Source organism: Lagenorhynchus albirostris, chromosome 13 (genome assembly GCF_949774975.1).
Source record: "Lagenorhynchus albirostris chromosome 13, mLagAlb1.1, whole genome shotgun sequence".
NCBI classification, from domain to species: Eukaryota; Metazoa; Chordata; class Mammalia; order Artiodactyla; family Delphinidae; genus Lagenorhynchus; species Lagenorhynchus albirostris.
The window spans coordinates 73,868,103-74,156,460 of record NC_083107.1 but is presented as its reverse complement, the minus strand read 5'-3'; the positions used below and the strand labels follow the sequence as shown (position 1 = coordinate 74,156,460).

Sequence of the window (288,358 nt, the reverse complement as noted above, 5' to 3'; positions counted from 1 at the left end):
TGGGACAGGAAGGCTAGTGGACGCGGGAGGGCTCGGGGTGGACAGTGGCTGGCTGGCTGACCCCTCCCCAGGAAGGAGCAGCCCCAGATCTGAGCGGTAGCGGGAGAGCAGTTGCATTCCCAGGAGGCCCAGGAGGTCACTTTCAGATCTGGAAGGGGCAAAGGATGGATCCCAGGAACGGAAACATAGGAAATGTGGCCAGAGTTAGCAGAGCGCTCCAGCTGGAGTCACTTGTTAGTCCAGCCACTTGGGGACTTTCCACAGGACAAAGCGGACATTCTCCATATAGGACACGAGGGTGAGGGGGCCTTAGGACGAGGAGAACATTCTGTTTCCCTGCCGTCCTGCAGCCTCTCTGTGCGACCTCGGGTGGGCCAGTGGTGCCAGCTCCTGGACACCGCCTTCGTCGGTGGGGAGTGAGCGCCAGGGCTGAGGACTTGGCAGGAGCAAGAGCTCTTAGCAGATGCGCCCCCCAGGCAGTTGGTCACATGGGCACTGGGACTTTTTGGTCTGTTTAGATGAAGGTGTTCTGACCTATCAGACTCTGGCTCTCTCAGTAATCCCGCTTCATGATTTACACCTCAGGCCAAATTCGCCTGGGCCAGACAGCCACAGGCTGAGGGAAGCTATCGAGCATCAGCTCTCGTCTCAGAGGAAGTGTGGTGGGAACCAGATGCAGGAAGCCTCCGCAGGGCGCATCTGGGCGCTGCATCACCCAGCAGACCTGAATCCAAATACTCTGCTTGGGGACTCAGGCCAGGAAAAGGCCCCTGGAAGCCCAGTGAGAGGGCACAGCTAGTGAATGGCAGACCTGGAGTTTGGGTCCAGATCGGCCTGCTCCAGAGCCCATTCTCTTTCCCTGGGAGAAGTATTATGGGAGATTCTTAGAGGCTGACCTTCGTCACTGAGGACGCCACTGTCCCTCAAGCCCATAGCCAGGACAGTCATGTTATTTGCTCAGAGAAAGTGTAGGGGTTTTAAAAGGATTCCATTTCATGATAAGACAGGACGATGCAATTGATAATACATGTTTTCAGAGCCAGGAAAACCCCTCTGTTTCCTGTGACCTTGGGCCCCTCACTTAACCTTTCTGAGTTAGGTTTCCTCACTTGGTAAAAAACAATATTATCTACCTCCTATAGTTGCCTTGAGAATCACATGAGGTGTGTTTATTAAATGATTGGAATAGACTCTGGTACATGGTAAGTTTTCAAAAAAGTTAGCTTATTCTAAAAATACCTCCCCCCTCCCCGATTATTGGGGATAATTATAGCTTGACTGATATCTACGTGTGTATGTGTATCTCTCTCCACACATTTAAACCATATCAGCATCTTGTGAGTGACTCAGCCCTTCTGTCTGCTAAAGAGAATAAGCCCCTGACCCATTTCCTGTGGTTGTTTTGAAGGATGACTAATAAACGTGCTCATAAAAACCTCTGCTAACTATCAAATCCGACATAATTCAGGGAGAGTAGGAGTTCTTCAAGGTTGCACGTGCAGCTGGGGACAGAGAAAATGCGAGATCTTAAAGTTGAGTGTGTGTATGTGTTTTATTTCAAAACTTTACAGAAAAAAAGAACTGGGACATATGAGCCTGACTTCTGATCTTTACTGAAGCCCCTCCCTGGAAAGTTAGAATTAGCATATACACATTAGAGTGTCAAGAATTAGCATATACACATTAGAGTGTCAAGAATTAGCATATACACATTAGAGTGTCAAGAATTAATAGGGCTGGGGCTCATCTGCATCCTCTTTGGGAACCCAGACATTGAGGCAGGAAACCAGGGGTCCTGTTTAGACCCCTCAGCACCCCGGGGAACATGGCGAAGGGTCTTTGGGATCGATGGTCAGGCTCCTGGGACTTTGGTGTGAAATCTTTTAATGACCAGAAGCCTTTCCCACACCCTGGGGAGGTGCAGAGTTGCAGATGGATCGGGAACTCACCCCCCTGTAAGGAGGGCATCCCAGGACACATGCCTTTTGAGGATAGAGGCTCCAGGCCTGTGAGGGTAGGTCTGCACAGCCCGCCCCCTGCCCAGCCTCCCCTCAACCTGGGAAGCTACTGCAATTGGAAAACAAAGCCCAGGCCAGTTTGCAGCCTGATTTTTTTTCACTTCATAATATTTTATATCCTCATTTCCCTGCGTCACTGATAAAATGATAGCATGTTTGAGCGCTTATTACATGGCATCCACGCTTCCAAGTACTTCTCATGAGTTAGGTGGCTTAAACCTAACAATTACTCTACAGGTGCCATATCGGTTCTGTTTTCTAGCTAAGGAAACTGAGAAATGGGGAGATTGAAGAACGCAGGCACACGTCACACAGCACTGGGACCTGACCCCTCCCTGGAGCTGCTTCTTGACACTGGTAAGCACGGCAGGTGCTGTTCTGAGGGATTAATTGACTCAGTCCTCCTAACAGCCCTGTGAAGTGGGTACTAGTGTTACCATCCCATTGCATCCATGCAGAAACCAAGGCTCAAAAGGGTCTAGTATTTGCCTATAGCCACTCAGCCTAGAGGTGTCAGCTAGAACGTCTATGCTTAAGCACGGCGCCTGGCTCCCTGGTGGTGGTGGGAGGATGCTGACCTTTGTTCTGTTAGGCCCCCTCTCCCCAGCCTCTCATACGTAGGATTTCATGGCATCGACCTAAGATTGGCTCAACCACCCTCTGCTGTTGGGCATCTGGGCTGCCCGTGCTGACCGCGGGAGATAGTCACCTCCTGCCTTGTGCGCCTTCTGAGAATGAGCCTTAGAGACTTCTGTGGTAGAGGCCGGCAGAAAGCTGGGAAGTGTCGGTACGCTGAAAAGACAAACGTTTCACCAGTTATTAAAGGATAGTCTATCCTTGGGCAACCTCTTAAGATCCCTGGAAAGGAGGAGACCTTCAGGACAGCCAAGCCCCCTCGTAGCTCTCCTGGGATGGCCTAGGCAGTGGCCCAAGCAGCATTTAGGTTTCTGCCACCATCCTTTAAAACAAGACCAGTAGACTTCCGACGTCTCCACCAGACCCCTGCAGCCCCCATTTAAGGACTCAGATTGTGCCTCTAGCCTTGCCTGGGAGATACCAGGAACTGGGCAGGTCAAACTGAGCCCAGACTTTTCCAAGGTCACATTGCTGCCTGAAGCTCAGGACTAATTCTTACCCTAGGTGACGTATCTGAGGTCAAGGTGAGATGGGAAACATCCTGGGTTCTGTCCTGACTCCGCTAGTTCATCTCTGGGGCTTGACTCCTTCTCTATAAAATGAGGGGGCTGTTAAAATATATCTAGATCTGACCGCATTCTCTAACATTTCCCAAAGTGTGTTCCACGGAAAAAGGCATTACTCGAACCAAAAGGTCCGTAGTCAGATAGGTTTAAGAAACGCTGCATATACTGGTCCACTCTTGGAGACCCAAAACGCATATCAGCACATGCTCTGAGAAGTTCCCCTAAAGGCACCTAAACCTGACGTAACCCAGCATCTCCCATATTTACTTAACCATGGAGCATTTTTTATAAACGTAACATCTATTAAGCCTTCTGCAGAGGGTATGTACAGCGGGTCCCTTGGTGAATTTCACTTCCTCTGGCACCAGACCTGTGCTGTGTTCCACTGTGGGCACAGAAGTGAAGGGGACAGCCCTCCCTCCAGCAGTGTGGTCCCAGTGGGGGCATGGGGCACCCACAACCTGGCCTTAAAAGCCAGAAGGGAGTTCGGGGAGGGAGACTTGGACGTTTCCATCCAGGCATCAGGGAAGGCTTCCTAGAGGAGGTGGCCTGGGAGGCAAGCCTCGATGGCCCGGTGGAGCTGGTGAGGGGCAGGGCTGGATGAAGATGCGGTTGTCTTGGTCTGACAGTCTGAGTGGTGTGGGGAAGGGGGGAAAGGCCCCACGTCTCCTCTGTGATGCTGAGCACCCCAACTCCAAGCCTGAACCTGCAAACTCCACTCAACGGAGCAAAGCCAGTTCCAGTTAAGTGAGCTCAGCTTCCTCAGTGGACAAGGGAACAGCCATCTTCTGTGGCTTGATTCACTCCATGAGCTCACGGAAGCGTTCCTTCTAACCACGTGCAGTTTTATTCTTTGGAAGAATCCCCTTTACAGTCCAGTGATACTTTAGTGCTTCTGAAGAAACGGAACCCCTCCCACCCATGAATCTAGCTCGGACAGAGGAAGAAGTTAAGGGACTGATATTTCAGGTGTATGGGACTTTCGTTCATTCATCCTTTTAGTTTTTCAATCATTTTCTGAACACCTATTCTGTTATTCATTCATGCTCTTATTTTTTTCAATCAACAAACTTTTACTGAGCACCTCATCTCTTCCAGATGCTATGCTAGGTGCTAGGGACCCAGAGGGGCATCAAACATGTCCTTCCCCTCAAACAAATCAAAACTGTGGGCCTCAGAAGGGCATTGTTCTTGTAACATAACCACGAAGCTTCCATGTGTTGTAAATAGAACACTGGTGAGAAGCTGCTGTGTCATGGTGTGAACACCCACAACTGCAATCTAGTGCGTTACACGTCCAGGCACTGACAAGTGCACAAGCATCCCGGGAGTGCCTGGGAGAGGCCTCCAGGGCAGGCCAGGCCCGAGGACAGTCCAGGCAGAGGGAACGGCCTTCATGGAGGCACAGCTCTCCGTGGAGAGCCAAAAGTTGAGGTTGGAAGCTATACGGGCCCCGGTCATGAAGGGCCTCTTTAGGCCATGTTAAGGACTCTGAACTTTATCTTGAGGGTTTTTAGCTGTCCAGAGGGGACTTGATAAAATGTGTTTTCAAGAAGCTCTCCCTGGTTGTGGGTGGAGTGTAGCAGCCGGCGGGACCATAGTTGCCAGAATGAGGAGATGCTCCTACCTGGCCTGGGCCCGGGCGCAGACCAGACCCCGGGTTTGGGGGGACCTCTGAGACAGGTCAGGGACCGGCTGTGCTGTAGAAATGCTGGGGGCCCCCAGCCCCCAACACACACTGCCCTTGACCCAGCTAGAACGGGCCAGGCAGTGCGGACAGCGAGGGTGGCATCTCCGGGGGGCAAGTCTCTGCGAGAAAGTAGGCAGTTTCTGCTCCGGGACAAGCCCTTCACAGTATCCAGGCAATTAATTATTTCTTATCTCACCAAGTGAGGGGGCCACGTGGAAATCACTCCCATCCTTCTGTTCAAATTCTATGTTGCTGTTTATTCTGAACAGGAAAAGAGCAGAAAATAGAACTGTTTTAAGAATGGCTCCCAGCTGGAGGTATTTTTCCCCCTTTTATTTCTGAGGGATGGGATCAGGGAGGGAGGGGGAAGGGGGCCCTTTCTCTGGGGCAGTTGAGGCAGGAGCAGGCACCCCTCAGGGTATGTGCTCTGGGCAGGGACCCCTTGCACCCACCAGAGGGGATTCTGAGAGTCTGGGAGAGCCGGAGCCCCAGAATCTGCCTCAGCCCCAGCTCTGGACAGTCCTCCTCAGGGTCATTCCCTTTGTGGAGGGAGGTTTACCACGGCCCTGAGGGGGGACCTTGAAGCAGTTCAGGCCTGCTGAGTCCTGGAGGGGCTGGAATGAGAGAAAGGAGGGGGCACAGGCCCACCTGGCTGGTTGCCTGGTGTCCTGAAGTGAACACTGAGCTGGGAGCAGGGGCCCCAGGCTCTGGCCCCAGCTCTGCCTATTTGTGTGATGCTGGCTTCAGTTTCCTCATCTGTAAAATGGGTCTTCCACCATCAACAACTAGGAAAATGTATAACACAGCTCCCCGACTCCCACACCCCCCAATAAAGCACTTAATAGTATCCTCCAAGAGCACCTGGGCTAGGGGTCCAGGTTAGATACTGCGAGGTGGCATACTTGTCTGGGGGGGGGTCCTCTGTGTTATGATCTTGCTACAACTCACGTCTCCCCAGAAACTGCAGGGAAACAGCCCACAAGGAGCCTGAAATCCTCAGAGTTTCAGAGGAGGGTCCCTGGAGCCTTGGAGGCTGGGGTGGGGCTGACAGGCCCTGGAGGGTAGGAAGTGGAGACACACTCAGGACTGTCTGGCGTTGCGTGGGCTGGGGCACCATCTCTGCTGTGTCCCCCCTGCTTGTCCTTGGGCCGACTCATCTCTCTGAGCTCCAGTTTCTTCCTTTGTACAGTGGGGATAATGACGCTGGCCCATGTGACTGGGGGGAGAAATAAGTGAGAAGACAGAGGGCTCACGTTGACAGCGCTCACTGCCATTCCCCTGGTGCTTAGTTGGCCTCCAGTAACGTGTGTTGAATGAATAATGCAAGTGAAGTACCTAGTACAGTGCCTAGCACAGAACCGAGAACAAGTGTAGCTGCTGCTGGAGATACGCCCCACCCCTCACGAGCCTCCACCGCCTTGTGGTCCTTCCAATTCAGGCTTCGTCACAGAGGGACACTGGTGCCCGAGGCACCACACCCTGTTCTCTGCAGGCTGCCAGGAGCTTCCATTGTTTGCCTCACCAGGCGCTGAGCCGTGTTGTGAAAGCTCAGTCTCCCCAGAGGAAGAAGGACACCTGGGTCCCAGCTGGGGTCACCCACCTCTACCCTGCCCTGCGTTGTATTGTACTCCTGCCCGGGGTGGGGCTGCACAGTGCGGCCCAGCTTCCCGTTGCTGGTCTGGCCTCATCCACCCTCCCTTTCCTGTTGGATGTGAGGCTGCACAAACGTCACATATATTATGTGAGGTTTGGGACAGGAGTTCCCCTCCTGCATCTGTTCCCTTCACACCCACACCATCTCCCCTAAAGTCCAATCGACGTTTTAGGATTGTCCTGGGCCCGTCCTCGGTCTCTGGCTGGCCACTCTGGGATTTGAGTAGAAGACTCAGATGTCTACCACCTGCTTTTGAAAGAGTGCTTGACCCACGCCGTTAGCAGCTCTCTGCACCGGTGAGGACAGCTCTTCCCATGGCCTGTGGCCCTCCCGACTTGAGCAAGGTGCCACCCCTCACCTGGGACCTCTCTCCTTCTACCACTCTCCCCAGGTGTCTGCACCTGTGTCCAGGGTGCTAGAGGGACCCCATTTTCCCAGACCCCTCACTCAGCATCCCCACTGCCCTACACTCACCACCTAATCCCCTAGGAAACCATCAATGACGCCCGTGTGCCCAGGGGACGGCCCACACCTTCATCTGTAGCACATCCTCACCGAGAGCTTACTACGCCTCCCATGGATGAGGAAAGGCCAGATGGCCTGCGGGTTGTTGGGGGCGGGTGTGCCCTGGTCTAGGGCTCTTACCCCGGGGTGCAGTGTCAGGACAGGCTGGAGTCCACCTGGGAGCAAGCCCCCTGACCCAGGGCGAGGCCTGTCCTGGCTGTGTCTCTTCTCAGCACCCCCTGCGGCTCATTCTGCTGAGCTCCCCTCCTAGGGCAAATGCACAAGGTGTGTGGGGCTGTGAAGCCGGTGGGAGGAGGCTGTGACAGAAGCACATTTATGGAGCACCTGCTGTGTACAGGAGTGTAACACCAGCTGTGCCTGCTCCCTGTGTCTCACCGTTCCGTGAGGAGAGGGAGGTAGCTGGAGCTGTGTCAGAGCCACAGAGGGAGCCATGGGGGACAGCGGCAGGGGGTCTGACTCTAGCACGGGCACTGGAAGCCCTCACAGAGGAGCTGGCCTTGAACACTGCATTGACTTTCGACAGGTAAACATGAGGAAGGGCATTTCAGGTGGAGGGGACAGCATTGGTGAAGGCCAGAGATCAGAAGGAGTGACCGTGCTGGGGGGTGTGCAGAACCTGGGCTCTCATGACAGGGGTTTGTAGGTGAGGAGTTTAGAAAATGGGGTGACCAGCTGTCCTGGTTTCTGGGACTGAGACACCTCCCAGGACACAGTACTTTCAGTGCTAAAGCCAGGAAAGTCCTGGGGAAACTGGGATGAGTTGGTCATTGTACTGGGAAAGTTAAATTGAGTTCCAATAGATACAGGCTTTGAATATACAGGTCCGGAGTTTGGGGTTCTGTCTTCTAAGCCATGAGGAGTTCCAGAAGGATTGTGGGTTTTTTTGGCATCTTCTACGAGCTAAGCCTACCTGATCCCCACTGATGGGAATTTTTATCTCCATTTTGCAAATGAAGAAACTGAGGGTCAGAGAAGTTAGGTTACTTGCCCCAGGTCACACAGCAGATGAGCAGCTGGTGATTCCAAAGCTTGTATTCTGAGCCACTGAGCCATCTGCTCAGGGTGAGGCTCTGGTAGGCCAGGGGGGCAGGTATTGTGACTCAAAAGCTGAGGCTGAAAAAAAAAAAAAAAAAGCTGAGGCTGCCGGGATCTCTCTGAGGATGGGACCTCAGGGGCTCCTGGAATATGGGCCTGCGCTGACTCTTGGTTCCCTGTCTGTGGCATAGAAAGCCATCAAACAGCACAAGGGCTGGCTTGGCTTTCCTAGCTCTGTGTCCCCGTTGTCCATCCTGGGATCAGTGAACAGTGCTGAATGGATCATGCGACCTGTGTTGGACCCACTGTGACTGACAGGGCCCCGAGGGGCTAACCATCCAGCAGCCCCTCTCAGTGGTGAGAAATAGCATTGCATGCAGGCCCCAGGGTCCAGGAGACCCCCCTGGGCTGGGGGAGGCTCTCCCTTGCTGAGCAGGGAGCACAACCACTGCTCCAGGGATCAGCAAGAATAGACCCAGGTCCAGCTCTCCCCTGACCAAGACCAAGCTGCTCGGGACATGACAGCTACTCCTCCCAGACAGCCAGGCATAGAAGGGTTAATGGGCCACCCCCAAGGAGCCCTCACCTGGAACCAGCCACAGGCGGGCAAGGGAGGAGCAGGCAACAGGAGGAAGGCCAGCTGGTGCACGGGCAGCAAGCACGTCTGGCTGGAGGATACAAGTGTTGGGACAGGTGGCTGGAGCTTGATGACAGGAGTCTGGCAAGGGGCAGCCTGGTCCTGAGTGCCCGGATCTGGGGCAGGAAGCCAGGCACGTTGATGTTCCAGGTGTGTTATAAGGTGGCAGAGGATGATCTGCACAGCACCGGGCCCTTGGCACACATAGCTGGCTTTTGGGCCATCCTGTTCAGCACGCCCTTGGCTGTGGAGTTATACGTGGGAGCCAGCCTGCTGAGGAGGGCATCCCAAAGTAAGGCTGCAGTAGTGATGCTTTCCTGCACAGAGCAGCAATGATGGGCACTAGGGCTGGAGCTGGGGGGTGGTGGGAACCTCTGTGTGGGGTGCTCTGCAGGGAGAGCCCCACGTCGGCCCCCAGGAGAGAAATGCTTGCACAGGCTGCCCGGGCCTCAGCAGGAGGGCTCTTGGCGGCTGTGTGGAAGGCGTATCTCAGATATCTCAGCCTTTGTTAGAAAGCCAAGGCAGGACCATTTCCAGAGAAGAAGAGGGGCAGGTGGGGTCTTTGACTCTTCTCCGTCCTTAGCAAGCACTCGATGTGCTAAGAATCAGGGATGGGTGCCACCGAGAGAGTGACCGCAACAGACCTTTCTGTGCAGCTCTGGGGTCTAGAAGGACTGATTCCGGTCAGGAACAACAAGACCTCTTTCCTGGGCATGAGGCTGGGCTGGCGGGTCCCCTCTGAGCCTCTCAAGAGATCCCTGGGAGAGGAGGATGGGGAGTTATTGCTTCACGGTTGCACAGTTTCTGTCTGCATGATGACCATGTTTGAGAAATAGACACTGGTGATGGTTATGCAACACTGTAAATGTAATTACGGCCGCTGAATTGCCCGTTTATGGTTAAAATGGCAATTTTATGTCATATGTATATATTTCGCCACAATAAAAAAAAAAAAAGGGGGCTTCCCTGGTGGCGCAGTGGTTGGGAGTCTGCCTGCTGATGCAGGGGACGTGGGTTCGTGCCCCGGTCCGGGAGGATCCCGCGTGCCGCGGGGCGGCTGGGCCTGTGAGCCGTGGCCGCTGAGCCTGCGTGTCCGGAGCCTGTGCTCGGGGGAGGTCACAGCAGTGAGAGGACCGCGTATCACAGAAAAAAAAAAAAAAGTAAAAACTGCCAAGGTCATGAAAAATAAGGAAAGACAGAAAACTGTCACAGATGGAAGGAGAGTGAGGAAACGTGACAACCAAATGCATCATGGTAGCCGAGATTAGACCCTGGAACAGGAAAAAAGGACAATTCATGTCCACTAAGGAAAAACTGGTGAAATTCGAGTAAAGTTTGTAGTTTAGTTAATAATGTTGTCCCAGAGTTAGTTTCTTAGTTCTGAGAAATGTTCCACAGTTATGTAAGATGTGAACATTAGAGGAAGCTGGGTGATGGGTGTATGGGAACTCTCTGTACTGTCTTTGTAACTTGTCTCTAAATCTAAAATTATTCCAAAATAAGAAGTTAAAAAAAAAAGGAAGATCAAAAGCAGGACCCGGACTATGAAAGAGAGCTGGGCTCTGCCCAGGAAAGGCCAGGGCGTAGACACTTATGCAGGGCCAGTTGGCAGTCGAGGCCGCTGGTCCGGCTGCACCCCTCACCCGCGTGCTACCCACACTTATCGTGCAGCTTGTTTGTTCTCCTACACAAACAGCCTGTCCCAGGCCCCTTCCCCTTCTGGGCATCTTGGTTTCCATCTCTCCGACGGCTCCACTCATAGCCTCTGTCTGCTAACACAGTGGGCCTGGGCACTGGGCCCTCAGTGTCCGGAGACGTGCTTTCCCAGCACACAGTGGTCACGCAGCCTACACTGGCCACGCGCCCTGAGGGCCGGCTGCCAGCAGAGGTCCTGAGAGCCAGACTCCTGTTCCCAGCCACTCATCGGAGGAAAAAGGCTTAGGACGGGGAGGAGAAAGACCGGAAACTGACATTTAGTGAGCACCTACTGCATGCCAGGCACAGCACCAGACCCTTCACAGGTGGTTCTCCTTGATCTCCCTACAATATAAGTAGGAAGATAAGCATGGTTATCTCCATTTTACAGATTGGGAGATTAAGACTGAGAGAGGTCAACTCATCTTCTATATGTGTCAGAACCAGGGATTAAACCCATGGTATCTGTTGGACTCCAGATTCTGTCTTCTTTCCTCCACACCCAGGCAGGAGAGGCGGTAGGACCCATCTAGCTCCCCAGGCTGGGGGCAATGTCCAGTCTGCCGGACATTCTGAACTTCTAGGAGTGTCAGACAGGACAGAGGGCATACTTGGTGATGTCATTCTCTGGAAGGGGTCAGGGCATTTGTTTGCAAGGTCAAAGTCTCTGTGGACAGAGGGCAGGGCTGGGGGGAGGAGTCTTAGTGAGTCATGTAGCTGGGGGGCTGCTTGGAACTGGGGAGGCCCCAGCCCCCAGGGTACTGGCAGGACCTAAAGTAGAGCCCAGGCCCTCTCGGAAGACACCCACCTCTGCCCCAACCCCGAGCTCCCACACTCCATGATGGGACTCCAGAGGGACCACACACATCCCAGAAGAGACCCTGGATGCAGACACTTCCTCTGTCCCCCTGTGGATCCGGCCATCCTTCCAGGCCTTGCTTCCATCTCCGCACGCCTCCTACCCCTCTGTAGACACTCCCTGTGCATAGCCTCGGGATTGCTCCCACCTCTGGGAACTTTCCTCACTGTTAGTGCCACAGCCACAGTCCCAGGGGTGGTCTCCTTGGGGTGACTGCTCTCGCCAGCACCATGAGCCCCCAGAAAGCCTGGGTGGCCATCATATCCTTTGGGCCTCAGCCCTTAACAGAGTGCAGGGCCAGGGCCAAGCTTGGGGCACCCTGGGCATAGACAGATGAATCACATGTGGGAGGTTCCAGCTGGAGTCCAGCCCAGCCCGCATGCTACTGCTCGTAACTGAGCCTCGTTCTGGAAAGGTAGGTCCCAAAGTTCAAGGCTCGGGTCCAAGCCCAGGCCTGTCTCACTGCTCTGGGCACAGCTTTGACTCTGAGTTCCACTCCCCCAGCCAAAGAGGAGGATGAGCCTAGAACGTTCTGTGATTTCAGCCTGTGGGGTTGGCTGTGATTATGCAGAAAAGACCAGTGTGTTTCCCTTAAAACAGTGAGTGATCTAGAAAGCAGTGACCACCCCACCACATTTATTCTTAGAAATCCTAGGAAGCTGTTGACTAGCTCATTCTTGGAAATGGAACTCTGGCAGGAGACCAGGGGAGTCCGCTAGTGACAACCCCCCAGGTCCCTGCCCTGAGCCGAGAGCAGTCTGTGGGTAGCGTTGATAAACACACCTGTGCCATACGCTCTCCTCCTCTTTCAAGTAATTTTATACAGCAGTCCCCTGGCTGGAGCCTCCCTAGAGGTGAAGGGAATCATGGTTTAAAGTCCCTAACCCTTAGTTCCTTGTCTTTGGCCTTGGGGAAGCGTGAGCTACCCTTACTTATTCAAAGGAAGTGTTTATGGGGGGAAAGGGGGCCTGGGGACGAGAGAATCAGACACTGTTTGGGCCCTCTTGGGAGCTCCAGGTGGCAAAATTGAGTGTACAAATAACTCTATAGCAATACGTGTGAAAAGAGCCCAGGAAGGGGACAAAGGGTTACATGGTACAGAGAGAGAAATTTGGCACAGCTAAGCAGAACGGGCAGGCTTCCTGGAAGAAGGGGCATTTGACTGACACTTGAAGGACTAATTTTTTTTTTTTAATCTTGAGTATTGAAAGGGAAGCAAGGCTGAGTGAAGTCCCTGATGAAAGGGGCCTCTGAGGTGAAGTGGGTTAGGCCTGTACAGTGTCAAGCAGACCTGGTCTGGATCCCACTCCTGACGATGGACCATGTGACTGGGAGGTCCCTTCCTCCCTGGACATATTTCCTCACCGGAAGAGAAGAACAATTGCAAAGATACCTTGAAATAACACTCGAGAAAGGGATGCCCAAACCCGTGGGCGCTGCTTCCATCCAGCTCCCTTGAGTTCGATTGTGGTGGTGGGCGCACACATGCTCCAGGCTGGCTCCAGGCAGGTGCAGACAGCCCTGTGCCACTGGTTTGAAGGGAATTATTAGACATCGAATGAACATTCCTTCGGAAGAGATAAATAGCGTCACCCTGTCAGAGCCATGGCCCCTTCATCAGGGCAGGTGACCAGGACTGCCCATCGTGAACACAGCCAACAGCCCAGGCCCTGGAAGTTTCCATGTCCCAGCGCCCCTCCAGAGAGAAAGGAGGCCTGCACACACCCGTATCTGAAGGGGCTTGCACTGAGGTTCTTGACAAAAGAGTCTTTCCTGTGTCACAGCTGGAGGCCACCCCAGCCAGTAAGTCCAGGAGGAATAACTCACGTTCAATAAAGGGATGCCTGTTTACCCATCTTCTCCTCAGAGCTAATTGCTCAATCAAAGCCCTTCACACATCAAAGTGGCCCAGGGCCCGGCTCCGAGGGTGAGGTGTAGCTTCGGGAACGCAGAAGCCTCTGCTGCCCCTGGGAACTGAGCCAAAACCTTTCCTTCAATCCACAAGTGGCTTCGGAACCAGAACAGACAGGAGCCTATTGGGTTATTTCCCTGCAGGCCAGGGTCTTTGTCCTGACACACTGGGTTGCAGATGGACAGCTCAGCACGTGGGCACTGGGAGGGGTGATGAGAGAATTCTGACGGGATACAGCTCACCCTCCTCAGGATGACTAAGCTGTAGCCTGGGGCTGGGGAATTGGAGCTTGGGGTGGAGGATTTCGCAGTGGCTGTTCCATGGGTGGTGACGGGGCTCTACAGAGAACATCTACCTTGACTCCCCTGTCTGAGTGAGGAAACTGAGGCCCAGGGAGAGGTCAGGCTTGCTGAGTTTCTCCTGGGAGTTAGTGATGTCTCAGGCCAGGGCTCCATCCACAAGGCTCAAGCCAAGCCCGCCTCTGCCTGTGGGTGTGAGCCAGAGACAGGAGATCGGATCGAGGTGGGAGAATGTGGGAGCTCAGCTGAGGAGACGGGACCCCACAGGGGCCAGGAGGGGGGTGGAGGGGCCTGGGGCCTGAGCAGAGAGCTGCTTAGAAAACCTCAGAACTGGATTAGTTAATGGTGGCCAGGGGTTAAGGAGGAGGTAAGACAAGAGGGAAGTGGGTGTGACTATAAAAGGCAACACGAGGGATCCTCGTGGTTTGGGAAACATTCTGTAACCTGACTGCTGCAGTGTCAGTATCTCAGTATCCTGGTTGTGGTATCGCACTACAGTTTTGCAAGATGTTATCATTGGGAGACACAGAGTGAAGAGTACACAGGACCTCTCTGTATTATATCTTACAATTGCATGCAAATCTACAATTATCTGTAAGCCAAAAGTATAATTAAAAAAAAAAGAAAACCTCTGAGCTGGGTATGCAAAGGGGTCTGAGAGATGGAAGGGGCATCCTGGAGGTGGATGGCTGAGCCAAGTGGAAATGGCCTGTGCCCAGTTCACCCCGGGGCACTGCACCTGCCCTCGGGACAGTGGGTCATGGGCGCTTGGCCTGGCACGGTCTGTGAGCGCAGCGACTTCTGGGTCCAATGGAAGGAGCATCAGAAGGCAAGGAGCAGAGCTTTGGGGCAGCCAGGAGAGGGCGCTCCAGGACGAAGGGTAAGGAAGCCACGCAAGACCCTTGATGACTGATGAGTCGGGGTGCTGAGGGCCAGGTGGGAGGAATGGTGTCTGCTCTACGGCCCAGTGTGGCAAAGCACTGTCATCGCAGCCCTGCCGAGTACAGGAGGACTCTGGCATATCTCTAAACCAAACCAACAGCTATTTACATTTCCACGGGAAGAATTTAGATTAGATGCCGGGCAGGTTTGGATGCAGGAAATGCCATCAAAGCCACGTGGGTGTTTAATGAGACTTGGGGCTGCGCTGCCTGCAGCCCAGTCAAGAGCATATGGACTTTCCCGGCTGTGTCTTCAGTTCAACCCAGCTGAGCACCACAGGGTAGCAGGTGCTGGAGGAGATGCACATATACCAACTTCCCTTCCTGGGCAAGGAGCTGGTGACACAGAAGGCAGAAAGATGACGCAGGTGAGAATGAGGCTGGCAAGTGGATTGACAGTGACTGGAGCTCTGTTCAATGGCACAAGATCTGTGATTTGCAAATGCCTGTTCCTAAGTGCCCTAGGAAGAGCCCCGTCACTGAGCTTCCCTTCTGCCCCTCCAACCCAGCTTTTCTGGGCCTCCAAGTTTGCCTGAGATGCCCTCCCACATCTCCAGACCTCAGCCCGGATCCCTCATCAGCCCCCCACTGTGAGTAGCACTCAGAACCTGAGCACTTCCTCGGTGCAGATGCTCTGTGGCCCTGGGCGCACAGACATACACCAGACACAGTCCACCCCTTGAGGGGCTCCAGTTGGGTGGGAGAGACAGATACATAATTACATAAGGGTATCAAAGAGGGTGGGGTAGGTGAGCCTCCCAGATGGCAACCTTACCTCTAGGTCAGTGACAGGGACATATTCCAGCCCAGGCAGGGAAGCCCAGCTTATTCTCCAAGTGAAGAGCTATTCTCGGAGTGTGCCAAGGATGCCTGCCTCTGACTCTGGGCTGCTGGAGGAGCCCTTTTGTCCACTGGGCCAGGGAGACGGACAGGGCTGATTGTCCTTGTACCCAGAGCCTGCCCACACTCTGAAGCCAGGTCTGCAGAATTGCCATCAGCCCTGTTGGGTCTTCCTTGTGTTTGATGCCCAGGTGGGTGCAATGGGGGCAAGGCAGACAGGAGGTGGAGGTGGAGAGACCCCCCCGCCATGCTGCCCCACATGGCTCCTGGCCAAGCTGGTGCCCTGTGGACTCATCTCACAAAATTAGAGATGATGAGAGAGTGGGTGGTGGGAGTGTGACATGGGGAAGTTATTCTTGAAGGAGAAGGAGATGTGACCCAAGCTTCCCCTAGTTGGGGATGTAGATGGATCAGGGAAAGCTACTGTAGAGGAAAGCAGGGCTGGGTACACAGGCCACAGTGGGTACCTCGCATGATCTACAGGACAAGCCAGGAGAGTCCCATTCAGCTATCTTGATTGTCTCCCGGGCTGCCTTGCTACCATGGAGGTGGCATTACCTCCAATTCACAGATGATGGAAGCAAGGCCAGAGAAGAGAAACGACCACCCTGGGCTCAGAGCCAGTAGCCTGAAGAAATCAGCTTCTCAGCTATACTACACCCAGGCCAGCTCCTGTGGGCTGGAAAGGAGAGAGCTCCCTGGAGAAGACACGGAAAGATGCCTGGGATGAAGACAAGGGTCTGATTGTGCAAAGGCTCAAAAGTCAGGCCTAAGGGTCGCCACAGTGATGTTGGCTACATGCACCACATTTCACATGAAAAGGCCTGCTTTTCCGGGAAGGCTCTGTTTTGCTACTGGTTTTGGCTTTGCTTCTGGAGGGAACTTGCGGGAGCAGCTGGTACAGGGCACCGGCCCAGGCCTGGACTCCACTCTGAGCTCCAGCACTGCTTAACTGGGGGGCCGTGAGCAGATCACTTAAACTCTTTGATCCTCAGTTTCTTCACTGTAGCAAGACCTAATAATACACGGCCAGCTGCTGCGAGGATTAGAGGTGCTGTATGCAAAGTGCTGGACATACGATCATGCACAGTAATGAGGAGCCATTGATGTGATGTCAGCGGCTGGCTGCGGCCACCTCCTCTTCAGCGATCCCTGCGTCAACCACCCAATCACCTCCAAGGAGACTTCAACCCTTGCTAATGCAGTGGGGTGGAGGTGAATCTCCTATGGATCTGAGACAGGACCCTATGGTCTGGGAGGTGCACTGAACATAAGGAAATCAAGTGGCTTCCCTGATCTTGCATGCCACATGTCTCACACAGCATCCGAGAGAAGCCGCCGATGTAGACAGCTGGTCCTGCCGTGTTCCCGCTCAGAGGAGCTATTAGCTGTGTCATGCATCCATTTGTAATGAAACGGAAGTGTTTTGATTTCTCTGGGAAGCCGGATTTTCTCCCAAATCCTTGCTGCTTTCATCCTTGGACATGAAACAGCCCATTATAATCTCATATGGAGGAGCAGCGGTTATAAGGCGCCCATGAAATCTGATCGCCAACTCAGCTCTCAGGCGGCAGCTTTGATCGCTGGGAGGGAGCAAGTCTTCCCCAGCTTGGTGCTAATAGCCCCATGCATTATTGACGAGCCATGTTTCGGTGGCAGACCCATTCGGAGAGACATTCAAATTGCAGGCTGGAGTGTCAGCTGCTTCCCTCCCTCCTTGGTGAGGAAGCTTTGTAATCCAGCAGAGCCGCTAAAAATAGGCACCTGACAGAGTTGTGTGTGCAGCTCACCCCACCCTTGCTGCAGACTAGTTGGAGGGCAGGAGACATGGAACAAGAGAAGAAGGCGAAACCACCGCTTTCCACTTCTCTCAATTGCTGCCCCTCTGATCCAAAGGTCTGAGGAATGAACAGCTGCTCAGGGAGCACCCACAGGAAAGCCACATCTGAGGCCTCAGCTGACTTCGGGCAGGGCTGTGGCCAGACTATGTTCTCTTACCCCTTTGAGAAGGACATGGATACCCATGCTTTGGGACCACTGGGGCAAGGCAAAGTTTGGGACTTAATTATCTCTGAGAATTTGCTGGAAATGCTAAGGGGGTTGGCAGGCTCACTGTACCCATCTTCTCTTACTCTGGATAACCTAGTCAAGCCCTCTTTCAGGAATTGAAAAACCATTATTTGAATATCTACAATGTGCCAGGCACTGAAGATAAAATAGTGAGGAAGGACAGATGGGGCTCCCATCTGTGACAGACGGCCTTCGACGTGGGCCCCAGTGACCCCTCCTCCTGGGATTCATGTACTTGCATTGCCTCTTCCCGCACTGATTAGAACTGACCAGTGTAATCAATAGAATATTGTGGAAAGGAAGGAGAGGGATGTCTGAAGTGAGGTCATCGTAGCTTCTGCCTTGCCCTCTTGGATCACTTGTTCTCTGAGGAAAGCCAGCTGCCATGTTGGGAGGACATTCGAGTAGCCCTATGGCGATGCCCAGCAGTCATCATGGAAATGGATCTTCTAGCCCGAGTCAAGCCTTCAGATGCTTGCAGCCCTGGGTGACATGTTGACTACAACCCCCCGAGAGAACTTGACCCAGAATCACCCAGCTAAGGTGCCCTCAAATGTCTGACCAATAGAAACTGTGAGATAATAAACAATTGCTGTTTTAACCTACTAAGTCTGGGGGAAAGTTGTTGCATAACTATTGATACTAATGTACTGGTCTTCAGCGACTATCACAGGCTGGGGGAGAACTAGATATTGGTCAAATAATTACACCAATAGCTCTAAAACGGAAACTATGAAAGTTGCTATAAATGTCTCTGTTAGGGGGAATGGACCTAGCCAGAGAGGTCAGGGAAGGCTACCGGAGGGGAAAGATGACTGATCTGAGGGTGAAGTGTATGTCCAGGTAAAGCAGGGGAAGAGGGTGGGGAGTGCTCCAGGTAGAGAAGCAGCTTGAGCCAAGGCCCTGGGTTCGAGTGAGCCAGAGGCACGAACACATAGTAAGGAGGCCCAGGGGGTGAAATACAGTGAGCTGGGGAGGCACACAGGTGGGCCTGCAAAGGCGGAGGGGCTCTACCCCTGGGGGATTTGCTACTCAGCCTTAGTGCAAAGTGGGAGCCCCCAGAGTATCTTAAACAAATGAGTAATGTGCTCAGATCTGATTTTTGGAAGGGTCTTTTAGTTCTGTGGAGCCTGGTTGGGAGGTTTTAGTGTAGGTAGGGCTGTGGCAGGAGCCCAGGAGAGGGATGGGTGCCTGGAACCAGGTGGTAATAATGGACGTGGAGGGATGGACAGATTGAGAGACATTAATGACGCTGAATGGTAGGTACCTGGTGATGAAATGGCCATGGCAGCGGGCAGTGAACAGAAGAGAGGTGCCTAGGAAGAGTTCTAGGTCACACAGCCTTGGATGGCCTGGGGATTGAACTTGTCTGAGAGATCCAGGAAAGTGCACTTAGTGCATCCTGGGGGATTTATGGTCTGATGTGTTGTCCAGGACGTGCCTGCCAAGCAGTGTCTTGAGGACATGGGTCCACCCACCCCCTGCCTCTGGGCGTGGCCCTGTCCTATCAGAGCTCACTGTTTAGTGGAGCTGATGACACCTTCACAGGAAACAATGAGGTCCTAGCAGGTTGGTCTGGTTCCTTCCAAAGGGCAGATCTGTCAGGACAAGGTCTAGAGCAACAGCCCCTGTGGAATCCTGAAAGCTTAAAGGGGATCCAGGAGGTAGAAACTATTTTCATAACCACACGGAGATAGTATTTGCCTTTTTAACTCTCATTCTTTCGTATGATAAAAAGGAGTGTTCCAGAATCCACGTGGTGCGTCATTTTGCAGGGGGTTGAATGCAGAAGAAGATACGACCAATATCTTCTATTCAGCCAGACATTGAAGAGATTGGCAGAACTGTCAAACAATGCCACCCTCCTCACTATTTTTGTTTTCAAAACTAGTTATTTTTTCATAAAAATATAACACATAGTAGGCTTATTATAGTTGGTTTTAAATAAATTCATACATAATTTTAAAATTTCTCAGCTTTAATTTCTAATATGGTAAATATTGATAGCTATAAGCCACCTAAACAGAAACTCTTAGGGATCCTCAATAAATTTTAAGAGTGTAAAATAGGGGTCCAGAGATCAAAACGTTTGAGAACTGCAGATCTGGGACAAGAAGGCCTCTCGGTTCCTGGGATCCTCTTTAGGCTCCCCTCTCATCGGCAGCTGAGACATTAACAAGATGCTATAGGGTAGAACAGTGATGTTGGAAAAACATACTTTAGACACAAATGGTGCCCTGAACCATTTGCCTGGGCTGTAACATGTCCCAAAGCGTCACTTCTTGTATGCAGGCTGAGAATGTCCTGCATGAGGCAAACGTTAGGAGGACCCATTCCCCTAGACACTAAAGGTGTACCTCAGAGCAACTCTTTTCTAAATGCTGGCTTGTCTTCTTTCACTGGGGGAGTTTCTGGTCACCTTCCCTCTGGCCCGTTATACTCACCTATTAATTAGAATATAGACATTGATCTTTCTAAAAACACTAGAAAGATAATTTGGTCCAGTTCCCTCCTGATTAAAAGTCCTTTAGCTGTTCTAAATCAACTTGAGGAATTAAATCCCAAATCTTATTAAATCATGCAATGTCCTTTGTGGTCTGGACTCTCCCAGCATCAAGACTTTTCAGCCTCTTCACGAGGCTACTGGAAGATTCATGAAGTCCCAGGGGCTCTCTTGCTTATAAGACTTTGTCTACGTGGTATCCACTCTGTATCCCACTTGTGCCTGAAATGCCTATTCCTTCCTTTCTTCCTCTGGTCCTGCAGGATTCAACCTAGAAGCATCTCATCTGGGGAGCCCCACTGACCCCTCCCCCCAAGACCACTAGAATGTTGTGCTCCCTGCTGTATCTTCAGCTCCAGGGCTGATATCTTGCCTGTGCAAATCAGAATATGTTGGTCCCTTACAGGCAGAGTCTATTCTGATTGGTCAGTTTCTCGTTCTGATTGCTTGAAGCCTGTGCCATACTAGTTGTTAAATTTTTTTTTTTTAATTTATTTCAGCTGCATCGGGTCTTAGTTGTGGCATGCGGGATCTTTGTTGAGGCATGCGGGATCTTTCATTGCAGTGCTAGGGCTCTTCGTTGTGGTGCATGGGCTTTTCCCTAGTTGTGGCGTGTGGGTTTTCTCTTCTCTAGTTGTGGCGCGCAGGCTCCAGGGCGTGTGGGCTCTGGAGTTTGCGGCACACAGGCTCTCTAGTTGAGGTGCGTAAGCTCAGTAGTTGTGGCACGCGGGCTTAGTTGCCCTGCGGCACGTGGGATCTTAGTTCCCTGACCAGGAATCAAATCCACGTCCCCTGCATTGCAAGGCAGATTCTTTACCACTGGACCACCAGGGAAGTCCCTGTTAAATATTTTTAAGACCACCCCTTCCAAAGGCCTTGAAAGAAAACACTCAGTAGATATTTGTTGAATGAATAAATGAACAAAGTCTCCTGGGCTCCAAAATCACGAAATGAGTTGGCTTAAGAACCCAGCACTCTGGGCCCCCAATCACAGAGCTGGTGATTCAGGCCCTTCTCTTTAACCATCTGGCTGGCTTTTGAAACATCCTGCATTGCCCTGAGCACCTGGTCTAAGCACCTCAGTCCATTGATAATTTTCTCTGAACTACACAGTAGCGAATAATCAAAGCTTGAACTCTTTTAACAGACAATCTCTTCCTAACAGGCTGGCTCTTCACACACCTGCACCATTAGAAGCAAGGAAAACCCCTGCCCTACAAGGAAACGCAGCCTATGGTTTTTTGGTTGGGTCCAGAGGGATTATTACTGACGCCTCACCCTTTGCAATTATACTTTAATAGCTCATATTACATGTTAAGCTCCTAACTGAATGAATTACAAAGTGCTCCAATTACATGAAACAATTATGCACTGAAGTCAATATCCTTCCATAAATTGCTGGGAAGAATTGTATTCTAAATCCAATCTAATCATTGCCCCCATGTTGGAACACTCAATAAAGCCCCAGTGGCTTTGGGTCAAGACACTCTCATCATCCATTAAACTTAGAGTCACCCCTGACCCAGAGTAGAGTATAAAATCGTCATTTGGGTGTGAGTGGGCCATCTGCATGATAAGCAGGGGTTGCCCACGTACAGAGCAAGTCCAGACTCCTTCCCTGGCAATTACGATCTTTTCTGCAAGATCTTTTCTGCTCTCCCCTCCAGCCTCTCCTAACCAAATCCACTCACCCTAGAGACTAAGGTCAAGCCCATCTGCTCCAGGAAGCCTGCCATCCTGGGCATGACAGTGTGCTGGGACGGGGTGTGCATGTATGAACGCTTTCTCAGTGTGTCAAGAGGCCCATTGTAGACTTGGCCACCAGTTAACTAAATAAACGAACAAAGAAATTAAACTGATAGGGTTACGAGCAGAAATACCAAACTTGACACCAAATGTTACTTGTTTACTTGGTTATGGCAGGTGGATGACAGATGCATTTCAGCCTCATTTTTTCATTCGTTCGACAAATGTAAATTTACTTAGTACCTGTTAATGAGCTAGGTTCTGTGTGGTGCAGGGCCCAGCGCATCTCACACACACACACACACACACACACACACACACACACACACCATTTTCCTTGGAAAATGCAGCTTCGCAGGAATTATCACAGCAGTAAAAATTCTCTGACAAGGAACAGAAGAGAATCCTAATTCTGCCCAGCTCTCCACGGACAGCTAAGATAAGCCCAGAATAAGCGATTTCCCGGAGGGCTAAACTTTGGGCCAGGGGTGAAAATGGAGCTCTGGAGATGGCCCAAAGGACAGGCTTCTGGTCCCTCCCCTGGCCTCTCTCTGCTCACTACACCTTGGTCGGACTGCCAGGCTGTCAGGCTGGCCAGACGGACAATGCCCCAGGATAGCAGGCACGTCCTGCTTGCACCTGAAATCCAGCCTGGGAGCCACTGGCCAGGGCTCATCACAAGAAGACCTTCCAGCTCAGCCAGCTCATCTGCAGCTGTTTTTTTTAAAAAAAAAAAAAAAGCCAAGGAGGGCTTCCCTCGTGGTGCAGTGGTTGGGAGTCCGCCTGCCGATGCAGGGGACATGGGTTCGTGCCCCGGTCCGGGAAGATCCCACATGCTGCGGAGCGGCTGGGCCCGTGAGCCATGGCCGCTGAGCCTGTGCGTCCGGAGCCTGTGCTCCGCAATGGGAGAGGCCACAACAGTGAGAGGCCCGTGTACCGCAAAAATAAAAATAAAAAAATTTATAAAAAAGTTTAAAAAGCCAAGGAAAGCAGAGTCTTGGATGATCGATGGGCTGTGTGTGTCTTTCTCTCGCTCCCGCGAATTTTTCAGTCGGAAAGAGGAGGCTTATCTCTCATTTTTAATTGATTTTAATGTGGCTCAGCCAGGCTAGATGAGATCTTATCTCCTCTGTGGCCTTCGATGAATGGCGTGAGGAGCTGCCTGAATGTTAATAAGAGGGGATCCGAGAAGCCAGAGGAGGTAATGAGGCCGTTGTGTGCCTCGCGAGACTTCCTCAGCGGCCGGGCTGTCGGAGCTGACCTGCCAGGATGGACCCACCTACAGATTTCAGGGGTGGTGTGGCTATGGGGATGGGGGCAGTTTGATCTCTAGATGACGCAGAGGAGCAGAAACGCGCAGTTGTTATTCGTTACCGCCTGGAGAGATTCTCGCTCCATCCATTGCAAGGTTTGGGACTCCAGCTAGCTTGCCTCTCAAAACACGCACTCGGTCTCCTCCTGCCAGTTCCCCATGCTTCATTTGCCTCCGAAAAGCCTTCTTGGTACCTTTGCAGTTTATATCTGTAACAGAGGCAATACCTTCTCTTCTCACTTCCTGTTTGTCCCTCCTCACCACCCCCTCTTCCCCCAAACCTTGCTGGGCTCTGCCTCTCTGCATGAGCTTAGACCAATTGCCAAGCTCCTCTGGTCCTCAGCTTTCTCCTCTCAAATAGGGATAACAGCATCAAGCATGGGGCATTATCTGAGGAGGCAGAGAAGATACTGCAGGTAAAGCACCCAGCACTGTGCTCAGAGCGGTAAATAATCAGTTGTTATTTCTTTTCTACCCAACCTCCCTCTCTACCAAGCCAACTGGATCCAGAGATGGGAGCAAAATAATTGGAAACGGAAGGAGGGGCTGACATGTTGTTCAGTGGGGATGGACTCAGGCCCCTCTTGCAACCACACTATACGATAGTTAACTGATGGAGACCCAATCCATTCTCTTGGCTGGAAAGAGATAACAGGCACCTTGGAGGAGAGGGTCTCAGCATGGCTGCTAGAGAAGAAACAGCCAGAGAGGTTTTAAAAAACCAGTGCTATGCCACATGGTCCAGAGTCTGATTCAGTTGGCCTTGGATGGGCCAGGTGTTGACAGAGGTTTGGAATATTGCGGAAGGTGAGTTTCAAATGGTGCAGGCAGAGGCGGGGAAGATCTTATCCCGCAAAGCAGGGGCACCTTCTAAGAGCTCAGCTCCTTGTTCTACCTGGTGGTCCTCTGTAGGCCTCTTCCTGTGGTCACTACAGTTGTTCCAGGGGAAATCCAGTGCTCCAGCAGCGGTCCCCATAAGCCCAGGTGGCAGGTGGGCGGGTGGAGGAGGGAGGCACCTGTCTCTCCTTGTCCCTTAGCCCCCAAATCCTTCCCATCAACGAGGAGACCTGAGACAGTCCCGTATTCAGTACATGCTTACAGTTGTCTCGTACAAACTCAAACATCCAAGGGCTGATTTCCCAATATGTACAAACTCTGAAACACCCTTTCCCGCTGATACCACAGCCCCCTAATCCTCGTGTACACATACAAATGTGGTCAAAAACAGGTTCACTGAAACATACATATTTACAAACATACGTCAAGAACTGTGAATGGTCTGAGATTTTCTCCTACTTGCAAACTAGCGAGTTGCCTGCCACAGTGTCGTGGATGCTGGTAGAAAACACAAGATTCCTGGGTCAGGGATGAAGGATGGTTTACTTCTAACAGCAATCATAGGTGTCAGAGTATCAGCATTTTGGCGCCAGTTCTCTGAGCTCTAAATTCCACAGGGTGACATGAGGAGACTCAGTGACACCCTGCACACAGGGGGTTGTCATATTGAGGACCTCTGAGCTTAAGACACCAAGCCTTATAGTAAGTGGGAAACCTGTCTGCCTGGGCTTGGGCAGAAGATGCTAATTCTATCTACTGAGGCTGTTTGCTCTACAACATCCTGAAAAGAGTCCAGAACAAAGGGCATCATCACCTTTTTTTGCAAGATGTTCAGAAACGTAAGATCCATGGAGAATTACCTTCTAACACTTGTGTCCCCAGATATGCATCCCGACACGCAAGCGTATGAACTCACTTCAACGTGCACAGTGTCACCATCCTACAAACATCCACGAAGCTTTAGGAAATGCTTGGACAGGGTCTGGGGCAGTGCACGGCTTCCTGGTATAAACTGAGAATGCCTAGCTTGAGTCTCCATCTGGAATCCACTCTCCACATTGACCTGACAATGATCCTTCTAGTACAGTAATTGAGTACTTCCCTCCCTTGCTTAAAACCAGCTACCTGCTGGACACAGCTCCAACTCTGTAACCTGGCCTGTTGCCTCCGTGGCCTCCTTTCCTGCTTCTCCTCAGCCCAGCAGCATATGCTTCAGCCACAGGAAGCTGTAATGCTCCCCACCTGCCCTGCACCCTCCGGTGCATCCACATGCATTCCCTCTCTCAGCCTGAGATCTCTTGGGTACCAATCACGGGGTTGCAGAGCAAACTGTTCTCTATCCTACGCTCCCTCCACAATCCCTGTTTATGCCCAATGTCTCACTAAGCTCACTGTGCTATAATCATCATTTATTGTTGTCTTGACTTTTTCCCCATTCTAGGCTGTGAGCTGCTCTAAACCGAGGCCTTGTTTTTTTCATCTCTGTTGAGGGATCCCAGGGCCTAGGGCAGGGGACAAGTCTTAAGAAGCGAGATGATTACCGTTAGATCCATTATAGGACTGTAGGCAGAACTGGCTATACCAGTTGCAGGGCTCAATGCAAAATGAAAGTGTGGGATCCCTTATTCAGAAGTTATTAAGGATTACAAGATGGTGACAGTAGAGCATTAAACCAAGCATGTAGCCCTTCTGAGTGCAGGGCCCCAGGTGACTGCACAGCTCACACACTCATGAAGCCAGCTCTGAAAACAGCCTCATGAAGAGGCGATAGCATCAGTCACCTTCACATGCCCCAAGGACCCCATGAAGGCAAGTGCCCGGAATAAGGTTACAGGTCAAGGAGCAACCAGCCCCAACAGAGCCTTTGGGGAACCTTGGGTTTACATACAGTGACCCTCCCTCCCCACCTCTCTCCCTCCTTTCTCCTTCCTTCCTTCCTTCCTTCTTTCCTTCCTTCCTCCGCCATCTTCCACCTGTGTGTAGGAGGAGCCTAGCATTGACATTACCTAGTTCTTTTCCTCTAATCCACTTATGAAAATTCTTTGGGCACCTGCTGTGATCCGTGGCTTGGGTATAATGTGATGGGTTCCCCACTCTTGAGGAATCTCCATACACACCCACAGGACAGGATGGAACTTGCATTTTCCAGCCCCTTCCTCACCACCCCACATGTGCATACACACCTGATAAGCCGTGCAGACCCTTCCCTCAGTCCTTCCCCTGTAAGACTTTAAAATACATTACAACTGTGTGTTCATGATAACAGTACGAGGCAGATGTTTACGTAGAGATGCAAAGAGTCAAGAACGGTATTAAATACAAAATGAGTCTTCTGACTGCATCCAGTCCCACTATCAACTGGAAACCAATCTGACTTCTTCTATTCCACTGCTCTGAATTTTGTTCGTTCTGGTGGTTACACCATAGTTCTAAGTATGCTTAGACCTTTATTTCATGGTGTGTTAACTCTGGACAGAATCGATTGACTTCCTGCCATGAAAGGTGATACATTTAGTGTACTTCATCCCCCTCAGCTTTTGCTTCTCTCCTAGTTTTGTTATATTACTTTTAGCTCTTCTATTGGGTATCCTTATGACATTAAGTAATTTGTTTAAACCTGATATGTTCTGTTGCATTGGCTTTGCACAGGTCTCCAAGCTGTCCACTCTGCCAGGAGAAGAAGAAAACGGTTTCTGCCCCTCCTCTCAGCCCCCAGCCCCACGTTCTGACTTCTGTTACATGATCAACTTCTTTTCCATGATCAACGTTACAACATTTACAAGCTATTCAGTAACTATGGCTTCTGGGCCTCGTTGATAGGTTGATTTCAACATAGATTTACAATACTATGATCACGTAAACATTGTTCAAGCCAGTCCCTTACAGGTGGAATCGTATTCCTTAGTCACAAAACCTAGGCTGCTTGAAGAAGAAAGACACGAAGCCTGGATCAGAGAGATGCGGGATGCTCTTACCTGACATGTGTCAGTTTCTCAGACACGTCAACCACTGCATGGCAGCTGGCCGCAGACCTTTTTGCACCACGACTCCTTGCTCAGCCTTCCTTTTTCCTGGCTGCCTCTTGTTCTTTTTTTCTCATTCAAAAAAGAAACACACTCTTCACTCTTCTTCTTCTTTTCCATAGCCTTACAACCACTGGATTTTTAATCACACTGTTTGTAGAAGTGCCTATATCAGACCATCAGCTTTCTGGGTCCGGTGAGCTCCCCAGCTGAGATTTCCTTTTAGGGCACCATGCTGGGCTAGTTCCACTGTTTCTTCCACACCACGCCTTCCTCTTTTGTAGATTCCTTTTTCATTTTGCTTGTAGCACACCCTCAGACAATCTTTGTCGGAAAGGGTCTTTAGTTGATAATCTATAGTTATAGGCTCAAAGGCTCGAAATCATTTTCCCTCTGAACCCATTGGCCTCTACTGTCTGTGCTGTTGCTACAGATGTTGAGGCTAATTTGATTCCCTTTCTTTGCAGGTGAGCTGCTTTTCACTCTCTGGAAGATAAGATCTTATCACTGACCTTCTCAAATTTCATAAGGATATTCCAGGGTGTTCCGCTTTTCAGACCGAGGACCTGTGTCTTCAAACTAGGTTATTTTCTCCTAACCTCTAAACCTGCACATTTGGTTTTCTCCTTCTGGAACTCTGATATTGAGGGTGGGCCCCTGCCGGACCTTTGATAGAGAGCGGTGCTGACCTCTCCTCTTAGGTTGTGACTTCCTTGCTCTGGCTTATCCTTCAGCTCAGTATAATCTTCTTCCCATTTTCCAGAAAGTCATTACAATCTCTCGCCACTGATGAGCTCTTTGCCACGTGGCTGGGGATGTCCATGCTTGTACATTTCTACGGGCATTCCAGTGGATGGGAAAGGGAGAGAGTAAGACTGTGCTTCGCCTACCAGCTGGGATGGAAAGCTCCCCCCGGAAGACTTCGGGTCTTTCTGAGCAAGGCTTGGAAGGAGTAGGGGAGGCAGGGAGGGCGCTGGGCAGGTTTTCAGAGGCCTGAGGGAAGACTAGATTTCTGTGCCTGGGGGAGTGGTCACCTACTTCCATGAGGCCTCCCACTCGGCTCAAGAATGTAGAACGTCACTGGGGGTCAGATGCTGAGATGGTAATAGGAAGTAAGGAGGGTCCACAAGAACGGGAGGAAAGAGGGCTGCCCAAGTGGGCTGGCAAAGCCTTGAGCGGGGCAAGTGGGGCCCCAGGCCTTTGTGGGCAGCCTCGGGGTGACCTGGCTCTGTTTCTGCCTTACCCTCAGGTTTGCAAAACAGAGGACATCAAGCAGCTAGCTGGCCACTGGCGGAGCATCTTCCTCTCCCCTCCAGACTCAGAGTGTCCCCTGGACCGAGGCTACCTTGCGAGGGTCCACTTGGACGTCGGTTGGTGTATCTGTGTCCATGTGGTTTAGCTGAATTGGTTACATTCCTCTGGACACCTGGCTGGACTCGGGAGCCCAAGGGGGCGGGGGTGTGGAGGGGAGACGAGGAGATCATCTTGAAGTGTGGGACCCTCTGCGAAGGAGACAAGGTGGAGAAGGAACAGCAGTGGAGGGTTCTGGGCAACGAGGGTTGAGGGGAGGTGTGGCAAGACAATGGAAGAGGCCACCATGTGGGGAAAGGACAGCTTGGGCTTCCCAGGAGCTGCACCTGCTTGTGCCCCCTCCTGTCTCACCACCTGGTACCTTTGTGCCTCAGTTTCCTTGTTTCCCATCCGCTTGCTCCTTATTGAACTTCTTTGAGGTCAATGGGTATCCATCAGTCCCAGTTCAGGTGAGAGGCAGGCGACAGCCTGGGACAGGGGACTCAGAACTGCCCAGTCGTCCAGAAACGCTGAGTGAGGGGTCACGGCAGGCACTGGGCGGGCACTAAGTGGGGGAGATGGTGAAGGGCCCTGGATCCTGCCTTCAGGGAGCTGGTGGCGAGTGGGGGGCGAAGGAAACCAGCAGTGCACAGGAGACTGTTGACTTCCGTCATGGAAGCACATTGTCCTGAGTGACGGGAGCTGGGGCAAGGCGGCCCCAGATACGGTACTGCCGGTGGCCCCCGGGCTTGGAAGGGAGAGGGGCCCGCTGACCGCTGCGGAAGTCAGGGGACTCAGGCCACAGGGAGGCAAGTCAGAGCTGCTCCCAGCCCAGGCATCTGGGTGAGTGGACGGCGGATGGGCCTGCATTACAGCCCCAGGTCTGAGAGCAGCCCCAGGGCTTGTGGCAGGTGAGGGGGAGCTGGGGCGCCCAGGGACTGCACACATGCTCGAGTTCGCGGCGTTGAGCCATGTTTGCTTCAGCACAAGCCGGGCTGGAGGCAGGGTGTCACTCGCTCACACCCACTCACCCTTGAAGGAGGGACCTGGGAGCACAGGAAGCAGCTGATTCTCTTGCTTTGGGGCCTGGAGCTCCTCCAGTCCAAGCTCCTTGCTCTGCTGATGTGGGAACTGGAGACCGCTGTCTTCCCTCCACAGAGCACCCGGGGCATCTGGAAAAACCCCAGTTCCCCTCAGGGCTGGTCAAAAGCCTTCTCCTCTGGGACCCAACCTAATCCTCCGGGCAGGCCAGAGTCACACCCCCTCTACCCGCGCGGCTCCCATGAGGCCTGAGCTGAGCCCTGCTGTCCCTGCATGTGTCAGCTCCTAAGTTCTTCCAGGTGGGCCTGGATCCTGTTCATGTGACCTCCGGGGGCTCAGACGAGGGCTCAGTGGTGCTACTGGGGGAAGAAAGGAAGGGATGGCCTTGTCCCCAGGCCCCTCTGGTTCCAGGCCCTGCCCGGGGACCACACCAACCCACACCAGCCCGCAGCCTTTCTTGGGCTGCCCGGCGGCGCCCGCCCCTGGCCTCCCTCACACCCGAGCTGTGCAGCACTTGTTATTTTACAAGGCATCTTGGAGGTTGTTCTAGGGAAAGAGAAATGTCGGACTCTGAGTCTCTGCATTTACAGCAGTGTGGACACTGGAGTGACCTGTCAGCTTGCCCTTGAAGCAGCACTGTACCTGGCATCCTAAAGCCCAGACCCCACAGATGTTTGGCATCTTTCATAAGCTGATACAGCCAGGCGGGCCCTTAGGGACAGTTTTGTAAACTCTAAGCATGGTCCAGAAAGATGAAATGGGAAAGGTGGTTCCAGGGCTCATAGAAGGTTCCAGGGCTTATGTCCAAGCCAGGCCCACTATCTATATGGTGGTTATATCTTATGTGTCAACTTGAAAGTTGTTTTTGGATGAGATTAACATTTAAATAGGTAGATTTTGAGTAAAGCAGATAGCCCTCCATAACGTGGGCCTCATCCAATAATTTGAAGGCCTGAATAGAACAGAAAGAACAGCCCCCCCCTGAGTAAGAAGGAATTCTGCCAGGATGTCATCATCTAAGCATTAGCTTTGCTGGATCTCCAGCCTGCTGACACACTGAAGATTTGGATTTGCTAGTCTCCATAACTGTGTGAGACAATTCCTTGTAATAAATCTCTTTATATATATAGTTACGGACCAGATGTGTCCCTCCCATCCACACACTGAAGCCCTAACCCCCAGTGTGATGGTGTTAGGAGGCGGGGATCTGGGGAGGTAATTAGGTTTAATGAGGCCCTGAGGATGGGGCTCTCACCAGAGTCCGACTATGCTGGCACCCTGATCCTGGGCTTCCAGCCTCCAGGGCTGTGAGACACAGATTTCTGTTGTTTAAGCCACCTAGTTGGTGGTATTTTCTTGTGGCATCCCGAGCTGACACAACATTCTGGTTCTGTTTCTCTGGAGAACCCTGGTGAACACAATCCCATGGGTGGGTAGCCGGTGGCAGAACCTGGGGTGACACCCAGGCCTAGGGAGCAGCCTTCTCCTCCTTGGCCCAGCATGGAGTCTGGTGAGACAACCCACTTCCTCCCCTACTCCAGCCAAGAGCCCTGTGGGAAAGGGCAGGCCAGGAGAAGCTGCAGTGGTCCTCCAGGAAGCCTGTGAGGGAATCGAGGGGGAGGTCAGGAGGGGGTTGGTTGCTCTGTACACTGAACTCTCCCTCGTGGCAGTGTCCCGTGGGCATAACAAGAATAGTATGTTGTGATGTTCATCAAATGCCTTGGCCTCCATTATGTTAACAGTGAGGCAGGCAAGAAAGAAATGATTACCGCACACCCATTTGTCAGAGGAGGAAACTGAGGCCCGGAGAGGGGCAAGGGACTCATTCAAGGTCACAGAGCAGAAGGTACTGGAGTCAGAATCAGAGCCAGGCCTCTGAGCCCACACAGAGCAGGCACTCGATACAGGTGCACAGAATAAATGCACAATGGACAAAAGAGCAATAAATAAATGGGCCTCCCAACACAGTGCCTGACCACAGCAGGGTCTCAAGAAATATCTAGCGAAATCAGCAACAGAGCCCCTGGGTCTATGATGTCACAGTGTCCTTGTTGGCTTCCTCCATCACTCACACACACACACACACACACACACAGAGACACACACACAGACACACACACACATGAGCATCTCTCCAGAACACTAACAAAACTTTGAAGCGGTCCTGCTTTGTCATGGTCAAATAGCCCTGCCCTGGGCACCAAGTTCCTTACTCTCAACATGCACACTCCCAAGTCCCCCCAACACTTCATTCCCCTCCCCCCTCTAAGCCCCCTCCCCAGCACACACAGCCCTGGGTAGAAACACCGGGACTCTCCCTCTACCTCCACAGCTGCTCTAGGAAACCTTCTCAACTTCCCACTGCCATTGCAAAAGATGCTGATCTTCGTCAGCTGCATTAATGAGTCACAGCCCAGGAGGCGCCAACCTTCCTAAAAATATCCGAGAACTCTTAGTGCAGAGAGAGGCTGTGAAGGCGTGTGCGTCCTAATGCAGCCACCCGCCCTGTCCCAGCCGCCTGGGCCACCCCTCACACCCACCTCTCCCCCACAGTCCCATCCCCACCTGCTCTGAGCCCCCAGACCCTGAATGGGTGGGTGCAGAGCCAGGTACCTCCGAGGGAACCTTCAGCCCACGTCCCCACACTATAGATGGGGAAACTGAGGCCTAGAGGGGGAAAGGCCAGAGGCGGAGACCTCCTGGTTCCCAGTGAGAGGTTCTGCAGAGTGCTGCCTCTGTGTCGACAGCCAGCTGGGGGAGGGGAGGAAAGAGACTCGTTTGTCTAGAGCTCTGGCTGGGCCGGGCTGGCCCTGGTCCGATGGGACCTCAGCTGCCCACCCTATGATCCAATAAAGAGCTCCTCCAGGCAGAAGCAGTTCACCAGGGACAGGTGGGGCAGGGGGAGAGGTTGCCCAGTTTCCCCAGGCCGTGATGGAGCTGTCCTCTAACAGTAGGTTTATGCTTCTCAAGCAGGGAGCCTGGGATTGGCCCCCAAGATGGAGAGCAACGGGGTTTAGATTTAGTTCTGCTTCAGAAAAGGAGTCTGTTCCTTTGAAATTCCTGCACAGGGGGCTCCTTAGTGCTCACCCGCCACCCGGTCAGAGAATCCTCCAGGTCTCCCTGGCAGCCCCAGGCTTGTTTCCTCCAGGTGTGGTCCCAGCAGAACCTGGGAGCCTCTTGGAAATGCAGGCTCTCAGGCCCCAGCCCAGACCAGCTGGATCAGGTCCCCAGGGGGTTCTCATGCCCATGGGAATTTGAGAAGCACTGGCCCGTGGAGGCACTTAGCATCAGGCCACACCCCGCAGTGACTCCTGTGATTAGCTGCACATGAACAACACTAATTAGCTGGGAGGGAGGCGGGGAAGACTGGAATAGGAGAGGAGGGATCCCCAGGGTGGCAAATCATGTAAGTGGAAACTGCTACTCGGCCCCTTTGAAGGAACGAAGTTCACGGAATGAGTGAATCTGGGAAAATAGAGGGCGCGAGACTTTGTCTGGTGCAGCCCTCCTCCTGAGGCTGGAGCTCCTTTTCAGTCTCTCCAATGGCTGCTTTCCAGTCCCGGCCTGGGCTCCTCCCATGATGGGGAGCTCACCACCTCTCGGACAGCCATTGCGGGTGGACAGCTGTGACTCTGCAGGTCCTCTCACGTGGGGCCCACCTGCCTCCACGGCCCCAGCTGGCCCGCTCTCCAGCCCTTGGTCCCCTCAGGGCTGCTGGTAAGCAGGCCTGTCCCTCCTTGATCCTCGATGCCCTGCCACTTTACTCTCTATCTGGTTCCAGAAATAGTCTTTCTATTTGTGTGTGGCGAGGCATTTTATGGACCTCTTTTCACCGAGCATAGAGGTGTGGAAGAGGCAGAACTTGTGTTGCGAGGGTTTGCTGAGTTGGCCTCACTTCACCCCTTCCTCGGGCCATCAGACAAGCGGGCACCAGACAGGCTGGGTTGAGTCAGAGGTCTAGGGAGGTGACGCCTCCAGGGCCTTTCTAAGCTGCAGACACTGGTGCAGGGCGAGGGCACAGGGGCTTGGGACGTCGGTTGGTTGCCGAACATCACCCCTTGCTGCAAGCAGGGCCCACGGGAACCTCAGGGGACTGAAGGAGCGCGTCCCAAGGAGCCTGGTGGGGGACAGCAGGTGTGCACAGCACGGGGGACCCACCCCTCTGGCCCCTCCCTGCACTCTCCGTGGGGCTGCAGCCCAGGACCTCTGGACACCTCTGACTGCCCACTCCACAGGCTTCCAACTTGCACCTTCTAGGGCTGAACTCGTCTTCCCATCCCCGAGCACCGCGGCCGTGTCTCACCAAGTTGCACCATTGTCGCCCAGGGTCCAAGCTGCAAACTGGGGGTCACTTTCAGTTCTAACCCCCAATTCCCTCCCCCTTTTCTCCTCCAAGCCTCTCAGGGAGTTCTGCGTGCGAATCCTGGGACTCTGGTGGCAGGGCTCTGCAGAGGGGAAAACGCTGGTACAAAGCCCCAGGGACATTGTTCTGGTCCCAGCCTGTCACTGACTCACTGAGGACGGTTCTGATCCCTCTCTGAACCTTTGTCCCATCTACACAATGACAACATCTACAGGCGCTCAGAGCTGGGTCACTCTAGACCTGTGGTGACAAATGGAAGCCACTAGGCACTTGCGGCTGTTTAAATTAAATTAAAGTTAAATAGAATACAGAATTCAGCTCTTAAGTCACTTGAGCCACATTTCAAACGCTCAACCGTCACCAGTGGCTATTGTATTGGACAGTGCAGGTCTAGAACGTTTCTGTCATCTCAGAAGGTTCTAATGGACAGCGCCGTTCCACTGCCCAGTGAATTTGAACGAGCCTAGGAATCACCTGGGCTCTTGTTAAAATGCAAGTTCTGACTCAGAGGCTGGCAGAGGCGCAGATTCTGCGCCTCTAACAAGCTCCCTGGTGACTGAGCAGCAGAGATCTAGACGGTGCTGCTCATCGTGGGTGTGGGGTTGGCAGAATCAGCAACAACTGGCAACATCTTAGCGATGCAGAGTCTCAGGCCCCACCCCAGACCTGCTGAATTCGAAGCTCTGGTGGTTGGGCCCAGGAATCTGTGTTTTAACAGGCCCTCCGGGTAAGTCATACACACATTTGAATTTGAGACTCCTGAGTCCATCCGGGGTTCCATGAAATAGCTGCTGGGGTTCAATGACATCACTTCTCTCTCAAAGTATGTCCTGTTATGTCCAAACTTGCTATCCCAAGCAAACACGGGGAGCCTCGTGTCACTTCCATCGGGGCTACATCCTGCTCGTTGGGGGCTCAGGAAGAGGAGATGGACAGCAGCAGGCCCAGCCTCAGACCGTGGCCCTGCCCTGAGCTCACTTTGCAGCTGGAGCTCCTGATAGCCAGTCACTCCCACGTCTTCCCGGCAGCAGGCCCAGCGTTCTCTATGGGAAGACACAGGGCCATGGCGTCCAGCAAAGGACAGGTGCTCTTCTGAGCACTTCTGAGCCTGCACGCAGGAGGAGGGCAGGCCTCTCCCCACGCCCAGCTCACTGAGCCAGCAGACTCACAGCCTAAGACTGTGAGCCCCAGAGCAGGGCTAGCTGCCCACTCAGTGCCGGGTGTGAGCAGGGATTAATTTGGGGGTAGGGCCACGCCCAGCTCAGGACTCTGAACACGCAGCCTGCGATTACAGCACGTACGCCCACCTCTCTCCGTGGCTGCAGCCCCCGGCCTGCAGCCTGCTTTCACCCCTGCCCGATGGCTCCTCCAGCAGACTGAGCAGACATTTCCAAGGCCACTGCTCCCTGCCACTCCTATGCACTTGCCCTAGGGTTTAGGGATCCCTCTGAATGCCCTGGCCCCTGCCAGACCCCTCCCCACAATCACTGATGTCGATAGAGGGGGCCTCCCTGCCACATGCCACACCCTTACCCAGCAGTGCCGTTTGGGCCTGATCCTGGCAAGTATCGCAGCCTGAGACACACCTGGAATGGGCAGCAGTGGGCCCCTGCCCCTTTCCCCAGGCGGGCCAGCCATGCCCCATGGGATCCTCCCAGCATGCCCTGCAGCTGGGGCACGTCTAACACCAGCGGCAGTTGTCCCACTGGAAGGTGAATGTGGAACCCCTGACCTGGCTCCACCTGCACGAGCAGGGTCCCCTGGGGACAAGGCAAGGCCACCCAGCAGGCCAGAACAGGAGGGGTTTTGTCACTCCTCTCAGCATATGGAGGGAGAAGCGCAGCCCAGAGAGAGCCAGAGACCAGCTGGCGGCCACACAGTGAGCCGGATGCAGAGCCAGGGCCTGGACTGAGGGGCTCTCTCTTCCCTCTTAGGCCAAGGCTTCTGCAGGGACAGTCCAACCAGCCGCGGTCTGTGATGGGAGCTCCGCGCTAGCAGCTTCGCAGGCAGTGCCGCTGGGTGTGGTGGCTCTGAGAACCCTCTTTCATTAATGCAGAAAGCTTAACTCACCGAGGTCAGGCAGCTAGCAAATGCTCCCCCAGAAGCTCTGGGCCCTCAGGGCTGGGTGTGGCCTCTTTCCCAGGACAGGGACCCTCGGCAGCCCCCAGGCCACACTCTGCCCCGTGCTGCCACTGACTAGAAGCGGTCTCCTCAGGGAGGCCTTCCTGTGGTGGCCAGACTCACCCTCCGTGGTCCCCACCGCGCCTGTGTGGGGTTCTCGGAGTCCTAGGCAGTGCCTGGACTGACATCCTTGAACGAGCCCCGTCCTTCCTTGCCTGGCCTCTGAACTGCCCGTGTGGACCAGGGCAGGATAGCCCCTCGGCTCTCTGTGTTTCTGCCCCAGCTGCCTGAGTGCCCTCTGAGTCATGAGGAGCTGTTGGTCCAGGAAAAGGAGGTGGTTGGGGCACCCCCAGCACACCCGCACCCTGGCATGGGCACCCCTCCCAGGTCTCCCTTCCTCTTCCTGGACTGCTCCTCACTGCTCCTCTATCCCATGAGCCCTCGAGGATAGGGATTGAGTTTCTCCTGCTCTGTCTCCCTCTCAGAATCTCCTGACACCATAGAATTCACATTTGTCGGGTACCTTCTTGTGCCAGAAACCATCCCGGGCACCATTACATATATTCACTTAATCCTTTCAATAACACTATCTGTTGAGTGTTGTTAGCCCATTTTACGGATGACAAAACTAAGATGTGGAGAGCTGACATCACTGGGAGAAGGCCATCTCCTTAGTAAGTGCCGGTGCTAAGATTCAAACCAATGTGGGTGACCCCTGGGTTCAAGTTCTCCCCACAGGCCAAGCTGAAGGCCACTTAAGGTGCTGTTTCTGGAATACGCTTGGGGTCCCTGGCCTGGCCCTCAACCTGATCCCTACCAGACTGTCCGAGGCCAGGCCCAGCAGGGCACTGTGAAGGAAGGCCTGGCAGGGGCTGCGTGCCTGCAGGGTGGCAGGAGGGCACCAGCCCCAGGGCCCTCTGTCCTCACCCCCACTTCACCCCAGCTGGTTCCGTCAGGCCAGACAGTGGGGCCTGAGGACGGCAGGCGGTGCTGGCAGCCGAACAAAGAGGTCGCAGTCAGTCTCACACTTCCTTACTGCACAAAGCCCCACTTCCCTCCAGACACAGGACCCCAAAGAATGCTCGGAATGTCGTTGGGACCAGACAGCCTCCTGCAGATGCGGAGAGGCTGGCTTTGTGCTCAGTTTGCCAGGATGACTGACCCCAAGTTGGAAAGGTCACTCCCTGACCTGTGACCCTGCCCTCTCACCCCACTGAGATTGGGGGTGAGGAGAAGGGAGGGAGGGGTGAGCTGGGACTCCCTCCAGTGGCTCTTCCATGTCGGTGGGATGGGGTCCCAGGTTTGAAGCAGCTTCAGGAGAGAGAAGAGGGGAGTCCCTCCTGACATGAGCTCACCCAGCCCTCAGGAGGTTGAACTTGACCCTGAAGACGTGTCTGGGGCCCCTGTTCCCCAGTGAGAGGGGCTTCTGGTGTTCATTTGCACAGTCAGCCCCATGGGCAGTGGCAGATCCAGCCCTGCCTCACCTGCTCCTCCAGCGCTGGGCTGCTCTGGGCCACTGGGCCCCTCCCACCCGGCCTGCCTGCTGGGTGCCCCGGTGGCCTGGGAGCAGATGTGAATCCTGCCCTCACGGGGCGGGCATTCTAGCGGGTGAGACAGGCGGGAAGCCCCAAACCTAGGGCAATCCCAGGCGGTGAGACACGCTATGGAGAAAGAGGAAGGTAGGGCTGGTGGTAGGTAAGGTAAACAGGGTGCTCAGGAGGTCAGGAAAAGAGACATTTGGTGAAGACTTGAAAGAGGTGAACCTTGTGGGGAAGGACGTTCCAGAAAAAAGGAACAGCAAGTATGATGCCCTGCTGGCTCAGGGCCCAGCAAGAAGAGCCGAGCTGGCAAGGGGACGTTTCTGAGAGCTGAGGTCAAGAGGTAATGGGGCAGAGTGCGGACTGTGCGGGCCTCCACAGGACCTCAACACTCATTCTGTGAGATGCGTGCCCTGGCGGGGTTTTGAGCAAAGGAGCGCTGAGACCAGCCGTGGGGCTTTAGCGGGACACCCTGCTGCCGTGTGCAGACTGGATGAGGTGACGAGGGAAGAAGCAGGGCTTGCACTAGGAGGCCCCCGGGCCTGGTCACCCTGAGCACACCCTGCACACATCTCTGTCCCACAGCAGCCTGTCCCCAGGGCCTGGGACTGGCAGCTGCCAAGGGGACATCTGTTCCACACTTGGTGGGACAGGCGAGGCCCTGTGCTGGGGGACAGGACAGATGGAGAGCCGTAAGACACGGTGCTTCTCTCAAAGAGCCCCTTTACTGATGGGGAAACAGGCCAAGGTGCCCCTTCCCAGCTCTCAGCCCCAGAGCTCAAGGGGAAAACTTCCCCGGGGACACACACCCATTCTACCGGCACAAGGCCTGCCAGCCTCAGGGCCCCAAGAGGCCGTATTGGCTGCGCTAAAGCTTAGCCCACGGTCTAGCTTGTGACCTGAGGACCCCAGTGTCCACTTGCAGGGACCCAGGCAGAGCTGGGCCAGTGGTTGGGAGACAGTGGGTCTTCTGGGCAGTGGAGTCAGAAGGCTGGTGGTCAGCAGTGGCATGGTTGGTGGGGCTCTCGGTAGACCTAGAGTCAGGGCCCAGCCCAGGGCAGCTGGATGAATGGACATGAGAAGAGGGAAGAAGGGGGCCATGTCCACCCAACCCCCAAAGCCAGAGAACCCTGTTCAGCTTGCCTGTGGCTCACTCTTCCTCAGCAGAAAACTGTTTTTTCCTTCAAAATCGCAGACTTCCACCTTCAGACGATAACGTGTTCTCAGGAAGTTACATGTTTTGTTTTTCTGTGCAAGCTGCTGGGGGTAGTGTTTGTTTTAGAAACGTTTTTCTGTAAAAGGGTCTGGGGGCCCCACTGCCCCTCAGACCAGGCTGACCCCTAAATAGGGTGGTCAGATTTGGCAAATAAAAATACGGGACACCCAGCTAAATTTGAATCTCAGGTGAACAACAAATAATTGTTTTAGTCTAAGTAGATCTCACACGGTATTTGGGACAGACTTACATTAAAAAAAAAATCATTTGTTTATCTGAAATTTGAATTTAATCTGTGTTTTGCTCAGTTACCACGTCCCTAAGTTCATGGAGATGCCACTCCGGCCACCAGCCCCAAGTGCTCCTGAGACCTCTCCTGATTCCACTGACCCTAGAGGGGGTCCGCTGTCTCCCAACCACGGGCCCCGCTCTGCCTGTGTCCCTGGCGATGGGCCCTGGGCCCTCAAGCCCCAGGCCACACTGTGGCTCAACTTCAGAGCAACCAAGAAGCCAAACCCCACGCGTGCCTTAAATCTTGCCCTGCTCCGCATTTGCCCCCTCCTTCCACCTAATTCCAGGAAAGACGGAAAGGTGGAGGGAGGTCTCCCTCCCTGAGGTCAGGAACCTCAACCTGGTTTTTAAGGCGGAGCTCTAACCTGGCCATGGCCTCTGCTCAGGGCTTTCAGGCCTCAGCCTGAAGGGAGGCAAGCCAAAGATTGGCCCTTTACTTTAAAAAAAATTTTTTTTTTTAAATTTTATTCTTTGGCCTTGCCACGCAGCATGTGGGATCTTAGTTCCCTGACCAGGGATCGAACCCGTGCCCCCTGCATTGGAAGCGCGGAGTCTTAACCACTGGACCGTGAGGGAAGTCCCAGGTTGGCCCTTTACGAGAGGGGCCGCCCTGGACTCCCACCCCAAATCCATCCCACACTCACGCTCCCTAGCCACAAAACCCTCCAGGGCTCTTGACACCCCAGGGCCCGTGCCCCTCACCCCAGCTCCTGCAGTGTGTGAAAGGGGAGTTTTCTCCTTCCTTTTCTGGCGAGACACCCGAATCTGGAGTCCTGCTTCCGTTTTAAAGCATCACATCATGACCCCTGAGGTATGTATTTTTCCGGCTTTATGGAGCCCTAGAGCAAGTGAAACACCTCTCCTGCATCCACCACCTCCGAAAGATCACCCGTCAGCTCGCTCATCCAGAAACGCTCTCAAGACACCTACTCTCAGCCTGGCCCAGCTTGGTCTGGGTGGGTGAAGATACAGAGAGGCTCCGTCAAGGCCTCAGAAGCTCAGGCTGGTGGGAGAGAGATGGGTAAATGTCTCATTACCTTGCAGTGTTTCTAGGCTGGTCATGGGGGGAGAGGGGTTGGGGGCTGCCCAGGCTGAGAGAGCAGGGTGGGCTTCCCAGAGGAGGAAATGCTGAACTGAGTCCTGAGAGCTTAGGAAGATTCTGCTGGGGAAGGAGACAAGAAATGCTGTTTCAGAAAGAGGAGCAGATGGACAAAGGCCTGGAGACTTGGAAGCCATTAGCTCCCTGAGCTGGAGAGGTTTGTGGGGAGTAAGGCCGAGGAGGGCAGCGGGGGGCTTGGATTTCATTCTGTAGAATTCAAGGTGAGAGCAGAGCTCACCTGTGCTCACGGGAGCAGTGAGGCCACCGGGGAGGGTGCGGGTCCTGGGGGCAGGGACCGGTCTCCTTCTCCCCGACTCAACAGCCCAGCCAGCATGAGGCACGAGCTCCACGTCGGCTAAGTCAACGTGGGTCAGAACAGAAAGGCATCTCGGCCCCTTAATAAAGCGACGAAAACTGAGGCCTGACTCTGGAGAGAGCTGTTCCTCAGCCCTTCACACAGGAAGCCCCTTCCTCAGGCTGCAGCCCCTCTTCTCAGGCCTTCCCCTTCCCCTGTCCCTCTGTGTTTGTCCACCTCTGGGCCCGGGCCCCCTCTCCTCCCGGCGTAGCCTGAGCCCCCGCGTCACCATGCACTTCCAGACCCCCGGAGCCTGAGGCTTGCCCAGCAGCCCAGCCCCAGATCCCATCTCTTCCTCCTGAACACGCCCCACATTGCTCATCTTTGTGTCCTTTTTCCTGTGCCTGAGCTATTCTGACTTTATTGCCCTGGTTCTCTCCACGGGTCACTCGCCAAACTGAGTCTGGAACCACGGATTGAAAACAACAGTCCCTCCAACCCCTAGGACCCCGTCCTGGTGAAGAGACAGGACAACGGAGAACCTCCCTCCCTTCTTCCTCCCCTCCTGGACCTGGCAGGACCCTCATCCTGGCCCACAAGGAGGCCGTGATCCTGCCCTGGGCCCTGGCCCACAAGGAGGCCGTGATCCTGCCCTGGGCCCATGTTAACCGCAACTTCCCAAGCGAGTCTTTAGCGGGGGGCCCTTAGCCCTGGCAGTGCCACTCCCGGGGGACTGGGACAAAGCGCAGGTCACCGAGTCCCGGGCTCCATCTGCGTGGCTTCTCCTCAGGCAGGACAGAGACGCTGAGAACAGGACTGCAGGCTTTTGGCCCCTCCCAGATCCCAGCGTGTCTGCTCCGTGCCCTTCTCATCTTACTGTCAAGGAATCCAGGCTCAGGGGAGTTAAGCCATTTTCTAAAGTCACAGAGCCGATAAGAGCCAGGCCTGGGACTTCTGGTTTCACACCCAGAGCCCTTTCCTCCCTCTGCCAAGTGCTGAATTGGTCCTGAAGCCAGTTCCTTGAGGTGGGGCAGCCCGGGCCCCAGGGAGAGAGGCCTGGGAAGCACGGCTCAGGCCTGGCTCTGCGGCCAACTTCTTACGTGGTTCCCGTCAGGTTCTTTCCCGGCTCAGCGACCTTCTTGCAGCTCAGAACACCAAGATTTCCCAGTTGGGGCCCCTTTCTTCTGATAAGAGTGTCTCTTTCACCAAACTCTGGTCAGGTTCTTCTGGACTCTCCTCTCAACTAGGTCCTGGTTTCTGTGTTCATCCAATTTTAGTAAGAATCTTGCTAAGTCAGTCTAGCCAGCATCCCCCATCCTTGAAGTCTGATCACCTTCAGTATCTGCTGGGGTTCCTCATCCCCTGGCCACCCCCAGGTGGTGTGTGATCACCCTGACCTGCCTCCAGCAAGGATCCTCTTAGGTAAGTTTACCATCACTCCTGATGCTTCCTCTTAGTAATTTTCCATCCCCTGACAGCCCTTGCTTCTTAGCTATAAAGTCCCATTTTTCCTTATATTGGCAGTTGAGCCCAATTTCTCTCCTATTACAAAACCCCACCGCAGTGGCAGTCCCCTGTCCCATTCTTTAAACAAGTGACGCAATAATTATTTCTTTAACACCTCTGTTCCCATCAGAACCCTCTCCCACTGCTGCCTGCCATCCCCGACCTAGGCCATGGGGCTACAAAAACTCCTGATTCAGGTCTTGGTATAGCCCCAAGAGTTTGAAATTATGTCCCCAACCCTCCTCCACCCCAGACCTGTGATTTATAGCTCTAAGTTTGTTACAAAGCGAGACAGCATGATGTCATGAAAAAACCAAGGACCCCGTCCTCCACCCAACCTGAGTTCTTATTTTGGTTCCATCACTTAGTATCTGTGAGATCTGGGTCAGGTCACTAAAGCCCTTTGAGCCTCAGTAGCCTCGTCTGTAAAATGGTCAGAATTATTGAGGATTAAATGAAACAATGAAGAAAAGTACCTAGAACGTAGAAGGTTCTCAATAAATGGTACAAATTATTATAACCTTCACAAGCTCCCTCCCTTCCATTTCTAGCCGGGAACTAGAGCCCTGGGATCAGCTCCCAGGCTGGCCCACCCAGGGGACATGGGCCCTGCCCAGGAGTCAGGCACAGGTAGCCACTGCTCTGAGGATGCAGCCCTGCCCCCTGCACTTCTAACTGCTCCCTGCCATGCCCCAAGGGGAAAAAAGTGCCTGTGCAGCTGGCCTGTCACCCAGCACATCCACGACTCCACAGCCCCCAGGGCCAGGGCCCACTGGTGGCCATGAAAGCATAAGGAATGTGGTAGGCAGAATAATGTCTCCCCAAAGATAGCCAGTCCTGGAACCTCTAAGTGTCACCATAGTAGGTTCAACAGTATTCCAAAAAGATATATTCAAGCCCTAATCCCTGATACCTGTAAATGCGGCCTTATATGGAAATAATTTCTTGGCAGATGTACTTAAGGATCTCAAGATGAGATCATCCTGGATGTAGGATGGGCCTAAGTCCGAGGACTGGTGTCATAAGAAAAAGGAGGAGATTTGACACACGCAGGGAGGAAAGCCATGTGAAAACAGAGGCAGAAATTAGAGTGATGTTGCCACAAGCCAAGGAACACCAGGAGCCCCCAGAAGCTGGGCGAGGCAAGGAGGGGGTCTCCCCTAGAGCCTCTGGAGGGAGGACGGCCCGGCTGACACCTTGACTTTGGACTTCTGGACTTAAACTGCAAGAGAATAAATTTCTGTTATCTTAAGCTACCATGACTGTGGTAATTAGTTGCGGCAGCCCTAGGAAACTAACAGTTACCTTGTTTGGAAAGAGCGTCTTGACAGATGTGATTAAGCATCCTGAGATGGGGAGGTGATCCTGGATTACGCAGGCGGGCCCTAAATGCGGTTGCACGTATCCCTACAGGAGGGAGAAGGAGGGAGGCCTGACACAGAGGAGCAGAAGGCACTGTGAAGATGGAGCAGAGAGAGATTGGAGGCTGCTGGCTTTGAAGAGTCGAGAGTGGCAGCAGCCTCCAGCAGCTGGGAGAGGAAAGGAAAAGATTCTCCCCCAGAGCCTGCGGAGGGCGTACAGGCCTGAATACCTTGATACCCAATGAAATGGAGACTTCTGGTCTTCAGAACTGTGAGAGACTAAATTTCTGTTGTTTTAAACAACCCAGTTTGTGGTAATTGGTTAGAACAGCCATAAGAAACTAATGCCGGGGTAGCATAGCAGAGGCCACATCGGGTCCCTCTCCTCAGGGGCTTATACCATCCAGGCGTGGCATCCCCGCTAGCCCTTCCGCCATTCCCCCACTTCCCAAGCCCCAGACAGAAGATGGCCCCACCCCAAAGCCTCCCTCGCATGGCGCTGGGTTCCTAGTGTTAAGTGTGTAAGTGAACATGCAAATCCCTCTCGGTAACCCCGGTTCCTGAAGTTTAATACAAAACTGGGCGATCGGGCCCCTCGTTCCTGAGGCTGGGCTGGGATAGGTGGGGAGGGGCAGTTTGGGAGCCCGGACACTTTGGGGAGAGGAAAACCTGCCTGAGGTGTGGCCAGCCTCTGCCCCTGGGCTTCTGCCAGCTCGGGTCCAGGAGCCAGGCCCTGGGGTCCTGAGGAGAAGAGGCCCAGGGTGTCCAGGATCCTGTCTGGTCCTCCAGTGGGGGAAGCACCAACCTCATCCTTCCCATAGAAAAACCCTCTCCTCTTCAGCCTTGGGACTCCCCACCAGCACCCGTGGCGCCTTGGGTCTCTCTAGGAGGTGTGCTTTGTCACCGTCCTTCCCAGGGAGACCCCAAACCCCGACTCATTCATTTTAATCCCGAGACTCACATCATTCAACAGGTTTTGAGTTGCCGTTTTGTAGATTGAAAACCTAAGGTTCGGAGATTCCCCCAAAAGGACAAGTCAGGGTAGACCAGTAGTTCTAAAGCAGCCACCGCCTCCGGGGCTCTTGCTTCTGGAGGCTCAACCCGATTGACAGCTCAGAGCTGTTAACTCAGTAAGGAGCTAATGGGTTTCCCCTTCCTATTCGGCTCTTGGCTTAAGTTATTTTCCTTTTTCTGGTTTGCAAGGAACAAAAACAAGTAATTTTCTCGTAAAAATAACAATGGCACAACCCAGGTTCCAGAGAGCCTCCAGTCAAAGCCAGTAACTTCAGGCTTCTCAGGGGACCCAGCACTCCCGCCCCAGTCAGAGCCAGCAGAGCAAAGCCTTTGCTGCCGTGTGTCGGTCTGGCTCATGGTTGAGTTTTCCAGGAGACGAAATGTGAGCAGTAAGACCAATGTTAGAAATCAAAGCAGGTTGGACGTTCAGTGCTGTTTTGAATGCCACAGAGAACGCCAAGCCAGGTCTCTCCCGTGTGGGCTGCCCTCAAAAATTCAGGGAAATATCACGTTCACAGCCGGGAAAACAATTGCACTGATTAATTGTGCTTCTGTTTATGCCTCGGTTCTCCAGACTTCTGAGTGCCTTCCAGTGAGGCCACCTGCCAGATGGAAGTGCTGTCACATGCGGCTTCTTGGTGCAAACTGCGAGGCTTGGGAGGCTCCAGCGAGCCTGTTAGAATCCCATTTCCTAAATGGCCGTAATCAAAGAACAAGCTCTTAGTTATGTAGCAGTGAGCTTTGGAAATAGACGAGCATGCAAAATCACAATTTATGAGTTCAGCCAGTTTTTCTTTTTCTGCTAAAAATATCAGTCCATGGACTTCCCTCGTGGAGCAGTGGTTAAGAATCCTCCTGCCAATGCAGGGGACATGAGTTCAATCCCTGGTCAGGGAGGATCCCACATGTCACGGAGCAACTAAACCTGTGCGCCACAACTACTGAGCCTGCACGCCCGGAGCCCGTGCTCCGCAACAAGAGAAGCCACTGCAATGAGAAGCCCGCGCACCGCAACGAACAGAAGCCCCTGCTCGCCGCAACTAGAGAAAAGCCCGCGTGCAGCAACGAAGACCCAACACAGCCAAAAATAAATAAATAAAATTAATTAATTAATTAAAAAATATATACATCAGTCCACGAAAATCTTATAGCTTTGGAGGAGAGTCAACCCATCGCTAATTATCTATGAGCAGCTCCTCCGTTGCTACCTTCTTCTTCCCACCCCTGTGAAGGGCCCGAGGCTTGGTGAGTAAGGCTGAGCTGGCCTTGGAGAGGGAGTGTGGGAGGCCTCACTCCCAGGGCACACAGGGCCAGGGCACCAGCGGGAAGAGGTGAGTACTGCATGGCTGGGAAATACGTAGCTACAGAGAGGGAGCCGGGCCAGCCTGGGTGCATGGGGGACAATGGTCCGGCCAGCCCCATTCAGCTGTCTCCTGTCTTTCTGTGGCAGTACTTGGGGGCAGGCAGTACCGGGCAAGGCTGGCCTCACAAAAGAATCTGCTTCCTCATCCAGAAAACTCCACATTGGGAAGCTGGAGGGAAACAGGCAAGACCCTTCAGTCCAATCCTATCCCTGCATGGGTGCAGCTGGCCCCCCCAAGGTGGGCTCGAAAGAAGCTGGGGCACTGGATTCGGGTCCCAGCTCTGGCGTCCACTAACCCTGGTGAAGTCACAGGGCCTCTTGGGATCTCAATCCCCTCCGCTCTGAAATGGGATGCTCTGCTCGTGTTGGCCTCGCTTGGATTTTGGCCAGGATTAAATGAGAACGTGGAGGGGGTGTTGGTTGTTATTACTGGCATAAAAACAGCTATTTCCCAGCTCATTAGTGTGGAAAATGTAAACGTCTGGATGCCTAAGGACAAAGACCCCGCCGGCCCTTTCCGCGCTCCCTCCTCACCCCCATATTGTTGGGAGTTTGTTTTGTTTTCTCTGGAACTTCCAGAACAATGGGTTGGTTCTGCAGCTATTCACACTCCCAGGGGATGCATTTGCTGAGCTAAGGCCACATTCCAAGGGTAAAGGATCTGAAGGGATATTTACCTGACTCAGTCCTGTAGCCCTGAGAGGCCGTGCTGGGGGCAGGAAGCCTGGAGACACCACTGTGTCAGCCCCACAGCTGGAAGCCCAAGTCCAAAGCCTCCCGGGCTGATGTGAAGCCATCAACTGTCTCAAAGACAGAAAAGGCCAAGCAGTACCGACTTCCTCCTCCTCCAGCTCTGACATCCAGGATGCTGTTTGGCCTCAACACACAGACTCCCCAGCTCCTCAGCCACACTCTGCTCCCACCTTGCAGGTTCCCAAAGGTTGTGAGAGCCTCTTTCAGCACCCCTGGAGGACCCACTCCAGCACAAGGTGAGGGGGGGCGCACTGGGGAGAAAACCAAGGTGTGCCCCCTCCCTCCTCTGCTCTCCAGACCTGAGCTTCAAAATACCTGCGTTATTTAGCCACAGGCCTGGAGTCTGCAGGCCTGGGCTCCTCCACATGGAGCCTTGGTCTGTGACCCCTCTGCATCCTGAATGCCACCCCTCCATCAGGCCCACCCCACCCAGGGAGGGCAAGAGCAGCTGAGGAATTAACTTAAGGTGTGAGGGGCTGTCAGACCCCTGGTACCCACTCTCAAGGAGGGGCTGCTCAAAACATAACTGTTTCTGAAAAGGGATGCCCAAGAAGTTCCCGATGAGCTGCTTGGGAAGGGCCTGAAATCCATCCTATCCCATCTTCTTTCTGGTCAGGTTGCTCTCCCTCAATCTTTGCCTGTGTTTTTCCTTCTACCTGGACTCTGCTGGTTCTTCCTCTTCTTCCGTCCTCAGAGAAACAGCCAGAGCCTCACCTCCTCCAGGAAGACTTCCCAGCACAGACCCTCCTGCTGCTGGTGTCACATACAGGCATCCCACTTTCCATACTTCACATGGGACCTCCCTGGGCTTCAGGCCTGATTCGAGAGGCTCCGACACTTCCTGGTCTTATGACCTTCTCTCTACAGTGGGGACAGTCTTACCTACTTTATAGTGTTGTCAAGCGCCTGGCACGTAGCAGGTGCCAACAATTATTGCTGCCCCCAGATATTCTGCAGGAGAGGGAGGCTTGGATAGTGTCCTCAGTGGAGCCCAGGGCACACACTGCAATCGGAGACTTTTTATTCTATAACAGAAGTGGAAACTGATCCCATCACAGAGTCTACACTGTTTCTTTAATTAATTGATTGATTAATTAATTAATTAATTTTTGGTTGCATTGGGTCTTCATTGTGGTGCACAGGCTTCGCATTGCAGTGGCTTCTCTTGTTGCGGAGCACAGGCTCTAGGCGTGCGGGTTTCAGTAGTTGTGGCGCATGGGCTCAGTAGCTGGGGCTCGCAGGCTCTAGAGTGCATGCTCAGTAGTTGCTCTGCGGCATGTGGGATCTTCCCAGACCAGGGATCGAACCCGTGCCCCCAGCATTGGCAGGCGGATTCTTAACCACTGCGCCACCAGAGAAGCCCTACACTGTTTCTTGAACATTTCCTGCCTTCTGGGAAGCAGAACTTATCACCAGAAGGACAATGCAGGCTGAAGTTTCTGTTTCTGTTCTGTGTAAAACAGAACCACAAAACAGTCAGTCACATCCTTGTGTTCAGTGGAAAACAAAGCATGGGATCGGAATTTCCACCAATGAAGCTTCCCCACCCGGATGTCCAGATGGGTGGTTCCCGAGAATTCCCTGCACCGATTTGTTTGGGGTCTACAGCCGCTCGACACCCTCTTTTGCCTGAAGCTCTATCTCCAGATCCGAGCACTCCTGAGGAAGGCCAGGCCTGGACTCGTGTGTCATGCAAATGCCCCCAAAGGTCCCAGTCCTGTGGCAACACCGATGCCAGAGAACTTTACACTCAGAGTCCGTGTTCAGACAGGGTGTGTCCAGTCTGACTCTGGGGGCCTGTTTAGATGAGTGTCCTGCATACAGGAGGTGCTCATGGTGACCTGAATTAGACCAAGGCCCTAGAGACCCTAACTGTGGAATAGTCAAGCCCACAGGGGTGCAGACAAGGGCAAAATCACGGAGGCTATGCTGGCCAGAGAGGGTACTATGGGGTGACTGAGAGCTGAGCTGCGCCGTGGAGGGGGCAGCGGTTAGGTGGGCCGGGCAGGAGGGGAGGAGAGGACACGGCAGGTGGAGAGGCCTAGATGTGGGATTGAGCAGGATGGGTGCAGGGGCCACAGAGAGGCCAGTAGACTCAGAGCGAGGGAGGCTAGATGAGCAAAGGGGGGCCGCAAGTGGCCAGCAGAGATAGGAGTGGGCCTGAGGCTGCTTCTGGAAAACGGAGTCGTGTCTGCGAGAAAGCTGGGCTTGGGGACTACTGTCCTGACTGTTCCTGGGGCCGGCTGGCAGGGCGAGGCTGTGGGGAGGTCAGGAGCGTCCTGAGCAGAGAGGACAGGAACCCGGCAATCGCAAGTGGGGTGAAGAGGATTTGCTGACACACTCCAAGAGGGCTGAACTGGGCTGAGAGGCCGCTGGGGCCAGGACAGGAAGAAGGACAACAGAAAGGGGACCACGTCTGGTAAAGGAGAGGGTGTCAACCTGGTGTGAGACATTTGAAGTCATCACACGTATTCCTCCCCTGAGTGCACGCCTAGGTCGGCGCGCACTCAGCTGAAAGGGGGCGTGACAAAGTGCCCGCTGCTGACCCAGGTAAGAGGCCCTGTGGACCTTCACAAGCATTCTGGAGCGCACGCACGGGCCGAGTGCTGTGATAAGTACCGGAGAAAGAACAAGAAGCAGCATTTGTTTAGTGCTATTGTACACCCAGCTTCCCAAAGGAGAGCTGCTAAGGTGGGCTTGCAGGGTGGTAGGTGTGTGCCTTTGGCCTCGACTGAGACATGGGTGGCCCGGTGTGGCTAAGGATAGGGGCCTCCGGGGAGATGCAGAATCGGGGACACTGTAAATCGATATTCTTTTAATATTGGTCAATATGTATGCGTGGGGCAGGGGCTGAGAGCTGAGTGGCAGGAAGGGAGAAAGGAGAGCAGGGCAGCTCTGGCCCCTCACCAAGAGCACTTGAAAGGACCAGAGGCAGCAGAAACTCCTCACCACCTGCTGGGGCTGGGTGTGACTCATGGCGGCCTCCCCAGGTGTCGTGTCTAAGACTTCCTCTGACCCACATGCAGTGTTCTCCCTAAGAGAAGTTCTTGTCCGTGCAAGCTCCTTGCATATTTCCTGTGACGTATCAGCGATTTTATTTTTATTTGCAGTAAGTCCCCTACAAATCAAGAGTTCCGTTCCAAGAGCATGTTCATATTCCAATTTGTTCATAAGTCCAGCAAAGTTGGCCTAGGTGCCCAACTAACACAATCGGCTATATAGTACTGTACTGTAGTAGGTTTATAATACTTTTCACACAAATAATACATAAAAAACAAACACAAAAAAATAAAGAAAACATTTTTAATCTTATAGTCCAGTACCTTGAAAAGTACAGTAGTACAGTATAACAGCTGGCATACAGGGGCTGGCATCAAGTGAACAGGCAAGAAGAGTCACTGACTGGAGGAGGGAGAGGAGGTGGGAGATGGTAGAGCTGAAGGATGGTCAGTAATAGGAGACAGAGGGCAAGCTGCAATTTCACTCACGCCTGACGTTGATGGAAAGCACGTTCGCATCTTTGAAAGTTAGCAACCTGATGGTTCGTATGTAGGGGACTTACTGTATTTATTTTAATTTTTTTTTTTTTTTTTTTGGCCATGCTACGGGGCTTGTGGGATCTTAGTTCCCCAGCCAGGGATTGAACTTGGGCCCTTGGCATTCAAAGTGTGGAGTCCTAACCACTGGACCACCAGGGAATTCCCATATCAGCGGTTTTAATATAGCACCAATGTGGGCAGAAGGGGGCATGAGGAAGAAGAAGGAGGGCCCATCTGGGAAGTGTCAGTGTGCTTCTCCACACTGGAGGGTCGACTGGGAAGTGGAGATGGGCAGGAGACGGAGGCCAACAGGGGCTAGACGACTAAGGCCTGTGTGGAAGCTGAAATTACCACACGCTTCTGAACCTTAGATCATGTTCTTGGAACAACTGCTACCCATGCAGGCAGGAGGGTGCAGTGTGAGGGGTATTGTCCCAGCAACAGTCCCTGGCATTGGGGCTGGAGGGGGAAGGGGGGCTTCCAGAAAGGGTGTAACACAGGTCAGTAACACACATGTGGCCATGTCAGAACCACCAGCAGGGTCTCTTTCTTCACATCTCTCCAGTGTGACTCTGCAACTCTCTTCACAGGTCGCTGTTTTTGTGGTCGGGGTGATCATGGACTTGTAAAAGCCATGGTGATGTGTCCAGTTTCTCATGATGATCTGCCGGGCTGGGAAACTTTGAAATGGCAGTCAGCGCCGTGTCATTTCCCCTTAGGTAACTTGCTGGTCCCTGGCCAGGGGCACAAGAAGATGGCTTAGGTGCAGTGCTCCAGGATCTTGGACAGCAGCGTAGGGCAGAGGTGGGGAGGTGGGCCACTGAGAACTGCTTCTTGTGCCCACTGCCTGGAGTCCCACCTGCGGCCCCTCAGGTGCTCTAGGGCTGCCCTCAGACGAGGGACAGGCGCAGAGGGGCCTTGGTCTCCGTGGTTTCTGGGGCCAAGCCCTGGGCCTCTCCGCCTGGGCCTGGTGGGCCTGGACTTTCCATCCCTACAGTGTTTCTCTCCGGCCTGTGCTCTGAGCAACCGCTCACCATGGAACCCCAGCCCAAGGCGGCAATGACACCATTCTTGGGCCTTGGACTGACTGGGGAGGTTCGTCCCCTGGAGGCTCAGGCAGGTGGCCTCACCTACCACCTGCATTCGCAGAAGAGGTGAGCGTTCCAGGGAGCACGTTCACGCCCTAAGCCTCTGGCAGGTGAACCAGAATGGAAGCCCAAGCAAGACCTTCTTCAGAGCTTCATTCCCTTCAAAGGGAATGAAGGAGAGAGAGGAGACTGCCGTCACTGAGGGTGGCCCTGAGCCAGGAGGCTGGCCCAGGTAAGCTCAGGTGTGCCCTCAACAGCTTCTGAACAGTACTGCCACCCACCTTTACAGAGGAGGAAACAGAGGCTCAGAAAGGTAGAGTAACTCCCTCCTCCAGGCCACACGGCCAGTGGGCGTGGGGTCACGTGGCTCCGGGGCCAGGCTCTGTACCAACCAGTGGGGTGTACTTTAAACAGCAACACAAACAACAATGTCCGAGTTCCAATAACTGCACTGGCCTCAGCCTCACGTGTTTCAGAGATCTCTGTCGAATCCAGCCAAGGGGATGGCTCCTTGCTCCCTCATTCCCTCCCGAGCCTCATAGGCTAAGGGAGGTTTGGTGACCACCCCAGCCCTGGGCTTCCTGCCAGGCCCAGGTCGGCCGTCCCTGGGATGCTCCTATGCACTTGTCTGGAGCTTTTCTTGAGTCCAGGAAACTCCACAGGACACAGCTGGGTCTGGGCGGCCCCTCACACGTGCTGTGTCCGGAGAGAACAAAGCAGGGGTTTCCCTGGGCTCTGTGAGCACAGGGTCCTGGCTGGCTCGCTCTGCCCAGCACAGACCCCCACTTCCAGGAACTCTCTCAAGGCGGGGGGACTTGGGCTCTGGGCCCTTACTGGGCTGCGAGCTTCCTGGCACTGTCCAGTGACAGGGCTTCCCGAGAGGTCGATCTTCCTCGATGAGATCACCCGCCGTCGGGCTGGGAGCTCCGCGGCACAACAAAGCAGGCGCAGGACCCATCCTGCATGACTCATCACCAGGGGCTTCCGGCCCTCAGGAGAAACCAGACACAGAGGGCCATTGTTTGCCCCGGAAGCCCCCGCTGGTACTGCAGGCTCAATGGGGTCATTTGTGTTTTCTCTCTGGTTCTCTGTAATCGTAGTCCTTCTGGGGGATGGGGTCTACCAGGCTGCCTGGGTCCCTGCAGCAGGAGAAAACACCGTATCCAGTCACCCACCCATAGTCCCACAGGAATGCTCCCGATACAGGACTGAGGCCAGGCCCGGGAGGCAGCAGACCTCCTCTCTCTCCTTCCTGGCTTAATAAAAAGCAAGTAAAAAGGGTGTGCAGAGACAGCTACAGATCTGTTTCTATTATAGTCTCTTCAGATCCTTATCTAGGGCAGAAACACCCTGATCCCACACCCACGCTCATCCCAGAACGCAGCCCACACTCGGGGACACAGACCTGAGGGACTGGTGCAGAAGAGGCCCAGGGCCTGGTGGCCTGGGCTGGGCAGAGCCAGGGGATAAGGAGGCGAGGGCTGAGCAGCTGCACCTGACCTTGGATGTAGCTGGAGGCCCTTAGGAACCTCAAGGGGAAAAACCAAAAGTCATTTTCTGAGAGGACTCAAGAGAATGCATAGGAAGGGAAACCCAAATGACTCAGAAGTTCACAAAGAGGTTGTTAACTTCACTAGTTGTCAGAGAAATGCAAATGAAAACAGTGAGATGCGATTTTACACCCAGGAGATTGGCAAAAATCACCAAGACAGATGCTGTCAAGCGCTGGCAGTGCACGGAGCAGAAGCAGCCCTCAGGAGCTGCTGCTGGGAGTGAACCCCAAGCAGCCCAGTGATGGGTTTGTACTGAAAATCATTCTGCACATTCAATATGCACAGGCCATGCCAACAGGAGTCCCGCTCCTGCTGAGCTCAGCCCAGGGGTACAACCAGGCCTCAGGATACTGCTGCAGAGGACCCACCCCCAGGGAAGTGTCCCCGAAATGCACTCTTGGCCACCCCCTTCCCCTCTGTGCAGTCTTGACTCAGCAAAACCTGGAAATCAGGCCCCAGCGAGAGCCCTCACCCCCAGCCCAGACCAGAGCTGGCTCGTCCAGCTGCCGACTCTGGCCCAGTGGGGGCTTGGAATCAGGACTCTGACCCTCAAGAAGGCAAGACACCCACTCCCTTTCTGTGCTCCAGCCTGACATCCTAACCCTCCCACCTCACTGCCGGTATTAGTTTTTCTATTGTGTAAAACATCACTACACACTCAGCAACTTAAAACAACACACCTTGATCAACTCATCTTAGGGGTCTGGGCGTGGCCTGGCTGGATCCTCTTCTCAGGGTCTCATAAGATTGTGCTCTTGTGTGAGCTGGGCAGCGTTCTCATCTGGAGGCTCATGAGAGGAAGAATATGCTTCTGAGTTCGTGCATTTCCTCAAGGCTGTAGCATGGAGGTCCAGCTAGCATGGAAATCAGGGTCCTCCACCCCTGATCTCAGCGGCTTCCCATAGTTCCTTGCCAGGTGGGCTTCCTCAACACAGCTGCTTACTCCATCAAGCCGGCAAGGAGAGGCTCTCTGCCCAGGAAGGACCCGGTCCCTCTTTTAAGGGCATTTGCCCAATTAAGCCAGGCCCACACAGAATAATCTCTGCTTTGATTAACTCAGAATCAGCTGATTAAGAATCTTAGTGACACCTACAAAATCCCTTCACCTTTGCTGTAGTCTATGAGGCAGGAGGCCCACCCTCACCCAAGGGCAGGGAATTATGGACTGAACACAGAGTGGGGAATCATGGGGCCACCCTTAGAGTCTGTCCACCAACCTGCCTGCCTGCCTTCCTGAAGGGAGAAGCCTCAGGCAGCGCAGAGCAGCTCCCGGGAGATACAGCCTTCCCAGCGCAGGTGGGGCAGGGCAGGGCTCCGAACCTCCAGAGGGAGGGCCGCAGGGATGGTGCTGGAGTGCTTGGCTGCCTGAGGTGTGGAGGAGGCTAGGAGAGAAGGATGGATGGGGAAAGAGGTGCTGGCGGGAGGACTGCCCTCTCAGGCAGCTTGAATAAGCGAGGAAATGGTAGAGCATCAGGCAAGGGTGTTGTCTGCCGATGCCCCGGGATGGTCATTGAACTTCTCTCATTTTCCAGCTGAGAGGGCCCCAGAGATGGGCCCCCCTCCCCCCGACACATCAGCCTCTTTTTCTGCTCCTGCCACCCCTGCCATCAGGGGACCCGCCCACCCCCACTCCACTCAGCTTTCACAGTCACCCAAGAGGTCAGCTAAGGGGCGGCTGGGAGGGCGCTGTATGTCCCCACAGAGGGACAGTGGGAGGATTGTCACTGGGCAGACATGACCTCAGTCTGCTGGGCTCAGCTCACCCTGCTCCAGGGAGGAACACTGTCAGATAGAAACAAGCACCCACTGTGCTGGGTCTCCTCCTGCAGCTGGGTTCAGACCAGGCAGGGACCTTGTTGGCAGGGTCAGAACCTCCAGCGTCTGTGCCCTGGCCTGGGAGCCTGCGCTTCAGGCCTCTGTGCCCTACTGAGAGGCAAGGCATGAGGAGCTGGTGGCCCGGGCAGGCGTGAGCCCTGCATCTGGGGTCCTGCCCTGCTGTCCCACCCACCTCCCTCCCAGTTCTTGAGAACTTCCGCGTGCCCTGCTTCTGTACCCCACCTTTGATCCCTCTGTGCCTGCCAAGCTGTGGGCTGGATGGGGTACCTGCCTAACTTGACCGGGCCAAGGAGGAGTCCCAGCCCCGTGCCATTCACCAGAGCCTGGACCCTGGGCCTGCCTCAGTGTCTGCCCACATTCTGGCTTACCTGCCACACTTGGTCTAACCTGAGAGCTCCCAGGGCCAGCTCCTCCCCCCAGAACCAAGACCCTCAGTCACCCCCAGTCTCTGCTCATACCCCAAGCAAGCAAGACTTTGAGAGCAAGGTTTATGCAGTCATGGGAGGGGTGCTGGCCTTGTGGCTACCCCTCTGAGCTGTCCTGAGCCCTGCCCTCTCACACCCCGGGTCTTGGTATCTGCCCATCCGTTGCATTTCACCTTTATACGCAAACCAGAGAAACCAACTTTGGCTAACTTACTGAGAGAAGGATTTTCATGGAAAGATATCAGACAGCTCACTGGATTAGCAGGAGGCTGGAGAACCAGGCTGGGAACAAGCAGGAGCCAGGGGTTGAGGACAGCTGGACAGTGTGCAGACAGTGTGCCGGGACCTGCCCCCCTGGATGGACACTGCTGGAGTTTCCAGTCCTTCCAGCCTCTCTCTGAAGCCTCACATCACTCCCTCCAGAGTCAAAGCCCCACGGAGAAGGGTTTGACTTGTCAAGCGCGAGTCCCAGGCATCACTCTAGCCCAGGGGCGAGGACGGCGAGGACGGCAGTCCACCACCATCTTCCACGGTGGGAGGAGGTGCGCTCAGCTTCCTCGGGAGGCCCTCCACCAGAGGAAGGGCATGGGCACCGCCAGCCTCGGGTTAGCTGCCCATCCTGGCCATCATGACACGGGGGCCCAGCAGTGGCAGCGCACCAGACCAGGCCATAGGGGTCTCAGGGAGGCTGGAAGGCAGGTCAGTCTTTGGAATTGGCAAGGCACTTTTCCATATATGGTGACGGTGAGTGACTGTGCCTTGTCTAGTCCCAGAACTGGGCCCTCCACCAAGCTGCCCAGGTCTCCACTTCAGGCCAGAGGTCTTGCGTCTCTGACCTGTGTTCCATTACTTGGAATTTCTGACTTCTTCCATATTTGGTACCTGGCTCACAGACTTAGGCTTAACCCGTGTTTTGCTCCTGTAGCAAATGGCCCCCCTCAGAGCCATCAAATGAGGGATTTCTTCTGTGATCTTAAGAGATTCCTTATTAAATTGCTTGGTGGCAATGAATAAGGATACAGCGCTATATCCCCAGAGAATCCCTGCCCTAGGCTGGACCAGGCTGGGGGTGAGTAACCCAGAACTCCACCCTCCGAGTTGCTGCCCTTGAAAGTAGCCAGCATCCTGGAAGGCTATGCTGGGAGGCCAAGGACTCCCGGCCCAGCGCAGTCAGCCGGAGACTATTCTCTCAGTCCCCGATCCAGAGGCATCTCCTCTCTTCCGCTGCTCAGGGGACGCGCCTGGGAAAGGCTGGGGTGCCTGTCCCCATCTCCCACCACTGCTGACTCAGACTGCTTGCTCTGTGGTCTGAGCATTGAACCTGAGCACGGAATGGGATCCCTGAGCACTCCCTCCACCCCTGCACCACCGCCCCCAACGCCAGAAGGCTCTGGGGTCCGAAGCGGGGGAACAGAGCCAAGAAGCTGCAGCTGTAAGAGCTTGTTCCCTTAGAGCCTGTCCAGACTGCGCCGTGGCAGCTCAGACACTCAGAAGGAGCAGAGGCCCTCCAGGGCTTCTTGGCTTGGCCAGCTAGCTGCCCACCTTAGGATGAGGAATTTGCCCCCCAAGAGAGGGGATCAGATTGCACATTCCTGAGGCCTGAGTCACTCCAGGCTCCAGTTCAGGAATGTGTTTACACTGAGGGCCTAAGAGGGATTGCACAGGCCATGTGTACACTGAGGGCCTAAGAGGGATTGCACAGGCCATGTGTCTGTTCACTCCGTATCCGGCAGGCTAGGGGCGAAAGATGAGGGGTCCCTCAGGGATGAGGGGGGCAAAGCTGTGACCTCCAGAGCTACTGTGATGATGCTCTGCATGGGCCCCAGAGGCCCAGAGGAGGGGAGGGCCAGACCCAGGCTGGAACCAAAGCCCTTGCCTTGTCCAGAGCTGGCTTCAACTTGATCCCATGGGACAGAGAGTGGAGAGGGGCCAGTCCAAGCAGAGCCTCCCCTGAGGTGATCTTGGGAAAGGAACTTGCTCCCCTACCATCCCCTTCTATAAAGGACAACCTCCCAGAGGGTGCAGAGGGCTCGGTGAGGCTCGGGCTGCCCCTGGCGAAACCCTCAGCGGGGAGTGGCTCTGAGTCCTCGCCCCTCACCCCTTGCCTCCGTCCCATCCAGGGCTCTCTTTTTCTGTCTCTGACACGAGCCACCCAGCTGTGGAGACAGCCCACACACACTTCAGTATCACTGGCTGCTATCATATTCAGGTAGGCACTGCGCTAATTTCTTTAAGGTGTGGCCATATGCCCTGATTTGCCTGGGACAGTCCTGGGATGCTGGATAATTATTAATAATGCCTCCTTTCGCTCTTAGAAGTGTCCTGGTCTGGAAGATAACTATATATTTGCCCTAATTTTATAGGTATTATTTTACTTAATCCCCACGATGCCCTACAAGTGGGGAACTGCTAACAGCCCCACTTTACAACGCAGAAACGGAGGCTCAGAGAAGATAAATAATTTGCTCAAGGTCGTAGAGTTAAAAGTGGCAAATCCAGAAACTGTTAGTAGCTCAGTGCTGGACTTCAAAGCCATTTGCTTAGCCACAACACCGGACTTCCTCTCCTAAAATCCTTTGATGCGTTGAAGAACTGAGAATCTAGTATCTCCAAATGGTAGAGAGAGAACAGCAAGTCCCGGAGTTAGCTTGGCTCTCGTCCCAGCCCCACACGTTGGCCACCTTGGCCATGATGCTTTGCTCCTTGGCAGCGACAGCTTCATTATCATCAGATGAACAAGCAGCATGACGCCACCCGTGTCCCAGACGATGCACAAGGTACGATCATCTAATCCTCATACCAGCCCTGCAAGCTGGGTGTTGGAGCCTTCCTTCCGCAGAAGGAAAACTCCCTAAGGTGGGGCAGCTTACCGCCTCTGGGAGGACGCAGAGCTGGGGCTAGAACTTGGGATTCCGGCTTCGAGCTGAGGGAACTCTCCATGGTGCACAATTTTGGTGCACACACTTCAGAAGCAGGCAACAAGGGAACGTGGTTCCAGGGGGCCCATGGCAGACAAATGGCTAAATCATGTGTTGGGACCCACAGACCCTCAAGGCCCCCAGGCATTCTGGCTGCCGAGGAGCCAGGACCATCTTGCCCAAAAGCACAGAAGTAAGCCCTTTGAGTCTGTCTGACCATACACAGATGGTCTTCACTTGCAGCTACCTTACATTGAAGAGGTTTTCGAAGAGCATTATCCTTTCTTTGGCGGGAAAGATCAGACGTCTTTTAGAACAGAGCATGGCCCCCTTGAAGGTGGAAAACAAGCCATTTCCAGAGCCCAAACCTCCCCGCTCCAGTTTCTCCACCCAGAGATCATCACACTATGTCGTAGAGCCTCTTCCTGCCTTAGCACGCTGGCCTTTAGGGGGGAGCAAGAAATAAAAGCAAGCACATTCCAGATGCTCCAGGGAAAACGGGATTTGGGAAAAGGATGTTTGTTCAAAATCTACCAAAAATAGAGAGCCAAGAAGAGGAAGAGGCAACCTCTTGACCCATTTAAGAAGCTATTTCCCAGGAAGGACTTTCTAAGTAATGGACAATGTCACAAAAGGAAAAGCCAGTGGCTTTGACAGTGTAAAAATATAAAGCTTTGGTATGTTAAAAACCATCAAAAACAACCATAAAACTAACCAACACGCTCGTAAAATACATATGTCACAAATGTCACAATAGCCATGGATAAAGAGCTCATAAAACGATTTTTAAATAAATCCATCAAAACCTTGTTAGAAAAACAGGCAACAGAAGCAGATAACTGACCCCTCCAAAATTTAAAATTGCTTAATAATTATGAACGTTTCTGTTTTGTGGATAATCATGTATTCTAATTTTGAAATACCATTATTTTCCTTTTAGATAGTAGGATTTGCTTTACTGATGTTACCATAAGCTGGTACAGACCCACGACACCAGCCCTCTCAGATCTGGGCTGCTGGTGGCATATAAATAAGCCAGGCGTACCCCTTCTATAAACACATTCATGGAACTTATCAAGGATATTTAACTAGAAAACTTAAATGTCTTGGAATTTCCTCCGAGGAAATAATTAGAAATTCAAACAAAAAATTATGGACAAAGACGATCAATCAAGGAAACGTTGAATAGCAAAAATATGGAAGCCCAGATGCTCCAAAATAGGTGAGTAATTAAGTACATTACAATACAGCTCCGTGATGACGTAGCCCTTCGATACGGCATTTTTGAAGAATGTTTATGCAAAGGAAAAAGATCTATAAAATATTAAGTGAAAAAAGTAGGCTGCAAAGCAATTGTACGATCCCAATTTTAAAAAGCATATGTACATAGGAATGACACGGCCGTATAGAAACGTGACAACCATGAACCAGGTACATCTGTGGCGGGGGGAGTAAGTCGTGATGCTTTCCCCTCAGGTACAATCCCTAAGGCACGTGAGCTGGCGCCATCCCCTGTCCTCCCGAGGAAGGTAGGCATGTCATGAGACCATTTCATGTTTAAGAGGAGGGAGGTGGGGCTGGGAATGGGGGAGGAGCTTGAGGAAAGTTCCAGGGTGAGAAGAGAGTGCCTGGGAAGCAAGATGTTTGGGTGCCGCCAGGGATGGTGATCCAGGTCCCAAGGTAGGTCAGAAAATGTCAGGACCAGTGGACCGAGAATAAGACCACTTTGAGGGACATGATCCAAGTGGCCAAGAGGTAAGGGGAGCCTGACCTTTGAGCTCAGGACCAGGCTTGGTCATAACAAAATGTCCCCGGCCCAGTGCCCCGGGAAGCAGGACACCTCAGAGTGGGAGTGGGAGGTATTCTCATACCAGTTCTCGGGGGGCCAGATGTCTCTCCAACATGTTAAAAAAAAGAGACCAAAATATAGTTATAATAGGTGATAGGATGAAAAGTGATGTTCGTTTTCCATGTGCTTTTCTGTATTTTCCAACATCTATATAACAGGTGCTTCTTGACCTGGCCAGCTAGCTGCCCACCTTACGATGAGGAATTTGGCCCCCAAGAGAGGGGATCAGATTGCACAGTCCAGAGGCCACCCAGGTCTCAGCCGTTCTCAGGCTGCACCTACTTGAAGCCCTCCCCCTTTCTGCATGACACGATACTCACCCTGCGACAGAGCCCCTGAGTCCTGGCAAGCATGGCAGCTCCTAGCAGGGGAGAGCCTGAGGGAGGAACACAGGGGCAGGATGGCCACCCTGGGGGCCTGAAGCCTGCCAGCCAGGCTCTGATAGTTTACAGCTGCTCTCACAATGCAGGAAGCAGAATCCAAGCCTGCCTCCATCACTGAAGAGGGATGTCTCCACCTGCCCCCGTGTCCCTGTGATGCCATCAGCCCCTCCGTCCATGGGAGCGGCCAAGGGAAGAGAAACCTTCGCCATCTTCCCAGGACAGGAAACAGCCCTCCTGTGGCACACCGTCTCCTGCTTTACGGAAAAAGGACCAAGTCTTGTTTGAAGCCACCTATCACCGCAAAGAGCCTCAGACATGAGCATGGCCATGGGCCCCCAGAGAGCCACAGCCACTCAGAATCTGGGAGCCCTGAGACTCAGAAGCTGTCCACGGATTTAATGCTGGAGGGTTTGCTGTCAGACTTCTGCCAGGCTGCACATGCGGCCTGCTGCCCTCGGGCACCTTGGAGCCACAGACTGTCAAAGGACAGCACAACCCTGGCACTGAGGCCACACTCCCACCGGAGGCTGTAGGAGAGAACGCTTCCCTGCTTCTTCCAGCATCTGTGGGTCCTGGTGTTCTTTGGCTTGTGGTGGCTGCAAACTCTGCCGCTGCCTTCACATGGCCTTCTCCTCTGTGTCTGTCCTCTGTGGGTCTCTTATAAGGATACTTATTGAATTTGGGGCCCACTGGGATAACCCAGGATGATCTTATCTCAAAATACTAATTTAATTACCTCTATAAAGACCGCATTTCCAAATAAGTCCATGTTCACAGGTTCTGGGGGCTAGGATGTAGACTTATCTTCTAGCCAGGCTGGGGGCACAGTTCAACCCATGACAAGTCCTTACATTACTCATCCCAAGTCTTTACACTGACCCAGGAGGCTCTGCGGGTTCTGGTCCCTATCCAACCTCTGCACCTCCCATCTCACCTCACAGCCCCCAGACCTCAGGCCAACAACTTCCACCCTGCGGCCCCCTGTCCTCACGCCCCAGGGCTCCAGCCCCTCCTCTAGCACACCAGGCTCGTGCCTGCCTGGGCTTCACGGGTGCTGGTCCCTCCATCTGGAATGGTCTTTCCCCAGAGATCCACAGGGTTTTCTCCATCGCTTTCTGCAGGTTCAGTCAATGGTCTGTTGCTGACGGGACCTTCCCTGGCCACCTCGTCTAAACTGTGCCCCTCTCCAGAACACTTCCTCTCTCTCTCCTTCTTTATCTTTTCCAGCACTTATCACCATTAAACATACATGCATTTCACTCATTTATCTTATTTGTCAGCTGACCCCTCTACTAGAGGCCAGGGAGGTTTTTGTCAGTTTTGTTCACCGCTGTATCCAGCAGCTAGAACAATGCCAGGTACAAGTAGGTCTGGGTGGAATGAATGAATGAATGAATGAATGAGTGAATGACCAAGCCTCTGCTCAGGCTGAGTCGTGAGCTCCCAGAAGCCATCATGGAAACCCCTGGGCCATGCTGACCCCACCTTCTTTGAATTCCTGGAACACCTAGACTCTCGTGAGGGCCCCCGCAAGCCAGCCTCTGTGTCCTTCTTTTCAATGCGTGAGTCTAGAAGTGGAGCATTGCTGGGTTAGCAAACGCTCCCTGAGCCCATCCCGAGAGTCAGCCCTGGGCCCTGGCCCCTTCCTGGTTCCTCCTCCCCCCGCCTGGCCCACTGTTGCTCTGGTCACATTCAGCCATGTGTGCACAGGGGCCAGTGCGGGAAGGGCAGGGGGGCCCTGCTGCCCCTGCCTGTCTCCAGAACTACCATGGGGGTGGGGTGTTGGGCGGGGGAAGGTCGTCTTTCTGATGCACTGACGCCTGGGATGAGGGCCTCCCGAGGTTCAGGCCTGGCCCTGGGGCCCTGCAACACTAACTGTGGGGGGACCCCCACCTCCAAAATACAGCCCCGCACATTTGGAAATCCTTGACTAATAGCACCAGGCTGCCATTTCAGAAGAGGTAGATGAGAGAGCCCTGGGCCTGGCGATAGAGGGGACACTCATTTTTCACCATGCTTCTGCTGGCGACTGGCTATGGGACTCGCACAAGTTCCCTCCTGCTGCTGACCTCCTACTGCCTCATCTCTAATCCTGGGCACTGAACACATCAGAGATGGCTAAAATAGGTGCCTCGTAACTACTGACTCAAATAGCTCTGTTGTGGCTGCCTAGAGCACAGTGTTGAGAAGGATTCTGAGGTTCAGTCCAAGCATAAAAGGAGCTAAGCACAGTGGTCAATCAGTGATGTCTGCCACGGAGGCTGGGGAGAAGAGGGAGTGTGAAGGCAAGCAAAAGCTCCATGAGATGATTTGGGAGGGTGCTACAGGTCTCTGTGAGTCTAGGGATGCCTGTGGTAGAGAGTGAATCCTGTAGAGGAGGCGAAGGGCTAGAAAAGAGTAGCTGGTGGCACCAACAATCCTTGCAGAGTGCAGATGGTGACTCGGAGGCAACGAGTGTGTGCTGCTGGCCAGGAAGTCCTCGGTGACCCGGTGGAGAGACCGCTCCTTCCCTAGGTTGGGCTGGAGCCCACTGGACAATCAGCTGAGAGCCCTGCTCTGCATCTTGCTTCCCGTGTGGCTGTCGTACTCGGCGGCCGAGGCTGGTCTCTGGCTCAGGACTTGAATCAACAAGGCCTGGAGCCCTGGCTGGGCCTGGCCGGGGACCGTCTGCAGCTGCTGGAGGTGAGGCTTCCCCAGAACAGCTGTGGACCCCAGCACAACCCTTCCCACAGCATGATGATAGCCTCACTTTCACACCTGTGAGGTAGAGGTCATACCCGCCGTCGATTTTTCAGCCGGGACACGTGTAGCTGTGCTTTGCAGAAAGGCAGTGACTGAGGGACTGAGTGGGGGCCACTCACCCTGGGGTAGGGCTGTGCGCACCCAGAGAAAGGGGCGCCTATTCCCAATTTGCACAAAGGTTCCCCGTGAGCCAGTGGCATCTCCGGAGTTTCACGTCACACAGAGCCACTGTCATCATCATTACAATTACTCATGCAGGTAGGCCCAGTAAGAGGGAGTCATTCCCACTCGGCCCCAGGAGAACTACATGGAAGAGGCAGGATTTGAGCTGGGCCTCACAGGGCCATAACAACCAGTGATTCCATCCACAGCCTGTGTCTGGCGACTGACTTCTCCCAGAGGGGCTGTGGTCTGCTCTGTGCTGCTCTGGGCAGCATGACTGTTTTCCTTCCTAGCTCTATTTTTTGGTTCCTGCTGACTCTTCTGTGATATAAATGCAAATGAGACGAGACACACCAACTTCAAAGCCAAGGGAGCCAGCAGCTGAAGTCATCCCCACCGGACCCTGCTGGGCAGGGAAGGTGGGCGAGGCGATGGCCACATCTGTTCATCAGTGGCTGCCCTCCAGGGCTCGGCCAGGTAGGGAGGAGGGGCGCTGAGTCCAACAAGAGGCAGCGGCCACGAAGTAGAGCCCTGGACTAATCCGCAGGAGCTTCTAGCCTGGCTCACAGCAGATTTCTCAGGTTGCGTTTTTAACCACTGGGAACTTAGTTCAGAGCTTTTCCTGTGTGGAGGCCCAGAATATAGAATGGAGGAAGGAGTGACCCAACTGTTCCCCCTGTCCACCGCTTCAGGGCCCTGAAGCACTCCCACCAAACCCAGGGCTCCAGTGGTTTGATGTGACCCAGATGTCTACAGCTCTTCATGACTTTCCCCTCCATCCCCCCCAACACGGCTCCAACCCCACCTCTGGCCACTCTAGCTTCTTCCTGGTCTTGTCCTGGCCCTCACATGTTTTGACACTCTCTGCTTTGTCATCCCAGAATGCCCAGTCTCTCTCCTCTCCTTCCCCCCTCCCTCCCATTCTCCTCATGGAAAACTCCTAGGCATCCTTCAAGACCCCAGTTCCTCTGAGCTTACCTGATCTCTCTCCTCCATGCTGCCCACATACACGGGCAAAGTGGTCCCTTCTTTCTCTTTCTATATTCCATCATCCCTACCATAGAAGGGTTCCTCCCACTGTGTTGAAGTACCCAGTTCTCTGTTTGTCCCCACATGTGTCTGGGCTCCTTCAGAGCCTGGTATCTTTTCATCACTGCATTCCTTGGCTAGGCCCTCAAGGTGCCCCATTGGTGACTGCTTAACACAGACCTGAGACGTCACCAGGGACCTCAGCAAACTGGACTCTGGGTGGGATGTGAACCACTTGAGTGTGTCTGGGGTCCAGCTCAGGGTCCCCCTCATAGTCACATAAAGGGGTTGAGCCTGTATCACCGCTCATCTCCACCTGAAGAGGGAGGCCCAGAGGAGGCAAGGCTGAGAGACCCGCCACTCAGAGGTGCCTCATCCCCCATCCCAGGGCCCCTGGGCTCCCTCTATGTTCATGGCATGGCCTTAGAAACATGGGATCCACAGGCCGTGAGCAGCACGAGGCCCTTGGCCTCAACCCCAGTCATTTTCCCCCAGCCCAGCAGTAAATGAGCTTTGGTTCCAGCATTCTGGCGCAAAGGGTCACTTCCTGGGCCAAGGTAGCCATGGCAGCATCATCTCTCCCTGCCCCACATCCTTCCCCAGCAGTCTTGGACTAGCGAAGTGTCCTCCTAAGCACAGATCTTGTCTAAATTTACCGTTTCAGGCTAAGGAAAGTCTCGTGCTGGGTTTTGAGCGCTGGCCAGCTTTCCAGGAGTCAGGGGCAATCTTGGATCTGCCGCTGACTTGCTAGGGGTTTCAGCATGGCCCCAAGCCTTCTGTCTCCATTTTCTCAGCTGCAAAAGAAGGAAGTTGATTTTGATGAGAGGTGATCAAAAAAGGATGTAGGCAGCTTGGGGATTCCCCAGACATTAGAGTCCTTTTGCCAAACAAAATACTTTGCCTGGAGAAAACCTCTCTGATTGATTTTTTTATGTCAAAACTCTGGGCAAGAGTCTTTGCTTGAGAAAAAAAAATTAAGATTCTCATTGATTAAAAAAAAATCCTAAAAACTACTGGATTTGATTCTATGCATTGAGATACCTGAACAGTTTGCACTGAAACTGTGGTAGGTTCTCAAAGGTTAGGACTGGGTGAATTCAAGGGAAGAGAGCTGCTGTCCATTTTCCAGCCCATAAACTGTTGTTGTTGTTCTCATGACACTATTATCTTTCCCAGGCATGGCTAGAGGTCCTGCCAGTCTCCTTAGCAGGGGCTTCAATGCCTCAATGCCTGGAGCAAGGCTTGGCCCCAGGTGGTTAGGGAGACAAAAATGGAGACCCCCGAGGTCCCCCACTTGGTGTGAAGTAGGTGTACCAGGAAGGCCTCTTTCCACCCTATACTTGTCTTCAATATCGGAATTTCTCTCATGTAAGACTAACTGCTTCGAATATATCATTGTGCAATTTAAACTCTTCTTTTAAACCTCCCTCTTGCTTCTCCATGGGGTACTGAGATAGTCTGCTGAACTTCTCCCTGGCGCCCTGGATGCCTGGGAGGGAGGGAACTGATGCTGGGGAGGAAAGTTGCGGGGTGGGGAGTGGCGGGAATGGGTAGGGGGTGGAAATCCAAATGGGCCCAGGAACCCAAAGTTGGAGCACTGTCCCTTGGGGCCTGCGGTCTGCTGGAGAGATTGCTAAACCTGGTAGAAAAGTTTCTATTTTTCAGCTTAGACTCCTGGTATCCAATCCAGGCCAGTAGCAGAGGCTGTTTGGGTTCTGAAACAGGAAATGGGGAAAGAAGATGGGGGAGCATCAGACAGCCCAGGGCTGCGTGAGGACACAGCAGTGCCGGCACGTCCCACACTCCCTGCCACCCTGGGGCCAGGGAAGTACATCCTGTGTGGGCAGTCTTGCCAGCCACTGCAAGTCACCTGGACTCATGCCCAGCTAGGGACATGGGTCTGCGTCACCCTAGCTGTTCTAGCCACCCAAGTCAAACAAATAAGATTTGGGTACTTTAAAGTCAGATTTGGATATCTACCAAACCAGGACTCTGTCTCAGGGAAGAGAGCTGGGATTGGAGACAGAGGCCAAAGGGGCTTTGTGCCTCCTCTGCAATGTTCTATTTTGTTTTTTTTATTTTTTCAAGGAAAATGTATTCATGGACTACTTGGGTAATAATAATAACGTGTATTATTTTTTTAAAGACCAAACCTAAAAAACTTACTGTAAAAATATCAATTGTCCTACAAGAGATGTTCCTTTCCAGAGCTGTGGGTGGGGATTGCTTGGCTCAGACAGTGCTCCTGACTTGCCGGATGGTTTGGAATCAGATCTGGCTCCTTGGGCCTCAGTTTCTCCATCTGTATGAGGGGGAGGTGGACCCGATAGTCTCCAAGGTTGTTCAGCCCTGACATCAGGTATCAAGAAGCTTTGCTGGGTGGCTGGGTTGCGCAGGGCCTTCTCTGATCTGAGAGAGTTCACTTCAGAAGCAGAAGCTTGGGCCATTGTTTGGGAGTGGTCCCAGGTCTGTGGGGTGACAGCAGAGCAGCCCTGGGGCTCTGTGGACAGGTGAGCTGAGCTGCCTTCCTGGGGAGAGTTATGCCAGGCCCCAGAAAGCCTTCAGAGTCCCCAGGCCTCAGGGCAGTCAGACCAAATGCTGGCATCACGGCAGGGTTAGTCATGTCTCTCTCTGAGTTTGGGATTGAACAGCCGTGACCTGAGTGTGTCATTAAGACAGAGATGGTCTGGTTAGGGACGTTGGCCCAGTGACCCTACCCCCGGCACCAATCACTATGACAACAGCTCAATAGGGTCCCAAGGGCCTAAGAATCCTGCTTCTACTGAGACCGAAGTTGGCTGAGGTCAGACAAAGAGGGATTAATAGAGCCCTGTTTTCATTAAGCCACAAAGCGCCATTATTACCAGTTGCAACAGCCCTACCGAGGGATGAATCATGCTTTCAAGTCACAGAGAGCCCAGTACACTAAAGAGAATGGTTCCAGCGTCAGCCTCAAAGTCACCCTGAGAGCAGAATCAGAGGAGGAAGAGAAAAACTAGAAACAAGCCAAGTGTCCAACAGATGGTAACATAAAGCATGGGACAGCCGAACGACAGCACAGATTGCAGTCATTCAAATGACGATGTCCATTATATTTATTACATTAAAGTCCTCATGATTGACAGAAACAAGGTCACAAAACTGTCAATAAGATGCCGTTTTTGTAAAAAAAAAAAAAATATATATATATATATATGTATGTACCCAGTAAAAATATAGAAGAAAATATTTCAAAACGTTAGCAGTGATTATCTTTGAAAAGTGGGATCATGTGTAATTTTTCTTTCTTTTGTTTTATCTGCATTTTCTCTGAGGAACATATAGTTCTCTTGTACTTCTAAAAACTTTATTTTCTTAAAAATTGGTTCAGAGAATTAGAGGGTGTTCATTCCTTCCCTCTGTAATCAAACTTCAGTTAATAAAACTCATGAGGGGCTTTGTTTTGGAGAATCAAGTTTTCTTGATAACTAATATTTTATTAATTCAAGAACAAATATTTTTAAAAAATGTTTACATCAACCAGTATATAAGAAAGTTATTCTAAACAACACCATATTCTCATGCCTTCTTACAACAGAGTACAATGAAAAGAATTTATCATTAACTTCATCATTGTAAAGGGTCCAAATTCTAACTTATTTTATAATAGGCTGATCTTCAGGGCTGTTGGGTGAGCGGAAGTATTTGTGCCTACATTAAATGGCCTCAGATTACTCAGTTTATTGTGTATTTAGATTTGCTTTTTATAATTTTTCAATGTCTTCCACTGCTGATGAATTGGCAGTCTCAGTATCCCACCTGTGGCAACTCTTTTACACTGTTTTTAATTTGGGGCTTCTAATCTACTGTCATCTTGATAAAAACACATATATTTGTTAGAAGTGTGAGTTAACTAAGAGAACATAGATCTGAGCGAGGGCTTCACGGGTGGAGGCATTGACAAGCTGAGATTCAGAGTGGGGAGGGGTTCAAAATTAATGGCTCTTGTAGGCTGGGGTTATATCACGTAGTATCACGTAAGTCGTGTTAAAGACTTTGAACTTTATTCCGAGGGCCATTGGGAGCTATTGAAGGATTTCAAGAAGGGAAGGGAAGTGCTCATATTCGTGTTTTTAAAAGATTACTGCAACAGGGACAATTTCATGTATGGCAGAACTGTTGTCAGGAAGAGATGTGGATCTGGAAACAGAAAGGGAAGGAAATTGGGCTGTGAAGAGATAGTTTATTGGGGATTTTATACATGTGCTCTCTTCTAGTTGATAACCCAAACATATTCTCCCTTTAAAAGAAGCCATAGGAGAAATTTGTTTCCAGACTCTGTGCCAGGAAAAGTAATGCTTCCCCTAAGATACAGATATATTTTTATCTCATGGGCCTGTGAATCTTATAAACAATTGCATTTTCCTCTTTGCTTTGGTCACTAGGAGGCTCTACATATGTAATTCTACACACTGGCTTTACCCTTGGCTTCATTTCTGATACATATTTTCCTTTTGCCTAGAATTTTTTATTTATGGTATCCTTTTGTATTATTTGAATTTTCATAGGTGGCATCAAATTACTTTTGGAATGAAGGGGAGTATAATAAAAGAATTATTTAAAAGTCTGAGCTTGAAAAAATATGAAAAGAATCAATATCTCTTGCTATTTTGGTATGGCCATATTTCTCTATGTTAAATATTGCTTTAAAAAGCTGGGAAGTCCATGACACCAAAAGTATAAACTGCCAAAGAAAAACTAGATAAGTTGGATTTCATAAAACCTTAAAACTGTTATGCTTCAAAGGACACAATGAAAGAAGAGAAAAGATAGCCCACCAAATGAAAGAAAATATTTGCAACTCATTAGCAAGGGACTTGTATCTAGAATATATAAAGAACTCTTAGGACTCAATAATAAAAAATATAAAACCCAATAAAAATGGGCAAAAGGTCTGAATAGACATTTATTGAAAGAAGATATAAAATGGCCAATAAGCACATGAAAAGATGCTTGGTATCATTAGTTATCAGGGAAATACAAGACAAAACTATAATGAGATATCACTTCATATTCATGAGGATGGCTATAGTCAAAAAGACAGATATTAACAAGTTTTGGGGAGGCTGTGGAGAAAGCAGAACCTTCATACACGGCTGGCAAGATTGTGAAATGGTGTATCTACTTTGGAAAACAGACTGGCAGTTTCTCAAGAAGTTAAACATAGAATTACTATATGATCCAGCAATTCTACTCCTAGGTATACACCCAAGAAAAATAAAAGCATGTCTGTACAAAAACTTGTACATGAATCTTCATAGAAACGTTATTCAGAATAGCCAAAAGGTAGAAACAACCAAAAGTCCATTAGCTGATGAAGAGATGAACTGTGATATAACCATACAATGGAATATTATTTGGCCATTAAAAGGAATGAAGTAGCGTGATACATGCTACAACACAGATGAGTTCTGAAAACATTATGCTAGTGGGAAGAAGCAAGCAATAAAAAGCCATATATTTGTATTCCACTGATATTAAATGCCCAGAGTGGGCAAATATAGACAGAAAATAGCTTAATGATTGCTTAGGGCTGGAGGGGCTGTGGGGATTGGACTGTGATAGCTAAGGGCTATGGGGTTTCTTAGGTACTGAAAATGTTATGAAATAGATTGTGGAGGTGGTTGAGCCACTCTGTGAATGTAATGAAAACCACTCAACTGTACACTTTAAATGGGTGAATTAGGCAGCGTGTGAATTATTTCTCAATAAAGCTGTTTAAAAAAAACTGTGGAGTCGCCGTGCTTGGTCCACTCAGTAGACTGAGTTAGTTAGTTAACGGGAACCCAGGTCTACGTGGCAGCACAGAGATGGGTTCAAACTCCAGCTCAGCCACTTCCCAGCCATGCAACCTCCTCAGACAAATAGCCTCGTCTCCCTAAAATGGAGACAGTGGCATGTGATGCACGGTGGGCTTGTGCTGGGCGGAAGGGTGCTGGCAACTCAGTAGTAACTGAATATATTCCTCCCCAGAGGGCCCTCCAAGGCCCCCGGCCTCAGAAGGTGCTAAACTTCCTAAATGAGTGGGACTTGCAGTCTCTTCATGACAATTGACTGCCACTGGCTTTGCTGATGTTTAAATAATTCACCAGACTTTACAGGTCCGAGAAACTCAGGGAGCATGTTGGAGGGCAGGAGTGTAGCTGGGGCTGGCCCAGAGTGGGACTGGGTCTTGTTGCCTCGGGGATGGCCTGAGAGGAGCTGTCACTGGTACCCCCAGTGGTCATGTAACGGCTTGACTCTCAGCTGAGGAATCAATAGCTTTTCAGTCTATACCCTGCACCCCGCTTCTCTCAGCTTGTGTACAAGCCACGCTACTTTTAAACAATCCCCAGAGACAGCCCTGGATCTGCAGTTCTTAGTCATAAAATCACAGAAAGTCAGTTCCAGGCCCCCTCACGTTCAAGACACGGAGACTGAGGCACAGAGACATGCAGGCCGGGCTGGAGGGCCTCTTCATCTCAATTCTCTGGAGGATTCAGAAGCATTTATTGAGCCCCTCCAGTGTGCTACACTCTGCGCCACGGTTCACGTGCATCCCCTCACTTAATCCCAGCAACACACTTATGAGGTAGATATCATTTCTCCCTTTTACAGATGAGAACACAGGGAGTAAGGTCAAGGTCACGCAGAGAGTGAGCAAACTGGATTCAAACCCAGTTTGTCTGATGCCAAAGCCCATGCTCGCTCTCCTGGAACGAGTCCCCCAATTTCTCCACTTCAGAAGCAGAGCAGGTCACAGAGAACAGGGGTCTCCTCCACCCCTGTCCCCTAAGAGGGACTCTGCTCCCAGACTCCGGACTGTCAGGACATTCTCGGGCGCCGCCTGGTCGTGCTGCCTGCTCTCCTGCCCGCCTCACTTTTGCTCATTTCCCTCTCCAAATGCTGGATTCTCTGCAGCTCAGCCGCCTCCGGTTTGACCCTCTCTAAACACGAGCTTGGGAGCTTCTACTTAAACTCCTGTGGGAGAAGAGGAGAAAGAATTAGGGATGCTCCCAGTCGTAAGCCTTGAGTCTATCTCTCAGGATGCATTTTGTTGCCAAAGAAAATGAAACAGATGTCTTGGCAATAGTTTCAAATGTTTCCTGCCAAACCAGGGGAGAGCTTGTCTTCAGTTTAGATGCAGCCATGAAAGAGAAGTCGCAGCCCTTATCATTCCCAGGAAACATGCAAACACACACGGGCTTCTTCAACCTGGGAGGCCTGCACTCCCAGCAGCCTCTCTCAACCCGAATCAGCATCAGCTGTGCAAGCATGCTGCCTTCCATCCTCCACTGCCCCCCAGGTTTCACATCACCCCCTGTTCCCCATCATCTGGTGACTCCTGGGCCTCTTGGCCTGGCAGGGCAAGGCCACCTTCCTTGCTGGGCTTGTTCCCCATCATGTCCTAGATACACTTGTGCGTGCGTGCGTGTGTGTGTGTGTGTGTGTGTTGTAAAATACACACGATGTAAAATTTACCATTTTAAAGTGTACAATTCTGTGGCATTTCATACATTCACAATGTTGTGTAATCATTACCAGCATCTACTTTCAGAAGGTTTCATCACCCTGAAAGGAAAGCCCATACTGATTAAGTAGTGATTCTCTATTCCCCCTGTCCCCAGCCCCTGGTAGCCTCAAATCTGCTTTCTGTCGCTTTGAATTTTCCTGTTCTGGGTATAGAACATAAATGGTACCATATAACATGTGGTCTTTTGTGTCTAGTTTCTTCTGCTCAGCTTAATGTTTTCAAGGGTCTTCCATCCTGGAGCATGTATCAGTATTTCATGTGCTGAGACTTTATGGCTGAATAATATTCCATTGTGTGGATATACACACAGTGTATATTTTGGTTTTCATTCAACAGCTGATGGACACTTGGGTTGTTTTCTATCTTTTAGCTATTGTGAGTGGTGCCACTCTGAACATGCTTGTACAAGGTTTGTTTGAAAATCTGTTTTCAATATGGGGGGCGTATACCTAGGAGTAGAATTGCTGGATCTTAGGCTAATTCTGCGTTTTAACTTCTTAGAACAACCAAACTTTTTTTTGACAGCAGGGCACCATTTTACATTCCCACCCACAGTTTATGATGGTTCAAATTTCTCCATATCTTCATCAACACTTGTTATATTCCAATTTTTAAAAAAGTATAGCCATACTAGTGAGTATGAAATGGTACGTCATTGTGGTTCTGCTTTGCATTTTCCGGCTGGCTAATGACGTGGAACATATTTTCATGCACTTGACCATTGGTGCATCTTTTTTGGAGAAATGCTTATTGAAGTCCTTTGTGAGTTTTAAAATTGAGTTATTTTATTTTTGAGTTGTAAAAGTTCTATATATAACCTGGATACTAGACCATTATCAGATAGTTGGCAAATACTTTCTACCATTCTCTGAGTTGACTTTTTACTCTCTCTTTTTTTTTTTGCGGTACGCGGGCCTCTCACTGTTGTGGCCTCTCCTGTTGGGGACGTGCAGGCTCAGCGGCCATGGCTCACGGGCCCAGCTGCTCCACAGCATGTGGGATCTTCCCGGACCGGGACACGAACCCGTGTCCCTTGCATTGGCAGGCGGACTCTCAACCACCGCGCCACCAGGGAAGCCTGACTTTTTACTCTCTTGATGGTATCCTTTGAAGCACAAATGTTTTAAATTTTGATGAAGTTCAATTTATTTTTTCTTTTGCTGCTTGTGCTTTTGGTGACATATCTAAGAATCCATGACCAAATCCAAGGTCATGAAGATCAATCCCTACATTTTTTTCCAAGAGTTTTACAGATTTAGCTCTTATATTTAGGATTTTGATCCATTTTGAGTTAATTTTTGTACATGGTGTGAGGTAGGGTCCAACATCATGCATTTGCATGTGGATAGCCTCTCTGGCACCATTTGTTGAAAGGACTGTTCTTTCTAAATTGAATGGTCTTGGCACCCTTATCAAAAACCAAATGACCATAGATATATGGGTTTATTTCTTGTCTCTCAGTCCATTCCATTGATCTATATGTCTATTTTTGTCCCAGTACCATACTATTTTGATTATTGTAGCTTTGCAGTAAGTTTTGAAATCAGGGAGTGTGAGTCCTCCAACGTTGTTCTTATTTTTCAAAATTGCATTAGCTATTCAGGGTCCCTTGGAATTCCATATGAATTTTAGGGTTAGTGTTTCCATTTTTATAAAAACAATCATTGAATCTGTAAATATATAATATATATATATATAGAATATATATATTCAATCTGAATATATATATATTCAATATATATATATTGAATCTGTAAATATATATAAAAAACAATCATTGAATCTGTAAATACTTGGTGAGTATTACCATCTTAACAATATTGTCTTCTAATCCATGGACATGGGATGTTTTTCCATTTATTATTTCCATCTTCTTTTATTTTTTTCAGCAATGTCTTATAGTTTTTGTGTACAAGTCTTGCACTTCCTTGGTTAAATTTATTTCTCAGTATTTTATTGTTTTCAATGTTATCATCTACGGAATTATTTTCTTAATTTCCTTTTCAGATTGTATATAGAAATACAACTGATTTTTGTATGTTAATCTTTTATCTTTCAACTTTGCTGAATTCATTTTTTAGCTATGATAGTTTTTTTGGTGGATTCTTTAGGCTATTTTATATGTAAGATCATGTCATCTGCAAATATAGTTTTACTGCTTCTTTTCCAATTTGGATTTGCTTTATTTCTTTTTCTTGCCTAATTGTTCTGACTAGAACTTCCAGGACAAGGCTGAAAAGAAGTAGTGCAAGTGAGCATCCTGTCTTGTTCCTGACTTAGCGGGAAGCTTTCAGTCTTTCACCAAGTGCTCTCTTGACTCTCATTGGCTCATCTGCCCACTCTGTTCAGGGTGTCTGACTCCTTGCCCTCACCCACTCTGCTGCCCCAAGGGAAACCACTCTTCAGCCTTTGTCACATCCTCCAGTTCCCACCTCTGCCCTCTGCAATACAGTGAATTTCCCCATCCTTCAAATCAAGAGTTTTTTGAGGAGTTCTCTGAATCTCACCCATGTGGCCCCAAATAGTCAATGTCTCTCCTCCTTGGCCTTCTCCCTCAGTCCTGACCACAAAGGAGACAGGAATAAACCTCATAAGTGCTGGGGTCTTGAAAAGCACCTGTTTTCCAAGAGCCTGAGAGGTTGGGCTTGCTGAAAAGAGCTATGTCTGGGCCTGCCTTGCCACAGGAAAAACAGATCACCAATTCCTGCTGGTCCAATTGGCAGGAGCCCAGAGAGAACCGATTGCCATCCAAGAGGCACAGGTGTTCCAGGGCACCTGTTCCATAGCAGGTAGAGCCTGCCAACTTGGCATGGAAACCCTTGTTTGTGGGTTGGACCCTTTGCTCTCTTAGCTGAAGGGGAAACCTGTCAGTGCCCACCCTGATGCCCATGTCCATGAGGCCAAGCACCTCTGTAAAGACAATAGCTTGAGCCACAGAAAAGCATGCTTGGAACATAAATCCAGAGACAGAAGCCAGGCAAGCCCAGGATCATGAGCTCCTTTGGCTAAGGTGAGGTCATATCCTCATGGGAGCTCTCAGCCTCTCTGAGACCAGGCTAGAGGCGGCTGGGGACCCTCAACCACAACTGACATTAAACAATTCCCAGAACTGCACAAAACCATCGTGACAGTGGGAGTTTTACAATCCCCCCTCAGGGTCAAGTGCATCCAGAGTAAATAGGGATACAGAATTCTGAAAAACATAATTAATACTTTCAAAATTTTATATATATATATGTATATATATATATACATATATATATGTTCCACAAATAGAATAAATATTTTAAAATATCTGTTGAACATTTAAAATTTGGTTATATACTAGATGCCAAGGAAGATTTTTAAATTACAGAAATAGCAGTCATTTAGATTCCCATTCTCAGATCATAATGTGATAAGACTAGAAATGAATTACAAAGAGATTGGAAACTTGGAAACAAGTTTCTAAAACTTCGAAATGAAAGCACAAACATACCAACACTACTAGTATGTAAAATAGTTTTTCAGTTTTAAACAGGAACTAAAACTACAAATTTAACTTCTTGAAAATTAACTAAAATGAGAACATTATGTGATAAAATCTGTGGGAGGGGGCCAAAACTCTTCTAGAGGAAATTCTGTAGCTTAAGTGTTTTTAAAATTAACAACTAAAAGGAAAATAAATTAAAAATGTGATTTAAAAAAACTGAAAGGAGAAATGGATAAAGTTAAAATAGAAATGAATGAATTAGATGGAAAAAATAGTAAAACAGATCTTTAAAACCCAAAACTGGTTCTTTGAAAAGATGAAGAGGATAAATTTCTGATGAATATAACCAATTAAAAAAAGAGAGAGAAAAACCCTAGAAATGAAAATTAGACTATAACCACAAACATGTTGATAACTTTTAAAGTTATAAGAGAGTATGTTATGTATTTGAAATCTGGATGGAGTAGACAATTTTCTAGAAAAATATAAAGGATCAAAACTAATTTGAGGGGGCAGAGTCAAGATGGCAGTGTGGGAAGACATGGAGTTAGCGTCTCCCCACAAGTAGGGCACCTGCTGGACACTGATGGGGAACCCTAACGCCCAAGTAGACGGGAAGAACCCCCAAGCAAACTGGTAAGACGTCGGGGGACTGAGTGGGGAGGAGAAGTGGAAGCTGGACAAGACCAGCGCCCTTGAGGGGTGGCTGAGAGGGGGAGGGGTTCCCACACCTGGAGGGACCCTCGTGGTCTTGGATCAGGGGTGAGCTTGCCCAGCGATTCCCCTGCCCATTCAGCCAAGGAAGTCTGCCCTGCTCTCCAGCCTAGGCCCTCAGAGGTCCCCTCTGGGCTGGGTTGGTCCTGGGGGCATAGGAGGGAGGCCAGGAGAGGCAGGTGGGAGGGGTCCTCCAGGATGGGAGGAGCAGGAGAGGAGTGGAGGGGGGTTGCCACATCCACTAAGGCCTAGGGAGCCTGCTGGGCACCCAGGTGGGGTCCCCCACCCTCTGAGACCAGAGGCTGGAGGAACGCCTGGGCCCCTGCTGTTCTGTTGAGCCTAAGCCCCACCCTGCAACACCCCCCTCCCAGGGCCTTTTCCAGCCCTGTGGGTTCTAAGTACAGGCCCCCACTCAGCTCACCACCCAAACCTCGCCCCTGCTTAGGCCCCGCCCTCCACAGCCAAGGCCTTTTCCACTTTTTTTTTCCTCCTCTTTTTTACTATTGTGGTTCTGTTTCACCTTCTGGTTGTTATTTCATCAATATTTTTATTTTTATATATATTTTAACATATCTGTTAGTTTCCTAGTCTAATTTTATTTTTTTACTTTGTTATTTTTCTCCTTTTTTTTTTTATTGGCCAACGTGGCTTGTGGGATCTTGGTTCATGAGCCGGTGGTGGGGCCAAAGCTCCTGCGGTGGGAGCTCCAAGTCGGAACCAGTGGACTAACAGATCCTCAGACCCCAGGGAATATTCATCAGAGTGAGGTCTCCTGGAGGTCTTCATCTCAGCACCAACCAAAAGATACAGACTGGCTGAATGGATACAAAAACAAGACCCATATATATGCTATCTACAAGAGACCCACTTAAGACCTAGGGACACATACAGACTGAAAGTGAAGGGATGGAAAAAGATATTCCATGGAAATGGAAATCAGAAGAAAGCTGGAGCAATACTCATATCAGATAAAATAGACTTTAAAATAAATACTGCTACAAGAGATAAGGAAGGGCACTACATAATGATCAAGGGATCAATCCAAGAAGATGTAACAATTATAAATGTTTATACACCCAACATAGGAGCACCTCAATACATAAAATCATAAAGATCAGAGCAGAAATAAATGAAATAGAAACAAAGAAAACAATAGCAAATACCAATAAAGCTAAAAGCTGGTTCTTTGAGAAGATAAACAAAATTGATAAACCCTTAGCCAGACTCATCAAGAAAAAAAGGGAGAGGACGCAAATCAATAAAATTAGAAATGAAAAAAGAGAAATCACAACTGACGCAGCACAAATACAAAGGATCATCAGAGACTACTACAAACAACTATATGCCGATAAAATGGACAACCACAAAGAAATGGACAAATTCTTGGAAAGGTACAATTTTCCAAGACTGAACCAGGAAGAATTAGAAAATATAAACAGACCTATCACAAGTAATGAAATTGAAACTGTAATTAAAAATTTACCAATAAACAAAAGTCCAGGACCAGATGGCGAATTCTATGAAACATTTAGAGAAGAGCTAATGCCCATCCTTCGCAAACTCTTCCAAAAAATTGCAGAGGGAGGAACACTTCCAATTTCATTCTACAAAGCCACTATCACCCTGATACCAAAGCCAGAAAAAGATATCACAAAAAAAGAAAATTATAGACCAGTATCACTGATAAACATAGATGCAAAAATCCTGAACAAAATACTAGCAAACAGAATTCAACAACATATTAAAAGGATTATACACCATGATTAAGTGGGATTTACCCCAGGGATGCTAGGATTCTTGAATGCACAAATCAATCAATGTGATACACCATATTAACAAATTAATGAATAAAAACCATATGATCATCTCAATAGATGCTGAAAAAGCTTTTGACAAAATTCAACACCCATTTATAATAAAAACTCTCCAAAAAATGGGCATAGAGGGAACCTATTTCAACATAATAAAAGTCTTATGTGACAAACCCACAGCAAACATCATACTCAATCGTGCAAAACTGAAAGCATTTCCACTAAGATCAGGAATATGACAAGGATGTCCACTCTTGCCACTCTTATTGAACATAGTTTTGGAAGTCCACAGCAATCAGAGAAGAAAAAGAAATAAAAGGAATTCAAATTGGAAAAGAAGAAGTGAAACTGTCACTGTTTGCAGATGACATGATACTATACATAGAAAATCCTAAGGAAGCCACCAGAAAACTACTAGAACTAATCAGTGAATTTGGTAAGGTTGCAGGATACAAAATTAATGCACAGAGATCTTTGGTATTCCTATACACTAGCAACGAAAAATCAGAAAGAGAAATTAGGGAAACAATCCCATTTACCATCGCAACATAAAGAATAAAATACCTAGGAATAAACCTACCTAAGGAGGCAAAAGACTTGTACTCAGAAAACTATAAAACACTGATGAAAGAAATCAAAGATGACATAAACAGATGGAGAAATATACCATGTTCTTGGAGTGGAAGAATCAATATTGTGAAAATGAATATACTACCCAAAGCAATCTACAGATTCACTGCAATCCCTATCAAACTACCAGTGACATTCTTCACAGAATTAGAACAAAAAATTTTGCAATTCATATGGAAACACAAAAGACCCTGAATAGCCAAAGTAATCTTGAGAAAGAAAAATGGAGCTGGAGCAATCAGGCTCCCTGACTTCAAATTATACTACAAAGCTACAGCAATCAAGACAGTATGGTACTGGCACAAAAACAGAAATATAGATCAATGGTACAGGATAGAAAGCCCAGAGATAATCCACGCACATATGATCACCTAATTTACAACAAAGGAGGCAAGAACATACAGTGGAGAAAAGACAGCCTCTTCAGTAAGTGGTGCTGGGAAAACTGGACACCTACATGTAAAAGAATGAAGTTAGAACAATCCCTAACACCATACACAAAAATAAAGTCAAAATGGATTAGAGACCTAAATGTAAGACTAGACACTATAAAACTCTTAGAGGAAAACATAGGAAAAACACTCTTTGACATAAACCACAGCAAGATCTTTTTTGCCCCACCTCCTAGAGTAATGGAAATAAAAACAAAAATAAACAAATGGGACTTAATGAAACTTCGAAGTTTTTGCACAGCAAAGGAAACCATAAACAAGACGAAAAGACAACCCTCAGAATGGGTGAAAATATTTGCAAATGAAACAATGGACTAAGGATTAATCTCCAAAATATATAGACAGCTCATGGAGCTCAATATCAAAAAGACAAACAATCCAATTAAAAAATGGGCAGAAGACCTAAATAGACAATTCACCAGAGAAGACATATGGATGGCCAAGAGGCACAGGAAAAGATGCTCAACATCACTAATTATTAGAGAAATGCAAATCAAAATTACAATGAGGCCTTTCTTACCTCACACTGGTCAGAATGGCCATTATCAAAAAAATCTAGAAACATTAAATGCTGGAAAGGGTGTGGTGAAAAGGGAATCCTCCTGCACTGTTGGTGGGAATGTGAATTGGTACAGCCACTATGGAGAACAGTATGGAGGTTCCTTAAAAAACTAAAAATAGAACTACCATATGACCCAGCAATCCCACTACTGGGCATATACCCTGAGAAAATCATAATTCAAGAACAGTCATGTACCACAATGTTCTTTGCAGCACTATTTACAATAGCCAGGACATGGAAGCAACCTAAGCGTCCATTGACAGATGTATGGATAAAGAAGATGTGGCACGTATACACAATGGAATATTACTCAGCCATAAAAAGAAAGGAAGTTGAGTTATTTGTAGTGAGGTGGATAGACCTAGAGTCTGTCATACAGAGTGAAGTAAGTCAGAAAGAGAAAAACAAATACCATATGCTAACACCTATATATGGAATCTAAAAACAAAAAAAAGGTACTGATGAACCTAGTGGCAGGGCAGGAATAAAGACGCAGACATAGAGAATGGACTTGAGGACACGGGGAGGGGGAAGGGTAAGCTGGGACGAAGTGAGAGAGTGGCATGGACATATATACACTACCAACCGATAGCTGCACAGGGAGATCAGCTCGGGGCTTTGCGATGACATAGAGGGGTGGGATAGGGAGGGTGGGAGGGAGGCTCAAGAGGGAGGGGATATGGGGATATATGTATGCCTATGGCTGATTCACTTTGTTCTACAACAGAAACTAACACAGTATTGTGAAGCAATTATACTCCAATAAAGATCTATTAAAACATAATTAACTTTAAAAAATTACAAAAACCTGTGCAGATGAATATTCATAGAAGAAACAGAAATAATTATCAATGAGCTAAGTCCCTCCAAAGACCAGGCCCAGGAAGGATTACCTTTGAGTGGCAGGTGAAGATGAAGCCCCCGAGGGGGAGGAGGGGGAGGGGCAGGCTGGGGGAGCTGGCTGGAGAGCTTGTCTCCCAGCTCTGTCTTTATTATGGTTGGTCTGCTATCCTGTTCTCCACATGAGCCTGGAGCCCCAGTTCTTGGATTCAGGCTCTGGGATCCCTCCTCTTCCCTCCCTAAACTTGGAACCCTTGAACCTCAGGTTGAAGGGGGTCCTCCTCAAGCCCAGCCCAAAGGCACCAATGTCAAGAAAAAAGTTACTTCAAGAATAGGGAGGTGAATCAGCAGGACTGCTTCTCATTTATTAGCACTAATAACACTTTAGGCTTAGATTAAGAAGAAATGAGGTGCCGAGTGTAAAGCTCCTTGCAGGTAACCATGCAGGGTGTCTATTCTCATGTCACCATGGGACAACACAGAACAACTCCCCCATCTCTGATCAAAGCCTGCAGCCGGATGAGCCCCTGCCCCACACCAGGATCCCGATCTGCTGCTCTAACAGGGCTGCGTGAGCAGTCTTCCGCTCTCTAGCCCCTGAGAACCCTGCAACAGCACTTCCTTATTCCCAGTAAGCAAGGATCTGTGCACTTTCTAATCCAAAGGGAGAGCTGATGGACAGCTTTGGCAGCACTGAGACTTCAAAGCTGCTCCAGGGGTCCAGGTGGACCATTGGGTCTCCTCCCAGGAAGGCTCGTTCTCTTCAGAGCCCTTGTATCCCAAGCCCCTGGAGCTTGATGAGGCCTTTGGGAGCAACCTGGGTGTGTTTTCCTGATCCTGAGGCCCTCAGCCTTGTTCCACGAGGGAAGGGAAGAGGGAATCCATGGATCTGTGGAGGCCATCTCACCTACCCCCAAAAGGTACCACCTTGCAATAAGTCCTCTGCATCTGCCTGCCCAGGACAGCACAGGGCAACTACAGGAAAGAAAAAGGAAAGTTGGAAATCATGCAGTGGAGGTGAGAGAAGTTTTCAATGAACCAAGGCCAGTCAATGCCTGGGGTTTCCAGGACTTGAGGATTTGGACCTTTCATTTCCCCAGAGGACTCGGGGGGCAGGTCCTCCGTTTCATCAGGTGCCCCCTGCTCCTTCCCTCCGTTTTGCCCATCTGCTGGACCAGAAACTCCTTCCACCACCAAATGTTTGCTGAGCCCCAGCTGGAGCCCAGGGCACCTGAAGGCTATGCAGGGAGCTCACTGAAAATAGGGCATGGTCTGGTGAAGCAGGGCTGGCCTCCTGGTGTGCTGAGTATCTTCTGGGCTAAGGAACTTCCTCACTGTGGCTCCTTTTTAAAAAATAGATTTTATGTTTATATGTTATAAAAGCAGCGAAGAGTAAAATTGAACAGAAAATGCAGAGTCCCATGTACCTGCTGTCCGCGAACACTCCCAGCTTCCCCCACGATCAACATCCTCCACCAGAAAGCGCATTTGTTAAAACGGATGAACCTACACTGATACATCATTGTTATCCAAAGTCCATAGTTTACATCAGGGTTCACTCTTGGTGTTGCACATTCCATGGGTTTGGACAAATGTATGATGACGTGTATCCACATTATAGAATCATACACAGTATTTTTACTTCCCTAAAAATCTTCTCTGCTCCACTTACTCATCCCCTACCTCCCAGCCCCTGGCAACCAGTGATCCTTTTACTGTCTCTGTAGTTTTACCTTTTCCAGAATTTCATAAAGTTAGTATCATTGAGTAAGCCATCTTTTCAGGCTGGCTTCCTTTACTTAGCAATATGCATTTAAGGGCATGTTATGTTTTTTTTTCGTGGCTTGATAGCTCATATATTTTTAGTGCTGAATAATATTCCATTGTCTGGATGTACCATTGTTTATTCATCCATTCATATACTGAGGGACATCTTGGTTGCTTCCCAGTTTTGCAAACTATGAATAAAGCTGCTATAAACACCTCTGTGCAGGTTTTTGTGTGGATGTAAGTTTTCAACTTATTTTGGTAAATATTAAGGAGCATCATTGCTGAATTGAATGGTAGAAGTATATTTACTTTTGTATTGTGGTTCCTTTTTCAACAGCTTTATTTAGGTAGAATTTACAATAAAAATCTCCCCATTTTAAGGGTACAGTTCAATGAGTTTTTTTTTTATAGTCATACTCAAATTTTAGACTATTTCTGTCACCTCAGAAAGTCTCCTCATGTCTCCTTGGCGTCATTCTTCCCTCTCCCCTACCCAGCCCCAGCCCCTGGCAACCGTTGATCTGCTGTAGTTTTGCCTTTGCTAGAATTTCATATGAATGGACTCATACAGTATGTAGTAACCATGTTTTGAGATCCGTCTGTGTCATTATATCTACTCGTAGTCTCCTCCCCATTTGCTGAGCACTGTTGCACCGTATGGATGTAACTGCTGGTCTATCCATTGCCTAGTTGATGGATATTTGGGTTGTTTCCTTTGGCTGGGGGTGAGGGCTGTTTTGAATAACGCTGCTATGAACATTTGTGTGTAAGCCTTTGTGGGCGTGGCTTCTTTTCAAAGCGGGTGCTGGACACCCTCTGCCCCACTGCGGCCCGGAGTGAACAGGGGATGATGAGAAGTTGGAGTAGGCCCAAGGCGAAAAGAGGAAGGGGCACGAGTGCTGAGACACCTCAGTCAGTCCAGTCAGGCCACAAGGCTGCCAGAAAACTCTCCTTGACCTTCCCTTCCCAGCTCCGCCCCGCCAGTTGCTCTGAACAAAAGGTCAGGGGCCGGGAGAGGGAAGTCAGTGGTGTTTATTTCCTTGTCTCCATGGTGCTGGGAGAGCTGCACCAGGTCTGGAGTGTGGGGGGCTGCTGGGATGAGCTCCCTGGGGCCATGGCCCCACTGGTGTTATAAGGAATATTCATCAGAATGACATCTTTTTCAGCAGCTCGTTTCCGGCCATTTCCATCTTCCTTAACCTTCCATGGCCCATCCAGATCTAGGACCCTGGTCACCTCCCTGGGGCCCCAGACACCAGGCCCCTCAGCGCCAGGGCCCTTTAGTGGGTCTCCGATGGTTTTGCATGTGTCATCTCTCGTGATCCCCACCCCGTGAGGCAGCAGGAGCAGGCTGTGTTCGCTCTCTCTGCACACCTCCGCTCAGAGAGGCCGAGAGGTTGACATAGAATGACCCACCCTCACACATGAGCCCCCCGGCGGCTTCCCTTTCTACCCAAAGGTCTGGTTCTCAGTCTTAGATCAAGAGAGGAATCCTAGAATTCCTTACAGCACAATAAACAACTAACAACTCAATGGAATTTTGATTATTCACGTATAATGTGTACCAGGTACTGATCAAAGAACTTTACAAATATTAATTTTCTCCCTATAACTACCCTAATGAAGCAGGTACAATTATTACCCTCATTTTATAGGTGAGGAAACTGAGGCACAGAGAGAGTAAGTAACTGGCCTGGAGCCACACAGCGAGGAGGCTGGAGAGCCAGGGGTTGGCCCACCCTTCCAGCCGCTGCCCTCTGCTGCCCAAGGATTTTTTATTTGTTTGTTTCATTTTCCAGTCATTAATTTTCTTAACAGTTTTACTGGGGTAGAGTTTAATGGTATAATTTAAAATTCACCCACGTAAAGTGTACAATTAAGTGATTTCAGTAAATTTACAGAATTGTGCAACTATTACAACAAACCAATTTTAGAACAGTTCCCCATCCCCTCCCCAGCCCAAAAAAAGATCCTTTGTGTCCATTGGCCACTGTTTCAACCTCCAACCGAAGGCAACTGCTAATCTACTTTCTGTCTCTGTAGATTTGTCTTCTGGAAATTTCATATGAATAGAATTATGCAATATGTGGTCTTCTGAGTCTGGCTTCTTTCACTCAGTGTAATGTTTTTGAGGTTGACCCATGTTGTAGCATGTGTCAGCACGTCGTCCCTTTTCGTTGCTGTATAATATTCCATTGTGTGCCTATTCCGCATTTTATTTATCCAGTCACTAGCTGATGGACTTTGTGGGTGTTTCCACTTTTTGGCCATGGCGAATAAAGCTGCTGTATTTGTGTACACGTTTTTGTGTGGACATGTTTCCCTTTCTCTTTGGGTACATTCCTAGGGGGGGAGATGCTGGGTTGTATTGTAAATCTATGTTCAGCTTTTTTAAAAACTGCCAAACCTTTTACGCAAGGTGCTGCAGCGTTTTCCATTCCCATGCCTGTGGCTTATATCATACAGAGAGTGAGGCCAGGGTTCCAATCCTAGGGCCACCCATACAACCAGACCGAGCCTAACTACAGCCCTCAACTGTCTGGTCAGTAGAAGGAAGCCCTCAGACCAGCACTGGGTTGAGCTGAGCCTCTGCTGCTCGGGATGGTCCGAGAGACAGGTAGACAAGAAGTTAGCTGTTCTGCTTTCTACTCTAAAAATTGCCCTCTGGGACCGAGGGCGCTTCTTAGCGGGAAATGAGCCGGTGGCTATTAAACCAAAAGAAAAAACAGAAACACACGAACGGAGAAGCCAAGAGCAATCTTGCCAAGGGAAGAAAACCAACTTGAGAAGGCCGAGGCCTTGGGACACCCCCTCGGGCGCCTGGGAGTTGGCCCGCAGGTCTCACTCTCTGGAAGCCTTTTCCATCTTCCTCAGGGGCCCAGAGAGAGGATGGTGGGTGTCGGGGGGAGGGCAGACACCTGGGAAAGCCATCAGGCCACTCCTGAGCCAGGGCTCCGAGCAGGAGGCAATGTGGGTCCCCAGAAAGACCTCTAGAGCCCTGCAACCCTCCAGGGAGGGAGTCACAGCCCCCTGTCAGTCAGGACGGCTCTGAGCCCTGCTCAATCTCCATCTTGTGCTACATGTTGCTCTAAAGAGTCATTCTTACTAAGATTTGAAGTGAAGCGGTTTGGGCATTTCTGGGGGCAGCTGCAAATGAGAGGAATCTAACCCTGGCACCGGGTAAGTGTCCAACAAAGGTACCTCCCTCCCAGCTCCCTCCCCGACCTGTCCCCTCCTCAGACAGGGTGTGGGGATGACAGGGTATTGCTGAAATACAAGCCCAAGGGGACACCACAGAGGCCATGGCGTGGACAGGACAGAATGGGACGCTGCCTGCCTCAGCTTACTCGTGAATCGCATCCACTCAGAACACGGGTAATCAGACCTATTTGGAGCCTACCATTGCCCTGGGGAAGGGTGTATAATGGCCCAGAGGTGTCAGGCCCTGGGGCTCCACCAGTCACATACTCAGTGTGTCCTGCTCCCGCCACTGGACACAAGCAATGTACAAAGTCCCGGGACTGTTGTTAGCGGTGGGGTGATTTTCCCCAATTTTGTATGATAACAAGGCCCCAAGACCACATGGTACCACATGGCACCCAAAAAGCCCGGAAGCTGATACAGGAGATATGAAGTCATCACTTCTGCACTCAAGTAGCTCAGCCTCAGACTCTGAGGCACTGAACTGGGTGGAACAGTGTCCCCCAAAATTCTTGTCCACATGGAACCTGTGAATGGGACCTTATTTGGAAATAGGGTCTTTGCAGATGTAATTAAGGGAAAATGAGGTAATACTGGATTCGGGTGGTCCTAATCTAATGACTGGTTTACTTCCAAGAACAGGGAAATTTGGACACAGGCACAGAAAAGACACAGAGGAGATGACTGTGTGAAGACAGAGGCAGAGGCTGCAGTGAAGCAGCTACAAGCCAAGGAACTCTCAGGATTGCCAGCAAGCACCAGAAGCTGGAAGAAGCAAGTGAGGATTCTCCCCAGAGCCTTCAGAGCGAACGCGGCCCCGCCAACATCTTGATTTTAGACTTTTGGCCTCCGGAAATGGGAATAAATTCCTGCTGTTCAAAGCCACCCAGTTTGTGGTACTTGCTACAGCTGCCTTAGGAAATTAACACAGTGACTAAGAGCTGGGGTCACATTGCATGTAACACTGTATTGCTGGGGGGGGGGGCAGAGGGGGAGGGGCAGAGAGGGCTGCGTGGGAGGAGGTGCTTTTCCTAGTTGTGTCTGCTGCTTGGGCAGGAGGCCCAAAGAACAGAACAGAACCTACAGTTCAGCGTGGCTCACGGTAGACTTTGATGTCTCACGGCTTTGATGACTCACGTGTTATCATCTTTGTGTCCTCCATCGTGCCTAGAACAGGTACTGCACCCAGAGGTGCTCAGGAAACATTCATCGGCCAGGCTGGCCTGGTCTCTCTTGCTCTGTGTCTCTTGAGCACCAGAGCTGTGCCGCCTACACAGTCCTTGCCACCCGCTGCTCTGCCCTGTATTGTTCATGCACTTTTCTTGTTCCTTGTATGCACTTATTCATCAAACTGATTGATGCCCAAGCACGATGGGGAGCTTCTAGACCAGAAGGGCTGACCTGCATCTTTCACTACGCCTCACCCACCTGACTCCCCGTGTTCCACATGTCACGGCGCCTGCACACGGTAGGTGCCATTAAATGCTTAGTGTTTGCGGATGCGTTCGGCATGTGAGGAAACAGACGGGATTGGCTGCCTGGGCTGGAGAAAGCTACCCCAGCTTAACTCAAAAAGGAACTTAGAGGCTGCCGCTATTTGCCAAATTAGCAGAGAAGCATCGGCACCTCTGGAAGTTGTCAACAGGGATTCCTGCTTACTGAGGCCATGCGCCGAGCCCATGATCCCCGTTCCAGGAGTGCGGCTTCATCCTGAGTGTGACCTGAGAAATGAAATCCCTCAGCTCTCACCGGCGGCCAGCGCCGTGTTAAACCAGAACCAGAGGTTCAGCCACGAGAGGGATGCGCATCTGTGCTCCAGGCTGTACACACCATGCTGCACACCTGGGTCCCCTTCACCATGTCGTACGTAGCACAACACCTGGAAGTCAATGTCAGTGCCCGGGGCTGTGGGCGAGGCTGGGCGGAAGCCGGCAGTGCCTTCCGACCAGCCATCCTCAGCCTGCCCCATCTCACTATTGTGCAGCTTGTCCTGGGCGGGGGTCCCTCTGGGATGAACTGTAGTGACCAGCCCAAGGAAAGTCCTTCAGGCACGAACAGGACGTTACAGCCTACCTGGCCCTTCACATGAACCCAGGGAAGTCTCTTCACTCGGCACTGCAGGGTGAGGGGACGTCGGATAGCCCAGCTGTACCGGAACCTAGATCCCTCCAGGCCCACGGAGCCTGGTCCTTTGGTCGGCTACCCCCACCCGTGAGGCCTCAGGGAACTGTTTAAGTGATGAGGGTTTGCACTGAATGGTACCATCCACAACTTGACACTGAAAGGTCATCCACTCAAAGGGGCTCTGGGTGGCCTTCAACCCAAAGGCCCGGCAGCACTGGGGGGTACCTGCTGCCCAGCCAGGGCCACCATCCAAGCGCCGTGTTGGTAGCTCTCCTCCCTTCTCCCGTCCGCAGGCTATGCTCACCTGGGCGGCTGGTGAGCTGGAGAGCCGAACGTGACCTTCCACGCCGGGTCTCCCCAGAGACAAAGGAAAGCCTACCACCACACGGACTGTACCGACGACACCAAGCTGGCAGCTGGGCATGAGGCCCACAGGGCCCCCCAGTCACCTGGACCTCTGCTGCCTCATCTGCGTCTGCTGTGAGGGCTTGAGCCTCGGGGCAGCCCCAGAGCACACAGAGGCAGGCTGGGTTCCGGACTTGTGGCACTGATACGGTCACGGGACACCAGAGTGTGGAAGGGTGGGTTCCCCCCGCGGAGCTCGCCTCCCGGCCCGGCCGGGACAGACACTAGGATGGGGACTTTCCAGGAGAAGTGGCTGGAGTTCCCGGCTTCCTGAGAGGAAAAATGAGGGATGGGAGCGGGGCCCCCAGAGCAGCCAGCACATCCTGTCCACGGGGCTCACATAGCTGCAAAACAAACAAACGCTGCCCTCGGTGAATCTCACTTTCCTTCCACGGTGAACTCTCCGCTGCAGGCTTGTGGGCTGCGTGGTCCTTCTCAGAACGACCCAACTGCTTGTCCTTGGGAGCCAAGACCCCCATCTGAGCTTAGCTGCGAGCTCCAAAGCCGAGTGGTGAGGGAGGCCGGCGTGGGCTCGCAGACTGCCCTGCATGGGGCTCCCGGGGACCCATTTCTAGTGCTCTGGGGGACGTCGGCTTGCAGAGCCGTCTGCTAAGAACCTCTGGGTCCCGGGCAGGAAGCAGCATCTCAGAATCTGACGCTGGCAGGAGAGTGGAGGCTAGGACAGGTTTGGAAGCGGATGGACAGGTTTATTCGGCGGGGCTGTCTTGTGTCAAAGCTGAAAGGACCTCGAGGCCAGTTCAAGCCTAGACCAGTCCCTACCCTGAGGAGACAGAGGTGAGGTCTGGAGAAGGAAAAAGTCCTCTTTCCAAACAGGTCCTGGCTGAGCAGTTACTGACGGATGACCCCACCAGGCCGGGGCCTCTGGCCCCTCTGCCTCAGTTCACACAGTGGAATCCTCCCTCTGCCCTCGCCCTGCCCCATCCAGAAGCAGCCTGGGAGGCCTGGCATACCCCAGGTCCTTCGAGGGAAGCGCCCCTTGTTGAGCCCCATCAGCCCGGGGCTGTAAAGACAGTGCCCCACACTGTCCCCCATCAGCCCGGGGTCAGAAAAGGTCGCCACTAACAAATGTGGGAATGAGCCACCGACACGGACTTTATTGGACGACTGGAGGTCACAGATCGGCTGGTGGGTCACAGACCTGCGGCGCGCGGAGCATCAGTATCTCTGCTGAGGTGTCCGAGTGCCAGGCCGCCAGGGAGGAGGCCAGGCTAGCAGTGGGCGAAGCCACACCGGAGTGGCAGCTTCCGCCTGTGGCCCCCCGCGGGCACCTGCCAGCTGCACCCTCCCCCCTATGTCGCATGCTGGGGGCGGAAGGGAGAGGCCCAGGGGAGAGAACAGGGAGGAGAGAGAGGCCACGGCAGCCCATCGCCTCACCACCTGCTCCTTCCTTCGGAGGCCTTCCTGCAGTCGGCAAGAGCGCGGACCCCAGCGTGGCGTGCGGGTGTGAAGGCCTGGCGGCGAAAGAGAAGAGGGGCGGCTTGTGCTGGGGGCTGAGGCTGTCCGGGAGCCAGCTCCGGGCCGCAGGGAGGCTGCCCTCGCGGCCCAGATAAGGCAGAGGGGGGGAGGAACTAGGCTCTCAGTCCCCGGAGCCGCCTATTTCCTCTACGCTGGCACCAGTGGAGGGGAAGGGGGACGTGAGACGCGGGACAAACCGGACTGAGCGCTCCCACCCGCCCTGCAGGTCCTGGCACTGGGCAGCGGGTGCTAGAGACTCTGAGGGCAGCAAACACCGGCCTGGCTCCGGCAGAATCCCTGAGGGATCAGGGTTGGCTCCTGGCCCCGATGGGGAACGGCCTGGGGTCCTCATCCCAAATCCTCCTTCCAATCCTCTCTGTCGAGCAGCACAACCCAAGGGACAACAGCGGCTGCCTTTTCTTAAAAACCTGTGTTTCCTTAAAAACTAATTCTGAACATGAAGACTGTATCAAAAACAACAACAACAAAAGAGGCATTCTTTGCTGCATTAAACATGCACCATGCTCAGACCCGTATGCCGGGGCAAGGGGGTCGGGGAGAAGTCTAAGGCACTGGCCCTGCCCGGCACAGGGCTCCTTCTCCCGGGAAGGAGGCTCCCACTGGGGGAAGGCCAGTGAGCAAATCCAGACCCTGAGGACAGGGAAGGCCTGGCAGTACCCACCGCTGGACAGACGGGGCCCTTCAAGTAGCGGCCGAAGAGCATCCAGCCCAGGCCGTGAGAAGGAGGGGCACCTCAGCCACAGCGTCCCTGAAGGAAAAGCTGTAACGGTGGACATCGGCCCTATGGCCAGAGGCCCAAGGAGGCCGTGGTCTGGCCAGGCCTTCCCTAGGAAAGGAAGAGGGAGGAAGACATGGGGATTGTCAGGCCATCTACACACCAGAGGCAGGGCTGGGCCTGACGTCTCCCTTGAGCTCCGACACTTGGGAAGGCACCGTGCTTAGCACCTGGTAACCGGAGGTGGCTGGGCCACCCCACCTAGCCAGGCTCTCCTGGGCACCCACTCAGCATCCCTCTACTGGGGACCCTGCCAGGGCCTGCAAGCCTCCAGGAGTCATGGTGACTAGAGATTCCCACCCAAACCCCAGGTTGGCCAAGCCCTCCCTCCCGTGCTGGGGCTGGCAGAGCCGGTGGGCACGTGCTGGGGCTGGCAGAGACGGTGGGCACAAGTGGGCACAAAGTTTCCCGCCCCGAGTGGAGCCTCCCTGGCCCCCCGTGCTCCCAGTCTCATGACATCCTGGGGACTGGGCTCCTGGTTAGCAAGGCATCCCCACAGGCTCTCCCCTCCACATCCACATGACTGAGACAACTTAGGCTCCACTTCCTATAGTGACCTTGCTCTCTGCATCTTGCAGGATTCCATGAACCCACAGGCCTGAGGAAAAGGAAAAAGGCAGTACAGGGGTCCTATGACCCGGCTTCCACCCTCCCTCCCTTGGGAATAGAGGTTCTGGCCCTACAGGTCCAAGTCTGCACCTCACTACGTGCCCCTCCACAGGAGAGAGTCTGCTGGCTCAGGAAGAGCACAGGGCTTGGGGGCCGTCAGAAGAGGCTGGGGGCAGCCTGGCCAGGCGCGTCGTGGTCCCGGATGTACTGTAAGATGTCCGTCTCGTCCATGGCTTGGATCTGCTGCTGCTGCTTCTGCTGCCTGGCCACAGCCTCAGATGAACCCACCCTGGGGGGAACAGCTGGCTTTCTGAGTAGCGCTGGCTTAGCTGCCACTGGAGGCTTGGGCTGGGGCTGGGGCTGAAGCTGGGGTTTGGACTCAGCCCCCAGGTTCAGAATCTGGTCCAAGTCCTCTTCGACTCTAGAGAACCAGAGGGAGAAACCCTGAGCACAATCTCCTGCAAAAGGGACAAGGTGCCCCCTGCCAAGGCAGGCACCCCTGCAGGGCACTGGGCTCGGTCCCCCCGCCTCCCAGCCTCGCCCTTCCACCCATCCGCCCCCGGGGAGGAACTGAGGGGCAGGGCTCTCCTTCCCTGCAACCCCGCAGCCCAGCGCAAGCAGAGCCGGCCCCTTGGCAGCCTCTGCAGGACTGCTTTTCGGGTGACCCCACTCCAGACAAGCTGGCTCCTTTAGGCGACTTCTCCCTCAACCCTTCAAGAAAGAACAGTAGCAGCTGCCGCATACGGAGCTCGTGCTCTGGGCCACGCACTTTAGACCCATGATCTTTTGCTATCCTCAACAACCCTTGGGGAGGTACAGCACAATCTTCACCCTGCAGATGCGGACGCTCAAGTCCTAGGAGGCCGAGCCACCTGCCTGAGGTGAAAGCATGTGGCCGGCCTGAGTTGGAACCAGTAAGTCTGACTTGAGATGCTGGGCTCTCATCCAGGCCAAGTTCAGCCAGAGAAAGAATGAATGAGGGGCTCTAAGCCATCGTGGGGTGGGGTCTGCCGGCCCACAGTGTCCCCTGGTGGGCCACCCGGGCATTCGTTAGACATGGCCCACCGAGGGCTGAAGCCGGCCTCGGCCATCACCCACCAAGACTCTGCCACGCCCCGGACCTGACAGCCTGTTGGTGGAACTGAAGGCCGAAGCAGTGTGATGGTCACTCAGGACCAGCCCAAGTCCTGGACAGCAGGAAAGAAAGGCAGCCCCGCTCTGCCCTCTGCCCGAGGGAGCTCCTGCTGCCAGCTCCTTTTGCAAGGACTCAACTCCCGCAGACCAGGTGCACAGCGAAAAGACCCATTCAACCCATCCCCCGACCCGCCCACCCAATCAACGTTGGGCTGGGTACCCACCACGGCCGGCCTTCTCCGCATCCGTTAATTCACTGAGTAATCACAAGACACTGTCTGGTAGCAGATGTTAGCTCCATTGTACAGATGTGAAAACTGGGGCACAGAGAGATGAAGGGCCTGGCCTGGGGCCCACAGCTAGCTGGGGACAGGGGAAGGAGGGCAGAGGCGCTGCAGGCAGAAGACCGGGGTGCCTCGCGCAGGCCACTTGGCCTCTCCAAGCTTTGGTTTCCCATCTGCCAAATGGCAACAGCAGCATCACCCCACAGGGTTACAACCCCGTGTACAGAGACACGCAGTGCGGCAGGCAGAGTGCGGTTCCCTCCCTCATCCTGCTACTCCTTCAGTGGCCTCAGCCCACCCCACCTGCCTGGTCCTCCGTCTCCCTAACTGTGAACGGGCTCCAGCTCAGACAGCAGCACGGCTGAGTAAAGGCAGGAGCAGAGGGGAGGCACCTCTGGCCAGAACAACTCCCGGCACCACGGGGCCTGGCAGAGGTCTACATGAGGGTGGAGGTGCCCTTCCCGGGAAGGGCTGCCTGCCAGGTAGCAGCTACTGAAGGGGCAGTGGGTCACCCTGCCTGCTTCGTGGGTCAGCCTCCTGTGATGCGGCATAGGCCCCAAGGGGAGAATTCAGAGCCTCCCACGGATGGCAGAGAAGTGAGCAAAAGGTGTCCCTCCAGACCCAGAGGGACTGGCCCAAGCCAGGCCTTGAAAGAGTGAGTTCCAGGCAATCCCAGGAGGCATCACCCCGGGACAGGCTCCTCCTGGCAAGTTCAGCTCAGCTGTGTCCCCGCTCCCTCCAAGCGCTGCCCTTCCTTGAGCCCGCCTGGGGCAGGTGCTGGCTTGTCCTGCATCCTCCACTGGAGGCTGGGTACCCAGGAAAAGCTCTGGGGGACTGAATTATCCTCCAACAGGGGCCCTTAGGGAAATAAAGCAGCAGCTAAAAGCTTGTGTCGGAGTTCAGGATTTATACTGCTTGGCAAAGCAATGACTCTTTGGAGCGAATCAGGAGCTGGATTTGCTCTGAGGCAGAAGGTGGGGCAGTCACACCCGGGATACAGGTGGCCACACAGCATCTCTTGCCAAGCACCCTATTTCCAACTGGGCTCCCTGAGTCACGGGTAAAAACAGGTCGCACTGACACAAGGTCCAGCTCCCCTCCCTTCCAGGCCCTGCAGGTGTGAGGTCAACCACCGAGGCCACTCCTCTTCCCCAGGTCTCTGCAGAACTTGACTAAAAACCAAAACTGGGGCCCCAGAGCAAGAGGGAACGGGGGTTTCTCAGCCTCCAAACCCGGCTCAAGCGCCCCTCCGTGCTGCCTCAGGATGGGATGGCAGATGCCAGTGGTGGAATGAAGGGGTGATGAAAGCACTGATGGATGGATGAATATTAGAAAGTTTATCATAAGGAAGCCTGGTTACCACCTGCATAGTCCCAGGACACACACAAAGAAAAAAAATATGGTTCCTGCTCTCAAGAGGGTAATTCCTTCTTTACCAGATGTCTGGCAGAGCAAAGGCAGGGTCACAGGACTCACATTCTCTAAGGCAGTGACTGCCAGAGAGCCCTGTGGGATGTAGGAGGCCTTACAAAGGAAAGGGTCCCAGGGACCAACCAGAACGTGAAATGCTGCATTGGCATCGCCCTTGAGCCACGCGTGCCCACACACTAAAGGCTTGGAAAGTCCTGCTTAACCCGGCCATCAGACTGCTTAACAACGCCACAGAAAGCGTTTGAAGGTAACACCTTTCAGACCCCCGAAACCGGCGCTCCGCAGAACACGGGCTGGAAAGTGCCAGTGTAATGGATTTAGTATAAACGATGCCTAAAGGTCCCACTGGGTCTGCCCCGCTAGGACATGCTGAGTCCTGGCAACGGCAGAGGCTCCCCGGGGCTGACCTGCTTCCCTGGGCCTCAGCGTCACCCCGAAGCACATAACAACAGCCCCAGCTTCTCCCAGGGAGTACTGCTGCCTGGGTGTCAGCGGTGAGCACGCAGGATGAGCGTGAACAGCTGCCAGGGGCCGTGGGGAGATGTAATGACAGGGAGCCGTCGCTGTGACTCAGGCTCGCCGGCCACTCGGAAGGCTAACAGCCCGCGGTTGCTAACGAGGGGGGGTGGTGACAGCCTCCCGGGATCGCATGTCCAGCGCCACGTAACTCTTCCTGGAAAGAGAGAGCTCAGAGTCCCGTAGACGGCCAGGCTCGGCCTGCCTCCTGGGGACATAGATGATGCGATGCAGAGACGCACAGTGCCCAGCGTGCTGAGGAAGCAGCGGCACGAGCAGAAGCCCAGGGAGAGCCTGCCGGCCCCGGGGTGGGAGGCGGAGCTGCCAGCCTCTCCTCCTCCAAGCGCTCAGAGTCCTGGAAGGGTGGGACGACGGGACACAGGCAGGCTGACCTGGGTCCCAATCCCCGCCTGTCACCTGGAAGCTGGGGGCCTTGGGCCAGTCACCTCTCCCACCCTCCATTTTCCGTAAAAAGGAGAAAATAGCACCTACGTGGAGGGTGAGGGTGGGAGGCGGTGCTGCTGGGAGGATTAAATAAGATAACATGTAAAGAGCCCAGCATACTGCTTGACACACGGCACACCCCTCGCGGCGGTCAGGTGTGCACATGTTCTGTCAATCGACCTCCATGTAACAGGCTAAGCCTCGCTCTCCCCTCCATAAGGCCTGCCGATGGGTACCTGCCACTGCCCAGAACGTCTGCACTTTGCCCCCCCGCAACGTGCGCTGCGTGCTACCAAGTCAGTTTTGTATATCTGTTCCCAAACCTGTTGATGCCAGTTATACTTGCTCGTGCAATTACATAATTTATTTTTTATATACACTATTTGTATACATGCAGTCCTGTCTTTCTAGAATCTGATGAGCTGCTGACAGCCCCCCACCCACCCCTTTCATCGCACCCCATTTGCTGCCTCCTGGTTAGCTCCCACCCACAGGCTCCTGCCTCTGATGGGTCGGGATTCCCTCCCTCGGAGCCCAAGGATGGTGAAGTGCTCCCAGACTGGACGGGTCCCTGGCTCTGTCCGGGCCACTCTCAGACCTGGTAGAGCAGCACTGGGGACAGATGGTACCTGAACAGCTCCTCGGAGGCCTCCCTGCAGCCTGGGCGGGACGTGGGTCCTCCACCCCCGTGGGCAGCTGGCAGCAGTAAGGGGTCACCCAGGGGGACGGCTCCGCCGAGGTCAGGATCGTCAAACAGCTTCAGGGCTGCGGAGGAGGCAGCAGCAGAGGGGTCAGAAGAAGTCCTAGCCTGTCCTTGGCTGCCTGCGGGGTGCAGGGTGGAGAGGGTCTGGCCCAACCTCCTGGCACAGCCAGGAGACAGGAAGCAATATTGTCACTTCGGTCTGCAAGGCAGATTGCGGACGTACCAGAGGAACGGGGCCACGTGGGGCAAGAGACATGTGCTCACGGGGGCCTGCGGCCCTGGCCCCCGCCTCCCTCCATGCTGGGCCAGAGCCACCTGATGGCACTCCTCCCGGTTTCAAGTCCTTGCGGCCTCCCCACTGCTTTTAGGAGGAAACAGCCTCTTCAGCTCACACCCCGGGCTCCCCATGGCCCCGGCCAGCCCCCAGGGCTGCACCCCAGTCTTCCCACAAGCGCTCAGTGAGCGCCAACCACCGGCCCGGGGCTGCCAGCTCTGGGATGCAGTGGTGAGCAGACACGGCTCTGACCACAGCCTCTGCCTTCGAGGAGCCGGGGTCTACTCCCCACCCTCTCGCCGTCTCCACTGCTCAACGCTGCCCTTCGTGAAAGGTAACTGCAGCTTCTCCGCCTGGAATGTGCTTCGTCAGCAGCCCTGGCAAACTCCGCTGACCTTTCAGGATCCAGCTCAGGTACAGTTCCTCCACCTGACCCTCACCCAGGAAGCCTTCCCTGGGGTCCCCACAGGCACGGACGTCCTGCTAAGACCTGTTACAGGCCCAGGCTAGCCTCTAATGGTCAGGAGATGTCCTGTCTCCCTCAGGGAGGCCCTGAGGCCAGAACCGTGATTCACTCATCCAGGTGTTCTCGGCCCCAGCACAGTGCCTGGCCGTCAGTGGGCGCCTGGTGCCGGCTGAATTAATGGGTGACATCAGTTCCCTACCCTGGATGCAAACGCGGGCGGGGATAGGAAGGGTCAGAACAGGCACGAGTGTGGAAGTCCCAAGGCTGCTCAGCTTCCCTGTTCCAGCTCTGCACTGGACCCTCCCTCGGGGTCTCTGCAGGGGACACAGAGCCTCCTGTTAGACTCCAAGTCATGCAGAGCCCCAGCAGGCCGGAGGCAGGCCAGCGTCCACTCTCCACCAGGTGCCCACATCTGGCTGCAGAGGTAACAAAGGCACTTCTACACCAGTCACGACCCACACTTTTCAAAGCAGCAAAGAAAACTACTCTTTGCTTCTGAGGGATGATTAGAATAAACATACAGCCCCATAACGTTCCAGGCTATGGGGACACAAGGTGTGAGACTAGATTTCTCCAGCAGAAAATCTCTCCACTGACTGCATCTGCATCGTGTTAACACATGAGCCGTCCTGCTCATGTGTGGTGGGTCCAAAGCCACTCGTAGAGCTTGGCTGGGTCACCCGGGAGACACCGAGTGAAAGGAACACCCCTGGGGCTCTACTTACAGTCCCTGGGGGGCGCGTCCTCTGCGGGGCTCCGGGGAGAGGGCTTCCTGCCCGGGCCAAAGAGCCCCTCGTCGGGGTCCACCTCCTCATCAAAGATGGAGAGACAGGGCGAGGGTTTGGGCTTCACGGCCACTTCCTCCGGGCGTTTCTTGGGCTTCTTGGAGCTGGGGAATCACAGACAGAATTCGAGGTTAGCACCTCTCACAAGAGCCCTGCCGGCCACACAGGCGCCGGGCAGGCTTGAGCTCGTGTCGCGTAGGAGCTTTCCAAGGAGCGACAGTGAGCTGGGGACGCGCTGCTACGGAAGCGGCCCAGCCCTGCGCCCAGGGAACGGCCGCTGTGGGGTGTGTGGCAGGCAGGAGGCTGTCCGGACTACACAACTGACTGCAGACGACTCCAGCCCTGAAGGGCCAGCAGGACAGGCCACAGGCCACAGGCCGTGCCCTCCTTCCGGAGCTGCGAGGCCACACCACCTCAGCACCCCGGGGGCCAGGCTCATCACAGAGCCACCGACAGCCGCTCGGACACAGGGATGGACGCACGTGAGGCCGCACACCTCAGGGCCTGGACCCAGGGGAGAACAGAAGGCAGCCTTGGTCAATGCTCCCTTGTTTCCACCCACACATCCCCCCTTCCCTTGAGCGGTCTAACCTCCGTCGTTCCAAAAAACACTTCAGTCCCACTGAGCCAGCATCACCTCCTTCGGGAAACCCGTCTGGCTACTCAGAGCCCCAGTCACCTCTGCACCCCTCGGGTACCTCTGCGTCTCATTCATCGACTGGCCAAGGTCCTGCTTTGGGCCAGACACTGCTGCGGGAAACCAGGAGGGGACTCGGGGAAGCTTCGGGCCCCAGGAGGGCTTTATTTCCCCATCCAGGTGGTGGTTACACAGCGGACATGTCAGCCTTCAGGGAGCTGAAGACTGCAGATCTACACACGTCACTGGAAGGTATAGCGCCAGGAAATAAACAAACTTGGTTTTATTTTAACAAGGTGATCCAACCCCTGCTGGTGGTGCCTAAATTAGCCATTTTAAGGTTCCTGCAAACAACAGAAATAAGCTTCTAACCGGAAGTGGGGTTTCCGTGCGCCTGTCTGCCTGGAGAGCCGTTCCACTGGACCGAGGTCACCAGCTGAGCTCATGCGGGCGATACTGTGCAGTCAAACTGCGCTGATACCACCGTAAACCACGCACAGATTAACCAGCAGCAGAGAAACAGCAGCAGGGCGGCCCTGGGTGTAGGAGGCCAGGGCGCTCAGAGGTGGCTGTTCCCACGGTCTGGATTTAGATGTCTGCTAGAATTTCAGTCTCCCGGTGGAGGTGGGGAGAAGCTAGGAAAGGTGAGGCTGCACCTGCTGGAAGGCCGCGGGACCAACACTCCTCGGCGCTCAGGGCCGAGGCCCCAGCCGGAAGATCTCTCTCAGCAGACGAGGAAACGGTGGTTCAAGAAGCTGGGTGTCTGCTCAAGGCCACACGGCAGGCAGGGCCAGGGACTCAATGGCCGCACCCCAGTCCCTGCACATTTCTCCATCTCGGGCACAAGCCAGATGGGCTCAGGCCACAGGCCACCAGGGCCACACCTCTGCTGTGGTGTCATCCCCAGGCCCTGCCTGTGGTGCTGGGCAAGGTGAAGGGAGCCTGGGCTCCTCCAGAAACTTCATCTGTGCTTCCTCACACGTCTTAAGGAGTCAGGGAGTCCTGCTTTTCCTGGGATGTCTTCCCCTTCTGCCTCACAGACCAGGCAGAGCCAGCGCCGCTCTAATGACCCCTAGTAAGTGGGTACCGACGAGGCCCTGGCCTTTGGGGCAGGCCAGCTGGAGATGGCCACAGCCAGCCGAGACCCGCTGAATGAGAACCCCAGCGGCAGGCGCCGGGAGCCGCTTGTGTCCCTGTGGGCTCTGATGACCGGCCGTGTTTGGGAGCCACTGGACCAGCCAGGGACCTGCGGGCTCCGTCCCACGGCTGCCCCTCAATTACCCGTCGCAGCCGCCCTTTGCCTGGCTGTGCCTCTGCACCCGGCAGGGGCTGCAGCAGTGAAGGGCGGGGAGCCCCCAGCAGGGAGCTCGCAGCCAGCGTCCGCAGGTCCACCCTGCTCGGAACCGGAACCGGCAGCTCTGAAACCACCCATGGGGAAGGCACACACACATCCTCCCCAGCAGACTGGCCCCCTGGGGCAGGGGCTGGGGGCTTCCCACCGACCAGAAATCAGAGGCAGCACAGAGAGAAGGGAGGGTCTGAAGAACAAAGGAAGTGAACGGACAGACGTGATTAATTATCTCTGGAGGAGCCAGGCAGAGATTTCAACGATTTCCCTTCTTGCACCTACTTCTGGTTCGGAGAGCACAAATTAGGCCTGGCTTTCCTGCTATGTGAGTTTTCCTCTCAAATCCGATGAATGTTACTGTTTTTCTCCCTGGAGACATTTTTTATCTTCTGTGTCTCGAACTGAAATAAAGCGACTCTACAGCCCATGGGGCTGCTCAGTCAGGCACCATCTGAACCCCACCCCGTTCCTCCTGGGCCATCCTCCGTCTCCCCGACTACCCCCGACCCGTCTCCAGGGGAGACAAAGAAGAAGAAGAAACACGGAGCTTTGATGGCCGAAAGTCCCAGGGTCCTGTCCTGGTTAGCCCCAAATTCTGGGGACTCAGTAGTGTGCCTGGTCCAGAGCAGACACTCAATAAATATTAGACGAAAGAACAGATGGATGGAGGGGTGGTGTAAGGATGGACAGACAGACAGACGGATGGGGGGAAAGGGAGTGAAGAGAGAGGGGCGGCCAGCATCATCTCAGACAGAGGCCTTCCACCCCACGGCTCCTCCTCCAGGGATCTCGCAGGCACCCCAGCTGGTCTCTCCAGCAGCCCCTCGGCCCTCCTGTAAGAAAAGCTCATCCTTTCACTCGGAGTGACTTCTATGTACCAGCGCTTGGGAAGTACCTCCCACGGGCAAGAACCTGTGCTGGGTGATGAGGGCACAGAGGTGAGGAAGACCTGGCGCTGTCCCCAGAAGCTCACAGCCGAGCAGGGTCACAGACATACACCCGTCATCACCACACAGGGCACTCATTCCGTGACAGCCGGAGCCCCGAAGAAGGAGCCAACCCAGCCCGAGGGCTTCCTAGGGGAGGTGGCATAGAGGAGGGCAGTGACCTGTGGGGCTGAGGGCAGAAGACTGACACAGGCAGAGAGACCCTCAACCTGTGAGGGGCTGCGGGACTGGGCACCACCGGGAACCCAGTGCCCCATGGAAGCTTTGCTCCTGGTCCCTGGAGGAACGACCAGGGCCCGGACTGGGGAAAATGAGAGCAGGGAGGCCGTCAGAAGGCAAAGTGGACTGCTGAAGGGAGCCGTGGGCAGAAGGGACAAGTTTAGGATGGCGCCAGATTCTGACTCCGGGACAGGACAGGCATTTCAATGTCAGGTGAGTCACTCAGACTCCAAGCCCGTTCCCTCCCCTCCCTCACACATCGTGTGAACGTGGACTCAGACTGCACACACGGCTACGGTCCTGGCGCCCCCTCTGTCCCCCCTCAGCTCCTTTCCACCCGCATCCACCCGGGTGCCCGCAGGACACACCACCCAGCTCTGCTGTGCCCGCCACCAGCACACCCTCTGCACGGAGCCATAAAGGATGCCCCCCCTGCTCCCTCCTCCAAAGGAAGGCTGGTACGATCAGACTCCTGTCACCAGGGATGGGGCAACTGAGCATCAAACAGTGGGGTCTGCAATGGACGGAACCGCAGCTGCCGACCTTGTGCGGGTTCCCGCACAGCACGGGTTGCAGGAGGTCGGGGGTGGGGGGCGGTGGGGGGAGGTCCCTGGACGGGTGCAGGCACATGGAACCGTGCTCCTGCAGTGCACACGCGTGTGCACGCACAGACGTCAGCTTTCCTGCTGTGTGTGCCTGATAGAAGACAGATGTCCAGGCCAGGCCACATCCTGCAGGCGGGCGGGGAGCAGGCATGAGTGACAGGCGGCAGGTGCCACAGCTGACAGCTCTGATAGGCCAAGGAGCGGCCCTGCTCCACGGGGCTCAGGCGGCTCTGGTGACAGGGACTGACACGAGAACGTCCTCCCCTCCGGCCACCCAGGGGGCTTGTGTCAGTGTTCCCGGATGCACCTGCCCCCGTGACAGATCCCCGATGGGGACCAAGGGCCCAGGTCCTGAGTGCACTTCAGTTGCAGAGGCATCTCCTAGACTAGCCAGAAGACGGTGGATCCTTCTGAAGCCAAGACTCACAGACAACATGACTGTTACCTTCAGAGCCAGGGTGATACTAAATCAGACACGGAAATCAACTCTTTTCCAAGCGTGTAACGTTCCTGCTTCAAAATACAGCACTTTTCACTTTTTAATCTTAAATTCACTTTCTTTTTTTTTTTCCCATTAGTGAAAATTCTCGGAGTGCCAATAAATGAACTTGTGATGTTCATTCCAGGACAATGTGATTTGCAGCAGCGCTAGGCAACGGGCTTCCGCCGCGACCCGATCACAGGAGTCGCGCCAATCACGGAGGACAGGCGTTCACCCTGTGGGCCCACACCAGCCTCGCTGGGCCAGGGGATTTAGGAAAGCACCGGAGGAAGGGTGAGCAGGGTTGGGAAAGCTGTGCTCCAGGCAGAGAGAAACGCTGTGAAAACGCTGAGGTGGGAAGGGCTTGGTATGTTCAAGTGCCCAACAACTGGACGGCAGGTGCATGGAGGGAGGAGGGGGAGGGTCTGAGGGGAAGTCGGGCCACATCCCGCAGGGCCGGGGATGGGGGCATTATGACCAGTCTGAGGGAGGACCCCCTGGAGGGGGATGCAGGAGAACCTGTGTACGACCCCAGGCCAGTCATTTCACTCTCTGAGTGTCTCCTTATCTGTTCAGTGGGAACAAGGAATGATCTGGAAGGTGCAAAGTGGAGCCTGTGCGCTGCTGGGCAGAGCAGAGGCCCGTGATCACAGGCGCTGCTTGAGGACGTCAAGCTCACATTGTGTTTCGTCCCAACTGCCTCCATTCTGGGCTCTACAAAGTAAACCGGCCAGTCCAGGTAGCTGCCCTGGACGCCCATCATTTGCTCCTTTCCCACAAGTCACACTCTCAGCAGCCCCAGACTGACTCTCCAGGCCGCTGGGCACCCTCCCCGCCCCGCGAGGGACCAGGACCTCAGGGACCTCTCTCTCTTCTCAGCTTGTGGGGGATGACATTTCTCCTTCTCTGCACAGGGGCGGCCAAATGCTGCCCCTCACCCACCACGGCAGCAGCACCAAGAAACCAGGGCGGCCCGGCTGAAGGGGCTCTGCCACCCCCGGCTTGAAAGCAAAACTCTCAACCCTGATCACACCCACGGCGGCCCCGACAGACCGTATGAACAAACAGGCAACCGCCAGGCCAGATATAAACAGAACCCACAACCTGCAGCCACCGGCCCAGGAAGCCACACCGCAGTCTCTGCAGCTATGGCCCCGGTGGCCAGGCCTTGATCGGTAACTGCCAGCTTCCCTCGTCTTTACCCTGCTTCCCGCTTATTAGGCCCAGCGACAGAGGCAAATATGCTCCCCCAAGCAAACACGCAGGCTGCAGGCCGCCCCACTTCTGGTTAGGCCTCTGGCTTTCGCGTGCCAATAGTCTGCAGTCAGGCAGACCCGAGCCTTCCCCTTCTGCCACCAGAAATCTTTCCCGCTCCCCGCCTGCCTGTGAGTCTCTGCCCAAACGCAGGTGATGGTGGCTGAGCCCCCTGCTATGGCCTGCTCTGAATAAGTGGCCTTTGCGTGTTCTCATCTGGGTGGTCTTCGTTTATTCCAATACCCCCAACGATACTCCAAACGCTGACGTGACCAGTGGACGCTGGTGGTCCTTGCGGCGAAGAACACCCATCCCCTACATCACCCGCCATGGAGAGCAAATGGACCGGGGCTGTGAAGTGGGCACCCGGCACAGGTGGGCGTCTCGGTCTGGGGGTGATGGGGTAAGTCCTGGGCCAGGAGTCAAGAGGACGCAGCTCCCGCTTGGACCACGCCCCAGACCGCGTGATCTTGGAGAGGCTCCTCAGTTATAACCACAAAGACGCTGGAGGGGAGGCAAAGGCCCTTGTGTGCACAACACAGGAGGCTGATAACTGCGTGACAACAGGAAATGGAAAAGCTGCCTTTTCCATTTCAATTGTGTACTTTAAACACCCAAGGGCTTTTTCAGAGCAAAGTAAACCTGAAATAGTGTTAACATCATACAAAGGAAATTTCCTGTACTTCATCCCGTTTTACCCTTACAATCACTGGGCCTGGACTTTAATTTACAAAGAGAGAAACTGTGGCTTTTGAGAAGTTCAGCAACCCACCCAGGGCCCACCGGCTGCTAAGTGGTAGAGCCGGGACTTGAACCTGGGACAGTCAGCCGCTAGCCCTGCTCTGGGGTGACCACACATCTTAGGCTTTCCTGCTTTTCCATCCAGTGGCCTTCAAACCACGCTCAGGGGCCCTGGCCTTCTGCAAAGCTGCCCAGGGCCGCCACCGAGGTGGGCTGAGGCTGAGATCCAGTCCCCACTCCTGTCCCAACCCGGCCAACTTTACTTCTGTCTGTTTCATATATCAGGGTCCTGTATGAGATTTCTCTAGAACCAAAGCGTCTTGCTACTCAGTTAGAAAAGTGGAAGGCACTGTTCCATGTGTTTGTCCCTGACACTTCTATTCACTCAGGACAGATTCTGTGCACTGCCGTGGATGGGGAAACCCATGCCTGTAGGGGGTGCTGTGGTCACCCCTAACGGTAGCTGATGCTGCAATCACCGTGACAGCTCTAGGGTGAGACGAAGGGGCCCACCGTGCCCCCTGCACGCTCCTTGTTTGGACCCAGGACGGCCGAGGCTAAGTGCTGTGCGTGGAGGTACAGCGCGAGGCCGCCAGCCCTGGCTCACAGCCCCGAGAGCGATCAGGAAGCACGGCCCTCCAGCAGGAGACCAGAGAGGGAGACCCGAGAGACAGCGGTGGGCTGGGGGCTGAGAGTAACAGGAAAGGCCTCCCCGAGCCCGCCTACTGGAACCCCTGTGAGTGGCAGAGCCTGGTGGCTGGTGCACCTGCTCTCTGCATCACTGTCCTCCTGCTTCTCCAAGACTTCTGCTGAGCTCGGTTTGGGGGGCTCCTCAAACATGAATTTGCCTGTGGAGCGTGCCAAGAGCTCGTTAAAACACAGGTTCGTGGGCCCCGTCCAGGTTCGAGGGAGCCTGAGGCAGAATCTGCATTTCTAACCAGCTCCAGGTGGTGCAGAATTCCCGGCCGGGCTCTGCTCTCCTAGGCGGGGGCTGGAACCCTAAAGGGGCCGTAAGCCCAAAAGGGACAGCCGGGATACTTAGCAAGAGGCGTCCGAGGAGGAGCAGCTCCTGGGGCCCCTCGTGAGGCGGGGTGAGGCCAAGCTGTCCCTGCAGAGCTCCTGTCCTTGGGGGTCGCCTCGCTTCTCTATCTTGGAAACGGTGGTGAGGCGATGGCTGACCTTATTGTGGTAATCATTTCACACTACGTAGGTGCATCGCGTCATCACATGGTGCACCTTAACCTTACACACGTCACATGGCAATTTTATCTCAATAAAGCTGGGGGGAAAATAAGTAAATCTTGGGTTAGTAGATCTGGGGGCACCTGGCAGCGTGCCGGAAGTCTTCAGAACCACAGAATGATCCCGGAGTAGCAGTTCCATCCGAATAAAGGAAGCAAGGTATTTTTATACTAAAACACGTACGGTTATTTTAGGAAAGATACAGCAAAATCTGTATAAATATTTATGACAAAACACATGATTCACGTTCCAGAGAAATGTCCAGCTTCACCACTTGAGGCCACGGCACAGGGCCCCGGGTGCTGGCTCCCCCTCCTTTGAGCAGACAGCAGGAAGCCCAGTCTTACAGGAAAGCGTGATCCTGCAGGAGCCAGCCTGTCCCTTGGGAAGCTGAGGGTCCTCAGGGACCTGGGGCCTGGAGGTTGGGGAGCTCCCTGGACACTGGGGGAAGAGGAGGGGGCAGCGGGCCTTGTGGATGGGCAGGGTTTGGAAAAGCAGGGAGGACTTCCCAACACAGGGGAATTAAGTCCTTAAAGACCCCTTCACTGGAGAGGCACAACCAAGACCCCCAGCAGAAGCTTTTAGGACCTTGCTCTGGGTCAGGTGACTGGGGGGAAAGCTCAACAGAATAAACACTCCATACATGAACAAGTTCTTTCATTGCCTGTAATAGCAAAAACCTATGGAAAACACCACAGTGTCCCCCAGCGGGGGCCTGGGAATGCCATTTACAGCACATCAGCCTGATGGGCTAGCACCAAGTTAAGAATGTACAAGTCTATTTACTGATCCGGAAAAACCCAGTATGTAAGCTGAAAAAAAGCAAATTATGGAATGGCGCACATAACGCAGTTCCATTTCGGTAGTAAAATGTGAATATCCAAAAGTGTACACCTTTCATGATGAAAGGGCTTTTAACGGTGTTTGCAATATTTCTACACTAATCATACATCATTTGAGTTACAATTTAAAATGTTCCTCGCAGAGTATTTCCAGCAGAAGGCAAAACTATTATGGGAGAACTTCACCTTTCTCAGGACTGTGAAGTCTCTAAAATAGAAAGTTAAACATGAAAACTGTGTTCCACATGGAAACCGATCGTGAGGACATTAAGTGCAAGAGCGGAGTGTAAAAAGGCATGTGTACTATGTCTGCAGTTACATGGACTGGCCGGGACAGGGACACACAAAAATTCCGAAAAGAGGAGTGTGGCAGCGTGGGATTTGGAGGCGGTGAGGGCTTTGTCTATACTGAGGCACTTTCTAAGCGTGCAGCAGTGCGTCCTTCCCTAATCAAAACCAGGTTTTACAGACAAAGGAAAGCCAGGCTTTGTGCCGTGGCCCCCACCCGTCCAGCAACCCCACAGTGGAGAAACAGCGCCCCGGCGCGGCCACGGCAGGAAGGGCCAGCGCCTGCCGCCTGGAAACGTGGCCGCTTGGGGAAGGCCGGCATCCGGCCCAGATGGGCGCTCAGGGAGGTGGGGGGCTGGGAGAGCAAGGATGCCGCAGCCGCAGCCGCAGCCGCAGAGGAACTGACGGCACAGGATGGAGAAATATGCACGCCAAGCATAAGTCTCCTGCAAAGAACAGAATGTTCCTCACCAGAGGGTCGGGTAGGCAGCCTCGTACAAAGAAGTCAACAGGCCCACCTGGGTGTCCCACGAGAGGCCAAGGGGACACCCTCACTTCAAGGCAGGGCCCTGCCACACACAAGGCACTGGCCAAGTCCCCGCGCAACTCTGTCCTCAACTTTCCCATCTCTGAAGGGGGTATAATCCTAGGGCCCTGCCTGCCTCCCAATCTGCTGGGAGACTGGGATCCGGGGACAGGGCAGGGAGGTGACACCAAGTCCTGACTGCCATCTGGGGCTGGATGAATTTGGATGAGCTACTGGACTCCAGATGTCAGCTTCCTCACACACAGAACGAGCCCGACGCCAGAACCCGCTTCCTAGGGCACCCTTTCCCAAACCAGACCCACAGTGGATCTGGAAAGCAATTTGGTTGAGTCATGACCCTTAAAAAAAAAAGAAATAGAATAGAAAATATCTATTCATGTAAATGCTAATCAGTTCCTGGCATTTAATAAACTCTCAGAAAATGTTAGTTGTTATTATTCCCAGTGGAGACGACAGCACTGACTATTGTCACATTGGTATTAAAAGAAAGACCGGCAGAAGGTCAAAAGCCTCCGGGATCCCTTTTAGGTGCTCAGCTCTCCTCGGATTCAGAAAGGAGGCCCCCCGAGTGCAGAGCTGGGGATGGTGCTGGGGCGCAGGGGGTCCCCAGACAGCCAGCACCTCACCCAACCATCTGCTACTGGAGTAAGCAGGGAATTAAAGGCGGCCCTTGCCAACCCCAAAGAGCGTTTTCCTACCCAAAAAAGGAGCTGCTTTGCTAAGCCAGAGGCTGGCACAAACCACGCAAGCCCGTAGCAGTCTGGCAGCAAGTAACATGTGGTTACTCAGAATAACAGAGAGGCTGAGTTCAAACAAATACAGCCCAACAAGGCCCTCGGGTCGCACAAGGCTGATAACGAGCGGCTATTACGAACTTCTCCCGACATAACCTCGCAGTCACTCCCACAGGCCGCTGACCCCCTCCTAGGACAAGGCCAGCGGGGGTGGGAGGTGCTGGAAGGGCCTGACACCTGGCACCAAGGAGCGGCAGGACCTCCGGCTCCGGCCCCCCCGTCTCCCCGAGCGCCTGGGATCTTTCCCAAGTCTGACTCCTCGTCCCCTCCAGGCTGGTCTCACGTCGACCCTGCAGCCACATGTCCTCATGTGCCCACCCTCACACACCCCACTAGGAGAGGAAGGCCTGCGGGTGGTGGGCAGTGCTCTCTCGACTGTATTTTTCACGCTGTTTAAGTTGAACTTGTCCCTGCCTGATTTCTCTTTGGCTCTAATTTCTTTCTGGAACAGGACCTGCGAGACAGGCAGAGAGAATGTCACTGGGTCTGTGGTCTGTCCACCTCTGCAGAGGTGGTGGGGCAGAACGATGGGGCCGTGATGTCTAACTCACTTAATTTTCATGAGAGCCGCAAAAGATGGGTGCTATCATTATCCTGCTTTCCTTGCAGAAAACTGAAGGAAAGGGGTAAATTGCCGGGATTCTGGTCCAGGGAGTCTGGCTCCGCAGTCCAGGACAGGACCCTGAGCTCGGTTGGAACCCCAGTACCATTAGCCACCAAGCCGCCTGACCTCGGGCAAGGCACCTGGCCTCTGCAGACGTCAGTTTCTTTAATCTGTCCAATGGCATACTAACAGCTGTTTGCGGGGCAGGCTGTCAATGAGACACAGTAGACAAAGTGCAAAGTACAATGCCAGGCGCGTATTAGGTGCTCAAAATCAGCAGTTCCCACCTTGTTTCTTGCTCATTCGGGCCAAGAAGTGAGGGTCCTGGGAGGCGGGCTGCGTCTGTCCGGCTCCCCCTCATCTCCTTCTGGTCGGGAGGTCCTGCCCAACGCCTCAGCCTGTGCCCATCGGAGGGGCCTGGGGAGCCTGGGGCCTGGCTCTCCGGTCTCATCTAGCCTGCAGCCCCTCCCCCAGCTCAGGGTGCTCCCCCAATGGGGGCTCAGGAGCAGCTCACTGATTGGCTAAAGGCAGGCAGAGGGACAGGAAAGGAGAAGGAACAGGAAGGTGACAGAATCAGGACACCAAGGGGCCATCAAGACCACAGCTAGTTGCCTCTTCTTCTCCGGTGTACGTGTGTGTGTACGTGTCTGTGCAAGTGTGCGCGTGTAAAGGGGACACAGTCTACCCTGGGGCTCACTCTACCTCCTTCCATCACAGTCAGCAGCTTAGGGGTCACCAGTCCCCCCCAAGCCTTACAACCACCTTGGGGAGGCAGGGCCAAGGTACACAGCCCTGTCCCCAGGGCAGCGGGACACGGCCCAGGGAGCTCCAGTCACGCATCACGAGTCACAGGCTGTCAGCGACGAGCTGGACTGAGAACCCAGGCCTCCTGGGCTGCTGAACTGCCAGGGGTGGGGGCAGCCCTGCCTGGTCTCAGTGCAGAACTGGGGGGCGGGGGGGCCACCCTGTGAGCAGGGAGGGGCAGGAGATACCTGGGCTGAGCCCCAAAGACCCAGGTGATGTTGGGACGAGCAGAGAGCCAATTCCCTGAGTACCAGGCCCCTAGGGGCAATAACCCAGGGATACCGGTTTTCTCAGACTCCCAGGAGGGAGGGAGGAGCCTGGAGAAAGCCAGACCAGACGGGGGGGCCCACCCAGAAGAGGAGACGTACCGCATGATGCCCAGAGGGTCCAGGGCCTCCTCTGCCTCGTCTTCTGAGGACTTCCCTGCATCCTGGCCCTTCTGGTCCAGCGTGGGGAGACCCTCACCCTCCACTCGGTCCTGCTGCTGGAAGAAGTCGAAAGCATCCCCGTCGTCCCCCCCTTGGCTGTCTGTGTCCAGGACAGAGAAATCTCTGCTGCTGAGATCCGCAGCCCCGGGGGATCTGGTACCTGTGGAGGGAGACAGAGAGGGCGCCTGACACCCACCGCCGGGGGGACGCGAGGAAGCACTTCCTGGCGCACAAGCTCCAGTGCCAGCACCCGAGGCTGGGGGCTTCCTGCAGCGTCCTGGGACCAGGATGGTGGGTCTGGATGGGGGTGGCAAAGCCTGGGGTGGAGAAGACAGAGGGACAGAGGGAGCAGTTCCTGAACCTCTGCAGCCCAGGGCCTGTTGGGATGACAGGCTACAGTCCACGGGCTGATGGCAGAAGCCAGCCAGTGTACGTGGGTTCCCACAGAACAGTTCCAGAAATGCTTTGCAGTTGCAGAGCCCATTGGGGAGCTCTGCCAACCACGGTTGGAGACCTGCTCCGAGGGTCTGGGTGATTAGACTAGGAACTCAGTGACTGCTCAGCGAGCACATGAAAGATTCGAGAACGCACTGTGATGGCTTCACTACGAACTGGCTTACATAAGCGCTTCTCAAAGTGTGGTCCATAGGCGGGTGTCCACAACAACGGAACTACAGAAAGGCAGAGCAAGCATCCAGAAACTTCCACAGTACCTTGGAATGCTGTTTGTGACAGACTGGGAATAAAAAAGTTAGTCCTTCCCCACAATGGTTTGAGAAGCGTGGGTTTAGACTACTTGTTTATCTCTATCTAAGTAGTCTACTGAAGAGTATATTTTTGAAAGCAGTTACTTACAAAGTATATGACCCTGTGGGTAAAGAAGCCACCTACATGCCCCAGAGTGCCTGGCACTAGGATGTGATATGTATACTGACACAGTATGTAGAACTAAGTGATAATGACTATGTTGCATTATATTATGCTCTGTTATTTTATTAGGACAAATGTAAAAATCCCATTCAAAATCTCATGAACCGTCAATTTCATGGAATAAGCATCATGTAATAAAAAGTTTTACAGGTACAGATTCATTTAAATATGGCAAAAATCCCACGTGAGAGATCCTATCTGTTCCTCCATCTTACAGATAAGGAAACTGAGGCACGGAGAGGCTAGGAAAGTCAGACCATCCTATCCTGCTTCCCCGTAACACAGAGGGCCAGGAGATGGGGAGTTTCTTCCAGCTACGGATAGGCTGGGGCCCCCTTCCTACAGTCAACGCAGACCCAGAGAGAGGCAAAGGGCGGAGGGCTGTGACCTCAGTAAACAGGAGGGCCGGAGAGACCCCAGCCCGAAGACCCTTGTGGGGGGCGTGGGAAAGGAGAGAAGAAAACCGGTGCTGCAGTCTCACCAGGCTCGGCTTTCCGTGCGCTCACCCGTTCCACTTTTACTTCCCCACATTGTTTTTTTTCAAAATTGGTTTATTTCCTGTTAATTTTCTTCTGAAAAATTCCCATCTGTCTTGGGAAACTAGGAGATTCACGGTACTCAGGAAAAGAGTTAAATGCGGTGAGTGCCCCGCACCCCCGGATGGGAGCCCTCCCCACGCTCCCCCTGCCCCGGGGTGCTGGCGCAGGACGGGGACGCGGCAGGACGGGGACGCGCCCGCAGCGTTCTGAGTCCAGTAGGTGTGAGTGGGGGTGAGACGTTAGCCATCGCTTCTACAGCGCCTCCTGTGTGGCGAGCTCTGCACATGTGACTCTCACCAGCACCTGTTAGCCGGGCGACTCCCATCCGACAGACAGGACTAGCGGGAAGACAGGAGGCCTCGGGACCTGGACTGCAAGTGCTCGAGGTTCCCATCACTGGGTGGGAGGGGCTGCCTGGAGCCACGCTCCAAACCTCTCGGTGAGGGGTACCAGCTGAGCGAGGTGTCCCCTGGGACCAGGGCACCAGCCTGGCTGTGGGAGCACAGCCTTCTCCAGACTTTGCAGGCCCCCAGGCCTGGCTGGTGGGAGGCGGAGGCGTGTGTACGGGTGGGGGGAGCTCTGGAGGGGGCTGGCTAGGCAGGGAGTGGCTGGGCTCAGACTGTGGAGAAGGGCCCTGGGTGAGCCCCATCCAGCATCCAGATGGTCAGTCCTCCAGGGCTGGGTCCCAGGCCTCTTCCACCCACCACCCCGGCCCAAGCATGGCAGTAAGGCCCATGGGCCTCAACAGCCTGGCTGAAGCTTCTGGGCTGCAGGGGGTATGTGGACCCCCCTCCTGCCAAGCCAGGGCAGGGAGGCCTAGTTCTGGGCCAGCAGAGACCTCAGGAATTTGAGACAGAGCCTCCCGTACCTAAGAATTCTAGCAGCTCAGGGCTGCCTGCCAACTCAGCATCCTTCGAGACGCAGCGCAGGATCTCATCGAACATGGCTCTCCTCTCCCGGATGTCACACTCCCCAACAAAGAGCACCTTCCTGGGGAGCGGGGGAAGGCTGGCCGCTGGGTAACGACTGCTGAGTTTCTGGTAAAACTCCTCGATGTCACTGTACTTTCTGGAGACCTGGAATGAGAGGAGCACGTGGTTCCCTGAGTGAAGAGGAAAGGAGAGAAGGCCGCTCCTCCGGCCCCAACAGAGGTCCCGAGGGCGCCGGGCTCTTGGGAGAGTCCTCCCCTAGGACCGGCCCCAGGAAGCTGTCCCTCCCTCTGGACCCTCCGCCCAGCTCCCTGCCTCAGGCTCCACTTCCTAGGCCTCCTGGTCAACGCTGGGTGCTAATCCTGAAAGTCCTAGCGGCCCAAAGGAAAGATGCAGTCGTGGCGGGTTCCAGGCACCATCACAGGTCTGGGTAGAGACACTTGATACAGAGACCTGGCCTGCAGGTGGCCGTAACTTATACCTCCATTCTGGGCCTTCAGTGCATTAGCAGGGTGACCTCACGGTCTGGCCCCTGTTAGGCCATCTTCCTGCAACAACGGGTCAGCGTCTTGCAGGGTCATTATCCCGTGAACTAGCAGCTGCCTCTGACAAGGCCACACCTTACAGTGCGCAGGTGGTGGAGAACCAGACACTGCAAAGCTGGTTTCTGGCCCTGGTGCCAGCCAGGAGCCCACTGCACACCAGGACCCTGGGGAAGCTGGCCAGGGGGTCCGCTGGAAGGTGGTCCTCGGCCGTCAGAGTCATCCTGGGGTACCTGGCTTCCTGCAGAGCTGAGGGCTGCCTGCTACGGCCTCTCCATCTTTCCCCAGAACTCCTGCCGCAGCTTAGGGCTCGTCCACTCACTGTCAAGCTCTTGCTGTGCGTTTACTCTGTATGAGCACACAGTGTGGTCTCTGCCCCCGAGGCTCCAGGCCTCCAGTTAAGGGAGCAGCGGTAGCACAGTGGGTCGATGGATGCCATCACTGCGGTCTATATAAGCCAACACAGGCGCTCAGAGAAGAGTCACTCGCTCCACGCCACGCCCCACCTACAGCCCAGCGTCCTCCCTTGTCTTAGACTCCTCTGTGCTCTCCCCGCACGTTTGGCCAGTCTCCCTAACTCCTCCGTGGGAGCATCGATTACGAAGACAGGTATTCCCACTTCTCCCAAGCCAGGGCCATGCACACAGCACACCAATGAAGCACTGGTGTAGCTGATGGGCTGTGAGGCGTCTGCACGTGTTCAGACAAGGGACACCTGGCAGTCCCATCGCACAGCTCTGCTGGAGCACACAGCATCATCCTCAGAACCCCCAGCCCGTGAGGGTTCCAGATGCTGGCAGGTGGCTGGGGCGCTGGGGGACTTCAGGAACCCCCCCGGGGAGTTATCTGGGATAGGGGACTGTGGCCTGCAGTTGTCAACACAGAGCCTTGCTCGGGAGCTTTTCTGAGAACAGCTCTCAAGGAAAGGTAAGAGCGTCCTTTCACAAAAGTGACGCAGGCTCCCAACTCCTAGTGGTCCTGAGAACCCGAGACTCCACCAGGTGGGGGCGGAGCGCCCTCTGCTGGCCTCACTGCTCCATGCAGGCCTGGCCACTAGACCCACCAGGGCCCGGCTTCTGGGAGCTGTGGGTCTCCAGGGCACTGGCAGCATAGGCAGCCGGGGAGCTTTAAGTCTTTGGTGCCACCCCACGCAGGGCCCACATTCACCAGTGTTCCAAAGCACGGGCTTCTACTCCTTTTGAGGAGTAGAAAGCAAAATGCTCATTAGTTTCTTAAAGCTAAATCGTGAAACTTCAAAGAAAGTTCAGGTGTGGGGTTACACCCCTAGACCTCACAGGGAGTCAACGCGTTCTTTGCCCTCGCAGGTGGTTCAAAATGTTTGGGAAGAACCTCCACGCACAGGCACCTGTGCACACAGCTACCCGCAGGGCAAGGCAAGGGGGTCACTGGTCAGGAGAAAGCGGCACTGGTGTGACACATGCAGGTGTCAAAGAAGTCCCCACACACACTCGCTCATAAGGCCAGCCAGCACCTTATCAAGGGCCCCCGAGTGCTGCCTCTCTGTCTCGCCCACAGACTTGGGTTTCAGATATTTTCCTCTTTGCTCCTGTCCCTGAAAAACATGGGTGCGTTGAGCTCCATCTGGGTCAAGTCAGATTACCAGGAGCTGCAAATCACCCAGTAGAACAAAGCAGACCCAGAACCGTCACCTGCCATTACATTACACCTTGGTTCTCAACAAGAGTCTGTCCAAGAAGCAAACGAAAAACATCACACTCTGTTAGACACTTTCCAGGATGTGCTGAATGTCTCTTAACGAAAGAACTGTGCCATAAACTTTGATCACTTAGAAGCTGGTGTTTCCAAACTGGAAAAGGATATTTGTCATGCAATAAATATAAAGAATATATAAAGAATTCCTATACATAGTAAGAAAAAGACAGCCAATGGTTCAGAAGGAATTCCACAGAAGAAACAATGTTTCACAAACATTTGAGAAGATATTCAATCGCATTAGTAATCAAGGAAATGCGGGCTAACACCTACCAATACAAGATTCACAAAATCAAAATGTCAGACACCACCAAGTATAAATGAGCACAGGAAACAGGGGCATTACACTGTGTGCGAGCTGGTAGTGACCTCTGGGAAACAGATGGCCTTGTTTGATGAAGTTAAAAGGGTGCATAGCCATATGGATCTTTTGCCTAAAACATTATGTTTTTTCTTAATCTTACTAAAAACATCTTTTTTCTCTTTCTGAATTCTCTCTTCCTGTAACTACAACATTGACTTGTTCATTTCAATTTTAAATCCATCCTTCTTATTCTCTTCTGATGATGGGGTTTGACTTCCTCTTTTTTAATGGGGATTTATTACCTCATCCAGGTGATCCTAAACATTTTAGTATCAAGATCCCATTAAAAATTTATTGTGGGCTTCCCTGGTGGCGCAGTGGTTGAGAGTCCGCCTGCCGATGCAGGGGACACGGGTTCGTGCCCCGGTCCGGGAAGATCCCACATGCCGTGGAGCGGCTGGGCCTGTGGGCCATGGCCGCTGAGCCTGCGCGTCCGGAGCCTGTGCTCCACAAGGGGAGACGCCACAGCAGTGAGAGGCCCGCGTACCGCAAAAAAAAAAAAAAAAAAATTTATTGAGGACCCCAAAGAACTTTTGTTTATGCAAGCTGTAGTTATTGCTACTTCCCATATTAGAAATTATAACAGAAATTTAAACACAAAGAAAAAAAGAATCTTGTGTCTCTTCTGATAGGTCCCCAGGCCTGGGTAACTCGCTCCTTGCCTTTCTGTCTTGGCTGCCAGGAGACGCAGAACAAATCAGCCGGTTGCTCTGCTCTGACCCGCAGGACCCTTGCTCATTTTAACTTTCTCTCACAATCCCGTGGCCCGTCTCTCCTGGGCACGTCTCCAGACCTTTTCACAAGAAGCCAAAGGTAAATACTAAATGGGTGAGTTTGTGGTCTTGCCCCCTCCTGAAATTCTCAAGCCCCTGAGCCTCCTCTCTTCCCTCGGCCTCGGCTTCTTCTCCCTGACTGTCCCGAGGTGCTAGCGTCCCCAGGCTTTCCTCCTCAGCCAGAACCTCCACGCCCACATCCACTCTCTGGGCAACTTCATCTGCTCCCAGCCTTTCAGCATCACTGCAAGCTGATGCCTCCCAAAGCAGCCCCTTGGGCCCGACCCCGCCCCAAGGCCCCGAGTTCCAGCCTCATGTATCCATCAGGCAAACACTTCACACTGGAAACGTCCTCCTTCCACCTGCCTCTCCCTCCGCTGGAGCCCTTTATCTCAGTGGGTAGAAACAATCAGCCAGTTAATTATGTGCATGTCACCTTGGAAATCCTTTCAACTCTCTCCCTCCCTCCTGTACACCCACCGCTGGCCTGCCCCCGGGCCCCAGGCGTTACTCTACCAGCCTCCTCACTGAGCTCTCTGTCCTCTGCCCTGTTCCTTCCAATCCAACTCCACTCTCCACCAGACAGGCAGTGAGAGACAACAGGACCATGTCATTCCACTGCTTAAAGCTCCTGCTTGACTGCCAGACAGGTCGGGCCCCCTGCACGCCCTCTATGACCTGGACGCTGCCCACTATCACCCTCCTCTTCTCCCACTTCATCCAGGACGATACTCAGCCGCTCACAGCTCCCCACATGATACCCTGTTTCTAGCCGTTGTGCCTTTGCTCAGGCTGTGCCTTCTGCCTGGGGCACCCTTCTCCCCTTCTGCTGTTCTTAGCTCCGTCTGCTCATTGTTTTTTTTTTTCTATTGCAGTGACACTGATTTATAACATTATACAAGTTGCGTGTGTACATTACATTTCTACTTCTGTATATGCTATGGTGTGCTTACCTCCAAAGGTTTAGTTTCTATCCATCACCATACAGTTCATCCCCTCTACCCATTTCACCCTCCCCTCTGCCCCTTCCCCTCTGGCAACCGCTACTCTGTTCTCTGTATCTACATGGTCTTGTTTGGTTTGTTCATGTTCTGTTTTTTTATTTTTTATATTCCACACATGAGTGAAATCATACGGTATTTGTCTTTCTCTGTCTGACTTGATAGGATACCCTCAAGGTCCATCTGTGTTGCTGCAAATGGCAAGATTTCATCTTTTTATGGCTGAGTAGTATTCCATTGTATAGAAGGACCACAACTTCTTTATCCGTTCATCCACTGATAGGCACTTAGGTTGTTTCCATGTCTTGGCTATTGTAAACAGTGCTGCCGTGAACATAGGAGTGCATGTATCTTTTCAAATTAGTGTTTTTGTATCTTTGGATAAATACCCAGAAGTGAAATTGCTGGATGATTTGGAGGCTCTATTTTTATTTATTTATTATTTTTTAGCCACGCCATGCGGCTTGTGGGACCTTAGTTCCCCAACCAGGGATTGAACCCGGGCCCTTGGCAGTGAAAGCGTGCAGTCCTAACCACTGGGCCGCCAGGGACTCCCCTATTTTTAATTTTTTAAGGACTCTCCATACTATTTTCCATAGTGGCTGCACCAATTTACATTCCCACTAACAGTGTTGGAGGGGGTTCCCTTTTCTCCACACCCTCATCAACATTTGTCATTTCTTACCTTTTTGATAATTGCCATTCTAACAGGAGTGAAGCGATAGCTAACTCTGGCATTTCCCTAATAATTAGTGATGTTGAGCATCTTTTCATGTGCCTATTGGCCATCTGTATGTCTTCTTTGTAAAAATGTCTGTTCAGCTCCTCTGCCCATTTTTAACTTGGATTGTTTGGGTTTTTGTTGTTGAATTCTATGAGTCCTTTACATATTTTGGATACTATTAAAATGCGTAATATCGGATATATGAGTTTTATCTTCTCCCATTCGGAAGCTTGTTATTTTGCTTTGCTGATGGCTCTCTTTGCTGTGAAGAAGCTTTTTAGTTTGCTGTAGTCCCATTTGATTAGTTTTGCTTTTTGTTTTCCGTGCCTGAGGAGACATATACAGAAAGATATTGCTAAGACTGGTGTCAAAGCTAATCCTGCCTACGTTTTCTTCTGAGAGTTTATGGCTTGGGTCTTACATTCAAGTCTTTAATTCATTTTGAGTTGATTTTTATGTATGGTGTGAGATAGCGGTCTACTTTCATTTTCTGCATGTGGCTGTTCAGTTTACCCAAAACCATCTATTGAAGAGACTATCCTTTCTTCATTGTATGTTCTCTGCTCCTTTTGTCTTAAATTAATTGTCCATTTGTATGGATTTATTTCTGGGCTCTCAATTCTGTTCCATTGATCTATGTATTTGTTTTTCTGTCAACATCATGATGTTTTGATTACTACAGCTTTGTAATACAGTTTGAAATCAGGGAGTGTGATACCTCCAGCTTTGTTCTTTTTTCCCAAGGAAAAAGATTTCTTGGACTATTCAGGGTCTTTTGTGGTTCCATATAAATTTTAGATTTTTTGGTTCTATTTCTGTGAAAAATGTCCTTCGGATTTTGGTAGAGATTGCATTGAATCTGTTGATTGCTTTAAGTAATATGGACATTTTAACAATGTTAATTTTCCCAATCCATGAGCATGGAATATCTTTCCATTTGTTTGTGTCTTCTTCAATTTCTTTCAACAATGTCTTACAGTTTTCAGTGTACTTGGTTAAATTTATTCCTGGGCATTTGTTGTTGCTGTGGTGGCTGTAAATGGGATTGTTTTCTTAACTCTCTTTCTGCTCACTCATTGTCAGCACACAGAAACACAACTGACTTTTTTAAAAAATAAACTTATTTATCTATTTATTTTTGGCTGCGTTGGGTCTTCGTTGCTGCATGTGGGCTTTCTCTAGTTGCGGTGAGCGGGGGCTACTCTTCGTTGCAGTGCATGGGCTTCTCACTGTGGTGGCTTCTCTTGTTGCAGGGCATGGGCTCTAGGCACGTGGGCTTCAGTAGTTGTGGCACACGGGCTCAGTAGTTGTGGCTCACGGGCTCAGTAGTTGTGGCTCATGGGCTCAGTAGTTGTGGCTCGTGGGCTCTAGAGTACAGGCTCAGTAGTTGTGGCTCACGGGCTTAGTTGCTCTGCGGCATGTGGGATCTTACCAGACCAGGGCTTGAACCCGTGTCCCCTGCATTGGCAGGCAGATTCTTAACCACTGCGCCACCAGGGAAGTCCACAACAGATTTTTGTGTGTTGATTTTGTGCCCTGCAACTTTACTGTATTCATTTATTATTTCTAATAGTTTTTGGTGGGATCTTTAGGGTTTTCTATATATAAAATCATGTCATTCACAAACAGTGAAAGCTTTACTTTTTTCTTTCCCAATTTGCATGCCTTTTATTTCTTTTTCTTCCCTAACTGCTGTGGCTAGGACTTCCAATACTATGTTGAATAAGACTGGAAAGTGAGTGGAGCCTGGTGGGCTCGAGGGAGGAAGGGAAAAGAAGGGGCAGGAAAAAAAAAAAAAAGAGTGGTGAGAGTGAGAATTCTTGTCTTATTCTTGACCCTACAGGGATAGCTGTAGGTTTGTCATGTATGGCCTTTATTAATGCTGAGGTACATTCCTTCTATACTCATTTTACTGAAAGTTTTATAAATGGGTGTTGAATCTATCTCTATCTCTCTCTCCTGCTTCTGGGACACCCATTAGCCTAATGTTGCCCTTCCTAAAAGACTTCGATAATTCTTGTAGAATTTTCTCTCTCTTTTTTTTTTTGGATCTTAATTTTCTCTCCTCTTCTAACTGTATCATTTCTAGATTTCTATCTTTGAACTGGCTAATCCTCTCTTCCATATGGTCTGCTCTATTTCCAGTCCTTTCTGATGCACTCTTCATCTTGCTTACTAGGTTCTTCAGATCTAGAATTTCTGTTTGGTTCTTTTTCAGAGTTCCAGTCTCTTTGGTAAAGTATTTCTTCTGTTCATTAATTTCAACCCTGACATTCACTGAACCGCCTTTCTGAGTTTTCTTATAGCCCATTGAGCTTCCTCTTGACAGTTGTTTCGAATTCTCTATCAGATTGCACTGTTCTGTGACTTTAAATCTGGTTTCTGGAGAATCACCATTTTATTTTTGTGATACAGTGTTACTGTGGTTCTTTATGGTGCCTGATGAGTTGTTCCTCTGCTGGTACACATGAAGCAGCAAACACCTTTCTTCTTTAGGTAAAGCTTTTTTTTTTTTTTTAAACTTCATTCCAACTATTCAACAGGTTAGAGGCTTTTGTTTTCTTTTCTTTTCCCTTAGGTGGCGCTACAGCACAAGTTTTTGGTTTCTCTTACCTGAGCTGCCTCTGGTTATATTAGAGGATTGGCACTTTCCAGCCTCCACTGCCCTTGTCAGAGGTGTTGCCTGGTGCCCGCATTGTCACCGCTTGTGCCTCCATGGTTGCTGCTGTCACTGTTGTTGCTGCCCGGGTCAGCGGGGTGGTGGGCACTTCTGCTGTGTCCAGAATCTTGAGTCACAGGCTCTGCTTCCACTGCACGGGGTGGAGCTGGGGTCTCGGCACCTCTGCCGTGTCTGGGGTTGTCAGGTTTAGGGATGCCGCCACTGTGGGCCGGGGAGAGAGGGCCAGACTTGTGGGCAGCTCTACAACTGGAGGGACGGTGTTGCAGGCCCTGCTGCCCAGTCCCCTGTGGCTGCAGGCGCGGCTGAGGCCCGGAGGCTGGCGTTGTGCGTGCCGCCTCCCTGATGCGGCTGGGTTCTCTGGGGCCGCGGGCTCGGTCTCCGGGGCTGGGGATCTGGGACTGCACACACCACCTCAGTTCCGCCTCCGTTGTATGTTCCAGTCCGCCCACCTCTAGATGGACAGATGTGCGAGACTGTTTGGGACGTTTCACTGGCTGTAGACTGAAGGGGAGTGAGAAAGGGAGGGTCTCATCCTCAGTAATGCTGATGTCTCCACCTGCTCTTCAAAACCCAGCTCAGCCCTGACCTCTTCCAGAACCCTTTCCCTAGGATGGGTTAGGTGCCCCTTCTCTACACTACCACAGTCCTCCCCTCCCCTGGGACTCCCGTCTCTTTACAGGTCTGTCTCCCCACAGACTGTAAGCATCTGGTTCACCGGTGTCCTTACCGCCGAAACGCTCGGGCACCGTCAGGCCGAGTGAGCGCTGGCCAGAGCACTGCTCGCACCCCGATGCTACTCGCACCCTGGTGGCAGGTGTGTCTGCCCAGCTGGAACCCCGGACCCTGGGCACCCTCGGGAGCATCCTGGCGGAGCCCCCAGCTCACCAAGAACTGGACGACATCCTCAGGCCTGTGCTTGGCCGACTTGAATGCAGCCAGACGGGTTACCACCAGGATCTGGTACTCCACGTGCCCTGACATCATCTTGCCCCGTACCTCCTGGTGCTGGGGCACGGTCAGGTCCAGGCCTGTGTGGACATTCTGAACTCGCCTGCCAAAGGGAAAGAAGGCAAAAGAAGCTCAGGTTCAAGTCAGCAGGCTTCTTGAGTGAAATGCAGGCCAGACCTCAGGTGGCCCAGCAGGCCCGGGTGCAAGGCTGCTCCACTGGCCATTCTCTGTGGTCCCGGCTACCCACCCCACCACAGCCCAGCCCCTCATAAAGCCTGGCTTCCCAGGCCCCAAGCCTGGGCCCTGCCTTTGGGTCACTCAGGAACAATGGGCTCTCACCAGCAGGAAAACAGGTGACAGCAGAGAAGGTGGGACTCATGGAAAATCACAAACAGCTATAGGTGTCTGACACAAACCCAGCACAAGAGCTCCTGCGGGATTTGTGGGGATGGCATTCCAGGGGTTCTATTCAAACCAAGGGAAGTGCCTGGCTTTGGGCACACAGTGCAGGAATGAAACCCCACCAGGAATCCGGAGAGAGAAACGCATCTCTTCAGCTAACCAGAGAGCAGCAGAGCCGCTACAGAACCTGCCCAGCTAGGGGAAGATGGAAAGGGCACTGGATACCAGGCCATATCATTTGCCCTGGGGCCTCTGCAAGGCACTGATAAGGCCTGCTCTATGAGGCTTTGAGAGGATACTCGGCAAAACATTACAGTCTTGGAGGATTTTTAAATGCTACACAAATGTAATGAATCACACGATGAGCAAAGAAGTTATGAAATGTTTCCTCCGAGGTGAGAAAAAAGGTTAAATGTATTCCTCATTCTATGTAAGGGTATAATGGAGACCCACGCACACAAACATACATCGCACAAGCACCTATGACAGGATATGCCCAGCATACAGTTAGCAGGGTCGAGACCTACTATGTGCCAGGCGGGACTTTCAGAAGATAGGAAAGGGGAGGGCCCGAGGGGTGGGGCTACTGGCGCTAAGACTGTGTCTGGGGCAAGGCCCTTTCCCTCTCTGCAACTCCATCCCAATCCATCAGATGACACCCTGCCCCCAGCACTCCTTCCACACAGACTCCTCCCCTTTCCACACCAAGCATGTGCACTGTCACCATGATGCCATTTGTCACCAACTGGGAGGACAGCCCACCACGTAGCCACATACTACTAAGCATTCAAACCCTTACACACACAAACATATCCACAGGGTGTAAGGTATGCGAAAATGAGCACGAATCACTTAGAAAGGCCCGGGCGAACCTGCCTTCAGGCAGGTGTTGAATGAACCCAACATATGGGCGAGACGGAAAAACACCAATCAGCCCTCTATTCCTCTTGCCAGTAACCAAATGAGCGTCCCTGGCCCTGCACCAGGTACAGACCCGCTGGCGCTGCACGCCGTGTTACTGTTAGGAGCGCAGGAGAGTGGAGGGGACTGAAGTTGAAGCGGCCGCGCTACCGCAGGCTCTGTTCTAAGCACCTGCCTGCCTGAGACACTCCTGCCTCCCTCAGCCCTACCGAGGGTCACTACCGCTCAGACCCACTTAAAGTCAGAGAAACAGACACAAAAGGGGAGTCACCTGTGCTTGGGCTCAGCGGGTCAGAGGTGGAGCCAGGGTTCACTCCAGGCTGCCGCCCCCGTCCCCGCTGACTGGCGCCTCCCATCAGTCCAGCTTGCTCCTCCAGGACCTGCCTCCGTGACCCCTCCCCCTTTCCACTGTCCCCTCCCCCACCATCCTGTCGCGCCGCCCCACTGCTGGGATCACATCCTTGGCCTCAGCTCCCCTGCCCTCGCCCCTCAACCCTCCAGTTCTGCGCGTCCCTCGCACCTGTGTCCGGCCGCTGCACGTCACTGGGATAAACGCACAGACGTGCTGACTGGTCCCCCCTGAAATTCACGGCCGCAACCTGCAAGCTCCAGCGTGGGGCCTGGCAGCCCCACCTTGGTCTCGACCTGGGGTTCTCCAGGTGTGGCCCCCGCAGCATCAGCATCACCTGGGAGCTTGCGAGAGTGGCAGACCCAGGGTGCTGAATCAACTTCATGTTAACAGCCACCTGACCCTAACCCACGCTCGCTCCCACTCCCCGAGGCCCCCAAGGAAGCTTTTCCTGTAAAGGGCCAGAGAGTAAATACTTCAGGCTTTGCAGACCACAGGGTCTCCATTACAACTACTCAACTCAGCCCCTGTAGAGCGCAAGCAGCTGAAGACAGACATAAACTTTATCACGAAAGTGAAGTGGTGGGCGCATGGGTGTAGCTTGTCCACCTATGCCCCAGACCAAACTTCTCAAACTGTAAAGTGCATCCAAGCTGCCTGGAGATCTTGTCAATGTGCACATTCTGATCCAGCAGGTTGGGGGCAGGGCCTGGGAATATGCATTTCTAACAGCTGTCATGTGATGCTGATACTGGTCTACGTGGTTAAACCCTAAGGTTAATTCTCCCTCTCCTCTTACTCCAGTGGCAGCTGACAGTCCCTCTCTGCTCCTTGAAGCTCTGTCTTCATTGCTCCCGGGACCCCCAGCCTCTCTCCGTTCTCCGCCCTCCCTGGCCACTCCTGCTCCGCTTCCCTGGATGGTCCTCCGTTCCTCTTTCTGCTCCGGACTCTCCCCTCAAGGCCACACTCCTTCTCCCAGCTGCCTGCCTGACATCTCCGCTTGGCTGTCAACAAGCTTCTTCATGAACGTGTCCAGACAAATGGTGATTCTCACCTTCCTAAACCTGCTCCATCCATAGTCTCCCGACTCGGTCCATTGCAACCTCCCTCTTTCAGGAACTCAGGGTAAGTCTTGCAGTCAATCTTGACTCCTCTTTCCTGTTCTCGCGACCCACATCTAATCATCAGCAAACCCTGAAAGCTGTACCGTCAAAATACAGCCAGAGCCCAAACATTTCGCACCCCCTCTGCCACCATCAGCTCTCACGTGGATCACTGCCAGAATGGTCCCCTTGCTGCACCCTGCTCACCTACCTTCTGCTCAACACAGCGGCCAAATGACCTTTGTGAAACCCAAGCCAGGTCCCACCTCGCCCAGAGCCTCACCTCAGCCTGGGAGGCCTGTCCTGACTGTCCCTTGCCTCCAAGCCCCCAGCTCCGCACCACATCACCTAATGCTCTCTGCGGCTCACGGCACTCCAGCCACCCTGGCCTCCTCGCTGGTGCCCAAGCACCTCTCTGCCCCAGGACATTGGCTCCTGCTGTCCCCTCTGCCTGGTACACTCTTTCTCAAGATTTCTCTTGCGTTTGTCAGGAGTCTGCCCAACTGCCACTCTCTGTCAGAAAGACACTCCTGGGCCACACCATATAAAACAGCATTCACTCCTCCTAGCACCCTATTTCCCTACCACTTTATTTTCCTTCATACCATTTATCATCCCTGACACACCATATATTTACCTATTGTCCGTCGGCCCCAGCAAAGCTCACGAGAGGGACTTTGTGTTGTTCGCTACTGTATCCTAGAACCACTCTCCTGGCCTTCATCACCAGCACCTGCATCTGTTAAGGAGCCCTGCCCAGGTGTGGCAGTGAGGGAAGCCACCCACGCCCTTCCCAGGCTCCCAGCACCAAGGTCACACCCCCACTGGTCTGCTGCTGGCGGCCCTGCTCACACCTGCCAACCTCAAAGCTCCTTTTTGCAGGAAATGACACTGAGGCTCAAGGAGAGGAGGTGATTCATGCGGCCCTGGGGAAACCTCTTCTGCCAGCGAGGACACGACCAGCAACCATGCAGAGGCCGAGCAGGTTCTGATATCAGGGTTCACTTAAAGAATCACACATACTTTTCTAGACCTGAAGCCACAGGGATGTTCAGATTACTGCTGGAAAAATAACATTCATTTATGTAAGAGATTGATGTCTTAGCCCAAGATTCTGGGTAGGGGGAACAAGGGCGGAGTGTATGAAAATACTTGAAGTGAGTCACTTGCCAGATGTTAGAAAGGGGGAAAGAATAAAACCATGACCATCCCAGCCTTTCCAGGATCCGTCTTGCACTGGGTCCCCCAGGCCTGGGTCAGGGTGGGGTGGGTCACCCTGCATCCTCTGCCTCCAGGGACCCTCCGCAGGCCTTGGCGGTAACTGCACTTTTCCTGAGCTACCTGTTTGAGCAGCTGCCCCCTCTTCTCTCCCTTCACCTCATTAACCTCCACTCCTCCTGCAGGAGGGGGGCCTCATGCACCCCCTCAGAAGCCGGGGTTACCTCCTGCCCTGTGTTCCCATGGCAACCTGAACCCACTACCCCCCATTCAGCATCTGTCTCCCGAGGGTCTGCGTTCATCCCCGTTTCCCCTGCAGGGCCGAGCCTTGCCGGATTCACCCCGTCCCCAGTGCCGTGCCCGGGGCCTGGCGCACGGTGAGCGCGGACAGGATGCATAACTAGATCTTCGAAGAGAAAGGAAGACAGGTGGACAGGAAAGCGGGGAGGAGAGCCCTCCCTTTGCCTGCTGGCCGGGACCAGCCAGTCCAGGCCTTCCACTGGGTTTTGGGTGAGTTCGTTACCCTCTAGGGACCTCAGTTTCCCCATCTGTAAAACCGGGGGGGGGGAGCGGGGGGAGGGACTCGCCGCCGCCCGCCTCTCCCGCTGGGTGGTGGAGGGGCCGAGCCCAGGTCAACGGCCGGCGCGCTGGGGACGCCGCGGGGCGGGCGGGATCGTCGGGACCGGCCGCCTCCGCCGGCTCCTCCGCCCCGGGCGCACCGGGCCGCGGCTCCCGGGCACCCGACTCCACGTTGCCCGAGACGCAGCGCCGGGCGCGGGGTCTGGCTCACCTGGAGGTGACGAGCACCGCCGGGGACTGCATGACGGCGAAGCTCCGGGCGGGGCGCGCGGTCACGAGACCCGCGGGCGCCGGCGTCGCCGCGTTCCGGGCCCTGGCCCGCCGCCTAGTGGCCACCGCGCTCGGCCGCAAGCGGCCGCGCGTTTCCAGGCCTTTCTGGAACTCTGGGCGGAGACTCGGGGCTGAGAGTCCTGCGCGGGCTCGTCGCTGCTGGAGGCCCCGTCGGAGCTGAGCGCGTCCCCCGCGCCCGAGTGTCCTGGGCCATCCAGAGGTTTGGGTCTGATGTCCCAGCGTTATCAGTGACAGCGCCCGTTTCACTCTTAGGAGTGCCCAGAGTGTCCCGGTTCAGACACTCCTGAAATTATTTGGTTCTCCTTCCTTGGGGAGAATGACGGGGAAACAACTCAGCGGTGCTCACGGCCCCAGGGATGCTCGGAGAGAGGTTAGGAGAGTCCAGAAAACAAGGTAAATCAGACCCCTCTGTGGAACGAGGGGCGGTGATCCAAAGAAGCATCAGCCTGACCCCTGAGGCCTTCCAGTAGCTTTTCTGTAAAACGGCCTACAGGGCCCTCCCAACAAAAGCTTCTGAGAACTCTGTGTCTTTCTTCTCGCTCACTAAGGAAATGTTGTTCTGACACTTGTTAAAACAGTAAGGAGGACTTTATTCAAGACTGTGGCAACAGGGCTCAAGACTGACGCAACGGGGAGAGAGTTCAGGCTCAACCCTGAATACAGCAGACACCAGGGTCGATAGCCACGGAGTAGGGAGGGGCCGACAAGGGTAGGGGGATTCTTGCTGAAAGCAGGCCAAGGGCTTAGACATCAAAGGGCGGGGATGAGGAACTTGATCAGAGACCAAGGGTGATCAGATATCAAGGGTGGGAATCCTCTCTAAACTGACTTAGCAGGATTCTTGCTAAGACTGGGCTGGGCAGGCCAAAGACTGGGCAGGGACCAAGGTCAAAGGCCTAGCTGAGAAGAGGGCTCAGAGGAGCCTGAAGTTTGGTCAAGGAGAAGGTCTTTGTTGCCCAAAGTTTCCGTCTCAGAGAGCTACAGAAACCCTCTCCCCCGCTGTGCGTGCAGACCCGAATCTCCAGGTACCCACTCCTCCTTTCCTCTGCCGCTAATGACACCCGCTGCCCATGCTGCTTCCGGCCCTCTGGCAAGAGGAGGTGGGGCTTCTGCTTGACTGAATTTTCCCAAAAATCCAGCCCCTTGCCCCACCTGCACTGCCCTGGAACTCTGATCAACCAATGTCCCAGCTCTTTGCAACTACCTGTAAAACACTTAGCTCCGGGCTTCCCTGGTGGCGCAGTGGTTGAGAGTCCGCCTGCCGATGCAGGGGACACAGGTTCGTGCCCCAGTCCGGGAGGATGCCACATACCGCGGAGCGGCTGGGCCCATGAGCCATGGCCGCTGAGCCTGCGTGTCCGGAGCCTGTGCTCCTCAACGGGAGAGGCCACAACAGTGAGAGGCCTGCGTACCGCAAAAAAACCCCACTTAGCTCCGCCTGGCCCATAGTGACATTTAATCAGTGTGAATGTTTGTGTTGCTCTAATGTTTAGCAACTAAAAAGACAGGTCTGTCTGCTCTGCTTCTGCTACTAGTCAGACTCCATCACAAAACTACTCTCCTGGCTCCCTCGTGGACTTTCCATTCATTCATTCATTCAATTGTTCGTTCATTCATTCAACATTATCTACTGGGCTGGGCCTGTGTTCTGGGCCCTGTGGAGGCTGTGGAGCCGCTTAGTGACTAGGACGCTGCAGCCCTGTGCTCCCATGGTGCGCCCACGGACCTGCTCCCTCAGCTTCCCCTTTCCGAGCCTCTCTTCAGGGTCTTCGGGGAGCCACTGCCTGGTAGGTGACGGGGCCCCTGGCCTGCCTCTGATGGCTGCCTTTGGGTCCACAGCTGGGGCCAGAGCAGTGAGGTCAAGGGGCCAGTTTCCCTCAGAGAAGCCTTGGGGTAGAGGTGCACCGGACATAATAGACCCTCTCATCAGAGATTCAACTGTCCATGGGGTGAGAAATGGAGGTTGTATCACCTTGCCACAGTGGCCCAGAAAGAGAAAAGCTCAGTCTGGAAACAGGGCCAGGAGAAAAGTGCAAATCGCCACAGGTATTCTGTGCTCTGTCCATGAGAGCCCCACTGACAGAGAACAGCAGAAGCTGGGCTTAGCGGCATCAGATGCGCGATGGGGTAATGTGCACCGTGTTTCCTACAGGAGGGGCAGCACGGTGTCCCTGTGGGCCTCGGCTTCCCACCCACCGCCCCACCAGCATCGTTATTATCTGTATTTGACTCATTTTCATGAAGAAATCCTACAGTGAAAAGTTTTGAAAAATGAATCACTTTCCCCACTTTATCTCTCTCTTTTTTTTTTTTTTTTTTTGCGGTATGCAGGCCTCTCATTGCTGTGGCCTCTCCCGTTGCGGAGCACAGGCTCCGGACACCCAGGCTCAGCGGCCATGGCTCACGGGCCCAGCCGCTCCGTGGCATGTGGGATCCTCCCGGACCGGGGCACGAACCCGTGTCCCCTGCATCGGCAGGCGGACTCTCAACCACTGTGCCACCAGGCAAGCCCTCTACTTTATCTCTTGAATAGATATATATGTTCATATGCTTGAATAGCTTGTTTCCAATTTGTTTGTAGACAAGATGAGCAATAATGAACAGAAGGATGAGTGAGTGAAAGGGCTGCGGGAGCACCCAGTCTGCTGTCTGCTCTGCCTGCCCACCTGCCCGTCTGTCTGTCTGCAGGGCAGAGTTGGAGGTAGCAGACGGCCCCCGTGTCTAGTTTAAATTGACATGCCCCACTTCAAAGCAGGCAGAAAGGGTGTGAGCCTCGGCACCCCAGGAGTCTGGTGCAGCTCAGCCCTTGGGAAGGGCCAGCCGGTCAAGCGGTCACCACCGCACAGACACTTGTGGACCATACACCATGTGCTGGGCGCTGAGAGTACGGTGAACGAGGCGCGGTCGCTGCCCTCAGCGAGCTTCTTTGCCCTTAGACTTGGGGTGGGATAGGGGTCAGAGAGGACACTCGAAAGGAGCCAGGGTTCAAGATTAACCTGAAGAGATGAGAACGAATAGGATGGGGTAGAAGGAACATCATCTATGAAGTCCTGGAGACAAGAAGAAACGGAATTCAGGGAACAAGTTGGGGAGGGAGCTCAAGAGGGAGGACAGGCGTAGAGACTCATGTGCGCCAGTCTGAGGGGTTCATGCTGACCCTGAGGCCAACTCGAGGCCACCGCCGGACTGTGAACATCGGAGCGGCCTGACCAGCTCTGCTGCCGACATCGGTTTGGAACACGTGATGCTGGAGGTGGGAAGGTGAGCAGAACTGCAGAGCAATCCAGACTGGGGACAGTGGTGGCATGAATTGGGATGAGGGCCCCCCAGGTGGAGAACAGGACACAGGTGACACAGAGACTTAGGAAGTGGAACTGGACAAGACAGAATCGAGTGCACATGCGCGGGAGGAGTCGAGACGCTGCTTCAGTTCGGCTCCTGGGTGTAGCCGGACGGTGGTCCATCCTCTGGGGCACGGCACCTGGAGGAGAGACACATTCTGGGTGGGATGATGAGTTCTGTGTTGGACAGCTGGTGTTTGAGGGTGTGGGGACATTGAGGTGACTGTGGCTCTGGCCCCCGGGAGGCAGGCCTGGCTGGAGACCCTGATGCGGGGGTCACAAAGCTATTGGAGCTGAGAGTAAGGCTGAGCCTGAGGAGAAGACAGCCCAGGAAGGTGCAGAGAAGCACGCGTGTTCCAGGGCAAGCACAGGCCGGGGCTGCGAAGAAGGGGACTCTGTGTCACCGCTGGGGCTGGTGGCACGCTGCTCACCCGTGACTTGCAGACAAACGAGGCTCACCCCTGGCACCAGGGTTCCCGAGTGCATGCCACAGGGGGACTTGGCACACCTGGTGCCCGCCGAGAATCCCACTGGTTCCCCTTGAAAGAGTGACCCCGTCCCCTAGAGCAATCCCATTTTCTGCCTCATTCCTTCCGCCCATACGCACTCGATTCCGTCTCATCCAGTTCAAGCTCCTTAGTCTCTCCCTCACCTGTGCCCTCTTCTCCAGCTGGGGGCCCCCGCCCTGATTCGTGCCACCACTGTCCCCAGTCTGGACGGTCCTGCAGTTCTGCTCACCTTCCCACCTCCAGCATCACACGTTCCTCTACCGAGGCAACCCCATCTTCCGTCCCACGTGCCCGTGTGGCTCTGGCGGGTAATGGTATACAATGCGTGGAATGTGGAATCTAAACCTGATACGTTCCGCTTCCTGCCTGACTCAAGGAGCCCCTTCCATGGCTGAAGCCACAGTAACGCAAACCACATTCCCCGCTGCCCTGGGAGGAACGCTCCGGGCCTCAGTCGTCCCCCAGGGAAGTCGCTGGACCTCAGGGCAGTGTGGTCAGTTAGAGACACCACAGCCCACAGGGAGACTGATCTGAGCCCTGGTCCTGCCACACACCAATGTTGTCCTGGTTTCTGGTGGGGTGGGTCTTCTGGGGACCTGCTGATGCGTCTCTGTCCTCTGTAGTGATGCTCTAGTGCTCCAGGGGGCTGAGCACCCCAAATCTAGCAAGACCACCACCTCATTTGTCACTCAACAAATGCTCCTGGGCACAGCTCTGGGCCTGTGACCTCTCCAGGCCCTGGGGATGCAGAAGGCCTCCCTGGCGGGGCTCACATACCACTCAGGACAGTTGGAGATGTCCAAACGAGTACAGGTCCAGGGTGCATGGAGAAGGGCATAATATAACCAACTCAGCCAGGGGTTGAGGCATACAGGGGTTCTTCCAGGAGGAGGTGGTGCCGGACTCAGGGCATGAAAAAGTGGGTGGTGTCTCTTTGAGCCTTGGTTTCCTCATTGGTGAAATGGGCATGATGGAAATCTTTAATTCACAGCCCTGCTGTGAGTTAAATGAGATAACATGTGACTGAAATGAGAGGAAATTCAGACACTGTAGATGAGCTACCCCAAAGCCATTCACAGCCCCTTCCTCTTTGCCTTACTACCATAGAGGCGCGACAGTTGAAGCACTCATGCTCCCAGCCTCCCTTGCGGTTAGAAGGTGCCATGTGACATAATTCTGGCCATACACACAAAAGTTCCTGCAGAGGTTTTACCTTGCTAGGGGAAAGCTCTTTGTACCTTTCCTATCTTCTGCCTAGAAAGGAGATACAATGCTGGAGAGATAGCAGCCATCTTGTGACAATGAGACACAAACGTGAAACTGGGGCCTACACGTGGAGGATGGAGAAGGCTGAGGACCTGATGGCACACGAACTACCATACCAGCCCTAGACTTTCTTGGGACTTCTTGTGTGAGTGCTTAAACCACTCTAAGTGGGGTTTTCTGCAATGGATCCCTTATTGGTACAGTCGTGAAGTACTTACATGAGGCCTGACCTAAAAACTGTTCAGTATGGGGTAGGGATGATTGAGAAGGAGGAAAAGAAGAAGTAAAGTACGTTCTAGGTGGCGGTGCAAAGCCAGGGTGTCTTCAGAGAACCACCGTGTGGCTGGGGAGCTGGGGAGAAGCGAGTGGGGAGGGGTTCCCTCCCGTGTGGGGAGGAAAGTGTGTGGGAGACGAGCCCACACAAAACTCTTTTGTGTACCGCTCAAAAGAGTTTACATTTATCCTGAAGCAGAGGGTGGACTCACAGAATAAACAAAAGGGCAAGAGTATTTCAGAGGGACTGGGGTGTGATGAGCCATGTCTGCCTAGGAAGATGACAGCAGAGTCAGGGAGGGCCCAGGAGGGGACTGGAGGTGAGTAGGTGAGGACAGTGAATGTGGCACCCTCTTCCAGAAGCTTTTTTTTTTTAATATATTGTTTTATTTTCACAATCACTTAAAATATTTTATTAAAGTAACAAAGCAACTGAGTCAAAAATGTTTATTAAATTGGACAACATATAGCAATATAGTTAAGGCAATTGACAAAGTTTTGGCATTAAATCTCGAGAAAAGAAATACAAATTATCCCAGTTGACTTCGGAATCTATTTCATTAGTCCAACTCGTTTTTGTTTTTTTTTTTTAAATCTTTCTTTATTTAGTGGCTGCGCCACGTCTTTAGCTGTGGCATGCAGGATGTTCAGATGCGGCATGTATGTGTGATCTAGTTCCCTGACTAGGGATGGAACCGGGGCCCACCTGCATTGAGTGCAGAGTCTTAACCACTGGACCACCAGGGAAGTCCCTCCAGATAGTTTTAATACAATGTTTCAATAGCACCGGATAACGCATCTCAGATAAGGCACAATCTTCACCATTCAGAAGCTCAATTCTGAAGCAAAGGAGGCAAGCCTAGAATTTTCTAGAACTATTATACAGAGATAATGCATGCTTGTTGCTGAAAAACTAGAAAATATGGATAGTAAAACATAAAATAAAATAAAAAGCACCTCTCATTTGATACCAGACGTAACAATTATTAATGTTTTTGTTGTTCTTGCCTTCCTGACATTTTTTCTATTCCTATGTATAAGAAATTAGCTTTTTTTTTGGCTACATTGGGTCTTCATTGCGGTGTGCAGGCTTCTCATTGTGGTGGCTTCTCTTGTTGCAGAGCACAGGCTCTAGGCGCATGGGCTTCAGTAGTTGTGGTGTGAGGGCTCCGCAGTTGTGGCTCACGGCCTCTAGCGCGTAGGCTCAGTAGTTGTGGTGCATGGGCTTTGTTGCTTCGCGGCATGTGGGATCTTCCCAGACCAGGGATCGAACCCATGTCCCCTGCATTGGCAGGCGGATTCGTAACCACTGCACCACCAGGGAAGTCCCTAGCTTTTCTTTTAAATGATACATAATCTTACTGGCTATACTGTTTTGTAAATTGCTTTTTCATTTACTACCCTGTAAACATCTTTCCATGTTAAATTTCCTCCCAAACCATCATTTTAAATGATTGCTTAGAATATTGTGTGCAAATGTACCATAACTTACTTGGCCAGTCCTTAAGCTACGATGGAAAGGTGATGCGTGGGTGGTGGGAGATGGCTGGGTGAGCTTTGAAATGCTGGCTGATGTTTGAGCCAAATACATGAGGGGGAAGTTTGGAAGGAAAGTGCTAGAGTGTCAGAAAACACTTTGGTGAGTCTCTGTGTACTTTGTTGAGGGAGGGAGGGTCTCGGGAGATTGGAAGAAGAGAAATGAGACCCAGAGTTTAATATCTTTGTGTTATGAAATAAACGAAATTTTGGGGGAGTTATCTACCTGAGCTCTGGGAGAGATGAATGGGGGGCCCCCAGCCACGTGGAGAAGGCACGTTCTGCTCTGTAACCCAAACCCTCACCAGCCACCATGCACACCAGTCTTGAGGAAATGATCTTTGTAATAAGGGAAGGAAATGGCACCAGGCGTGGGATGCAGAGTTCACAGCACCACAGTTCCAAAAAGTGACAAGTCAGCAGCAGTTAGGAAGGAGCATGGATTGAAAGGTGACTGTGGAAGCACAGACTCCAGGGAATCCTCAGGAATTCCCACTGCCTGGTCACAGCAAGTCCAGCCTTTTTGTTTGGATATTATGGGAAAGAGGACCACAGAAGGCTGAGGACTTGGGCACACAGGGTCGCAAAATTTATTCCATGGCTTTGACATCTACCACCAAACTGTCCCAGAAAGGCTGGATGAAGTGTGCCTCCCAAACCCTTTGCAGCCCTGGATTCATTTTCTTAAATCCTCTCGACTTTGTTAAGTGAAAAATGATAGCTCTTGTTTTAGAAGTACATTTATTTGATTACTAGTGAGGTTAAATACGTTTTCACCAGTTGATTGGTCTTAGAATGTTTCTAACTCTCCTGTTTATTTCCTTTGCACATTTAAAAAAGCTCTTATTCTTGTTGATTTGTAAGGATGCTTTATATATTAAAGGTACTAACACTTTGTGATATTATCCCTTATTTATTTTTTAATATTTCCCCCCAAGTGTTTATTTTGAAAAAGTTTCAGATTCACAGCAAAGTGGAAGGGTTCATACTACATCCGTACACCCTTCACCTAACTTGGGTTCTATCTGAAATGGAACCAGCAGGAAGGTCACCTGGACGTAGTGGAGGTAGGGGGCTGGGTGGAGGGAGCTGAGTGTGATGCAAACACAGCAGAGACCCCAGCCTATTGCAGGGGGAGCTGGGCTGAGACGAGGGGACGGACCTTTATACTCCGGACATCGGACATCGACAAGTCTCGGATGTGGGCCGTCCCAGGAGGGGCCCGACCTTGGATAAGGCAGCTCTCTTCAGCCAAGATGAGCCCCAGGAAGGACTGAGCAGAGACCTGCCAGTACTCTCAGCAGCAGGGAGAGTGGGATGAGCGCTTCAGTCGTGGAGAGGGGAGTGGGCTGCATGTCTCAGATGCACTGCAGAATTGTTAACATTGCCATGTTTGCTTCATCCTTTCTCTCTCTCTCTGTCTCTGTGTTTTTCCTGAAACATTTAGGAGTTGGCTGTAGACATCATGACGCCTCATTCTATTGGTAAATACTTCAGCATGTAATTTCTTAGAACCTGAACATTCTCCTTCATAACCACAATGCCGTAGGCAGGAAATTTGACATTGACACTATACTATTACCTATCATACAATCATATTCCAATTTGCTCAGTTGTCCCAATAGTGTCTTTTATTCACAACCGCTTTCCCCTCCCTCCGCTGCCCATCAAGAATTGGATGGAGGGCTGTGCATTGTATTTAATTGTCATGTTCCTTTAGTCTCTTTGATTCTAACAGTTCCTGGGCTTTTCCGTCATCCATGACACTGCCATCTTTGAGGGGCCCACACCAATGGTTAGGATGCTCCTGGGTTGGGATGTGTCTAACTAATTTCATGGTTCGATGCAGGTTACCATCTGGCAGGAGCACTATGCTGGTGACCCCATCAGGTGACACGTGATGTCAACGTCCCCATGATTGGTGATGTTGAGTTGGGTCAGTTGGTCAAGGTCCATTCTGTTTTTAGAGTTTTTTTACATGCAGGTTTTAAGATTTTTATGTAGTTCCAACCGTGGACATTTCTCTTGGTGGTTGTTTTTACCATGAAATTATACTTAGAAAAGTGTTCCTTACCCCAGGCTGTATAAATATTCACATATTTCCTCCAAATATGTTTTCTCCAATCAATTCCTTGATTCACTAGGAATTAATTTTGGTTTATGTCAAGAGACAAGGGTCATTTTCTTTTTTCTCAAAATACTTAGTATCATTACCCAGTATCATTCATTAGTAAGTTTTATTGAATGCATCATCCTTTCCTCCATTGGAATTGTCACCATTATTGTATTATAAATATTTACAAACATCGTGATTTGCTTCCGGACTCCCTATCCTGTTGTCCTGATCTGTCAGTTCCACTTCAAGCGCTACATGGGAATTCGTTTATATTGAAATCTGATGATGAAGCTCTCCAAGGAGGATTAATTGTTTCATGATGTAAAAATGTGAATCTATTTTTAGAGCAGAAAGAAGTGAGAGAGATCCCTGAGGAGGTAAGAGGGCTGGGATACAGAGCGTGGGTGGAAGGACAGTGACAGACACAGTGACACCTGGACAGACACACGTCCACCAGGGTGGCTGGACCATTTGCGTGGGTAGCTGAGAGTCTGCTCCTTGCTCTCTCTACTCTGCCCTCCTTGTATTACAGCATTCAATATTGCGGGCATCTTTCTGTTGCACAGAAAGATGCCTGCAATCTAGCTCATTCTTGTAATAGGGGAAAACCGATCCACGTGAGGGTGTATCGTACTTTATGTTGTCATTACCCTATTCAATGCCATTTTGGTCATTTCCAGTTTTCACTATTACCTCAATTTTAAAAATCCTCGTATGTTTATCTTCACTTGTGTGAGTATACCTGTAACAAATTAAATTTCTACAACTGAAAGTGCTGAATCAAAGGATTTCCTTCTTTAAAATATTGCTGCTGTCACAGCACTCTTGGAAAAATCTCTCTGGACTTATATTCCCACCAAGGGTACGTAGAATGCCCACTTGTTTCTCCTCTCACCGATAATGGATTTTACATCCTTCAGTTTTACTGACCCGAGAAGTAAAGGAAAATGGCATCCCCACTCACTATTCTTTTAATTTGCAATGATTTGCTGGCGACTTTTGGGATTTTGATTTTGTCACCCTATGTTTTTCTAACTCTTTCAGATTTGTGCCCCCAGCAGTCAGGATAAGCACTTTGATCAGAGTTCTCCAACTCTTTATCCAAGCCAGGAAAAAATGTCTGGGAGGACAGAACCCAGCTGGGGCTCTGCCCTAAATTAAGGTATTACTTAGAGGTGGACCAGCTACCTAGGCATGAGGGAAGCACACGGGGGTTGCTGTGGCTTAAGGCCAAGTCCCCAGTTTTGTAGGTAGCCTCACCCTTTGCAGGGCAGCCTCAGAGACTAGCCCCCGGAAGAGCTCACAGATGCCTTTGCCATGTGGGCCAGAAGACCTGAGACAGGCCACCCAGCTTGGTGACACCAGGTCCCTGGCTCAGCCCCGTCATGCTCCTGCCCGACACTCTGCTGTGGGAACCATGAGACATTTTGGTCCCAATGTCCTCATCCTCTGGGGCGTCTGCAAAGTCTCACATCCTGGACTGGGGGACACAACTTCTGGGTCCTCCAACTCTGCTCCTGACATCTGTTAGCACCTATCTTCCCAGGCAAAGAGGACAGTTTAGTTCCCTACTCATTGTGTGTCTAGAACAGAAACCCTGGGCTCCTATCTGACCAAGATTGGAGGACTGGGCATTCCGAATCACTGCACATTCTAAGAATTGCCAGTTTTTATGCCAAAAGTAGTTTGTTTTGTTTTAATCTTATGTGTCCACAAAGGTCTCCAAGAAAAATCTAATGGAGACACAACTTCAGACTAGTGATACTCATAGAGGGGAAATGCCTCAAAGACAGTGGCCGTACAGAGGAGACTGGATGGACAAGTTAAATTAGCCTTCCAACTGGTTAAACCAGGGCTTACTTAATTAGAAAACTGTAAAAGCCACCATTTATTGAGCCAGGCACTATGGTAAGGACTTTACCTACTTTGTTTCCTTTATTCTTAGGCACACCTGACAGGCAGGAATCCCTGTCTCCATTTAAAGATGGAGGTTGACTGGTTAATTAACTTAATCAAGGTCACAAACCTGGTGCACTGCAAAGGTAGATTGGAAGCCAGGTCTTTATCATGACCCCATATTCTAGTTTCTTTCCTGACCTCAGCGGAGGTGTGTCATCCTTGTCCCCTCAACTCCCAGGATACCTTAGAGCTCCAGGTAAGCTGGTTCAACTGCAGGGTGCGGGTGCAGGGGTTCCTGAGTCTTCTCCCAGACTGGCCTGGTCTGTAAATCCGAGCAGGAGGGAGTTCAGCCACACTGTGATGCTGTTATACCGAGTGACCAGCAGATGGCAGTATCCGCCAGCCTGCTGCCATTTGTCCCATACCCAAGGAAGGGCTCTGAGAGGTCCCCCGTGAAACTTCTGGAAAAGAAGCTATCTCACTCCCTTCTTCTCGGTCCCTTCCCCTCCCCACTCAAAGATAGGCCAAGCCAGTGGCCGGGGGCCAGGCTGCAGCCAACCCTGGTGTGGATGCCAGAGCTGTTGCCCTGGGTAACCTGGGGGGAGGCAGCCCTCCACTGAGCATGGGAAATGCTTCTGAGCCTGAGGAAGCCCAGACCCGGACATCAGATGGGACTGAGCCAGAGCCCTGATGGGAGCTCCCCATACCCACAGCCGCATCCCTGGTCTTTCTGCGGGAGATGGCTGCAGCCCACGTCTGGCTGAATGGAGAACAACAGCACCAGATGTGCTGGTAGGTAGCTCCCGCTGAAGTCTGTTGTCACCATCTTCCCTCCCCCGCCCTCCCAGGGACACCTTCTTGGGGCAGAGCCACAGGCTAACCGTGCCTCCTCACCTCTAACCCTCTCCAGCTCTGAATCACAACAGCCATGGTAGGTCCACACTGCGGGCAGGTTCCTGGCTAGGTCCCTGGCACTGGGTCCCATCCTCTCATGCTCTCCACCTCTCACAGGTGGACCCTCGGTGGACATTTGATTGTCAACCTCACTGTGCCTTTGGGGATCAAAAGCCAGGAAGGGCCAAGGGACTTGCGGTCCAAGGATAGAGGCCAGATTTGAATTCTGGCCTCTGACTCTCGGGAACCATCAACATGGTTAGCCAGGTTAGCCAGATAGCCAGGGGGCATCTGTTTTACCTTCCACAATAGTGCTGGGCTGCAGGGACCCAGAACCCCTAACAAAGGACAGGGTGGAGGCTGAGCCCTCATCCATCCTCTTCCTCACCTCCAGGGTACCAAGGGCAGAGCTGGGAAGAGACCTTCTGAGCTGCACAGAAAGCAAAGGCACAGGATCACAGAGGGGCCCCATCATCCCTGGTGGCTGTGATGCCAAATGACAGGGTACTGATCCCTTTCCCTCCTTGGGGGCTTGGATGCCCTACGTGGGCACTGCAAGGTGTAGAGCAGGGCATCTCTAAGGAAACTTCTGATGCTCTTGTCATCAGACGTGGGGCCTCGTGCCTGGTGTGGCAGGAGGCACTGGCTCTAGATTGAGCAGGCTGCAGCGGGGGTGGGGGGTTCCAATTTCCAGTGGTTCAAGCTGGGAGAATCCAAGACTAGCTTCCCAAGTGGCATCAAGCCAGTGTACCAGCTCACGTTCCCAGGTGGCGTGTGAACTTCCATCAGCAGAGGTGCCTTTGAGGGGTGTGGTGGCTCTCACGGGTCTCACGTGCAGACTTCCCCACCTTCAGAGCTATCAGAAGGCTGCCTGGGATTGGGCGGGAGTTCCCATCTCTTCAGGTATGCAAGCACAGCCCGGGTAGCAGTTTGTGATGAATCAGGTATAACATGAAAAGTAGGTCCAAATAATCCAAAATATTCCTTCAGATCCTTGGATTCTAGGACCTGAGTCAGAAACCTGGTGGTCAGAGAAAGCAAACAGCTTCTGCAAAGGACGGAGGAGTGGCAAAGTGCTCTCTGAGGGAAGGATCTGGGGTTGAGAATGTGGGGACAGCTCCTGCCCACCCCAGTCAAGAAACACCCCGCCCCCAACCAGGCTGCTTTTCCCCTCCTCCCCCTGTTGGAGCCAGTCTCATCTCCCCTCTCTGAGGAGCTAACAGCTGAAGTCTGGTGCTCTTGGGAGACTGGGGGGGTGGTCTTCAGACTGATAAAGAACGGAAGTTGGAACTCCAGCCCCAGTTTTCTCCCAGCCTTCTCTAAACTTCCTGCACCGGCCCCTGAGCCTCATTCCCAGCTGCACAGTGACTGGGGCAACACAGAGTAATAGGAATCCACCTTCAAAATGCACTTTGCAGCAGGTAGGATACAACTTCTGGGTCTTCAGGCTGGGAACACTAGCTCCCTCCTGCCTGGCCCACCTACCAAAGGCTCCTCGTGTCCCCCAGGAGGAAGCCCCAGGAGAGCCTGGGCCAGCCTGACACTGGCCCCAAAAGGCCACCTGCTCACCAGAAGGCTTCAGCTTCACAGAGTCAGGGCTAGAGGGCTGGGAACTCCTGGTCTCAAGTTCCTCTGTGCTCAGGGAGGGTGCTGCCTGCACTCCAGACTGATGCTCAGTCATGGGTCCCAGGGAAGCTCTGGACAGGGCATCCAGAGTCCTGGTCAAGTCAAGCCCTCACTGTGGGCCTGACTCGCTAGGCCATCACGTCACATCATGTAAACTTAGCCATTGGACCACGTGATCCTACTAGCCCGTCCTACTCTGAGCTCCGTGGTTTTTCCAGTCACGGCAGGCCTTGGTGTCGGTGATGACAGAGTGTGTTCAGTGGCGGGTGTTGTGAGCTCCCAGCTGACGCCAGAGGCAGGAAGGAGTCCCTAAGACGATGCTTTCATAATCCTCACCTGGACCTGAGAGTTCTTTTTCTGCCAAGAATTTCCCAAAGAGCTTGCAAGGAAAGCCAGGACCCTCTGCCTCTCCACTGGAGTTAGGGAGAGTGTTGCAGGTCCAGCCCCCCACAATCTCGCCTCCCCTCTGGGCAGCCAGAGGTAACCCTTTGCCCAGCCAAGCGTTGCTGACTGCAGGCTCCGCCACTCACTAGATGACCTGGGAAAGGGGTTAAATTTCTTTGCGACTCAACTTCCTTTGTCAATAAAATGGGAATAATAATACCTACCTCACAGGACACAGCAGTGGTGAGAATGAAGTGACATGAGTTACGTTAAGCAGTTGCCAGGGCCCCTGGCACTTGGAGAAGAACCATCATTATTTGGTTAACAGTGACCATTATTGACAGTTATCATCATTATTTGAGAGGAAGGAAAGGGAGCCAGACATGGCCCAAGTGTCCCTTCCTCCCTCCCCTTCAGTGTGGCTGGTCAAAAGGCCCTCCATCCCCCCTTCCCATCACTTTACTTTGAACCACCTAACAGTGCACTGTACATTCACGCGCATTTATGGATCTACGTGTTTCCTGTCTCTTCTGCCCTTACAAAAGCTCCATGCGTTTGTCCTGTGCGTTGCTGAATCCACAACACATGGAAGGCTGCTCACGGTATTTACTGGAAAGAAGGAACGAATAGAGGGATGGATAAACAATGAATGAATGCATCATTGCCTCATTTTACAGACCAAGGAACACAGGTGACAGCAGCTAAGGCCTGGCTCAAGCACACGCAGCTGCTGGGTGTTGGCTCAAGCAGCAGCACCCCACACCCCTCCCCCCAGCAGTCTCCTCCAGAGCCTTCCGGTGCCTACAAGCTACTTCTCTCTTGGCCATCATCTCCCTGGGGACCCAGAACAGACTAACAGATGCAGGGCGACTGAGCCTCCTCTGTGCCAGCCTGTTATCCTGGACACACACCACCTTCCTGAAGTGAGAATCTCCCCATTTTATAGAAGAGGAAATTCAGTCTCAAAGAAGCTTAATGGCCTGCTCCCACAGGGACAGCAAGAGCACATGGCCCCCAAGCCGTCCCTAATTCCTAAGTCCCAAGGTGACCTCAAGGTGGAGGTATCATGCAATTAACAAACGTTTATTTGGCACCTGCTGTACCAAGCCTGGGCCGGGACCCTTCCATTCTCTCCCTCACACAGCTGGAGAAGTCGAAGCCCAGATGATGCAAGGGACTGGTTGTTAAGAGCAAAGCCATGACCAGAACCAGGGCTACTTGACCCCAGCTCAGGGCTCCTAGGGTGTTTGTGCAAATCACAGACGAGATGACGTGCAAAACTTACGAAGACTGTGCGTGGCTGAAGGAGGAAAGGAGGCCAAGAAAGACAGCAGGGACGCAGCACCGGCATGAGCGGAGAGACCGGTGGCTGGGCGGCCACTATTTTGACTGACCAGTGTCTCTAGAGGGCGGCTCTGTCAGACAGCCTGCGTGGGTTCGTGCAGGGCTGCTCTGTACCGGGACCACGCAGAGAGGGAGACCCGTGACCACGACCTTGTCGGGGCTCTCTGCCCTCGGTCCCAAAGGCAAGGTGGGTTAATGCAGCCCCGGTCATCCCAGCCTCCCACCACCCTTCCTGCCCAGACATTCCCACGCGAACCTCGGGCCTTTTTCCTCCGCCCCCCTGATCCGCCTGGGGTCCGAGAGTTACGACCTTTTGCCAGGCCTCTCCTGCTCCCATACGACCCCGAGAGGTGTGTGGCCCAAAGTCCCCAGCTGAGCGGGCGCTGCATCTCCGCGGTGGTCGGCAGGGCGACGACTGAGGAGCTCAATTGGGACGAAGCAGCGGGTGTTGGGGAGCTCAGAAGCCTGGGGCCGCAGTCGGCCCAGGGGCTCCCCGGGCCGGGCGTCTTCCGTGGGTCAGAGTGCGGGGCAGCCGGGCGAGAGAGGGACTCACGCGGCTTTGGGTCCGGTGGCGTCGGGCTGCCGCTGATAGCCAACTCAAAGTAACTGTGACGCACTACCCCCGCCTAGATTAACAGTTCGGTAGCAAACATAATTTTAAAATAAAAGGACGCGCCTGCCCTGCTACGGGGATACGTCCGGCTCCAGCCGTGCGGCTGCAGCCCGCCATCCGCGCAACAGCGGATTGTCCATCCGCTGGGCTTTCCCGCATTCGAGGGATGTCCGGGCTGCTAGTGGAGCTAAGCCGACACCCGCCGACGACCACCCTCCCTGGCGCGTCTCCCTGAGATGTGGCCTCCCGGGGACCTACCCCTGCGGGCTGCGGACCCAAGTGCCAAGCTGCCCGCGCGACTGCGGTCCCGGGCGCCCCCTCCATCCATCCCCCGCCCTGCGGGAGAACCGAGGCCCCGGGAAGGAAGTACGGAGGCGCCACCCCGAGGCTCTTCACCGCCCGCCCTCCCGGCTCTGCCCGCGCCCCAACATACCCGGTAGCCCGTTTCTGTTAGCCGGGCCCCTGGGAGGCGGGCGGAAGGTCCTCACTTTCGATGCACAGACGAACTCGGGGAGCCGCTCCCGCGCGGGAGTCCCCTCATCACCCTGGGGCTGCCTTCGTAGTTCCTGAGCTCCTTTAAGATCCTGGCTCCCGTCTAAGCGCGTGTTCAGCGCCCAAACCTTTGATTTTCGACCGTAGGTCCTTGTCCCGCTGTCCTTCCGGCCTGCCCTTCCAGCCGCTAGCCCTCTCTTCCCTACGGGTCTCCTCCCCGGCTCCGGCCTCCCGCTCCGATCTTTGGAAACTGTGCCAGGGTGGGGAACCGCAGAACCGGTGATCAAAAACGCGCTTTTGTGTCAACCCTGCGCGCCCTGGTGGCCTCTCTGTGCGCGGTGGCCACGGGATCGTGGCACTGACGGGCGAGGCCGAGCGCCTCCGCGGCCGCACTTCTGGCGTCTCGGGCCCCTGCAGTACAGGAGCGGGCGGGGGGCGGGTGCTTCTCCGCAGGGGAGTAGGGAAGACGCTGGGCGGGTACGCGCGATATCTCGGAGCCTCTGACTCCCGAGGGCGCATTTGGCCCGGGCGCAGCGAGGGCGGAGGGGGTCACTTTGCCCTGGGAGAGCGAGGTGGCGCCCCGGTTTGTCGCGGGAGCCTCCGGCCGGTGACACTCGCCTAGCGAGAGTGGGGGCGAAGCGCTTCGGCTGGGGGAGGAGGCTCCGGCCCCGGGCTCAGCGTTAGGCCGGAGTAGGGGGCGCGGCGCTGCCGCTCGAGTGTTCAGCAGGGGGCGCTGCTCCGGGCGTTGGGCGGGGGTGGGGTGGGAGAGGGGGGGCCGCAGCTTACTGCGCACACTTCCCCCATTATTAAACACTATGTTCAAAAGGCGCCGGGGGACTTCCCGAAGCCACGGAGCCCGCGCCGCCCGCCCGCCTGGCCCTCGGAGCCCATGGACCTGAGCGCGGCCGCCGCGCTGTGCCTCTGGCTGCTGAGCGCTTGCCGCCCCCGCGACGGGCTCGAAGCGGCCGCCGTGCTGCGAGCGGCGGGGGCAGGGCCGACCGGGAGTCCGGGGGGCGGCGGCGGCGGCGGGAGGACCCTCGCCGCGACTGCGGGCGCCTCCGCTGCCCCGGCCGCCGCGGCTCCCGGGCCCCGCGCCGCGCGCCGCGCCGCGGGCTCCGGCTTCAGGAACGGCTCAGTGGTGCCGCACCAATTCATGATGTCGCTTTACCGGAGCCTGGCCGGGAGGGCTCCGGCCGGGGCAGTCGCCGCCTCCACCTCGGGTTCTGGCCGCCACAGCCGCGCGGACACAATCACCGGCTTCGCAGACCAGGCGACCCAAGGTACTCACACCTCCACTGCGCTAGTCCATCCTGTCGGGTCCTAGGCTGAGGTCACCGCCGGAGCCTTGTCCCGGCACCATTCCATTCGGGGGGCCTTGGTCCCCGCATATCCCAGCCTCAGGTGTTAGAAAGTTCGCCGAGGCCCACGCACCCGAACCCGCAGCGCCTGGACTGTGGCTAGAGCCGCGGCAGCTTGCGGGGCCCGGCCCCGGAGAGCTGAGCCCGTCCCTCTGCCGGGCTGCCCGGGCCCTGCCGGCCGGCGGGTCCCCTCGAGGAGGCAGGCTGTTTTGGAGATCCGGAGAAGCAAGGAGGGGGTCCGGCCCAGAGGGACTGCGCAGTGGTGGTGGCGGCGGCTGCTTCGTTGCTCTGCAGTTCCCAGTCTTGCGGGGGGCCGTACAAACTGGGGGAAATGAGGAGAATGCGGGACACAGCAGGCATCAGACTAAAGTAAATGGTTCTGGAGAGGCTGGTGGCACCACCAGGTATGGGGAGGGCCCTTCTAAGCAGGCTGCGTCTGGGTAGAGGTGTGTAGCTATGGGTGCCTGCCTTGTGCTAGGCCCCTGGGGGAGCCAGAGGTGAAGGACTCCGGTTGTGTAGAGAGGAGAGGAGGGCCAGCGACGCTGCAGGAATGCAGGCTTCTCTGGGACCAAGTACCCCACCTTACTCCACCCTGAGCCCTCCAAAGGTAGGACTTAGGTGAGACTGTGGTGGTCGGTGAGTGTCATCTGGATTTTATTAATCTCTATTGAAGCCATTAAAACAGACAGATAGGGAAAATTTAACTAATTTCAGGAGGAAATGCAAGTAATTTTGGCCTTAACTCTATCCAGCCAGAGACCCAGAATGGAAGGCAGAAAGGAAAGAAAGGCAAATAGGGCCGGAAAGTTAAGTGCTGCTGCAATCCAGGTCCTGCCTGGGAGCCACTGGGGGTTGTATATGCCCGACCCTAGCTGGGAAAGCAGGTAGAGGCGGGGCAGAGATCAAATCTCTCGCCCCCTCCAACATACACATAACGTCTACACAGACTGCTTTATCTGGGATACAGGGGCATCCTGGGCCCAAATGGCCTCATAGTCTGGTGGGAACTTTCAAGCATTCTCTGAGGGCCTGGCATGCATCCTGGATGGGATGCTAGGGTACTCATAGGGAGCCCAGGTCCTGGTGTACAGAGCCAGGGAAGGCCCCAGTCCTAATTCTGCAGAGTGGGCTCCCAGCTGTGGGAGAGGTGAGATGTGCAGGGCCCTAAGCTTGTAGAGGCACCAGATGTTCTTTCTTAGGTCGAGTTAGGCCTTCAGTGGTCTCAGCCTGAGCTGAATCCTTTCCTGGGGAGCTCTGCTTGGTTGGCAAGGCTAGTAAGGCCGCCTCTCCTTCCTCTCTCTGGAGGGAGAGGATGCAGGGGCAGCATCTCAAAGCTGAGAGGGGCTGCAGAAGCTCAGAGAAAGTGTGGCAGCGAGCAAGCCCTTGGGAGAAAGCACGGGGGAGGGGTGGGGAGCACTTGCCCAGGGCCTCTCCTGCTTCCCTCTCCACCCTGAGCCTCAGCTTGGAGCAGGGCTGCCTGAGGTCACCGCAGCACCCAGACTTCAGACCCCAGGAGTCGATGGCATGGCATCTGTGGTTGGTGAGCAAATCTCCAATAGTGGGGGGAGTGTGCACAGTCTCTTCGCGTTTGGGGCAAAACGAAACCATATGACCTTCTTCAAAGGGAGCTCCTTATCTGCTGCTTGGTGGAATTTCAACTCTTTTTTCCTTTCTGAGCCCCAAAAGAAAAAAGTGCCCACAACCAGAAGTAAAATCCCAAAGCCCGAGTTGAGTCATAACGGAGGGAAAGAATAAGTCTGCGAGGGGACCAGAGGGTACTGGCGGGGAGACCTCACTCGGTTCGCTGCCCTCACTGCAGCAAGGCAGTCCCGGCTGCCTCAAACCCTTCCCAGAAGGTTGCTTGCGCTCCTTTGCCGCCTTTCCCCTCCGTCGGAGGTGGCGGAAACACTGGGAGAAGCTGAGCCTGGAGTTCCCCATCGCGACCAGGGGCTGAGCCGGGCCCCTAATCTGGGCCTCAGTTCCCCTTCAGCAAAGCGAGGAGGCTGGAGGCACTAAAGGGTTTCTGCAGCCCTGAGGGCGCGTTCCCCTTCTAGGCGAGCCCCCGCCTGCATGGGAGATCGTGGCCGGCTGGAATGTCCAGGCTGGGCTGGGGAAGAGAGGTAGCAGAAGCAGTTTACAGGGGACAAGAATTTTCCGTTTTCGCACAACCGGGACTCCGAGGCTCTCTTGGCGGCTAAGAAGGGCCATAACCAGCAGTCCCCTTACCGCGGCCGGCCTGGCCTCCAGGTCTTGAAGAGGCGCACGACCTCTGATGCGCCCACCGGGCCTTCTTTCTGCCAGCGGCTGAAAATCTGGCCTCCGACCTCGTCTTCGAAAACCCATGACTCTGGGGCAGGCAGTGGACTGTAGTGGCCTTAAGTCTTGGTCTCGGGTGAGGAGGTGCGTTCAGTTGATGTCCGTGGGTTGTCGGAAATCGTTTGGCTCGATGAACGAAAACCCAGATCCAGATAATCTGAACCTAAGGCTCTCTTTCTTCCGGACCAGGCTGGCGGCTTTCCGGCTGGAGCCGAGACGCCCGGTCAGGCGCCGGCTCCAGCGAGCCTTGTTCTCACGTCCAGGGTAGTTGCTATTTGCAGTTAGGAGGCCCCGTGGCCAGGCGTGCCGGCTTCGCTCTCACACCGCTCTTTCTCTGTCTCTGCCCGTCCCCGGCAGACGAATCGGCAGCGGAGACCGGCCTGAACTTCCTGTTCGACGTGTCCAACCTTCCCGACGCCGACGAGGTGGTGGGCGCGGAGCTGCGTGTGCTGCGACGCGAGTCTCCGGAGCGGGGCCCCGGCAGCGCGACCCTCCCGTTGCTGCTGCTGTCCACGTGCCCCAGCGCCGCGCGCGCGCCGCGCTTGCTGCATTCCCGGGCCGCCGAGCCCCTGGACACCGCGCGCTGGGAGGTGTTCGACGTGGCGGACGCCTTGCGGCGCCACCGCCGGGAGCCGCGCGCCACCCGCGCGTTCTGCCTCTTGCTGCGCGGAGTGGCGGGTCCCGCGCCGGTCCCACTGGCACTGCGGCTGCTGGGCTTCGACTCGCGGGGCGGAGGCGGAGCGGCGGCGGAGGAGCGCGCGCTGCTGGTCGTCTCCTCCCGCACGCAGAAGAAGGAGAGCCTGTTCCGAGAGATCCGCGCCCAGGCCCGCGCGCTCTGGGCCGCACTGGCAGCGGAGCCGCCGCCGGATCAGGGACCTGGCATGGGGTTGCCGACGGCGGTCATCGGCGGCCGCAGGCGGCGGCGGACGGCGTTGGCCGGGACTCGGGCAGCGCAGGGCAGCGGCGGGGGCGAGGGCCGGAGCCACGGGCGCAGGGGCCGGAGCCGCTGTAGCCGCAAGCCCCTGCACGTGGACTTCAAGGAGCTGGGCTGGGACGACTGGATCATCGCGCCGCTGGACTACGAAGCGTACCACTGCGAGGGCGTTTGCGACTTCCCGCTGCGCTCGCACCTTGAGCCCACCAACCACGCCATCATTCAGACACTGCTCAACTCCATGGCGCCGGATGCAGCGCCGGCCTCCTGCTGCGTGCCCGCGCGCCTCAGCCCCATCAGTATCCTCTACATCGACGCCGCCAACAACGTGGTCTACAAGCAATACGAGGACATGGTGGTGGAGGCGTGCGGCTGCAGGTAGCATGCGGGCCAGGCCGGGCCAGGGAGGGGGCAGCCGCGCCACCAAGGACTCCCCGCTGAGAGCAGCTTCGGGCCGAGCCTGTCACCTAGCGTGGCTGCGTGTCGGAGTCTGGCCCGGCGGCCGCACGGAGGAGGAAGAGCGCACGTTCACACACCAACACTCACACCCACACACTTCGTCACTCATGCGCACGTTTACGGTGGAAGCATCCGAAAGCCCTGGGAAGAGATGACCTTGACGCTACCGAATGTCACAGTCATGTGTATTTTGCAAACAGATCACCATTGCGCCCACCGCCCCCTTTTGGGGGGAGGATGGCTTTGCATTGCTGTTACAGTAACCGGCACCAAATCGGGTAGAAACGGGTTAGGGAATTGGGGGCTTCAGCATGGGGGAGCTAAAGGGATACTTGAGTCTCATTTCACCCCTTTTTGTTTCCGGCTGAGTGTGGGGCACGGCCCGCTGGGGGGCAGAGTTCCCGGTGTTGCACCTGAGACCGACGGAAGGGCTGTAATGCCCTTTCCGAAGGCTTGCGTTGCATCGGGGCCATTTATTCTGGGGAGGAACCGCTGCAAAAGGCCTTATCTTTTTCCTCGAACTTTCAAAATCTAACATTCTCCCAGTTTTGAAAAGGAACATTTGTCGGAAAGACTGCATTGTGGAGCTTCCCAGATCTCTGCAACGGTCAGCACCACCTTTTTAAAAAAAATACAAATTCCAATTGGGAATGATCTAGAAAGTGGAAAGAAAATTTTCGGAGGGGGGAGGTGAGATGGGGGAGAGGTTTTAAAGCGCCAGTCTGACCTGACATGTCATCGGGTCGGGGGTGCGCGGCATCTGTCAGTTTCTGCAGCTCCTAAGCTGGGTAGACCGCGGTGTCCGCAGTGCCTTGGGGGCGCGCAGGAGGAAGCTAGTGCAATGTCTGGGGATGGGGAAAGGGGGCGCTATGGCTTTCCCTAGAGACCTGCCAGGAGGTTTTCCTAAGGAGCTGGGAGGAGGCTCCTAGGGTTTGAAGGAGGCCCGGAGGTGTCCTAGGGCGGACTCCTGCAGAGGACTGGGGCTTGTCTGCCGGGTAGGCACAGCCCCCTCCAAATGGTGCCCTCGAGTGGCCAACACGTGCTTGTGCTTTGCTATCAAGGCTGTGTCGGCTTTGACGTGCTTTCACTGTATTGTTGCTGTGGTTTTTGGCAGTGCGATAGTAACGGGAAGCGAAGCCACACAAAAGTGCTTTTGTGAGATTTCAACTCCCCACAACCCAGTGGTTCAGAGCAGGAGGCAGGTCGGCCCCTCCCCTACTTGCTCCGTGGACGGGCATCTGCAGCTCGGCTGCTGTGGCCCCTTTAGAAGGGTGGTGGTATGGGGGCCGGAGGTGGAAGCCTATCCCCCAGTCTCTGTATTTTGCTCCCAGGATTCTTGCTGATGGTGGGAGTGTCTGCCATGTAAAAGGGAGGTCGAACATGCCAGATTTCGTGGTCCTGTTTGGTTCATTTCTGCCTGGGAGTCCTCTGTGGCCTGTGTAAATGGTTGGGAGAGGGAAGAGAAACAAGTTGGATTCCACCTGTCTGGGGCTCCGAGGGCTTCCTTGAGAAACCCTGCAGCCCTCCTGGGTCCTCCCGTTTACGGCTGTGCTGGGCTTTCTCCTTTAGGGTCCCCAAGAGGCATTCATCTTGCCCTTCTTGTCTTGGATGCTAAGGTCCAAGACAATTTATACAAATTTTAATTCTCAGTGATTACACTCTTAAGAGAGAAAGAGAAAGTTGAAAGATTTAGATACAGCTAATTTATTTAAGGGTCCCACCTGAGTCCTTTTTATCCTTTAAAGTTCCCCCAAAGGAGAAGAAAGCACACTTATAATGTGAATTTATATGCTGTGGCTATGTGAGTAGCTATACATAACCTGAAAATGCAACAGTCTCTTCAGGTTAAAACGAACAAATAACACAATCCCAAAGTGGCTTCCCTCCGATTTCAATGACTGGGCAAACATTTACGAATTTTGCCAGGGAAGCCGCACTCTCCTTTTCTAAACTATGATTTCAATAATAATTGCATGGTGATTGCTCTGATACCTGTCATAATGAAGAATTTTTTAAATGGCACTAAAGTATTAAAAGATGTGGTATTAGAAGTTTTAGAAAGGGAGCTGAAAAGCTATAGCTAAATATTATTTTGGAGAAATTCTAGGCTATATAATATCTTTGGACAAAAGCAAACATTTGATGCTTTTTTAGTGACTAGGAAAAACAATCTGGAGGAAGAAATGTCTTGATTTAGCCTGAGCTTTTTATGGCGGGAAAAAAATGTTCATTTTCTGTTTCCTCTGTTGACTTGCTTCTCCCAAGGGGCGTTGTAAATGACGGCGGAAGGGGGCATCTCCCTGCATCTTGAGTCCAGGCAGCACCCCTGGATGGGGAACACTGTCCTTGGTCAGTGACGGTTCCTTCGATGGCCCCTTATGCCCTCAGTGTGTTATCACATAAAAGGAATGCCTCCTAGATCTCCTCCAGAGCTGCATGTAACCACCAGGGACCACTGTGGCCCATCTCAGGCTTCCGGCGTCTCAGAGTTAAAAGCAGGTGAATGGAGGGGATGGTGTGCTGCACTTTGTAAAAAAGACAGCAAAAGGGCCATTACGTGTGGAGGCAGACAGGTTTTTGCTGCAGAGCTGTGGTTTGAGTAGCTTTGTCAAGATGTGGAGAAGCGTGTTCCGCCCGCACAGTTGGTAGTGCCGTGTACCGTCTGTCTGTCTTCTAGACACCAGGGGGCAGGGCCGAATCACCCAGCTGGAATCTCCCATCCCCATGGGTGAGAGAGCTGGCTGTTGACAATCAGGGACGGAGTGTGTCAGGACTGCGAGCGAAGGTGGCTCTCCCCATCTCACCTGTGGTCACCAACGTATTCCTCTCAGAGTAAATCACATTTTCCATTTTGCTGGGGGAGAATCTTGTACTGCTAGTTGAGATCATTCAAACTACTCTTCCTGCTAGAGAGGGAGGGTTGGCATCCCTGGCTGGGGAGCACAGGGCAGGCCAGCTGGGGCCCTCAGGGGGTTGGTGCCAGGTGTGTCAAACACCCAGGCAGTCTGGTCACTGCTGCTTGAAGCCAGACTTCTGCACCAAGGGCGACCCTTGCCCTGGCAGGTGGCAGTGCCCACCGATGCCGCAATGCTTGTCTGGCTGAATTCTGGCTTTCCAGTCAGGGGGCTGGGTCCTCCGGAGAGGGTGGCAGGCTTTGTCAGCTTAGCTTGGGGAAGCGGGCTTGAGCTGTGCCATTCATCGTGTACACGCTCCCCTTCGCCCTCCTGTCCTGGCATTTTACTGCTAACATGGCACGGGAGGGAGAAGAGGAGTGGATTGTGTGATTGGCGAGTCACCCGTCAAACCCCAGTGCGATGACTTCCCTCTTGACAGCTCTCGGAGGTGTCGGCCGGAGTAGAAACCTCGCTTCTACCAGTGCTCAAGGGAGTACCGAGCACCTTGTGGATGTGATCCCAGTGTAATTCAAACCCTACAAGTCACTTATCCTGATCTCAACTTCATTCAAACTCAAAGCAGAAAATAGCTATGGACTGTAGACGGATCTTCTTAAAGCAGGGAGAGGAACTGAATGCTTTTCAAGAGCAGCTTGTGCAGAGTCAGACTCTTCCCCTCTTGAATGTGCTCTCCAGAAAATCCAGTGAGAGGAAGAGAAAGCACTGCAGCCGTCTCTGGGCCACAAACGATTCTCAGGACACAGAACCTCCTGCAGGTCCGGAAAGCAGGGCTGGCTCAGTGGGGCATGCCGGGTGGGCTGGGAGGCTCTGGAAGGCAGCAGTTAGAAGGGGCCAGGGGCTGGCATCGTCCTCTCAGAGAGGGCCTGGCCTGGGCAGGGAGGAGTCAGCGGCTGAGTGAACCTAACAGCTAGAGGACAGTGGGAATGGGAGGCAGCTAGACCCCTCTGAGGGGCTGTGGGTGGCGCTGGCGGCCGAGCCCACCATGGCCTCCTCACGCCCAGGACTGAACTGCCCCACCCGGCACGGCCACCGCAGGAAGCCCGCTCCACAAGGCATCTCTGCAGAAGCCACCGCCCTGCTCAGAGCTTCAACTTCTGCTCCTATAAAATGAGGAGCGCTCAGGTCCCGTGGTTCTGGGATTCTCCTTTGTCCCCAGAGCCCACTGACGTCATTCAAAGGCAGAGCAGATGTGACTTTCTGGAGAAGGTTCCCTCAGAGCCAGTCCCAGAGCCGCTCTCACAAGTGCTGCAGCTTTTGCCTGTGTGTGTGTGTGTTCATTACACTCTTAGCCTTTGCTGGTGCTTCCTGGATGGTGCTTTGATTTCCCCCTGGGGCAAGGCAGGCACGGGGGAGGCCACGATCTTGCTGGGGGGGGGGCGGGTTGGTTAGGGCTCAGCTCACCAAAGTCACGACCTTTCTCACGTTGTGTCCCAGCTGAGGGGCGCTGCCAGCGCTGCTTGAGTTCTGCCTGGACTCACACGGGGTGGGTAGAGCCGCACTCGGTCTTGGGCAGGCGCCCACGCTGCTCGTGCCTCTGTGGGAGCAGAGGAGAGAAGAGGCTGTGCCTTGTTGGCGAGCCGGACTGTCCCAGAGTCCCTGGATGAGGCAAGCCAGCCCGTCTGAGGATGAACTGCTCCGCCAGGCCCCCACCCGCCCCTCAGCTACCTCCCTGCCATGCCCGTGTCCGACCCAGCTGCCGGGGCTGCTACCCAGGGCCAGGTACCAGAGAGCTACTCTTTCTCTTCTTTTCTAGGCCCTGGAAAATGGTGGCAGAGTTAAACACTAAGGAACGCTAGAAAGGAGGGGGCAAAAAGATGTTACTTCTGATTTTTCAGATAGCTCGGCCTTCGGTACCTGGAGCCTTCTGGGCCTTTACTGGAGCAGGCTTCTTCCTCCCTTTTGTTGTCCTGGACTTTAATCTGTGCCCAGAGCTGAAAACTGCACGAACAGTTAACTTGCAAAGAGGCGTTAGGCAAGAGAAGCCTGTTCTTTCCAGGAGGGCCACCATCGCAGCCTTGCAGAGAGCCACCTGCCTGGACGCAACTGCAGGGAGAGGGGTGGAAGTCAGCCTAGTCAGTCAGCGGGGGTGATCGAGGATTTGACCTTTGCGGCACGGGCTGGTCACTCATTCAGGGCTGCTGTCTGCTCGGGCCGTTTGTGCACCCAGAGCTCAGCCTCTTCCCACCCGCCCCGCAACTGCCGGCACCCTGGGTGCCCCAGGCCTGGGGCTTAGCCATAGGCAGTGTTCGCGTTGGGGCTTCATGGCAGCAGCAGCGGCTACAGCAGAGCCATCCAGGCCTCCCAGGGTGGAACCGAAGGGTGTGAGGTCGTTGAAAAATTAGTTTGCATTTCAAGTCATGCTTACAGTTGTTGAAAAGTACAAATGCATCCCCAGAGCAGCGCAAGCAGTGAGTGGTGGTCCGCTTTTTTGTCTGTGCAGACCTCCCGGGAGCGGTCCTGCAGGGCCCTTCTAGTACATTCTAGTATATACTGTGTGTGCCGGCAGAAGAAAGGACTGGCTTCTCTCACACGCACCCCCCTCCAACGTAAGAGGGCTGCAGTGTTCGCAGACGCTTCCAGAGAGGTGTTTCTGCAGGCAGGTAAGTCTGTAAGCAGGGCAGCTTAGCCTGCTGGTGTATGAAACACAGTTTTCACTCTTTTTTCCTGATGAACTTCCTCCTGCTAGTTTAGGGCAGTGCAGAAATTTTTATCTTCTTTCTAAGTCAGTAATGAGATGTGAAATAAATTGTCTAAAATACACGGAGAAGCTTCTGATGGTCAAGTCCCAGGCACCTTTAGGCCTGGTGGCACAGTGTAGCTTTTGTATTTCTTTTTCACTGTCTTTTAAGATGCAGGCAAGCAGGAGTGTGGTGGCGCTGTGATTGGAGATCTGGCCGGGCGGGGGCGGGCCAGGGGCTGTCTCCTTTGCAGCCACTTCTTTTCGTCTCTGTGCTGTTCCACCTGACCAGCGGTTATTGCATCTAGAGGCGGGGCGAGGTGTCTGCTCCCAGCCTGGACTCTGCTCAGACACTTCCAGAATCTAGAACCTCAGCTGAGCCTTCTGGGGCTGAGGTGTGCTCGTGGCTGACCGGGACCAGACCCCCACCCTGCCAGGCTTATTCACAGGAGTCCTGCAGAATTAGAGGTAAACACAAACCCGTCGGGAGCACACAGGCTGAACCTCCCTTGAGCACGTTCCCTGGGCCGCAGGATGGGGAAGGGCAGCCTCTAGCTGGTGGTTCAGTGCAGCTGCACACAACTTGTGCCTGTTGTACATTCTTTCTGATTAGCTTGCTTTCTCTCAGACCTCTCACCCCTGAGCGGCCCTCACCCGGATTTTTCAGTGGGGTGAGTGGGTCTGAAACGCACTGACAAGGTGTGTCAAAGGCCTTTCCTTGTCTGCATGTTTATCTCTGAGTGACTGAAGGCTGCCAAGGGCAGAAAAAGATGCACGTATCCCCGTGACTCAGGGCAACAGCAGCTTGGCTTGAGGTGAGCAGGCTGGCTTGAGGAAGGGGTGCACGCACGAGTCGGGCTTATTTCTTTGCAACTTATATTTCCGGGTCAGGACCTGTCAGAGTTAGAGCAAAGTCAGCCATTCAGCATTCTGTTTAGGAAGTGATGATACAGTTCAGGGAGAAAGCAAGCTCGTGATAAAATGTGTTTTCTGGCTGGGAAGTACTCAAGTTCCAAGCCAGGAACAGAGGCTCTGGAAAGGGGAACTTCTCGGTCACGCTCCACCTGGATCAATCATGGATTGAATACGAGCATCCTTAGAGTAATTGTTTTGTTTCTGGTGTTTCACTTTATGCTGTAGTGCGAACAGCTTTTATGTTCTTTACGACAAAGAATCATAATCGAGTCACTTTAGGTCTTTTAGCTGCAAATATTTCACCCCAAATGAAAAGTTAATGATTTTTTACAAGGATTTTTTTTTTAACGATTTTTACTTGTCCTTTAGCAGATGACAATAGGGGATTCTGAAAAGTTTGGATAGAATTTTTTTTTTAATATATGAAGAAGCAGTTCTTCTCACCATGAAGGCTTCTGCAGAAGTCCTGCACCAGCTTACCTGCGGTGCTGTTTAAGCGGGCCCTGGGTGGACAGCGGCATCTGACGTGATGGGCACCCTGCCCCTTGACAAACACACACACTCCAAACTCCAATACTGTGATTTTAAGGAAATGGGCAAAACTCGAAGTGACGGTGATGCCATCACAGCTCAATGACACGCCATTCCCTCAGCAGCTGAAGACAAAATTAATTATTTGGGGGGAGAAGTCCCTTTCATTTTGCAGTGACACTTAGTGTTTCTCAGCTTGGCTTGGGAGTAAGGTGGGAAAGAGGGAGAGGTTTTTAAACTCATTTAACACAAGCTGGAATCTCCTTTGTCACCTGTTTTCCAGCTCTGGTTCGGCCAGGGCAGAACTCTGAGGCTTGGGGGCTGGAGATCGGGCCAGCTCCCTGCTGCCCTGCTTGGCCACTTGGGCAGTGCAAGCTGACGTCGTGAACGCTGCCCCCGTGCCCAGGCCGGCCAGCAGGGAACTCTTCGAGGGCAGGTACAAATCCACTGTGTATATGTATTCTCAAATTTAAATAGATGTATATAATGAAATGTAAATGAACTGTAAAACAACCGTCTCTATTTTTCTTGACAATGATATAGCAATATATATTTGTTAAACATGCTTGCATACTCTTCATTAACCATTTTAATATTTTGTACAGATAAGTTGATTAAATATTTTATTGATAAAACTGCTCCTGACTGGTCTTTAAAGAACTACTTTTTGAGATCCGGCCTTCCCATGTTAAGAACAGCCAGCCAGCCACTGAGGCGTTAGGAGTGACTGCATTGAAACAGGGGTTCCGGGCCCATGAGTCTTTAAGCTAACCACTCCCCCTTGAAACACCTCAGGGTCTAAGTCCAGGAGGACGGGGGCCCCAGGCATGGGGCTGCTGCTTCCTGGGTCTTTGTGACTGGTGTGACACTGCATAGGACGCTGTGCAGCCCCATAGCGTATGAAGACACTGCATGGGAAGGTAGAAGAATCCAGCTTGGGTTCGGGGGAGAAGAGGCCAAAATGCAGTGGAAAACATTTTCTCTTTGGAAAACGAGCACTGGCGTTTGTCATGAGTGATCGTTGCCATTCCAAGCGCAGTGTGAGTGGAAAGGTTTTCTGTTTTCAGACGTATCGAGCTGCTGCAGGATCTAGAAAGCCTGAGCACTTCCACTCTGGAGGCTGCACAGTTGTGCCTTTGAATTCCAGTGGCAGAAGCCCAACTGCAGCAGCGTCCTCTGCGAGGCCAATTACATATTCTAGGGAAACCAACAAAGTCCTACAGCGAATTTGGCAGGATACCTTTGCTCAGTATTCTTCTGGACAAGTACAAAGATCTGTGCTGTGTGATGCTGTCTTGGCTCCTTCAGCATCTCTCCTAGACCAGGCAAGAGAGGACCGATCACACAGCCTTCCACTGCTGCCCTGGCTCTCACACCTGTTTCCTATAGTTGAAGGAGAAAGCTATTTCATCTGTTCCCATCACTCCTAGACCAGGCAAGAGAGGACCGACCACACAGCCTTGCACTGCTGCCCTGGCTCTCACACCTGTTTCCTATGGTTGAAGGAGAAAGCTATTTCATCCGTTCCCATCTCTCCTAGACCAGGCAAGAGAGGACCGACCACACAGCCTTGCACTGCTGCCCTGGCTCTCACACCTGTTTCCTATGGTTGAAGGAGAAAGCTATTTCATCCGTTCCCATCTCTCCTAGACCAGGCAAGAGAGGACCGACCACACAGCCTTGCACTGCTGCCCTGGCTCTCACACCTGTTTCCTATGGTTGAAGGAGAAAGCTATTTCATCCGTTCCCATCTCTCCTAGACCAGGCAAGAGAGGACCGACCACACAGCCATGCACTGCTGCCCTGGCTCTCACACCTGTTTCCTATGGTTGAAGGAGAAAGCTATTTCATCCGTTCCCAAGTATTTCTGGGAGAGGATAAGTGGTGGAACAGCAGTTGTGGGAAGATGGCAAGGACTTGCCCTCACTAATGACTTGTCACCAGGATCACCTCCTCTGGGATATGGATCGGGCCAGTGTGACACACCTTTTCGCAGAGCGATGGCAGCACACGTCCGCTGTAATCCAGTGTTCCTGCAGGGTGTTAATGCCTGTCCCCTTGGTCATGTGTCCTGCTCTGGTGAAAGGTAAATCAAGAAAGTCTGCTCCCCTTTTGCTTCTTACTTTCATTACTACCAAATAAAGGAGTCTCTTTCTTTGGGATAAAAATGCACCTTGTAACTAACTCACTTGGCAGGTTGCTGTAAACATAAAAGCTTTATGACTCTGCCATTGAAAAGCGTACAGTCTTACATTGCTTTGCTTTAACGATCCTTGGTCAGTTCTTCATTTTCTTATTTTTCACTCTCCACTTGACCTACCCTGGAATTCTGTGGTTGGAGGAGTACACTTTCAGTTGAGAAGGGCTAGTTACAAGGAGAAAGGAAAGTCAGGGGTGGCACTTAAAATTTTATCCTATTTCCCGAATACTGATGCAAGACGGTCTATACGCCCTGCACAGACTGATGCTAAAAGGAGGCGAAGATTGACTTCTCCGCTCCCCCGGCCCTGGTGTGCCCTGGAATGCCCGCTCTCTGCTCACTCCAAGGCAGGTCAAAGCAACGATGCCACCAACTGCTGCCCTGCTGAGGTGCAGAGCTGCCTGACCTGGTTGTGGATGCCTTGTGCTCCTGTATCCCTGGGAAGCTCTTCTACTCAGAAGGAACAGTGATCTGGGGAGAAACTCATCCGTTGTGATGTGTCACCAGTGTGCAGCCACCGACTGTGAGGCTGGGGGCGTCTGCTGAGCCCTAATCGCATGCAGGTGCATGGCCCTGCAGCCGCGGCCAGCGGGAGGAAGCCCAGATGTTCTGCAAAGCCCGACGAGAGTGGGTTTGCAGAGGTGGGATCCTGGTTCCTCTGTGAGGGAGGGAGGCCCTGCAGGTGCACCGCACTCCTGGCTGTCATGGACGCCCAGTCACAGGGTCACATTCCCATCCCCGGGAAGAGGAATTTTCCCATAGACTCACCCAGCAAGGAAGTCTGTCCCAGTGTGGGGAGGTCAGCACAGCCCCTCTGCCAGAGTGTCTGAGGAATGCGATACAAAATGAAAACGCTCTGCTGTCCCGGAGCGGGCTCTCGTGTATTGTTGCTGTAATTCCCACTTGGGGTGTTACACAGGGTTAGTGCTCAACAAGTAATAACCGCATACTTGGTAGTTGCTAATACCCAAACTCCAGAGGTTTTCTAATCATAGAAGAATGGAAGTAACAGTTGCAGCCGGATGGGCTGAAGAATGGGCCGCGACGTGCCGTGGCCTTGCTAGTGCCAGGTAGTGAACAGTCTCTGTCCTGGAATCTGTCTGACCCAACTGTGCAGAGCAAGGCTGAGGAAATGCTTAAGGGATAAAACAGCAAGTCCATGTCATACAGCCAGTTACATATTCAGTTTTGAGGGACAAGGAGTCCCAGCGATGTGATTCCCTGCTGGTCTGACTGAGGGAACTGTATTTCTGGAGACGTTGCCTATTAGGCAACCTATGCTATGTTGCTGCCTATGGCAGGAACTTTTATTAATTTAGGAAACAATATTTATTGACTGTTCTGTGTGACAGCCCTATTCTATAAGCCCTGAGAACAGAGAGGTGACTAAGATACAAGTCCCATCTCCTAGGACTCTCTTTTTAAGGGCAGGAAGGAGTGTTGATAGTGGGGCAGGGAGGATAAAAATCTAATTCCTGAAATAATGGCAAGTACTTCAATAGAGACATGACCAGGGGACTGTGAGGGTTCAGACGGAGGGAGGGAGGGAGGGGGAGAGATAGAGACAGACAGACAGAGAGACAGAGACAGAGAGACAGACAGAGAGACAGAAAGAGACAGAGAAACAGAGAGACAGAGACAGACAGAGAGACAGAGAGAGACAGAGAGGACAGAGAGACAGAGACAGACAGAGACAGAGAAACAGAGAGACAGAGGACAGAGAGAGAAACACAGAGACAGAGAGAGAGACAGAGGACAGAGAGACAGAGAGAGAGGACAGAGAGAGACACAGAGGACAGAGAGCGAGACAGAGAGAGGACAGAGACAGAGAGACAGAGAGAGAGGACAGAGACAGAGAGAGAGGACAGAGACAGAGAGACAGAGACAGAGAGAGACAGAGAGAGAGGAGAGAGACAGAGAGAGGGAGGACAGAGAGAGACAGAGACACACACAGAGAGAGAAGACAGAGAGAGAGAGAGGACAGAGAGAGACAGAGACAGAGAGACAGACAGAGAGAGAGAGAGACAGAGAGAGAGGAGGGGGGGAGAGAGAGAGAGAGAGAGGCCACTCTGTGGGGCAGAAGCGGTTGTATTTTGGGGAGGGGTCGAGGCACAGGCACTCTCAAAGCTGGAGCGGTTGATCCCAAAGGTTCAGGGCACAGCACAAGTTTGGAGGAACAGAGGGAAGTAAGTGCGTCTGGAGCACCCGGTGGCCGTAGCAAAGCTGCCAAGACCGGAACGCGGGACTCAGCCCCCGCTCTGACCCGCACAGGCCGCTGCCTGATACGCACCCCGCACCCCAAAGCCGCATCTGTTGTATCCTCTGTTCTTCTGACGCTACTCAGTTGTTCCCAACGCTCTCCTCTTCCCTTCCCCTGACAACCTCGCCTTCGCCTGCCCTCGCGTGACCCCTTCCCCAAGCCTCCACTCCTCTGGCCGTCTGCCCGCTGTCCCCTTCAGGAGGCAACACGGTGCGTGGGAAGGGGTGAAGCCGTGTCGCTGGGGCAGAGCCCCGCTGTCACTCAGTAGCTGTGAGGTCTTGAGCACGTCACCTGCTTGGCACCCTCATGGTAACACACGACTGTGAGGCCTGAATGAGACGCTGTGAAAGTGCAGGGTGAGCAGCACGCTCTTTCTCTGGACTTGTTCTCTTCTCTTCCAAACCCACCCAAGTTCCACCTGTCCTCCTGGCACCAGGAGCAGCCCTGCCACACCCTCCCTCCAGCAGTTTTCTCTTTACAGAACTGTGGCAACCCGGAGCCTTCCCCGGCCCTCACCGTTTTGCTCTGGAGATGCCTTCAGCCTGCTGGAGAGGACAGACCCATGTCCCCCATTGGCTCCCCACGTGGGCCACTGTGATCACTCACCTACACCTCCAGGGCACAGAGGCAGGAATCTCAGCCCCTTGGGAACGGAAATCTTTCCTGTCCTCGGCACTCCTACAGGAGAGCTTCAGCCTTAAGTCCTCAGAGATGTACTAGTTCACAGAGCACACTCAGGCCCAGGCACTGCCTGCTCCTTAAGCCCCACCCAGCAAGGAGAGGAGAAGCCCAAGGACATCTCTTCTCTCTGGCAAGAGGGGGCCAGGAACAAAGATGATGCCTCTGTTATTTAAGAAACACTTTGCTTCCTACATCTTTTCAAAGGACTATAAGCTCCTCGAGGGGATGTTTGGGTGTCCTGGGCTGCGTGTGGGAGGCCTGCAATGGCCTGGGGTCAGAAAGCTGTGTCGGGTGAGCGAGTGGCCTCCTCCTTCACCAATATGAACCAGAAACGCTGAGACGATTAGAATCAAATTTCAGGCTGGGTGAAACACTGCAGAAGCTGGGACATCGAGGAGTCTTCCATTGCACCAAAGAGAAGAGAGTGTAGAAGACAAGTTTGCTATCCTTCTCCTTTAGGTACCATTTAATAGAGCATCTACCAGGCAGGGTGCTAAATACTATATGCAAGACCTCGTTTGACCCCATTAAAGACAAACAAAAACCCTTCCGAAGTCCAAAAGCTAACGCAAGTACTTTTGTAGATGAGGGCCAGTGGGGGAGTGAAGGAGAGGGCTCGGGGAGGTTAAGCCTCTGAACATCACAAACCTCATAAATGACAGATCCAGGATTTGAACCCCAGTCTTCATTTACTTCCTAGAAGAAGTAATTCACTTTCTGTAAAAGAAGCAATAAGAGACAGATGCAGAAGGAGAGTGTATTTTTTTAAAAAGTAATTATTCGTATATATTTCAAAATCATCTCAAACTTACAAAAATGTTGCAAGAACAAAGAACTTTTTTTTTCTCTGAACCATTTGAGAGTAAATTGACATAATGCCCCATGGTTCCCTGGCACTTGTGTGTCTTCAGTACAAATAAGGACATTTTCCTACTTGTCCACAATACAACCAGTGAAATCAGAAAATTAACATTGGTCTCTTTTTCCCAGCTAATCTTCAGATCCCATTCAACGAAGTTTTGCAAACTGTCCCAACAGTTTTTTTTAATAACAAAAACATCTAATCCAGAATCAGGTATTATATTAAGTTGTTGTGTCTCCTCATGTCTGGAATTAAATTTAATTTTAATATAATGTAGGATAACGAAAAATCAAGACTTTGGAGGTCACTGGCTCTCCAAGGGTTGAGTGGAGAGGCCAATGGTGAGAGGGCTGCTGCCTTGGACACCTGGCCACGAAAAGCCACAGGGGCTGCCTCTGGAGATTCTCCCCCATGGTACAGAGCAGACTGAGAACAACTGGTCATGATTTCCAGTTTAGGCCTTTCAGTCAGCCCTAGATAATCCCTGATGAAGTTATTAAATCTTTGACAAGGGCCATTCAAGTGGCTGACCGGGATATACAGGCAGAAATGCTTCTGGAAAATGGATTTCATCCACTGCTTACCAACTTTAGTCTTTTATTTTTTATTATGATGATGTTTAATAATAATTATTATTAATATAGCCAGTCTTTATTGAGAAGATACTCTTGGTCAGGCATTGTGCTAAAGGCTTTTATTTAATCATCCCATTGAATTCTTCAACAATATGAGGTACATATTATTATTAATCCTATCTTATAAATGAGGACATTGAGGCATGGAGAAATTAGATGAAGTTGTCTAAAATCACACAGACAGTAAGACCTCCAGAGTTCACGTACCCTATCACCTCATACATATGCACGGAAACATTTTTGCTTAATTCCTAATGAAATAAAATGAACTTCAATCTCCTGAAATCTGATTCTTCCTTCTCTACAAGAAGCACTGAGAAAGTGGCTTTTCAATTTAACAGAGAGACTCTGACCCAAGTCTAACTCAGGAGGATGCTAGGATTGTACCCCTCCTCCCCCAACACACAGAGATCAGGCCAGGCAAGGTCAGAAAGTGGGGGTAAAACACTTATTTTGAAAATTCATTTGGTGCTTAGATGATAAACAGGAAATTTACTTTATCATTTTACTTCTTATCATTTTTTAAGCTCTGGTAACCTTTGGTTTATCAGACAAAATTTCATACATGTGGACTCCTGAAATAGGAAGCAATGTTGTAAGGTCACGCTAAAAGGAAAGCTGGGCGTGTTACTCTTCATTCCAGCAGCGTGACGTACCCAGTACTTGCTTAGTACTACTGAGCATCTCCTGTATGCAAGGCACTTCAAGCCATGAGACCGAGCTCCTAACATCAGATTTCTAGAAGGCTTCCCTACACAGTTGCCAATAAGGACTCTGTATGCAGCCTTGCGCCAGCGGCTTAGGCATCTACCGGCTCCTTTCCGGGGCCGAGAGCACTGCTTGCCTGGAGCGTGGCTCCTCCCCTCTGAGAAGTCATTTGCTCTGACATGGCAGCCACGCCAAAGGGTCATAACTCATACAGCGCTCACCACTGGGCTGGCACCTATCAGAGGTGAATCTTTCATCAGGGGGCTTTAGGTTTTGAGAAGAAGGACAACATCCCATTGTCCTTAAGGAACGGGACACCATGAGGGATTTCCTCTAGGAGAAAATGGAATGTTTCTATCTATCATCAACCATCTCTGCAGTCAGCGGGACTTACTGGCTCCTAAGGTCCCAGAATTGAGTCAATTTAGGGAAGGAAGCAATATTGTTAGCCTGCTGTAGGCCAGAGAACAAGTTTCTTCTTTACTGGACCTCAAGGTGCCCGGAGAGGGTGAATTCACTTAACTCAATGGGTTGTTTAGGTTCATTAGTAAAACAATTTCTTTCCAACTAACAAAACTAATGGAGAAATCACTTATGGTAATTCTCTAGTCAGCAATTTGAAGATGCCCTTTCAAAAATTACTTACTAAAAGATTTTCAGAAGAAAAGAATCATAATGTAGCTAACCATCTATCCACAATGCCTTTATAGTACTTGGTTCATTGCTGGTCCTCAGTGGAGTATGACTGAAAAATATCACAGAAGGGGCAGTTGCATGTGGCAGGTACAAGGCTGATCTGGGACAGCCTAGGGCCTCCCCACCTTGGCTCTGGAGAACAGGAGCCTGCGGGGAGCTCACAGCCAGAGCCTGCTAGCTGTCTGTGGAGGAAGGCAGAATTGGGATCCTTCAATAACTCTTATTAGTTGTTAGTTGACCAGAGGAATGACTGACGAGCCTTATTTGTTGACTACTGCAGGCAGATCGGGAAGTCACACTCCTCGGGAAAGGAGACAAGCAGTGCTTCCCCTGCCATTGGCTCTGCTGGGGCTTGTGCCACTGGCGGCCAGACAGAAGGCTGACCTGGTGGTTTGAGACATGCTGCAAGGTGGTAACAGGTGGGCTGTGCAGGCTGTCCTGATATCCAGTCTGATTCGGATGATCTCAGCCAAGACCTGTGCAAAGTTAGTCTGGGCTGATCTTCACCTTCTGTCCTTAAGAGAGACCCAGGTCCACTGCCAAGATCCACTGCTCATCACTTCCTGCTACTGGACTTGAGTGTATCCTTCTCATGATCTCACATGCTTCACATATCCGACTACACACTTAACATTCAGTGGTCTCTTACATTTTCTAGTAGGTCTTTCATAATTTTCTCTAGGGGAGCCTATTCTACATTGTAACTCAATTAAAATCAACTAAATTTAGATTTCCTTTTGTCTGAAAGGATCTTGCCTACCAAAATAAACTGTATGGTGCCACTGGGCATCTCGTGCAAACATAAGAGACTTTGTTTAGATCACTGTGTTCCCTGAGTCTTGGAAAATGTGTTGTTAATCCTGTGGAATATTGATCAACTGTGTTTATTTCAGTCTGTAGCATGGGGAGCTGGGAGCTGATAGTTTTTAAGTCAAGAGGGTCTCACTGTTTTTCTCTTCTAATATCCAACATTAAAATTAAACATTTACCTACTAAGTATACTACTTACTACTAAGTACACCTACTGCCTTTATGTACTAGCTGTCAGTGCTTGCTCCTTGTGTCAGTATTTATATTTTGGACAGATCATCCTTTAGCCAGTCAGCTACCATATCTGCCATTTCCTGGTAAAAATAGAGGATAAAATCATGAGGTATTTTTTTCTCACAGAGTCGAATATCTCCTTCTGGAAAATCTTTCTTCATGTCTTCATAGTACTCTTTTGGACACCAACCATCTATAGTACCATAGTAAAATGTAAGCTAGAAGACAAGACAAAAAAATTTATTAGAAAACACTTCCCCTCCCAACACGGATACGACACCAGCAACCTGTAATGCTTTGAAAACAGCCCCTGCACCTGGCCCTATAAGCGAGTCCCAAGGCTCCCTCCAGAGAGTGGCTCTCAAGGCAGTGAGCTTTCATGGCTTATGGGAGCGAACCTTGGCATCTGATGGAAAGAAACTCATGTAGGGAGAGCCTGGTGTGATACATCACCCATGATTCACTAAAAGGACTCGCCAGCAAAGTTGTGTATGTTGAGGTTGAGATGGACACTGGAGAGATGGCCGATGAGGGCAAGGAAGAGTTATTGAGACATAATCACTGAGTAACTAGTAACCATTCATTATGCACTTAATAGTTTTCATACAGCCACATGTAGGCATATGGGACATGTTTGTTGGATGTATGCAAAGATGAATCAGATGGACTCTGCTTCTTAATGTAGCAGATGAAATGTTATCAGAACTCTGAGTGTCTATGACATTTCTAGGAATAGGCTCCAGGTAGTAGGAGAGTGTGCTGATTCAGTGGGAAGGTGTTACAATCATACTTCAGGTGAAAGCAAGCAGGCTGGATGGAGACAGAGCTTCCTTTGAGGCATCACTAAGACGCTTATTGACTATTGATCTGTACCAATCTCTGATACACATACACACGCACATGTTCATGCATACACATATATGTATATACACATACAAATGTGTACATATGCACACATATGTGTACATATGTATGGGCACATAAGCATATATACACCACCTATGTATATATAAATATGTATATATGTGTATGTATGTGTATTTATGTGTATATATACATATACATTTATAAGCGTATACACACACACATCTTTATCTCTACGTCTAGCTCTAAGCTGCTGTTCTTCACTGAAAAACTATGTTCTACTTCTGTATTTCTGACAAAAAAAAAAACGCAACAAAAGTGAAATCCTATTCAGAAGGGCACATACTGGTAATTTCTACCAAAAACCCCCCAAAACTAAATTTTAAGGCCCCTCTGACATCTGTTATCACTGAAAACAAAGAGTTATGCCATAAGTGGCTAGTTACAGTCTCTTGTAGTTTCCATAACACACCAAATTTGTTCACTCATTCAAACACTTAATCATTAATCTATTCAGCAAATACTTACTGAGCATCTACTCTGTATTAGGAACCTGGAAAACAGATAATAAGACAGTCTCTGGGGGAGGGAGGGACTGGAGGCACCACATCCACAAGACAATTAGCCCAGATAAGGGCATCTGGTGGGAACCAGTGGGCAGGAAAGGTTCCCTAGAGCACTGATGTCCAAGTTGAGTCTTCAAGTTGGGGGAGCACACTGTGGGGAGTATACCAAGCAAATAAAAAGTATGAAGGAGCATGGCACGCTTGGGAATTGGAAGTAATTTAAAATGGCTGGGCTTCCCTGGTGGTGCAGTGCTTAAGAATCTGCCTGCCAATGCAGGGGACACAGGTTCGAGCCCTGGTCTGGGAAGATCCCACATGCTGTGGAACAACTAATCCCATGCGCCACAACTACTGAGCCCACACGCCATAACTACTGAAGCCTGCATGCCTATAGCCCATGTTCCACAACAAGAGAAGCCACTGCAATGAGAAGCCCGTGCACCACAACCAAGAGTAGCCCTCACTCGCCGTAACTAGAGAAAGCCTGCGCACAGCAATGAAGACCCAACACAGCCAAAAATAAATAAATAAATAAATTTAAAAAAATAGGCTGGAATATGGGAGATAAGTCTGGAGAGCTGGCGGAGAGAGATGAAGTCATTAACAGCCTCTGTGCCCCAATAAGGAGGTTGTACCTTGTTCTGAAGTCCACAGGAGCTAACAAAAGACTTCACACAATGAAGTGACGTGATTAAGTCTGTATGGTAGGAAACTTACTCCAGCTGCAGTGACGAAGAGATTGGAGGGGATCAAGCAGAGGCGGGAGGAGGATATGGGAAATACATGTTATTGCCCACTGGATAATTTTCTACTTGGATCATTAAATCCATTATCTGAATACGGACAGGTGAGATCACTCTTATAAAAATACCAACTTTTATTACAGTAATGTTATGACGTAACCAACATTTAAAGAGATGGTTAATTAAAAAACACTTTAAAGAGGAGAATATTTAATGTAGTACTCCAGAGTCAATTACTGACAAATAAACTTTGAGTTGTAGACTTATTCCAAAACACTTCATAGGGATTTTTCTGGCTTTCACCTGGGCTTTGGTTTTGAAAGCTGCAAAGGATCTGTGGCTCACAGATTTCTCACTGAATTTCCTCTTCCTACTCTCCTGTTTTTGTCACTACAACCATTTCTGGGCATGCCAAAGGTCCCAAGCCACACTTCATCTTGCTAGGGCTCTCAGCAGTGTATGAAGTTCCTCTTGATTCCTGGAGAACAGGAGAGCCTGGCAGTTGCCTGGTTCCTTCTTCCTGGTGCCGGTCTCTCTGTAGCTCTAAAATGCTGCAACCTCACAACCAGTGGGTGACTATTCTGGCCAGTTGTGGAAAAAATAAATTTCTCAGAATTCCTCAGCAACCACCCTGCCACAGCTTCCCCTTGCAATCCTGCTGGGAGTACAAGCTGTCTGCAGGCATTAATGATCTACCAATAGGGCTAATAACTTTAGATTCTCTCTAAACCACTCCCTACTCTTAGCACCAAGAATCCTTTAAATTATATCTAGGAAATAGCATCTGGAACAGTCATTATGCACAGCTGTTCAACACTTCCTCAGAGTATGAAACAGTGTTGAGAAATCTAGAAATGCGAAATTCAGACTTGGGCTCGTGTCCATCAGGTCTGTTCCTCTGCTCCGCTGCACTCTTGCCCGAAGACACTAGGACACTGAGAAGGGTACTGTGGGAGTCCTCACACCAGTACAAGCTACGGTGGTGAGGTCTTATGAAAAACCCTAACACAAAAGGGTCACCTAGAAGGAAAGCAAGGCAGGAAAGACCTCCCCCAATGAAGTTGCTGTGACAAGGAGGAAAGCATCACTGTGGCACCTTTTGTTACTTTCCGCCTAACTCTTCAAAGACGATTTCTATGGAGCGTTTCCTTTTCAGTGAGGCAATTACAACTGGAACCATCTCCATTGAGAAATCCAGCTTGATAAGCCTGAGCACTGGGGAAGCGCCATTCCTCCCCTCATGCATGAAGGTATCAGACAGTTGAGCAGGAGTAATAAATATGGATTACAGGAACCCACCCCTACCTTCAGGTATCAAGAGACAAGTCCTGTCCAAGTAGTTATGGGGCACACGCTGCCCAAGGCATATGCTAGGAACCTCAACACAAAGTGATGTCAGTGTTCCAGACGGCATAACAATGAGGATCATAGATTTCCCATATGTTCATCTGATTTCACCTCTCAATCCTCCACACTGTAATCATTTTGAGGGGGCTGTATTTGGTTACATTTCTAAGTGATAGTGGGGTAAGGTCTTTTTGTTTTGTATTGTTTATTTAAGTTCTTCTTCAGAAGAAGGGCTCTGTAAGAAAATCTTGGCTTACAAGTCAAACACGTGGTTATTTCTATTGCCTTTACGTAATACACTGGCTCAAGATACTTCCTGATCCCTACAGATTATAAGTCACAGGCAATAGATCTGAACAGAGGACTCTGCACCTGTAACCTGAAACAGGAAACTGGAAAAGTATGGGGTGTGTGGTGGTACTGGTGGGGGAGGGGGAAGGACAGGTGAAGTATAAAGAAAGAAATAATCGGACACCAAAGCATAGTGGTGAAGAGTGTACACTACTACTATGTCGATATGTAAAAATGATTTGCAACGAATAACGATGACCTGATGAAAACTGAGAATGATTTGCCAGGCTCTAGGCTAAGTTTTGTGTTCACTGAGTCCTTATAATAATATTCTGAGGAAGGTATTTTATTCCTGTTTTACAGAAAAGAAAACTTAGGCTTAGAGAGACTAACTTGCTTAAGTTGAAACAATTAGTGAATATAACCCAGTGAAAAACCGAGTTATAAATCCAGAGATGGCATTCCTAATCAGTACCTTTTACTACTATTTACAATTAAGAATAAACTGAACCATGGTATGAAAACACAAACCTGAAGACTGAGAGGTCTTAAACTGGTTATGAAAACTACCTGCATGTGACAATCACCGACACGCACAAAGTTGATGTATACAGTTCTGGGGTGCTGCATGCCACAGGGGTGATGAAAATACTGGAATTGTTAACCAAGAATCTCAGGCTATCAGAAGGATGTTTAAATCAAATGTTTACAAGAAAATAAATTATTTCCTATAGCTTATTTCTCCTTGGCACTTGCTTTGATATGCATGAGAGTTGATAAAGAGTATACATTATTGAGATAGAAATTATTCTATTTCCAAATTGTTATGTTAAGTAATCGTTTCTCTATTAAACACAACATTTAATTTTCTCAATTCTAGGTTTTGATTGCCCAGGATTTTGCTTTTCTCTGTGTACCTTCTATAGTAAGGTGGAATTATGGTTACTGTGATAACCATAGTTATCACAGATAGTCTCTGTGCTCACAGATATATTTTCCTTTAACTCTTCAGTTGCCCCTAAGGATACATGTCCCTGTTAAAATGTCCCTGCAAATTGCTGCAGCTTGCCCCCATAGAGCAGCCACAGTTGTCTTTTCCAATGGCTTTTTTTTTTTTAACTTTTTGCTCCTGAAACTGCAGATTCCCAGCATTTCCACCCAAAATGACTCTAAACCTATCTCCCATCTGGCAATGGCTAAGTGGTTGAAATTCAGAAGTAAGACAGCTCTGCCCTGGAGAAGCTCCAGAGTAGCGAAGAACTCAGGCATGTACAAGCTGGCCCTTAAACACAACAGGCAGAGAGAGGTACGAACAAAGTACTGTAGGAGCCAGAAGCAGGAAAACCTGACTTCTGCCCTGATTGATGCAACAAAGCTTTGTTTTCGTATTCATTGAGTTGCTGGCTTTTATGCATTACTAATAGAGGATTTATTTTAAGAACAAAAGACATATTAGAAACCACATTATGGTACAAGTTTATATATTTGATTTAGCTAATAACTAACAAAAATCACTTCCAATGATATATCAACATCTTAAAATGTTAAACATGAAAAAAGCCACACACAGAAGTCTCTATCTGGTGATAATAAATATTATTCAGCTATAAAAAAAGAAGGAAATCCTGCCATTTGCGACAACATGAATGGACCCTGAAGGTATTTTATGCTAAGTGAAGTCAAACAAATAAAGACAAATATTGTATGATCTCACTTACATGTGGAATCTAAAACAAAAAACCGAATTCACAGAAACAGACTGGTGGGTACTAGTGGCAGGGGGTAGGGGGTGGAGGAAACGGGTGAAGGTGGTCAAAAGGTATAAACTTCCAGTTATAAGATAAATAAGTTCTGGGGATGTAATATACAGCATGGTGACTATAGTTAACACTATACTGTAATATTTGAAAGTCGTTAAGAGAGTAGACATTAAAAGTTCTCATCACAAGAAAAAAAACTGTAATTAAGTGAGGTGACAGATGTTCATTAAACTTGTGATAATCACTGGGCAATATATACATGTATTAAATCATTATGTTGTACACTTTAAACTAATACAATGTTATGTGTCAATTCTATCTCAATAAAACTGGAAAAAAATCTCTATCTGAATTACTTCTTTCTATTCAGTAGCTGACTAGGACTACAGGCATCATAGGAATTGCTGGACAGGAGCAACAAGCTGCTGCTTCTACCCTCCCCGCGAAGTCAGACACTTAAGCCTCGACCCTGCAACCTTAAAGGAAACCTATTCCGTAACATAAGCATCTCCTTTCAGTTATTTGAAAATCCCAGCCCTCTCAGGAACAGAGAGGTAGCAGTCACAAAGCTTTAACAGTTCACTGCAGCCTTTCTGAGCAACCATTTTTAAGAACTTGAACAACTGCTGAAGAAAGGGAGATAGTTTAGAAAATTCATTTTCCGATTTACCTTGTTTCCTTTCTTTCTTTTATCTAGAACTGGCTCGATTTCCATTGTTAAAAAAATGAGAATTAGGGCTTCCCTGGTGGTGCAGTGGTTAAGAATCCACCTGCCAATGCAGGGGACACGGGTTCGATCCCTGGTCCAGGAAGATCCCACATGCTGCAGAGCAACTAAGCCTGTGTGCCACAACTACTGAGCCTGCGCTCCAGAGCCCGTGAGCCACAACTAATGAAGCCTGCGCACCTAGAGCCTGTGCTCCGCAAAAAGAGAAGCCACTGCAATGAGAAGCCTGTGCACCGCAAGGAAGAGTAGTCCCCGCTCACTGCAACTAGAGAAAGCCTGCGTGCAGCAACGAAGACCCAAGGCAGCCAAAAAGAAAATAAATTTATTTTTTAAAAAAGGGAACTAAAATCCCTAAAAATTAAAAAAAGTGGCTGAGGACAGAGGTGAACACACAATCCTTCACAAGCACCAAGCCCTGCTCCCCCTGAAGGCATCTAGGGGAGCAGTGGGAATTGGGTGCGAAAGGAGTAGGAAGTCCAAGCGGGTTAGGGACTGGGCTACTCTCCAGTAGCTGGAATAGTCATGCATCAAAAGCCCTGCAAAGTGGGGCTCTCTTCTTTCTGCACGATCCAAGTGTAAAGGGCCAGAACCTGTTCATTCCCAAATGTTAAGTCACTGCTCCTTCCAGAGTAACTAGCTTCGTCTCTTTCTTACCTGGGTCTGGAGTGAGAAGCTGACCCAAGGCATCTATCTTCCTCTGGTGAGGCAGCAGAGTATGAGGCACTGGGAGCAAATTTATCCTCCTGTGCTTCTGTTTCTCCCTGGTTATATGCCTCAGGAAACTGGCAGACGTGCTGGGAAGGGTCTTGCTTAACTAACTTAGAGAAATGGCCAATTCCAGCTCATCTGAATTCTCCGTACTGGGCCCAAGTCCTGGTAAAGTTTAAGTACTACTGTGTCTTCCTTCACTGCTGTTCCTATACAACATCTCCCTTAGGCATTTTATGGGAAGCAGTGGCCAGAATGGGATTGGGGCATTCCAGGGTCACTTGGCTACATATTTAATATTACCAAAATCTTTCATTAAAGAATGAAAATATCTGAAGGGGTGCGCAGGGGGAGGAAAAGATAGCCAAAGTCTTTTTAAAGTACTCAGAGGCATATCTAGGATATAACTAACTTTGTAATAATAAACTTTTATTGAATGCTTAGTACATGGCCAGACACTCTTGCAAGGTGTTTATATGAATTGCATATAGCATTATAGTTTTGGAACAACTGCATGAGAACAGATAGTATTATTAAACCATTTTATTGATGAAGAAAGGAGACACAGTGAGGTCAAGTAAATTAACCAGGGTCACATAAGTAAGCAAATGGTGGAGCTGGAGTTTGAAGCTCATGCTGTACCTCTGAAGATTCTGCTCCCCGATCACGCTCCACTAGAAAACTCAAGGGTATGCTGACACAAATGAGTGCCTAAAATGAAGCTCTCAAGGTCAAAATGATTGAGATACAAACAAACATATCTATTTCCAGGATGATTATGATATTCTGAACAGGCTTCAAATTAAACAGGCAGAACTAACACCATCAGTTTCAGACCGAGGTTGGCGGAAAGGCAGTCTTGGTTAGCTGGTCCAGAGAGCACATCCTATGCTCCACTAAGCGGGACGTGTGCATGTCCGAAGGATTTGCATGCCCAGATCTGCAAACAACTGTGCAAGGTTTGTTTGTTCCCAAAGGCAACATGCGCCTCTGGGCTCAGGCGGGCTAAGCAGGATGGGGAGAGCCGTAGCAGAGGGGTCCCTGTTCCTGAGGACACGCTGCCCCTTTCCCAACCCCACTGTTGGCCCCAGGCTGGCCCTCTGGGGGCAGGGGCAGCACCACTTTGCAGGAAGTGCTTCCACCGCTGCCTACCTTCATCAGAAAGCAGCGTCTCATGTGCTCTCGCTGGGAACAATTTCAGACCCCTGTTGACTGATAGTGATGTTCAGATTTGGTCTGGCAGTAGCACACACCAGCTGTTTCCATAAGCCTAGGCCAAGGATGGTCACGGCAGTTTAGAATTTCCCTCCTAAGTGAGTTTTAAATGAAAACTTCAAGTTTCTAAACCAAACACTAATTCACTTTTCTTTGAATGAGACTATATCCCCTTATAGCTGAGAACAATGACAGAATGGGAATGCTGACCTCCTATTTGCCTCAGACACACCAGGTGCCTCATAACACACAGCATACCCCAGCGGCTCCCGGAAGGACTGGGACCGGTGTGGTGAAAATGTACAGTTGATTCTCTTACTCTGCTTTATTCCATCCTGGTTCTCATTCCCGTCCCTCCCCCCCTCCATTTCCGTCTTATTCATTAGTTCCTCTCCTTCCTCCCAACCTTTAAATGTGTTCCCCAAGGGTCAACCTTTAGATGTATTCTCTCCTCATACTACATACTTCCTTGGGTTACTATTTCCATGCTCATGACTCCAAATATATCCTCATCATTCCCAAATCAAAATTCAGCCCAGATTCCTCTTCTAGGCTTCACACCCATATATCCAGCTACCTGCCAGACACATGTCCCCCGGATGTCCCACAGGTATCTCAAACAAAAGTACCAAAATGAACTGCTTTCTCAACCAGCTCCCACAACGTGCTGGCGCTGCTTCTCCCATATTCCCTATCTTGTTACAAAATCCAAATACAGAGAACTAACCTTAGACTCCATCTCCATTCTCTCATATCCTATGGGTACTAAGTGTCTTTGATTCTACTTCCTAAATCTTTCCAAATTCTACCCCTTCTTTACCCCCAATTCCACTGCCTTAGTTCTTATAAAAGTCTTCTAAACAGTCTTCCCACTTCAAATTTCATTCTTTTCCAACATTCTGATACACATTTCCCCCAGATAATCCCTCTCATTGGTTAATCTAGCCACATTCCTAGGACTAACTGACATGAACTGGCACCTCTGAACTGGCTGTTCACAGACGGCATATGTTCTGATGGGTCAGTGGTTATGTCATATGGTTGTCAGACATTCTGAGTATCACCCTGATTATTACCCCCTTCCTTAAATCCTTCAATGGTTCCCTAACAACTCAAAATAGTCTCTTTAGTGTAGCATATCATGGCTTCTTGTTCTCAGGCCAGTGACCAAACCACAGTACCATACTCCCTAACCTTTTCTAGTGCCTCAAAGCAACTTCTTCACCTGGGATCTACAGGTCCACGCAGTTTCATGGGTAGATGCAGTGGCAGTTGAGGGGAGCGGAGTAATGTAAACTTGGATGGGAAAAAGAATATATCATTTTTTTGCTAACCTCTAACAATAATTTAGTATTTCCTTCAATTATGAACACAGGCAACAAACCACAGAATATCAGAAATACCTATCTTTTGTCATCTATAAAATTACTGAAATTTTCAAATTACAGTAAAATTGTTTTAAGTAACTAAAAGTTTATGCATATCACTACATATTTACAATAGTAATTCTGACTGCTATTATATCTCATTATTTAGTTTGTTAATAAAGATGCACAAATTATATACCACAAATTTGCTTTTAATATATTTTGATAACTATACTTCAATATAATTTTTTTTTTGTAATCTCATGTATTTATTTCATGCACTTAAAAAAATTATTCTGAGAAGGAGTCCACACACGACACAGCTGGAGAGATCCACGGCACAAAAAGGCTTAGAATCTGTAACAGCGTCCCTGTCCATTCATCTAGTACACATCTATTGATGGTTCACCAGGTATCATGCATTGTGCTATGCCACAGGGATACCAAGATGAGAAAAACCTTCAAGGTGGGTGAGAGGGGAAAACCGACTGTTTAAATACTGTGTGATAAATGCAATATTATAACTTTATATGGAGCCATGGGAGCCGAGGGGAGGGACTTCTAACCAAAACCAGGGGCTGGGGAAGCCCTCTTAAAGATGACAGTGGAGGGCTTCCCTGGTGGTGCAGTGGTTGAGAGTCCACCTGCCGGTACAGGGGACACGGGTTCGTGCCCTGGTCCGGGAGGATCCCAAGTGCCGCGGAGCGGCTGGGCCCGTGAGCCATGGCCGCTGAGCCTGCGCGTCCGGAGCCTGTGCTCCGCAACGGGAGAGGCCACAACAGTGAGAGGCCCGCGTACCGCACAAGAAAAAAAAAAAAGATGACAATGGAGCCAAGTCTTAAAGGACAGGTAGAATTTAGTCAGGTGAAGAAAGAACACAACCTATGATGCCACAGGCCCTACTATATTCTTTTGGAAACAATTGAGTCTGACATATTTGCTTCAAGAAAGGGAAATAACCTTATGTAGTGCTGCAGCAGTGTCTGACACTGTCTGTAAAGTCTCTAGACCTTGGAAAGAAGGAAGGGAGACAATCAGCTCCGGAGATTTTTCAGAGTTAAAAAGGCACATTTCCCTCAAGAAGATAAAAAGTTCTCTTCATGTGGAAATTCAGTGGTAAAAAATTTGAATTTAGAACCAAAGTCTGCTGATTATGATATAATAGTTTTTTAGAGGAGGAGAAAGAATCCAAAAGCCATCCACATGTGGTAGTAGAATGACTGTTTTTAGACTAAATCTCCTGTGGCTTCCTGACTGGATGGCACAAAGATACATTTTCCAGAACTGTTTTAAAAGTTGAATAATAGATATATTTAATGATTCTTACAACGAAATGTGTGGCTCAAAACATCTTTACAATGGACAGTCCTGGAGAGGCACAAGGTTTCTGAATGCTTGTATTTGGGCAGAAATGAGACAGAGTATCCTTGACTAGAATATTTAAAGTAGGGATATGTCTAGTCTTGGGAACTGATTTTCAAGTCTGACTAATTATCAGGGTTGTTTGGAATGCAGGGGAAAATGCCCACTATTTTGCTAGAACTATGTGCCCTTTTAAGTTTCCTTACTTTCTCAAGCAGACTGAGACATATGTTGATTCAACTTTTACCAATATTAAATTACAGCATGTTTCCATTTTTTTTCATTACAGAAACAAAAAAATTGCAATAAACTTCTTGTCTTTCTATACCTCGTTTCACTTAAGAATTGGAATTGTATTATTCTAGTGGAGAGTTCAAACTTAGCTGGTAGAAAGGACATTCAATTAATCGCAGGTAGTTGTGCATCATTAAACTAAACAATGCCTTGCTTTCCCAAACTCCACAAGTACGTGTCATGTTATCTTAAAAACAAAATAAAACCATTCCCTGTAGTTGGAAAAGTTTAGTCCTGTGACCGTGTGTTAATATTAACCTTGAAATGCCTGCCATCTACCATTATACCCCCATATTTCTCCCACAAAAGTGTCAGTAAAGTACGGTCCTGACACAGTTACCATGAGCAGCCCTCTATCTGGGAATGATTACACTTGCATATGGATTTAACTTAGGACAGGAATAAGTTAGCACCTTCCTTTGACCTCCTTCTGAGCACAACATACAAACAGAATCCAGGAATGATGAGTACTTTACAGCAGCTGGCTTCCACAGGTGGTAAGACAGGCTTTGACACATGACGGGTCTAGTCATTCAGCAAGTGTGAATTTTGGAAATGAGCATCTGCCAGTCTTATTATTAACTGGGAACTGAGTTGTTTTTATGAACTTCCAGCCTTGAGAACTTAAGCACAGCTTTGAAACAAATTCACTTATAATTTAACTAAAAAATAAAATACTGTTTTTCTTGCATTTTCACATACGTCAATGAGTGGAAACAGTTGAAAGCCCTGGAAAGAGGGTCCTTATGAGGCCCCAACCTCCCCCATTCAGGTAATGAGGGTTTCCTCTGTCTTCAAAATTTCAATCTCTGGCCAACTGCTATTTTAGAAATATGATGACCACTATGGCCGTAAGACAAACACAGACTGGCACTTTCAAAAGTCCTCTCTGGGTGAAGCTACGATAGATCGATATTCTAAAAATATTGTTTTAAGAACATATATATTTCTTGCTTTAAGATAATTGTATTGGGAGGTTATAGAAATATGAATTAACACTATAGGCAAGTTTAAGTCAAATGTCTCAAAGTTTAGAATCTCAAAGAGATTCTAAACCCAGCAGGATATCTAAGATTTTACTTGCAGATTGTAGGTTCCTGGGCCCTGTAAGAGTTGGTCACTCAGTGGGGCTCGTTTCATTGCATCCAGCAGATGTCACGGTTCAGCACTGGACTGCAAAGCTCTATATTAGCACAGTCCAACAGAAATACAAAGGCACACTGGTAATTTAAAAACTTCTACTAACTGCATTTTAAAAAGTATAAAGGAATGAATGAAATTTCTTTTAATAATATATATTATTTACCCCCATGTATCTAAAATATTATAATTTCAACAGGTAATCAATATAAAAATATTAACGAACTATTTTACTTATTTTTTCGGTACTAAGTTTCTGAAATTCAATGTGTATTTTACACTCATGGCACATCTCAATTCAGAGTAGCCACAAATAACCACATGTGGCTAGTGGTTACCGTGTTAGATGGTACAGCTCTATCCTGTTCAGCTGTACAGACAGACAGCTGTATGGACAGACAGACAGATGATGCCATGGGAGTACCAGGGCCACCTTAATTCTAGGGTGCTTAGACATATTCTAAACCATGGCCCCTCACAGTTTCAGAAACTGCTTCCAAATACGCCTGTGTTAAGATTCTAGCACTTACAGCAGCAACTCAAAAATGCTAAATATTTCAATTGTTGCCTTTCTGCACCTGCTTGTATAGAAAACTCGCCTTGGTGTCAGCTGGGCATTCCTACTCTAATGCATTGGAGAATAAGAGAGACGGGCTCACTGGATCATCAGATCATAGGCATGTTAGTTCTTTTCCAATGTTTCACTTATATTTTAATATAACTCATTTCTTCCATAAATATTATTGAGAGTCTTTTCAGTACAAAGCTCTAGAGAGAAGGATCGATCCTAAAAATAAACCCAACAAAAACAGGTGGCAAAACATATTTAAGTAACTATGTAGTCAGCTTTACTTACTTTCTATGCAACTTTCAAGGACTGCCTTAATGTTAACTAGAAGTAGAACTTGATCTGAAATTTACAAACCCTTGAGGTCTTACAGATTCTAACCAACTCTAGCCTTTCATCTTCAGTAAGTATTGCTGCCCGTCTACTTACCTCCTTGTAGCACTAAAGTGATTACCTTAGATAAATGTTCCTTTATGGTTTCATTGTCTCTCTTCACCACCTCCATCATTTCTTGGCTCCCAAGGTAGGCAGCATTAACTACATTGAAAAAAAAAAAAAAGGCAAACAGTTAGAATATATAGAACAAACACAAATGTCAAATTAATTGTAGTATATTCCTGTTTTACTCTTTTCTTTTGCCAAATGCTATGTGATGTGAGATATTAGTGAGGCCAAGAGAGGCATGTGAGTCAGCAACATGCACTGTCTCTGGAAACAAGAGCATGCCCTGTGGAAGAACCTCTCTCACCCTCACCTGGCTTTCTCAATAGTAGCGTTAGCAGTATGATGGCCTAATGTCAGATACCACAGCAGATGTGTGTAATCATACCTGATCAAGGCATTTTTATGATTTAAGGATTAGAATCACAAATTTTGACAGATAAATCATGTATACCAGGGAAACCACACATAGTTATGAACATGAAACCATCTCGATAATTTTTTAAAAAGGACACAACTAAAAAGAATGTTTATTTTAAAACAGGTTTAAGTGATCTTTAGGAGTTGCTTATGAGGGTTAGTTCTATTATACTGACTGTGGAATGAGCAGAGTGACCCTCATTTTCGAGATGTCAAATAACTGAGAAAAAGGAAGAACGCCAGAGATAACATGAATTTATGTGATTTTCTGGTACTGTTACACAAATTTTCATTTGATTCTTTGTGCCTTGAATTCTACTTTGATTGGTGTTATTATTGTTACTTTGCTTTCTTTTTGGCATCGTCTGCCTATTTGTCTTTTATTTTTAATCTTTTGTCATAAGTTATGTCTCTTGAAATCATAAGTAGATTTCTTTAAAAATAAAATTTAAAGTCTCTCTCTCTTAAATAAAGGGACTTAACATACTCACGTATACTGATATAAAAGATATTTGGTCTGACTCCAGTCAGTAGGCAGAATAAAGTAAATAATAAAGTTCACAGCAGGAATTAATGAAATAGAGACCAGAAAAACAATTGAGAAACTAAATGAAACTAAAATTAAGTTCAATAACTGACAAATCTTTAGGCAGACTGATCAGGAAAAAAATGTGAGAAGACATAAAACATTACCAGTATCAGGAAAGAGAAATGACAACCCTTCAGATAATACAGACATCAAAAGGATAATCAAGTAATTTTGTGGACAACTTTATGTCATGAAATTCAATAACTTAGATGAAACAGCCAGTCTGCTCAAAGACACAAATTTGAAGCTTACTTAACAATAAATAGATAACCTCAATCGTCTTATATCTATTAAAGAAATTAAATTTGTAATTTAAAGCCTCTGCACAAAGAAAACTCGAGGGCAAGATGAATTCATTGGTCCACTCTACCAAACATTTAAGGAAGAAATAATATTGATTTTAAATAAATTCTTCCACAAATGACTACACATATATAGATATTTAATTTTTGACAAAGGTAGCATTTCAGAGCAGCAGAAAACAGGTGGTCTGTGGTAGGCAGAATTCCCAGATGACACAAATACTCCTTGCCCTTTACAATCCCTCCCTTCTGAGTGTGGGTGAAACCTGTGAGTATGATGACATATTACTCCCATGACTAGGTTATGTTATAAAGTTGACACGACTTTAAGGGAGATTATCCCAGTGGACCTACCCTGATCACACGAGTCCTTCAAAATTTGAGTTCTCTCTGGCTAGTGGCAGAAGAAGTCACAGATTCAAAGCACTAGAAGGATTAAATGCACCACTGTTGGTTTGAAAATGGAGCTCATGTGAAAAGGACCTGAAAGTGACCTCCAGGAGCTGAGAGGGACCCCTGGCTGACAGCCAGCAGGAAAATGGGGACTGCAGTCAAAAAGCCACACAAACTGGATTCTGCCAACCTGAATGAGCTCAGAAGTGGATTGTGGGATATGCAGGGGTATAAAAGAGGCTTCTGAGATCCAGGCAATGGTGATCCTTGAGCTGGGAGGGAGTTATATGGGAGCTTGCTTTCTGATAATTCATGGAGGTAAACATTTACATCTTAAGCACTTTTCTGTAGTGTTATTCTTGAATTGGAAAAAATATAAACATTCAAAAAACTTGTAAGGAATCTTACATTTCTAAAAGTAAATTTTTCATCAGGGAATGTACCTCACCTCACCTTTATTCTTATTCTTGTTTTTCCTGGTAGTTTCCCATCTAAGTGTACTTTTTTGTTGTTTTTAGAAAGTAGAATACCAGTTTCATTTCCAGTAATTGCTCCAACGAAGCAATTATCTTTTTCTTTCCTCAAAAATGCTCATAGGGCTTCCCTGGTGGCACAGTGGTTGAGAGTCCGCCTGCCGATGCAGGGGACGCGGGTTTGTGCCCCGGTCCAGGAAGATCCCACATGCCGCGGAGCGGCTGGGCCCGTGAGCCATGGCCGCTGAGCCTGTGTGTCCGGAGCCTGTGCTCCGCAACAGGAGAGGCCACAACAGTGAGAGGCCCGCGTACCGCAAAAAAAAAAAAAAAAAAAAAAAAAGCTCATAACACAGCACAGTGGCCAAAAACAATAATACTAAATAGAAGTGTAATTTCCTAAGGGGAAAACACATTTCTCCTGGCAATGACTATCAACAGCATTCCTGGAAACCCAGCAGAATTCAGTTTCAAGCACCACAGTGAAGGAAATATCTAGTAGCAGGAGTAATGGAAACAAAACACGAAGGGAAGAGAATGGTTTAGAAGAATGGTACTTATTTACTTTTATTTCCTTAAAAATCTAAATACAGGTGTAATAAAAACCTCACTGAGTCTAATGTTCTATTTTATTTGCTACCATCATCTTCTGAAATCTGCTTAGCGTTTAAAGATCACTACAGGACATCAACTCCCAGTGGAGTGGCTGAGGAACGAAATGAGTGAGGGCTAAAGTTGGAAGACCAATAGGACATTCATCTGCCAGGCTAAATGGTACCACTAAATTCTCCAAGTACACATAATCTACAATAGAAGGCTGCCTTCTGTTTAACTCAATCACCTATCTTGATGCCATTTTGTCTGTCTGGAAAATTCCCAACTCATCTTCAAGTCCAAATTCATTTGTCTTCTCCCTTACTTATCTAGATAGAACTAATTTCTCCTTTTCTTGGTACCATTCCTGACCTGTATCTGTATTTATAACAGTCATAAGTGTGATATGTTAAAATTCTTCACATTTATCTCCCCTACCGTGTGCTATATATATATATATATATATATATATATATATAATATAGCAGCAGCTATATTTCATTTATTATTCTCTCCAGTGATTACGCAAGTGCTTGGTTCATGGCAGCTGTGAGTTAAGGGCTGTTAAATAAAATAAATGGGAAGGGACTCGGCCAGTGTTTTCCTTTTTTGCGGGGGTAGGAGGGAAACAGGTTAGGAGGAAATACCTGCTGCCTTCCTTGAAGTGGTGCAAGAGCTGACATCACAAGAGAGGCCAGAACACTGACATGGTAAGCCAAGCTGGCAGATACTGGTATAAAACTGGGACAAATCATTGCAGGCAAGAGTGGCAATCTAAGAGCTTCTGTTGAGACTGGCCCCAGACTAGGCCACATAAAGCACTGGCCATAGCAGTGAGGGAAAATGCAGAGGGAAGAAAAACCACAATGAATGATACAATAGGAGGTTTGGGGGAGATGTAAGAACAGTTTTCTGAAGTAGAACTTGGGGGTTGGAAGCCAAGTTGTCCTGCTGTTTTGGTGGCATGTGATCCAATGCCATTAGCACAGTTTCACAGTAGAATGCCCCAGTTTGTTCAGTTTTGCCTTTATATTGGGGAGGGAGGATTGATGGTGCTGAAGCAAAGGGAATTACTTGAACTGGGCACAGGTTAATTAGGGCAGGTGAAATTTGGAGGTAGGAAATCTCCCATACATGGGTGTGTACACTGCAGTGTAAAATGTGATTGTTACTCCTGGGCTGTTCTGACCAAGATATTATTTCTAGTCACTTTAATATTCTTTAAAATGGCTGTTAGGTTCTGTATGTCCAAAGTATGCCATAAGGTTTAGAAGAAAAAAACCAGTCTCTTAAAAAAATGCTCCTTACAAGATTTGCTGGATTAGAAAAAGGGTTTGGTATATTTACCTCCATGATGGGAGGGTGGCTGAGGACAGAAGCCACTAGTAAGCACACAAATAGAGGTAAACAGCAAAAAGTTTTCATTTAAATTCTCTTTAAAATAATAAGGGTACTACTAATAATCACGGGAACCAAGACAAGCTCTCCTGTGGATAGGTGCATCTAGACGTGCTTCCAAGAGGGTCTCCCATAAATAAACTGCAGACCCCAGTCTGAGGTGGTCTTGTCAGGGCTTGAGAAGCCCAAAGACATTCTGGAGGGGGCATGGATGTGGTGGACTTTAGTTATGGTGAAGAGGATGGAGTTAACTGTCTAGGTTACTAGTTAACTAGTATGGATGGAGTTACTAGCTGTTTGGCAGGTCCATGGAAGATGGGTAGGTAGGTAGGTCTAAGACCATCTTGAAGTAGGGATGTAGTAAATACTAGCACCTACCCAAAAGCCAATAAAAACCCCCTCATTTCCTTGACTAGAGACATGGGAAAGTCAAAACATATGGCTTTTCCACATCCCTCATAGCTAGGGATATGGCCTAGTGTTGGCTACTAGAGGCAATGTAGAGGCAAGATTCCTGGGGGAGGACTTCTCTTCCTACATAAGCCAAAGCCTCATCAGGAATAAGCCTCTGCTTTTGCCCCATTTTCCTTAATTCCATCTGAATGTCAGGCATGAGGCCTAGAGTAGAAGTCATCATGTGATCATGAGATGACAAGCATGAGGATAAATGTGCTGAGGACAGAGTGGAAATCCAGAAAGAACGCACATCGTTGATGGCACTGTTGAGATACTATTCATCTCTGGACTCTCCCCTTTATATTTCTTGGTGCATGAGAAAAATATCAATAGATCCCTATCTGTTTAGGCCACTGTAATTTAGTTTTCTGTTATCTGTAGCCAAATTCAGTCTTAGCTAATAAAAGCAAATAAAAATGGGGTCTCTCGATTTTCTGGGTGTTTTTGGTTAACAGGGGTTGATGTTGTTGTCAACTTCCTATCAGATTCTGGTACTTGAGTAGGGGAGGAGGGTGGCATCAATCTTTATCTATACATACTAGATCCTCCCTATAGGAGGGAAGAGGTAGGAGCTGACTGCAAAAAAGCCGTTCCAAGGATAGCCCCTCCTAGCACATCTTCTAACTGGTCCTGAGGCTGGCAAGATGTTACCAAATGTAGAGGAGTTAGGTGCGAGCCAAGCAGGGCTGCATGGTAGCAAAATTCTTGGGGCCGAGGACAGACTGTGAAACTGGATAGTCCTGGAGATGTGAGTATCCCACGCTCCAGCAGAGTTCTGTCCAGAGCTGCTCAGGCAAAGTTCAGGCTAGGCAATCAAGAAGCATAAACCAGGAGAGTTTGTCAGAAGTTAAGCAGGATTACACATGCTCAGAAACCCAGATGAAGTCTTACAAGGGCCAGTTCTTTGGTAGGTCTTTATTTTTTTCCCCGATCGTTTTCTACAGTTTCTATTTGTGCCAATTGTGGCTTTTAACAATGTAAAAACCAGATCTAAAAAAGTAATTCTCCCATTCTAAAATTTCTGCGTAATTTGGAGTAATGTTTACTATTCACATGTTCCTCCATAAGCCAAGACCTTCGTTATTATAACCATTGATTTAGTCTGCAAACAGGTAGTCTTATCTATGTGATATTGAGTTCACCAAAGTGAAACACACAACTCAAGGTGTATGATTTTTTAAAAAATAATACAACTTTTAGAGTGGCAGATAATTTAAAGATATATATAAATTTTTATAGAAAAAAATAATAAAACCTTCACTGAGTCATTTACTTCTAAACCAGAGATGATATTCTAGTACTGTATCTAATCACCTTTTGCCCTAAATCCTGATACTGACCACACACACACAAAATCTTTTCCTTCATTGCTGAATTTTAGGCTAAACTTCCATGAATAACTAAAGCTGAAGTTGGCTTTTATAAATGGATTTTCCTAAGCTACACACATAAATGAGAGAATAGGTAACATGGCAGTCTGGTTTTGTCTTATTCAAAATATTATTCTGGGATTAAGTCAAAAATATGCTGAGAAGAAATTTATGATTTTTTAGTGAAGTTTATGTGTCAGTTCATTGAATAGTTCTGTTCATTTCATATCACTGTATATGTTTTTAAAAGTTATTTCCATATTTGATTAAGGAAAGGAAAGATTATGAAAGTGTCTTTTACAAGAATGTATGCAACAGAAGTAACGTAATCTACCAGGAATGCCCTTTGTCTGCACTATGTTTTTCTAGTTAGGTAACTGAAAGGAATTAAAACATCAATTTGGCCTAACAAAAAGACCCTAGAATATTTTTTAACATTAATTATCTTGACCTGTGATACTGCTAAGCTAAAATATATTTGCTTTTAGCTTTGATCAGAAAATCTAATTCAGCTGTCTCCCTCAAAAATTTATTTCTCATGAAACAGAAGAACATCTATTCTAAAGAAAATGTGTAGTAGCAAATATTCCAGATTTAAAATTAAAGAAAAAAACCATATATTTTCTTTAAAAATAACATTCAAAACAATCTAGTTATATCAATTGATCTAATGAACACTGTGGTAAAGTTTATAAAGTATCCTAATTGAATTAGGGCTCCTCTATCCTGAATGCTGGATAGGAAAGGATGTTTCACTCAGTCTGCTGAAGAAGGCTAACACATAGCATCTCAGCCTATAAGAAGCACCATTTCTGCCAAAAGGACAACAGCATTTGAAATACTTGAATAATTTGGTTTCTTGAATTTTTCAGACCTTACTACAATAAAAAAATATGTGTATAAACTAAAGGATACAGAAAATCAGTTTCTATCCAGATAGGTCAGGATTTATTATCCACTACTTGGACTGGCAAACTTCCTCCATTTGTTTCCATAAGATTTCTGCTGAAGCACAGACATTACATAATGTGAAAACACCCCAAGTCCTCCTAAAAGTCAAACTGGTACGCTAAAGGTCATTGTCTGGATGACAGTCAAGCCACAGAGAAGCAGGTCTGGAGGAGGAAGGTCCGGACGGCATAGATTTGACCACTGAAAATGATCTCAGACCTGGTATTCCTTTCCCCTAATGACCCCTCTCTTTGTGTAACATGAAAATCATGTCACCAACTCAAGTGACTGGTTTGAGTATCAATTACCCTTCACCATTCATGGGATATAAGCTCGGGAGGAGCGCACTAATCATCCGCAAGGGCCAGGGTCTTATCTGATGAGTATCAGTCCCTCTCCGCAGGAGCCTTCTTGCATTTGTCACAAGCAAGGGAACAGGAATCACTAGAGGCATGGCCAGGGCAAGCCTGGGTAAAGGCAGGTTCTGTGGTAGCTGTTGCAAGAGGAGGCAGGGACGACACGGGACCCAAAGGGGAGAGGTATAAAGAGGCCGGCTAGGATGATTGCAATGCTTGCTTAAGGGTTAGCCTATGGTCACTACTAGGAGACTGAACTAAGTTCCCATGCAGAGAATAAACCAAGAACACAAAGCAGCAAGAAGACAGGTAATTCTTGCCTCCTTTCTCTTTACCCAAGGTTATACAGACAGGGTGGGTAATGGGGAAACAAAAGAGACTACTGAAGTACTAGTTACTTGGATATCAGAAAGGCAGATCCAGAAGGAAGAGAAGAGAAAATCAGAGAAGGAAAGGATGTCAGAAACATAAGGGCTGTGCTCCAAAAGTTTGTTTGCAAGTTGGTTGTTTGGAACAGAGATAAAGCAATGTGGCTGAGTGTTTAGTCTGGTCTAAAAGTCTATTTTGCACACAGTATAACTCTACTATGAGAAAGAAATCCCAGGGTTCCCCAAGCAACAATGCAGCTGGAAGGCTCTGGTTGCCTTGAGTCAGGGAGGGGACTGTGTCCTATGCCCAAACTGTCTTGCTCCTTGATGCCTGCACTTGCAGCTCCAGGAAGACTCAGTAAGAGGTCAATCACTGCAGCTGAAAGGAAGATTCCCTTCTCTCAAGTGCAGCCTATGGAGCCTACTTCTTCAAGAGGGTGTTTACAATTCTGTTGTAGAAAAATTGAAAAAATATCTTTATATAAGTACCCATTTTAATGAAAAAACATTAAACACGTCATATGTCATATGTGATGTGTTACATAGTCACTAAATATATATAGAAAAACAAATAAAACTTTCTTATATCCCATGTGCTGATTTGGGTTTAGAAAATATTTCCCTATCTAATGCCTATCAGAAACCCAGATGTTTTGGGTGGAGTGTTCTATAAATGTCTATTAAATCCTGTTGGTTGATACTGTTGCTAATTTATGTATATCCTTGCTAATTTTTTCTGTTCTATTATTTGACTGATTGTTGAGAAAGGGGTGTTTAAGTGTCCACCTATAATTGTGCATTTGTCCATTACTCCTTTCAGTTCTATCAGTTTTTGCTTCATATATTTTGCCGCTCACTTGTTTCATGCATACACATTTAGAATTGCTATGACTCCTTGGTAAATTGAACCTTTCATTGTTATTATTATGTATTGTCACTCTATGTTCTTGGTAATTTTCTTTGCTATGAAGTTCACTTTATCTGATATTAATATAGTCATTACTAGTTCCTTTTGATTAATGTTTGCATGATGTATCTTTTCCCATTCTTTTACTTTCAGTCTACCTATACGATTATATTTTAACCAAGTTTTCTAAAGACAGTATATACTTAGGTTCTGTTTTTTAATCCACTTTGTCAATCTTTATCTTTTAATTGGTATATTTTGACCATTTACATTTAATGTAATTATTGGTATGTTAGAGCCTGTATGCCATTTTATTATCTGTTTTCTGATGGTTGTCTGTTTTCTATTTCTCTGTGTTCTTTCTCTGGCCTTCCTATATTTTTTAATAAATGTTTTAGAATTCTATTTTGATTTACCTATAGTGTTTTGGAGTATGTCTATTTTTATAGATTTTAAAGTGGTCATTCTAGGTATTACATTAGATATGTAACTTAATACAGTTTACTGGTGTTGACATTTTACCAGTTCAAGTGAAGTACAGAAGTATATTACTTCTCTTTATGTTATTTTACCCTCCCCTATTTATAATATAATTGCCTTAAATACTTCTGTATACACTTAGATCATATCAATGTTATAATTTTTGCTTCAACTGTTAAACATAATTTAGAAATCTCAAGAGGAGAAGGAAAAATGTAATTACCCACATTTTTTCTTTCTGTTCTTTCCTTTCTAAACGTTTCAAGATTCCTTCTTTGATCATTTATTTTCAGTTTAGAGAACTTCCTATAGGTATTCTTTTAGGATAGGTCTGATAGTTACAAATTCCTTTAGTTTCCCTTCATTGGAGAGTGTCTTAATTTTCTCTTCCTTCCTGAAGCACATTTTTGCTGGATATAGAATTCTGTATTGATGGTTCTGTTCTATTTACACTTGAAATATATGCCATTTCTTTTGGCCTCTATAGATTCTGAAGAGAAAGTAGTTGTCACTCAAATAGATTTTCCTCTATAAATATGTATCATTTCTCTCTGGCTGCTTTCAAGATATTTTCCTTATTTTCGTTTTCAAATGTTTATGTGTCTTGGTGTGGATTTCTTTGGGTTTACTTATTTGGAGTTCATCTAGCTTCTTGAATTTTGTAGGTTTATGTCTTTTACCAAATTCGGGAAGTTCCTATTTTTATTGTTATATCTTTATGTTCCCTGGTTCTTTCCTCTGTCTGCTCCATTTTATTGTTGAGCTCAAACACTGAGTTTTTAATTTGGCTATTATATTTTTCAGTTCTAAATTTTCCATTCAGTTTTTCTTTAAATCTTCTCTTTCCTGAGACTTTTTTTTTTCATTTTTTCCAACATGTTTATTAATTGCTCATTGAAGTATTTTATAATGACTGCTTTAAAATCTTTGTCAGAAAATTCTAATATCTCTGTCATTTGGTATTGGCATTTATTATCTTCTTCCATTCAAATTGAGATTTTCTGGGTTTTTGGTATGACAAGTGATTTTTAACTAAAACAAGGACAATGGGATATTATGATACTCCTGATCTTATTTAAACTTTCTATTTTAGGTGGGGTTTTTTTGGTTTTTTTCCCTGACACTTCTTCAGCAAGGGAAGTGGGGAAGGAGAAGTGCCACCTCACTACTGCCAGGTGAGGCAGAAATCCAGGTTCTCCATTTGGTTTCTATTGACAACCAAGGGGTGGAGGGGCTCCTCATTATTGCTGGGCATGGGTAGGAATTCTGACTCCCCACTAGGCTTCCATTATTACCATCCCAGCCAGGAGAGGCAGAATTGCCTTACTGCTTTTCCCATATGATCCCCACTGATCTCCTAGGAGTGGTGGTGGTAGTGGCCTCATTACTGCTGGGCAATGGTGAAAGTCCTGCTTCTCCAACCAGCCTCTTCTGGACACCACGCTAGTGAGGAAGGAGAGGTGTGCCTCATTACTGTTGGGTGTGGGGTAAAGTCCAGGCCTCCCACTTGGCCTTTGCTGATTTGGGTAGGGATAAGGCCAAGGTTTTTACTATGGTGCATGGCTAGATTAGGGCAGTCATTATCCAAAAGTTTCTTTTAGAAAGGCTGTCATTTTCCTGGTCCTCTGGCTACAGAGAGCAGGCTTTTTTCAGGGCTTTTTAAAAATCCACACCCATTGGTATTTCTGGGTCACTGGCTCCAAGTCTAGGATACATGTGGTAAAAAGAAAACCCAGGGAACTTACCACTGTGTTGCTCTGTGGGTCCCAAAGTCCCTACATAGTCTGCTTTTTCTTCTCCACCTTTCAGAGTCTTATATTTGTTTTACATATAATATGCAGGATTTTTAGCACTTAGTAGGAGAAACAGGGAGACGAATACATCTATTTCATCTTCCTGGAAGCAGAAGTCCTTGGAGGAAAATGGATTCCTTAACTAGAGAATGCTTTTTTAAAATCCTTTCTAAGGGTAAAAAGAAAAAGATTAAAGAAGGGGAAAAAAAAAACCTTGTAAACTGTAATGACTTATTGAAATATACGTGGAGTAGTTTTATATATGTTTGCCAGAATTTCAAGTGATTTCCATTTGATCTCAATTTCCAAATGTGTCCAGTCTAACTCTTGATTTGATCAATGACTGAGAACCAGAGAGGGGAAGGGACTAAATTGAGGCCGCAGAGGGAGTCTGAGGCAAAACCAAAATGAGAGTTGAGGGTTTCTGACTTGTAGTCAGTGCCATTTTCACTTACTAGGCCATTTCTTTCTCTTCTATGAGGGAAAAATAAGGGGCTGGACCAGAAGGTCTTCAAGGGACATCTCCAACTTCAATGTTTCGTGATTTTTATGACTGTCCTGAGCCTTGCTTCCCTACTCCCTATCTCATCTTCTGCTGCTACTGTGCTAAGCCTATAACAAAGAATGAGAGTTGGGGAGAGCATAAAAATCCACAAATATAGAAAATATATTGAACTTTGTATTTGTGATGACTGCTTCTTGCTACATATGTAGAAAAACACCTCCCATACAATCTGTAGCTGTGCAATTCTAAAGGCAGGGCTGTGACTTGTTTCTGGATTCACTGTGCACATGATCTCATGGCACTCGATGTAGGTGAGCATGGGAAACTTTACTCAGGAGTCCTGCTTTTATGACTGAAAGGAGCAGAGAGACAATAATAGCAGCAGCTATGGTAAAAGGAAGTTTAACACAGTGGCATATTGCTGGAGTTTGAACACTACCCACTAGTTGTGTGACTTCGGGCAAATCACGTAACTTCTCTGAACCTCAGTATCTTTATCTGTAAAATGGGGACAATAATAATACCTAAACCTTATTAGTTCTTCTGAGGACTACAGGTTAAAGCTTAGAAGAGCAGCTATTAGCTGCTGCTGCTGCAACTGTTGTTATATCATTCATTGGAGGCTTATTATAAATAAAATACTAGATAGACACTTTGCATATATTATCACATTTAATCCTATAATAATCTTTTGAGGTATGGGATATTATTATCCCATTTTATGGATTAAGAAAGTAGCATATTTTATTATTAAAATCATTTGTAAATATATAAATTAGTATTAACTAAACAGATAAATTACATTTAAAAACAGCATTTGAAGCCAAGAAGTAAAGTAGCAAAAACATTCCCTGGCACATTCAGACACCATAATCAGTAACGCATCCAGTGTTACATTACCATGACTATTATTTATTACTAGTTTTATAACTCAAACTTCTCCAAAAACTTTTAAAGAGCAAAGTAAAATCATAGCCTGTTCACTCTATGGGAATATTAGGCCTGATTTCCTTGGGCTGATTTTTGCGAAGTTCACACACTGAGCTTAACAGGGCACACCCTGGATTCCTGTAAGGACTCCATATATACTCGATACAGAAGAATTCTTTCTCATCATCCTGTAGCTAGAGTGGAGAATCAGAAGGATAAGGTTTAAAATTAAAGCTTGATGAGGCTTTTCTGTCATTTAGAATACCCCCCACTATTTTCTTTTTATTTCTAGTTTTAAACTTTTGGGAGAAAAATACAACAAATAATTCCTTGCTTGATACTCATCCACTGTCTGAGCTTATTCTCTTAACACTTTCTGATACAAGAATAAACATATACATTTTAAAATGTGCTTACTGAGGCAGAACGGTTCCAACATATTCAGAAACGAAAATTCGCTCTGTAGGTTCATCCTTCGAAGGAGCATTCTGATCACCAAGGATTTGATTTTCTCAGGCCACGGTTTAAGTAGTAAGTAGCCAGGAACATAGAAAGCATATCGAAACCAGCACAAAAGTGGAGTGGCGAGCTTGCCTCTGGGTGACTCAGACATTCGCTCAATTGTTGGAAAGAGCAGAAAAGAGCGAATTACCTACAATAATAAAAAAAAAAAAACACACTTTGATGAGACGTTTTCTTAAGGGATAAGTCATTGCTGTATTGTTTCTTCTATATAGTATCTACAAAGGACTGGGTTTTATAATATGGCTAACAATCTATTCAGACTGAGAAGAAGTACCACCCACTGCCTTCTCAGCCCTCAACCAACCTGGGTAGGATATAAGGATGCCCCTTAAGTTGCTGGGGTTAATTTTCAGGGTGAGGAGGAAATCAGATTCCTAGATAAGTTATTGATTGTGACGGCAACTCACAATCCCTTTGAAGGATTGCTGAAAGTAGAAATGAATGTACCATTTCAGTAGTTATACCAACTTGACTGACTAATGATGTCAAAAGAGAATAAAGCTACATAAAAGACTCCATTTCTAGTCAGAATTTCTTTTATTGATTATATTTGGAGATAGTTCACTTTTGAAAAGCTCCTCTATTCCTTAATCTTACCAGCCAAAGATAATCTTTCATAGGACCAAATATATTTTTAGCAACTGATTCAACCTCAATAAAGTGTAGGCCAGGGACAAAGGAAGCTGGGAATTTCTACCTATGTGGGAAAATGTTTAAGGACAAAAATATCATTTCAACTCATCAGAATATCATGAAATATATTTTAATAATACACCAGATGAAAAGAGCATCGCTAAAACATTTAAAATTTACCACTATTTACCATATTAATATTAAAAAATTAATATATAAAAATAATTTATATGGGGATCAGAAAAGTCAAAATAGTTAAGTATAATCCATATTAATAATAGGATAACATAAATGGAACAGCTCATCAATGTTAACAGATTGTAGAACAGGAAATGAGAATGGACTTTAAAAAAAACCTTTTTTTTTTACTTTAAAAAAAACTTTAAAAAACTTTTTTTACTTTTTAAATTGTTTTAAATTGTTAAGTATAACATACAGAAAAGCATATGAAACATAAATGTTCAATTTAACAAATAATTTATAAAATGAACAGCTGTGTGGGTCAAGAAAGAAGACATTGCCAGCATGGCATCTTCCCATCACAACCCCTTCCTCTGCTCACATCTTAGGTAATCTCTATACTGATTTTCTTACTTTACTTTATATCAATACTTATCATTCCTTAATACTATAATCACTTCCTTATTTTGCTTTATATTAATGCTTATCATGCTACTATAGACTGAACTGTGTCACCCCCAAATTGATATGACGAAGTCCTAACTCCCAAGGTGACTGCATGTAGAGAGAGGTAATTCCGGTTATATAAGGTCATAAGAGTGGGGCCCTAATGGATAGGATTAGTATCCTTATAAGGACAGACACCTGAGAGCTTACTCTCATCCCAAGAACACACAGAGAAGAGGTCTGGCGAACACACAGACAGAAGGTGGCCATCTACAAGCCAGGAAGAAGTTTCACTGGAAACTGACCATGCTGGCATGCTGATCTTGGACTTCCAATCTCCAGAACTGTGAGAAAATACATGTCAGTTGTTTAAGCCACCCAGTCTATGGCATTTTGTTGTGGCAGTTCGAGCAGACTAATACCTATCCCTTAATATCATAGTTAATTTTTGTCTGTTAATGAACTTTATATAAACGTAATCATGCAGTATGTTTTTGTATTTTACTTGCTTCACTCAACATTGTTTATAACATCCAACCATGCTGATACATGTAGCAATAGCTCACTATCTTTGCTATACAGTTTTCCACTGTAAGAACATAACACAATTTACTTTACTGACAGATATTTGTGTTGTTATTACAAATATGCTGTTATAATATTTTTACACATGTCTCTTGTGCATGTGTGCGTGTATTTCTGTTGACTATATATCACCTCGAAGTACAAATATGGGGTCATATGGTTGCACACGTGCAGCTTGAATAGGTAGTTCCAATTTTTTTTTGAATTTTATCTTATCTATTATTTTATACAGCAGGTTCTTATTAGTTATCCATTTTATACATATTAGTGTATATATGTCAATCCCAATTTCCCCAATAGTTTTTCAAAGTACTTATACCAATTTACATACAGAAAAGCATATAAAACATACATGAGGGTTCATATTGTTACATTTCCTCACATTTGGTACTGGCAAACTTTGTAATTATAATTGTAATTGACTGACCTGGTGTTTAGAGGTATTTCATTGTGGCTCTAACTTGTGTTTCTCTGATGACTGATAAGGCTTTTATATGCTTTTTGGACATTTTCTATATATCCTTTGCAAATGTCTTATTTAAGTCTCACATTTTTCTATTAGACTGTTTTATTTTTTATTGATTTGTAGAAGTTGCTTTTTATTTTAGATACCAGTCCTTTGTCATGTTGCAGTTCTTGGCTTGCCTGTTCAACCCTTACTCTTTTTTTTTTTTTCTTAATGGAGATAAGTTCTTAAGTTTGATGCAGTTGAATTTAAGTCTTTTCTCTTACAGTTATTGTTCTTTGTCTGTGATTTAAGAAATTCTAGAAGATATTTTTTCATGCTACCTCTTATCTGTTCTACAATGTGGATTTAAGCCTTGGGCTGTGTTTAACTTCAGCTGTGAGCCTGTTCCTTTGATTTCAGGCATCAGTGATTTGCCACTTCCCTTATGTATTTACATTCTTCCTCCTGGATGAACTTGATGCACTTTTCCTGGTAGGCCCCGACAGTAAAGGTGGGGTTTTGTGGACTCAGTCTCTTTTTTACCTTCCACTGTTGACAGTCCTTTTTCATAGTAACCTATTTGATGGCACTGACCAAATGTTAAAGTTGATCAGGTAACACCTGTCATTGTGCCTTCATGTCTGTCTCACTAATAGAGAACAGGGATTTGAGGGTGAAAACTGTGGAGGACTCTTCTTTCTAATCATGGTATCTTCTTGTTCTTCCTTGGTCGTATCTATCAGCTAAGTGCTTAGCCATTTCCTGCAGACCTTTCCTTTTCTCTCAACAATATCTGAGATATTTTAGTTGTTTATTTTTGGTCACAGTAATTGGATCTCTACTAGATCTCCTCCTCTGTCACATAAGTAGGGTACTGTTCCCCGTGGCCTTGGTGTTCTCTGGGAGCAGGGAGGCACAGCCTTTTCAGATGATTTTAAAATGCTGGGTCTGTAACAACACACGGCAAAGTGCTCATAATGTGCTTTTTGAGTGAACGCTGAGTTTCACCCAGAAGGTGGGAGTTTCTGCCACCTTGGCATCTTCTCAAGCACAAAGCAGAGGAGATGCTGCATGGACTGTGCTTAATAAAGGCCTTTGGGGCCTTTATGGGGCATTCATGGGCACTTGTGATGCAGATCACTGTGGGCTCCAGAATGTCAGGGATGATCCAGAATCTTCCAGTCAGAGCCAGCTGCCTGCATTACAATGGGTTTATACAAAGGTTATATATAAAGATTCACACAAAGGTTACAGGATCTCTGGGAAGTCTGACTGGACAAGAAAAGTCAGTTAAAGGAATCATTCTCCCTGGATGCCAATTTAAGTGTGAACTCTAACTCAATGCATTTGTCTTGGTTTTTTTTTACTTTTATTTTATTTTTGGCTGCGTTGGGTCTTCGTTGCTGCGCACAGGCTTTCTCTAGTTGCAGTGAGAGCGGGTTACTCTTTGTTGTAGTGCGTGGGCTTCCCATCATGGTGGCTTCTCTTGTTGCGAAGCACGGGCTCTAGGCACGTGGGCTTCACTAGTTGCAGCATGGGGGCTCAGTAGTTGTGGCAGGCAGGCCCTAGAGCACACAGGCTTCAGTACTTGTGGCTCATGGGCTCTAGAGCGCAGGCTCAGTAGTTTTGATGCACGGGCTTAGTTGCTCCGTGGCACATGGGATCTTCCTGGACCAGGGATCGAACCCACGTCCCCTGCACTGGCAGGTGGATTCTTAACCACTGCACCACCAGGGAAGTCCCTAACTCAATGCATTTGAACACAAACACAGGAGGAATGAAATCAGCTTCGGGATCCTGGGACATTTGATACTTGGTCACCTTCTTCTTCCCCTTCTAGCATAACACAGGGACACAGCATTCCTGATTCATCAGTGATGCCTATGGTGTTGAGGACACAGGATAAGCAGAGTATGTAGCGTGAGCATCCTAACTGTAGTCACCTTCAGTCTTGGGAAGCATAAGTAAAGAACCTGATCACTTCCTGATGTCTCCAGGGTTCTTGAACAGGTCTCTGTATTCTCGTATTCCATATACAGTGGGTATGCTACTGCTTCACCTTTGCCTTTTCTGTCCAAAGATATTCTTCAGGACTGCTCCCAATGGCTCAAAGTCAAATAGGGCTGCTGTCTCTCTTAGAGATATGGAATATACCCTTCAGACTGGCAAAAAATAAGAAATCTAACAATACCAAGTACTAATGATGTGGATCAGCAAGAACTCTTAAACAATATGGCATTAATTATTAGCCTTTCTTCTTCTGTTTTCGAAAGTATGATCCCTTTGGTGGGTGTCTGGAGCTCACACAGAAAGTAAATTTTATCATATCATCTAATGTTAGCAGTTTAATCCAGGGATCTGGCATTTCACTTGGATACCAAACAGCACGCTTTAAGACTCTGAAGGGTAGAAACAATAAAAAATCTTTTAGCAACTGGAGTGGTACTACAATTAACCACTGACTTTTATACCTTCAAATTCAGATTTCTTCCCCTATCTCTTGACGTAATTCTAATATCATGAGTCCTTTAACTCCTGTAAGTGCTACCAATGTTCTATTGGACTTAAGTCTTGAGAGATTTCAAACAGGGGTGGATTTGTATAAAGCAATCTTTGGTATTGAGAGAGGCAGGTTTCTCACTGCCCTGCTGAGGCCTCCCAGCTGAAGGGCTAAGAAGGAGCTCCCTTCCCCACCCCACAGGAAGAGTTCTCCCTCGATGCTGAAGAGCAGGTTTCTTGTTAGCAGCTGCAGTGGCAGCAAAGACAATGATGAAGAAACTGAGTTCTCAGCCTCAGCTGGGCTCTCGTTTGTCGCTCCCACCTGGAGCTATAGGAACACGATACGGTAAGAAAGCCAGGTTGGCCGCAGTTCACAGTCACTACAGGCTCCTTGGCAGCCAACGTTCTTCAATAATATCTCTAAAAGCTCGACGGCTTAGTCTTTCACTTTTTGGTTCATAATCTACCTGAAACTGATTTTTATGTGTGGTGTGAAATATGGGTCTAATTTCATTTTTTTCCACATGGAAACTCAACTGTTCCAGCACTATTAACTGCAAAGACTGCCCTTCTGCAGTGACATTTCTGTTGTAAATCCTGTGTATATGTGAACAGGTCCTTTCCAGGGTTCTATAATCTGTCCTACTGGCCTACTCTTCTAACTCTGTGCCACGAGCACACGTCTTATTTACTAAAGCTTTATATTTTGATATTTGGTAGAGTAACTTAAACCCCATTTTCTTGTTCTTCTAAAATGCCTTGAGTATTTTTGGCTCTCTGCATTGGATACGGATATGAGTTTTAAATGGATAAAACCCATATATGGATACTGAGTTTTATAAAATACCTTTTCTGTCCCTATTGAAATGATCATATGATTTTTCTCCTTTCATTTATTAACGTGGTAAACTATGAATTGATTTTCTAATGTGAAACTAACTTTCTATTTTGGGGATAGACCCACCTGGGTCATGATACATCCTTCTCATGTTACTATATTACTATATTTGGTTTCCTAATACTTTGTGTAGGACTTTTGCATGTTGATAAGTAAGCCTGGCCTATAATTTGCTTTTCTTATATTATTTATTCCAGGTTTGCATATAAGGTTTTGTTAGTTTGAGAAAACAGAGTTGGAGACTATGGTTTCCTTTCCCATTATTCAGAGGATTTTGTAATATAATAGAATGATTTATTCCCTGAATATTTGATAGAACTCACCAGGGAAGCCTAAACTTTGTTTGTTTTGTTTTGTTTTGATTTGTTTTGTTTTGATTTGGCCACACCACACAGCTTATGGGGTCTTAGTTCCCTGACCAGGGATTGAACCCAGGCCACAGCAGTGACAGCACCGAGTCCTAACCACTGGACCACCAAGGGAAATCTCTAGAGTTTTATTTTTAGAAAGATTTGACTATTGATTGATTCAATTTCTTTAAAGGCTTAGGACCATTCAGGCTTTCTATTTCTCCTTGAGAATCTGTTTTGATGTTATCTTTTTCTAGGGATTTAGCCATTTCATTTAAACTTCTAAATTTATTGACATGAAGTTATTTATAATATCCTGCTATTATACTTCAATCTCTGGACCACCAGTAGTGATATTACCTCTTTTATTCTGTTATTGACTATTAGTACCTGATAGAGTAAACCTTTTATAATGAAGGAACTCTCTTCATCTCTAGTAATGTTTTTCCCTTAGGGCTTATTTTGTTTAATGTTAACATAGCTATACCAGCTTTCTTTTGGTTAGAATTTGCAAGATATATCCTTCCCACCCTTCTACTACCTTTCTATAGCCTTATATTTAGAAGACAGTTGGATTATTATCTCTATCTAATCTGACAGTCTATGTCTTTTAACTAACATGACTAATACGTTTACTACATTTTCACTTAAAAAATACCAATATTTTGGAGTTAAATCTAAAATCTTATTTTGTGCTTTCTAGTTTTTGTATCTCCTTACCCCATTTTTTCTTCCTTCTTACCATGTTTCGCATGAGAAAGATATAAGTAATAAAAACATAAGTGACAGTAAATACTAAATAAAGAATTGAGTAAATGATATAACAATGAATAAAATGTGTATGTTAGTAAGTCACAATAAATGATTAATAATTTAAAAATAATTATATGACAATCTAAGGAATGAATAATTATAAAAATAAAATAATAATAAGTAATTAAGAGATGTATAATACTAGTAAATCTCAAGTCCTATGGTGGGGTAGGAAAGAAATAAGATAATGAAAAAAGACCAGGAATTGCTGGAAGTGGTGGTGTAGCTCTAAATAGGGTGTTTACAGAAGCCTTCAGTGAAAGGTGACATTTGTGCAAAGGCAGTTACGGAGTGGGCTGATGATATTTGGGAAAAGAGTTTTTCTGGGAGAGGGAGGAGCAAGTGCAAAGGCCATAAAACAGAACCTAATTTGGTGTTTGAGTAAAAAGCAAGAAGTACAGTTGGAGCCGAGTATGTGAGAGGACAGCAGCTCAGGCTGCGGCAGCTGTGATCACAGGGGCAGCAGACAATGGACTGTCCAATAGGCCTCTGGTTTTCACTCTGAGTAACTGAAAAGCCTTTGAAGGGTTTTGAAAACAGGGGTGATATGTTTGACTTCCATCTTAATAGGATTACTCTGGTTATTGTATTGTTAATACTGTCCTAGAAGTACTATATCAATGAAATTTGACAAGATTTAAAAAAAAGTAAGAAATATTGGGAAGGTAAAATTACCATTATTTTCAGCTTATGTTTTAAACATTAACAAAATCTCATGTATAAAAATAATAGCTAAATACCACTGTAAAAAGAAATGTACTACACTTACATAAAGAAAACTTTAAAATCCAAAGGGACATTTGTTCTTCCATTGCAAAAGAGATATAAATTCTCCCACAAAGTTAATCAATTCAGTTCATTCAATACCAATTAAAATACTAAAAAATGATCTTTATTTTGAAATTTGACCAATTATATTAATGTTCATCTGGAAAATGAAAGGCACTAAACCTAGAAATTCTGAAAAAGAAATGAAAGAGGGGAGATTAGCTCTACTAAACATTACACATATTATGAAGCTACAGTAGTTAAAACTGTATGATCAGAAAAGGATCACACAGCTCAACAGAACAAAAAAGAGTCTAGAAACAGACCTGAACATATATGGGAATTAAGTTTATGATAAAGGTATCAGTGGAGAAAAAAAAAAAAAGAGTTGTTCAATAAATGCATTTGGGAAAACTGGAAAACAGAATTATTTAGAAGAGCAAAAGACTGGAGATGAATGTCCATAGTTAGGACTGGTTACATAAATTATGATATATCCAGTTAATGGAATACTATGCTATAATGAACATTAGGCAGATTCGCATGTGCTGACAATGAGGGTGTCCAAATTCTGTTTCTTCTTGGAAACCAAATAGTTGGAATTATGAATAAAAGGGAATTAGCAAGCTTCAAAGAAGACATTCTAAGCCTTGGGGCTCATATGTTCTCTGAACTTTTTATTCTGAAAGGGCAAAGGTAATTTTGCTTATTTTCAGGTTCTTCAACTATATCCTATAAGTGATACCTGGAAAATTAGATGTCACTGAATAATGCAGTCTCCACTGACTAGAATTTAACTATTCAACTCTCAAACCTTCTGCATTTATAATGGCACCAGAGATGATAAGAGAAAATATTCATAACTAGGACTCTTAGGTGTTACAAATTCTTCAAGAAAGTAAAACTAAATTATGTTCTATTGTACTCTGCTTATAAAAGCAGGAGAATATGCTAAAACACATTACAAACACTTAAAAGGGGAAAGTTCGAAAGAAAAAGTTTTGTTTTTTTGTCTTTTTTTTTCCTGGCCAATCTACAGTTAACCAGAACAATCAACTAATGAAAATAATCTGTTTTCCAAGAAGTCTGGTAATTGAGTCCGGTATGGTAACTCATTGCTCATTTTAGTTTCAAGTTTATTCACTTCAAAATAACGGGCTTCCTTGTGTTTATTAAAATGTCCTAAAGGATTAAATGGTTAATACAGTTACTGTCATACTAAAAAATGTACCATACAGATTCCATACTAGTTATGTAACCCACAGTATCTAAGGAACTTCAGGCTGATCAAATCAGTTGGCAGAAAGAGGCAACAATCCGTTACTTTGTATAAACGATCCATTACTGTGACCTGTGTTAAACAAAACTGCATGCAAGGAAAAACTCTAAAAATACACGAGGAACTACAGGGTTACATTTGGTTGATCTATATCAATAATAAATTGAGAATTAAAGTGCACTCTGAAATCATGGGAATGTACTGAAACAATAAGGAAGTTCTAATGTGTACTCTGAAGGCATCATTGCCTCTCAATAATATAAGAAAACCAAAGATTGTTTATCACAACTAATAGTTGATGAAACTGGTTTTCCTCTCTTGCCTTTGGAGAGCAACAGTTATTACCTGTTGGGTGAAACTTATACTTTTCCTAGATACCATAACAATAATTTCAGTGAAATTTATAGTCCAAATATGATAGGTTAAAGAACAGTAATAAAAATTTCTTTTATTCATATAGACACCTACTGGCAATAAAATCACTGAGGTCAAGGAAGTATACCCAATTTTACAACACAGCTGTGCAGAAAAAGTTTCCAAGTCTGTGTACATGACAAAACGTTTTCTTATGTTACTGTCTCATTAAAGAAAGAATTTCTAGGCTGGCCAATTCATTCTACTCTAAGGAAACATTTTTATATATTTCACATTCTCATTTGAAATCTGAGTCACTTTTGATAATGAAGCACAATCATGTTTTCTTGACTAGTATGGGAAAGCAAATATACACAGTGGGACTTTTTATACAGGCTACGTTTGGGGAATTGGAGACAATATTTTGATGTTTATTTTTCCTGAATTTATTATTATTATTAATCATTTTCCAGAAAGGAAGTTAGGAAACAATTTGAAGTATAGCCATAAAGTAAGGGGTATGATGTTCAGGTGTGGTTTTTGTACAACCTGTTTCATTAAATAGGCATTTTATTTTTAAACAGAGTAAAATCTAAAAAATATCTTCAATACACTTATACTGTTCAGATAGCTTACTTTTCTGGGGTGCAGCAATTATGCCTATATGTTATGACTAAATGAAGCCATGATAAACAGTACTTCAACATCTTTGAAAGAATGGCATCACTGCTACTTTCCCTATTTGCTTATCAGCTGAGCCCACCTGCTGCAGTAATGGCAGGATACTTCCCTACTATAACAAGCTGAAAACAAGAAAACACAGCACATAGTTTTTCCTTTCGTATGACTGCCAACATTGTTAAGACATGTCAGAGAACATGCAATATAAACCAGGCAGCCTTCAAAGATAAAGCTGTTGGTAGTCAAAACGCAGACCTAGGAATAATCCTAGTTTAGTTTATCTCTTCTCCCCAAAAGGCCATGTTTTCCTCTCTTTAGGATGAGACTATTCAGCTTATTTAATCATATGCATTCAGTTTATAAACTGCAAATTCCATTCTATTTTAATGATCAAGAGCTTGCTTTTTGAGATCTTCTATTCTGTCTTAACAATTTCATACATTAGTAAGACAGGAATATGCCCCACAGTAGGGAACTGCTTGGAATAACAGTAGTAATGATAGCTTACTATCTTCTAGGAACTAGGCTGATGTACTTTATATACATAATCTCACTTAATATGCATAACAACCTCATCAAGTAAATGTCTTCATTCTATAGATGAGAAAAGTGAGGTTTAGCTACTAAGTGATAAAGACGAAGTATGGACCCAAGGAGGGTAACTTCAGAGCCCATGCCATTAACCATTAATTACACTGTATACTTGCAGACAAAAGAATTTCTTAATAATTATTATTGTTTGGTGACATACTTGCAAACAAAAGAATTTCGTAATAATTATTGTTTGGTGACATAATTCCCTGTGGTTTAAACAACTGCTACCATTATTGTTAGAGATAGGCCAATATTTCAATATTTACAAGTGTTTCAAATCATTCAGCTTCAGAAAGAACGTTAAATCCTAAGAAGGAAGATCCTTCAAAATTGATACTGAAAAAAAATTATGCCACTTCAATATGTTTTGCTTAAGATAGATGGCATTCATGAAACTGACCACTTTTACCATTTCCCATTCATGTGAATTATACTCAGATCTTCTGGGGCAGAGGTTTTTCTACACTTTAATTACCTGAATGTAAAAAAAAAAAGCCATTTCATGCATTTAATCTACATGTCAGGGTTGTTAATTACAAGGAACGCTGCATATTTGCAGAGATATTTGCATATGATTACAGTTAAATATTTGAAACATAGCTTCAAAATCTTCCTATAACCCATTCTTCTCAAGCTTCTGTCATTTTATACACTTCAGATTTATTTTATTTTGAAAGCAAAATGCTCTCCTCAGTTTAAAATCTCTTGTAATCTACTTCCTTTTGAGTCTTTCAGATTCAGAATCACTAAGAACTCCAACAGAAAATTAAGGAAGCTCAGCTGCTCTGGAGTGCAGCAATCTACTGCAGAGCAACTGTTATTCCGCATCGAACGGTGTTTTCCAGGCAGCCTCAGAATTCAGCGAATGGTGACAATAACAAACCCATCCTCACGTCTACAGCGCTGATATTCTCATGTAGCTACTATGGCCTTCGGCAACATCAGCTTTCTCTTGGTTAATAATGGCAAAGCTACACAGAATCTGAAAGAATAGCTTTGCTGATCAAAAAACTGTTATCTGGCAATTCCTTAGACTTGGAGCTGGAATACTCTGTGGGAGTCAGGAAGCAAGAAACATGAATTATTTGACAAGGGGGTTGGGACTTTTCTAAGTTAGAAACTCCAGTCTTTAAGAGCTTAAGCCACTTGAGAGGGAAGAGTCGTTCATTGGGTTTACTGATTGTTAGTTTGTTCATTTGTTCATTCATTAAAGATATATTGGCACCTACGATGCACCAGATGCTGTGGTGAGTGCTGGAGACGAAATGGTGAAAGAGCCTCTGCTTTTAGAGAACTTAGAGTCGAATGGGAGAGGTATCTACAGTAACGCACGATAGGTACCATGCTAAGGGAAATAAAGAGTACCATACAAACATATAAAATGGGCACGAGAAACCTCTTATTCATCGTGGCGTATGTCAGCTACAAATTGGCACTTGCCATCTACCTCTACATGGATTAAATCATGTGCTGCTGCAGCTGCTGACTTCCAACATCCCCTGAAAGGAGTTCAGGGTGGAGAGCAGAAATGAGGCACTCTGTGCTCTGGGAAAAACTGGCAGAACAGGTCTGCAGATAGTTAGGTATTTTCAGGAGCTGATTTTATGAGCCCAATTCTTGTATCTCCTCAAATCTAGAAAAGCACTAAAATCCTTCATGGTGATGTCTGCTCCTTGTGACTAGCAGTAACCTTCACGAGACTAGCAGAAACCTTCTGCAAAAAATATGTGCCTGATTGCATGTACTCGCCCGTCACCAAAATCACATGTATACTGACCTTCCCCCCTACCTCTTTGGAGCAGTTTCTCAGAGCTATCTGAGATGCTGTTTCCCGGACTATAGTCCTCATTTTGCCCCCAATAAAACTTAACTCACAACTCTCATGTTCTGCAATTTTTTTAAGTTGGCACCTAGGAACCTTTGAAAAGGGCCATGGAAAGAGAAATTGTTTGACAAACATTCACTGAATATCTACATAAGCAAAGTGCTGATGACAGACCTCAGGGTTATCCAGGGAAATCAGTAAAAAAGATTCTTCCCTGTTTAACTTTGCTGAAAGAAACTGTGAAATGTATATGCTTCAGTTCCACACACTAAAATACCACTTTCATACCTGTACGAAGACCAGGCAAAGTTATCCATCACAGGGCTTCAGACTAGGGAGAGTGAGACAATGAAAGGGCCCATGGCAGAGACACACACTGGGTGCAGGCCAAAGCACCAGACAACGAGGGATTTCTGCCACAGAAGCTGTCCCAGTAAACACTCCTAGCTTCTCAGAAGTCAAAAGCAAGGCACAAAGTACGGCAAAGTATGTCCCATTTTATCTGACAGCAGGCAAATCCAACAGTTAGGGAAGCTAAGACCCGTGAAATACAGATTAAAACTTGGGGAAAAAAGCAGTTAACTCACAACAAAAAGTTAGGCCCAAATAATTGAAGAAAGTCCATAAACCCTAATACCAGCTATGATAATGAAACAGGTAAGAATCTGTCCTCCTTTCAATTCAGGAAAAAATAAAGATGTATCAGAGATGTACATATCTTAACATATCTTTTCCCTCACAGGTCTCTGAAGGGGGTGCTTCCTCTCCCACTGTCACCCAGACGCACCAGCTCCCTGAGGGTAGCAACCCTCCTGGCGCTGCTATGATAACTCCTAGGCTTAGCCGAACACCGCACTCGCTCCTGAGTCTTACCTCCGCCTCGCTGGGATTCTGAGGCCTCGGCTTCTACAGAGCTCAGAGAGTGGCCAAATGCCCCTGGCGAGGCCCTACCTTCCCTAACAGGATTGGCCTGCATTCCCGAGAGCCTTTAAACATCTCTGCCAACTGTTACGCTGCACTTGACAGACAAATATGACAGTCACTAATTTATCAACTAAAAATGTCCCATGGTATCTGAAAATACTGTATGATGAAAATGGGAATCATATACTCTGTTACCAGTTCAAGTTTTAGCCACCAACTAAAAACATTCATTCAGCTCAAAGGACCATGATATATTTAACTTACTCTCAAGTAGTTCAGAAAGAAATATGATATATATATACATTTATATATACACACATATATACACACACACACATATATATATTATTTATATGTATGTGTACACACACACGCACACTTACTCTCCCTACCCCCCTCATATATATGTATGAGAGAGACAGAGAGAGCAGTAGGGGGCAGAAGAGGGAGAGCAAATAACAGGTAAGATGAGGTAAAATATTAACAACAGTCAATTGGGATCAAGTGTATATGGTGTTCTATGTACTATTCTTATTCTTGCAACTCTTCTGTAAGTTTTAAATTCTTTCCACATAAAGTATTAAAAAATAAAGTCCAGTCCACCACTGCCCTCTATCCCCCAGCCACGGCACTTCTAATCCCCGCATCTTGCTCCACTTTTTATCAAGGCAGTCTCACCTTTGAACGTATTAATTTTTATGTTTATTACCATCTCCCCTTAGCAGACTATGACCTCTGAAAGGTCAGGGCTTTTTTCCTGTTTTGATCATGGGTGCCTTCAAGTCCATACCAGGTGCTCAGTGACAGTGCAAGGACACAGCAAACTGAATAAATGAAAGCCAGGCTAAGGGGCAGGGTCTCCATGTTGACTGCCTCATCCAGTACCCCCAAGCAGCTCCTCCTCCGGAGCTGCACCTCGGGAATGGAGGTTTATCGTGTACAGAAGTTGAAGGCATAGGGAATGGCTGGGGAAAAGGGCCATCAATGGAAAGGAGGATTAAGTGAAAGCCCAACATGAATGCTGACACTCTCACAAGCAAACACCAGCCTCTTATGGTTCACTTAGATGATGCTGCTCTCAGGCAGAAGATCTGAAGATTTTAGGGGGAGAAACTGAATGGCTCTAGAGAAAAAACATACTAATAGTGACACTGGGAAACAACACCAAAAAAGAAAGTCAGGACCCCTGTCCCATGACCCTGCGGTGAAGCTGCCTAGCTGACAAGGCCCACTCCCCCACACAAACCTCCTAGGATTTCCAATGCTTCATTCCTTAAATGTGAATAGATAAAAAGGAATGTTAGACATCTGAGAAACCTTCTATTCTAGATCAACATAAGCAAAACGTGAAAAAGAAAATTCAGAATGAATAGAGACAGCGCAAGAATACAGCAAAACGCCCAAAATTTGCTTTCCTCAGAGACAGAGAGGGAGAGAGAAATACCCATGAATAAAAAGGACTGTACAAAAACGGAACAAGGAACAAGAAATTATCTTAGAAACTGTTTGTATGAAGGCTTGAAATAAAAAGTTTAATTAGATGAATTCCAAGATAAGGCTGGGGAAAATATCCATTTCTCATCGTATAGAACTTTAAAGGAGAAGAGAAAGATGAACAACGGAAAATGAAATAAATCAAGAGAATCTTTTCTGGAGGTTTAACACATGAATAATCAGAAAACAAGTAGAAAAAAATACGAGAAAAGTTTTCAGTACGTAAGGATGCCAGTTTCCAGATTAAAAAGGATAAACAGTCCAAGAAGTATCACCACAAAATATAATGGAGATAAAGTGAAGATTCCAAAACTGTCCAGAGAAAAAACAGGGCACATAAAGAACAAAAAACGCGAAATGGAATACTTCTCAGGGCAAAGCCTGAAGAATTGGAAGCTAGGCAGCAGTGGTAACGGTGGCCATGGGGTGTGGGCGTGGCAGGCTAGCCTACTGCAGAGCCATCTGCCTGCCAAGAACAATTAGAAAAGCTGGAAAAAGCATTTTTTTAAAGTCTCTTTGGAAGCATCAAAGGCAGAGGAGATTTGAAGGGCCAAAATTCTAGAGAAAAAGGAAACTTTGAGAGGTGTGCTGAAACAGTTCTTCTCAGTTATTTACCAATTTGCAAGCAATGGCTATAAGGCCAAGAAGCTGAACAGTTTCTGAAAATCTTCTGTGGCTCAAGGGTCAAAACTCGGGCGTTTGGTGCCCATTAAAGAGAAGGCACCTGGGCTCTCTGTGGGAACTACTAAAGGGTTACCCCTTAGAAGCAGTGACGAACCAGGCCTCACAAAGATAGTTTTGATTCAGTCCAATTCCTTTTCACATTAAAGTGATGGATCCTCACTATAACTGCTAGTCAAAAGCAAAGGTAAACCCTCTCTGGAGGAAGACAGAAGCCTCACATTGTCTTAATAATTTTTCGTATATAATGTCAGGTATTCAATTTAAAAAGAACCTTACCAAGCAGTGATGGTTTATTTTCGTTGTCAACTTGACCGGGCCATGGGATTAGCAGATATTTGGTCAAAAGTTATTCTGGGTGTGTCTGAGAGGATGTTTTGGATGAGATTAACATTGAATCAGTAGACCTAGTAAAGAAGATTGTCCTCCCCAGTGTTAGTGCACCTCATCCAATCAGTTGAAGGTCTGAATAAAACAGAAAGGTTGAGTAAGAGAGAATTCCTTCTGCTGACTGCCTTTGAGCTGGAACACCGTTTTTTTTTCCCTGCCTTTGGACTCCAACGGAAATACTGACTCTTCCTGGGTCTCGAGTTGGCCTGCTTTTGGACTAGAACTTACACCATCGACTCTCCTGGGTCTCCAGTTTACTGACTACAGATCTTGCCTTTGTCAGCCTCCATAACTGTGTTACCAATTCCTTATAGTTAGTCACTTTCTATGTATACACACATCCTATTGGTTCTGTTTCTCTGGAGAACCCTGACTAATATACAAACATACTGAGGGACAAGGCAACATGACCAAAAAACAAAGAAGGAAAAAGCAGAAAAGAAATGTAACTACAAGAGGCTTAGACACTAGAATTATCAGTTATGATTTTCATTTATTTTTATTTCAAATATGTCACCTCTGAATTTTATTTTTTAAGAGTAAAATTGTACTTCAAAAAATTGTTGACAGTACAAAGGAGAATAAAGTCAGACATGAACTTCAAAATAACAGTGATTAATACGATCAAGAAATTAAATGACAAGGGCTTCCCTGGTGGCGCAGTGGTTAAGAGTCTGCCTGCAATGCAGAGGACACAGGTTCGAGCCCTGCTCCAGGAGGATCCCACATGTCGCGGAGCAGCTTAGCCTGTGCGCCACAGCTACTAAGCCTGAGCTCTAGAGCCCGCAAGCCAGAACTACTGAGCCCGCGTGCCAGAACTACTGAAGCCTGTGCGCCTAGAGCCCGTGCTCCGCAACAAGAGAAGCCACTGCAGTGAGAAGCCCACGCACCACAGCAGAGTAGCCCCCGCTCACTGCAACTAGAGAAAGCCCATGCACAGCAACGAAGATGCAACGCAGCCAAAAATAAATTAATTAATTAAAAAAAAGAAATTAAATGATGAGAGGTAGAATTTTAGGAAATGGTTAACTATAATAATAATAAAATGGAAATTCTATAAGCAAAAAATAGAATGAATGAAATTGAGAATTCAACAGATGGGTTTAAAAGGAGTTTATACATAGAAGAAGTGAGGGTTAGTGAACTGGAAAATAGGACAGAATAACCAGATTGAAGCAGGGAGAGAAAAAAGAGTTATTGTGTGAAAGTTACACCTTAATTTTAAAAAAGAAAAGCTCAGGGCTTCCCTGGTGGCGCAGTGGTTGAGAGTCCACCTGCCGATGCAGGGGACACGGGTTTGTGCCCCGGTCCGGGAAGATCCCACATGCCGCGGAGTGGCTGGGCCCGTGAGCCATGGCCGCTGAGCCTGTGAGTCCAGAGCCTGTGCTCCGCAACGGGAGAGGCCACAACAGTGAGAGGCCCGCGTACCGCAAAAAAAAAAAAAAAAAAAAGCTCAGCGATCTAATAGGGAGAATCAAATAAATATGCAATGCCTGTAATACAAGGTAGAATTTTGAGAAAAAGGGTTATAAGGGAAGGACAGTAAAAACTGGGAAGAATCAGGAAAGAGCTCACACAGAAGTTTGCACTGAGATGACTTGAAAAGGTGGATAGACGCCATCTGTTAGGTGGTGGTAGGAAAAACAGAAAGGAAGTGGACGACAAGAAATAATAATATTTAGGAGGAGTACTAGGTATGTACAGGGCAGGTGTAGGGACTACGACCGAAGGGTACAAGTTGAGGCCATCTCCCTCAGAGGACCTTGAGGAGAGCTCCCCTGGCACCCAGATAATCAGAATCGTCCCTAAGATTTTATGAAATCACTTCTGAATCACTTTCAATCAACATTTGTGTAATATTACTGAAGTCCTAGAACCTTTCTCCTCTGCAATAGGAACAAGAAACTCCTCAGCATTTTTCTGAAGGTAGTACGTTCAGAAAGAGGAAAAGCCTGAATCTCTAACACTCAGTTTGGCTTATACAGAAGTTCCCACAACTATACTGGTGAGGAGATAAAATTGTTGAAATGGAGTTTCTGGACTGTCTACAGACTTCATTCATGCATGTTTCCTCTGGTCTCTGTATGACTGATAATGGGAAGTGATTTATTGTCTGGTTTCCTAGGAACAGGTTGTCAGAAATGATGCTGGCTTCAGTCTTTATCCATTTGTCAATATACCTCCCTGATACCTGATAATCTGGCTTCTTCCCAACCAAATACAATGGCTCTGAACTGGCTCGGAATGTAAGGTCTCAAAGCAACCACATTTCATTCTTGTGAAGCATCTTTCATTTAGTGCCTGCTAGGCTTTTTCCACTTCAGGGAATTTTTTGTGGCCTACATTGCATATTGTTCACAGATTTTCCATACTAGCAAGAAGGGAGGGTAGAACAGCCTCATGCACACAGGGTAACCGTGTTAGAGAGTCTTTTCCTTCCTTAAAGATCATATTCATAGTTCTCATCTCCACAAACTGATAGGCCTGAAAAGAATCTTCTGGCTGGAATCAACAATAGCCACAAAAAAACAATTTCACAGAATTCTGCTCATCTGTTTCTACTTTCTTCTATGTTATCCCTTTTCTGACTGCTATGCTCCGTCCACTGAGGCTCTGAGAATCTGCTCTTCTGTGAACATCCAGTTCATTGGCTGAACAAGGTCTAAATGTAGCAAGGCACAAGCTATAGTTTTCAGACCTGTATCCATCCAACTGCCAGGGTATTCACAAATACAACATCTCTGCCTTAGCATGGGCCACTCACTCACTCACACCCCAGACCCTCTTGAAGTCCTAGCCACTATGAAACTTGTAGTCCAATGAGATCTGAATAAGGTCTGCTTCACCCTAGCAGTAGGATGAATGATGATGCTAATCCCAACCTGTGGGTTTTTTTTGTTTGTTTTATTGTTGTTTTTTTTTTGCGGTACGCGGGCCTCTCACTGTTGTGGCCTCTCCCGTTGCGGAGCACAGGCTCCGGACGCGCAGGCTCAGCAGCCATGGCTCACGGGCCCAGCCGCTCCGCGGCATGTGGGATCTTCCCAGACCGGGTCATGAACCTGTGTCCCCCGCATCGGCAGGCGGACTCTCAATCCCTGCGCCACCAGGGAAGCCCCAACCTGTGGTTTTGTTATCACATTCAAATAACAATCGTGAGGCAGGCCATCAAAATATATACCTAACGACAACCCAAATTATTTTGTGAAGTGGGGGAAGGCAGGGTTTATAAAGAATTGCAAGGAAGGGGAAAAGCCTCGCTAATTGAGTAGAGAAGGATGAGTTAAAAGGCTAGGATGGCTGCTACTGCCAAAGATGCTGCTACAGACCAAGGGCCACTGCTGGTCTCAGGGGTGGGTTTTCCTGCAGAGAAACCGTGAAGCTGACATTACATTACCCTTTTACTTTCCCCTTGTGATTGTTGTCTCTTGCTGTGTAACAAGTTACTGAAAACTTTATCTCTCCTGAACCAACTTTCTGTTATGAAGTCATAAAATCAAACTGCTTTTTAAAAAAGGAAAGAAAATACATAACCATTAAATCATTATAAAAATATATGCCATTAAAAGAAATTTTAAGGACAAAAAATAAATAGAAAAAAATCACTCCAAAACTCACCACTCAAACATAACCACTGTATTCATTTTGGTCATTTTATTTTCAAGCTTTTAAATGTATGTTTTCTTTGACATATAGTTGTACTCTATATTCTCTTTATATTTTAACATCCTTAATATTCTACAATTAACTTTCACGTATTACAATGTCTTTTGAAAATATAATTTTAATAGTTGCAAATTCCATATTCAAACTTTCCTTTAGAGTTGGACATTAGGATGTTTACAATTTTTTGATATAATAAATAATGTTTGTACACAAATGTGTTCTTTATTTTTGAGATTAGTTTCTTAATATAGATTCCAAAGAAAAGAATTAGTAGGTTCAGGGCTTCCCTGGTGGCGCAGTGGTTGAGAGTCCGCCTGCCGATGCAGCGGACACGGGTTCGTGCCCTGGTCCGGGAGGATCCCACCGCGGAGCGGCTGGGCCCATGAGCCATGGCTGCTGGGCCTGAGTGTCCGGAGCCTGTGCTCCGCAACGGGAGAGGCCACAACAGTGAGAGGCCCGCGTACCGCAAAAAAAAAAAGAGAATCAGTAGGTTCAAAGGCTATGAACACTTTCTATAGGAACTTTTTTTTTTCTGGTAACACATGGTCATTGTAAAAGAGTAGAAACAATGTAGAGTCTCCACCTCCTACATATACCCTTACCTCTAACCCCCAGAGATAACCACTGTAAGCCACCTGGTATTCACCTGTTCAGACTTCCTAAAAATGCATAAAGAAGTATACACATACAACACTGAACTTTTTCAGTTAATAGGCAGACATTATTAACTACTACCAGACACTAGTTTATTAAGCACTGTGTCATACATTGTGCTAAGTACACATTTTTTGAGAGCCTTTATTATCTAGCTCTTCTTCAGTGAATTATCTGTTCATGTCCTTTGCATCTTTATCTGAGAAGCTGCTGTTCTTTTTACTGATGTCCACAAATTCTTTATAATAAGAAATTAACTTTTAGCCTAGTGGCTAAGAACATGGACTTTGGAGCCAAACAAATGTGGATTCAAATCCCTGCACAGCCCCTTATTAGCTGTCTAGTTGAACAAGTTACTTCTGTCCTTCTAAGTCTCAGTTTCCTCATGCATAAAATGGGAAAAGAATAACCCCCTTCAAGAGCTGTTGAAAGAATAAGGTCCTTAAATTATAATTATAGTAATATAATAAATAATAATTATAGTAAAATAGTTAATAATAATTTAACCTTTAATTATGCTAAATATCTATAAGGGAATTAAGTATCTTAAATACACCCTAATAAATAATAGTGCAAAAACATCCCACATTTTCCTTTTTTTCTTATTAAATAAAAACAAAATTGAAAGGGGTATTGCATTATCCTCTCTGGTCTAAGCATGAAAACTCAAGGAGCAAATTAATTACTTTTAAAATCATGAACTCTTACATCAAATTTCTTTGTAACAAATTATTCTCAGACCCATTGGTACTTCTTTAAACAATTTCACATTCTGTTTTAATAGGCTACTTGTTGTTTTATAAAAGCAATTCGTGGTAAGTATGTTATATCTCTCTGGATACTACAGCAATCCTCAAAGGCACATTTACTTTTTTTTACTGCTTTTCCTATCTTCCTGAAATTTACAAATATATTAACTTTTATAATTGGAAAGAAAAGCCTCTAATTTAAAGAAAGATCTCACAAACCAATTGTAAAAAGACATTCTGGGGACTAAGAAAATCTGAATATGAACTGTATTAGACAATATTAAAGAATTACCATTAATTTTGCTAGGTGTGATAATGACATGGTAAGTTATATAAGAAAAAGTCCTTTTTAAAAGATGCACAATGAAGTTTTTAAGGGTGAAATATTATGAGGGCTGTAATTTACTTGAAGACATAAACCTTAAACTGCTTAAACACCTCTCCCAGGCTATACCTAAGCTTCACCCTTACAAGCTGGGGCACCAGTGATCAGCCAGAAGTCCACTTCTGTCATCAGGAGAATATTCTTAAAATTTGTTACAATGCCACATACACAACTACTTCAGTGCCTAAACACAAAAATACTGACACTGGAGTTTGCTGGAATGCAGAGGGCCCTTAACGAAACTTAAGATTAAGAACTTGCCCATAAAAGAGCAGGGCTTAAATCAGCTTCCACTGACAGACCTCTGCTACCTTGTTGCTTAAATCTTGGATCTTAAGACTTCAAAGAAATGAGAATGAAATATATGGTCCCATCCCAGGCTTGAATTATGGAAATGAGAAAATACGTCTTGGTAGTGCTGTTTCCCTATATCAACATCTTTACTCAAGGGGGCTCACTGTGCTTGTGGTAAGGTCATAGGTGCAAAGAGCTAGAATACATGAAACACAGAAAAGAAGATCTTTCTTTTAGAGAACTTGATAAGTATTCCTCCTGCTTCCAAGGAATGATATGAGAAGACAGAGATGACATGTATGGAAAGACCGAGGACAGATTTAATTGTCCATAACATCTCAGAATATTCTACGTTCCAAGCTTTTGGAAAAAGTTCTAGTTCTCAAACTAGAGCATGCATCAGAATCACCTAGAGTACTTGCTAAAACACTGACTGGTGAGTCTCAGCCCTAGAGTTTGATTCTTAAGTCTGGGTGGGGTCCAATAATTTGTGTTTCTAACAGGATCCCAGGTGATGCTGATACTGGTTTGAGAACTACTGGCTCAGATATATGAATCAAATACCTTATGTCATCAAGTATACTCTACTCACAACTACTCCTGGGCGAGGAAGAGGTGGTGATAAAATACGTTTAGGCAGTTAATGTAAGGCTTTCTCTGGCTAGTAGCCACTTCACATCATTTGTCCTACCTGTCCCTTTAAACACATCTCACTAACTCCCAATATATACTGAACCTTTGAGAGCATGGGGGGAATTTTCCATATCTAACAGTCTACTACGGATACACATATATTAAAATGGCTCAATATTTAAATCTGAAAAGTGTTCAGAAATTCTCAGATGAAATGCATTAGATAAAGTACTAAGTATTAACATGCATGAAGAACGTTCTATTATAAACCACTGTTTTCATTTTCTTGCAGCTTTCCAAAAAATTAGCCCTTTGTGGTGAAATTTTCCATGCTTGGTTTCAGCCCAAAGGTGATTTTTTTTTTTTTGCAAAGTTTGAGAAAAATATATTAAATAGTTTTTGAGTTATGAAAAATGAAAAAGCCCACACAATTTTTCCACTTTCAAAGCAATTTCAGGATCTTTCTTTAATATGCAGATAACTAAAAAATGGCTGAAGTTGAAAAGTTGAAACTTTCCATGTGTCTAGTTTTCAATAAGGTAGTCTGTGGGTAATTCAGAAAAGATAATGTGTTTGTGTGTACACATAAACAGATAACATATATATAAATAAATGCATAAGTGATTAGAAAAATAGCATTTCATCATATTCAGTACAAACTTTCCTCAGAATAGGGGATTTGTTGTTTTCTGAAATGAAGAGTCTTTCACAAACCAGAGTAGTTGTCAACTGCCTGACCCCTGTGGTTTTCACACACTGGGGTTCACTAATGGGTTATGCAGACACAACTGTAGACTATTGTGCACTGTGTTTGCAGAATCTTCCAGTTCCCTTCACATTCTAATCTTCCTTCTGCCCCAGCTCAATTCTAGGATTCTGATTCACTGTCTTCGGAGTTTAATTTCTGCCCTTGGTCCATACCTCACTACCAGCTCCCTTGATCTTCTATGCTCCAGACACTCAAGACATGTTCTCGTTTCTCCCAATTCTCTCTGACCTCCCCCGAAAGCATTCACTCATAACTGCTAAAACCCTCCTTGTGTATCCAAAGACCTCAGTTCTTAAAGAAATAACAGTAGAAACCTTAAGTTTAGGTTAAATAGGTTTTGATGGTTTGTTGAAGTAACTTGCTCTAATTATTTATAATCGTAACCTTCGTAACTAACTCACCTGAAGGCTGATGATGGAAAAGTTAGAGAACAGAATAGAGAGTCCTAGTTCTGCCATTTACTTAGCTAACTGACATATGGATAAGACACATAACTCCTTGGAACTTCGGTTTCATCTGTAAAGTGGGAAAAAATTAGGTTGTTAAATAACCTTGTTACATATGAACATGTTTTATAAATTTCAAATGCATGTATAACTGTTAGTAATGACAATAACCTCAATTTTTAACTGTTTCAGGTTTCTGGGCTCAAATGAAGAACCAAGTATAAGGCACCAAAACACCTTTGCAAGGATGTGAAGATTAAGAAAAATCCAATTTTCCTGGTTTTCAAGTGTGCAGGCTTAAAGGACAAAGAGAAGGAAATCTGCTCCGATAAACATTTCTATTTCTTTTTCATTTTCAGCATCTCTCTCTCTGCATGGGTTATTCCCCCCAGCGTATGCTAAATTCTCTCCCACTTACAGGGAAAAGATGTTCCCTTGACCAGCTTCTTCCTTAAGTTATCTTCTTGTCTTCTCCCCTTCACTGGCCAATTCCTGGATCACCTAACTTCCTGCAAGCTCCTTCTCCCATTATTTCACTAAAAATGTTCTCTTCCAGGCCATTAATGGCCTTCCGATCACCAATACCTGTTGGCAGACCTGGTTATGTGACTTGCTGTGTCCAATGCAGTATGAGGAGTGACAAACGTCACTTCTTCCAGGCAGAGGTTTTAAAATGCTGCATGTAGTTCACTACTTCCTTTTTATTCTCTGCCACGAGACTGGAATATTCCAGATAGAAGCTATTCCATCAGTCTGGATTCTGGAATAAGAGTGCATGGAGAGAACTACACAAGGGCAGCCTACCCTTAAAGGACTTATATCATGAGCGATAAACAAATCTTTGTCGTTAAAAGCCACAGACACTGTGTTACCATGGCACCGTCTACCGCATCTTGACTAATCCACTAGTTGCAATCCACTGAAGTGAATTCAGGACCCACCAATAGAGTGCAGTCAACAGCATGGAAAATTATTATACCTTTTGCCTTTTTCTCTGCTTCCTCCTCTTCATCCTCCTTTCCACCAAATAAAGTCACTCCCCTAATATACATCTATGACCTGTTTCTTTTCTCTCAACAATTTCCCTGGGCAAATCCCATATACTGTCTTCATTATTTCTCATTTGGACTAGCAAACTTGCCTATCACTTGGTTGTTCACTTTTTACTCTATACTCTCTCTCCATTTTATTTTCCTTTTTTTTTTTTTGCGGTACGCGGGCCTCTCACTGTTGTGGCCTCTCCTGTTGCGGAGCACAGGCTCCGGACGCGCAGGCTCAGTGGCCATGGCTCATGGGCCCAGCTGCTCCGCGGCATGTGGGATCTTCCCGGACCGGGGCACGAACTCGTGTCCCCGACATCGGCAGGCGGACTCTCAACCACTGCGCCACCAGGGAAGCCCTTATTTTCCTTTTCAATGAGACATTAATTTACCCAATGAATGACTATTATTATCACAGATCCTTCAGTGGCTCCTTGCTGTCCAGAAGACAGAGTGCAAACTCTCTTGCCTTTCCACTCTATCAGCCTAGGTTCTGCTATCCCACTGCTCCCTTCACACACACTGTGCTGCATCGAAATCCAACCACCCACTGCTCTCTTCATGTGCCCAGTGGTAAAGCCCATTTCTCCTCTTCATACATTTCCTACTGCTTAGAAGGCATAGCAACCCCCACCCCCCCAAAAAACCCCATCAAATTCTGCTTATAAATACTTCTAAATACTGACTCATCCTTCCTCTGTTCAAATACCAGCTCTTTAATGATGCTTTTTTTGATCTTCCCAGTTAGAAGCCATATCTCTTTTTAAAACACTCAGAGCCTCATGGTACTTCCTCATTTTGCCTTTGGCTTCTTATCAATTAATCTAGGGACAGGACTCTGACAACAGTTACTGTGACAAATGAATTATCTCCTATTCTTCCCTCACCTCCAGATTATCTTGATTGTTGAACACAACTTAGTGACGTCATATAAATGTTTCTCACAAGCATGTCTAACTTTGCAGATACGCAGGTTCATCAGAATAGTGTAAGTACACCACAGGCTCAATGATCTCATTACTTCCAGAATATTTGAATCTATTTTTTTCCTAATTTAGATGAGATGTACTCCTGACTCAACACATACATGATCTAACATACAATTTTGACTCTTTTGGTAAAGTTTTTCAAGCTTCTCAGCTGTACTTGTGGTGTGTTTCGAGTCTCTAAAATTCTGAGTATGTACAACACCACTGGGGATCCCAAAAGAAACAAAAGGAAGTTTTTTTTTTATTGCTCTGAACAATAACAAAATCCATTTACTTAATTTTATCAATTTTACTCTCATATCTTCATTTAAGACGTGTTCATATCTTCATTTAAGACGTGTTCATTATCTCATATCTTCATTTAAGACGTGTTATCTGTTTTCTCTATCTGCAGCAAATTAGTAGCAACAAAGTGTAAGTAGGGAAGAGAAATGTCACCTAACACTAGGAGAGGAGATGGAAAAACTATAAAATAAACAGACATGAGAATTCTTTTTAACGAAGCACTATCACCTAAGAAATTTCAGGACATAGGCAAAATCCCTTTAATTGTATTTTACCGTAGTATAGTAACAGTATCAAAATGATGTCCTTGAATCATTAGGGAAAAATTCTTCCATAATCAACCTACATTGTCGAAGAAGGCAGATAAGTAAAAAATATATTTTAGACAAATTTTTACCCAACTGGATAAAATAGTCTCGGGCTTAAAGGAGTCAGTTTAAGTAATCTGGAAATTTCATTTAGGGAGAAGATATTTTTGCCAACCAGACAGACAAAGGAAGGTCTATGTTATTGTGCATCTTCCCGAAGGAAGTCCGAATAACATAAAAAATTAAGTTTTGAAGGATCTGATACCCCTGGAAGGGGAGGAAGTATTATCATTAAATGCCATATAAATTCTTAGAGGAAAATAATAGTTAAGTTACTTGAATTTCACTTCATGACTTAGTGCAGTGCTCAGTTAGGAACTGAGGGCTGTCACAACTACTGAAGCCCGTGCTCCGCAACGGAAGAAGCCACCGTGGTGAGAAGCCCGTGCACCACAACGAAGAGTGGCCCCCACTCGCCACAACTAGAGACGGCCCGCACGCAGCAACGAAGACCCAATGCAGCCTAAAGTAAATAAATTTATTTAAAAAAAAAAAAAGAATTGAGGGTTTCAACGCCCAACCTTGAACTTTATGCAATTTATTGGCAAAATCAGATGGCACATTTTAAACATATAGAGGATTGATGTTGAAGGAAAGAAGATTCTAGATAGTGGGGGTAAGATGATTACTTTTTTATTCCCATGTCACCCCATCTGCCCCCAATTGCTAGAACAGTATTCATGGAGTCTCCTACTCCCTGAGCTGCAATGTAATGAGTCATGTGGAGCTAGCTGTGAACACTCCAGGAACACGCCATACTATCTGGAGTCTCTGCCATCATCCAAAGGTTGAGAGAACCATCAGATATCTTTGTAGACTGTCTTTATATCCACAGCTAACATAACCATACCCCACCCCTAGATTAAGACAGAGCCTTGGCTGGATCCTGGCAAGGCACTTTTCTCTCAGTTTCTGCCTATAAAATTAAAGATGAGACTAGACTGTCTCTAAAAATCCTATGAATCTGAAATTGTGTTTATTATTTTAAGTCATGACAGTACTATTTAACAATCTTCCGATTATCTATTTTCTTAAGTTTCTTTTTTAAGTTCTTTATTCTGGACACTACTGTCAAAATATATGAAGACTTTCTATAATTCTATGTACCAAATTTGCTTAAAGAAACAAACAAAATTTTTAATACCAGATTTTTAAGAGTCAATTATTTTCTTCAGAATATGAAAAAATAGGTCAGACATTATGTCTAAAATACGCAGTAAGTCTCTTAAAATAATTTTAAGACCAAAGTTTCCTATAATTAGTTACAAAAATATTATAAAGAATTAAACCAAAATAAAACCAAATAAACCAGGTACTAAACTACACATATGTCCTTAAAATCTTATAGGAGTCAAATATTCCAGTAAAAATAACAGAGAGATGGAAACACAAGTTTCTTATTATCACACTTCATATGTTGTAAAACATAACAGCTAACTTATTTTTGGCAAAATGATTAGGGATTGCAACACTCTGGCTAATACAAACTTATTTGATTGTCAAATGCATCTTAAATGGAGTATGTCATGCTAACTTCAGGCATGCAGGCACTGTGCCATCTTAGAGTAGCCCAGAGACACTGAAATTTCAACACTTCAGCAGGGGTCACACCACCAATATTAACTGGGCCAGGTGTTTAAGCCGGGCGGCGGGGGGAGGGCGGCGTGGACTTCAATAATGTAGTTAACTGAAACCAGATAAAGCTTTTGAATAATAAAAAAATCATACAGATGTTCACCCTCCTCCCCGGGTAACCTTTGTGGACAATTTATTATATGCGTTATTTTCTAGAGTACACCCTTTTTAAGAAAACACACTTTCTCATGTCTCTCTGAAAACTCTATAATCACAGTATGACTTATGTCTTCACAATTAGACAAGGTTAAGCTCATGTTTCATCTGCCTTTTTCCTTTTCACCACTATTCCTGCCTTAATTAGAAAGTTATAGAGCTGAGGAAGCTATAAGAAGCTACATTAACCTTAAGATGCATTGTACTTCTTTCCCAACAGACGCTGTGAACACGAGCCAAAAAAGAGAGATGGGTTCAAAACAAATGTGTTGAACAACTGTTTTCAAGTATGCATAAGAGAAATTACACATTACATGCAGAATGGATGTGGAGCAAACAAACAAAAACCAAAAGGAAAGATCTCTGATTAAGTTAACAAACTGAAAGACTCAAATGGTTACTTTCTTCCCTATGTTTAGAGTAGTGTATTTGTCAGGGTTCTCAAGAGAAACAGACTATATATACGGATATAGATAAAAGGACACTTACTATAGTAATTGGCTCACACAATTATAGAGGCCAAGAAGTCCCACACAACATGCCATCTGCAAGATGGAAACCAGGAAAGCCAGTTGTATAATTCAGTCTGAGTTCGAAGGACTGAGAACCAGGGGAACAGATGATGCCGAAGGCTTGAGAACCTGGAACTCCACTGTCAGAGGGCATGAAAAGATGGCTGACTCAGCTCAAGAAGAGAGAAAGAATTTGCCCTTCCTGGGACTTTTTGTTCTATTTGGACCGTCAACAGATTGGATGATGCCCGCCCACAATGGTGAGGGCAGATCCTTTTTACTCAGTCCAATTCAAACGCTAATTTCCTCCAGAAAAGTACTCACAGACACACTTAGAAATGTTTTACCAGCTATCTGAGTATCCCTTAGCCCAATCAACTTGACATGTAAAATTAACCATCACAAATAATAATGTTATTATTATTTCAAACATGCAAGTACTCTTTTTAAAACACCTGGAACAACTAATAGCCAAAAATTATATGTCATATCAGTTTGCAACATTTTATTTGACAGGACCAAGTTACTTCCTACACCAGTAAATACATTCAGTATTTTAACTTATATATTGATATATACCTATATATCTACATGCTTGATGGTACATCACACAAGTGAAGTCCTAACTGTAGTAGTGGTGGGGTAGGCAGCCTCTGACATGGCCCTCAGTGATCCTCACCTTCTAATATTCATGCTCTAGTGTAATCCCCTCCCCTTTAGTTTGGGCTGGAGCCAGTGATTTGCTTCTAACAAAGAGAATACTGTAAAAGTAATGAGATATCATTTCTGTAATTGGGTTACAGTCTGTGACTTCCATCTTGCCAGCAGACTCTTTCTCTGGCTCTCCTCCCAGACTTGCTCTCATGGGGCGAGTTAGAAAGGCCCACATTCTAAGGAACTGAGGGTGGCCTCCACCCAACTGCCAGTGATGAATCAAGGCCCTCCTCCGTCCAACAACCCTTGAGGGAGTGAATTGAGGCAGATCCTCCTCAATTCAGATCTTCACATGAGACCACAGCCCTGAAAGACACTTTGATTACGGTCTTGTGAGATACCCTGAACCACAGAACCTAGCTAAGCTGTGACCAGTCCCAGGTCCACAGAAACTGTGAGAGAATAAATGTGTATTGTTTTATGCTGTTAAGTTTTGAGGTAACTTGTTACACAGCTGTAGATTACTAACACAGTAGTTAACCTACTTACTGAGTCATTTCCATTATAATAATAATAGCTAACACTTATATGGAACTTTTAAGTTCTAGGCACCATTCTTAATTCTTTATATAATTCCTCACAAAAATCCTCTGAAGAACATATTACTATCCCCCTTTTACAGATGAGGAAACAAAGGTACAGAGACTCAATAACTTGCCCAAGGTCACCAAGACAAAATATGACAGCAAGTATCTGAACGTAGGTGTCTTGTTTCTAGAGTGAGGACTTGTGGCAACTGTGCAAAGAGAACCGCTAAGGGCTAAGACTGGACACTATGAAAACAGTAACCTCATAACGTGGTACCAGAGGAGCTTTAGAGGCACAACAGAGATTAGAAGCCATGCAAAATGCTAAAAACAAAAAAAAAATGCTAAAAGGAAAGCCCGTTTTCTTATTAAGATGCCTTACCTAGGGGGAAAAGAACCAGAGTAGAAGCAATAATATAGTGAATGGAATGCAATCTAGAATTTATTGAATTCACACTTAGAAATGAAAAATATACTTTCTGATACCCAATGTAAGAAATTAACAGCCTCCATTTGGTATTAAAAACCACACCCAAGGAGGCTATAGTTGTACTTTTCCCAAAGGCAATTAATTATAAGTAAGAAGTAAGTGTGTCAAGCTGGCGGGGAAAGAAGCAAATTCCTTGTGAGCTCCAAGACTCCACTGAAGATATTTTACCACATGGAGTGAGAAAAGTCAATATCCCGGGATAGGGAGATTCCAGGAAGGAATCACTTCCTATCTTGTATTCAGATTACCAGGTTAAATAGCACTCCTTCATGATCTCACACACCCTCTATTTACATAAGAAGTAGGTATCACACCTATGGGTTAGTCTGTGTCCTCCCTTAGACTTCAGGCTCTCTTACCTCAAAGACTATTTTATTCACTGGGATGTCTTCAAAACACAGCACAAGGCCTGATACATGGCAAGTGCTTAATATAAGTTTGTTGAATGAAGAAATAATTTATGCTGTGAATCACATTCATTTAATGGGTCATTTCAATGGTATATGTCAGTGAAAGTATGAGGTTTTGTTTTGTTTTGAAGTGTTGTATAGTTCACTAGCTTTCCTGGCACTTTAAATAGGTCTTTTTTTTTTTTTTTTTTTGCGGTACGCGGGCCTCTCACTGTTGCGGCCTCTCCCATTGCAGAGCACAGGCTCCAGACGCGCAGGCTCAGCGGCCATGGCTCACGGGCCCAGCCGCTCCACGGTATGTGGGATCTTCCCAGACCGAAGCACGAACCCGTGTCTCCTGCATCGGCAGGCGGACTCTCAACCACTGCGCCACCAGGGAAGCCCCTTAAATAGGTCTTTATATCTCCAGTGTCTCACTTAATATCTGGCACATAGTGGCACCCAGTAAGTATTTGTGAATGAATGAATGAATGAATAAATGAGTGTCTCAAAAAGGCTGCCAAGCTATAGAACAGATAAGGATTCAGACTTATGACTAAATAAAGATTTAATGTTCCTTAAGAATAACTGTTTGCCTATCAACAATGGTGATAATAATAATTTTTCTTCCTTTTGAGAGGAGGCATGAATATTTGCATAATACTCTCCCTAGACAAGATTATTGCCTCAGCCCTAGTTGGTGACTGCTTTTAAATATTCCTTTACAGGGACTTCCCTGCTGGCCCAGTGATTGAGAATCTATCTTGCAATGCAGGGGACGCTGGTTTGATCCCTAATCAGGGAGCTAAGAGCCCACATGTTGCGAAGCAAATAAGCCCACGTGCCACAACTAGAGAGAAGCCTGCACACCGCAACGAAGAGCCTGCGTGCTGCAACTAAGACCCAATACAGCCAAAAAATAAATAAATAAATATAAAAAAAGAAATATTCCTTTACCAAAGACAGCAAGTTGTATGTAATTTAAGAACTCCAGATAACCCTAGATTAAAAAGCATTTGTTCAAATAAAATACTGTAAATTAACTATACTTCAATTTAAAAAGAAGAGGCATTTATTCAGAAAATTCCCACCTCCTTCAGCGTTATTTTTTGAAACATTATGGGAAATGTATGAACATACACTCACACAGGCCCACAGTAATATAGAGATAAGGATAAAGGCAGCTAACAAGTATCCCTCTCTGTGTTTTATTTATCAATTCAATACGAGACAAAAAAGCAAAGGAAATCTGAGAGGATTTGTGCGAGTGCACAATCGAGCACCGACAGTCCCCTCCTGAGGCGTACTTACTGGGAGCTCAGGGGCATGCTTCAGAACCTGAAGGGAGAAATAGCAGCCTATGGAATGGCCAATGACCACAAGTTTCATTTCCTTTGGCACATGAGTTCTCAGGAAAGCTAGCTTGTGTTCTACTTGACCACGGAGTCCATAGATGTCCTTAATTTCTTGAGCATTTGGATCTAAAATAAAAAATATAAGTTATGTTTTCATTCAATAAGTGAAAGCAATCACTTCACTGGGGAAAATATCTAAAAAAAAAACAAACCAATAATAATAGCAGTTGCTATCATTTATTGAAAGCCTACCATGTGCAAGCCACAGTGTTGGCACTTTATTTAAATTATATCTTCACAACAACCCTGGAAAGGAAGTATTCCTATCTTCATTTTATAGATGAAAATCCCAAAGCTCACGGACGTTAGGTGATAGATTGGCAGTTACATACCTGTTAAGTGCGACAGGTGAGATTCAAACCCAGGTGTCTGTCCTCAAAGCCCATGAACTCTCAACTATTCCATCAACTACTACAGTTTAGGCCACTGGTTCTCAAACTTGAGTATGCATCAGAATTCTCTGTAAGGCTTGGTGAAACACTCATTGCTAGGCCTCACCATCAGAGTCTCTGATCCAGTGGGTCTGGGCTGGAGCCCGAAAATTTACACTTCTAAGCCTCCAGAAGATGCTGATATTGCTGGTCCCAGGACCACACATTGAGAACCACTGGTTAGGCTAGGTTACATGATTAATATATAACCAAGAAAATCCATGACACTGCTTCATTATTTTAGATAATCTTTGTTTAAAGAAGTCAAGACTGAAGGCATAAGTAGAAACGTTTTAAACTGTTCCTTTTAACCAGCACAGTCCTGACCTGAAATATCCTTTCTTCCTTTCACAAATGAACGTCTTTAAGATTCTTCAAGACCTACTCAAAACTTTATCTAGCTAATCTTCAAGAAAAATGAATGAGCCTTCCTTTGTGTTTAACTAGTATTCACTTCTTATTATAGCACTTTATCATATTTGTATAACTGTCTGTTTCCTCCCTGAGACTGCGAGCTCCTTGAAGGCAAGGTCCATCTTTCATTTCTGTGTCCTCTGTGACTAGCACCCAGTAAATATTATTGTTGAATGAAAATATGAAATGACTAGACAATCTGAGGATGCTGCCAGCTCCAATATTCTATGAGCAGAGAAAACTTCAATAGGCTTTCCCTATGAACATATATACAACCCCAATGACAGGGTGTAATATTTCAAGATATCACAAGGTAGTCAATTGCCTTCAAGGTACTGACGCAAACTATAACAAAGGTACCCAAAACTCATTAGGAAGAACTGCTCTTCAGTTTTATCTGTACATGCTGGTTTTTCTTCTTTCAGTGCTCAGCTCCCCCTTGTTAATCTGGCTAACTCCTCTTTATCCTTCAAACTCTCAACAAGTGTTACCTCCTCTGAGAAGCCTTTTTATGATTCAGTAGATGAGGAGTAAAGTGGCCTTCCTTTCAGTTTCCACCACATCCCATATTTATCTCACCACACTACTCCTAATTTACTTCTGTACTTCCTGTCTTGCCTATCTCTTTCTCCAATGCCTGGCATACAGTTATTGAAGTGCTTTTTATTGAATTAATGAGGCTTAGTTCCCCGTTTCACTGGTACTACTGAAACAGGAGATTTCCCAGGTGAGACATGTTCTGCTTTAACCCTTCTTCCCAGGTCAGCCTAGAATTCATTCTCTATTTAACAAGGAAGTTCCCCATAAAACAGAATTGGGAAGAGACAGAATCTGGAAATTTGATTTTCGTAGGGCCTCCGATGGCTCCAAATCCAAGTTTTTATTTATTTAATATTCTATTTAAGTTTGAGTTGTTCATATTCCACTACTGTCATATATCTTCTCTGATCACTCTACCCAGGAGTGATCGTATTGTTCTGATACCCCAAATACCTATAATATTTGCAACCCAAGTTCTTTATTTTTCAAAATATACAGCTTTTGAAAATGTTGAAGTCTTCCTTTCATTGGGACAGTATGGTATAGTACAAAGATCAAGGGCGTTGGAGACAAGATAAACCTGGTTCTAACTCCCAGCTAAGCACCTTACTATGTGACTCCGTGCAAATACTTTAACCTCTGGCTTCAGTCTCCTCATATATAAAACAGAGATAGTAATTCTAGCCTCCGAGGAATGTTGCTTGCGTAACACTTTAAAGCACATAGGAAGTGTCTGGCATAAACTATTTGAGAAATGAAACTTATGACTGCTATCATTTCAATTCCTGTCATTTAAGGCCTCCCTCAAATACACATTTATATGGTTAGAGCAAAGAGAAAGAAAATGAGCTAAATACAATAAACATTTAGAAACTTCATTGATTCTAGAAATAAGGCCCTAAAACATATTTCAGATGAACTTTAATGACCATTATAATTCAAATCATTATCGAAGTGAATATTTCAGAAGTAAGTCTGGCTTTACCTCTGGGAATTGCTCAGTAGATTTCCAAGATAAACACACTACTTAGTGTTTTCTGAAGTAATGAGATTAATGGGGAAAGTACTTTCTATAAATAAATAATCTATGATAGAAAATTTCAATGTGCACTCTGGATATTATTTTACTAGCAAAAACTAAAAGCTAAAAGAATATCTATATACTGGACTGTATACTCTATACTTTCTCTCCTATTATGATTTTAATATACTCTGAAAAAAATTCTAGGAATCATTTATTTACTCTCCATAAAAATATTGTAAAAAATTCACATTCAATTGTATCAAAATCAGAGTGATAATATGGAAATGATTTATACCGTTCTTTTTATAGAGAAAATGTACTCAAAGTTACGATCAACTAAGTATATTTGGAAAGTAAACTGTTTCTAAACTGAAAACTGCCTGAATTGATAGATGGCAATCCAATTCACCAATTCTTTACCAATATATGGTCCTGAATATAGTACTGACAATTGCCTTTTAGAACCCGAGCCTGTTTCTTAGACCCATCTCAATGGAATTCACTTCATAGATCATTTACTGATTCTGGAGTTTATTTCAAAAGGTATGTATAATCTGTTCCTAAGTAGTTCTTTGGGGAATTAAGTAATATCAGTACTTCGCATTCACTTTTCATCTAGTTGTTCAAACTGATTGATCCAGTTATTAAAATTCTGTCAATTCTGGATCAAAATATCATGCATCCCTTATAGCTTCAGGAGACAGGTAAATCTGATAACTATTATTTTCTTCCATTTCTCATGAAGTAAATTGACCACTCTGACAGAAAACAGTGACTAATTGGCCCATGATAATATTGAAAACTCAGATATAAATACAATATACTCCCTTGTCTTCAAGGAGCTCATAGTCTAATAAGAGGAAACAGAAGTAGATAAAAACATTATTATAAAACACTGAAGTAAGTATAGCTCAAGCATCTCCTTGAGAAAATAAGAGGGTTTTATTGGGTCAAAATAGAAAGGTAATGCCCCTTTGAATTCATAAAAAGTACTATGCCTTTCTCCAAATAAACCAAGAGAGATACCTGGAAAATACTATTTACTACATGCACATTACTATAACTGTGTAATCTTAACTACACATTTCAATACTATCACAATGGTCTAAATTTAACAACACATTTTAACAACACATCCACATATACGTTTATCTAGATACACACTGAATATAAATGCATAAGTTTTACTATATATTGTCACACAAACAATATTTACAAGTCACCAACGACCACAGAGCTAACAAGACCAAAGATTAGTGCTACATGAGCCTTCTGCTAGGACTGAGTCTGCACACAGAAACTCTCTAAATCTTACACCAGAATTTTCTCAACTAGTGAAGTCTTCCATCCTGCTCCCATCATTACTCCAAAGCTATACCTTAATAATAACTTTAATTAAACAACTTACATGTGGAGATTAAAAGGCTAAAAATAGCACTTCATATTTTAAAGAATGCTTTGAGCAAGATGAATATACAGTTTACTCTTTAGGTCAAGCTTTGAAAAACACACAAAACAATATCATGTATTGTTTAGCATTACATATACATAATTAAAAAAGAGAAATGAAATTTACTCTAAATTCATGATACTAGAACATAAAGGCATAAAAGTGTGAGGTGTAATTTTGGACACTGCGATGAGTACTGTGCCTGTTTGTGGTTATAAGAGAGATGGAACAAATAAGGTTAGAAAGGAAGGTTGAGACTAGATCAAGTAGGACCCTGAACATCACTAAGGGATCTGGACTCCACGGTGTGAGCAGTGAGAAGATGCCCAAGGATCTCAAAGGGAGGGACAACGATCCGGTCTGTGTTATAGGACATCAGCTACAATGCTTTTCTCCCTCCTCTGGTCTGCTTCTTATTTCTGTCTTCCCTGAGAATCTAACAGTTTGCTCGATTCTTAACTCTTCTTCTTGCTCTACCCTTTGGTTTTCTGCTTCTTCCCACCTACTGAGAGACTTACTTGTTTATTTCTAGTGACTGAGAGCCCTGAGACTTGACTAACTGTCCCTGCCTCAGGAGAATCTTGTCGTTCCCTGTAGCCTCCATGTTCTTCTGCCAGAGTCCTGGAAAGAGAAAGCCCTACTGTTTTTTCTCTTTCTTTCAGTTTTGGGTACTAGAGTGGGAGTGGTTTAATGATTCTCGGGATAAACATGACGCAAATTCATCATTAGCTGAAAGACTACGTAACTTTTTTAGGTAATGTTTTACCAGTTGAAACTAAACCACTATGATTTCTAGCTTTTCTGTTACACGTTTGGAACAAATGACAAAATAGTTGATAATGAATCTGCCATCAAGTAAGCTGACTCCATAGTAAATCAAAGCCAGAAAGAGTTTATACTTCTAATTCCTCAAATTTTCTTTTCACACTTTTTTTTTCCTGAGTCACCTCCTTCTGACACTGGTGAACATCTGTTCTCCCAATTATACCCAATTTATGATTGTGATAATGTGGTGCAACTAGAATATTATTTCCAACTGTTCATGATTTTAACATGTGCTAATATGAAGCAAAACGTACTTTCAACATTTGATGTGTGGTTATAGCTTATGTCTTTTCTCTCAATGATTACGTATTTTTCACACCATATTTTGCATGTCAGAAAACCTGTACTTTAGAACAATAATCTTGGATGATGAATAATATATCTGTCCTGCCTATCCATTTCAGTCTACTGTAGCATCCTTCAATTTGTAAAACAGATGAAGGCAGAACTGTTCTGGTTCAATCGGGGGGACTAGTGAAGCTCAGAGCCCCATGTGCCCTTTACAGAACTTTTGGGCTACTCACAACACAGATGCAAAGTCACTAAAAGGCAACATTTTCATTTCTTTGTATACCTCTGTAGCACCACACATAATAATCTAGTAGGTTGTCGATAAATCCTTGATGATGGATGAGTTGCCCTTTCACCCCCCTCTAGAAACCACAGCTTCCTATGGCCCTGTGGTGGCCCTTTGGGCTAATGCCTCTAGATGGCACTGTTCTCATTAGCAGCAAAGGACCCAGGCTCTAATTACTAAGTCATTAACTCAACAGCACACAAGCAGCCTAAGCAATAAACATACTCAAAATAAAGTTATAAATAATATGTCAATTTAAAACAAGAATTAAATACATTTCTCAGAAATTCAGACACAATAGATACTTTCTGCTGGTTTTCCCCACCAGTGTTTACTGGCGAAGATCTATAGCAGGGCTTCTGAAAATGTGGTACCAGGACCAGCAGCATCAGTATTACTTAAGAACTTGTTAGAAATGCAAATTCTCAGGTCCTACCCCACTTGTAGTGAATCAACAACTCAGGAGGTAGCATCCAGTAATTTGTGTTTCAATAAATCCTCCAGGTGATTCTGATGCCGGCCAAAGTTTGAGAACCCCTGATGTAGGGTTACTCTTTGAGTCTATTTTCAACTTTCAAAGTTGCTACTCATGTTCTGCTCAACATTTGTTTTGTCTTCAAGTACGACTTAAGGGCTTACTGTGATAACTGAGTTGGATGTTGCTTTCATTAGGTAATTCAATATATAGCTTCTATTATGATGACCTTTCTCACTGAGGTAAGAATATAGGAATAAGACATTTTAGCTAATCATCACTAAGTTTGAACACCATGAAAGGAGAGGTATTATCCTTCATGAGTACTATGAGGTATTTCCACTACTTCCTAGCTTCTCCTGTCCTTGGTTATCTCTTCTCTTGCCAGAGTTAAGATAACAGGCCAGCAAAACTGGTAGCTTTTCGAGATTTAGCAAGTTAAACAAGCCTGTTTTCTAAGAATTCTTTTAACACCTCTGTTTTCCAATACCACATAAGATAGCCAAAGCACATTCTAAGCAGACGTACAAATTTCCTGACAGAGGAAAAACTGTGGTATTAAAACCCCCAAATTTCTTTGGGTATATATGAAGAAATAACTCAATAAATATGTATCTTTTAAACTATTTCAAGGTAAAGCAAGTATATACTATACATTTGATTCACATTCAGCCACATTTCTGTGACAGCTGTTGAAATAGATGTTTTTAATCAAGGCAATAAAATCTGTATATTCGGTTTCACTTCACAAAATCTCTCACTGCTAGGTAATCAATAGTTGCTTGCCTTTCAAAGCATACCCTAGTCTTTAAGAGAAGTGTAAAAGCCTCGAAAGTAAATTGCATTCACAGAGGAACACACACACACATACACGTAAACAGATAGAAAAAGACACTATAAAAAGAGGCACTTTGAGGTATTTAGGCAAGATTTTGCCATGAGTTGCATAGTTTCATCTACACTCCATTTATCCTGTCCCCTTTACAAGTCATAGCAGGAAAAGGGTGACAGACCAGGTACAATCTGTGACCGTGGAAGGGCTAATCACTAGCACTTTGCACCAGCCACCTGAGATGACCTACCACAGGACTAGAGCACTGACCTCAGGATCACAAGTGCTGGCTTCCTGACCACGTCCTACCACTCACCAGCACAAGGTCATTTAGCCCTTTTGGGCCTTACTTTCCTTCCTTGAAAAATAAGGGTTCAAGATGGAATTTAATGTAAATACTTTTGTTTTTTAGGTTGATTTTTTAAATTAAAATATAGTTGATTTACAAAATTATATTAGTTTCAGGTGTACAACATAGTGATTCAACATTTATATAATAGATTATACTCCATTAAAAAGTATTATAAAATATTGGCTACATTCCTCATGCTGTACAGTATATTCCTGTATCTTATTTATTATATACAGTGGTTTGTACCTCTTAATCCTCTGCCTCTGTGTTGCCCCTCCCCCATTCCACTTCCCACTGGTAAGCACTAGTTTGTTTTCTATATCTATGAGTCTGTTTCTGTTTTGTTATATTCATTCATTTTACTTTCTGGATTCCACATATAAGTGATAACATACAGTACTTGTCTTTCTCTGTTTTGTTATATTCCTTCATTTTATTTTCTGGATTCCACATATAAGTGATAACATACAGTACTTGTCTTTCTCTGTCTGACTTATTTCACTAAGCATAATACACTCCAGGTCCACTCATGTTGCTGCAAATGGCAACATTTCATTCTTTTTATGGACGAGTAAAACACTGTGTGTGTGTGTATACACACACACATCACATCTTCTTTATCCATTCATCTGCTGAAGGACACTTAGGTTGCTTCCATTACCTTGGCTATTGTAAACAGTGCTGCTATGAACACTGGGATGCATATCTCTTTTCTAATTAGTGTTTTCACTTTCTTTGGTTATATACCCAGGCGTGTAATTGCTGGATCATATGGTAGATACTTTTAGCTCTAAGATCCTATAATTCTTTTTCTTTCTTTAAAACCTTTTTTTAATAGTGGAAATTTTGAAACATACACAAAAGTCCAGAGAATAGTGTAATAGACCCCCATGTACCCATGGTCCAGCTTCAAAAATTATTTTCCTTTTTCTTTCCAGCTTTACTGAAGTATGACTCCAAAGAAAATCTGTATATATTTAGGTTGTACAACACGATTGTTTTTAAAGGTGTACAAGGTGATGACTTAATATACATATACACTGTGAAATGACTACCACAGTCAGGTTGAGTAACACATTCATCACCTCACATACTGTTAAGTGCCTGACATTAAGCTTTTGATTGATGAGACATCCACTTTGAATAAACATATTGCCAGCTGTAATGACCCAGCTACTAGCAAAACAACCAGATAAGGAACTAGGCCACCCCCACCCATGAAGGCTTTCCCTTTCAGAAAGCTTTGGGTAACCTAAATAACTGCTCAAGTGACCTTTTCTCCAAGACTTGTTAACTTCTGTCTTTTTTGAGAATAGCCATCCTAACAGGTGTGAGGTGATAATATCATCGTGGTCTTGATTTGCATTTCCTTGATAACTGATGATGTTGAGCATTTTCCATATACCAGTTGGCTATCTGTATGTCTTCTCTGGAAAAATCTGCCCATTTTAAAAATCAGGCTATTAAGTGTTTTTGCTATTGAGTTGTATTAGTTCCTTATATATTTTGGAAATTCTCCTTATCAGATATATGGTTTGCAAATATTTTCTCCCATTTTATAGGCTGCCTTTTCATTTGGTTGCCTGTTTCCTTTGCTGTACAGATGCTTTTTAGTTTGATACAGTCCCAACTGTTTATTTTTGCCTTTGTTACTTGTGCTTTTGGTGTCATATCCAAAAAAATCATTGCCAAGACCAATGTCAAGGAGTTTTTCTCCTATGTTTTCTTCTAGGAGTTTAATGGTTTCAGGTCTTAAATTTAAGTATTTAATCCATTTTGAGTTAATTTTTGTGTATGGTGTAAGATAAGGGTTCAATTTCATTCTTTTGCGTGTGGATATCCAGTTTTCCCAATACCATTTATTGAAGATACTATCCTTTCCGTATTGTGTATTCTTGGTGCCCTTGTCAAAGATTAGCTGACCCTATATTTGTGGGTTTATTTCTGGGCTCTCTATTCTGATCCACTGGTCTGTTTTTATGCCACTACCATACAGTTTTGATTACTAGCTTTGTAATATAGTTTGAAATCAGAAAGTGTGATAACTTCACCTTTGAACCTTAACTTCAATCTTCTTCCCCAAGATTATTTTGGCTATTTGATATCTTTTGTGGCTCCATACAAATTTTAGGACTTTTTTTCTATTTCTGTGAAAAATTGCAGCTGTAATTTTTGTAGGAATTTATATAGGGATCGCACTTAATCTGTAAATTTATAATTCTAAATAGAAGATAATTAGGGAAATAAAAAAGATAAAGTAGGTGAAAGTGGTAGTAGAAGAAATCTGAGCAACTAAAGGGCTGAAACAAAGTCTGGATGATCCTGCTTATCAAGGGCCTGATCACTGAGAGTGGAAACTGTTTTAACAGAGAGGAGGAGATTAGCCAAGACAAAGGTAATCTTACATGTGATGCCTTAAAAAGAAAGACACAGGAAGTCTGGATGGTGAGATAACCTAATAATAAACAATGTAAGTGCAACAGATTTGCTTTAAGCACAGAGGTATTTTTCCGTTAAGTGCTAGCAAAGAGGCAGGTTCACAGCAGGTACTCAAAAAAGATTAAATTGAGTAAATGGAATTAGGAAAAAAGAAAGCTTAAATTCCATTCTCAAGAGTTGGCATCTGATGTTAAAGTCAATCTAAAATTAACACAGGATTCTGGAACCAGAACTAACATTTCAGGAAGCTGATATATACCACGATATGTGAGAATTAAGAGATCAAGAGCCAGGGAGTTGTGATGTTCACAGTGAGATGACACATGAATAGTTTGAGCTATGGCTTCAGGAGGGAAAAGAAAAGAGAACCAAATCCCATGCTAACTACAGAACCAAAGAGTATCTATCTACTCTGTATGGACAGGGTGATTTCATTTCTTAAATTCTGTAATAACTACATTGTGTCCTGACCATATGTATCAGTTAACTGCCAAAAATAGGACATGGATAAAAATAGGAATCACCTCTTAATTGTCACCCACTTCTTCAAATAAAAAAATTATTACAATTTAGCTTGCCTGCAGATGTTCATGAATGTGGAAGGAGCTGCCACTTAAAACAGAAACTTTTCCTTTGCTACTCAACAGGATCGAGGCTTCAGAGGGACTGCTTCTAACAACTGTAAGGTAATACTTCTGAGGATGGACCAAAGGTAAGCTAATAAAACTTGAACAAATATTTAGCAAAAATGTTTTAAGAGATAACTTGTATGTTCTACTACTGCTCAGGTACAATGTCATATGTATATGCTGACCTATACCTGTGATCAGATTTAAAACATAACATTCCCATTCATGATTATATGGACTGAATATTTGTGTCCCCTAAAATTCTTATGTTGAACAACCCCCGTGCCCCCACTGTGATGGTATTTGGAGATGGGGACTTTGGGAGGTAATTAGGGTTAGAGGAGGTCATGAGGGTGGGGCCCTCACGAAGGGATTAGTGCCCTTATAAGAAGAGACACCAGAGAGTTTGCTGGCTTGCACTCCTTCTCGCTTTATCATGCTCCCTCCCTCTCCCTCTCTCTCTCCCTCTCTCTCTCTGTCACGTGAGGACTAAAAGAGAAGGCAGCCACCTCAAAGCCAGGGAGAGGGTTCTCATCAGAACACAATTATGATGAAACTCTAATCTTGGACTTATAGTCTGCAGACTATGAGAAAATAAATTCCTGCTATTTAAGTTACCTAGTTTATGGGTTTTGTTATGGGAGTCTGAACTAATACAATGATAAAAAGTATAATGTAAATATTAAAATTATTAAAAACCTCCAGTATTTTTGTGTGTGTGTGTGGTACACGGGCCTCTCACTGTTGTGGCCTCTCCCGTAGCAGACACCAGGCTCCAGATGCGCAGGCTCAGCGGCCATGGCTCATGGGCCTAGCTGCTCCATGGCATGTGGGATCTTCCCGGACCGGGGCACGAACTCGTGTCCCCTGCATCGGCAGGCGGACTCTCAACCACTGCGCCACCAGGGAAGCCCTCCAGTATTTTTTTATTAACAGATTTTATTTTTTAGAATGGTTTTAGAGTTGCAGAAAATTTGAACAGATTAGTCCAGAAAGTTCCCATATCACCTACCTCTTTCTCCCTCCCTCCCCACACATGGTTTTCCCTATCATTAGATGCTCAATAAGTACAAGAAGATGCTCATACCATAGGAGAGGCATACCAGAACCAGGGGCAAACTAGGCAATGAAGCCATAGCCACCTCTCTCCCACCTCAGATTAACAAAGTGGAACCCTTAGGGAATGCCCACACAGAAATTATGTTTTTTTTTCCTCTCATCTCACTTTTTTTTTAGAAGAGTGAACATGCTAGAATACTCATGAATTAGAAGCAGGTAATTTGCAACTCTGTGGTACTACTTCCTCCATTTAAAGGCTTCCAGAAATTTACCATGTAAAGTCCTAGTTCTCCCTTCAGCTTTCAAGGTTCCTCCCAATCTGACCCTGCCTAGCACTCAAGTACCTACTGAATCTCTCTTCCTGCTATGCTAATCCTTCTGCCTATTATACAGAAGGCACCCACCTCCACCCCTCAATTCCAAATACTACTCAGCTGTTAAAACTCTTTTACCCTCTCCTTTGTTTACTCCTTAAGTAGCCACATGATCAGCAGGCCAGAGTTTATCACTTAATCACTCTCTAAAGATGAGAATGAGAGCTTCTTTAGAGTACGAACCGTGGCTAAGGACCACGTCATCTTATACTACTTCACTGTTCCTCTTAATACAACCCTGGAACTATAGTACATGATCGATAAACATATAGTTGGTTACTAGTAGGTAAATACAGATGGCAAGTCCTAGACAAACTGTTTGATCTGCCCAAACTTTTAAAGAAAATTACCTGCAGAATGATTAAAATGACCCCCCAAATCCTAAAATTACCAGAATGTGGCATCATGGGCCCAATGCCACAAGTGGAGGTTTCCACTGGTATAACTCTTAACCTTAGCAGGCTTTCTAGAAATATGAACACCCACTCACTGTAAAGGAAAGCAGATGTTAACAAACACATACCATCTGAGGTTGTAAGAATCTTCTTGTCTTTGGGGGCCAAGGCATGCCCAGCATGACTGATAACCCAAACTGGAAAGCGTCTTTTTGTTGAAGAATACAAAGCCTTTGCAAAAGGCACATAAAAGGCAGAAAAACCTGGGTTACCTAAGAAAAGAAGCAGACTTTTAGATTAACCAAAGCAATAAACTCACATAAGACAATGTGCTGACTGAAAAAGAAAGATCTATTTCTCCTTATACTTCCCTAAATGTTACTATACAAACGTAGTAACATTTACCCATACAACTCAATTTTAATATGCTTTATACCTTAAGTCTGGGAATTATCATTTAGAAAATTTCTGCTCCTGCTTTGTTCTCCAACTGCTTCAAATAAATTCTTCCTCCATGTTCCTCATCTTAATAAGTGGAAGCACCAATCATAAATCAAATACTCAAGTCCTAACAGCAGGAGTCATTCTTGGTTCCTTCCTGTTCTTCACATCCAATTCATCAATAAGTCCTGTCAACTCTGCTTCCAAAATACCTCTCAACTTTGTCCAATTCTCTCCATTAGTGTTATCACTTCCCACTGGGTTTCCCACAACAGCCTCCTAACAGGTCTTCTATCTACTCTTGTCCCCTGGGAATCCATTCTTCAGGGTACCCAGAGAGATATCTCCAAACCTCAAATTGAATCACAGCAGTACCCTACTTAAACACCTTCCAGTCGTTTCACATTGTCTAAAATCATTAATACTGCCTGTCAGCCCCTTCAAGATTTGACTATGATCAGTTACCAAGCTGCACAAAAACCAGTGTCAGAATCATTCACAAAGACAACTTTACGGAATCTACTAACTGTTTTCTGGTCATTTATCACAAGTACTTATATTGTAGAGATGTATAGTTTGATCTTTGGGGGAAAAGACCACCAATTAATACATGTAGATTTTTCTTGTGTATGTACAGAAGGTATTTTTGAGGTGGGTTTGCTATAAAGAGACAGAATGAATAAGTGATCTTTTTTAAAAATAGTCAATCTGACACATCTTTGGGGGAAAAGAGTGAAATGGTGTTTTCATCTTACAATCATCATCTGTATAACACCTTCATAAATACTAGTCCATTTCATTCAATATCTGTTTCTCCAATCAATTTATCTATTTCTTCATGCTGCTAGGTTTTCTCCTCTTTGCAATTACATGACAGGGTTTTGCTGTACTGATGTAACCTCTGCCATCCTTGTCAAATTTTACTGATTTCTTTTTCATTGTCTATATCTTTTAGTTTCCTAGATAAGCAATGTAGCAAAGTGGTTAAGGGCATAGATTCTGGAGCCAGACTGCCTGGGATGGTTTTCTTACCTTGCCACTTACCAACTGTGTGACCTTTGGCAAGTTATTTAACCTCTCAGGCTTTGGTTTCCTTGTCCATAAAATGAGGATAATAATCATACTACCTCATGTGAGAACTAAGTGAACTAATATATGTAAAATACTTAAACAATGCTCAATACACTGCCTGCTGTATAAATGTTAGCTATTCAAACTTGTCATCAGTGTCTAGCCATGATGGTAATATATGAAGGCCTTATCACCCCTATTGTTACTTTGCTTCTGTTGCATTCTGACCTAGTGACTCAAGTTCCAAATTCCTTTTTGTGATGGTGCTCGTGTCATCTTTGTTAAATAGGTGAAGACTTCCTCAAATACAGTAATGTGTTCTTTGGTCAGCTGATTAAGTGTCTGCTGTGCAGCTAGAGGAGAAAGAAGGGAAACAGGGTGTGTATCAGCACAGAGTTACTGTAACGTCAATGGTGGATGTGATGACACTGTTTCATGTTTTATATTTAAATCTTCAGTATGGTTGGAATATTCTTGAGTGTAAAGTACAAAGCAGTAATCCAGCTTCTTTTCAAGTGAATAGCCAAGTGTCCCAAGAGCATCTATTATATTACCCATTCTTTCTGCATGGATTTGAAATGTCTTCTGATCCAATACTGAATTCTTACATTTGTTTGCTAATTCTGATTCCAAATAATTCCACTTATTTTTTCCTTTTCTTCTCTGCCAGCATCATACTGTCTTGATTACTACATTGTGGTTTTTTGTTTGTTTGTTTGTTTTTTAATGTTTCAGTAACTGGTAGGCCCTTAGAATTATTTTCAACAGTTTCAATTTTTAAAAACTTCTTTGGAATTCTGATTGAAATTTTATCTCATTTATACATAAGTTTAGAAATATTTGATATTTTCCACATTACTGAGTATAACCTTTTAGGAATGTGTCATGTCTCATACTCAAATATTTTATGTCTCTCAGTAAAGATTTATAAGTTTTCTTCATAGGACTAGAAAATAATAACACTTTTAAGTACTATAACCTATTACATGCCAGGCAGTATTTAAGTGTTTTACATATATTAACTCATTCAGTCCTCACATGAGGTAGTACTATTATTATATCCATTTTATGGGTGAGGAAACTGAGGTAGGGAGGTTAAATAACTTGCCAAAGGTGTTACCAGTGTTATCATACAAATGATAAGTGCTCAATAAATATCTGAAGACTGAAAGAACATAAAAAGTAAATAATACTGAATTTTAAAAAGAACATAAAATTACCTAGTCTAGGATCTTCTGCATACCTTGTTTTAGTTAATCTTACAACAGCGCTATAAAGTAGCTGACATTATCACCAAGGATAATGAGTGGACACCCATTATTATTATTACTATCATTACTACTATCATTGCTATTATTACTACAATTATTATTACATTTTTAATTTTTAATTTTTTAAGTTGAATAGATTTAACATGTAGCATTCTGTAAGTTTAGGATGTAGAGAGTGTTAAACTGGTTTAACTTTAAGGAGAATCCAAAGATAACAACTACATGATTTAGACACAATGGTTGCAATGACAGTATACATAAAACCAGAATGAATGAGTACTAGATAATGGAACTGCTAAAAAACAACTTTTTCTCTCTATCTCCGGGTCTGAGTTCTTTAAGTCTGAGTTCTTTCCCTTAATGACTGTAAGATCTTAAGCAAATCCCCTTAAACTTTCTGATTTACTATTTTATCACCATGAAGTAAATGATAATGCCAACTACTCCATGTCCATTTATTCCATTCAGTAATATAGCTTCTTTTGTATACAGTAAGTCCCCTACACATGAACCTTCAAGTTGCGAACTTTCAAAGATGCGAACGTGTCCCTGTATGCCAGCTGTTGTACTGTATTACTGTATTTTTCAAGGTATTGTACTGTAAGATTAAAACTGTTTTCTTTTTTGTGTGTTTGTTTTTTATGTATTATTTGTGTGAAAAGTATTATAAACCTATTACATTTTAGTACCATATAGCCAACTGTGTTAGTTGGGTATCTAGGCTAACTTTGTTGGACTTAAAAACAAATTGGACTTAATGAACGTGCTCTCAGAACAGAACTCGTTCGTATGTAGGGAACTTACTGTATTCTTTTAGTTATTTTTTTGTAATTTATATTCTAGTAGGAGAATATATACACATAACTAAGTAGGTAAATAAGATAGTTCAAGAGTGTGATAATTTCTATGAAGGAGATAAACAGGATCATATGATAGAGAAGGGACAAGATTAGGATGGCCTGAGAAAAATGTCTGAGGAGGTGGCATTTAGCTATAACTCAAAAGATGAGAAGAAATCCACCATGTAAAGATTTGAGGGAGAAGAATACTAGGATGGAAGAATAGGTGCAAAGGCCCTCAAGTAATAAAGGGCTTGGCTCCTGAAGAAAGTCCACATTGGCCACTAACATGGAGATCCAACTTATAACAGAGACAGAGGTAGAAAATATAATGTAAAACATTTAAATGTCATTGCATACTTCACCGCTTAAATGTTATGGCTTATGTTACACTTTATGAACCATGAACTAAACTTCCTGGTTAGGAGATCACAGAGAAAATTAAAAGGGTCTTGTTTATACAACTAAAATCAGATATATATGTACGTATATATATATATATCTACCTCCAGGTGTAAAGATGTTCAAAAGCATTCCAATACAGAAATGCAAGTTATACATTTTATCAAAGGATATCAAAAGGTGTTATAAACACATGGTTGAACATACACATAGTGAAATGCCTAAGCAACGTATAACAGAGGCTGTGGTGATCATCTCTAGACCCTGAATGCCAATAAACCCTTAACTACTTAACACTGCAATTGTAGACTTATGCCTTCTAGTTAATCTTGTATGGGACAAAACTTCCATATATCAAGTTAATGTGGCATGGCATCTAGAGAAGGTTGTCATGTGGACAGAACTTTGGGCTTCACCATGGAGCCTTGTCTGCTCCATCTCCAATCACTGTACTCACAATACAAGACATGCCACATGATTCCATTATCCCCATATGACCACTTGAGAATTATAATGATTCAATATGTTCTATAGTGAGTTCTCATACTGCCTTCCTTTGCTTATTTCACTACTTAAAGGAAGTCCAAGGATGCTATTAGCAGAAATTCTACAAAAGTTCATTGGAAAAGATGAAACTAAATTAAAACCTCCTCAATCTGTGGCTTCCAATAAATAATTCCTCATTATCATTACTAACTTAAAAGTGATGAACTAATTTTGCCATGTGTATAAGCAAAGTGATTTAAAATACTACAAGCAGGTCATGCAGCTCAATATCAAAAAAACAACCCAATCCAAAAATGGGCAGAAGACCTAAATAGACATTTCTCCAAAGAAGATACACAGATAGCCAACAAACACATGAAAGGATGCTCAACATCACTAATCATTAGAGAAATAAAAATCAAAACTACAGTGAGGAATCACGTCACACTGGTCAGAATGGCCATCATCAAAAAATCTACAAACAATAAATGCTGGAGAGGGTGTGGAGAAAAGGGAACCCTCCTGCACTGTTGGTGGGAATGTAAATTGATACAGCCACTATGGAGAACAGTATGGAGGTTCCTTAGAAAACTAAAAATAGAACTATCATGTGACCCAGCAATCCCACTCCTAGGCATATACACTGAGAAAACCATAATTCAAAGAGTCATGTACCACAATGTTCATTGCAGCACTATTTACAATAGCCAGGACATGGAAGCAACCTAAGCATCAACAGATGAATGGATAAAGAAGATGTGGCACATATATACAATGGAATATTATTCAGCCAGAAAAAGAAATATAATTGATCTATATGTAGTGAGGTGGATGGACCTAGAGTCTGTCATACAGAGTGAAGTAAGTCAGAAAGAGAAAAACAAATACCGTATGCTAACATATATATGGAATCTCAAAAAAAAATGGTTATGAAGAACCTATGGGCAGGACAGGAATAAAGACGCAGATGTAGAGAATGGACTTGAGGACATGGGGAGGGAGAAGAGTAAGCTGGGACGAAGTGAGAGGGTGTCATGGACTTATATATACTACCAAATGTACAATAGATAGCTAGTGAGGAGCAGCCGCGTAACACAGGGAGATCAGCTTGGTGATTTGTGACCACCTAGAGGGGTGGGATAGGGAGGGTGGGAGGGAGATGCAAGAGGGAGGAGATATGGGAGTATATGTAAATGTATAGCTGATTCACTATGTTATAAAGCAGAAACTAACATACTATTGTAAAGCAATTATACTCCAATAAAGATGTTAAAAAAAAATCTACAAACAAGAAATGCTGGAGAGGGTGTGGAGAAAAAGGAACCCTCTTGCACTATTGGTGGGAACATAAATTGATACAGCCACTATGGAGAACAGTATGAAGGTTCCTTAAAAAAACTAAAAATAGAACTATCATGTGACCCAGCAATCCCACTACTGGGCATATACCCTGAGAAAACCATAATTCAAAAAGAGTCATGTACCACAATGTTCACTGCAGCTCTATTTACAATAGCCAGGACACGGAAGCAACCTAAGTGTCCATCAACAGATGAATGGATAAAGAAAATGTGGCACATATAAACAACAGAATATTACTCAGCCATAAAAAGAAACGAAATTGAGTTATTTGTAGTGAAGTGGATGGACCTAGAATCTGTCATACAGAGTGAAGTCAGAAAAAGAAAAATACTGCATGCTATCACATATATATGCAATCTAAAAAAAAAATGTTTATGAAGAACCTAGGGACAGGACAGGAATAAAGAAACAGATGTAGAGAATGGACTTGAGGACATGGGGAGGGAGAAGGGTAAGCTGGGACGAAGTGAGAGAGTGGCATAGACTTATATATACTACCAAATGTAAAACAGATAGCTAGTTGGAAGCAGCTGCATAACATAGGGAGATCAGCTTCGTGCTTTGTGACCACCTAGAGGGGTGGGAGAGGGAGGGTGAGAGGGAGACGCAAGAGGGAGGAGATATGGGGATTAGCTGATTCACTTTGTTATAAAGCAGAAACTAACACACCATTGTAAAGCAATTATACTCCAATAAAGATGTTAAAAAGAAGAAGTGATTTAAAATAAAATTTTACGTCAGTCTATCAGAGATGGACTAAACATGAGGTCTATAGTGGTTTAACAATCTTTGAAATACTGTCATCCTAATTTTCCCCACAATATAAAAGTACTAGCTCCCCGAATAAAATACAATTTTGAATTCCACAAACTAAAGAGCAGCAAGAGCCTACAGCTTGCACAAAGCCCACAGAAACGGGCCAAGGGCAGCAAGGAGAATAGAAGGGCAAACATAAAAGAACACCAGGAAACAGAATGATCTGAAAATGTGAAAGCCACTATAAAACAATGACACTATTAAAAAACAAGTGTTTGGGCTTCCCTGCTGGCGCAGTGGTTGAGAGTCCGCCTGCCGATGCAGGGGACACGGGTTCATGCCCCGGTCCGGGAAGATCCCACATGCCACGGAGTGGCTGGGCCCATGAACCATGGCCGCTGAGCCTGCGCGTCCGGAGCCTGTGCTCCGCAACGGGAGAGGCCACAACAGAGAGAGGCCCGCGTACCGCAAAAAAAAACAAAAACAAAAACAAAAAACAAGTGTTTTAAACTTCCCTTTCTCCTCAGTGTCTTCAATGAATGCTCCTTCTATCTCTTCATCATATCTTAAACTTGGCTCTCCGCTATGATAGACTCTCTTCCTTTCAAGGCCCTGCAAAAGAGACCTCACTATTCTCTAACACTTCATATACCTCAATGAGAGCAAAGGCTTTTGCAACACACCACTCCTAGCACCTAATACCAATGAGTGAGTGAAAACACCTCTGACTGGGGAAGTATAGAGTGGGCTGTTTGCTCCACTTATAGTTCATCCTACTGTTAACAAGCTCTCCTCCTCTAAGATTGAAGCCATCTGCTTCCATCTATCAACTTTCTAGTCATTCTCACACATTCCCTGAAAACCTTGACCCTTAAATGTCAGTTTCACTTGCCATTCCATAAGTTAGGTGATTTCAAAATCTGGGAGGCCTGACTGAGACAACACCTTTGTCCCATAATTCATTCTCTCGATCAAATTCAAAGAACTTCATCTATATCCAATTTAAGCAACGAATTCCAGTAGCCACAGCCTGGATCAGTGGTGTGCATATCAAAATCCACTAGAGGGCTTCTTAAAACCCAGATGCCCCACCCCCAGAGTTTCTGGTTCACAAGATCTGGGATAGGGTCCCAAAACTTGCATTTGTAACAAGTTCTTAGGTGATGCTGCTGATCCTGACAACAACTTTAACAATGACAGGCCTATGTCTTTTCATTACCCAGAAATGGTTTACATCCAAAGCATCCTAACTCTGATAGCCCTTCTCCAGCTCAATCTTTGACCCTTTTAGACCTCACTCCCAATATACCTGCTATTTGATCACAGCCCTGCTCAAAATCTATCTACTTGTTTTTGGTCAATAATTCCTTTCATCCTGCATATCTGCTATTTTCAATGCTGACCAATTTCCTTAAGGCCCCAATCCACCCTCTGCCATCCTTACTCTCCACAGATCACCTCAACTCTTAACTAACAGAGAAAACAGAGGTCAGGAGGCAGGAACTACTTTATTTCCTCTGACACACCTTCACACTTCTCCATTTCAGTAACCAACGTCACCTCCATTCTAGCCTCAGAAAGATATTCCTTCTCCAGTCCAAGATAATGTTTCTAATTATTTTCTCAATCCCACATTCTACCATTGCCTCCAAATCTCGGCTTCATCTAATAGCACTTGTCACGCCTAGAATTTCAAACTCTCCCTCACTATTGGCAGAGCATATATATATATATTTTTTAATAAATTTATTTATTTATTTTTGGCTGTGTTGGGTCTTCGTTGCTGCGCATGGGCTTTCTCTAGCTGTGGTGAGCGGGGGCTACTCTTCATTGCGGTGCACGGGTTTCTCATTGTGGTGGCTTCTCTTGTTGCAGAGCACAGGATCTAGGTGCGTGGGCTTCAGTAGTTGTGGCACGCAGGCTCAGTAGCTGTGGCACACAGGCTTAGTTGCTCTGCGGCATGTGGGATCTTCCTGGACCAAGGATCGAACCTGTGTCCCCTGCACTGGCAGGTGGATTCTTAACCACTGTGCCACCAGGGAAGTCCCTGTATTTTTAATTTTAATAGATGCTGACAGACTGCTTTCCAAAAAGACTGTTACATCATGGCAGAACACTGGAAGTTTATTTTCAGAACAGGTTAAACCAAAGAGAGATTCTGGATCAGAAGTCTTAGCCCAGTTGAGAACAAAAGCACTATACTGAGAAAGCACTATACTGAGAAGAAACACTGAAACTCCAACCTCCTCTCCCTTGTTCAGCTCTGAACATTAGCAGACAGGCTTCCATTCCTCAAATAGGATACTTGGAAGATTCCTTCCTGGAAAACTGAACAATCCAAGAAACAGCTACAGATACTGAAAGCTGGAAATCCTCTAATAAAATGCTGGGTCCCTACCCAATCACCTTAAGGTGAGGATTACCTAAGGTAACCAACCACTCCGTTTTGCCTATCTGTTGTCATGGTTTTAGTACCGAAAGTCCTGTGTCCTGGAACACCCCTCAGACTAGGATGGCTGGTCACCCTAGGCATACCTGTGGACAAGCCCCACCCCTGAATACAAGCTTCCAATAAATTTTTTACATCTTCCTCTTCAAAATGAAAGGGTAGTCAAGGATTATCAAACATTTGAGGAAAAACAAACACTAATAGAAACAGAAAAAGGAATGCAGCAAAAAGTCTAACAATGCAGGAAGCCAAAAAAAAAAAAGATAATGCACCCACAAAACACATGAAACAGGAGACTATAAAAAAGAAAGAACACAGAGCTCTGAGAATTGAAGTTACGTTTCTGGCTTAAAAAGGTCCACCAAAATCCAATGTATGAAAAACTGCCATACCAAGGTGCCTGACTATAAAATTTCAGAATCTTAGAACAAAGAAAAGATCTAAAATATTTTTTTGCTGGGGGAGGGGGGGAGCTTCACATACAAAAGATAAAAAATCAGAATAATATCAAGACTTCTCAAAAACAGTCTGAACCCTGGAAAACAATGAACATGCCCTCCAAATTCTAAGGAAACCACGATCTCCAACCTAGAACTCTAAGACATTTTCTGACATGCTAGAACTGTGAAAGATTACTTCCCATGCACCTCTTCTCAGGAAGCTCCTAGAAGGTATGCTCCACCAAAAACAAGGAATAAACCCAGAAAAAAAAAAAATACGGGATCCAGGAAACAAGGAATCCAACCAGGAGAAAAGTGAAAGGAGTCCCCAGGATGGCCTGTGTAAGAAGCCTAGAGAGCAACCAGTCTGGACTGGAGCCGAAGAACACAGAGTTCTGGGAGGGACAGCCCCCAAAAAACAAAACAAAACAAAACAGAAACCCTATTACTCAAAAAATGAGAAGTTTTTTTCACTTCTGGAGAATAATTTTAGGATAAATTACCAATTGAAACATAGAAAACTAAGCAAATAAAAGGGACAACCATTAATCCAGGGAAAAGAAACAAAAATGTACAAGAAAAGAAATAATAATACCCCATAGGCCTAGCTGTGTACATGAGATGATATAATATGATACATATTAACAGTTTCATTTTCAACCTTTAGGCTGATACATATATATATACACACACACACACACACACACACACACACACACACACATATATTTTTCAAGCTCATATTTTTAAAAACTGCTTCGAATACCTACAATCAAGCATCTTCCCCTAACATTCTATTGATACTGATCCAGCATAAATCACAAATGACCCAGTTGACAAATCCCAGAATAAATAAATGTTCTACCATAATCTTATAATCATCTTGAAATAAGACAGTAAAAATTATTTAAAAAACTATCAAAAATATTATTTGATAAAGTTCTAATTATTCCAAATATTGTTAAGAAATTTTAAAAAGCAGATTATAAAACTACTTATGGTATACATTGTGATTTAAAAAATGTATATAATATGTATACTATTAATGCATAGATGACAAAGGAAACATCCAGCCACTAAAGTATCAAGGGTGGTTGTTATCAATGGTTTGAATGTATTTCCTTCTATAAGGATTTTTATATTTATCAAATTCTCTTAAAATCAGAAATAGTTACAAGTATCTGTGTACAGTCTTCTCATCCAGATTTTTAAACTTACCAGGAATAATGAAAATAAGCAGCTTAGGCCTGTTGGCAATTTGATCGCTAGTGAGGTCAGTCCAGGGCCCACACTTTAGAACCTGGGTTTCAATTCCACAACATAGAATGAATTCCTCATGCACAGGAATTTCTTCCTTGATTTCTGAGTCCATTTCTAAATAAGGGGAGAAGAACAATATGAAGAGTCACTAAAATATAAAACTTTGAGCCAAAGACAATATTCGAGAATAAAAAAGACAAAATTCAATATACCTAGAAGGAAATGTCACAAAGAGATATGAGAGATATATGACTATTCAGCTATTCTAGATTACAGGATTGAAAAAAAAATTAAACCACAAGAGAAGAGAGAAAGAGGGGAATGTCTTTGGTGAAATTAAAGACTACAGAGGAGTGTGAATCAAAACAAAAATCCCACCACTCTCCTCTCCAGTCTAAATTGACAATATCCATGGCTAACTTCTACTTTCCCTCTGCTGGAATTCTTATATAGCTATATGCTCTACCAGTGAGAGAAGTCCCCCTACCTTCACCTGGTGAAGTCTGGTGAAAAAATACAGAGGCTATGGCTGCCCTTGTACTCTCTCAGATAGAACTGTAAACAGGGACAGTGAACTCCGCGATGAGCTCTGAGTTTTCTCCTCTATTAATCCTCTCATCCCAAATTCTGTAAGTATATTTTTATACATTATTAAAGCATTATATCATTAAATTATGAAATGGATAGGTGGAAGAAAACAGAATATGAGATAACATCATGAACAATTTTCTGAATAATCAATATATGTGCAAAAATGCAGTCCCAAATTATTTATATTACCCTTCCACCTCTGCCTTCCCTGTGTCTATCAATACGACCATGTCCCAAACTTTCATTGTTCTTTCTATCCTCCTCTTCAGCTATCCTCCTTTCATTCAGAGCCCTCTAGAGTCTAGATTATAAGTACCCCTAAAGCTTTTTCTCCTCTTTCCACTTTATGCCAAGCTTGTACTCTGGTCTATCTTGTCCCTGCATTTCCTCAGTGTCTTCATGCTTTTCTGCTCCTATACCTTTGCTAATGGTTTTACTCTGCCACCACTTCTGGAATGCTTTCCCCCTTGTGCAACTTATCAATTTATTGCCTCCAAATTCATCCTTCATTGCCTTCTCTGGAAAAATGGATCTGGGTCTTTTAAATATTTTTCCTCTGCCAACTGATATGATGTTAACCTTGAAGAGTGTGCTGAAAGAGAGACACTGCAGGAAGAAGGATTTCTCCCCTGGTTTCAATGTACCCTCTCAGAAGATTTCTGGAGCACTTGTCCCCTCACCCCCGTGCTCAGGCTGTGAGGTCTCTCTAGAGCAGTGACTTCCAACCAGAGACAATTTTGCTCCCAGAAGACATATGGCAATAAATAAAAATAGTTTTCAATGTCACAACTTGGTATCAGGGGAGGTGTTACTACCAGCATCTAGTGAGTAGAGGCCAGGGATGCGGCTAAGCATCCTACACTGCACAGGACAGCGCCCACAACAAAGAATCACTAGCCCAAAAGGTCAATAGTGCCAAGGCTGGAAAAATATCTGGAATGAAAAATTTTCACTTAAAAAGTGGGGACTCCTTTCAAAATTATATTAAAAATATACTGACTGACTAAATAAATAAAAGTATCATCTCACCTTTTCTTGTGGATTGATTTTTAGTTCACTTATGTCACTGTAGCCCAATCTTTGAAACTATCACAAAATACAGTATATTTATAAAGGTCTTATGACATTTGTAAAGTGTTAGAAACAATATTAGATTTAACTGTTATACACAGTATTAAATTAGAGCACTGACAGAGAGAACACTGGCTAAATTTAAGATCTGCACCACAAGAGAATCCGAAGTTATTAACTGTATTCAACTCATAAATACTTAACTTCAAAGTAAATGACATCTTAGGAGTTTGATTAGCCACAAAGTTAATGAGAATGCAAGTAGATATGAAACTTAAACAGTCTATGAAAATTAGAAAACAAAAAAGCAACAACTCTAAAACACTTCAAGTAAAATACAGCTGAGAAACACTGAGTTAATGTATGTATTTGTAAAGCATCTTTTTATTTTACTTCACTCTTATGTTTCTGAATCTCACACAGCCAAATAAAAAAAGTAAAGAAAAGCTTTACTTTCTTCCTTACCTAAGAACCCAAGGTAATTCAATGCTGCCAACAGTAGGCAGGTTAAGACAGGACAATGTGTTCTAATATATATTATTAAAGGCTGATGGCCCCGCCTTCAGCCGCCACCTACAAGCAATTTTAATGATCAGTTTTGATAAGCAGCAAGACTTAGCCTGGATAAAAACCATGCGTACAGTGTAGATATAATCTGTACAACTTAGGCAATCCTTACTCAGCTAAGCATAGGTGTTCATCTGCTTATATTAATGGGTTTCTAACTTTATTTAGAAAAGAATTTTTTTCCAATTAAATCTTATACAAACCTAGACAATACACAAAACTGAAAAGCAGCATTTGACGACTATAAATGAGTCCCTCACTCAGCTTTAGCATCCAAGTAATGTCTGCATTTTATTTTGGCTACTCAGAATTCTACTTTATCCATCATGTAAGAACTGCACATGATAAAAAAATTTTTTAAAGAACTCGTTGCAATGTCCAGGTAGTCTTCAATGAAACTACATTACATTTGAAAAAGAGATAGTAAGATACTTTTCCTTCCAAGTTAAAGCACAAACAAAATCTAAAAATAACTTGTATTATTTATCATGTATATAAGGCAGATAAGAAGCTGCTGAAACTTCTTCAAATGACAAAAATTTTATATATATTATTATCAAATATAAGTTGTGACCCATGTTATTGTCCCACAGTTACACAAAGCAGAGCGTACACTCTGCATGTACTGCACTTTGACTGGCAATTAATTAGTGGTATTCCTGGGCATAGTACTAAACCTACTTGTAAAGTATTTAGTGACTAGACAAGTGAGCATTAAATTTTTAAAGGCCCAGGGAAGAGATACAAAATTTGTAATTGTTATCAAAACACAATATAAGAAGTACAAATACATACAAAATTGGCAGCGGAAGCTTTATTCCAAGTTTTTTTTTTTAATTAGGCTGGTAGCAAACTTTGACATGCTGGTGATCTCTGTAGTATATTAAATGTTTGGTATATAATAGAAGTGAGTCTAGGAGTTGTTTTAAATTAGAGAGGCTTTTTTAGTTTAAAATGTACATTAGGGCTTCCCTGGTGGCGCAGTGGTTGAGAGTCCGCCTGCCGATGCAGGGGACACGGGTTTGTGCCCCGGTCTGGGAAGATCTCACATGCCGCGGAGCGGCTGGTCCCATGAGCCATGGCCGCTGAGCCTGCGCGTCCGGAGCCTGTGCTCCGCAACGGGAGAGGTCACAACAGTAAGAGGCCCGCGTACCGCAAAATAAAAAAAAAAAAAAAAGTACATTAAAATTAAGTTTGATCCTGAAGTGGGTAGGAAGGTGGGTGAAATAGGTGAAGGGGATTAAGAGGTACAAACCTCCGGTTATATAATAAATAAGTCACAGGGATGTAATATGCAGCATAAGAAATATGGTCAATAATATTGTAACAACATTGTATGGGGACATAAGTAAAAAGAGAAATAGACAAATCCACAAGCATAGTGAAAGATTCTAACACACCTCTTAGAATGATAGAATGAGCACAGAAAAAAAATCAACAAAAATATATATATTTTGATTGACATAATTAATATTTATGTTAACATAATCAACATAACTGACATATATAGAACTCTACACCAAATAAGTGCAAAATGCATATCCTTTTCAAGTGTACATGGAACATTTACTAAAACTGACCACATACTTGGCCATACAGCAAGACTCAACAAATTTCAAAGAACTGAAATAATATAGAGGATGTTCTCTAACCACAGTGGAATTAAGCCAAAAATAAATAACAAAAATAATAAGAAAATCTGCCAATTTTTGGAAATTAAGCAATATACTTCTAAATAACTGATGAGGGAAAGAAGAAATCACAATGCAATTTAGAATAGAATAATGAAACAAATAATGAAAATATGATATATCAAAATGTATAGGATACAGACAAAGGCATGAATGCAAGAAAATTTAAAGTCTTAAAATACTTTCTAAAATATTTTCTAAAATAGTAGGAAAAAAAGGCTGGAAATCAAGGATCTAACTATCTATCTTAGGGAGTTAGAAAAACTAAATGAATCCAAATAAATAAAATAGAAAAAGTAAAATAACAAAAAATAGAAATTAATGGGATAGGAAAAGAAAGTTTACATTTGAAAAGATTAACAAAGCTAAAAGTTTGCTCTTTGAAAAGACCTATAAATAAATAAACAAATCCCTGAGAAGACACATCAAGGAAAAGGGCACAAATAACCAATATAAGAAGTGAAGAGAAGATATCACTCCAGATTTTATGGACATTAAAAAGATAATAAAAGAATATTATGAGGAACTTTATGCCAATAAATTTGATGTGGGCAAATTCTGAAACAAACACAAAAAGGCTAGAAACATCTTTATAGTCCTATATCCAGCAGACATTGAATTCATAACTCCTAGTCCAGATGAGAGTCAACATTTAAGGAAGAAATAATACCAATCTTACAGAGTTGGCCAGAGAACAGAAAAAGAGTGCCCATTTATCAACTCATTTTATGAGGCCAGTAAACCCTTGGTATAATACCTGACAAGGGCATTATAAGAAAGGAAACATATGGGACAACCTCTCTCAGAAACATAGATGCAACATAGATGTTTCTCTCAGAAACATCTATGCATAGATGCACCTATGCATAGACGCATAGGTGGGTGTGATATGTTCACTGGGGGCAAGAGTCTTCTGGAAGTGAGAGTCCTCTGGAAGTGAGAGTCCTCTGGAAGTATCTTTATTCACAAGTCTGATGACTGATGCTGCTTTCAGATAGGTTGCTGGCCAGGAATATCTATACGTGTCCACTCTGTATGGTCTCTCCACATGGACTATTTTGGGCTTGTTCAGAGCATGAGAACTAGGTTCCAAGAGCAATTGTCTCAAGAGGAACAGACTGAAACTGCATCACCTTTTAAGACCTAGTCTCAGAAGTCACACAGCATTACTTGCATGTTAGCCACAAGCTTACCTATATGCAAGGGGAGCAAAGTGGACCTCTCTAAATAAGGGAAGTATCATATCATATGAATAGTATGTGGTATGGGAGTTATTGTTGTGGCCAACTTTGGAAAACACAATCTGTCAAAATAGGTTAAACAAAGATTTTAGTTCTGCAGACGCTTTCAAATTATATTACTAAGAAGATTGTGAAAGACAGAGAAAACACAAGATTTCACTAGAGTTAGGAAGCTATCAAAATAACCTAAGCAAGAAATAAGGGCAAGAGTGGGAAAGGAGTGAATGAGAGACTGAAGTCTTGGTAATAATTCTGTAAGGGAATCCAGGGAAGGGAAAGTGACAAAGATGACTTGGATTCTGATGCTAAAGATGAGGGGAATGGAAACACTACAATTCTATCATCAATAAGCAGTACCATTACTTTTAATTCTTGTAGTCTTTGGGCATAAAATATCTCACTCTTTAATTTGTATTTCTCTGACTACTAGTATACTTGAACATCTTTTCCTGTTTGCTGGCCTTCTGGACTTCCTTTTCTGTGAATTGTCTATTCATATCCTTTGCCTGACTTCCAAGTGGGTTATTTATCATTTTCTTATTGGTTTGTGAGACGACTTCATATATTGCTGATACTAACCCTTTTCTGGACTCCTATATTTAACATATAGCTTCCTAGATGTTTATTGTAATTTTTATTATTCTAGTTTTTACATTTTAACTTTTAAGCCATCTATATAAGAATTCAATTTTCTTTTTCTTACAATAGAGAGCTACTTGTGCTAATCCTATTTAATTTTTAAAAACCATCTTTTCCCCACTTTTTCATATATTAAATTTTCATACTTACTGGGAAATACGTTCTTAATCACAGTGCTATAATGTCAATCAATCTGGCAATTGGGTCCATGATTAATTTTTAATTATTTGGTAAGGGTAGAAATCGAACCAATAAAACCAAGAATCAACATTACCTAAATCTCAAGTATGGCCAGTGAAAGTTACCTGTTGTACTTAAAATCGTTAGTGTTATTCAAGGGAAAAAGGGGGAAAGGAGGGAGCTTTCTGAATCTGGAACTATATCACAAAACTCCTTTAAAAGTTTTAGTAAGCAAATGTAAATTTTTCATTTCATTTTTGCTTCTTGGTTTCTTTTTTCTAGAATTCCAAAATTCCCACTCCACCTGCTAGTGGGATACTACAATTTGCCATTTACCAAGGCCTAAATTTCCTTCTTCATTTCCTTCCCCATTTCCCTTTTATTAGGTTTCTAATAAGAAACTGACTGAAACAAGGAGAGAAAAATTACATGTGTTCACTTTTCTTCTGCTAATTAAAGCAATAATTCTGCTCAGAAGATTAAAATCTTGAGTAAGATGATTAGTTTATATGCACAAATAATCCACAGCTATCATTAATTTTGCTCAGAAATTACAGGGATATTCAAAGTAATTCTCCTTAAACAATAAAATACTTTATAAAAGTAAGAACCAAATGTAATTATAGAATTGAAAAGTATAATACATTTCTAAAAACTTGGTGGATGGGTTCACTAGTAGAGTTAAATTGACAGAACAGGATCAGTGAACTTGTAGACACATCAATAGAATTTACTAAATCTAAACAAGACAAAAACAGACTTTTAAAAAAATGAGCAGGATCTCAGGGACTGGTAGGAAAATAACAAATGGCCCAACGTTTGTATAACCAGAATCCCAGGGAAATAGAAGAAAGAGTATGGGGCTGAAAATGTTATAAAAAACAATTGATAAAAACCTCTTTAATTTGGCAAAACACATAAAACCTACAGATTCAAGAAGCTGAGTTAACCCCAAATAGGATAAAACCAAAGAAATACAATACAAGGCATATCATAGTCAAACTTCAGAAAACCAAAAACAAAGAAAAAAATCTAAAAAGCAGCCAGAGAGAAATGACATATTACCTACAGGTGAACAATAATTTGAATGTCAGCAGATTTCTCATCAGAAACCAAGGAGGCTAGGAAGAAGTGGCGAACGTTTTTCAAGTGCTGAAGGAAAGTAACTCTCAATCCCAAATTCCTTACCAGAAAAAACTACCCTTACTATCCATCAAGAATGAAGGAGAAATAAAGATATTCTCAAATGAAAAACTAAAGGTATTTGTCTCTAACGTATCTACCTCTCAAGTAAGATCTCTTAAAGGAAGTTCTCCAAACAGAAAGGAGTAGGTGAATAAGGTTTAACTTCAGATAAAAAAGAACAATGGAAGAGGTAAAAGCAGTGGTAAATATAATGGATTATGTTTCTCGTCATTAGCTCCTTCAATAATATTTCATGGTTGAAGCAAAAGTTTAATGTGGTATTCAGTGTATGTAGAGGAAATCTGATAATTACATTTTAAAAATGGAAAGGGTAAAAAGATGTAAATGTAAGTGAGTTTTCTACACTTCACTTAAGGCAGTAAAATGTCAATACAAAAGCAGGCTGTGTGATGTTATGTATATATACTGTCATACCTAGGGCAACCATGAAAAAAAGAAGTATACTAAGAGATATACTCAAGAATGTAAATAAGTCAAATAAAATTCTAAAAAGCATTTAAGTAACCTACAAGGAGGCAAGAAAAGAGAAACAGAAAAATGATAACAGAGGAAACCAACAACAACAATAAATAATAAAATGCCTGAATTAAGCCTTAACATATCAATGATTATTTTAAATACAAATTGTCTAATTATACTGGTTAAAAGGCAGAGACTGGTAGAATGGATTTAAAAAGAAACATGACCTAACTATATGTTGCCTAAAAGAAACTCACTTCAAACATAATGACATTGGTAGGTTGCAAATAAAAGAATGGGAAAAGATATATCACGCTAATATTATTATTTTAAAAAAGCAACAATGGCTATGCAACTATCAGATAAAGTAGACTTTAAAGCAAAGAAAATTACTGAACAAGGAGGGACATTTCATAATGATAAGATTAATCCACCAAGAAGACATCCTAAATATATATGCACTGAACAACAGACATTCAAAATACATAAATCAAATACCAATAGAGCTAAATGGAGAAACAGAAAATTCCACAATTATAGTTGGAAACTTTTAGCAATGGAAACATCTACTAGACAGACAATCAATAATATATGGAAGAGCCTAACAATACCATCAACCAACAGGATATAATTGACGTGCAATTGACATCCAACAACAGCAGAATACACATTCAAGTGCCCATGGAACATTCACCAAGATACACCTCATCATGAGCCATAAAACAAACGTAAATTTAAAAGAACTAAAATCATACAGCTTATGTTTCTAACCATTATGGAATAAAACTAGAAATCAGTAACAGAAAAGACAACAGGTAAATCTCCAAATACTTGGAAACCAAAGAGCACACTTCTAAATAATCCATGGGTCAAACAGGAAGCTGCAAAGGAAATTTTAAGAATACATAGAACTCAATGAAAATGAAAAGACAATACACCAAAATTTGTGAGATGCAACAAAAGCAATGCTGAGAGGGAAATTTATAGCACTATATGCTAGCATTAGAAACAAGAAAAGGTCTCAAATTAATAATCAAGAAACTAGAAAAAAGAATAGCAGAATAAACCTAAAGCAAGCAGAAGAAAATGATGGAGCAAAAATCAATAAAATTGAAAACAGAAAAATTAAAGTGCTAGTTCTTTGAGAAAGATCAATAAAATCAATAAACCACCACTGAAAAAGAGAGAAGATGCAAATCACTAACATCAGGAATGAAACAGGGGTTATCACTAAAGACCCTACAGAATACTATTGCCCTGATACCAAAACTGGACAAAGACAGTACAAAAAAAGAAAACTACACGGGAATTTCCTGGCAGTCCAGTGGTTAGGACTTGGCACTTTCACTGCCTGTGCCTGGTTCAATCCCTGGTCCCTGGTCGAGGAACTAAGATCTCACAAACCATGCAGTGTGGCCAAAAAACAAACAAAGAAACCAAATAAACCTCCAAAACACAACTACACACCAATACCTCTCATATCTATACCTTAACAAAATATTAACAAATAGAATCTAGCAATGTATAAGAAGAATTATGTGGGATCTATTCAATGTATACTCAACATTCAAAAATCAATCAGTGTAGTCCACCATATCAAGATGCTAAAGAAAAAACATATGATCACATGAATTAACTAAATGCACACCCTATGACACAATAATTGTACTATTGGGCATTTTTCCTAGAGAAATGAAAACATATTCACAGAAAAACCTTCAAGCAAAGATTCACAGCAGTTCTATTTGTAACAGCCCATAAGTGGATACTATGCAAATGTCCTTCAACAAGTGAATGGTAAAACCAACTGTGGTACAACCATACCATAGAATACTACTCAGCGATAAAAAGGAACAAACTATTGACACACTCAACAACTTGGATGCATCTTAAAGGAATTATGCAACCTGTCTCGTGTAGAAAAATAAAAAAAAAACAAGGGTGACAGTTTACAGTAAGGCCTATGTGTGGATGAAAAGCAGCATGAGCACTAGGTGTCTGCTGCAAAGAACTTCAAGAGAGCTGTGAAAGTCAGTGTACGGGTCATTCTTTAAAGAGTTGATGTTTACTAAGTGCCTATTACACATAAAGCACTGTTCCAAGTGTTGTATGAATTATCTCAGTTAATAAAATAATCTTATCAAGTGGCTACTAATGTACCCCATTTTATACATGAGAAAAAATGAGACAGACTATTTCTGAAAAATACCATGATGCATGGCACTCAGTAGAGGCAACAAGACCCGCAATTGTTTCCCCAAAATGCTGCACTTCAAATTCAAGGGAGCAAGCGCCGTTTTGACCTTGGCGCCACGGAGAAATATTACAGCAGCTAGAGTGAACCTCAAATAACTGGCTAGGGGAGTGTCAAGTTCAGAAATTGGTGCAAGAGTCAGTTCTCAAGGATACCTGGTGTAACAAATTTGGGAGAGGCGTGGGGGAGGAAGTTGATCCTGATGAGAAACTCGATTCCAAATCAAAAGAGCCCGTTAATGGACAAGGTTGGAAACTGAGACCCAGGGAGGGAAGAAAGTGACTTGCCCAGGTCTACAGGCTTGGTTGGTACAAGAACTCAGACCTTTGGAGTCCCCGGCCCAGACTCTAGTCACTTTTAGTCATTTCTGCCCTGCCAGTCGCCCAACGTCCTGGACCTTACCCCCCAGAGGAGCCGCCATAAGACTCTCCACAGGCGGGCTACAGTTAGCAGAACAAATGGTACGTTCCCGCTGGGCAAGCAGCCAAAGGGGCTCCCGGCCAAAGTGGCCCCGAACCCCCGAGCGGTCGCAGCCGTCTGGCTAAGGACAGCACGGGCTCTGCGAGGAGCCACAGAGAGGAAGGGTTCCAGCTCCCGCGTGCCTGCCCGGCCGTTCTTTCTCCTACAAAGTCACCCCGAGCGTGGGAGGCAGGTCCTCACCTGTCAGCCTAGAAGGCAGCTGGCTCGACCGTGGCCGTCTTGGTTAGGCGTCACCGGGACGGGAAGTCCCGCCTCCCTCTGACGTCATAGCGCCGCGCCGCGCCGCGCGCCGCTCGCCGCTCCCGGGAACTGGTTCCTTTACCAGACGTGATGTGTTGGGGTTTGGGAGGTTCTTCACCCTGGGTTAGGCCCTGTGGCCCAGATCCAACGAGACCGCTGGGAAGCTGTCGCTACGCTGAAACTTTCTCTTCCCTTTCATATGAATTTCATCCGCCTCTTATTTTAGTCATCCTTGATACACTTCAGCTTCCCTTTCTCCAGTTCTCTCCCATGCCCATGTTTCCCTTCATACGTTACTGGTTGCATCTCTTCCCTTCCTTTCCCCACATTCACAGGCAAGTTGGTTCTCAGTTGCCCTGTTTATTAGCATTAATATGCCCAGCCTGCCCAGCCTCTGCTACTCGGCCCTTTAGCAAAATGCTGAAAATGCCGATTCCAGAGGTATTTCGAGCTTACCACATCCGAACTCCATGAAGACAAAGGTCATATTCATCTTGCGAACTGTTGGCATCTTCAGCACCTGGCACGTAATAGGTGAGCGGCATATATCTGTTCAAAAACGCAACAAAGAAAACAAAGTAGTTTTATAGCCAGGGGTCGAAGCGGACTAGTAAACTGGCAAATCAGTAATCTCCCCCACACATAGAGGAGAAGACTTGATGCTTTTTCATTCAACATGTCAGTGATAGGCACCACCTTCCAACCAGTTGTTGGAAGTTGACTGGTACCTCTTATAGGCACCACCTTCCAACCAGTTGTTGGAAGTTGACTGGTACCTCTTATAGGCACCACCTTCCAACCAGTTGTTGGAAGTTGACTGGTACCTCTTTATTACCTTCCGTGCTTTCACTTAACTTCCTAAATAGTTAACCCAATGAGTTTAGAAGATGCCACTCACTGTGCTAAGAGCTTGTCATGAATCAACTCATTTTCAATCCTCACAGCAACCGCAATGAAGTCAGTATTAACGTGTGACCATAGAGTCTGGAAACATAGACAAATACACAAAATAAGTGAATGATTACATTGCAGTGACATTACATGGTATGTTCAAGGTGTTGTCCCTCGTTACTAATGCACAACTCAATGTGTGCAAAATTCCGATGAGTGTGGTTCAAATGCAGCAGTTCTTTCAATTCTTGCATATGCATTTATGGTGCATTGCTCAAGTGATTTGTGTCTCTGATTTCATTAAATAAGACTGTGCCAGAAAAGTTAACCAAAGGGGTTCCATTTTTTTTTAAATCTATCTTTCCAGACCTTTGGCCAGTCTGTATTATTATCTCCATATTATTTGCTGTTCATATAGTTTCTACTTTCTACCTTCTAGGCACTTATTAGGATCACATTTCCCTTATAGTTCAGGGGTGGGGAGTGGAGGAAGGGAGGGACCAAGGGGATGTGAGTAATTCTGGCCAATGAGTTGTGAGGAGAATGCTGTGTAACTTCCAGCTGAGCAGTTGATTTCTTGTGTGAGATGCTCCAAAACTTCACTTTTTCCTGGTGAGGTGATGGCAACATTTGAATGATGTCTGTCCCAAGAGCCTGTGTCCTTCAGTAGCTGCTGCTACATAAAGCCTATTGACCATCCTGTGACGAATACTTTGGAGAAAGAAAGAAACCTCTGTTGTTACTTTTGGTGTTCTTACAATTAGCCTGTCCTAATTGATACACAGGGACAGCCACACAGAGAGGATCTTTTTTCTCAGGCTCTTGATTTTTAATTCTAAATACTCAGGGGAGACTTTCTGATTGCCTCATCTTGGGTCTGGTTGTCAGCAGTTGTCCAATCATCAGTAACAAGCACTAGGGGTCATACTGTACCTTGTAGACAGGGACCCTCTGCTACAGCTAAGGGTATTTTAGTAAGCAGGCAAACATTCCACAAAGGTGTCTACTACAAGCAGACATGGCTATAAAATTAGACCATTGTATCTATTTACAATGATTTAAAAACAATAAATGAAATTGAAACAGTTTCACCTTTTACAAGAATTTTAGACTCTCATTACTCATTCAATGTTTATTGACTACCTATTACATTCCAGACACTCTTCCAGGCACAGAGGACTCAAAGGCAACCCAGAGAGAAAAACACTTGCTCTCACCAAAACCCAAAATAAACAAATTAAATACATTGATATATAGTGACAGTGGAAGAGGAACTAAAAGGCAGGGTAAAAGAGAGTGAGGAGTGCATTCATTACCTACTGCTGCTTAACAAATTACCCCAAAACATAGCAGCTTAAAACATTTATTATCTCACACAGTTTCTGAGGGTCAGGAATCCCGGAGAGCTTACCTGGAGCTCAAAGTCTTTGAGGTTTCAGCCAAGCTGGTTGGTCAGGGCTGCAGATATCTCGAAGCTCCACTGAGGCTGGAAAATCCAGCACTAAGCTCAGTCACGTGATTGTTAGTCAGCCACTGTTCCTCACTGGCTGTTGGCCAGAGGCTGACCTACTCCAGGGGCATCTGGGGACTCATAAAAGCATTCAGGGGCTGACTCCGCATTTCATTAATCTAGCAGTGTCCACAAAGAGTTGCAGTGCAGGGTCTTCTGACTGTTTAACTTCATGACTGCATGGCAAGGAATAATTTACGGAAAGAAAGCTTCAAAAGGTAAATTTAGGCTTATGTAGAATAATTATTCTAATTATGGAACTCTAAGGAATGTAAATTACTAGAAGGAGAGACTTTTGTCAAATGAGAGTAATGGCTAATATTTCCTGAACATTTACTGTGCCAAGTTTTGTGCTGAATGCTTTACATAGGTCTAGAAGGGAAAGAGAAGTTTGAGGACAGAGTTCAGAATGATGGTCTCAGATAAATGGTCCCCTCTTTGCCCAAACCATATGGATTCATGTCTGAGTCCTAGCAAGAGAAGGATTATGGCAGGAAGCAGAAAGAAGAAATTTCCCACAAAATCTCTGAGAGATTTTGGCATCCCAAGGCAATGCAGCTCAGGAACCACTGTGACAGAGTACCAAGGAAACCTGCCTTCTGTTGAGCAGGGAAGCTGTGCAGTGTCCCGTGGACAGGGGATGATTTAAGGAGACTGTCAACCACATGTAGCACTTACAGGGAAGAAGTTGCAGGGGAGGTAGTGTCTCAGACTCCTGCCATTTCATGGGCAACATCATTGAAGAGGAAGAGGAAAAAAATAAAAAGTTTGTATTTCTGATATGGCCCAGATCAACTATGCAGGGATCTTTAAAAACAGCTCCTAGAAACTGCCACAGCTGTTGGGAACACTTTAGCAGAGGTAAGAGAGTAGTTGGGGACACTTTGCAGATGTGATTGAGGGCCCACAATAGCAATGAGAGTGAGACAGAGTGGTAGGTAACACTTAGATCTTTATGATAGGAAAGAATATTTCTTTTGTGTATGTGTGTGTGTGATGAGAACTTTTTAAGATTCATTCTCAACAACTTTCAAATATGCAATACAATATTATCGACTATAGTCACCATGCTGTACATTACATCCCCACAACTTATTTATTTGATAATTGGAAGTTTTTACCTCTTGACCCCCTTCACCCATTTCACCTACCTCCAAACTCCCTCCCCTCTGGCAACCACCCATCTGTTCTCTGTATCTACGAGTGTGGTTTTGTTTTGTTTCGAAAAACAGGAAAGAATATTTCTGGTGGATGTTATGAGAATGTTAGAAGGACCTGTACTTATTAATAAAGTATGTTCCCATCTTATTATTTCATTACACAGAAAGTTGAAACTCTTGGTTTAGACACCCTTTGAATTAAGATATGTAGATTGAATATTATATAAAAAGGAACAAGAGAAAGAAAAAGAAGAGCAAGGAAATAAGAGAAAAAAATATTTATTTCTAAGTGTAGAAGACAACTAAGATTTATCTTCAATATATATTCTAGAGAGAGTATCAGTGAATTTTGAATTGTTGGTTGTAATAGTGAATTGGTTCTAATAGTGAATTTTCTCATTTGTAAATCTTTAAGTGTAAATAATTCTAAATGCTTGTAAAAATGCCATTGCTCCATGCAGCCTCCTTACGATGGCTCTGGTGTACCCTGAGATCTACATAAATGTCTTTTTTCAAACATTTTAGGTCAAGAAGTCCACATAATGATTCTCTTAAACATAAATTTAAAATCAGTAGCTAAAAATCGACAAAACCACATTTAACCCCCATATTATAGTTATACTGTTCCTCCTGACCAAGAGATAGCTGGTCCTAAAAGCCAGCACCCTTGAACTGTGAGACTTGGAGTGTCTCACTATAGGACTGTTCACTGACAGCATTGCCTTCGTAGAGGCACTTGGCTAATAAAAAGAATGAACTAAAAAATATCTGGCAAACATCAACATTTAGATGTTCAGGCCATCAAAAATAATACATATATATGTATATATATACATATATATGTGTATATATGAAAGAGACTAGAATAATATTTTTATTTTAAGACTTTCAAGGTCATTCACCACATGTTATATAACTGCAACTCCAAATGTTTTACTGTTATCCATTGATATGATCAATTAGTCCCCCTCAATGAAACCATTCCATAAAGAAGCTTTTAGTGGCAGAACACGGTACGTTAAGGATAAGAAAAATATGGGAAATGTAGTTCAACTATCTCTATAAATTAAAAACAAAGTAGAGATTGGGACTAGCTACAGATGAATATCCCCTTAGAGGATAGTATGTTCCCACTTTATTGGATTCCTTGGGAACTAATTGCTCTTTTCAGCAAGGTTTTTGTGGGCTAATTATACTGCTACAGAACTTTTACACATCGTTCCTTCTGATTTTTTAATGGAGACTTTATATTCCCCAGTAAAATAAGTATGGAGTTTTTCATAAATCAAAATGTCTGTCTGTATTATCCATGTGTTCAACCGTCATAGACTGAGTAATGGCCCTCCAAAGATGTCCTTGTCCTAATCCATGGAATCTGTAAGTATTCTGCATTACATGACAAAAAGTGCTTTGCAGATATGGTTAAAATGTGTTATGGATCTTGAGATGGGGAGAGTAGCCTGGATTATCCAGGTGGGACCAATGTAATCACAAGGGTTCATGTAAAAGGGAAACAGGAAGACCAGAGTCACAGAAGCTATGTGACACTGGAAGCTGAAGGAGAGAAGAAAATGTGATGGTGAAAGCACTAGTCATAGTCAGAGAGAGATCGGAAGATGCTATGCTGCTGGCTTGAAGATGGAGGAAGGGGCCACAAACCAAGGAACGCAGGCAGCCAGTAGCTGGAAAAAGCAAGGAAATGGATTCTCCCCTAGGCCTTCCAGAAGGAACACAGGCCCGCCACCACCTTGATGTTAGCCCAGTGAAGTTGATTTTGACTCCAGAACTGTAATATAATACATTTTAAGCCAATAAATTTGTGGTAATTTGTTTCAGCAGCAATAGGAAACTAATATACCAACTAAATAAAGGCTTAGACATTTCTGTTTTGTAAACAAGTGAATAATATTAGCCAGGTAGAATTCAGTCTTCAGAGTACAGGCTGTTACCCAAATCCTAAGGCTTCTCTTCTTCCAAACATGACGGAAGCCCATTTCTCTTTCATTGTTCCTCCGTTCTGCTATTTGCTGAATAAGTGCTACATCATTTTATATAAGAGACTTGAGCATCTTCGTATTTTGGAATTGGTGGTGCCGGAATCCTGGAACCAATCCCCTGTGGGTACCAAGGGACGACTGTATTCCTGTTTCATGTGACTTTTGATAAGTGTTTAATCTTGATAGAGAGAAAGCTAATTGACTAATATATGTTTTCCTCTAACGTTTGGGTTTCTTTTGGCTTAGCCATGTGTATTAGTTTTTAAGTTTATAGCTTAAAAATTCATTATGTTGTGTCCTTAAAAACTGCAAAGGAATTCTATTCTCAGTCCAAACCAACCAGACTAACATATTTGTTTCACACTCTCAGTAGCAACCTTAATGAGGCCCAGGCCTATGGTTTAGCTCTCTGTGAATTATCCAATAGAGATATTGTTCTCCACAATGCTGGGTACCACACAACAGAGGAACTAAAATGTCTACAATTCTCTTGTTCTGTTATTATGTTTTTTCTGTTCAACTTCTGCTCTCTTCGATTTAGATCCTTTTAAAAGAGTCTCATGCTTTCCTATCTTTTCATAGTCTAGTTCCTGAAAACTAAAAAGTAGTCATGTCATTAGCACAGAGTACATTTTCATTTATGGTCTTCTTTAGAATTCCTTACTAAAATTGATAGCGTTAAACCAAAAAAATTTTTTTAATGTTGAATTTCTGACATTATTAAAGCATCTTAACTTTTAGTTTAAGCATCATTCATTTTTGTAACATTTCAGAGAGGTCAGAGAACCACATTCATTTTCCTTTTCTCTCGCTTTTTTTTGGATCTTTTTTTCCCAGATGGTAAAATTGAGATATGGACCACAAAGAGTATCTCTGGGGACTGAGTGGATGCCCGAACTTTTGGCTGCCCACATCTGGCCTTCTCCCAATGCTTGGGGAAATGTTCCACATGATAAATTTTATAACATCCTAAGCATTGTGCTGGGCTTGGTTCAAGGTAACTCCTTCTAGCTGAGGAAATGAGAGTATCCTACATAAAACTGTCCTGATATTATAGACAAGCTCATTATCAAGTGCCATATTGAATAGCATGCTTTTAAGAGTTAGAAGAGGGGGAATTCACTGAACTACAAATTGGGTAAGAAGAGCTTTTGACTGAAAGAAGTTCTTGAGTCCTGCCTTGAAAGATAGCTACTATTTGCATAAAGGAGAAAGAAAATGGCATTCTAGATGAGGAGATTGATTTAACAAAATATAATAGTCTAAATTAAATGGTCTAAGTGGCATGATCCTGTGGAGAAAAGTTGACTCTAGTCTCAACTTTGAACAATCAAACTAAATAATGCTTTTTTGTACATCTTTATTGGAGTATAATTGCTTTACAATGGTATGTTAGTTTCTGCTTTATAACAAAGTGAATCAGCTATACGTATACATATATCCCCATATCTCCTCCCTCTTGCATCTCCCTCCCACCCTCCCTATCCCACCCCTCTAGGTGGTCACAAAGCAACGAACTGATCTCCCTGTGCTATGCGGCTGCTTCCCACTAGCTATCTATTTTACATTTGGTAGTGTATATATGTCCATGCCACTCTCTCACTTCGTCCCAGCTTACCCTTCCCCCTCCCTATGACCTCAAGTCCACTCTCTACATCTGCATCTTTATTCCTGTCCTGCCCCTAGGTTCTTCAGAACCATTTTTTTCTTTTTTTCTTAGATTCCATATATATGTGTTAGCTTACGGTATTTGTTTTTCTCTTTCTGACTTACTTCACTCTGTATGACAGACTCTAGGTCCATCCACCTCACTACAAATAACTCAGTTTTGTTTCTTTTTATGGCTGAGTAATATTCCATTGTATATATATGTTCCACATCTTCTTTATCCATTCATCTGTTGATGGACGCTTAGGTTGCTTCCATGTCCTGGCTATTGTAAATAGAGCTGCAATGAACATTGTGGTACATGACTCTTTTTGAATTATGGTTTTCTCAGGGTATATGCCCAGTAGTGGGATTGCTGGGTCGTATGGTAGTTCTATTTTTAGTTTTTTAAGGAACCTCCATACTGTTCTCCATAGTGGCTGTATCAATTTACATTCCCACCAACAGTGCAAGAGGGTTCCTTTTTCTCCACACCCTCTCCAGCATTTATTGTTTGTAGATTTTTTGATGATGGCTATTCTGACCGGTGTGAGGTGATACCTCATTGTAGTTTTGATTTACATTTCTCTAATGATTAGTGATGTTGAGCATCCTTTCATGTGTTTGTTGGCTATCTGTATATCTTCTTTGGAGAAATGTCTACTTAGGTCTTCTTCCCACTTTTGGATTGGGTTGTTTGTTTTTTAGATATTGAGCTGCATGAGCTGCTTGTAAATTTGGAGATTAATCCTTTGTCAGTTGCTTCATTTGCAAATATTTTCTCCCATTCTGAGGGTTGTCTTTTCGTCTTATTTATGTTTTCCTTTGCTGTGCAAAAGCTTTTAATTTTCATTAGGTCCCATTTGTTTATTTTTGTTTTTGTTTCCATTTCTCTAGGAGGTGGCTCAAAAAGGATCTTGCTGTGATTTATGCCATAGGGTGTTCTGCCTATGTTTTCCTCTAAGAGGTTGATAGTGTCTGGCCTTACATTTAGGTCTTTAATCCATTTTGAGTTTATTTTTGTGTATGGTGTTACGGAGTGTTCTAATTTCATTCTTTTACATGTACCTGTCCAGTTTTCCCTGCACCACTTATTGAAGAGGCTGTCTTTTCTCCATTGTATATTCTTGCCTCCTTTATCAAAAATAAGGTGACCATATGTGTGTGGGTTTATCTCTGGGCTTTCTATCCTTTTCCACTGATATATATTTCTGTTTTTTGTGCCAGTACCATACTGTCTTGATTACTGTAGCTTTGTAATATAGTCTGAAGTTAGGGAGCCTGATTCCTCCAGCTCCGTTTTTCTTTTTTTTTTTAATTTATTTATTTTATTTATTTATGGCTGTGTTGGGTCTTCGTTGCTGTGTGTGAGGTTTGTCTAGTTGCAGTGAGCAGGGGCTACTCTTCGTTGCAGTGCGCGGGCTTCTCGTTGCAGTGGCTTCTCTTGTTGCCAAGCACAGGCTCTAGGCACAGGGGCTTCAGTAGTTGTGGCTTGCGGGCTCTAGAGCGCAGGCTCAGTAGTTGTGGCGCACAGGCTTAGTTGCCCCGCGGCATGTGGGATCTTCCCGGATCAGGGCTCGAACCCATGTCCCCTGCATTGGCATGCGGACTCTCAACCACTGCACCACGAGGGAAGCCCCCAGCTCCGTTTTTCTTTCTCAAGATTGCTTTGGCTATTTGGGGTCTTTTGTGTTTCCATACAAACTGTGAAATTTTTAGTTCTAGTTCTGTGAAAAATGCCATTGGTAGTTTGATAGGGATTGCGTTGAATCTGTAGATTTCTTTGGGTAGTAGAGTCATTTTCACAATGTTGTTTCTTCCAATCCAAGAACATGGTATATCTCTCCATCTGTTTGTATCATCTTTAATTTCTTTCATCAGCATCTTATAGTTTTCTGCATACAGGTCTTTTGTGTCCTTAGGTAGGTTTATTCCTAGGTATTTTATTCTTTTTGTTGTAATGGTAAGTGGGAGTGTTTCCTTAATTTCTCTTTCAGATTTTTCATTCTTAGCGTATAGGAATGCAAGAGATTTCTGTGCATTAATTTTGTATCCTGCTACTTTACCAAATTCATTGATTAGCTCTAGTAGTTTTCTGGTAGCATCTTTAGGATTCTCTATGTATAGTATCATGTCATCTACAAACAGTGACAGCTTTACTTCTTTTCTGATTTGGATTCCTTTTATTTCTTTTTCTTCTCTGATTGCTGTGGATAAAGCTTCCAAAACTATGTTGAATAATAGTGGTGAGAGGGGACAACCTTGTCTTCTTCCTGATCTTCGAGGAAAAGTTTCCAGTTTTTCACCATTGAGAATGATGTTGGCTGTGGGTTTGTCGTATATGGCCTTTATTATGTCAAGGTAATTTCCCTCTATGCCTACTTTCTGGAGGGTTTTTATCATAAATGGGTGTTGAATTTTGTCAAAAGCTTTTTATGCATCTATTGAGATGATCATATGGTTTTTCTCCTTCAATTTGTTAATATGGTTTATCACATTGATAGATTTGCGTATACTGAAGAATCCTTGCATTCCTGGGATAAACCCCACTTGATCATGGTGTATGATCCTTTTAATGTGCTGTTGGATTCTGTTTGCTAGTATTTTGTTGAGGATTTTTGCATCTATGTTCATCAGTGATATTGGCCTGTAGTTTTCTTTCTTTGTGACATCTTTGTCTGGTTTTGGTATCAGGGTGATGGTGGCCTCGTAGAATGAGCTTGAGAAGGATAGGTGTTAGCTCTTCTCTAAATGTTTGATAGAATTTGCCTGTGAAGCCATCTGGTCCTGGGCTTTTGTTTGTTGGAAGATTTTTAATCACAGTCTCAATTTCAGTGCTTGTGATTGGTCTGTTAATATTTTCTGTTTCTTCCTGGTTCAGTCTCAGAAGGTTGTGCTTTTCTAAGAATTTGTCTATTTCTTCCAGGTTGTCCATTTTATTGGCATATAGTTGCTTGTAGTAATCTCTCATGATCCTTTGTATTTCTGCAGTGTCAGTTGTTACTTCTCCTTTTTCATTTCTAATTCTGTTGATTTGAGTCCTCTTCCTTTTTTCCTTGATGTGTCTGGCTAATGGTTTATCAATTTTGTTTATCTTCTCAAAGAACCAGCTTTTAGTTTTATTGATCTTTGTTATTGTTTCCTTCATTTCTTTTTCTTTTATTTCTCATCTGATCTTTATGATTTCTTTCCTTCTGCTAACTTTGGGTTTTTTTTAATCTTCTTTCTCTAATTGCTTTAGGTGTAAGGTTAGGTTGTTTATTTGAGATGTTTCTTGTTTCTTGAGGTAGGATTGTATTGCTATAAACTTCCCTCTTAGAACTGCTTTTGCTGCATCCCATAGGTTTAGGCTGTCGTGTTTTCATTGTCATTTGTTTCTAGGTATTTTTTGATTTCCTCTTTGATTTCTTCAGTGATCTCTTGGTTATTTAGTAGTGTATTGTTTAACCTCCATGTGTTTGTATTTTTTATAATTTTTTTTCCTGTAATTGATATCTAGTCTCATAGCGTTGTGGTCAGAAAAGATACTTGATACGATTTCAACTTTCTTAAATTTACCAAGGCTTGATTTGTGACCCAAGATATGCTCTATCCTGGAGAATGAGATGAATAATGCTTTTACCTCAGATATTTTCAATAAGGTTGTTCACAGCTTCTACTGAAGAATTGCCCTGTGCTCCTTCATGTCCATTTCAACATACTTTCCAAACCTTTGTGAGCTTACATATCTCACGTCCTCTGCCTGGAATGCTATTCTCTTCCCCAGTAACCCTACCCCATTAGCCCAGAAAATTCCTACACAGCTTTCAACACTCAAATATCACTGTCCTTACTTTCCTAGGCAGAATTAGACTACTTGGCTTTCAAGATACCTTAAACATATCTGTAGTCTTACATTTATTACCTCTACAGTATGTTCACACAAGTATTTGTTGTTGTTGTTTATTTGTTTTGATGGAACATTTAAAAGGAAATTCCAGACACTATATTTTAACCTTAAATACTTCAGTATGAATCTTTAACAGATAAGAAGTTTCAAAGAAAGAGCAACAATACCACTATTACACTGCACAAAATTAGCAATAGCTCTTTAATGTTTTTAAATATCCATCTCATATTCAATTTCTCTAAAATAGATCTAGCTGACTGTGTCCTCATGGTTCCAATCTGGGGCTTCTAGGACAACAGTAAGTGTTTGCATTTTACCACTGGACTATATTAATGTTGTCATTTACTCTCATTGCAGAGCTTCTGATGGTCTATTTTAGACAGTGTAGCAAGGACAAAATTTAAAATGGAAAATAAAATGTAGATAAAATAAAGTTTTAGCTTTGAGCATGAATCATAGCATGGCCTTGGATTTATTAAGTAATGTACTCTTAAGCAAGTTGATAGCCTTCTGGAGGCAAAATCCATCTTGTCCATCAGTGGTTCTAGAAGGACATCCAAAGAGCAGTTATTGGTAGAATAGCCTCCTGAGGCTGGGAGCAATACTCTCCTAATGGGTGGATGGATATAGACCATAGGCTAATGGTCAAACCAAATGAATTTTTAAAAAACCAACAAAACCAACAAGCTGGAATATAATTTTCACTCACAATGTTTCTTTTCAAAATGAAGGACCTCAATTAGTTTAACAGTCCCGGCCTCTCTCAAGCCCCTCTGCACTCTGCCAAGGGAAAGTGGAGTGACTTGCCTGATAATGTAACTTTTGGAAGAATAAACTATTCATGCTTAACTCATTTCTGTTTTCTTTCTTCTTCTCCCTAGCATCCCATAGGGAGTAGGAGGTCTTTGCTCTTCCATGATATAACCTAAGCAACTCTCCACCCCTGTAGAAGATTGCCTCTGACTGAGCGGGTAAGTCTGTTTAGTTCTGGGGTTCACTTTGCAAGCCCTTTTGATATGCGTGCTAGCTATGGGCCCTAATGCAGCCTTTATCAGAAGTCGAGATGATATTTAGGCCTCCAGGTGTTCTGTAAGCATAAAGAAGACAAGGGTCTTATTTCTCAGTTTTTTCAGAATCTAGATGAAGGGTACTATTTTGGGGGTCTTGTCAAAAATATAAATAATAATAAAATGGTATGTTAATATGCTGCTATATTCTATTGGCTAATATTTTACATAGAATTATACATTGATATTCTTTTTTTTTTTTTTTTTTTTTGTGGTACGTGGGCCTCTCACTGTTGTGGCCTCTCCCGTTGCGGAGCACAGGCTCCGGACGTGCAGGCTCAGCGGCCATGGCTCACGGGCCCAGCTGCTCCACGGCATGTGGGATCTTCCCGGACTGGGGCACAGATCCGTGTCCCCTGCATCAGCAGGCGGACTCTCAACCACTGTGCCACCAGGGAAGCCCCATTGATATTCTTAAGTGGGATTAATTTGTGGCTTTTAGGGGTTTTGTTACCAGTATTATACTAGTATTATAAAAAGAATTTAGAAGTTTTCATTCTTTTTATTTTCTGTGCTCTGGAACAATTTAAATAGTATTGGAACTATCAATAATTTATATTTTCTCTAAAAATCACCCTTTTAATTCAGGCTCTCATATTTATTTGCTTAGAGTTGAGCAAAGTAGTCACTTATGAATCTTTCAGTTTTCTCTGTGTATGTGGTTATTCCATCATCATTTTCAACTTTTGTACTTTTGTGCTATCTCACTTCCCCACTTGATCAGATGACCTAATGGTTTGTGTTTATATATTTCTACGGGTTTTTTTTTGGAAGAAGCAGCTCTTGGATTTATGTAATAGTTTTATGTTTTTTCTTTTCAAATTCATTATTGAATACTTTTTATGATTCTTCCCTTCTGCTTTCCTTGACATTCCTTTTTTCCTACCTTGAGACTTGTTTGTAAATATAAACTTTCCAGCTATGAATTTTCTTCTGAGCTTTGCTTTGCTTCTATGCTGTATTTCTGATGTACTGATGGGTACAGTCATTTGATAAGCAAGCAGATTTGCCCAGTTGAGAGATCTACTGTCCTGTGAAGAAGAGAGCTGAACAGTCCATTGTTTGGATAAACATGTTTCCAGGAAGTCTCTTAAGCAATAAAGTTATTCCCAATAATTTTCTGCCCTTCCCACTGAGAGATTGTATTTTGTGTCCCATTGGTATCAAACTTGTGGCTTGTTTTGGACAATGAAATGTTAACAGATGGTCCATTGAGGGTTTCTACCCTTATGGGATTCTGTCATTCCTCTTATCTCTCTGCCCCAAGATCAGTATGTCCCAGATTGGGGTTGTTCATTTATCCAGGGTCCCAGAATGAGGAAGACATGGAATAGAGGTGGAAGCAACCAGTGAAGGATGTGTAATGGGAGAAAGAACTAAATCTTTGTTGTTGTAAACTGCTGAGATTTCTGAGTTTTTTTGTTATTGCATCATCATTTGGCAAAAGTGTCTGACACAGCATATATTGAATATATTTACGTATATATATTCTTTTATATGTACCTTTATATACTATATTATATATACATATAATAGATCATGCATACTCAAATATGGCATAATAACATCTTTTGAACAAATAATGTATATTTTATGGAACTTAAGATGTAATTTTTGCTAATTAAATTTTATCAAAATTTATAGTTGTGTCTTTGCTTTTATGACACATTTGTGGTCATAGTCATGATTTGTTTGATGCCAAGCCTTTGGTCAAAAAAGTTCCTCCATTACAGGTTTGTTTCTTTGAGAAAATCCCATTGCTCTATACCCATCAGCTTTGGGACATGGTTATAGAAATTCACTAATATGAAAAAGGACACTGCCTATACTTTTTGCAATTTTTAAATTCTCATTTTATTACTCCTTAAAACCAGTGGAAATGACCTGTAATCATAGTGATATAATATATCTTTATAAATGATCTCTCTTATAGAAGGAAAAAAATGATCTTCTATAACCATCAGATATATAAACAGTATGGGATATGAAGATAGTTTAAAAAATTCTTAACAGGGAAAGAAAATACTCTATTTTTTTCTTGAAAACATAGTTAAGAAGTCAGGCAATATTTAAAGATTCCAAAATATGCATCTTATATTTAACACAATAAATTAAGAGTTGTGCCTTTGATTCAGCAAGTGCTTATATATTTTTTTCAGATATTGTAATATCTTATAGAATATTAAATATTTATTGATAGATCTAAGCAAAAATGTAAGATGTCCAAAATATTTGAATATAATGTTTTTGGTTCAGTGCCCCCTGCCTTACATTGTCATTATTTGACATGGCAAAGCTGGAATAAGTGAGAATTTGGTTAATTGTCTAATTTTGTTCTTATAAACCCCAATTCTCTATATGTTAGTACAAATCTGAGTTTTAGTATGCTAATCTCTGAGTAATCAAATATGCCTAGGAAAAAATAATCTGCAGGGGAACTGCAACTACAGACCATATGATTTGCATTATTAGTACTTTCCATGTAATAATTCTACACATTGTTATCATTAGCAGCACTATTTCAATCATGAATATCACCAAGTTCAGAAGAAATCATTCCTGAATTGTCTCTATTAGACCATGATCAAGAGGAAAAAATACAAGACCTAGTTTTCCTTTAGTGTTGTATCTGACATTTTTAAATAGACTCATTTTCTGTGGTTTCATGTAACCTATTACATTTGTCACTGAATGGCAAGGAGGCCTGTCTCTCATTAGCACTTCCGCTGGTACTTGAGAAAAATATCCTGGAAGAAAAAAGATTCAATTTCCCCCCCTGGATTTGGAGGCATTTGAGTTTTTTGAGAATTTCAGTGAATATCATCTCTAATTTTAGTTGAATACCCCTTACCATATGATGTTACAAGATATAACTAACGTACTATCCGCCTAGAAATATGTTTCTCTTTGATCCTAAAAATGGCTTTTGATTAAAAAATTGGCTCTCCATTATGTTAAGAGTGAGATAGGATTTAAGTGGTGGTGGGGGAGACTGATCTATAAAAGACAGAACAAAAGAATAGATCAGAATTAAGTGTTACTTTTTTATCCATCTCTTAATTTTTTCCCTCCTTTATGTTCATCTGAGCCCCAGGATTCCCTGTAAACTTCTGCAGATTTGGAATGTGTTTATATTGGGTTTGTCTGTAGTGTGTTGCATGTGTGTGTGTGTTGCATGTGTGTGTGTGTGTGTGTGTGTGTGTCTTTGGAAGGAAGTCTTGGAAAGTGTTGTGTTTTTTTTTTTTTTTTTTTTTTTTGCGGTACGTGGGCCTCTCACTATTGTGGCCTCTCCCGTTGCGGAGCACAGTCTCCGGACGCACAGGCTCAGCGGCCGTGGCTCACGGGCCTAGCCGCTCCGCGGCATGAGGGATCTTCCCGGACCGGGGCATGAACCCGTGTCCCCTGCATCGGCAGGCAGACTCTCAACCACTGCGCCACCAGGGAAGCCCTTGGAAAGTGTTTTTAGCCCAGTTGTTTGCCTTGCTCCTCCTTCCTTTTTCTCCCAGCACTAGAGATGTTCTTAACATCTCTTAGTGACTCTATTGGGGTGAACCATTTAGGATGTGACAGAATTCCCCTTGCACCACTCATTAATGGATATATCCTAACGTGAGTGCTGAATGATTTTTGAGTTGTGAACATTAGACTGTGTCACTCCCATGCTTAATATTGCTTCTTGGCTCCCTCTTACCTAAAAGCTGAAACCCAGGGCTTCCCTGGTGGCACAGTGGTTGAGAATCCACCTTCCAATGCAGGGGACACGGGTTCGACTCCTGGTCTGGGAGGATCCCACATGCCACGGAGCAACTAGGCCCGTGAGCCGCAACTACTGAGCCTGCACGTCTGGAGCCTGTGCTCCGCCACAAGAGAGGCCGCGATAGTGAGAGACCCGCACACAGCGATGACGAGTGGCCCCCGCTTGCCACAACTAGAGAAAGCCCTCGCACAGAAACGAAGTCCCAACACAGCAAAAATAAATAAATTAATTAATAAACTCCTACCCCCAACATCTAAAAAAGAAAAAAAAAACTTTAAAAAAAAAAAAGGTGAAACTCACACTCTATCGAGCATAATAAGGTCTTCACGATCTGGTCCTAATCATCCACTCTGGCCTCATCTCCACCCTCCAGGAGTCTAAACTTTCTAGCGTTTCCCTACAAGCTATATTCTGATCCCTTTGTCTTTGCACATCCTATTTGTGTGGCCTGGGATGTTCTTCACCAACTGGGGAAGCTAATTAATTCCTTTTGTTCCTTTTGCTTTAACGCAAATTCTGAACCTTTTCAGTGAAGCCTTTCCTACCCTGCCTCAGGCATCCTACAGAGTTCCCACTGTATTTTGTACACACCTGCTGAAGTAAAGATGGCTAATTTACAGCCAATCCAATATCCCTTCTCCCCTCTTCCATTCATAAGAGATTCCTGATTTTATTTGGAGTGGCAGTGTGCCCAATTCCTAAACTCCTTTTGGCCAAGTGATCAATCTCTGGCCAATAAAATACAAGTAGATGGTGACTGGGACTTCTAAGAAATCCTCTCAAAAGGCAAAAACTGGAACTGGTCTTTTATATCTTTACATACTGCCTGAAATGTGGTTGTATTGGCTGGAGCTCCAGCATTCATCTTGGACCACAAGGCTCCCTTGAAGAAATACCGTGTGTTAGAGATGGTGGGGCAGAAAGAAGGAGAAATCTAAGATTGACACTGTGAGGTTGCCTTAACAGCCTTGGACTATGTACCTCTGGACTCTTCACATGAGAGATAGAGGTTTATTTATGGTGTTTTAACCTGGCCCTATTTAGGTTTTCTGTTACGTGCACCAACTCTAATCTTGACCGATACATCTGCCTTACAGCAATTACCAAAGTGTATAATATTGGTCTATTTTCATATATATCTTTCCTGTGTTATTTCCTAGTAGGAGAGCTGGGGTTACTGTGTTGTGTCCTAATAGAAGGATCAAACGGAATCCCGCCAGAGCATGACTCTTGAATTCGTGGTGGTGGTGAGGGTGAGGTCTTCCAAAAGGTCATTCATTTCTTTTCTGCCTTTTTTTTTTTACCATCTGTCACTATACAAAGATATTACATAATTATTGACTATATTCCCCTACACTGTACATTTCATACTGTGACTCATTTGTGACTGGAAGTTTATACCTCTTTCTCTTCTCCCACACCCCCTCCCTTCTGGCAACCACCAGTCTGTACTTTGTATCTATGACTATGTTTCTATTTAGTTATGTTTGTTCCTTTGTTTTGTTCTCTAGATTCCACATATAAGTGAAATCACAAAGTATTTGTCTTCCTCTCTCTGACTTATTTCACTTAGTGCAATACCCTCTAGGTCCATCCACGTTGTCTCAAATGGCAAGATGTAATTCTTTTTTTTTATAGCTGAGTAGTATTCCATTGTAAGTATGTACTCCATCTTCTTTATCCATTCATTTATTTATGGGCATTTAGATTGCTTCCATATCCTGCTTATTGTAAATAATGCTGCAATGGACATAGAGGTACATATAGCTTTTCAAATTAGTGTTTTTGTTTTCTTTGGATTAATAACCAGGAGTAGAATTGCTGGATCATATGGTAGTTCTTTTTTTTTCTTTTTAAAGACTTTTTTCCCTTTTTAAAAAAATCAATTAATTAATTAATTTTTTTTGGCTGTGTTGGTTCTTCGTTGCTGTGCATGGGCTTTCTCTAGTTGTGGTGAGCGGAGGCTACTCTTCTTTGTGGTGCACAGGCTTCTCATTGCGGTGGCTTCTCTTGTTGCAGACCACAGGTGCTAGGCACGTGGGCTACAGTCATTGTGGCACACAGACTCAGTAGTTTTGGCTCACAAGCTCTAGAGCGCAGGTTCAGTAGTTGTGGCACACGGGCTTAGTTGCTCCGTGGCATGTGGGATCTTCCTGGATCAGGGATTGAACCCATGTCCCCTGCATTGGCAGATGGATTCTTAACCATTGTGCCACCAGGGATGTCCCCATATGGTAGTTCTATTTTTAACTTTTTGAGGAATCTCCATACTGTTTTCCATAGTGGCTGAACAATTTACATTCCCACAAACAGTGCCTGAGGGTTCCCTTTTCTCCACATACTCACCAACACTTGTTACTTGTTGTCTTTTTGATAATAGCCATTCTGACAGGTGTGAACTGATATCTTGTTGTGGTTTTGATTTGCATTTCCTTGATGATTAGTAATGTTGAGCATCTTTTCATGTGCCTATTGGCCATCTGTATGTCTTCTTTGAAAAAATGTCTATTCAAGTCCTCTGCCCATTTTTAAATCAAGTTGGTTGTTTTTTTTTAAATGTTGAGTGTATGAGTTCTTTGTATATTTTTGCTATTAACCCCTTATCAGATACATCATTTGAGAATATCTTCTTGCATTCAGTAGGCAGCCTTTTTCATTTTGTTGATAGTTTCCTTCACTGTGCAAAAGCTTTTTAGTTTGATATAGTCCCATTTGTTTATTTTTGCTTTTGTTTCCCTTGCCTGAGGAGACGTATCCAAAAAAATTTTGCTAAGACCGATGTCAAACAGTATACTGCCTATGCTTTCTTCTAGACGTTTTATGGTTTCAGGTCTCAAAAGACCATTCTTGGTTTCTGTCATATAGATGAGAGGCCAGAACCACTGTAAGGGGGAACTCAGTGGATAAAAGAAATAACTGAGCCTTTCTCACCCTCTCTGAGCCTGAACTATGAGGAGTCTAGGTTTCTATAAGGACACCTTCAGGTGAGGAGTGTTCAAGTTTGCCTTTTTATCCCTGGAGACCCATGAGGATGTAGACTGAGTGGGACCCCTGCAGCAGATCACAAAGTGAGCATGAGTAAGTCATAGCTTATGAGTCAATTTATTCTAGATGTGTGCTACTCTCTGTGTGTATTTCCATTTTAAATGTTTCAGGTGCATCTAAGCATTATTCAGGAGACCAAGGCAAGGGCCTGTGTCCATCTTGGGCATGAGGATATGCAGAGTCCTTCTGAAGTCAGCATGATGGTAACTACAAAAGTCAACCAGGGACTTTAAGAGTGAGGGAGAACTCAGGAGGAAAGAGTGAGTGGGGGAAGACACCCTTTTCCCCAAGGGTGCCTACTTTCAATGCAAGATCCTTCGTTAAGGAATATGGAATTTCTCTTCAATTACAAACATGTACGATGTTAGTTCTAGAAGGGCACATAGAGGTCATTTAGTCCAACCCTCTCATTTTACAGATGACCCACAGAGGTTACATGAACTCACCTATGTCAGTGGCAGAGCCCATTCAATATTCTTTCCACTATGCAATATTGATACCAGGTTATCGAACAAATCAATTTTCAATGAAATAAAACATTTAAAAGTTGTGTATTTATGCATTTTTGAGAAGAAATTCACAGTTTTTTTAAATCAAATTTTCCAGAGCATCCATGAGCCATAGCATAAATAATAAGTTTTGGCAGGTTGACAGTTTTCATCACAACTTCTTCACCGGCTTTCCAAGCTCTTGTGAATGAGATTCCAACACGTTAAGTCCCTCCCACCCCCCAACTCCATTTACCAACTGATTTTCTCCTGAAAAAAGTAGCTTTTATTCTCACAGAAATCTTCTTCCTTTGATGTCTCACCTTACTTTTACTTATGGCTTTAACAGGAAAATACCTTTCCTACAGTAGGTGCTCAATTCAGAGGTATATGGATTTTCTGTATCCGATTCTACCTGCATAGAGATGGAAGTTTGTTTCTATCACCATTGATTGTATTGCAAGGTCCAGGGCACTTCAGTCAGTTACATTTTCCTTTGTTCTTCACAAGTGTTTTCTCAGTTCAAATGACGATTTGAACTCAGGAGTTCTCTCATCCAGTATGTTTTCTGACCTATGTTGACTCTGAATACTATATTCACCTCCAAAGTAATTTTTTCCTTTATTTTTATTTGATATTTTATACATCATGCTTCCTTTGCTTGGACAAAGTAGTTAACAAAATATAATTCCAAAACATTAACATCTTTGAATGAATGAATGAATAAACAGCATTGTGAAAGAGAAGCATTGACTCTGAGTGCAGCTCTGGATGGTGTAAGCTATGTCGCCAGTCATCTTGGCTGGGTCACTGGTGTCTCAAATCCACTCCATGCTTTTGAGACAATGTTTGTGGTATGATGCTGTTGAAATAGTACCTGATTCAGTTTTGTTCCTATTGTGTCCTTCTGGCCCTTCTCTCAGCCAGTCAAATGGGCACTCCACATTCCCTGCATCAAGGTAGGAAAGACACAGCAGAAGACAGAAAGAAAGCCATCCTTGTTTTTGTGTTTCAAAACTCTAAGCCTCAGTGAAAGGGGCGAAACTCAAGTGACTGGACTATAGATTGGAAGACTTTTTGATAAGAGGAAGCTTGGGGACATTCTTTAGGCTGGGAGGGTTGCGAGAGAAAGGGGAAGATACAACCAATTAGGGGAGAGCTTGGTGGAGCTGGGATGGACCATGGGGAAAGGAAGACAGATGGCATCTGGAGACCATTCCATGTCCCGCTTGAGCAAGCAGCTTAAGTATTCACTACCCGTGAGCCATAAAGGAGTTAGACCAGTGTCCACAGACTGTCTCTCCTTTTGAGCATCCCCTGGGTTGAGGAGCTTTACTACTTGCCCTTGGGTTTAGCTGCCTAATAAGAAACTCCCTAGCAGTGGTCAACTTGCCACTCATGACCCCTCAGCAGGAAGAGTTATGACCTTCTTTTCAGAGCTTTTGATTGGAATGTACCCAACCACTCTGTATGGGACTACCTCTTACTTGGTGTCCTAGGACACCCATAATCCTCCTGAAGGAAGGCAGCATCCTGGTGAGTGAGACCAAAGACTTGTGACTTAGGTTTAGTTTGAACTGATCAGAATCAGCTCAAGACCTCCACCACATCTTGGCCTGTGGTACAGCACTCCTCTGTTGTCTGGCTGAGTTGGGAAGTTTTTAGGGAGTTGCAAATAGGAGTCTGGGTTGTTTGCAAGGTCTTAGTGACAGTAACAAAGGTCCTAGAAGCAGCGCATTGAAAGTCAAGATGGCACCTCTGCCCACCCACGGTGCTTTATTGGGGCATCAGCTTTAATTTGCCCTTCCTCTTCTTCCATTTTGTGGCCTTGGCTGATCTAACTACAGACCACCCCTGCTTTCTTTTTCCCTATTATACTTCTCTGTGGAGTGTTGCTTACATGGGGATCATCAGGAAACATTGTCCCAGACATGGAAATGGGCAAGAGATTGATGTATGTCCTTTCAGTGTAGTGCTGGATATTGTCTAGTGTACACTTGGGGGTTGTCTAATTGAAAACAGGTGTGCTTCTTTCACTGGTTTTCTATGGGCCTTCTATAGGGGTAGAAGGTAATTTATAAAAAACTGATTGTAGTACATATGATTATTGTCCTTAGTAATGCAAATGAATTTTGTCTGGTAGAGGTAAAATTGATTTCCCTCGGTAAAAAAGAGAAGCCTAGGGCTTCCCTGGTGGCGCAGTGGTTGAGAGTCCGCCTGCTGATGCAGGAGACACAGGTTCGTGCCCCGGTCTGGGAAGATCCCACGTGCCGCGGAGCGGCTGGGCCCGTGAGCCATGGCCGCTGAGCCTGCACGTCCGGAGCCTGTGCTCCGCAACGGGAGAGGCCACAACAGTGAGAGGCCCTCGTACCGCAAAAAAAAAAAAAAAACAGAGAAGCCTAAACATTAATATCTTGTTGAACTTAAGAATATTAATCAGTTTTACATCTATTAGGTAATCGATTTCAGGATTCCAAAGATATTTCAGAAATATAAATTCAATATATATGTATGTATATATATACATATATATGAACATATATATATTCAAATTCTCCTTTAAGCTAGTCTTAATATCTTACTGTTTCTCTTACTAATTAATAGCCTGAGTAAAATAAAATACCGAATAAAATCTTTGACTTGTGTTTATTTTGTATTTGCAAGTTAAAAGTCATTTTAACTTTTTGAAATTATATTTTAAGTGGATAACTTCTTAAGATGAGGCGGACTTCTTGAGGTGATTTTCTGACATTTTTGCTCCTTGTTTACTTTATACTTTTAAAATGTTGCTTTCTGTTCTAGAACACAAAATTTTTTCCATTGCTCTAAGTGGTCATAACTTTAGATGTAAACGGAGAGGAATGTGGTTGATTGCTGCAAGTACTAATTTTTCTTAATCATTGGACACTTTTTGTTCAATAAAATGTCTTTACCCTTGTTGGCTTAGTCTTGTAGGACAAGATGTACTTATAAACCTAATCAAGCATCTTACCCAGATTCATATGTACAAAGAGGCTGGACATCAGCGATGTTGATGGAACTAGCGTTATTATGAGAGCAGACACAAACCAACATTTCCTTCTAATGATTCATGGCTGAGCTGAGCACCATAAACCACATTAGACTTCTTATCAGAATGGGATAAAACAAGGATCATCCAGTATAGAAAAATAGTTCATAAGCAAAGTATTAGAGATTACGAGCATTGGAATGACCAAGACATGAGGAAAGATTTTACTGATTGGACAGATTATAAAGACGAGCAGTGGAAGAGAAGATAAGTGAAGGTCTTTGAAATTTATCCTACAGGAAAGTGAGGAGATTCTGGTAATTCTTGAGGAGGGGAATGGAATTCTAAACATAAATGGCTTAAGAAGACTAACACGGCAGTCATGTGTCACAAGGATTGGATTTGGAGGTTGCTGGCTGAGGTGGGTAGGGGAGAATTAAAGACAGCCTTGAGAACATCCTAGATGGAAAGTGAAAGAAGAATGTAGGGGATTTTTTCAAAGGTTTAATGACCTTTGGACTAGAGAATGAAAAAGAGTGATATTGAAAATGACTTAAGAATTTTGAACTTGGAATGAATGATGACATTGAAAGGGAGGACAGACAAAATTTCTGTTTTCTGAATTTTTTCAGTATAAGGCAGATCTGACAATATAATAATTTATATTCTGTGATTTTCTTTGCTTTTTAAATTTTGAAGCATTTCCCCCGATTTGTCTCATCTGATAGTCACAACAGTCTGTGAGGCAGGCATAGTAATTGCCATGTTCCAACTGTTACTCTTACAGGAGAAGAAGCTGAAGCTCAGAGATGTTAAGGGATTAAATGATTTATTCAAACTTCAGGGAGGTGGCCCAACTTTGATTGTGTTTTTGATCAAATAAGTGAGTAAAATGATGTACAAGCATCATAGGAATTCAGGATAATGGGTGACTGTCCAGTTAGAGAAAGAAGAGGTTGGTCTTGTAGGTATGGTCAAATTCTCTTCTAGATGTGAGATATGGGTATCATGGATGTGAAATAGTTGGGAAGTAAGGGCCCAGGTATCTGGAACTTGACTCTCTAGTGCTAATCCAAATTGGAGGTAGAGTTTTACCCAGTAAAAACAGATATATTGCAAGATATCACGTATTGATCTCTCTCTACCCAGATTTCTGGAAATATTCTGGTCTATAACATAAAGAGTACCCCTCCTTTTCCTTCAAGGAGGAGAAATTGATTTGATTAAACAAGAGGAGGGATGGGGTCAGCATACGACTTGAAGGTGGAGAGATAAGGGAGAGCTGTGGAAAGGCCTCCCTGAAGCAAGACACTCCTCCATCCACCATAGGATTTTTGCAAGGTGGGAAGAGAAGCTCTTGTCATGTCCATCTCTTGTTGGGTATGTTCCAGAAACAGTTTTGGAACAGCACTGAATGTTCTCATCTCCCCATTCTCCATAGGTCAGGAATAAGTGGAAGTACTGAAGGTTGTAGAAGTACTGATTAACCCTCACCTCTGTTTTCATCTCTGGATACTGGTCATTAGTGTCAAAGCCTTAAAGCACGTGTGCCTGTTATCAAGACTATACCTTGTCTTCCTCCCATACTTCATGAGGTTCTGATAAAGAATCCTGCTGCTTGGGTTAGTTCCTATATGGCATTGAATGGATTTTTCAAATCTGTTCTGTCATCAAATGAATGTACACACCCAGAGTTGCAATTTAGGTACTTAGCATCAGTGCCAATCAATGGTAAATTTTGGCAGCAAAGAGCATATACTTCTGTCATTTCCAGTGAAGCTGTACATAATAAAGCGTCAAGGCCTCTCCAGGGCCCAGAAGAAAAGTGCCGGAATCCTGAGCTCTGAGCCTTTGATGTGTGTGATGGCTAATTTTATGTCAACTTGACTGAACCATGGTGCCCAGATATTTGGTGAAACAATATTGTGGATGTTTCTGTGAAGGTGTTTTTTGGATGAGATTCACATTTAAATTGGTGGATTTTAAGTAAAGCAGATTATGTTCCATAACATAGGTGGGCCTCATCCAGTTAGTTGAAAGCTTTAATAAAACAAAGACTGATCTCTCCTAAGCAAGAAGCAATTTTGATAGAAGTTTGCCTTTGGACTCGGAATACAGCTTTTCTCTGGGTCTCCAGCCTGCTGGCCTACCCTGCAGATTCTGGACTTGCGAAGCTTCAAAAGTCATATGAGCCAGTTCCTTAAAATCTCAGTCTCTCTCTCTCTCTCTCTCTCTCTCTCTCTCTCTCTCTCTCTCTCTCTATCTATCTCTCTATTTTCCCCACCTAGTTTTCTAGTTATCTTATTGTTACATAACAAACAACACTGAAACTTAGTGGCACAACTGGGATGGCTCAACTATGGGGTGGAATAAAGATCCACTTTTAAGATAGCTCTCACACAACCACACAGCTAGCAAGTTGGTACCAGCTGTTGTCTGGGAGCTTAGCCAGCGCTGTTGGCCAGCAGCCCCTGTTCCTCTTAATGTGGCCCCTCCGCAGGCTGCTTGGGCTTGCTCATAGCATGGGACAATATTCTAAGTGCAAACGACCCAAGAGAGAAACCAGGCATCTGTACCTCATTTTATGACCTAGCCTTGGAAGTCACATAGCATCATACCTGCCATAATCATAAAGTCACCCAGATTTAAGGGTGAGGAATTCTAGGGTTGCCAGATAAAATATGAGATGCTCAGTTAACTTTGAATTTCAGATAAATCACATTTTTTTTTTTTAGTATTAAGTATGTCACATGCAATATTTGGGTTACACACTAAAAATTATTTGGGCTTCCTGTATTTTTCCTTCTTAAATCTGGCAACCCTGTTATTGACCTCCTCTGTTAATGGGAGAAGACTCAAAGTCACATTGTAAAAAGATCATGTGGAATGACAGTATTATTGTGCCATATTTGGAAAATACCCTCTTCCCTAGTCTGCCTTATGACTACAACAGTTTCCATCCCTCACATGTGCAAAATAAACTCATTCCTTATCCCCAAGACCACCAAGTGTCATCCATTTAAGAATTAACCTGAAGCCCAGGATCTTATCATCTTGATCAGGTCCAAGTGCAGATGAGGCTTCTCGGTGGGGTACCATTCCTCAGGTACAACTCCTTGAATCTCACCCCTTTTTTTTTCCGTTTCCTTTCTTTCTTTCTTTTTTTTTTGCAAAGTGATTCAGATATATATATATGTGTGTGTCTGTGTGTGTGTATGTATATATATATATAATGTTTTTCAGATTCTTTTCCATTAGAGGTTATTATGAGATATTAAATATAGTTCCCTGTGTTGTAAGTAGGTCCTTGCTGTTTATCTATTTTCTGTATAGTAGTGTGTATCTGTTAATCCCAAACTCCTAATTTATCCCTCTCCCCACTTTCGCCCTTTGGTAACCATAAGTTTGTTTTCTATGTCTGTGAGTCTATTTCTGTTCTGTAAATAAGTTCATTTGTATCCTTTTTTAAGATTCCACATATAAGCGATATATGATATTTGTCTTTTTCTGTCTGACTTATTTCACTTAGTATGATAATCTCTGGGTCCATCCATGTCAGAGTTTCATTCCTTTTAATCTGAAGACTCTGAAGAGAAGAGGCAAGTTTTCTGTTCCTTACACATTCAACATACAGGAGTGAAACCCTCCCATTCAAAAACAGGAAACAGGAGAGTACACAGCACTTACCTGTCTGGGGCTATTCTGAAATTCAGCTAGGGGATGTTGCAGGTTCCTTGCTTAGGGCTCAGTCCTATGCCTGGGATCGTTCTCCAGGGATCTTTGCTCTCTGGGTTCTTGGTTCTGCCCCATGAGTCCCCTTTCCTTTTCCATAAGAAATGACGTGTGGTTGAAGCTGAGGAGTTCTCTAAGGCTCTTTCCTGTCCGTAGCAGTATGGGAATACAAAGACTTCTTTTCATTATCTCTGTTATTTTCAGTCTAAGTTGATAAAATACTTTTGAAAACACTGTTGTAAGCTTTTTGTGCATCACCTTACAATCCTCTCCATTAGACAAAAGTCACACTCACAAATCTCCCTGTGAGACTGCAACGGGACAAGACCCATAAGATTCTTAGAAGGCCTATTGTTCTGTTTTTCGTTCTGTTGTTTGTTTGTCTTTACATCCTTTAAAAAAGTTTTTATTTGAAAATACTTTCAAACTTACAAAAAGTTACAAAAAACAAAACAAAATAGTACAAGGCATACTCTGTACATCCTTTACCCAGATTTGCTTGTATTTGTTTCCTGCGATTTCCGTAACAAATTACCACAAACTGGGTGGCTTAAAACAACAGAAATTTATTCTCTTATAGTTCTGGAGGCTCAGTGTCCAAAATCAAGGTGTCGACAGGGTCATAGTCTTTCTGAAAGTTCTAGGGGAGAATCTGTTTCATGCTCTCTTAGCTTCTGGTGTTGCCAGCAATCCCTGGCATTCCTTGGCTTATAGAAGCATCACTCCAATCTCTTCCTACTTCATTATGTAGCCTTCTCCCTGTGTATGTCTGTCTCTGTGTTCCTTCTTGTCTTTTAAGAACACTAGCCATATTGGATTAAGAGCTCACCCTATTCTAGTATGACCTCATCTTAATTCAATTACATCTGTAAGAACCCTATTTCCAAATAAGGTTCTGAGGTTCTGGGAAGGACATGAATTCTTGGGGGACACGACCAACCCAGTACACCTGTTGTTAATGTTTCACCCCATTGGGTTTACCATTTGCACTCTCACTCTCTTTCCTCTTCTCCTTCTTTCTCTCTCTTTTCATTCTCTCTCTCTATATAATAGTTTTTTCCTGAATCATTACATTTCATGCACCATGGCCCTTTTACTGCTATGTACTTTAGTGTATTTCCTAAGAAATGCCATCTCTTACCCAATAGAATAAACATTTGTTATTGGATTCCCTGCATTGCTTTAGGGCCCATAGGCTTTAGGGCCATTTGAGATCTCTTTTTGTGAATTGTCTGTGTTTTGCCCATTTTTCTAAGGATTTTTGGTCTTTTTTCTCCCAAATTTTGAAAGTTCTTTAAAATTAGATATATTAACCTTCTGTCCGTGATAACCTGTCAAATATTTTCTTCCAGTTTTATTGCCTCTGGATTTTGAATTACAGTTAGAAAGTCTTTTACTACATTGAAGTTAAAGCAGAACTCACCCGCATTTCTTCTAGTAGTTGTGTGGTTTCATTTAGCTGGCTTTGGTATTCATTTAATTCCCATTTTTTTTTCTTCTTCTGCAGATTCCTGACCTTTTTTTCAGGTCAGTTATTCATTTTAAAGAAGTACTTAAAATATTTTATCCAGAAATTTTAGTGGTGTTTATCAGGAGGGTCATTCAGAGAATTGTGCCTACCATGCTGCTAGACATAGAAGTCAGCTAATCTCTGCCCTGCAGCCCTTAAAGAAGACAACATGGTTTTGCTACACAGTTCCTAAACCCAGAGTCTTACAACACGTCAGTCCTTTTGGTAATTTGCTTTTGGCTAATCGTACTATTTCCTTCCAAAGGTGTTTTTTGTTGAAAAAGAAAATGGTGCATGTTAACTTTTTCTAAAGGTTTCTATGTGTATTTGCTTGAATACAATAAAATATAGATTACTTTGTTGGATATATTTTTTAAGGAAAAACCTTAAATAAAAGTGAGCTTAATTTGAAAATATGGTGCTTGAATTCTATACATGATCAGCAAATACTTGTACAATTCAAATTTTCCTCAATATATAAGCCCAAACAGAAGCATACTATTTAATATTAGAGATATTTGTTTAACAGAGAAATGAAATTCAAATAATATTCTTAATAAGTTAGAAATAGTTTAATACTTCTTATCAATACACAATTGCACTTTATTAGGAGATCACTAGCCATTAGGAGGCACCCATACTGTTTTCTCTGTAATCTAGAGTTGACAATGCATAATAGCCTATGTTTATTGTATATGTGGCTCTTTTATAGCCAAAAAAGTGCTAGGACTTAACCTAGTAGCATTTCCATTTGCTAGCAATATTATAGATGAAAAGAAAACTCAGATTTTTGGAAAATCCCTCTTTCTAGTCTGATTACATGTACCTGGACCTGATCTAGTGCAATTGTTGTTCCTGGCACTTGGAGCTTTTGAATTCAACTCCACAGACCTTGCTCTGAGCAGTTCTATACGTAAGTGAAAAATATTTTACACAGTCTTCATCCAAGAAAAGCTTAATTTTCTATCAGCTGATTTTTGGGTCTCCTACCCTCCAAACTTCATCGTAAGTTCTCTTATGTTCTTGATTTGGTAAAAGGTTTCAGATGAGCTGTTGGCTAAAAGAGAAAGCTGCTAGGATTTTTACCAGACCTAACATAATCTCCACTGCCAAAGACACATTTTGAAAATCATTGTAAATTTTAAAGTTTATTTATTTATTTATTTATTTATTTATTTATTTATTTATTTTGGCTGTGTTGGGTCTTCGTTGCTGTGCGTGGGCTTTCTCTAGTTGCGGTGAGTGGCGGCTACTCTTTGTTGTGGTGCGCAGGCTTCTCATTGCAGTGACTTCCCTTGTGGAGCATGGGCTCTGGAGCGCAGGCTCAGTAGTTGTGGCACACGGGCTTAGTTGCTCCACGGCATGTGGGATCTTCCCGGACCAGGGCTCGAACCCGTGTCCCCGGCATTGGCAGGTGGATTCTCAACCACTGCGCCACCCGGGAAGCCCCCAAAAATCATTGTAAGTTTTAATGATGAAGTGTGGAAATCTGAAAAGAAGCTTTCTTTAAAAAAATGGAAAAATTTCCCATAAAATCTTCCCCAAATTCACAATCTATAATGTATGCTTCTCCTTAATTTCCTCTTTTACTCACTTCCTAGTTCCCAGCAGCTGCATGATCTCTGCAGCTAGCACTCTTCAGTGTTTGCCTAATCAGTATTTGTGGACTGAAAGAATAATCCAACAGTAGTAGACAGTATATGAAGACACGTCAGCAAATCTCTTAGATCTGAAATGGTTTAAATGATGGCCTGATACTGTATAATTTAAAATGATTTTACTTATTTATTTATTTAAATTTATTTATTTTTGGCTGTGTTGGGTCTTCGTTGCTGCACATGGGCTTTCTCTAGTTGCAGCGAGCAGGGGCTACTCTTCGTTGCAGTATGCGGGTTTCTCATTGCAGTGGCTTCTCTTGTTGTGGAGCACAAGCTCTAGAGCGCAGGCTCAGTAGTTGTGGCGCACGGGCTTAGTTGCTCCGCGGCATGTGGGGTCTTCCCGGACTAGGGGTTGAACCCGTGTTCCCTGCATTGGCAGATGGATTCTTAACCACTGTGCCACCAGGGAAGTCCTAAAATGATTTTAATGTGGAATCATAACCATTAAAATCTTTAGTTCTCAGATGAGAAAGTTATTGTCTTCAGGGTTGGTTATAAATATTACAGGAAGCACATGCAGCAAATTATTATTAAATTAATTCTAAAAATGTGAACTATTTGAGAGCCAAAGTTATGGATGATATCAAAGGAAAGTAAGTATATCAAACCTACATGATGCTTGATGTGAAATATCTATGGAAAATTTGAAACTCCTTTTAAAGAAAAGGAGTTTCTTTCTCTAGCGCGTTGTGGGTTTTAGACTGCATTCACAGACATGGTTCTTGTCTGAGGCTCACAACAGTCTTGTGGGGCAAGCGATCCAGAAAGTTTCTGTCACCCTTTTGAGGGATGAGGAATCTGAACATTAGAAGGGTTAATTGACCTTCTGTGATTTCCGGCAGTATTGGCAGGGTCCAAGCTAACATAGAGACCTCTGGACTCTTCATTGTGTTGCTTCTGTTATAACATCAAGAGAAAGTAAAAATTAAAGCAGAAGAAGAAAGGAAAAGGCAAACAAGTTCAATTCCATAGGTTGTTACAAATAGTAGGTTTATAATAAAAATATTTGTAAATGTAATAAATTTAGTGAACATTGGGATGGACTCCCTGGCCTGGGGAGGCAGGGGAGAATGTCTTGATTAAAAAAAAATTCACATATAAGGTGAAAATAAGATTTTTGGAATAATAAAGCTCTTAGGAGGAGTAAATGGTGACATTGTCTCTACAGATTAGGTAGGTTGGTTTTTATCTCTTACTAGAGATCCTTAGCATATCTGCCCATATGCTGTGAAATCGCCCAGCCTTTCAGCCTTTGTGGGAGTTTCTCTAGAGGAGGCACCTTTCATCCTCGCTCTACACCAAGTGGATTGACAGCCGTGCTCTGGATAGCCATCTGCTTGCCCGGAAATCCCAGAAACCTCCTGTCGGAACTTTAGTTGTAGGCCAGGGGAAAGAAGATGCTGAGAGTAAAGGAAGGCATAGATGGCATTCAGAAGGCACACGCCTGGCTGTCATTGTTGTTTGAAAATTTCCTGATGCAGAACCTCACCTAACACCTTCATCTGCTGTAGCATAGAAGTCACTTTCCAAGGCCCAGATCGAGCAATGCATTTTTATTCGCTGAGAGTAAATTAACAGGTAGAAGAAGATTCCCAGGGCTGCAAATGACAACCCTTTACATGGCTTCTGTCTGTTGCCAGACATGCTAGGGCATGTGCATCTTAAACTGTAGAATAAAGTCCTCCATTCTTATTTCTTGGCTCTTAAGATTACTGTAGAAATTCAGTCTCTAGTTAATTTGGTTACATATGTGCAAAATGCCTAACACATGTGTGAAAAGGCAGTTAAATACAACAGCAATTAAGTCAGCACTTAAAAAAATGGTTTTGGATAGTTAAAACTCTTTATTCTGATGAGGTGGTTAAACCATACTCCAAGATACAATCTAAGGGGCCGTATTAGGCCATAAAAGCTCTTTGCAAATCCCACTTGAATTTCATAGCATGATGGTCTATCTGTGTTAACAGAGTAGTTAAGATGTAAATTACTAAGGGTAAATCCTGATGAAAGGAGCTATGCCAATTGAGGTTAAGAGAGCTTTGAGATTTCCCTGTAGCTGAGGCTGGGGCTCGGGCTGGGGCTGAGCTGAGGCCAGCGTTAATGCATAAAGCAAACGCTTCTTAGAATACAGAAGGGGCTTTCGGGAGTTAAGTGTAAACCTAATAATGATTAGAAGAAATCTTATTCATGATAAATGAAGGCTTGTAAGTACAAATTAGATCAAACCATTGAGCTACTTTCTTGAGCAGCCTCATTCTTATATCTCCCAACGACAAGTCTGCACCCTCCATGCCTTCTGCTGACTGCAAAAGCAATCATGTATACAGGTAGGTCTGGAACCTATTCTAATGGTTCAACCTATATGCAAATGTCAGTCTTCAAAATCCAGCCCTCCTGAGGCCCTTATGTGGCAGACAAGAGGATAGAAAGGAAGGCACCTTGGCATAAAGCTGTCTGTTCAGGCATCTTTCCAGGCTCTAATCCAATGTCCACACTAGCCGCCGGAAGGGTCCTCCCAAAACACAAATCCAGTCATGTCACACTCATTTAGATCCCTTCTGGGGAACTGCACCAGCTTTATCCCCCACCTTTTCAAGCAGCTCACACTCAGGCCCTTTCGTGTCTCATCATCTTTGCTTATGTGGCCCCTTCTGCCTGGAAAAAACAATAACCAAAACCCTCCAAAACCTATTTAGTTTTCATGGCTCTATTTTTGTATCTTTTCTTTTGTGAAGACTTCCATGATCTTTCACCTTTATCTCTGCTTTTAAGACAGAGTTAGGCTCGCTGTTCTGTGTGTGCCCACAGAATACAGATTCAGTGCTTACTTACAGATTATATTATGATTGAATATTCATGCACATGCATGCATATGCATGAGTGCACACACATTTGAACTGTATGAATGCTGAGCATACAGTGGGCTGAGCCATATCTTCTTCCTATATGTTGTACAGTGCCAGCTCTTAGAAACTGATGAATTAATTAATAAAATGAACACGTGCAACAGTCCCAGAAGAACCACCAGGTTTCTGGTTATCTGAGAGTTGTCTTTACAGACAAGAATGCTAAGAGTGTCCCAAGTTCACTTGGATGTTAACTAGACTTACTGTGGAGATTATTTTGCAGTACATGCAAATATCAATCATTGTGTTGTACACCTGAAACTAACATAATGTTGATTATACCTCAATAAAAAAAATTACTCCTAAAAAAAAGTGTTCCAAGTTCAAAAGAGTTTCATTTTGCCCTGACTCCTTAAGTAAATATTAAACACAAAAATGTTGAGGGTAGGGGAAAGTCAACGAGAAGGCACAGGAGTTGCAGACACTACAAAAACTGAGGTCACTGTAAAGCCAGACTCTGAAGCTTTGTAAAGTTTTGCATGACATCATTTCATTCTCTTAAAGGAGAAACCACAAGTAAAGCCAGTATCTCGGTAGATAGCTGATGCTCAACAAAGGTAAGGTTCCGTTTCTGTCCCATCTCTGTTCATTCCTCCGATGAAGTGCAGTCTACCTGCTCCCTAAATTCAGTCATTTCATTGCTTAACAAATGTTTATTGAGTATCTGCTCTTTTGCCAGGACTTTGCCAGGCTCTAGAGATACAATGAGGATAATGGTAGGTGCAATGATACCTTCACAAAAGCATGCTGTCCAGCAAACATTGATGTTCTCCAAAGATCCTTCCTGCCCTCTGTTCCCTTCTATACATTCTTCTTGGAAGGTATAATTTATTTTGGTAGTTTCACCTGTGCTCTAAACACTGATGATTCCATCCCTATCTCAAATCTCCCTCCTGAGCTCCAGATTTGTATATACAATGCCAATTAGCCATCCCCACTTGGATGTCTCTTAAGCACCTCGAGTGCAACATGCCCATGGCTTACCCCATCATCTCCTTCCCAATGCCTAGTTTTTTTTATGATCCCACTGAATGTCATCACCAGCCCCTCATACTCCAAATCTCGGAATCATCAACTTCAGTGAGTATTTGTTGGGTGCCTTCCTTGAACCTTGCACCGGGAGAATATTTTGGTGTACACTGTCTAATCTCTGGCTTTCTTCTTCTTCATACCAGCCTCTTACCCCTACTCCACCTTATCCATCCTGACTTCAATCTGATCAGTTTGATGGCTACAAAGTTTCTTTTCCCCCCTGAAGCGGGGGTCCTAATTAAAGTTTCAAAACCTCTTACTTTTATCATTGGAGTCCGTCCAGAATAAAGTCCATGCCCAGCTTGTCATCTAAAGTTCTACATGATCTGGCTCTGACCCAGTTATATAGCTCACCTCCTTCTCTGCCCTTCCCCAGAGTCTTGCTCTCCAGCAACACCGATTGACTCTTTTTTTAATAGGTCCTTCTCTACCATGGTGTCTTGCTGGAGATGGGTCCATTTCCTTGGATGGCCTCTCTCCTATTCTATACTTTTTGAAATCCTACCCAGGCTTAAAGGCCCCCTATCTTTCCAGTTTTCTGGTATTTTCTTAGATTGTAGTAATCTCTGCCTCTCCTGCACTTCCAGAGAGCTTGCTTTGTATTATGGTGGTCACGGCCACCCCAGGAGAGCTTAGTGTGAAGTGCTAGAGGGGGCAGGCTCTATCTAGAGTCAATCTGTCTGGTTCCTCTTCTAATTTAAAATAGGACAGTACATCATTGAGCATAACCCCATGATTTCAGATGATTATGCCCCGAATCTATGGATGGAGAACATCCCAAACCAATGCACCTTCAGGAGCTTTGCTGCTTGATTTAGTTAAAAAGGAAAAAGTTGTTTGTAACACGTAAATGTCCTGTGAAAACAAAACAAAGCAAAAAATTTGGACTAAGTATGGTCAGATCACTGTGGGAGTTTAAAGAAAGGGCAGGGAGTGTATAACTAGGTTAAGGCAGTTTAGCCAGAGAGAGTAATAAAATGAGATGACTACAGCAGTGATAACATCAAGGCAGGTGGCTAAATAATTGTCACATTATTTGTTAGGGTGCATTAGGTAATCATCCTATTTTGCCACAGCTGGTGTGAAATAGAGTAACTTGCTCATGATTGCTGTGGAGAAACACAATGGCATGGAGGCGGTTGTGGCCATAGGTAGTGTTATATCTTTATCACAAATCAGAGGAAGGTTAATCCAGGGTAAAATTCAACAGGCTGCAAAAGCATAGAAAGCGTAATTTGGACCAAAACAACAACAATAAAAACTTTACATTTTTCTCAATTATATTTTACCTTTTGAATTACATGGAAAATCACTTCAAAACTTTGATTTTCTAGTAAAGCAATGCCGCATGCCAAGAATACTGCCATTTGAAGTTTATATAATGGGAAATAAAGATACCAGCTAAAATAGGGGTGCCATTGAAACAGGAAACGTTTCTCACCTGAGGATGCTGTATTGTTTGATTATGATGGCATATGATACCTGCTCTGTGAAGGTGTCTCTACCTCCCCTGCCACCGTGCCCAGGTGCTCTCTCCCTCCTCTGGCCTCCCACCATCTTGTGGGCATATATCAATTACAGTATTTTTCAGACCTTATTTAATTGTGTTTTTTTGGTTCCCCTCTAGACTGAGGGCTCCTTAGGGATTTTCAGGCAATTTCTTAAATGTTTTTGTATTTTACCCGACAATAAAATTCTAAGTTTTGTTTTGCCTTTTTTATAATTACCCTTATTCTGGGACTTCCCTAGTGGTGCAGTGGATAAGACTCCGCACTCCCAAGGCAGGCGGCCTGGGTTTGATCCCTGGAACTAGATCTAGTTCGAACAGGGAACTAGATCCCACACGCATGCCACAACTAGGAGTTCGCACACCACAACTGAGGAGCCCGCCTGCCGCAACTAAGACCCAGTGCAACCAAATTAATTAATTAATTAAAAAATAATTACCCTTACTTAGTGAGGCAGGAGGGCAGAGTGAGAACTCAGAAGAAGAATGTGAGCCATTTCAACTGGAGTCTTCCCCGGCCAGGAAGGAGTGAAAGGAAATACAGATAGCAAACACATGAAAGCTCACTGGGCCTTTATGAAGGGGCGAGCATCTGCTGGAGATTGTTCTGAGGAAGGAAGATGCTGACAGCACAATTCTGTCAGGGTTTAACAAGGAAGAGCTGTTCAGGACCCCAAACTGCATCAAACCATACAGCTCCAAGGGCCAGAGACAGGAGCAGGGCCCTCCCCTAAGTGGAGTCCAGGATTCCGCTTCTGGGTCACTGGGCTAGCTGCCTTTTGGTGTCGGCAGAAGAGCGGCTGCGCTTGTAGGGAGGAGCCTGGGTGTACTGCGAGGGCTCTACTCCGCCACCCCTCGCCAACCCCTC

At 46.6% G+C, this 288,358-nt stretch overlaps 3 protein-coding genes and 1 pseudogene across 11 annotated transcripts; 1 reads left to right on the top strand and 3 right to left on the bottom strand.

Annotated features, from left to right (window-relative positions):
• Window positions 1-86,885: 86,885 nt before the first annotated feature.
• Window positions 86,886-123,854, bottom strand: HS1BP3 (HCLS1 binding protein 3). 5 transcript variants are annotated; one of them, XR_009544014.1, is made up of 8 exons: window positions 123,753-123,854; window positions 118,907-119,072; window positions 110,143-110,350; window positions 107,746-107,965; window positions 95,965-96,128; window positions 94,426-94,561; window positions 90,078-90,408; window positions 88,451-88,578 (listed from the first exon to the last, which is right to left on the bottom strand). XR_009544014.1 is itself a non-coding variant. In XM_060168667.1 (7 exons), the coding sequence occupies exons 1-7, from the start codon at window positions 123,782-123,784 to the stop codon at window positions 88,239-88,241; spliced, it is 1,266 nt and encodes a 421-aa protein (XP_060024650.1). In that variant the 5' UTR covers window positions 123,785-123,854; the 3' UTR covers window positions 86,886-88,238. The 5 variants fall into 5 exon arrangements, 3 of the variants coding, with proteins under 3 accessions (XP_060024650.1, XP_060024653.1, XP_060024651.1); XR_009544013.1 differs by having other exon boundaries at window positions 88,474-88,578; window positions 89,265-90,408; XM_060168667.1 differs by lacking the exon at window positions 90,078-90,408 and having other exon boundaries at window positions 86,886-88,578.
• A 17,160-nt stretch (window positions 123,855-141,014) lies between these two features.
• Window positions 141,015-145,115, top strand: GDF7 (growth differentiation factor 7). The gene is made up of 2 exons (XM_060169720.1): window positions 141,015-141,405; window positions 144,157-145,115. Exons 1-2 carry the CDS (start codon window positions 141,015-141,017, stop codon window positions 145,113-145,115), a joined length of 1,350 nt encoding a protein of 449 aa, XP_060025703.1.
• Window positions 145,116-156,520: 11,405 nt separating this feature from the next.
• Window positions 156,521-252,676, bottom strand: LDAH (lipid droplet associated hydrolase). Of its 5 annotated transcripts, XM_060169673.1 has the most exons (8): window positions 252,625-252,676; window positions 242,024-242,179; window positions 231,417-231,560; window positions 219,369-219,538; window positions 187,409-187,643; window positions 174,723-174,805; window positions 161,441-161,534; window positions 156,521-158,088 (listed from the first exon to the last, which is right to left on the bottom strand). In XM_060169673.1, coding segments are annotated over exons 2-8 (882 nt in total). In that variant the 5' UTR covers window positions 242,178-242,179; window positions 252,625-252,676; the 3' UTR covers window positions 156,521-158,086. The 5 variants fall into 5 exon arrangements, with proteins under 5 accessions (XP_060025656.1, XP_060025655.1, XP_060025657.1 ...); XM_060169672.1 differs by lacking the exon at window positions 156,521-158,088 and having other exon boundaries at window positions 160,833-161,534; XM_060169674.1 differs by lacking the exons at window positions 156,521-158,088; window positions 231,417-231,560 and having other exon boundaries at window positions 160,833-161,534.
• Window positions 190,233-193,281, bottom strand: LOC132531884 (nuclear pore complex protein Nup88-like; annotated as a pseudogene).
• Window positions 252,677-288,358: the final 35,682 nt, after the last annotated feature.

What these genes read in the sequence shown, in the direction of transcription:
- LDAH (XM_060169672.1), bottom strand. Translation starts at nt 242,177, where the DNA reads ATGGACTCAGAAATCAAGGAAGAAATTCCTGTGCATGAGGAATTCATT. An exon ending in GATTCTTACAACCTCAGATG is followed by an intron (nt 219,539 to 231,416) that starts GTATGTGTTTGT and finishes TTTTTATTTTAG; the next exon opens with ATCCAAATGCTCAAGAAATT. An exon ending in TAAAGGAACATTTATCTAAG is followed by an intron (nt 161,535 to 174,722) that starts GTAATCACTTTA and finishes CTTGTCTTCTAG; the next exon opens with CTTACATTTTACTATGGTAC.
- HS1BP3 (XM_060168667.1), bottom strand. Translation starts at nt 123,784, where the DNA reads ATGCAGTCCCCGGCGGTGCTCGTCACCTCCAG. An exon ending in GCGGTGCTCGTCACCTCCAG is followed by an intron (nt 119,073 to 123,752) that starts GTGAGCCAGACC and finishes TCCCTTTGGCAG; the next exon opens with GCGAGTTCAGAATGTCCACA. An exon ending in GACCCTCTGGGCATCATGCG is followed by an intron (nt 96,129 to 107,745) that starts GTACGTCTCCTC and finishes GTGATTCCCCAG; the next exon opens with CTCCAAGAAGCCCAAGAAAC.
- GDF7 (XM_060169720.1), top strand. Translation starts at nt 141,015, where the DNA reads ATGGACCTGAGCGCGGCCGCCGCGCTGTGCCTCTGGCTGCTGAGCGCT. An exon ending in CGCAGACCAGGCGACCCAAG is followed by an intron (nt 141,406 to 144,156) that starts GTACTCACACCT and finishes CGTCCCCGGCAG; the next exon opens with ACGAATCGGCAGCGGAGACC.